Source organism: Melospiza melodia, chromosome 1 (assembly GCF_035770615.1).
Source record: "Melospiza melodia melodia isolate bMelMel2 chromosome 1, bMelMel2.pri, whole genome shotgun sequence".
Lineage (NCBI taxonomy): Eukaryota > Metazoa > Chordata > Aves > Passeriformes > Passerellidae > Melospiza > Melospiza melodia.
The window spans coordinates 154,855,167-155,143,524 of record NC_086194.1 but is presented as its reverse complement, the minus strand read 5'-3'; the positions used below and the strand labels follow the sequence as shown (position 1 = coordinate 155,143,524).

Sequence of the window (288,358 nt, the reverse complement as noted above, 5' to 3'; positions counted from 1 at the left end):
CTTAAGAGCTTTGGAGGAAGAGAAAAGACTAAAGTGATTCCTCTTTCCAATGAGATAAGGGACTGTGCAAGTCAATACCAGCATTTTTTCTTTGCTTTTCACTTTTACTGTTTGAGGATGAGAACTGCAGCTGTTACAGAATTGTCAAAGGGATGTTGGATCATGCAGAAAATAACCCCACAGTTAGGTTCTAAATCTAAATCCCAGCTTAAGTCAGCCAAATGGAAGAAACTTCAACACTGAAATACTGATTCTCTATAATCAGTATTATAGAGAATCAGTATTTCAGTGTCCCTACTTCTATTTTTTCTCATAGTTAATGATAAAAATGATGGATCAGGCCCATAAGATCAAAATATCTGGGAGAATGGAAATGCAGGAATACCAGACAGATGGGTAGCAGCAGTCAGACTACTGCTGTTATGAGTTGCAACTGTCTAGTAACTGAGCTCTGGAAAGTCCATATTCAGAGTGACAGCTGAGAAATAAATGTCATTAACATAAACCATGATGGAAGGAAAGAGGGATAGGCCCTAAGAAGTACCTGATTTTTTTTTTATTTCAACTTTAGTATCTAGTTTGGATTTATTTTGCCTTTACTGGATCCCAAATTAACATTCTACCTTATATCTTGGTCTGTTAATGTTTTGCTTTAAACATTTACATATGTGCTCAAGAAAATTTCTACATTATTTGCAGTACTCAAAGTCCCTAAAAATATACAAATCTGAGCCTTGTAGTAACTAAAAAGATGTTTTCATAGCAATTACTATTTTCCCTAATAATGCAGCCAATGCAAAAATCAAGCCCACTCAGTGTACAATTGGAAAAAGATGGGAGGAAGGAGCTAAGAAAGAATATAGAGATTGGTAAGATCAGCCAAATCACAGGCAGAAGATATTCTGAAGGGTTGTATTTTGGGAATGCTGAATAGTACTTTGAATTTTTTAAAATACACAGTGTACACTTCAAGTAAATGGTAAAATAGAAGGATTAGCACGATGATAAATTAAAATCTTTTATGAGACTTCTTTTTTATTAAGAGTTTGATATGTAAGAGGTGTGAGAAGTTGCTGCATTACTTTATTATTAAATTATTGTGAATTTTTTGAGTTTAGCTCAGTTAGTTAGGGCATGTTGCTAACAATGCCAGGGTTGTGAGCTCAGTCCCCATGGCTATCCAGTTAGCAGTTGGACTTGATGATCCTTGCAGGTCCCTCACAATTCAGAATAATCTGTGAATAAGATACATATTACTTAGAAGTAAATACAACCCAAAATTTTTTGTACAGCAATGACATATGCCAAATTTTTAATAAAAAATATAATTTAAAAAAAATCTATAATCCTGATATAATTATATTATAAACAATTTATCACAATTGTTTCAAAAATTTTTATTTGTCTAAGAAATCAGTATAAAGCTGAGCAATTCCAGTTAACATTTGTGTATCAAATGCTTTATTTGATCTGAAATTTTTGAAAAAAGTGTAAATTAATTAGGTTCTTTCATTCAGTAATTTTTGGGAGTTTAGCATCTAAATTCCTTTGTCTTTCTTGGAAAGCCTGCTTAATATGCTTTGCATGGTTTCTTCCCATAGCTATGAATGTATAATGCATTGCTCAAATGTCACTGGAAATATTACTGATTGAAAATAAAGAACTTCTGGTACAATAAAAAATGTAATTTCTGCAGATAATATTGTTTGCTCTTTCAGTGGTATCAGTTTTACTGGAAGTCCACTCTCCAATGATCTCTGACAGAGATATATGTTATATCAGATGATGAAAAAAATCATTGCTGGTTAAGAGTCATCTGGTGGTCAGCACACCACTTGCCCTCAAAACAGAATTCAACCAGAATTTAAATGGTGTGTGGGGCCTCTTGCAAACAGTGGACAACTGAGAGAAATGAAGCAGGCTATGAGACAAAACTGGCTGTAATTCTCAGATGGGAGAGGGAAAACTGCTGCAAAGCCCTGGTTGGTTGAGCTACTCAGTCTTAGACAGCCAACAACCCTCTTGTGTTGCTGTCATCTGCTCACTGCAGTCAGTTCCACCACTGAACAACTGATGATTACAAGCAAGAGAGGGTAATAAAGAAAGAAAAAGCTTTCTTAATCTCTTAAATTAATTTTTTTCAGATTTTTTTCTCAATATCATGATCTATCAATTTCTTGACTTACAGCAGATATCTGACAAAAGCAGGTATAAAACAGGTCTGAAAAACTTGCCAGCACAGGAGTTCTGTTAATTTTCATTACATACATTTCCATAAAGAAGAAATCTTCATATACCACCAAAAGGAGATTTCAGAACTAAGACAAAATCAAATTCATTTCACATGGAAAACTTACAGCATGCTACCTCTTTCACATTTCAGTTCATTTCTGTAAGAAAGCCATGAGAAATACTAGATGTGTTGTTGTCTTGTATAAAATAATTAAAGGAATAAAGGACAAAGGAGATTTGTTAGCTAGACTTTTCAACATAAAAAGCTTCTGAGAAAATAGATACTGTTTACTCTAGCAAAAATAAAAATTGTGGTAAATTTACAGGCCTGGAGCCAGAATTGGGACTTATTTTAAAAGTGCATTGGGGAGATCATATTTTTTGAAATGGTGGAATCAGCAAATTTGAGCAAATTTTAATATCAAAACAGGAAAAAATGCTAGTAAAAATTCTCATGGGTGGGTGGATTTCATAATATGAGTACTTGGATGAGACTAAAATATCCTTGTATGACAAGCACCTTAAAAAAAGAAGATGGTTCAAAACCTTTCCTTGACCCTATTCATCCATGTCTGATAATTGCTGGAATTCCATGAATTGCTGCTGTAGGAAGGGCAGACCTCAGGGTACAGATTCTGTAGATCCCATCACTCTCAGCATCGAGCAATACTGAAAACAGAAAAAAAGTAAGGTAACTTAAAATTACTTATTAAACAGAGGGTATAAAAAATTCCTTTCTCCTGCTTATGAAAAGGAAAGCAAACTACAATCTGAAAAAAAAAAAAAAGAAAATATGCAGCAGACAACATCCAGTCTAACAAGACAGGGGGGACAGCCTTAGAAGGTATTCCTATATAGATACAAGCTCTTGAAGCCAAATTTACTGTGCTGTTGAGGTTATGACAGTAACATCTGACCATTTAGAGGGTTTAACAGTCTGCTTGCAATTTATTATAATGTCCTTGTCCTGTAAAAATTAGTGTGTGATTCATGTGTATCCATATGCATGGATGAGCAATTTGGGGACAAGCTAGCTGACTGCACAGAGATGCTCAGATGACTGTAGAATAAAGGTTGGAGACCACTGCAAGGAAAGAGGCAGGAACAGCAGAAGCTGAAGGAGCGCTGGAGGAACTCAGGAAGCAAATACAGTCATGCTCTGGGGGTGTGGGTCTCTTGCTAGTGATGAGGATGCTGTGCTGACAGGAGTGCAGATGAGTGTAAATGAACGTGTGACTAGAATGAAAGGACCAAATAACAATAATCGTATTAAGCAGGAGGATAAATAGTTGCTAATAAAACTCCTTTTTAAATTTGTATTTCCATTCTGTTTTGCTCAGTTGCTATGAGACTAATGTTAAAATTTGTATTTTCTTATTTAAATTTTATTTAGACCCGCCTTTTGAATTTAAAATCTTTTAAATCTTTGTGTAGCTAGGAGTTTCAGTTTTCTCCTCACAGACATGACTGATTTGGAATGTCTCTTTTCTGAATTCTCTTTCTGCTTACCGATTAAAAAACATTTTATTAGTGATCATCTGACATTTACATTTCATCTTTAAAATGTTCTTTTTATATTCTCAGCCTGTGTTTGCTGTTCTTTACAGTCTCTTTTAGTATAAATATCATATCAATATTAATATAAATATCATATCTCAGTGAATAATAGACTCAGAAGAATAATGGTTTGATAACTTTTTATACTAAATATTCTAAATAGTTTAAATATTCTAAATGTATTCACTTGCGGAGCTCATTGCCAATGACACAATGTCACAATGGAGAAATAAACAGGTGTTTGGATCTTGGCAAAAATGCATAAAAATCTTGCAAAAAAATTTAATTTCGCATGAAGAATCATAACAGAATAAGACTCTCTTTTACATGTACTGTTTTTTCCTTAGTCATGCAATCATTCAGTTCAAGATAAGACAATAATTAAGAGTTTGAGTAGGTAGGTATACATTAAAACCTCTTACAGAATTTGAAAGTAATGCTTGGGAACTCAGCTCAGTTGTTGCAGAAGACCCATGTATAGTCAAGGTATACTTTCACTTACTTACATCAATCCACTTCCAAAATGGAGGAGCTTTTCTGACTTAATTATCTTTTTTTGTTGGATATCACAGTAAAAATGTCAACCAGATAAATGAAGCTGAACCTTGAATAGCCAGCATCCACGACATTGGAATTAGTTCTAGGGTGGTCTCTTCTTTCAAAAATATTTTTAAACACAGCAAGTGGACTAATTCATTCAAAGATGACTACTTGAAAACTGGTATTTCATCTGTAGTTAAGATCTATTAAAATGTACTCAAATGGTTTATGATTCTTGCTGTAGTTTCCTGTAATAATACCTAATAGACAGTCCATGAGGTAATAGTTTGTTTTGGTTTTTTTTTTAATTTCCTCTATACTCTTTGATCCTGAGTTATTTTCCCTCTTTATACCTGTAACTTGTGTATTGGTAAATGCTTTAAATTCTGCACAGTACTGTGGACAATGGATATGCTTTTCGTGTGCCCCAAGAAGTATTTAGACTCTTTAAAACTGCAGCTCAGATAATATATAAAAAGATCATATAGAACTCATAAGAAGGTATCTAGAAAAAGAAACTTGGAGTTTCTTGTGTTTGTTAGTTTGCTCACTAAGAAATATAGTATTCAGAAACAAAATTTACAAGGTGCTTGATTTAAAAGGTAACTACTTTTCAGACTGGAAACAAAGCCAAAAGATGAAAAGAAACTTGAAAATTTCCCAGTACTGAAAAAAATTTTTACTTTCTTAATAGCAAACCTAAGGCTGATAAAATCTGCCAGATCAACAGTCCTAGAAGGAAAGGTCCTCCTGTAAGAGAAAAGTCAGGTGCACTGGACTGAAAGTGATGCTGGTGAGTAAGGACAGCTATCCTGCTTCCCTTCTGTTGTAGGCCTGCTCACTTGCATCTGACTTGAGAAGCCTTGCCCCTGGGTCTTGCATAGTAGGCTTATTCTCATTGCCATTGAGCTTTGAGTTGGCTATGGCCATAAAAGGCATCTACAGAAAGGGTGCTTTGTTTCTTCCCAAAAATAGAACAAGAACCTGAGGCTGCAGTCTGAAAGATGAAAGCTTGTGTCACTCTGAAAGGTCTTCCTAGAATGTCTCCACCTTGAGCTTTCTCTTCTATAATTTTAGGTTTAAATTAACAACTATTAGAGAACTTAAGGCACAGACCTCTCAAAAAATAAGAAATGTGCATTATGAAAGGTGAAAGACCATCTGGAGTTTATACTGATATTAAAAGACTGATTAATAGTCTGGTGTTTAAAACTGAAGAAAATCTCAGGCCAAGCCATTTGGCAAATGTAATCCATTACATGAATAGACATGCCAGTGCTTCAGGGAGATCTTTGTCTTTCTCATTTCTCTCAACCTAGCTCTTTTAATTTGTGTTTTGTAGATATCTATCTTCAGCTTAAAATTATGTTGTTGTCTGTTCTAAATCTTATGCCTTCAGCTCCTTTCTCTCATCACATAAACTTTAGTAACTGTCCCTGCTAGCTACTTTTGAACTTTTCTCTGTTTTGAGGTACATGATCTAGTTTTAACTACTTATAGAGGAACACAGAGAAAAACATCAGCCACCATGAAAAAAAAAGGAGAGGAACAAATAACCACACCCTTAACTAAACAATTCAACAAGCAAAACTGGTGAAATCACCTTCCAAAACCCTACTGTCATTATTGCCCCTGTAGGTACCATTAATCTGAGAAAATTTTGTTCATTTCAGGCAGCAGCCAATAAAATGGAAGAAAATTTCTAGTGGTTATGGGCTCTTAATGAACTATGCTACAGAAATTTTTGCAGAACTGAGGGCATCATCAAGAAATTAATAATTGATGTAGCTGTTCTGCTCTGCTACACTTGTTAATATTCATTAATGGCCATTTTCAAAACTATAAAGCAGGAAAAGTGAGAAAGAATAAAAACAATAAAGTTATACAGAAATACTGGAAAATATTCAGTAGACATCATGTAGTAAAGGGAAAAGAATAGATGTAGAATAAAACCACAAGAAAATAGAAGGAAAAAAAAGTAGATAAAGTGTAAATATTTGTATAATTATTAAATAGAGGGGGAGAGAGAAAGATATTTCTATCTTTAATCAGAAGGAGAAAAAAAAAAGACATTGATGAATTTAGAAATTTCTTTGGAATACTAGAACACTGGATGAAATCCTTCTGTAAGTGAAGGCACATGTGAGATTCTTCATAAATAACTGGCCTTTTTATTGACTTTGCAAGACAGTATTGAACAATGTATTTATAGCAATATTCCAGCTTAAATAAAAAACTTAGGATTTTTTTGCCAGCAGTCTAATTCAGTATTGTGGGTTGCACCAGATACATCAAGCAGCAATAGTTTAGTCTCCTGGCTAGATAACATTCTTATTTGTGTTAGAACCTATGGCATTCTCTTCAAGTTCATGTACAGTAACATCTAGTCAGATCTTGCTGTGCTCGTTATTTTTAACCTACTTTCAAATTATTAAAACTTAGTTATCTAAACCTTCATGAATTTGGCAGAAACAATTAATCTCAGGGTCTCTGTCCTGCCACAGATGATTTGGTAAGTATATCCATGTCTTCTCTGTGGCCATATTAGCACAGATTAAAACCTGGAGAAATTAAGAGGAGTGCAGTTGTCATGTACATAAATAAATCTGCATCTAGACTGACATAAGTAAATCAAAAGATGTTTCTTAATAAGCAGAAGGAAAGAATGGTGTTTTAAAGCAAAACTAAAGAAACTTTGAAAGCTTGGTTTAAGTAATACCTATACCTTTCACAAGATCAGTTCACTCTGGTGAATTTCAGCCAAGAAACATTTCTCTTGAGGAATTTTAGTGAATCCTCATTTGCAAGGGAACAACACTGAGAACTAAATACTGCTTTTTTTTACTAACAATTATAGTTTTGTTTTCAGTTTCAGTGGCAGTGGAATCAGACCAGAGACCGTATCTGTGGTGGGGCTTTGTTTCCAGGTTTGTAATGAGTCCATTCTGTATCTATGTGTAAATGCAGGAGTTTAACTGTGTACCTGCAATTATCTGTGAGGAACAAACTGGAAATTAAATCGCCTTTGGAATCCCTATTACATAAATTTAAAAACTCAAACACATAAAAGCAGTATGAATTCAGTAGAGGAACATGCACTACCTTTCAGAATTTGCAAGACATGTCATGCTCAGGAAAACTGTTTGATCTTCTTTCCCTGTCTGTCTTTTAACATACCACCATGACAGACATTTATTAAATCTATGTATTTTATGCCAGTGAAAATAGATTTCATTTATTTGTTTATTTCTTATTTATAACTCTCAGCTATTTATGTATTGATAAAACTGCCTCTCTTGATCTTTAACCTTGACAGTGTCTGCAGATACTCTATTCTATGTAGAGTCTCCACTTTGGCTGTTTTTCAAAGGCATCTAAAACAAGGAGAAATGTGTCCCATTTGACTGCTGGGATAGTAAATTCAGAGTGTGCATTATGAAATGAATGCCATGTATATGTAATTAAAAAGAATAAATGCAAATGCTTTGAAGTTTGATAAAAGTTATATTTTGCCACATGTATGCACATGAATCAATCCATATTTCTCTCATACATTTTTCACAGTCATTTTTTTGTTTTTTTTTTTTATTTATAGTTGCTAGATATGTGATAAATAGCCTCCTCAAAAAAAATTTCAACAAGGTAATAATTATGCTACATAGTACAATATGGACTGCACAATTTGCAATATACATTTACTTAAGGCTATTGATTTTTAAAAGTAATATATTTTCCTAACATTCTGGCTGATAAGCTCTTCAAATAAATTCTTTAAAATAGAGTCTTGAATGTTTTAAAATATAAGCTCAATTTTTTTTTCCAATAAAAATGCAGAAATTCTTGAAGATTTGGTGGAAATTGAAGCATGGAAGTATTGGACAAGGAATGGTTCATTGAATGTGGGGTTTCTCTTCTTTCAGGTGAAAACGAGAGAGGACAATGTTGTCTGAATGCATATTTCTCTTCAGTTAGCAACAATTGAGACAAAAGTTCTATATTGATTTTTCTTTCTATTGTCTGTTCTTATTCATTTGTTTGAAATTTTTAGAATTGCAGAATGATAGAATATCCTGAGTTTGAAAGGACCCACAACCATCTCCAATTCCAGCTCCTGGCCCTGCACAGAACAGAACCAAGAGTCACACCATGTGCCTCACAGTGTTGTCAAAATGCTCCTTGAGCTCTTTCAGGCTTGGTGTTGTGACCACTTCCTTGGGGAGTCTGTTCCAGTGACCAACCACGTTCTGGGTTTAAAACCTTTTCCTAATATCCAACCTAAACTTCTCCTGCCATAGCCTGATGCCATTCTCTTGGGTCCTGTCATTTGTCACCCCTGAGAAGAGATCAGTTCCTAATCCTCCTCTTCCTCTCATGAGGAAGTTGAAGATTTCAGTGAGGTCTCCTTTCAGTCTCCTCTTCTCCAGGCTGCACAGACCAAGTGACCACAGCCTCTCCTCATTCAAGTTCCCCTCAAGTCCTTTCACCATCTCCATTGTCCTCCTGTGGTGCCCATTAATAGCTTTATATTTCTTATATTGTGGTGCCCAAAACTACTGCCAGGGCTTGAGGTGAGGCTGCCCCAGCTCAGAGCAGAGCGGGACAATCCCTCCCTTGCCCTGCTGGCAATGCTGTGCCTGATGGCCCCCAGGACAGGGCTGGTCCTCCTGGCTGCCAGGGCACTGCTGGCTCACATTCAACTGGCCATGGACCAGGTTCCCCAGGTCCCTTAACCCTGCACTGCTTTCCACCTTTCTCATTTCCCACTTCATCTGTACATCCTGGGTTGCCTCATCCCAGGTGCAGAATCCGGCACTTTTCCCTTCTTTAATCTCACATAGTTGGTGATTGCCCAGCCCTCTGATTTATTGAGGTCTCTGTATGGCCTCCCTGCCTTTGAGGGAGTCAACAGCTCATCCCAATTTGGTATCATCAGCAGACTTAAGTAGTATCCCTTGAAGTTCTGTCTCCAAGTAATTCATAAAGATGTTGAAGAGCACAGGGCCTAAGGTGGAGCCCTGTGAAACCCCACTGGTCACGGGTCCCCAGTCTGATGTCACCCCATTCACCATAACCCTTTGTGCCCAACCTGGGAGCCAGTTGCCAGCCAGTGAGCCATCATGCACCCATTGCATGATCTGTTTGTCCAGCTGTGTGCTGGACACTTTGTTCAGAAGAATTTTGTGAGAGACAGTATCAAAAGCTTTACTGAAAAGCAAGAAGATCACATCAACTAACTTCTCTTAAACAACAGGGTAGGTTACCCTGTCCTAAAAGGAAATCAGGGTAACCCACCTGACAAGCATGATGTTCCACTAATAAAGCCATGGTGACTGTGACCAGTGACTGCGTCTCCACTGAAGTGGAAGTTCAAGACTCCAGAGATTGTAGCTGTTTATGGGAACTGCATATCAATCTCACTCATTCTCTGGAATACCTCACAGATTGTCCGCTTCCACCCATATCCTTCACCAGCAGACACAGCTCATTGACAGCAACATATCTTCTGCAAAAGGAATGACTGTCAGCCCTGGTCTCATGGAGAGGCGTCAGGGACTCCTGTCCACCTGAGTGCTGAAGAGCAACATCTGGCATCAGAAGATGTGTCTGGCTGGAGGTCTCTGACATGGCTACTGCAGTGACCCCATGCAGCTACATTTTTATACGATGGAGAATTACTTACTGAAGATGCAATAACTGTATTTCTTCTAATCTTCTACACTGTTCACATCACAACAATCACAGATACTTATTGCACCTCAATTTTTCTTAACAGTGGACATTTACCTTCCACCTTTCCATAGTGAACTTTCTAATTAATAATATATGCTATTTTTGCAATAGATTATTAATATTATTTGGGAAAATATTATTTGATCAGCAAGACCACAGAAAAGTACTGCATTTTTACATGTGTTTAAGTACTGGAAATAAAATGCTAAATGCACTTACATGCCAATAAATTTCTCTATTTAACTTAACAATTTTAAAGGAAAATGTCCTTGCATGATCAAATGTCACCAACATTGCCATTACTTACTACTATAAAATTAATTTGGTAGTCTACTTCAGCAATAGTACACGATAAGAGCTGATGAGTTAAGTAGTTTAATGGAACTTTACTTCTTGCGGGAGGTCAGAATTTATCAAATATTCCCTGTTTCTAGTTCATGTCTTCTAAAATCTTTTCTTCTCTATGTCTCTCTCTGACAGAAAGGAAGAAGTGTGACAGAAGAGTTAATCCATTGATGAGTCATATGTGACAGACAAGAATTAAATCCAAGAATAAATTATAATAATTACATAAACTCTGCATCCTTAAAAGCCAAGACAATTAACATGCAAAATGCGATAACCTCCTGCCAAAACAATTAACATGCAAAATCATAGTCATTAAGGCCAGCACCAAGGGCAGATGTTATTGGAGAGAGGGATTTTTGCTTGTGATGTTAAAATATGAAGGTGAAACAAGAAAATGGAAAGTTTTTTTCATTTTTTAGCACAGACTAGCAGAGTAAGTAGAAGCAATGGGAGAGGCATAATGGGTAATACTTAGGCCTGTTTGAACAGAACAGGTTGTTGGTGTTTAAAAATGAGCTGGCTAACCCAAAGGTTTTACAAGATTTGAGTCAAAGAAGAGAAAAATAGTATTCCAGGTATCAGAAAGCAAGAAGATTATTTCTCTGACTGACTGGCTAGACAAGTGTCAAAGAGATGAAAAGCAGTCTAAAATCACATGATGATGTAACAAGTCTGATATTTTCTGGTTTAAATTTCTCTAAGTACTGTACATGCTATAATATGCAAATTTTCTCTTATTTGAATCTGATTAAATCTATTAATAAATCCTGGTTTTAGTTATGCCACTTAAATCATTGGATTTCTCAAGGAACGTTACACAGACTGCTCCGAAGAAATGAAAAAATGTTTAAGGTTTAGAATGATATCATGGAGGGAAAGCATCTATAACTGTGTGGCATTCTCAGAAGGAATTCAGAAGTTATCTCCTGGAAGGCAAGAAGTTTAGGACAAAAGATAAATGCTGTATTTTCCTGTCCAGCTTTTCTAAGCTTATCAGGTCAAAAGGACAAGTCACTGGCTGCCATCAATACCAGAGGGTTTCCCCACCCCCTCCTTTTTAAAATTTTTTCCCCATGCCTTTTTTGATAAGGGTGAAAGGATGGAAAATTAACAAATGCATACAGAATGACCAAAAGTGGGAAATAAGGAAAGGAAAAGGATCAGACAAAAAAAAAAAAAAAAAAAAGAGCCAAGAATGATGAAAAATGGGACATGGAGGGCAAGACGGGACACAAAGCTCACAAAGCTGGGGATGAGGTAACTGAAATATGGCATGATGATGCACCATTTGTATTATCATGCAATCCACTATTCTATTAAATTAAGCTTAGTTGCTTGCTATGCTACATGGTTCTCTGAAGTAAAATTTTCTTGTAGTGGCAACAGAATGTTCTGTATCCTGAAGAAAAGCACAGACTATCCAGGATCACTGACCTGTCACCTCTGCACTGATAAGAATTGGTGTTCTTTTACAGTGTTCATCTAACTGTTCCCCTGCCTGCAGAGTTCCTTTAGTGTGCATACCATAGAGTTTCTTTTATAGTCATCCATGTAGAGCAGAATAGCACTTTTCCCACTCATTCTCATCTCAAATAATGCAAATCTTATCAGGTCTCATGCATGACACAAGTCTCTGAGTAGCCAGAAACCTTTGCTTCAATGGCATAGCTATCTATTTTTTTCTCATTCTATTATTGTTACTGATTTTCAGGCTGCCTCTTGAAGAAATAAACCAAAGTGAGTGTGTATTGCATGAGCTTCAAAACACCTGTGTCTGCCTTGAAATTAAGCTTGACATAGAAAAGCTCACTCGGCATAGAGGAGCATGACCTCTGTCTCACCCATGGTGCACAAGAAACTCTCACCAGCATGCCTGATCTGTCATAAGCACACATATTTCAAGTGTGGAGGAACCTGTTTACATCTGTACTTGGCATTCTTCATTCTCTTCATTGTCACTCACATGATCATGGGTGCTTCTTCAAGCTGTTGGAATAATTGACCATAGTAAAATGTATTCTTCTTCTCCAAAATTCTGGAATATTGAACAAAATTCAGTGCTTCAATTAATTCATGGAATATTTTTGTAAAATTTGGGGGGAGTAGTATTGATCTCTTTTCATGTGTTTCACAACCTGTCTTCTATGATTTCCACAAACAGAAGTTAAATTGTCTGCTTATAAAATAGATTTTCTTGTTGTTTACTGGATGTTATTCTGTTCTCTTCCTCTGTGTTTTCTGTTCTTCTGATTTTTATTCTAGTGTTTGAATGTCATCAACAAGCTGTTTTTTCCCTTTTTTTCAAATCATTAGCAAAGAAAATAAGAAAGATTTAATATAAGGTGAGACATTTCTTCCTAATTGAATATTTTCATCTTTTACACTGAACTTTGTTTATGGTGTTCTACACAGCTTTTAGTTAAAATAATATGTGCCTGTGTATCCAAAGTGATTTGAATTAATTTTTCAGGTAAGACTTAAATTTTCACTTCATCGAGAGATTTACTAAAGTATTTCACGTGTAGTGCTTTATTTCATTTAGTGATTCTGTAATTCTCTTTTTAAAAAATGAAGTTATGGGAGCAAAATATTATCTAATTCCATTGTAGATGTAAAATGCTTTTTAATATAGCAAAACTGCTGCATAGAAAAACTAGTTGTGCTGGCATTCAGCAGGAAGTGAGGCTGGCTCATTGACAGAGAAAAAAATATAGTAAAAAAGGGAAAAAATAAGAGGCAGAAAGGAAAAAAGAAACATGCTAAAGTGAATAAGAACTATGTTTTGAACTATAGTAAAAGAGTATCTATACCAATACTTCCAACAGGAGTCAAAACGAGGAAAAAGTTCACTAAGATATACCAAATACACCCCCTTTCCTTTACCTTCTCCTGTTCTGGCTTCATGCCTGAATCAAGTTATGGTTCAGTGAGTTCCCATATCAGAGATTGACAGACATTTTTTTTTTAATTTAACAGACTTCTTCAGCATTAAATGTCACAGTAAACTGGTTTGGTATTGTGCAAGTACCAGTACAGGATATTGCTTGTGACAATATTTCTTCCAGAATTTGATCCCTTCATTTATATTTCTGCATTTCATATTGTAAGAAGCACTGAACAGAACTTTCACTTATGACCTTTTTCATGTAATTGATGGTTTATACACATGTACCATAACTCCCCTCAGTTATCACTTTGGGGTTTTTTTCCAGGATGTAAACTTGCCTCTTTTTTGTTGTAAGAAAGTTATTCCATGCCTCTGGTCACTTCCACCTCATGCAATTCTTTTTCAGATTAAATTGGCAACTGCACATACAATTGAAGCTACAAGGACAGCATAGGTTTAAATAGTCCTTAGAGGCACATTTCCTATTTAATTCTTTGTGTGCATCCTAAAAGTCATTTTGGTTCTCTGATGGCTGTGACCATTCAGCTCATGTTTTTGCAATCTGCAGATATATTTATCAGCAAAAAAGTCCAAAATATCTGGAGTGATAAGAGTTAATCTGAAAAGCTATCATATTGTCACTTTGTGGAAGTTATTTTTCCACTTTCATATGTGGGTCATTTACATTTATAAACAGTGAACTTATCTTTTATTTGGTTTTTACACAGATCCCTTACTGTCTTTACCATAAAACAGACACTTTCAGTTTCTCCACAGTGTTCAAAGAATTCATTTAACTTTTCTTCTACAACATTAATTTCTTTGGTAAGTGTGGAAGGTAGAGCAAAGATGCACATGACTAACACAGAAAGAAAGAAAGAAAACAGTAAAATGAGAAAGGAATTAAAAACTCAGAAATGGAACCTATAAAGTCTGAAATTGCCTGGGCTACTTGAATGACAACAATTTCTATATGAAGATATATACCCCACAGTCTCCAGTTAGCTAAGATCTGCCCTAGAGAGAAGCAATGGAAGCCTAACACGTCCATTTGGATTTCTGGGTTTTGAATTAATAAGGTATTAGGCTGGTCGATCTCATTTGCAAAAAATTGTCCATTTCCCAAATGATACATCTTCCTTGCTTTCTGGATAAAAATCTACTTTCTGAGGTAAGTGTGACTTTTTTTTTTTTTTTTTTTTCCTATCTGTATGGTGAGAGAATGCCTGGAGGTGGAGAGCTTCTCGTGCAGATGGAGATGAGTGTGCTGAGTCACTGTCCTTTCATGTGTGACAGACTTCCTGCAAAAAGTTAGAGAACGCTTCAGTCTCCCTTCTGTACCCCAAGCACAGAATTAAAATATCTCTCCATCTCATTACAGTGCTTCTGATGTAATTTCTAACTTTGAAATAAGTCTTTTGAAAGAGCTGAATTTGATCAGTTTTAAAACATTCTACATGGAATTAGTTATGGTGTTACGCTTCTTTTTCATTGTTTCATTAGTGGTTAAACTAGATACATGAATTTCCATCTAAATGTAACATCATTTTGTTCTGAATATGCCTTTTTAGAATATTCACTTGGCATTTGCTAGATAAGGTCTCTAAATAATCTAACTCTAGGAAAATCTTCATCAAAAGGTAATTTTTTAATGCTGAAAAAATCACCGTGATCTTTTTTCTGAAATTATCTTCTTCTGCCTTCTCAGAATTTTTTTGTATAGTGTCCCAGATCTACTTTATAGCTTTTGCGTCCTTTTCTGCTAGGGGTATTTGATTGCTAGAAATGATATTTATCAGTAAACATAAGCTGGGAGATGGCAGCAGGGGGATGTGTCTGGTTACAGCTAGCAGGTTTGGGCGACAGAGATAACTCCAGTGTGGCAGAGAGTACCTTGCTCCTGAGGCACTAGTGATGCACAGGAATGTTTGCACACATTTAGGGGGCAGAAAAATGTGCAGTCAGTGACCCACAGCCATTCATTTATTTCCTACATACTCAATTCTGACTTCTCTCATTTGCATAGAGACAAGACTGTTCCCTGACAGACATCCAGCTAATCCTCTATACCATTATCAGATTACTTGATTCCTACTGTGTGCCTTCTCTTTTCCTATCCCTATTCTCTCCATGGATATTCCATGGATTTTTTCCTTTATTGAAGGTCCTACTTTTAAAGCTAATATTTTGTTAAGTCAACATTGTCGCAAATCTTACACATTCAGTTCCGCTACCACATTTTCCCTTTCCTGTTTCTTCCCAGTTTCCTTCCTTTTTGCTGCCTTGCCTAATGTAACAATTTCCTTACTGAGGGTTACTTAACTACTAGTGGAAAATTTCAATGGAGTCTCTGTCTACCTAAGTGATGCTGGAGTCAAAATTACAAGGAAGACAGTGTAACTGAAGAAGTAATTTCACAGTGAGGACTCAGTCATATTTATCATAGTAGAAGCATTTAGGTTTAGGGGTTCTTTCTTTATTAAAAGATGATTTTTATATATGGCTTTGCAGATATAATTTAACTGACATAAATTCTTGGTGATAGCTTTGATAGATATTATACAAAATCTTTGGATAAATTCAATATACAGAACATCAGAATCATACAGCAGGACAGATCCTTCTTTCATAGTGTCTTTTAAATAAATAATCAACTGGCAGGCAAAGGGAAACATTTAAAAAACAGACGTTATATTGGAAGAAGATAATAATTTTTTCTCTATATTAAATAAATATACCCAAGTCAACCAGCCTTTATCTTGCATAATCCTTGCATATTCTGATTCTCTTCACTATTTCCCATTTTTCCCACCAGATAATAAAGAGCTGTTGTCACTTGAAATACATAGAGATGAGACTCTTGTCATAAAATTAGTGTAATTTTATTTTTAAAACCCCAGACAAAATAGACATAGTCTAAGAAAGTGTGATTATTTTAATTGGTCCTGCTATAGAGAGGTTCTGTTATCTTGCATGCTGTATTTTTAAGTACTCATTGATTTTCAATGAGTATTGAATAGCTTGCATGCTGTATTTTTAAGTGCTCATTGATTTTCACAAGTTGACTGTCAAACTGTAGACAATATCACCTGAGCATGGCTTGATAATTTAGTGTGCTTGTGATAACTCTCTTATTTGATTTAGTGATTTCGGGCTTTCTTAATAAATGCATGTTTTGCAGTGACCAGCTGAAAAAAAATGGGGTCTTAAGTCTTTAAGAAGCATTCCAGAACAAAAACCTGTAGTGTGCTTAAGAATTGATGCTCATTTTCCTGAAGTATTACAGATGAAGTCTCTTTAGTTTCTTATCTATCCTTACAGAGTGCAGATGCTGTGTACATCTCCTCTGTGTCAGATCATATCCTCTTCCTTCAGAATGCATAATCTGTTTTACTTGGCTCTTGTTTCTGAAGTGAAAAGAAGAACCATAGCATAACCTCATTTGAATTAACATCAGCAGTTCCAAATGCTTCATTAATTTTCACATAGCTATGAAGACTTGCAACAGCAGCAATCTCAACTCAAAAATCTCAGGTTGTTTTGTTTAGTTTAGTTTTTTTGTTAAATCATGTGTACAATACACACACTAGAAAGATGTGGAATGAACTAATGGGAAAATATACACAATGCCATCACAGGAACTGTGAACAACATCTACAAAATCAGCTCATCTGGGCTGACACCTCCAATATTAATGTTGCATGAAAATGAACATCCTGTATATTTCCTTTCCATTTGGCCTGTGCTAATGTAAATATATTACACAACTCCAAAGTTCTTAATTCATCACAGGATACTTATTTTTTGCGTTTCTTTGTTTTGCCAATTTACTAAGGAAGTTTTGTGCTTTCCAAAAATACTAGGACAAGAAGGATGTGTTTGAATTAATTCCATTTGCATGGACATTGATTCCGATTGCACTGCTTGAGATACATTTAAAAGTTCAATGGGACATCTAGAAAAAAAAAAAAGCAATTTGAAATATTAGTAGTGCAACCTTGGTCTTGGTGAACTTTGTTTCCAGCATGGAGTATTTCATTAACATCTTGTCCTCAGGGCAAAATTTAAGGCTGGCTAGATTAAGAGGAGCTACCCACATGCACCCAAGGAATCAAACTGTATGAATTTATCAGTGACAAATTGTTTGAAACCAATTAAATATCTTTATCTGACAGGTACCAGATGTCAGGAAGGGAAGAGGTTGCTTAGGGAAATTGCAAGTGTTAATGTTGCATTAAATCATGCTAAACAAACAGTTTTATTTTTGGGTTATGGGAAGGGAGTGTACATGTGCCTGGAAGTCTTTCCAGGATTTCCTCCCTCTTTAAGACCTTTACTACATTTTTAATAATATCATCCCTTCAGCTTTCGAGCAATAGCGAAGAACAGCAATCAAATAAAGCGTTATTTTCCCTGATGGCATTTGGAAAAGGAAAATTTCTGTTTATTTGTTTCTCTTTCTCTTTAGTGCATTTTCCCCTTATTTATCTTCTTGCTTTCATTTTTTTCTCTTCCTACTTATCTCTTTATTTTATAAACTAGATTTGTTTAATGGAGAAAAAAAACCTTGGCCTTGACCACTTTTTCCTGAGTCTCACACAGCAAGTATGTTCATTTATTACAGGAATAGTTTTTGGAGGAATTCTGGATTTTTGGCAGGTAAAACACACAAGCTGTAATATAGGATATAAGGCATTTTCTAAACTTTGCAGGTTTTGCACAGCAAAAGGTATTTTATAATTTCTTTTGCCAGCTGCAATGTTGAATGGACTAAGGAAAAAAACAGACAAGTAAAACTAACTCATTTTTTTAACATTCCTGAAATGCATGATTTATGATATAATTAACAGTTTCAGAAATATGTAAATCTATATTATGCCAATGACTTGAAAGTCATATAATTGAAAATATAAGTAGAAATGGATTTTACTTGCCTTCAATTTTTTCATTGTGTAAGATGCACAAGATTCAGACATGGGAATCTATGTTCTTAAATCATTTGAATAAATGCAGTTTTTAAAATTCAGATTATAATGATAAATTTGCATAATAGAAACACACTACTCAGGCAAAAAACCATTTTATTTCTTCTCGGGAAAAATGACTAATTTAAAGCATGTGTAGGGTGTTTCGTTTCCCCAACACATTCACCTAAATGAAAATATTTACGTTATCTTTATAATATGGTAATATTCATTGCAATAAGTGATTCATTCTTAATGTTGAGATTCAATGGATCCGGTTATGATATACATATATTATCTGAAACTTTTTCTATAAAAGCATAACCTTACTGTTTTCTCTTAATTGTCCACTTAACAGGAGTTTAGAAAGGATTTGGTTGTAATTTGTCACAGTTGTCTGAGAGAGAGAGAGTGAAGGAGAGAGATTCTGAGAAAAGATGATGTCCAGCTTATAATCAGTGAAAAGTGCAGGAGCAGAAAGCAGGTTACTGTTCACATGAAGAGGAGTAAGAGCAACGATTCCTGGATGATATTGTTGGGGTAATGGTTAGGGCAATTATTACTGTCTTTTTCAGTTAAGAATTGTCATTGTGCTCAAAAGTGAGCACGGTTTGTCTGAGGCTGCTTGTCAAGCCCAAAGTTCATCAGTGTCCGTGTCCAGCGCTGCTGTCCCACGGGAGACACGGCGTGCCAGTCAGGAGTCACAGCTCATCACAGGAACACATCGTGCTGATGTCATGTGCTGGGAGCAGGAGCCTCTCCCAGCTCTGGGGCTTCCTCGGGGACAGGAAAGGAGCCAGCTGCAACACTTCTGCTGACAGCGATCCAGGCATTCTTTTACTCTTCCATCTGTTTCTCTCTCTAGTCTACTATTTCTGTTCCATACAGAAAAAAGTCCTCCTCATTGTCTGTATATCATTAACAGCTCTGCATAGCAAGGCTATCAAAATGCCATTCTGCTGTATGTCTTTAAATGCACAATGAGGAGGTGCCAGAGTGAAAGGAAGCAATGGATTTTTTTTATATTCTTTCCTTTGGAATAGACAAAGAAATGTGCTCTTTTTGTTAAGTACAGAAGAAACTGTTCTGTTCCATAAAAAATACATGCACAAAATAACAAAGGCATGTCCACTGATAAAACCTCCCAATCTGGAATCTGAATTCCTGGTGGAAGAAAAAGAAAGAACATTCCTTCTCATTTCTTTTTGGCTTGTCTTTTCCACCTCATTGGTGTGCTAAATGTGAGCCCCTTAGGCCAAAGTTGGTGCAAGTTTACATACAATTCTCGTTGAATTTGTATATATCTCTAAAATAATTTATAGTGTTTTGAGCATGGACTACTACTGCCCCATATTATAACCCACCTCTAAGGGAGTGAAAGAATTCTCTAGCCACTCTCTTTTCTGATAAATTGAACACTTTGTAATTCTTCTAATTGCTAAGTAAAATGTAAGCCTGGCAGTCATTGACAAACATTATTCATTCCAAACATATTTCAGTGTAAAGTGGGAGCAATACAGGGGGGGGAAAAAGCATAAGCAAGAAGAAAACCAACCAGATTTCTTTTTTGTTTTAATATAAAATTCCTAAGAAAAGGAAAAGTGACTGTATTTACCCTCGTATATATTTTATGTAGATCACATTACTGAACTGTAGGCAATACATTCCTGAAAGATCATGTGTCTAAATCCATAAAAGAAACTAATCTTCTGTATTCCTCCCAATGGAAGTTTAATAACCTGCTTCTGCAAGAACATTATACAAAAGAAACAACTCAAATATATTTGGAAACAAACACAGTGGAGGAAATGTCTCTTTTATTGTCATGAGAAGCTATAAAAACCATACTGAAAAGCTGTGTAATATTGTATTCAAATCACAGAAGGAAAAAAAACCATCAAAACAAAGAGATTAAAAGAGAAACTAAAACCAGGAACACAGAGAACTTTTCCAGAATAGAGTAAACAGAAAATGCTCTAATTCACAATTACTGGTCAACACATACAGAAATAAATCCTTACAATTTTATATCTAAAGAAAAATGCTATTTCCAAATCAATGGTGAAGAATAAGCTTGGAGAAATACTTGACTCATCAAACATTTTTAGCCTGGTTATTGTTGTGTGTCTTAAAATACCAGCACTGCAACCATAATTACTAAATTTCAGGAAATAATGAAAGAATGCTGCAATTTCTGGGAGAAACCTAATGCAATTAAATACAATTCGGAGAAGTTCATGATGGCTGAGCCAAGTGTTTAAAGTTGTTGAGTCTTCCAAAACCTGAGTTGCTTAAAACTCCACTATGACCATATTAGTTTGACCCATCCATTAAAAACATCAACGGATGAAGTGCTTGGTGTCTGGACAGACTGAAGAAGGCATAGTAAAAAAGCTTCATTTAATCCATTTTCATAGCAAATTTAAAGGTGACTAACTAGATATTACAGCTATTTTGTTTACTATGCAACTGCAAAGAGCAACTTTGTAAGAGCAAAACATTTTCTCTTTGTATCTTTTGCTTTAAATGAAAGAAATCTATCATGAGCAAATATAAATCTCTGCTTGATAGAGAGTTAAAAAAGAGAACAGGAAAATTACCAAATTACTAGCATTCTAATTGCTTTCTTTGAGGGATTCTCAAACTACTCTTACAAGTGACGGCAATATAGCAGAACAGGTTCCTGATGGGAGCTCAGCCTATTTATCCCCAGTAAAGGGCAAAGGTGGATAACAGAATTATCCAAACCCAACAGATGGGAGATGTACTAAATCACCTATTTCCTGTGCTGTTTGTTATCCATCCTTCAATGATCAAGTACCCTTTATCTAATACCACAACACCCCAAGACATGCATCCCCAACACAGTTTGCAGATCTTTTCCTGATGTTTTTCACTACTAAATGAGTGACCCTAGAGCTCTCTAGTTCCATACTCTTCTTTCCTACAACAACATCACCTAGAACCATTAATTTGGGACTTTTGCTATCTCACATTTAGGTGTCATCACCCTTCTCCTGTGAGTGACAAATGCACTTCATGACAGAAACACCCTTCTTCAGAAATGGATATGGCTAAGTGAAGCATTAAATGCTTTATTAGTCATGTAATATAGCCCATATTCTCTTTTATGAAAACTTGTAACACTACAAGCTAGCTGGTCTTGTTTTCATTGTAGCCATTCCTGTTGGTTTAGGTCATTATACAGATTCTCCTATTACACTATGATTGCAGGTCTGTTATCCCAAGAGTCTTCTTGTATAGTCTTAAGCAGATACAAAACAACTTCTAGCAAAAGTAATGCATTTTATTTCCAGCTGTTAACAATATTGTTAAACAGCAAAAAAAGTGTTGCATTGTTAGTCTTAGTGATGGCCTTCAGGTGTGCCTTCAGTGTGTGTGTGAGGTAGGTGCTGCAAAAGCTGAATGACACACTAGCCACTACCTATCAGTGTTAAACGGGTGTTAAACGGAAAGGAATATTTTGTGAGACAGGTACAGATACTGTGGAGAAATAGCTGTGAGAGACACAAAAGCGTTTGCCCTGTGGCAGCCTAAACTGATCTCAGTGCTGCCTGCCAGAGTTTCACTCTCCTTCCATCAGGCCTTCTTGGGCCAGCTCCAGCTGAGCTGACACGGAGTGCTGAATCATGAGAAAACACTTGCCTCTTCTGTCAGGTCTGTTTAGTGCTGACTTTCTGTGCTGTACACAGGGGCTGGCACACGCTGCAGCCAGCACAAGGAAGAGACTGGAATGCATAGGCAGGGCCAGCAAGATGAAATGGCACTAGAGAAACTAGCAATTAGACTGGGTTTCAAGTCATCAAAATTGCAGCCTATACTGCATATAAAGACAGTCAGCAATTGTGTATCCTGCGTGCCCAGTATATCACTACTCTGACGGGTGTAAGATGAGAATTTGTCAGAAACAAAATACTGACTTGCCAAAACAAAATATGAAAGATGACAAAACCAGGAAAATAACTCTACCTAAAAAAAAGGTCTTGGAAATCTAGTCCAACTAGGAAAGGATAGAAGCATATTTTAAGATGTATTTGTTGTTTTCCTGATTGTTCTAGTGAAGGCCAAGGTGTTTTTTTGCCTTTTATTTATATACCTTTTTTATAAACTTTTATGTATCCTCAGTATTCTTAGCATGCATACTTTTAATTCTTTAAGTCTCATAACTGAGAATAGTCCCAGTATTTTATTAGGCCAGGAGACCAAACATCCTAAAGGCCTTGCAGCTGGGGGCTGGAAAACCCTATGCTATCTTGGGAAACCAAGGTCCTCTCTAGAATACAACCTGAAAACAAAAGATTTGGCCCATCCAGGGGGGGATTCCACAGATGGGGGAATAACATGCCATTCATCCAGGCCTCCCATTGGGACATCCTTTTTAGATATGCTAATTTGTAAGGTCTATAAATTGTACACACAATCTATTGTGTGTGCACACTGCAGTGTATTCCACCTTGGCAAAGTCGTGCACCAATAAGGGAGGATCCTTTTTAAAATACTGAAGTAAAAACCCCTTATCCCTTAAGCATATCTGGTTCTCAATTTTTTTAAGACCAGGAAAAGGTATCACTAGGTAAACAGAACTGCTGTACATTCTTTGCCAATGCAAACTAGGCAAAAACTATAGCTCTCTCTGGCACCAAACTCATCTTCTGATGGAAATTGTTTTGGAGTATGCTAACATCAGCTATATGACAAGACTGAGAGTAATAAACCATGATACTATTCTAAACAGCCTTGATCAAAAGATTTACCCAGTACAACTATTTCACTGTATTGTCTTCCAAGGCACTGGAAAAATCCTAGTGCTGACGGTGGGCATGGTTTCCTTGCAGCATACACCTGCAGCTGGGCAGGAGCAACCCTCCTGTTCCTACATGCTGGAGACACTCTGTCCCTTACCTCTCACACCTGCCCTCCTTGATAGCAGTTTTCTCACCTCTGACCTCATGAACCTGAATTGCTCACACATGTCCTATAACCCCTGCAATGATAACGCAGTGTTGGAATGTTCTGGTTTATACTGTATATGTGCAGGACTTTTTTTTAGTGTCCCTTGTTTTTTGAGTGGCTGTTAATTGGTGATTATAATAAGCCTTATTTAAACCATCATTCTCCAGTGGCATAGAAAAAAACACATCTTCCCTTCAAAGAACAAGTTGGTTACTGTAACCAACCAGATTCCAATGTCAGGATCACTTCTTTACAGGGTAGAGATAGACAAATCAGCAGAAGCAGATTCACTGTCACCTAAATATAGGATACAAAAATATCCTATATTTATATCCTATATATATAAATATGGAATAATATAATTATTCCATAACTAAAAGATAATACATTTATTTATCTGTTTAAAACACCTGTATTAATTTGAAAAGAGCTTGTAATGCTGTTTTCTTTTCCAGGCTGTGGTATAACTTTCTATAAGATGGAAAACCAAAACAAACCCCAAAACCCAGCCAACTGTGCCTTTAAACCCTACAGCTCTAATTACCAAACAACCTTGTCTGCCTCAGGAGCAAATTCAATACACTTCAACAATTATTAGCAACCTCTTTAAACAAAGCAAAATGCTATGCACTTATGATCTAAGAATGGCTAAAAAGGGCAAAGGAAACAAAGACATCAGAACAACAAGAATGCATTTGCTTTTTTGGGATAAAAGTAAAGAAAACCTTTTCCAAATGTGCTTCAGATAATATACTTTGTTGAGTCAATCTTGCCCTTTCAGGCTTTATCATTAATTATTCAACAGGGCAGTAAAGAAAGCTCCAAGCTTCAAGCAGTTTGATGATTTGTTTTTTATGCAAAATTCAGAGTTTGATTGCAATCCTTTTTACAAGCAGTACCAGCCAAGTTGCCAAGATTCATTTTTAGACTCACACAGCATTTAGCAGAAGTTCAATAGCTGCTAAAGCAGTGAAGCAGAACTGATCAGGCATGGATCTTCTCACAGGCGAGTTTTACTGATAAATTTGTCAATCCTTTCTTTTTACAAAATCAGCAATCATATTCTTCCACAGCTGTAGATGTTTCTTGAGAAAAAGGCTTTGTCCACTTGTTATTGGCTCAGACAAATAGTCTTTAGTAGCCCAATCTGCATGTCAGTCTGGACACTGCTGAGCTTTCTGTAGCAGAGGTGGCAGCATCTCACAAGTCTTCCTAAAGAGACAGCTCTAAAAGAACAGAGCTTCCTCTGGAAAAATACCTCAGCATTTTGAAAAAAAATGTCAACAGATCTGGAAATAGGAGTCCCTGTGCTGAAGGCCTCCAAGTTCTGGGCACAGAGACTGGAAGAATTTTCTACCAGGACCAAAAATTTTCAGTCCCGAAACCACATGATCTTAAAAGCTCTCCACATCACAGGCTTGACTGATTTCACTCACTACTTACTAGTTTTGCTGGCTATGGGTAATTTGATTGCACCAGTTTTATCAGTTGCCCAAATACCCTGAAAGACGACTGAGAGAAGATATGAATGTCCCACACAATCAAGAACATATATTACAGTTTTTCAGGATTAATTTCAGCAATTGAAAAGCTATTTTTCAGATATAGATTCCTTCAAATGTTAAAATCTGCTGAATTGAAGGAGTATGTAACATTTCTAAATTTTAAAAGTTGCTTTTACAAAACTAGCAACTAACAATGGAAAAAGTAACTTATAATTTATAGGCGCTGATGTCTATACGGTTGAAAAACACCACATAATATGATTTTTCGATGATAAAAAAGAAATATTACTTTTTAATGTTAGAATCGACATTAGAAACTAAATAACATGACGAATCTTGTGCTCATGACTGAACCTGTCTTCTTTATTTCTTTCAATGATATAATCTTGCAGCATAATGCAAAGCAACTATGGTATTTCCTTTGCATGCAGATAATTATGCAACAATAAAATTCAGCTTAGTAGCTATTTTTATAATAATGTCAAAAAGGTTTGTTTTACTATTAACTCCCCTCAAATTTGACTTACAAAGAGTCCAAGATAAAACAATTTCTGAATTTCTCCTTATAATATATCTCAAGAAAAAATAACTCCTGAAATTCTCCTGCTCTAGAAACAATTGCATCCAACAGGGATACCAAATGATTCAGGAATCAACAAAATCCTACAAAAGTTTTTAAGACAGGAAAAATCTAGTGTGATTTTCATTTGTGCCAACTGAACTCTTACCTTAGCATTTTACGTCAGCAGGCAAACATAATTCAGTGTTTCAATTTACTAATAAAAACCCTCCGTGCTTTAATGAATTAGTTCTTCAGAAAGAAAATAGATTATTCAGTGAAATACTATTTGCCAACTAAGATTAATAAAAAGCCAAAACCAAGTAGGATAGGTTTTACCATGGCAACTAAAGCTTGGACTTATCAAACACATCAAAGCTTACATTTGATTAACTGGATTGAAACTAGGCCCTGTTTTCCCAAAGAAAAGAAAGGAAGGGAGTAAGATGGGAAAAAATGAGAATTAAACAGATGTACCATCATAGGATTTGTGTTTGGTACATGCTGTTTGACATGTGATTTTATTGCAGCAGCTGTCTTTCTATAAAATTGCAACATCCAAATCAGAGGCCTGATGAAGATGAAATGTAAAAACAGGATTGTGCTTAAAACTGGCAATTAGTCCTATACAACACCATTCTTGTGCCAGGTGTGTGCTAGATAGATATCACTCACCCTGGTAAAGGTCTCCCACTGACAGCTTGGGCCATCTGAACATACCTGGGCTCTGAGATGCCCCAGTGCTGCTCCCTTGCCTGAGCCCAGCATTGTATGAGAAGCGCTGCAGGGGTCTGTCCTACTTCTTCTACCATTCAAGGTAGATCTGATATGAGTCATTTCCTGCACGAAGGAAATCTTGACTGAAAAAACAGTTATAGATTTTAGGACAGCAGCCTTTTGTCACTAAGTGTGTTAAAACAGACTGTTTAGTTAAGACTTGTCAGGACAGTAAAATTATGAGCATAGAAATAAAACCAAAGCAAGCAGAGGGACTGAAGTACATGGGTTTGTCTCCTTAGCCTGCGGAATTCCAAAGCAGAATAGATCAAACTCTCACTTTTTGTTATTTTTTCACCTCTTTGTCTGCGCCTCTAGCCCCAGAAAAACTTTCCCTCATATCAATGGCAGTATAGCTGTAAGTATCCTAAACAAGCATGGTTACAAAATTTGGTTCTGCTTTTCCTTCTTTACTTTCACATGTTTTAATGTTAAAACTGAGCAAATCACACAGGAAATAACACTGTTGAATCTGAAACTGGGTCATTTTTTCCCAAGTTGCATCTTGTTCTAAGTCTATCAGTGAATAGACTTTTTATTTTTAAAGACTCCTCCTTTTTATTTTTCCAAATTCATATTTTTCCTTTTGTTTAGTTCAGTCATTCTAACTTCAACAGGTTTCCTTTTTATTAGTGCATGTTTGCTGTTATTTTTGCTGTATTATCATTGTCATGTCCTCTTGGTTGTTTTTTTTTTCCTATAAAAAATTTCCAAAGTATTTTTAATATTTCGGTCCAGGCCTGTCTCAGAACACTTAGGAGTTTACTTGAGATTGCCATTCACTTGATTCAAACTATTCTACATTTTCCCTAGTTTTAGGAAACCTTGTTTGAATAATCCTGGGACTATCATGCTAGTGGTCTGAACTTTATTGTTTTAGAACCAAATTTTGCATCATTAGATAGATATGGTAAAACAATAGGACAGAATACTTTTTTTTTTTTCCTGAGCTTTCTCTGCTCAGTGTGAGAAATCAGATGCTTGAAAGATGGTCCAAAATCCTTCTCTCAGATTACAAGTAGGATTTATGGTAAATAATGAGTGATGTAATCTGTCTCCGCTTTCCTTGAAAACTGAAAAATGTTCCTGAGTGTCCTTTCCTTCAGTTTATCATGCAGGTATGTTTCAGTCCTGGATTTTTCCTTCTGCAATCCCCATATATTCTTAGGGAATCGCTATACAATTTTAACCCACTGGACAAAGGTCTGCACTGTGTCTGTTGTGGGCAGGTGCAAGCCTGTGCTACACACAGAGGTAAAACATGCTTTCCTTGCCTGCACTCTGAGTGGCTGCAAACTCACTCTGTCCACATTTTAAGTCACAGGGGGAAACTGATTCAGAGGTAATGAGCTCTGATGAAAGTATACTTGAGGCCTGCTTACTGTAGGGATGTGGCTTTCAGTAAAAAAATTATGTTTACCTGTAATTTGCCACACAGAGCATTGTGAGATTTGGAGGAATATATATGTTATTATTATTTGTAATAATATTTATAACATGTTGTTATTATTTGGAAGGATATATGGTGTACAATGACTTTGCAGAAACAGTAGCAACAGAATCTTCTAATTCTGAGACCCAGAGTCTCTATGCTAAGTCTCCATCTGAACAAGGGAATCTTATTCTATTCAAATCTTGAAGGTGTTTTTAAGCGACAGTGCAAAACAGTTGTGAATCAATTTCACAAAGAAACATATTGGTTGAACTAATCCTTATCTGCAAGGTTCTTTTTAATCCATCTCTGTGATTTTGCAAATCACATATGTATCCTTCTTGTCATCATCTCTTGAGACTTTCTTCTCATGAGGGTGTTTAAAATAGATTAAATGTTCCCTGAAAATAAATACTGTCAAAATATTGTCTCTTGTACTAGGGGTTAGATATCCATACCATACAGACTGTAAAACTTCCTGCATATAAATCAATCATGATGCAATAATTTAACTAAATTAATTGATCTTATATCAAAATCATACTTGCGTTCTTCCACAAACATGTCTGTGAAATATTTTCTGTGGGTCCTATTCTGCCATAGCCTTGCAAAACTAGAGAAATATTGATGAGCATTGCAGGAAGAAAAGGAAGAGTTCAGGGCAAAATGTCTTCAACTCTAGTTGTGTGATTAATCATTCAGAATCACAGAACATTCTAAGATGGAGGGGACCCATAAGGATCACCAAGTCCAGCTCTTGAGTAAATGGCCTGTACAGGGATCAGATCTGTGTCCCTGGCATTATTAACACCATGCTCTACCCAAATGAGTAGTGACCTTGCTACTAGAAATGGTTAAAACTAATATGGCACCAGAATACCAAAACCTGCTTTTTTATTCCTTTGTAGGTGACAGTTTTCAGGAGTCCTTAGATAGCCTTTTCTATTTCAGGTAAATATCTTACACTAGCAGATGAATATGGGACAAGAATCCTGTTTATAATCTATTGATCTAGGAGTTCATCTGGGGAACAAGGGCAGGCAAACAGAAAAGAGAAACAGAAACCTTGTAACAGAAGTCCAAAGAAAAGAACAAGGAGAAAGGAAAGGCATGTGTTAAAATTCCTGTATTACAAAGGCAAGGCAAACAGAAAAATCCATTGTCAAATGGATTAAAACAAGATTAAAGCAATTAAACCAAGAAGATCAAAGGAGAGCTGAAACCAACAAAAGGCGTTGAAAAGATAAGACCAAGAAGCACAAAATGGGGGGAAACAAAAGCAGCAGCTGTCTGCATGAACCAACAATTTTTAAACTGATGCAGCAAGGGTCTAAGAAGCAGCATCACCACATAAAAACTTTAAGAATATGTGGCCTATAGGAGCAAAAACACATAGGTTCCAAGAGTCTGGTTTGGCAGGTTGCTTGTGTCAGCCTGTCAGAAAGGCTGCTCACTAGCAGGTGAGGGTGAATGCCCTGGGTCTCTGTGAATCTCAGTGGTATCCAAATCTGCTCTCTGCTTTTGGAGACAGAGATGTCAGGCATTGATGTTTGGCATTCTGCAATTCAGAAGAGATTCCATAAGCATTTACAGAAGTTTTGATTAGAAAATTCCCTAGTGACAAACACATGTGGTATTCCAGCAATTTCCTGTAGATAATGAAGGTTGTTCACATAGCAATATTATACCTCAGGAGGATAGATTCAAATCCTTACTGGTCTTACACATTAAAAGTCCCCACATGACAAGTAGCCGCTGCTAGAATGAAACCTGCTACCAAAAGCTAAAAAAGGTATTTTCCTTCTTTGTTCTCACCACAGCTAGTGAAAGAAGAGAAATCAGTGCCCATATCTCTGTCTAGTTTTCTCAAGCTGAATAATCTAAGCATTTTTTCTGCCTTCATTTAATGCAGGTGTGAACCCACTTTCAACTGCAAATTTATCCCCATTATCTTGTACTCTCAAAGTGTAGTGAGATGGAAGTTAAGCTGATAAATACATCCTTGTAAATACAAATTGTTATGATTTACAAGATATGCACGTGAGTCTGGTCCACTTTGTTTGCCAGCAGATATCTTCCCTTGTCTAAACAAAATAAAAACTGAACCATGGTCAAAAAGATGGAATATGTGGATATGTCAGGGTATATTCTAACTTGTTCTCTCAAGCATGTTCCTTATTTTACAGGCTGTGGTTACCCTGTTTATAAAAAAGGGGTAAGGGATTGACATGCAACTTCTAGGATATTCCCTGGCATAGTTCAGAGTCATGTGAATGAGTGCTTGCACAGGCACTATCCACGTACAGTTTGGAGTTTAGTAAGAGCTAAAACCCACTCCTGACAGGCCATTTGAATAAAGCCTTTCTGGTTTGGGCAGTTGCAGAGTTTAACTGTGGGGACATGAACTGTTCTGAGTCAGCGATGAGTCCCTGCCTTGTATTTACTGTTCCACAGAGGTAACCATAGCAGTCACAGTGGTTACAAGGTTATGCAAACTTCTCACATTAAAGAAAAGCTCTAGTTAAAACATTTATTTGTGGCTAGATAATCTAATTGCAATTATTTTCCCATGTAGAGGATCTTGTAAGCAGCATTTATTTTTCCAGCTAAACCTGGGATGAACATAAAAATCACATAAAATAAAGACAGAGAGGTATCCTTTCAGCTGCCATTAAAAATCTGGAAGACCTGGACCTGCCCTCTCCATCATGCTGCAGATATTTTGTTTCAGGACATTTTGAGTACTAACAGGATATTTGAGGTCACATCTCCTAGCTCTGTTTACTATGGCTGCTTTTCTTTCCATGATTGCTGCAAATGACTGCTTTTGCTAAAAAAACAATCTCCTTCCCACTGGCAGTCTTATGGCACAGAATCTCTAAAGTGGTAAGAGACAAATCTCAGTAGTGAGTCATCCAATCAGTCAATCAAGAAAATAGTGAAGATTTGCCATAAATCAATCTCATACATATATATTCCCCTTTGCTTTGCCCATCAGTGTCAAATTCAAAATCCAGGTGCATAAATGCTCTTCAGAACTGCATACTCATTATCACATAATTTAACTGGTTGATAGGTATGCTCAGTAACATGACTCACTATTCAGATTTCCTCCTCACCAGGGGGAGTACTTTCTTTTCAGATTTTTTTTCTAATTCGCACCCAATGATTCTGGAAGAAACTAAGAAAGGTGGATATACAGCATGGGGATTCTGGTTTACTGGAACAACAGTAGGCCTCTTCCCTTTTAGTCATCTGCCATTTGTGTCTTCTGCATGGAAGAGGTCTTATGTATAGCCCACTTTTAATCACTGATAGTTGACATTTGGTGTGAGCATTCAAATGCTCACTGCCTCCAATTCTGGGCTCTTCACCTATGCAATTAAATCAGGAGTCCTAATTTCCGTGACCTCATGAAGAGTTGGGGTTTGCCAAAAGACAATTCAAAGCCTATGTATCTGCCTGCTGTTTTCGATAATGATGTGAAAGTGTGTGTTTTTCTATGTTGTTTATATATTAGTCTGAAGAAAGTGAATTCATAATTTAGCCATTAAATTTAGACATCTAGAATTTCATAGCGAAGTGTAATTTTTACAGTGTTCCCAAGTTGTAAAGGCCAGTCTAAGGTCTGGTTGTGACACAATCTTGTCCCCAGAATGCAGTCACTTTATTTTTTTATCTTCCCTGACACTGAAGCATAGATTAAACTGGCAAACCATTTCAGGGTGCTATAATCACGTAAAATTAGTTTTGTGAAAACCTGTCTGCTGTTTAAGCTTCGTCAGCTGTCTCACTTCAGTTGTCAATGCAGAAAAAATGAAATGAGAAGCGTGGAGCACCAGTCTAAATAAGAAATAATTTCAATTAGTTTATAAATTGTTTTCAAAAAGCCAAGAAGTCTAAATCCAGAAGAATATAATGTATTCAAACTCAAAGATGCAATATAAATCCACAACACACATGGTTTCCTAAATGGCTTTAAAATGGTTGAGTCAGCCTAAATGGCTGACTCAGGCAGCTGTGACTCCTGGCTAAACAAGTCTGTCCCTTACACAAGAGGCATCATTGAGACCCACCAAGGAGTGGGAGAACTAAGCAAAGTCCAGGCTCTTGGTGGTTGAAGGATATTGCCCGTGTACTATCTTGGAAAGAAACATCCACCATCTCTGCTCTGGAATTGGGCCACTGTGTGTCCTATAGCAGAAGATTCCTGTGTTCAGACAAAAAAGGAAGGGCACAGCAAGGAGCTCGGCTCCTGAACCTATCTCCACATACACGAAGAAGCAGACTTGAGTTTCTCTGTGTCAGCTCCGAGGCTGGCTACAAGAAGCTATTCTGATCCTAAGCCACACAGAGGATTTTCAGTGGCACTATGCCTGACCTGGTAAGCCCACAGCTTGTTAGCTTTGGCACAGCACCAGACCAGCATGGCTAAGCAGTTTCCAGTTCTGACCAGCTCAGAGTCTGAGCAGAACAATACTGGGTCTGTCTGAACTTGTCTGTGTACTTTAGGTGTCACGGCATTTGATTAAGTGCTGAAAGCCCTCCAGTGCTGCTCTTTAGCCTGCATTCAAGTATGCACATCAGGCAGTATAGACAGTCAAGGCAGGTAGGACCAAAATCTAGGGACTCCTGCTTGAAAACTTGACTTGCCCTTCTACTTCTCCTCAACAGTCTTAACCTAACCTGAGAATCAATTGAAAGAAGAAAATGGGGAGCTGCTTCAGTCCTGTAAATGAAGCAGTGTAGGAGGCAGTGGGATTGAACACCAGTCCAGGAAATCTTCAGCATACCACATACAGGGGACAAAGAAATGGCTTCCTTCCTTTCCAAGTAACTTTTTCATGTTTTTCTGTCCCCATTAGACCCTTGAACTTCCATCGCAATAGAAAATAATTGTTTGCCAGTGGCATATATAACTTCCTGGACTAAAAACACATTAAAATCTGATCTACTGCAGCTAAGGCATACAGCTCTTAGCACTAGTCTTCCACTTCCTGGCTAGTCATGGGCACTGCCCTTATGTCAATATTATGCTTCCATATTGACTGTAGACCTCAGTAAGTCTAAAAGTTTCACATCTTTACAATTTAGATAGTTGTAAGCCTAAATCTGGAGTGCAGAAGAGCAATAAATAGAGATTACTACCTATCTCTCCAGAAAGGCACTTTTGAATCTGGTTATGTACTTAAAATTAGGTTAATATAAAAGGTTAAACAATAAGTCAGCCATTGACTTTAGGAACCTGAAGGCTTAGTTGAAGTTTGAAATCCAGTGAACGGCTGTTGGAGATTTCAAAGGCTTTTAGACACTCCAAAATCTAAGACAGACAATGCAAGCTTTAGGCCTATCATTAACTAAGGAAATTTTGTTCACCAGTTTCTCTTCAAGTGTTCTGCAGCCTATTGGATGCACAGGTCTATGCTTCAGAAGCAGGCAAGGGTGACACTTGTTTTTCATCACTTAGAAAAGCTCTCAGCCTGGTACTTACAGATATTCTCCTTGAATATAAAGGTTATTATTCAAAGCACTTTCTTCTTTCTTACAGCAGGAAGAAGTTTTCCATCTTCTAGGTCAGTACCCACCGAACTGAATTGGTTTTACAAGACCTCTCTTCTTTGAGTTGGATACAGTGTGAAGTACAGAGTCTCAGGAAGGTGTTTGGGAAGGGAGGTACAGAACTGACAAGCTTCTGTAACACCAGCAGCCACAGGTGGAACACAGAGATGGGGTGCCAATCCTGGGTGTGTACAGAAAATACAGTACAGAAATACAACTGTAGGTTTTTAAAAGTATTCTTGCCAGGAAACATAAGCAGCTAGAGCTTTTAAGCAAGTTAGAAGTGGGATGAGGGGGTGTTTTTGGATAGCCCTTCTAATCTGTGGTTTATATATTCCATTTAAGGTGTTCATGAAGTATTTTCATAGTCACCTTAAGGCCTTGTGAAAAATTTATTTCAACTTTTGGCTCCTTTGCTGAAAGTAAAAATGTCTTTTTTGTGATCTTGGCATGCCCCTATATTTTGCTTTTCTATGAGATACATACTTTGTGCTGGTAATGTTTTGGCTCATTCTCTATTGTGTCTTCTATAAAATACCATTATTAAGTGTATTCTCTTTATTTTAGAACTTAAATAAGTGTAAACTCATTATATATTGTTTCCATTTAAATATCTTCAATTTTGATCACTTTATTTTGTACTGTTGGCTGATCCAAATACTTTAGTGTTACCTAGAGACAGAGAAATGAGAGCAACAGTTTTGTCTTCCTCTAAATCATGTAGGTGCACACTGAATGCATCAGGCTCAAACCTTTCCCTCCTTTTAATGTATTCCACTAAGAGCTGAAAGGCATTTTTTAAAAAAATAAAAATTACTTAATGTTGCCATTGCATTGTGACCAATTTTTTTCAGTATCTTACTAATATTGCAGTCTACATTTCAGTTTGCCCTTTTAAATTTTAGTTAATTCAGATACAACAACTTTCATCCAATTATTTAATATAACTATTTATAGGCATTTCAAGGACCTACTTATGTTAGTTACTTAACTGGGATACACACCAAGAAATAATCACTACATGTTCTGTTCAATATAGATCCTTTTTGACAGATGGAAATAATGTAAAATTGTCCTTGTTTAAAAAAAAAATGCTGTGCATGCTTAAAAAAAATGCTGTACATGCGCATTGGACAATTGTAGGTTCGTTTTTAGGATACCTAGACTTTAAAGTGATTCACTCTTAGACTTTATATTATCTATGATCAGTTTGAATTGAGACAGATGACACTATTTGAAAGAGAGGGTAAAGAGGGTGATTTCAGTTCAGCATTTCCTTGGCCAGGGTTTTAGTATTCTCGTGTCTGCAAAAAAAATTACCTTTCCTAAATATGTTTCTCAGTTGCAGGAAACTTGAGTGTTAACCAAATGCTTTGTTGAAATGAGCAGCTGTAAAGACACTATGGACAGTAGCTTGGAGTTACATCCTACCAAATCCTATCATCCTGACCCTGTTCCAGCACATGAGGGGTCCCATTTCATTCCAGCCCTGTACTTCAGTTATTACTGCTGAAGTCAAGCAGGGTTCAAAATGAATAAAAACATCATAAACCAGCCTGCAGAGTTTCTATTCCATTTCTTATAACCCTCAGCATTTAATTAAAGAAAATTATATTCTTCTTCCATCCAAAACTATTACAAGTGTGGTAGGATACATCTAATCAGAACAACGTTGCAAAACAGTTATTTTAAAGTCATGAGTCAAACTTTTCAAACAAATTTTATAAGAAACTTCAAGCTGTGATAAGTTTAATATGGCCTTATATCAGGACTTGAACAGGAAAGAAAATACAATAGGTAGCCTTAAAAGAAAGAAATTTTTAAAAAATTATTTCCTTAGGTATTTGACGAGATTTCTTTTAAAAGACAATGGACTTTGCAAAGATGAAACAATTGGAGAAGAAATGTTCTTTGTTTTGGTTATTTAGAATTTACTGAGGTATTTTTTTATTTCTGAAGAACTTATGAGATAAAGATATTAGAAATATCAAAAGTGTGATATTTGTGGCTGAGAGAAAAATTTTAATCATATCCTGTAGTTAACCTCTCTCTGATTGTTAATTTTCATGCAGGTCTACATTGATGAATTAATGTTTCATAAAATAATGCCTTTCTATTAAATCTACTGAAGAAATTCAACAATAACAATAGCAAAAAATGAAGTAAGCTCACATATTGTAGTCTATATACTTGTACGCCCTTAAATGAAATACCCCATTTGATTTTTTCAACTTATGTGGAAGGGACAAGGGTGCACTTTTCTGGATACCAACATACTTATACCCATATACAACTGCATATGCATCTGAAGTCAAGAAATATTCACTCAGGCACATGGAAGCACTGAGCCCCAAAGGAATAAAAAAAGACTAATGAGGGAAACCAAACAAACAAAACCCAAAACAATAAAAACAAAAACAAATTTTAAAAATCAGGGCAAATAAAAGTTATAAATTAACTATTTGCATTTTTCTTATAGGAGCCTGTTATATTTATTTATTTAGAGCTGTTTTATTTTATTGAAACAACAAAAGTTATACTATAGGTTTGTGACTTTGAAATATCTCATAAATTCACATTCTAAAAGGTTACTACTTTCTCCAGGCTCTCATACTCTGAAAACAATCAGTTTTCACAAAAGCTGTTCCTTCTGCATGTCCATAGAAAGAAAGTGATAAAATTGTCAGGAGCCCTTTCCTTTAAGGAATAGAAATGTATTTGTGGAGCAGGTTACAAGCCTTTTTTAAAAAGTTTGGGACTTAGCAAAAAGCCCAAATAAATCAAATTTATGTAGCATGTCTTTATGCATGCCAAGGCCCCTGAACCTACTGAAGCTGAAATGCTTCAAAAGTTTTCTAGAACTTGCTATTTCAGTCAGACAGTAAATGCTGTTTTGCTTGGTGCTTAATCTAGTTAAAAAATGAGGGATTTCATGCACTTAGCTACCATGTCCAAAACCAACTTTCTCATACAGTTGAAATACAAACATTGGTTTTCTTAGCTGTCCTGAACTTGGTTTGTATTATATGGAATGCAATCATGTTCTGTGGCAGTTGAATTGAGAAATTTATCTTTTCCCATGTTAATCTTGCCAGTGACCTGACTATATTGTCTATCCAGGATATTAAATTGGAAGACAGACCCTACCAGAAACCCTAGATTGTAGCTTGCTTGGACCAGCATTAATGTGTTCTCTTCAGACAGTTCTCTTGTTAACACTTGCTGCATTTATTTAAAAAAAATTATTTAAAACCCCATATGAGTTGTACTCACTTTAAATAGTAGTATTGTAGGTCTGTCAAATGATAAAGTGGAAGCAGCTAGAAGTTTTATATATTTTTGACCAAAATATCTGATATAACTTAAAAGGCCTATCAGCCTTTCTGCAAATGACAATAGCATGAAAATATATAATTTTTCAGGGCCAAGATTCTGAATTAAAATTAAATTAAGAAAAAAAAATCTTTGTGAAAATCTCACATTTAGGTAACTCTTAATTCTATTTTAGAATATAATTTAGAATATGTAATGTGAACTATCAGTTACACTCCTAAATTTACAAGGCAGATTGTGCAAGATGACACACACAGAGACAGTAGTGCCTATCAGCCTCTTCTTCCACATGATCTTCCCACCATTCCCTTACCATTTCCCACAGTCTCAGTTCCAAGACCTTGCTGGGCTCACAGGATACTGCAGGGTTCCCTTGCAGATGTGTCTGAGCAGTGACAGACTGCATCTTCTCTCTCTTTGTCCTAAGGATACAAAGTGGTACCAGTTTGGGGGGCAGGGGGTTCATTAGTCTTTTGGTTTAAATGTGTGAAGTCCACCAGACCTTTAGAATCTGCGTTCTAGATCTGTGGTGTTAGCAGGGAAAACTTTGATAGGTATATATGCTTTCTGATGATGGGAGGAAATTCAGCATATTCTGTGGTGACTCTCAACCTCTTTATCAACTGTGGACTGAAACAATCAATTTTGGGAGAAATGTGGTCTGGTAATGCATGAATAGTGCTGGCATAATTTGATTATTTCAGACTGAAATAATGAAAGACACAATTGTAAAATAGCAGGTAATAGAAATGTCTGTTTTGATATGTAAATTAATCAAACAACAGAATACTTAGAATCAGGCTTTTGGAGGCAGCTGAAATGGCCAGTATCAGTTATTTCCTTTCAGGGAAGATCTGACAAAGAAAATAAGCTCCTAAATAAGTCTGCATTTTTACCTATTGCAACCACGAGTTTTATACAAATCCTAAGTGTTGTCATAATTTTTTTCATGCACCACAGTTCAGAAAGGTGCTTACAATTTTTGCTGGGGTCAGTGGACAGGAAACATCACATGTTTCAATAGAAAGATTCAGTTCCTTTCAACAAGGTTGATGACTACATCAAAAATAACTGTTCACACTCGCCATTTGTCACTGTCTTCATCATCATCATCATCATTATCATCTCTAAAAAGTCCCCTGTAGCACACCTATGTGCATATTTTCATGTTCTCCTTTTCTAGCTCTGATAACCCCAGCAATACCCCCAGCAATATCCTCAGCTCCTGCCTTCCTGCCCCTTGCTTGTAGTTGGTCTTCACTTAGCCCTGAGATCAAGTGGGTTCCCCTCCCATTTGTTCTAGTTCTTTAATGATCTTTGAATGTAGTACCTATGAATTATAATGAAGAGAAGGCTGTCCTGTGAGGAATACCTGAGGTGTGCTCAAGTCTTGAAGTTGTGTCACTGAAAACCCAATAGTATCTGAGTTCAGTTACAGAGGATAAGAAGACAGACTCAGTCTCAAGCAGAAAGGTCAGAAATTGATTTATGGGAACAAAGATGATCTGCATTCCTTGGCTAGATGTTTTGCCATTTTAATATAAGACTTGAAATATTGTTAAATAACCTATGCATTTAAGTGAACAAACTTAAACATTAAAAAAAAAAAAAAAGCTGCATGTCTCTGAAATTAAACTACTTTAATTATTTCTGTTGAGAAGAGATTATTTGGAAATGAGGTCTGAACTTGCAATTAGGTTCTGAATTCAAAGAAAGTGAAACTTGTAAGGAGATTTTTGTCGTGTTATTGAAAAGACCGACACATGTTCTGGTATTTGTATAACATAAATGTCTGATCTAAAGATGGAATATGAAATATTTCTAGATTACTTTACTAGTTTATGAAACCTCTCTAGGCACTACAAGTAAAACTAAATTAAGTAATATGAAGTTACAGTGTGAAAGCAATATCTTTCTTAGCAGTTACTGTAATAACAACATTCACACACTATGAACTTGATGATCCAGTGTTGGATAACTTCTGTAGGCACTCTTATAAATAGTGTATACCTTTGAATGTAGTACATATGTGCACTCACAGAAAAGCACAGAACTATACAGTAAAGGCAATAAAGAGTACTAGGAGACAAAATAAAATTCTCTTGGTGGTAAAAGCTCATAACAAGCCACAGATAGTAAGATGTCAACAACAGTGGAAAAAAGGAATTCACGTTCAAGAAATGTTAATGTTCTCTAATTAGTAAGAAGCAGAAAGCTATATGTCTATCAGATTAAGATAATGAAATGCTTTTTCAGGCCATTATAACCCCCAGGGAATCGGAAAACTCTTCTACTATAGGTATACATGTTTAATCTGATTGTCTGAATAATATGAGCTAAAAAGTCCTGGAAGAGCTGGTTGAACCCAACATACCAATGCTTTGAATTTTTAAAAACCAGAAGATTTCAAGGGAATTTTGCAAAACTAGAAGAACCGTTTTGCCAGCAATATAAAGGGCAGAGAAGGCAAGCGCAGCAGCTATAGTCCAGTTGGATTATCAGTATAGACATTGCCAGGTGGTCGGGGGCAGGAAAACAGAAATAACAGAGTAGTGATTCAATTAAGAATCAAAAGTATTGTAAGTTCTAACCAGTTGTCATAGTCAAAAAAGTGTCAGTAACTGTCAAGAAAACACCAAACCCCCACCCAAAAAAAACCAAAACCAAAACCAAACAAACCAAAGAAAACCAAACCAAACCTATTTAGCTATTTTCCTGCTTTCCTAAGGAAACATGCTTGATTCTTAAACTGAAGTATCTAGATATTAAGTATCTAGATACACCTTAATTTTGTATAGGTCTTTGTTTTACTGTTAGTTCTCAATCTGTAAAGATAAGTAGATGGAGGACTATCTTAAATCATTTTCAGTAGAAAGTTACTGAGTAATGAGAGTCTGAGTATACTCTGAAAAATTCTGCAGGCATTGATACTTGGTCCAGCCTAATTTAGTGTTCGTCATGTTAATCAAAAGTACAGTATATCTGCTGGAAAGTTTTTCAACATATACATCTTTGTATAAAAGGTAATACTAGGCCACATTAGGCAAAATCCATGATCAGTCCCTGCTGAAGAATAGAACCGATATGTGGAGAAAATTGATAAAGAGTAGATTTTTCTGGATTGATCCATTCTGTGAAATGCAGACTGCATTTAATTTTTATTTATTTTAAATTATTTAATTTCATTAATTTTTATATGCTTTTACATGTTGTTGATAAATACACTCTAGCATCAGGCCCTAAAGGCTTTGTCTCAGGCCACATTATAAATCTGAAGGAAAACCTCTGACTTTTTCTATAAATTTCTTTTTCTTCTTTTTAGACAATCATTTATTTTGTAATTTTAACAAGGGAATTCTAACCACAAGAATCCTTTCCCTTGACACTTTTGACACATGGTTATTTTATCCTGTTCAGTCTTCTCTTCATTTTTTAAAAGGCTCTATAAGCTGCTGTATACATATTTATTCAACATCTGTTTTCAAGTAGTGTAGTAGACTAAATATAAAGTTAAGATGCCAGTATTTCATCTACTTAGTTTTTGTCTAGAAGGATGGCTATTGTGTCACCACACTGTTGGATCTTCCTGCTACCTCACTAATATCAAGAGTCCCTCCCACTCCCTTCCTTCCCTTCCCAGCCATCCCTCCTTCCATCTGCATTCCCACGGCCTCCCTTCCAGCTGAGTGATGCACATCTTTTCTTTGGGCTACATCCAGACACTCTCTGACCTGCCTGGATAAACTCCCCTCGGTAACTCCAAAACTAAAGCAAATAAGCTTATGACAATTGACTCAAATGCATTGGCTCGTTATGCAGTCAGATGAAGACCAGATGAAGAACATGTAACCAAAATCATAAAAGAGAGAGCATGAATGGGAGTGGTGACAGTCGCTTCTCCACCTTAGCAACAAGGAAACATTAGGTCAGTTCTTCCATAGCATGCGATCACACGATTAGGATTGTACCCACTTGCTGTTCTTGGATGTTTTCCCTCTGAATCCTCATCTAAGGCAGTCTCCACCAACTTTTTTTTTTTTTTTTTTTTTTAATATACTGATGTAATTTTTCTCATTTATTCATCTACTAAAAGTATAATATGTTTTCTGTAGTGTGAGATAAGCACATGTATGAACAAGCAAAAGAAGAGGTAAAGAAGGCCAAGCCTACTGATCAGACTTTAAATTATCAGGCTAAGGTTTTTAGAAATGACTAGTTGCATATTAATTTTTCCTTGGAACCTTATATCACACTTTTTTCTTCTAGCCTCATAAGGTATAGAAAAACCAAACTTCAAAATTGTTAATATGTTCATATTTTCTGCCAAACATGCCTGGCTTCCTAGACTCTTTTGAAAGTCACAGCCATAATGCATTCCACACGTCATGGTTTAGGAATGGTAGCCCCCAGTTTAGGGTTCCCACTGAAAGGCTCCAAACCGTGTGCTGCATACTCACTTTCCCATCTCCCTCCCCTTCCCCTTGTAACAGACTGGAGAGGAGAACTGCAGGCACAGAAGGTAAGGATCAGGAGTTGAGATAAAATTTTCCTGGAGACAGCAATTAGGTAAGAAAATGAACAGTACAGCAATGATATTAAGAAGAGAGTGTAGAAGACAGGCAAATGATTCAAAAAGGTTGCCACCATGCGGTACAGGACCTGACCCCTGCTGACTGCTTCACCCAGAAGGAATCCCTCCTCCCCTGCTCACCTGAAGGGTGAGGTGGTACAGAATAACCACCAGGCCCCAGCCATGCTCCTTCTGGAAAAGGAGAGGCTGCAAAAAAATTGACCCCTTCCTGGCTGGAACCAGGAAGATTTTTAATTATTTTTTGTAATTAGGAGATCTTTAAGAGATGACTGTTGAAAATTGAAATTCAGTTTTGACTTTTATCCTGGGTTCTTTGTAGGAATGCATTTAAAGAAGGTCTAAAATGAATTTTTCATCATTGAGTTTTTTAATCTTAATTCTGATCAAGAGATAGATGCATGCTGAGATTTGAATTGCATTTTATGCCTTTGAAAAGTTTTGCCAAAGCAGAAGAAGAGATCAATAAGTAATTCCTGCCCTAGCAGTGGTCAACGCTACTCACTTTTAGGAAGTGTTTAGGTTTACATAATTAAAATTTAGTCTACATTAAATTAATTTACCAGGAATGGGCACTTTCTGAAATCTTACAGATTGCAAATTGGCCAAGGAACTGAAATTCAAAGAAAAACATTCCATTGGGTAAAATTGGATAAAATGTTATTGTTTTGTATAGGAAGGACTTGAGAAATAACTGCATAACTTTACAGCTATGAAGATCAAATCATTTTATCTGATAGCAAACATGGGACATTCCAACATTATCTTCCTCATCAGACATCATTCATGAAAAGTTAAATTTTTATAGGGTAGATGGGGACATAGGATAGGATAGATGGGATGAAGTAGCATGAGTAGCTAGGTGCACCTATAGCTAGTGGTTAGAATGGTATAGACCCTTAAGTTGTTTGAGTCAGTCTTTTAAGTGTCACGTCATTACAGGTTTCCTTTTTTATAAGAGACTGTTCTCTCTTTGTAATATGCTTTTGATATTAATTTCTCCTACATTGTAAGGTCGTTCTTAGAGCTGGAAATATAATATATACTTTTTTCTTTTTTTTCAGTTATTTAGGATTCATCATTGAATCAATGTCTTTTTGACAGTGAAATTAGGGGAATAGGAGTTTAACAAGGTGTTTGTTATGCCATAGAAATGTGATGTAAGAAGCTGGGATGATGTAACCCAAAATTTACATACAAACAAGGCAAATAAACAAGTACAGGCAAGAGATAACAGAGGAAAAGTCCATCAGTGACTTTCATAACATCACCCCTGAGGCCAGAATTGTTTGTGTCCTGTTCTAATAAGATAAAACTTAACCAATGTGTTAATGTGACAGAAAGTCATGCTTGTATTATCTGCCTGCAAGTGAAGGAGTTTGCAAGTACAGAAAAGATTTGTGCCATGGGATTTCTGTGAGCCATGTTCCAAACTACAAAAGCAGAAATGAAGAAAAATGGTCTTGATGGTGAGCCAGCACTATAATGAATGTATATCTTGCACTTTATGAAGCCAGCTGTTAAAATAAAAAAATAAGAGAAGATAATTTAAGGAATATCTTTCAGCCATCAATTTCATAATTCATTAATATTACTTTTTTGTTAGAAAAATGTTTAAGAATCTCTGGCATAGAGTAAGTTCCCAATCCACTGTGAGACAGAGTCTTAGTTCCACAGAATCTTCTCCCTAAGAACACACAGAGTAGAGAATGAAAAAGAAGTAATTTGGCTTGTCTGCAAGTATGTCAGCTGCAGAGGAGAGGGCATGACTGGAATTTCAGATAATGGCCAGTGAAATATGAGGCTTGTCCTGATGCTTTGGAAGTGCCACCCTTCTTTAATCCCCATTCTTTTGTCTGTTCTTTATTGACTGAGGTTCTCTTAGGTGGGGGCTGTTTCTTTCATGGGTGCAGAGATAAGGCCTCAGCCCAGTTTTGTGGCTCTGCTACACATGGTTGTCATGAGTATCTGCCGTGATTGATTATGTACTAGATATAAGGAATTGGTTCTTGCACAAGAAATCTCCATTCTTATTTGTAGAATGTTGTTGGGCAATGACTCAAACATGGTGTGAGAAAGGGAATGGCAATCATTGCAAGGAGAGCAACAAATCTCTTTCAAGATGTAATATCCATTGTCTTCTATCCAACCTGGCAAACAAGTAATTTTCCCCCATATTTTTGTCACAATATGTTGTGAGCTAAGAAAGTAAAAGCTAACAAAATCTTTCAATCTCTTTTGAAGTATTTGTAGCCCCAGTGCTGAGTCAGCCTTGTCTTAAGTGGCACCATCTGTTAGGTATTGAGCGAAAGTATTGCTTCCAGATCTGCTGACTCTGCATGAGATGAGTGGTCCAGGAACTGACAAAGAGCTAGTTAGAAGTTTCAATTACATAAAACCTGTGTACTCATGGAAAGTTCTTCTCAATCGCAACCTGTACAGCCTGGAGCCAGAGCCTTTATTATCCATATTTGATTTATGCTTGAATACACAAGCCTGACTGGACATGTAGGGCTTGTGAAGTACTGGATAATTTTTTTTCTTAAACATTATGATCAAGACAAAAAAGAAAGCTTTAACTTAACTTGATTAATACCTACAAATAAGTATGGTTCTTAAAAAATTATATATATATACATATATATATATATGTATGTAATATACTCTTGCTTGATTAAAATCTCTGGTTTTCATGCATATTGTGATAAAATATAATAAATTACTGCAGACATCTAAAGGGATTAAAGATTCCTATGCAGGAGCCTGGAGTGTGCGGATTAACACATGAGTCAGCATATTAAGCGCCATGTGAGTGAAAGCAGGGCTATGTACTGGCACAGCACAAGGAATATCCAAATGCAGTGAAGAGTTCTGACCACTTATTCTGTAACACTCAGGTCACAAGTTATGATTTAGAAGGACTCTTTTAAAATAAATATTTCATTGAAAATGACAATACAGAAAAGAACATTATTTCTACTTTCATAAGTAATGTGAAGACCTCAGCAAACAAGTTATATGCAAGATACTAGGTCTAATTGTGCAGTAGAAAAGTACAGTTTCCTAAGAGAAAATTTGTACACTGTCAGATAGGTTTATTCTTTGAATGTGGGGTAATTCCCTCTGCATACCAGAGGCCATTCCTGTGCCAAGAAAGAGTGAACATGTGGCTCCAGAGTGGTAAAAACTAGATATTTTTTGACAGTTTTCATATCAAATTTTTAAGTTAGAAAATGAAAGTTGGAAAATGAAAGAAGATTTAAATGTGTGAAAGCTCCACACATTTATATTATACAAACTCCAAAGTTCTAAAGAAAGTCTAAAATACTCAGGACTTGGTTTTGTTTATCTTCTTACACTGATATAAATTGCAAGAAAATTCAGTGAAAGTCATTATTTCATTCTTATGTCTCAGAATATTTAACTAATACTTTATCCTAATATACTTTTGTCTGCATTGAATATATATAATCTACTAGTAGTTCTTTAAGTTTTATACTGTGTAGTTATTCTGATTAAGACTTTTTATCTGTTATCTTTTGTCCGTTCATTTGTCTTAATAAATATTTCATTTTTTAAAAAACCTGATTTGCTATCATTAGAAATTGCAGGACAAGGTAATTCAATTAAACCTCTGTAACTCTCCCCCACAAGAGAAATATCAGAGCAATATCACAGCAATACATTGATATATAATGTTAGTATAGTACAGTTTTCATTGTAAATTTGGAGAAACATTTTTCCCTTTATAAAATGTCCAAGAACCTGTGTTAAATATTAAGTTGCTTAAACAATGTGTTCTAGGGAAGAAATAAATTTATTTTTTTCTTTAAGGAAATACTCCAGAACATAAAAACAAATGTTGAAAGAAAGTTATATAAATCATGCTATTTATAACAGAATTGTTTATTTGAAAGATTGTTGTTTTGCATTATGTTATAGTGCAGTCCAAACATGACCACAATTTAGTGTTTAAAAATATTAATACCAACCTTAATTATACAACTGTTCTCCAGTCTGAAGCCCCAAAGTGGGTAAGAGGCAAAAGTGCTTTAGATGTTTTCTCCCTGTCTAAGAACTCGCACTTATGCACTCCAGACCACGTGGCTGGAAGAGCTTTTATTCATTATAACTAGTGTTCTTTTGAAGCTGCCTAAAGTTTTCTTTTCCTGCTTCTTTTTTTTCCTAAATTCCTCGCCCCCACCCCCCCCAAAGTGTCAGGAGCTTTGACATGTTTAGACTACAGTCATATATGCCTGAAATTCATTACAATTTCATTTTTAGCATCGAAGCAAGCCTGAAATATTTTGCCATTTATTAATGATTGTAAAATCTTGCTAGATCTGCATCTAAACTATGAGTTAAATCCATTTTATACTTTCCCTGAGAAAAAGAAAATTCCTCCACCAGATAGATACATTTCCAAAGGAACCACAAGCAACAGTCTCTAAAAGGACTGCATAATTCACATGGAATTATGGGGCAGGACTTACTTTAGTTAATTTGCTGAATTTTTTCTCTACTTTTTTTTCTTTTTTTTTTTTTTTTTTTTTCTTTTTTTTCTTTTTTTGCTATTTACTCTATCTGTTGTGGTTTCCAGTCTCTTTGTTTCTCACATCTGGTGTGTAATCACTGGCTAACTACAGAACATATTATTCAAGTACATGACTAGTTTAAGATAAATAGTGCAATTACGATGCTCACATTGGAAGTGACTATAGGAAAATTGTGTGATGCTGGAGGTGTATCTGCCTGCAAAAAGAATAAAGATGTTTGTTTAGTGATCAGAACATCTATTGTTGTATGTGTCAAAATATCAGATACCACAAAGTCTTCTTTAAAAGATCTCAGAATTATGAGGATATTGATTTAAAAATGTTTCCTCCTCAGGACTTCAGAGAATAAAATTTTTGAACTTTTATTTCTCTTCTCTTTTGTTCATGGAGTTTCTATTTCTATGCAAAATTTCCTAATGTAACATTTCCAACATTGTGAGAAATTTTCCAGTGCAAACAGAACTATTGGGTCGTGGAGACTGCTCTAATGAAAGGTCAGGTCTCTAAATGTTATTAAATCTCACTTTCTGAACCTCAATCCTGCTGTAGGTATGGCCTCAGTATCACATAATATATTTGTGGTACAGCAGAGAATCAAAATCAGATCTTGAAAATTGCACACTCTAATCCTTAGACTGTTTTTCCCCTCTAGAGAAAATTTGTTGTGATAGCATCAACAGCAGTTACTGGTTACAGGATGAGGAGAGATGTGAAAGCTCTTTGGGCTTTATGCTAGGTTTAGTCTCTTATCTACAAAACTGCAATGAAAAATGTTTATAAAGCATTTGAATTAGGTTCCAAGCCTGTTGGTGGAGAGAGGGAGAAGCCACACTACAAAGTGAAAATTTATCCAGAAAATACCAGGAAGCCTACTGGGAAGGCAAAGTAATCCTATCTTTTCATAAAATTATGGAAAGAGAAGATGTAGTCAAAAAGGCTGGTCATTTGTCCATCTTGTGAATCACATGGCTTTAACTGCTTTTTCCTTTAGAGATTAAAACAATCAGTCCTGTCTTTTGTTCATTGTCTTTTCCTAGCTTTTGTTTCATAACACATAGTGGTTTCTTATTTATTTTTCCTTTTTTAATTTGTCTTGTCTTTTTAATTTGTCTTTGGAGAAATTGGAATTTTGAGAATGAGACTGGAATGGGAAAAAAGAATTCTGTAACTTTAACCAGGGTGGAAGATGCTTTGTATGAGCCCTCCCAGCTTTTTGTCAATAAAGGAAAGGCTGTAAAGTGGTTTGTGGACTCCTTGACTGAAGTGAGTGCCATCATTGCTAATGAACACAGAAGTCAAAGTTCTCTCTCTCAAAATGATTACTACTGAGTTAAGTACCATAAATATGATGCTGTGAGGAACAGAAGCAACTAAGCTCACTTTCCTATTGATTTGTATATTGAGTGTGAGTTCTTGTGTCAGATTCTCTCTATAAAATGTTAGGGTTGTCCACTATAACCTCTCCCTAATACAGTTTTTCTGCTTTATCTATGATTCTGTTCTTTTGACTCATAGAAAAAATGACCTGCACTCTTCCATTTGTTATGGTTGAGATGAGGCAGAGGCTCTAAAAGCTGATAAGAGTCTTCATGCATATACACACACATGAGGCTCTTTTCCTTAGGAAATGAAGTTACTTATGAACTCTTAAAATCTTACTGTTATCCTCAATATCTTCATAAATTAATAACAGGAACATTTTAGAAGAACTTTACAAAACTTTGTGCTACAGAACTTTAGGCTTCAATCCAAACTCAAACATATTATATCAGAATTGTCTCTGCATTTGTTCTTTTAGGTCTTGTCTTCCTTCAATATGGTTAAGTAGAAGGTTGAAATCCAACCTGAACCTTTTTTTTTCAATTTTGCTTCAGAAGAGGAGGAAAATACTTTCATTTTATAGGTGACAGATGTGAAGTTCGTTAGATAATCAAAACCAATACATGTGCATCACAGTCATTATTAAATCATAACTGTTAAAGATAAATCCTAGTCTCACATAAAAACTGTAGTTCCATCAAGCATCTTAAATTGTTATGGATGGAGAACATCAGAAAATAATGTGTTTCAGAGAGGACATGAGTGCAACTGGTAGAAAGCAAAAATATTACACAAGAAATGCAAGTTTTGGGGGACATCTTAATTTCCTTGTGTTCATCACTATTGAATGGTAAGGCTGACAAAAAAAAAAGAGTATATCACAGCAAAAGCTGTTTTTCAATATGTGGAGGTAATAAGCAGAACAGAGAACTGTGCATTTGCAAGAGAAGAACTAAATATGCAAAAAACATTCTGTACCATTTTCATTGGTACAGACATCAAATTATGCTTCTCAAGCAACAGCAGCATGTCAGATACACAACTTTGTGTTCAGACTTTGAGAGCTATGGATGACTATCAGTTTCTGCCCTGAATTCATACTGTTACAAAATTTCATGTATTACAGTTATTTTTGCTCATCAGATTCTCTTCACTTTAATTCATTATTCAACAACATTGACCATGCACAGAGAGTCTGACAAAAACACTGATCTTTGTGAGCAGCAGATGTCCAGTGAGAAAGAAAAAGTCCAGTGTAGAAACTAGACCAAGGTGTGTCACTCATGTGAAATGGAGCTGTAAATCACTGAGGAAATAACTTCCTCTTAACTGCCTTTGTCTTCCCCAGTCTGTGCCTCCCTCCCTTTCCATGGAATTTCTTTAGGGAACACTGGTCCATCAGTTACAGTTTTTGAGCTTCCACTCCAATCCTGCTTTCAGTGATGCTTCTGGATGTTGGTGTTAAAGATGGGATGAAGGTGGTATAGAAGTGCAAGATGTATCATAAAGGTTTAATTTAAAAGCATTAATACAAATGGTGCTTTCTCAGAGTCCAACCATTTCCTGAGCAATTGGAATCAGTTTAACACAAATGAAAGTCTTACCTCGCTCTTGGGTCTCTTTCTGCCTCTACCATTCTGTAGAGAGAAATAACTAAATTTTCTATTTAAGCATGCTGTATTATAGCAACTTGAAGGTGGCCTAATTTTTACTCATTTCAAAAGTTCCATTATTAATGAGAAATCCAGCCTAATTATATTTCCTTATGGCCTCAAATTAAAAATGACAGACCACTGCAGAACATGGAAATATTTTCCAGGTCAGGTGGCAACATTAACATGCACATTATTTATTTTTTCTGGCAACTGGCCTTTTCTTCTTCTAAATTAACATCAGCTCCAAACTGATGTTAATTTAATAATAAAGGATAAAATTCAATGCTGCAAAGGCTTTCCTGTCCCATCAGAGCTGATGCACATTTCTGAACCTGCTCATTAACTTATCTTAAACCCAGAAATCGTTTGGTTACAAAAGGATATGACTTCTAGATCCTCTGATAGAGGAACACAGGGATTAAACACTTGCATCACTTGTATTTGAAAGTGTTATAATTGGCATTTGTCAAATTCTGAGTTCAGAATGGTTTCTGGGATTTTTATTTTTTTTTGGTGGTGGTGTTGGTGGATTTTTTGTTTGGTTGGTTGTTTTGGTTTTTTTTTAAGAAAATCAAAAATGTTATTTATTTCTAGTCTTCTGCTACTTTTTTTTTTACACTATTAACTCAGATGTCCATGACTTATTTTCTAGAATGACAACATTTGAAGGGCAGCAAAAAAAAAAAATCTAAATTAATTTGAATAGCAGTAAAAAAATAATATTTTGATTCAAACTTAATTATTTTAATTATTTAGGGCTAACTGAAATCTTTATTTTCCTGGAAAGTACCTTTTAATATTTTGTTCATTCAAATGCTCCAGAAGAGATTTAGTGGAAAAGTGCCTTTATTTCAGATCTAAATCCTTCCACCAGTGAAGAGAAAAGAATATCCAAACTAATATCAAAGCAAGAAATCTGAACACTCCATCAACCAAACCAATGAAATAATTCTTCCTGGAATTTTACTGGAATTCAGCTTGTCACAGCTTTGACCAGCTTGAGGTGCATCTACTTTTTCAGTACACAACATAACCTCATGGTTACAATGCCAGAGGCTGCAGATGTTCTACTTGTAGTCATGGGCAGCTCAGTGAGATAAAAGTAAATTCTAAACAATAAGTGAGAAGGTCAGCAGTTATGGCACCAGTAGCAGGTGTTGTAGGTAATAATCTATTTACTGTATAGTGATTCTGTCTGACTTCTGTCCTATTGAGTAGTGCACTCTAAAATTTCTTCAAACACAATGTAGAAGTGAAGCAATATAATTTTAAAATATTGAACAGTCAGGTTCATTAAGCTTGGATATTTTTAAGAAAAAGGGATCAAACATCATCAAAACTTCAAATATTCTTTAATTTCACATATTTCTGGAAGGAATAACCTACAGCTTCATTATATAATCCAGTACTATTTAATTGCTAGATAATTTAATTTAGTAAGTTACTAACTAGCAGTACTAATTACTAGCAAATTAATTACTTAATGATTAATTAATGTTTTGAAAACAATAAAAAAACCCACCCTGTATTTATTTAGTGTTTTTCAGTAGGAAGCATATTTCAAACATTTTATACATTCTGATCAACCATCCCTAGATGAAAAGAAATATGAGCTAAATTTTAAAAGCATTAACATCCTGGAATGGGTTTGGTTTCCGTTCCAAGTATTTTCTTCATGTGATTTAAGGAAGCTAAATATATTGTTTACATATGTAGCATCTCCAATGCAAATAACCAGATGCTAAGTTCTTTTATGTTCTTTTGGAGCATATTATATACATCTTCCATTTATTTAGTGAGTGAAACCTCAAAGTTTCAATATAAAGAAAATAACTGATCTTTGTAGTCTCCCTGCCAGCTCAGTAAGCATTACCCTAATTTAGAAGGTCTTAAGTGTCCTGCACAAGATTGTGTATTTTAGTAAGTACTCAAAAGTGGATTCTGATAGCCAATATATTTGTAACCCCTTAAAAATTTTGGGAAACTGATTTTTGACATGGATGAGGTAAAATTCAAAAGTTTGAATATATATATTGTGCATGGGGTTTTGGTTTAGTTTGAATCCAGGACAGAACCTGGCCATTGGGATACAAATGCATCTTTCTTTGAAAACTAACATGTTCCCTCAAGTCTGAGCAGACCTCTCTGCCCTCACTGGACACCACAGTATTTTCCTCTCTGCTTGCCTGTATGAAAACCAGAACTAAAAGAAATTTTTAAAACCATTTATAATCATTTCTCCACTTGTCTTGCAGTTATTACTTGCTCTCAAGAATATAAGAATTCATTGCCCAGAGCATTTCAAAATTTGCTTTTTTGAAATTTTTGTTATATTAAATTTAAAGTCAAATTATAAACCACATAGAAGAAGGGATAGTTACAACTTTATAATGACACTGAAACATTGCTTATATGCCTGAGAGGTCAGACAGGAAAAATACATCATCTCATTGTGGGAATGACAAGTGAAAAATAATTTGGGAAATTCCTTCATATGAAGCTCAACAGATGATAGAGACAATTTCAAGAAAAAGAAACACGTCTTGTCCCTGCTCTGAAGTGATGACAGTGATGATGCAATTACTCTAAGGGGAGAGGAATATGGATTCATCAGCTCATGGAAGAGGGCTCAGTCAGCTGAGTCAAACCTCATGTGCTCACAGATTTGTGTCTCCAGAAAATCTTGTCCTGAAAGACAAAACCTTGTCCTCTTTACTTTTTTGTGCATGCAGCTTTTGATTTCTGTCTCTGAGGTCAGTAGCTTGGACACCAAGCTGCAGTCTTGATTGCTTTGAATCACCAATGCATGGACCTATTTAGTGGAAAACATCACATGAATACAGCCATACTAAAGGATTCAGTAACTTCTTCAAGCCAAATCTGCCCACCTATGCCAAATACTTTTCCTAATAAACTTCTCAGTTTTCTAGGAAAACATGGTTTAGATTCACATAGTAGGAAAGGTTAATATCTTTTGCAAACAGATATCTGTATCTAAATCTTTAGTTCGAAATCTTAGATAAATTTTGAACAAGTTGGGTCACCAGATATTTTACAAATGTCTTTTTTATGTAGATTTCAGTGGGAAAGTTTGTTATATCTGGCTTAATGCAATCACCTTCAATTTATAAAGAAGGTCCTAACACTTAAATCTTCCCCACAGGAAGAAGACTCTACTATGGTACCTTGTGTCTGATTTTAAAGTTCTTGTTTCTTATCCTCTTTTGTTGGGCTTTAAACTGCTCAGGGGAGCCTTTAGGTTTTCTTAACCATCTACTTGAAGTTTCAAGAATTATTTGATAATCATTGCATAAGAAATAATCATAGCTCTGAACAAGCATCTTGGAAAGGAAAAAAAATACTAAGGTGAATACTATATTTGGAAAAAAATCAGTTATCAACTGAAAGATCAAGAATACTTTAGTAACATAATTCAAAATTCCATGTTTGATTTAAACATCAATCCAAATCTGAAACCTAACTGTGAGTTTTTTCTAACCACATGCTAGAAAATTCAGGCCATGCTGATTAAGTGACTTACATCATGATATCCAGTAAAGCTGAGAAAATTAAAATGCACCTGGCAGATGGAAATGTCTATCTATCAGGAAATAAAGTCCTGTTTAAGAGAATTTGCTCTTCAGGGCAGGAAGCCTCTTAGAGGACAGGTGGAGTTTATGTTCCCTGGAGCTGAGCCAGTTAACCACACAAGAAGCAGCACAGATCAGTAACTCAACATGCCAACATCTGTGTTCACAGCAGTTTAAAGCATTTTAAGCCTATCATAAGCCCACTTGAGCAGGAAAAAGGATATAACAGTGCTGGATTCAGATAGATCACCTGCTGTAAGCAGTGGCAAAGAGGAAAAGGACGAGGAGGAGGATGTGTTGCACTGGGAGGACTGACACGATAAAGTAAGTGCTGCAACACATTGATAAATCTGAGCCTTCATGTGGTTTGATTCACCTTCTATCCAGATACTTCCACATTGAATTCAGCACATTTTTGGCAATCATGATCAGTGCCATGGTATTCTGAAATGTGAACAAAAGGAGACAAAACTTCAGCTGTTGTTTCAGCTATTGTGAATCATTGACTTAAAGGCAGTAATGCCAACAAAAGCAACTTATTATTCAGACTGATATGTATTACAGGAACAGTGGACAAAATTGTAATTCAGTCATCAATTATGAACAATAGATGTACCCATGGGTGAATGTTGAAATACTGTAATTCTTGGAAAAAACAGTGTAGCAAATTATTTACCAGCTCTTTCACCAATCACCACGCAAATCAATAACTAACCACATACAGACCAGGCTATCTACCTGATGGCAACATGGCCATATAGATGTAGCAAGAAGAAATTCATCCTGCAGAACCTATATGAGAATAAACAAAAAAGAGAATGTGACACTTTCAGTCAGGATCTGAGTTTGCCTTGGGGGCATAGGAAATATTGCATAACTTTTATTATTGTAGTTGAGAGGCTTTTAAATTCAGCAAATCTGCCGCAGAAGTTAGAAAGGAAAATTAGCATTTATTGTGCCTTGCTGGTCAACATTCTTCATGGACCTGTTTAAATTTTCTGATGCAGTCTGATTATAATATTTCTTTCTTTCATGATATAACTATTGTTTATCAGCAAAATTCCTTAAATCAATTGGTTTTAATATACACCATCATGTTTGCCTAAAAGAAAAGCCACTGTGAGTTCTCTTTCTATTATTATACATTTTTGAATTTCAGTGCGGTTTGCAGAAGAAGTTAGTGTCGTCTTGGTGGTGAGCACAGACCCTGAGAGAAAGATTTCTGCCAGTAGCTGAAAACCAGCCAGCTGGACAGTCTGGAATGCCAGTGAATATTTCCTTCTCCAGAAGTGGTAGACTTTCCAAGGTATGGGTGGTGGTTTTTCAGCGCCATTTCCTTTAGAGAGTAAAGGAAGAATTATTTAGGGGTACTCTCCTGTACTGACCAAGTCAAAAGGGTTTCCAGGGCTTTAGATCAGGCTGCCTTAGATGTATTTGCAGGAAGACCTTCCAGCTGTGGAGGAGGGTGCCAGAAGGGGCAGCAGCCAGTGCGGGAAGGATGGGGGAGCAGGGTGGGGAGCAGGAGCAAGCTGCACTCTCTGCTGGGCTGCAGGGCATGGGGAGAGGGCAGGAAGGAGCTGCTCTCCTCAGCCACACACTGCAGCCTCACAGCATAATCGGAATGTTTACACAATGTGCCTTTCCATCCCTGGAAGTGAGAGGCTGCTGTAAACAGCAATGTGCCTTGAAGCCAAGGAGCACCTGGGGACTCTCATTCACAGCATTGCAACAGCTTCATTTCATTCACTGCCACTATGAGAACGTTCTCTTGTATTTCAGAGAAATGAATCAGAGCAAGTCTGGACTGAGGTTCTTAGAAACTCTGTTTGTCTGGGTGTTACTTTTGGGAAGGGCTAGGAAAATACTTTAATATCCACTGTAGGTGTTGACAGTGTGAACAGGGTCAGAAAAAAAAACATTTATTCTTCCTGTATAGGCCTTTGAACACAGTTTCTAAACTCTTTTGAATGATCTCTATTTATTTCTATGATAGGTTAGAGATTTAATTCAGCACAGAAAAAACAGTGGACAGAGGAATGTACGTCTTCTCTCCTCCAAAGCTTCTGTCAAATAACATACACAGTTCTCTCAGAACAGTTTTAAATCTAGATCTGAACTAATCTCAAAACACTACCTTCCAGGAAATAATCAATTTTCTTATCTACACATCATTCTTATGCAATCTTGTTTCCTTTTTTGTTGTTGTTTTTTGCAGGTTTTTTGGGTTTTTTAGAAGAAATGAGAGGCAGTAATCAAAGTAGCTGCCAGAAGAAAAAAGTACAAGCTGGAGCTTTCTTCAGTATTTATACTTAGCACATTTCAAAGAAAGAAAATATTTATCATGAATTGAAAACTTCTGAATGCAGAGTCCTGTTTTGTTATAGCATTAAGATCGGCTAATTTTCTTAGAGTTTTTTGAGTTTTTTTCCTTCAGACTACAAGAAATGATGAAGTAGTTACTGGTAATTTAAATGAATTTTCCAACATTTTTAAATCTGAAATTCTACAGTATTTTTACACAACTCTGCCCATAGCCAGTAAGAAGTAGCAATTTTCCATCTGGGTAGGGTGACATGCCATCCAGATGGTACTGGTGTTTACTCTAAGGCTCTCTACACATCTGTTTTACAGAGAAATTAAAGTATTCCTTCTGCTCTGAACAGAAATTACTTCTGAATTTTCTGAACTATAAAAACATTACTTTCAGATTAGCTGCAGCCAAGTCCTCTATTACTTCCTTAGGAGAGGTTATGATATATATCTTTGGGGACAATGAAGCCTAGATAAAATCTTAAACTCTAAGCTTGCCTGTGTTGGATTGGTCTGCAAAGAGAATGTGCATGGAAAGTGCTGTTTCAGATAATGGGCTTGTTACCCTGTCATCTATTAACCCACAGGCAAATATGCAACTGTCAAATCCTTTCTTTTTGGTTCTGACCTTCTGGGACACCCAAGGCACTGTACTGTGGAAGTGCTGAATGGTGCCTACAGCAGTGCCTACCAAGGGCTGCTCCCCCATTTCGGACAGTGAGCCCACATTGGCTTTGTGGCCATCTTGACAATGCTCCAGATCTGAACTTTCTTCTGCAGATGATGGCTCCTGATGATAAAAGGGCCAGAAGGAAAGGGATTTTGGCTGTGTTGGAAGTTTCACCACGGCAATGAGTCATGCATGAAGTGCAGATGGGACTGTATTCTACAGGAGATTCTGGGATGAGCACAGCAAGTTTAAGTTTATGTGAATCAGAGCAGCTGGAAGGTGGGGTGCTCAAAAATGCTAACATTTCATTGCATGTAAGCATTGAGAAAGAGAAAACAGAGTTTGGTCTCACTGTGGAAAGGGCTGTGGGCCTGCAAATAAAAACATTTTCACTTTTAAAAATCTTTGCCATGAAAACCTCTAACAACACACATATGAATCTCCATTAGTTGTACTTTGCTACTTATTTCAGGAGATGATGAGCATGGATAATGAGCACGTTTCTCATCTAATAGTGTCTGTATCCTGTTAGCTGGATGGCTAGTTTTACCTTTTGCAAAGGAGTGTTGCAGGATTCTTTACAGTTATAATGGGTCTAAGCTCAACACAATGAGAACCAGACAACATCTCTGAAATAACACTCTTGTTATGCCTATTGAATCAAAGCAGAGGTGTGTTTCAGAGAAATTACCAGTGAAACTGCGAAACTGAGATGTCTTGACTAAAACTGGATTGCTGCTGCCAGCTCAGTTACCCCCATGCTGTGTGAGTCTGTTGCAAGGTATGTCCTCCTCCTCCTTGTTCCCACTGCGAAATATCCAGGCACTGTTTCCTACTGAATGCTTGTGTTGCAGCTAACATAGCTGGGGCCCACTAAGCACAACTGCAATACAACTATTGAGTAATAGTACATCTAGCCCCACATTTTTCCCTTACATGATTGTTTGCTAAGCAGCATTTTATAGTGTTAGTGTTAGTCCCTTAATCATTATTTAGCCAAGCCGCACATACATAAGCCTTTTTTTATTCACAAATAAATCAATCTCTCTGGCCCCTTCATCCCTTTCACTGCTTTTCTCTGAAGGAAAAAGCTGGACGGAGCCTAATAGTAAAGCAGCCCTCTATTGTCCATAATTCTTAACAGCAGTAAAAGTTTTATGCTATTCATAACCAATAAGTGATACCAATGGTCAAGCACCTTTTGCTTGGTGCATTTCTAACTGTGCCTCAGTTTTCCTAATACCTCCTTCTTACAATCTACTATAGCTTCCCAAGACCTGGAATAAAAGTTTCCAGTCTTAGGAAAGTTTTGTATGTGCCTCATCTGGCTCTCTACTGCTGTGTAAACTTTGACCAGCCCTACCTTTGGATGCAGTGACTCTGGAGTGCATATCATATGGATCTGCATGTCTGAACATGAAGACAGTTTGGGAGAAATAAGCTTTATATGAACTCCATGTTTATACAAACATATGAAGGGTGGTTGCCAACATTTCTGCCCAGTAGAAAGGAATATATATGAAAATACATGAAACACCACAAGTTTGAATATGCAGGGGCAGACTTTGCTTATTAAAAACATGAACATTCTATCTTTTTTCTTAAGGATGAAATGAGAGTGCCAGATACAATTTTATACACTACTTTAGAAGATTAACTGGATGAGTTTGGGACTTGATGTGTACGTCATTCATCTCACATAACATTCATCTTTCATTAACTATACAACTGTTAATAGTATTAAATGTTATATAAATATTTAAACCATTAATTATATTATAGAAACTATCATTAGTATAAAGATAATGCTGGAGAACTGCAAAAATCTTGCACAGCAACCAAAGTCCTATCTATATATTCTCAATCTTATGTGTCTTTTTGCACAGAACTTGCCATATAACTGTTAGTCTCTCAATATTCAAGGGCAATGAATATAGAACGCCTAAACTATACCTGAGAATTTTTCAGTAAGTAAAATGTTTCTTTTGCAGTGGCAAGAGTTACATTCCTTTAGATACAGGAAAATTTTGAAGAAGGTATCCATACCCTGAGAATGGTGGTTAGTCTTTAGATGAGTAAACTAGAGCTCCTATCTGAGTTAACACCTGGTGATGGAAAGCTCTGTAAACAGTCTGTGAAGAAGAAAGTAAATTATTTTCAAGTTAGCTGCTGAAGAGGCAGGGAAAAGATATAATTTTGCTGTGAAAAGGATCATGCTAAAGCTGTCAAGGGAGAAAGCAGACTGGTATTGCATAAAGTACAGCAAACAGAGGCAGAAATATCAAGTTCACTAAACAGACAGAAGAAATAAAAGTTATCCAGACAGTTTGTATAAAGTGTTAATTGCCTGAGTCCATTTGAGACCGTAGGAGTAAACTCTCCTGCAGGGCTGAGTTCTAATGTAAAGTAATTAAAGACAAGTTTTGGCCCAATTCTTTCATGTACATACTAGAGATTTTGAGGACGTTTGTCTAAATACTCAGGATTTCTGATTTGATTTTATTGTGGTACATCAAGCTTTGAAGGCATGAATGCAGTCCTCAAGAGCTTCATATTTTCTTATTGTTGCATATAACCCCTCTTCAGGATCAGAGCAAAAGTATTTAGTATTTTGTGGTACATAGACCTCATGAAATAGTGATAGTGTGTATTAGAAAGTAGATAAACGGCTTTCAGATACATACATAATGCCTGTAAATATAAAAGCCTGTAAATATAAAAGAGGAAATTATAATTTTCCAGAAATTATAGTTATATTTGACCTGTAAGTCAAAATGTAATCACACACTTTTTATTATTTCCTTTAACACAGAAAACATGTCTCCACCGAGTATGAATTACTGGATTACTTTTACAGGAAGTTATTGCAAAGACATTCTGAGACAAAATTCAATAAATGAACTTTTCTATAGTATGACAAACATGCTAAAATAGTACTTTACAAATGGGCTACAGAACTGAAGTGTTAGGAATAATCTTCCTTATGTAATCACTAAGTAGAATCATCATGAAATATTAATGCATTAGTCAATAAAATAAGTGTAGATAAGGTCAAACACCTTAGGTGTTATCTCCTCAGCTATAATTGCTGCTATAATATGAGCTTATGAACAGCATGATACATCCTGCATTTTAGCAGTGAAAAGACTTTTTCAAGTAACAGGCTCTTTGAAGATAATAGTAAAATAAAGCGAAAGTGTAAGTAGAATCTAACTCTGACAGATGTGGTCATAGGGCTGCATCTGGCGTCTCTTCCTGGGGCAAATTCTCCCATTCTGCTTCTTTTACCTAAGTTACGCATCACAAAAAGACCAGAAATTGATAAACTCCTGGCAGCATAGGTTCTCTAATTATTTATTGGCTCCTTAGTAGGTCATTATACTGCTTTTTGAGGCCACCACTCAGCAATGGCTATTTAAAGAGGAGAACCTGGCTAGGTCACCTTGGGTAGCACCAGCACATAAAAGGCCTTGCTGCGGTGTCATTTGTCACGTCTGTCATTTGGTTTCTTATCCCCTCACTGGTTAGCCTGATCTTAGGCTAGGGCCTAATCTTAACACAATTTACATATTGTAAGTGCAATGTCTGTGCAAATGAAAGCACAACAATACTTGCAGTTCTCTTGCAGTCAGTTGCAAGTGCTTCAAGATGCCAGTCATGGCATCTTGAAGCTAGAACTGGTTATGAAATGCACGACATTGAATAAATTGACTGCAAAAGTTGATAGATATTTGTGCTCAAACAATATATTTAGACTTACATCAATAGAGAGGGTTTTTTAATATTGAGGGTGGTTAAACTTTTATCAATTAGGACACTTTTAAGAGAAAAAAAGTCATAGAGGGACTAGAAACTGTCAGTGAATGAGAGTTGCTGATTCAAAATTTTCTACATAATTTTTCTGCCTATTGACATTCCTTAACAAAAGTAGAATATGCTAAAAGCCTTCCACTCATTTCTCATTCCTATATCACTTTAAATGTATTAGGATTTGATGAACTGTAATCAGCAATCAAGCCACTGACTGTACTTTCCAGTACAATGTTATTTACAACTTTACAATCAAAATTATACACAATATTATGTACCAATCATTTAAGGGGATTCACCTAGGAAAATCCATATATTGATTTAAAGTTTCATTGACTTCAAGAATAAGCTTGATAAAGGCTTGATTTTGCAAGGAGCAATATTGAGATCCACCCAGGTACCCACTGGTCTGTGAACACTGAATTTGTTAAACTTCCTAAGAAACCAGAAGCAGGATTTTCTTTTCTTCATACACTATCTGCTAGGTATCAAAGTTATCAGTGTTGTACTGTAAAGAAATATCATTATCAGCTGCAGTGTCTTGGCAATCTTGAATGCCAACTGGCTGTTAGAAGAACAAAACAAAAAAAAAAAAAAAAAAAACAAACCAGGGGAAAAGATGTTTTCATAGCATTATAATTTTCCTGAAAATAGTTAAACAATATTATTTCATTTATAAGATGTAATTTTGGAATGAGCTGCAGTCTGAAGACAAAAGCAAAGTTTCAGTTTTTAATCAATATGACCTAATTAGTCAGGAAGCTTCCACTAAGCTCATCAATTGGAAAGCCTCATTGCCTATTTTAGAAGAATGAATGTGTCTTGATTGCATTGTGTTTCTTAAATATTTCATTAATGCTGAGTTGGGAACATTTGTGTTCAGCAGAAATTAGGATCGAAATTCTTATCTTCTGCAGGAGAAGAACAAATGGAGAAGACTAGCTTACCTAAGCAATCAGGATTATTAGTATAGAGAATGATCTCCTTTGGAGGAGAGAGAAAGATTGGCCTGACTGTTTCACAAGGATGGATCAAACTCCTTCAGTGCCACTGGTAACAAAACTGTGACATCTCTGAAGACCCTGATGAAAATTGATGTAGCCATGTTTGAATGGCTAATCAATTTTCTCCCATGCCATTCTGCATATTATAATGGGCAATTAATTATTTTTTCTTTAAGGCTCAGTTCTATTTCGTCATCTCTTTAATAGGCACAACTGACTTCTAACAGAGAGAGAAAAGCTTCTCCTAAGATAAAAAATCTTTCTCCTGTAATTTGAGACTCTACCCTCCAAATTAAAAATGTTTTAGAACAACTGGCATGTTGAAAAGATTGTTTAATTCTAGTCTAACACAGCCCAGCAGAACTTCAGACACCCTTAGAAACACACAGGTTTCATCTTTCATAAATAATTCAATATTGCTAGGCAAGATTTTTGGGCATGGAAGTTTAATCAGCTGTGAAAATATTTGTATATTTTAAAATTTCTAGTATGGCCCTTAGTGTGAGTTTGGCCCAAGTCAAAACACTGTCTCAAACAGTATTTAAATTGGAATAATGAATTTATATAGACCAGAATCCATTTCTCACAGGTAATTTCATGTACTTTGTTTTGAATGGTAAAAGAATTTAGTACTATGTAATAATTAAGTATGGACTATGTCCTGCCAGCTGGCTTCAGTGCCAGAGGTCTGACAAAAGCCTTTCGCTTACCTTGTTCCACAGAGATCCCATTTGTCTGTAGCTACTTGCCCTCTTCCTCCACTCCTGTTACTCTTCTTTTTCCCCAAAATTTGTTTCAATAAATCTGTTTTCCTGTTCATCATTGAGATAACTTAGTAATTCCAAGAAAAATCTTCTTAGAATTATATGGAACAGTCATAGGAAAATAAAAGACTTTATCAAGAATCTTAAACAAGAAATTCAATCTTGGCTCAGATGGAGCATGTCCAGTAAAGGGCAATGAGCTGGTGAAGGACCTTGAGAGTGAGTCATATGAAGAGCAGCTGTGAGAGCTGAGGTTGTTTAGCCTGGACAAAAGGAGGCTCTGGGGGAGTTTATTGCTTTCTAAAGCTATCCTTTCTACAAAAGGAGACTGTAGCCAGGTCGGGATTGGTCTCCTTTCTCTGGAAACTAGCAATAGGACAGGAGGATATGGTCTCAACGCACACCAGGGGAGGTTCAAGGTGGACATCAGGAAGAATTTCTTCACTGAAAGGGTTGTCAAGCATTGGAATGGACTGCTCAGGGAGGTGGTGGAGTCACAGTCCCTGAAGGTCTTTAAAAAATAAATGGATGTGACACTTAATGCTATGATTCAGTCTGCATGGTGGTGATGGGCCAAAGGTTCAATGATCATGGAGGTTTTTTTCAACCTTAATAACTCTATTCTACGATTCTATTCTAGAATCTAGCCATCCTTGTGCCACTGATTGCTGAGAGTTTGGAAGATTTACAAAAGAAATATTACTTCATCATTAACTTCCTCTTTACTTTTTCTGAATCATGTGCACTGTTTAGAGGAACCCGACTGTGCCTGTACTGCTGCTCTACTGTTCTTATAAGAACCAAAAAAAAATACTTGTGGGAGAGATATTATTGTGTTTTTATCATTGAGAGGCATAGGAAATTTTATTACATGCAAGCATCATAAAGGGTAGCAAATCTTGTAGTCTACTGTATAAAAATCCATCTTGCTGATTAGTACAATTACTGTGTGATTTTTCCTGCAGTAATTATCCATCATTAATGAAGGAGGAAAGCAGGAAACATTCATATCCTGTTTTACAATAGACTAATTTGCAAAATCTGTTAACAAGGAGCTACGGTAATATAAAACATCACTCCTAAATATGATGAGATTAAATATTGATGTTTTCCTTTTTTACAACACTTTTTAAAGACAATTCCAAAAGACATATTAATACACACGCACACCTATTAAAATAGTCATACATTGCCAGATTATTAGCATGGAATAAAAACTACAGCTAAATATGTTTTCCTAGTGTCACATAAAATTGGTTAGTGAAAATGCAGACAAAGCAGAAAACCCACATCTATTCCAGATTATGTCTGTGAACTAATATAAATTATATAAAACCAGTATGTAAATATATATATTCTTATAAGAACTGTATTAGAAAAGAATGTAGGATTGATCTTGTGTTTATTGAGATCTTTAGGATGTTGTATCTGGATATTATTGTAATGGACTAAAATCTTACTCCTGTGGTGGGTTTTTTGTTGTTATTTTTTGGGTTTTTTTTCTGTGTGCTTTGTTTTTTTGGGGGGAAGGAGTTGGTTGCTTTTTGTTTGTTTGTTTGTTTGTTTGTTTTGGTTGGGTTGTTTTGATTTTTTTCTGCCATCCAGCCATCAAATTCCAGATATTCCCATGACAGTGATTGAAGTCAAGAAAATGCTTTTTCATAACCTTGAATCATAGTCTTCACTGTTCAGTTGTCCAAACCATTTGGTCAAGCCATTTGTTTCCAAGCCATTCATTTTTACATAGTAATTTTATGTTTTAAACTATAAGTTTGACACAAATAATTTGATTTTTCCAAAATAATCTAAATATAATTTAATTTCTGGTGCATTTTAATCAATATGTACACATTCTAGCAGATCAACTTTTGAAATAGAATTTTTTGCAATGGTCCAGTGAGGTTTTTTTTGTCTTTTCTTTTCTTTTACAGGAACAGAGGGTCATCCAGGATATACTTCACATTAAAAAAAAAAATGTCATCTTCTACTTGCTTTGTAAAAGGCTGCACTCTCTCTTTGAACTCTCACAACAAGCTGAATTGTGTATGGAATCCAAATTTACTTTTTAATCTAAAAGAAGGAAATTGTACATCTAATTTAAAGTTTTAGTTGACAATTATATAGTTCATTAACTAACATTTTTGGTTCTGTCCATACAGGCAATATTTGACAGATTTAATTTAGAAGGTAATGTATATGGTGAGACTTTAAAGATGTTTTCTACCATTTTAATATGTTTCTCACTACATTTGTTCATATTTGTGGCTAGGCTGTTTAAAAATTTACTTTCTCATCATGTAGCTAGGATACAGAAATATTTATACAAATAAATTTCCTTATTATCATAGACTGCTTATGCACAGATAAAAAACTAGATGTGTCTCTGAAGTAGATAATTTTACTGCATTTTTCTGATTAAAAAATGTACATTACAAAATATATACACAAATATTCCCACAGTAGGTAGATTCACCTTGACTATAAATCACAGAAGGCTACAGCAGTGTCATTCATTACTACCAAGAAAAGATTGTTCATATTAGGAATATAGCCATCTGTAGTAGTGCCAATCTTCAGCTCAAACCTGGATTTAACAAAAAAGCTTCTCCCATTTTACTCACTAGTTTCGAATGCCTTTTTAACCTCAGGAGCCTCACTTCTTGTTGTAGACACACTTAAATCCATGAGGAAGTTTTTCCAAGAAATGGAACCAGCTCAATTAACACTTCTCATCTTGTAGATAAATTTCTTTCTTATACTGTCTTTCTCTTTCCTATTGATAATATGGAAGACTATTTCCAGAAGAGAAATCATCTGTTTGAGCAAAGAACTATTGAAAACTCAGCCCAGAAATGTATATTACTGTCATATAATTTCACCTTGTTAAGGGTACCCCAGAGCTGCAGTCTTCAAATTGGGGTGCCTGCACTCCAGAAGTGCACAGTCCATTGGGATAAGAAAAAAACCAGGTTTAATATCATTAATAAACAAAGCATTTAAAATATTTCCTCTTTACCTCTATTTTTTTTATTTTCCAAGAGGTTTGAATGTTTTATAAAAGACATATAAAATATCATAGCAGTAAATATATGTACTTTATAAATAAATACATACATAATATATTGACAGTGTGTGCTCAAAACTTTTTTACTGATAGGAGTTTACAATCAAAAAAGTTTGGAGACTATTGCCCTAGAGGGCCCCTGTGTGATCACAGAACCACCCAAAATCTACAAGCCAGGCATCTAGCAAGTCATAACTTCTACAGATCTCTCCAACAAAAAGAGTAACTGGACTGGGTTGCTGATAAACCACTGGTTTATTCTAGCCCCTCCTTAAGGGATTGTCCCAAAGTCCTCAGGATACATACCATACTGAAATATTTAGCACCTTCATCTTAAATGTATAACAAATAGTTTGACATTGTTTATCTAGTTTTATGGATGTTTATCTAGTTTTATGGATGCTCTGTAGCAGGCCTTCTGTGGTTTTTTACCTATTTTTTTTCTCCTTCCTTTTCATCTTGCCTGTCTTGACTGTTTCCTTACTCACACAGTTATTTTATACCCTTTACCTTTCTCTTGTCCTGTGTTTCTCCCTATCTCTTTCTTTCCTATAATCTCTCATTTCCACATACTTACTCCATGTGACTGATTCACCACAGAGCAACTTTCAGTTCACACAATTAAGTAATTACAAAATGGTCACTAAGACAGAAACAAGAGTAAACAAAAAAAAGGAGAATATACCAAATGTAACTTTTCTGTTATTGCAACTTCCATGTTTGCAATCACTTATGTTGTCAGCTCTAAGTTTAATCTATATACTTCTCATGGCAGATATAATTTTTCACTTTCACAGACTGTTATGTCATTTTATTGCACTATATAAATACTGATACGTGTTTTTAAACTAAATTAATAGTTTTGTATGTCACAATGTTCATCCGTCCAACTAAAGAGTGCTTGAAGGTTTACAAATTTTATGAGGCAGGTACTGTTCACTTCCTAAAATGGTATTTCTTTGGAATGCCACGTATTGGGTAACTGAGGTAATTAATCTTGTTAGAGAATTTGAGTTAATAGCAACATCAATCATGCACATTTTGCACATGAAAGTCTCACTGGTATCACTGCCAGGAAGAACAAAGGAGAAAACATAGAATCATAGAATCATGGAGTGGTTTGGATTGGAAGGGACCTTTAAGACCACATATCTTCAATCCTGTATTGTGGCCAGGGAACCTTTCACTAAACCAGATTACTCAGAGGCCCATCCAGCCTGGTCTTTAACACCTCCAGGAATGTCCACAGAGTCTCTGGGCAACCTGTTCTAATACCTTGCCAATATCCAATCTAAACCAGTTCTCCTTCAGGTTAAGGTCATTTCACTTCTCTTACATGTCCTCATGAAAGGATCCTCTCCAGACTTCTTGAAGCCCCCTTTATATACTGGGTGGCTGCTATAACTTCTCATCAGAGCCTTCTCTTCTCCGTGCTGAACAGCTCCTACTCTCTGAGTCAGTTTTTGTAGGAGCCCTTTTATCAATTTTGTGACCCTCCTCTGGACTTGCTTCAACAGGTCCACAACTTTCTTGTGTTGAGGACACCAGAGCTGGACACAGTACTCCAGGTGAGGTCCCACAGGAGTACAGTAGAGGGGAAGAATCACCTCCTTTGACTTCCTGGTCATACCTCTTTTGATGCAGCCAGGATGTGGTTGGCTTTTAGGGCTAGCAACGTGCATTGCCAATTCATATTGAGCTTTTTATCCACAAATGCTTCCAAGTCTTTCTCCCCAGAGCTAGTCTCAATCCATTCTCTTGCCAGACTGTACTTGTGCTTGGGATTGTTCAAACCCAGGTGCAGGATCTTGCACTTGGCCTTGCTGAATTTCATGAAGTTCTCATGATATTCATAAGTCCACCACTCAAGCCTGTCAAGGTCCCCTCTGGATGCATCCCTTCCCTCCAGTGTGTTAACAGCACCACACAGCTTGGTCTCATTGATAAAATTGCTGAGGGTGTGCTCAATGCCACTGTCCATTTCATGGATAAAATGTTAAAAAGTACCGATCCCAATATCAGCCCCTGAGGAATGCCACCCATCACTGCTTTCTACTTGGACATTGAGACGATGACCACAACTCTCTACGTGTGACTATCTAGACAATATCTTATTCACTGAGTGGTCCATTCATCAAATCTACACTTTAGAGGTAAAGATGTCGTGTTGGACAGTGTCAAGGGTTTTGCACAAGAAGTAGGAAAGGAACCACTTTGTGTTAGATGCTGCCTGATCCAGAAGCATGACAAAGGTTCAGCAGCAACAGTGCCAGTAAAAAGGTTGAGCAGGTGCTCCCAGCAGGGCCACAGTTAAACCCATGCATACAATATGAATAAAGAGATGGTCAGCCACACCATCTAGCACAGGTAGAAAACAGCACTTGGGCAAACATGGGCAACACCAGCGACCTCCACAAGTTCCCTTCTCCCATCCATCAGGATAAAAACCACAGTGGAAATATTTAAGCATATGTGATATGAATTCCCCCAGTAACTGGCCTAGACAGTCTGCATTGATACTGGCACCTGGATCCCATTCCATCTAGGAGGACATAGGAGACATAGGAGAGCCATCCTAGACATTCTATCCTAGATATAGGAGAGCCAAGGCCTGCAGCCTCACTCCACCTGCTGATGCAGACTTACACACACATGCACATGTGTACACTGTGGATTCGGTAACTGGTCAGCAACTGGTCTTATCCAGTAACTTTATCCAGTAATTTGCCCTGAGATCCTCTCACTTCCTGTTGCCTCATGCACTGACATGCCCCTTGGTTGGACCCAAGAAGCCATCGTCAGCTCAGCACCTGGCTTTGTCCTCCTGATCCCCCCAGCAATTAATTAGCAGATTCAATGGTCTCTCCTGTGCCCAGAGTCAAACTCTGGCCATTTCTATATGTGTTCCCCAGGCTACTTGCCTCACTTACCCACCAGTTCATCCTAAAGTTCAGGAAAAAATACACACTGACAAGTGTAACCACAAACTGTGCATACACTTCAGCCTCTGAACAGGAATGAATCAGGTACTTGGAGGAACTAGCACAAAACAGAAAAATGGTTGCAAAAAGTCATATGCTAGTGGTCCCCCAGATTGAGACAGTCTCAATATATTCACTTGCAACTGCCTAGGCCCACCTGACTGAAAGGCAAAGCATGGTGATTAATTCTCATTCCTCACAGATTTAAAAGGTTGGAAAGACTGTCAGCTCATAAAGAACAAGAAAACTATCGAAAACCAGCACAAGACAATACAAAGAAATATGAGGAGGACAGGTCCTTTTACCATCTATGTCATTGCAAGGAATTCTGCTCACATCTCCTCAATACAAAAGCCTTGGATACTAAATGTTCTACTTGGACACATAGGCTTTAATGGGTTTTAACATGTGAGAGATACCCTGTGAGTGTGAATGGATGAAACATGTTGAATGAGGTCACCTCTCCCTGTAGCACCTCAGAACAAGCACTGCCACACTTGCGTTGCTACAGCATTGCAGTATTTCCTACAGGCTGCACTGTCATCTGGCTTAGCCTCTCAGCTGCTGTGAATCCTCATTACTAGGCCCACTAGAAATAACCTCAAGGACTTAAACGCTGAGCTTCAATTAATGAATTTCATTAGGTGCTTGACACATAAATGTTTTGTGTGGTAACATCATGCTATACCAATGAATCTACTTCTGGATCTAGCTGTGCTGCTGGTACAATTCATTCATTAAGAGAGATCTGTTCTGGAAACCTTGCCTTATGTTCAAAACAGAACATGCTGACAAATTAAATAAGCAATAATCACTTCTGTGTTTCACTGCTAAAGGCTTCACAGAACCCTAAATAATCTCACAATAAATTCCAAAATCTTATATATATATATACATATAATGAAATTTGAAAATACCTCACCCATTATTTTGTATTCACAGAGGTTGTGTTACTTTCATTGCGCCATTCCATGATAAATAAACAAGTACAGACTCTGAGTCCTATGAAAACTGAATTAGTATGAAATAAAGAAAATTTTGTTCAAGAAAGAACAACAGGATTTAGTCAAGTTGTTGGAGCTGAATTTAATGAAGTCCAATTACTTACTGAGCAGCCACAGTGTGGGGGTGAATGAGGTTGTGCGTGGGAAGGTCTGAATATGTGCATGTATTGCTATTTGTAGCCACCCTTCATGCAGCAGGTGGTACATTCTGCTTCCCTAACATAAAATAGTTCACTCCACTACAAATAAGTGCAATTTTCCTTTTCCTTTTCTCATTTATTTTGATATGCAGTGTTGGGTTATAATGTGCAGCTTTAATAACAACAGCCAAAAATATCTTAGAGAACTAGGCAAGAAGTGCTGTGTACAGGTGACTCCTAAACTTACAGGGATGAAGTTAGCCCTAAGGCTGAAATAGCCCTAAGGCTGTATCTCCCTTGGTACCAGAAACATATTCAGACAGAAACAGCAGAGCATGTTAAAGGTAGGAATTTACTTACACAAAATGCTTTGTAATGCAATGTAAAAGTTTATATTGCCTTTTCCCTCTCTTGCAAGAATCTTTTCCTCATAATTAGAATAATACTGTATTACTCAGACTGCCTTGCTGGCTCTTCACATGACATTCTGCAGAGAAAGTGTAAAGTGTTTGTAGGGGTCAAGTGTTTAGGGTGCTCTTCTTGGAAGTGGAAAGCCTAGGGTACACACAGCTGTGTTGATGAAAGCTTGAGCCTTAGGTCCTTAGGTCACCAACTTTCGCACTTACTGACTTACTGCTCTAGCACTTATAAAAAGATACTCAGCTCTGGGGAAGATGAGAGAAAACTAAAGTATTTTTTTTTACACTTTTTCTACTCCACATATTTGTAATCTCCCTGCCCAACATGCTTGGTGCTGCGCATGCCACTCTGTACAGTTTATACAGCTATGAAAACACAGTTTGTTCTGATTTTTTCCAAAACAGTTTGCCTTCCCCTCCTTCTAATAAGTGCTCATTCCCTCAGTCTTCACTTTAAAGAAGACAATGTCTTATGGGAGATATAGGCAACACATTCCTACCTGCACATTTTCACAATTACAGATCACATAGCAGAACCAGTTCCTCTTAAACAGGCAGACCTAGTTTTCTTATAAAAACATTATGTTTTTTCCATGTTTATATTTTAGACCCTTGAAGAAATGTTTATATGTGTCTGCTTCCTTTGAGCCAAAGCCAAGCAATATTCATATTTCCAACTATGAGTCACAGCAGCTTTCTTCAGTTTCAGGTTAATTGATTTTTATTGTCCATTTCATTTCACCTGTAGAAGCGAGCTCCAAGTGCTTTTCAGTATATACTCTTATATACTTGAATTCAGCCCAAATACATAAATACTCCCTGTTTTACTGTATGACTTGTCAAGCTCTCACTCCACTCAAATCAATGACAAGAATCTACTGAATTCATGTCCAGAATTTCATCCACAGTTACAGACAATAAAGCTCTTTCCAGCCTGTAGTTCCAGAAAGGAACAACCTCTTTTAGCAACAAACATGGCTAGAATTCTGTAATCTATTTTTGAGACAGAATTAAAGGCATTTTCTTGCCATCTGGAGGAAACATTCTGTTACCATGGGTTTGTTTTGAAAATTCAAGTTTGCATCCTGGATGCATAAGCAGAACAAATTTGGTTTTCAGACACAATAGCTTCATTTGAGTATTTGACAGCGCCAAGGGTAACATGATGCTCTATTCACTGCTTAAATTTCTTGGTATATAGGTTTGCATACCAATACTGGGACCAATCTACGTTACTTTCTTTTACAAAGTCCTCATTTTCTCATCACAAAACTGTTGAAGGAGGGATGTGGTTATTTTCTGTTTAGAATCTTTTGCACTGATTCTCTTTTTAATTACAGGTCTCTTTTCCAGACTTCACCAGCTGTTGCTTTAAGAGAAGATAAACAAACCAACTTGAGACCATGTATAGGAAGATGAAATAACCATGCATAAGTTCTGGAAGAAAAGAAAAATCTTCCTTGTAGGATATAGTGAGACTGTGGTTTAGAAAAAGGGGAAGGTAGATGTATTTTTCTTATGACCTAAGCTCTCCTACGACCCTTACAATAAAATCAGTAAGTGTACAAAGGATAACTGAACGAAGCCCTGGGTTTGAAATTGAATAAAATAACAGTGACAAGTTAATATAGAGAAAGTGATTATCCAATTTTAGTAAGTCAGCAAGGAACTCCAATTTAAAGCTGAAAAGTGAAAGAATTAGCATCAGCTTCTTGTGATGGGCTAAGCAAACTGCTGCATGCAAAGCACAGAGTCTTCTTCTTACACCTGAAGCCTCATCTTGTGTAAGCATGAGGCAGTCCTCAGCTTCTGTTTTGCTATCTTTTCTCAAGTGGATGATTTCACTCAAAGTTCCAATATGAGGTGCAGTACAAGGTGACTTTACAGGTCTTACTGGCATCCAAATTGTTATTCTCTGTTTTCTTGTGTGGGTATTACAAAGGGCTCTTGGACTGAAAACCAAGAAGCGTTTAATCATGTTAAAGAGAGTTTATCACTTCTTCTTCATAGCAGCCTTAGCCCATTCTTTCCAGAGGTTTGTTCTCAGGATAACAGGTGAAAATCAATTCTCAGAATTTTGCTACAGTTTGTCTGACCATGTGACTTCACATTTCAGCCAGTAGTCAGACACCTGATATCTTTGAAAATTGTACTCAATAAAGTATTTTTTAAACCATTAATTGTTTTGAATTTCCCACCCTCCGACCCCTATCTCCTTACTATTTGGACAGATCCTCTGCGTTGGAGTGATTTGGGGGAGTTAATGCTTATGGCTTTCATACACATGAGCAAAATGAGATTCGTGTTCTCTGTGACATCAGTAGAGATAGTTTGGATCTACTCTCTGTCTTGTACATTTTATTTTGCAAAGTAAAGCTATTCCAGCTCATTTTTTTTGAAAACACTGAGAACAAAAAAATTACCAGAAATAAACACCTATACTGAAGATCCATAAATAAAGCACATTAGGCTAATCTAATGCTCTGAAACATGTCTTCTGATCTTTGAGGGCGCAACTATCTTAATTTTATGTCTACTTTTCATACTATGTCCCATGTGCTAATCTTGGAGGCCACTGTATATTTTAGGCAAAAAAAAATGGTAGTTATATGTGCAGAACGTGTCCTCTGACTGTGGGACCTGGCATGGCACTAAGATTAGAGCCAAGATCTTGCTACTGTGAAAGGGCTTTTCTTACCTGGCCTCCAGAAAGTCTTTGCTTGAACAATTAATAATCTGGGAAAATAGCTAGAGGGCTAGTGATGTAAAGCTGGTGGGAAAAGCCTCTGAAGAACCTAGATGTAAGAGAAAGAAATATTTAAAGGAAATTTCTGTAATTCAAAGGACATTATGGTAAAAGGAAAGCTGCCTGAAGAAGAGTGTGTAAGAAACAGTGACCTGTGACCAATGTCATTCTTGCATATCATATGCTTTAATATCCTTTTAACTTTTGTTTTTAATTGTTTTCTTTCTTCTCTGGAACATATCCCACTTATCAATGTTCTTTCTATAAAAGGCAGGCACCAGAGCTGAGCACTCATCCCATCTTAGCAGCAATTCTCACTATTAGATACTTCCCACCACCACTCAGCATTCAGCTCTCTCTGTGCAATTCCCATAAACAAGAGTGCTACTCTGGATCTCACATCCAGCAGACTCTCCATTATCACCTCTCTCAGATTCACTTTTTTTCCTAGGTTTCATATTGGATGCCCAACCTACATTTTTTACTCCCAGATGTATTTATTGTCTTATGTGGAGGAAGACAGAATCATATGGACTGGGCCCAGTTTGCAAGGTGATCCACCTTTCTACATTAGTGATTTGTATTCCTCATTATAATAACCACTCCATCAATCTTTGTCAACAGTAAATTTTATCAGTAATGATTTTATGTCTTCCATGCTACTGAAAAAGTTTAAATACTGTACAACCAAGAATAGATCACCATGGGCTCCAGTAAAATCAGAAGAGTTGAAAGTTCTTCATTCAGAATGACATTCTGAAAAATGGAGGTTTAAATCTACTTATAATTTGTTTTTGTACGGGATTTCTGATTTAAAATCCAGTAAAGTCAAAATGTGAGACAAGAACTTTCACCTTTATCAGTAAAAATTTCATCATACTAATTTGAAAAAATATTTGATCATAAGCATCTGATGATGTTTTTGTAATGACCCTCCTTTAATAGCAGTGCCTTAATTACTACTTGGTGCTAAATGATGAGAACTTGATTAACTGAGAACTAAATGCCAATCATTAAGGCTGCCCATTCAGGTCTCTCTCTAGGGATTTAGATGCCTTTCCTGGACATTTGGATTGTGCTGAAAGCTAACTCTGGAGGTACCTAAGCTCCTTAGAAATCAAAGCTTTTACTAGTAAAGATATCCCAGGAGCTGAATGTGTACTGCTGACTTCCTGCAAAGCCATAAATGGCATAGCAAAAGTGAATTATTCCTTGTATATGTCAGGAACATTCACAAGTGTTGTGTTTCAATGTTTATATCATCTCTCATGTTTGCTTTAGTAGATTTTTCAAAAATGTGTTTAATGGTTCTGACCTCCCATATAGGCAGATGTCTCTTTAACCCAACAGCCCAGTGCTTAGAGCAGGGAGACCCTGAATCAGGACAGTGGTTCAGAGAGTCCCTTGGGAAACAGTCCTTAATAACAAAGGGGTCCAGGAAGGCTGGACATACTTTAAGAAGGAAATCTTAAAGGTGAAGGAACAGGCTGTCCTTATTTATCAAAAGTCAAGCCAGCAGGGAAGAATGTCTGGCTGAACAGGGACCTTTTGCAGGAACTCACAGGGAGAAAAAAGAGTTTATGAACTTTGGAAGAAAAGGCAGGCAACTCAGGAAGAGTACAAGGGTGTCCTTAGGTTATGGAGACAGAAAATTAGGAAGGAGAAAACTCAGATAGAACTAAATATGGCCACAGCTCTAAAATATAACAAAAAGTGTTTTTATAAATGCATTAAAAACAAAAGGAGAACTGAGGAAAATGTCCATCCTTTATTGAATATGGAGGGGAACATGATGGATGAGGAAAAGACTGAAGTACTTAATGCCTTCTTTGCCTCAGTCTTTAACATAAAGACCAGGGTAACTGGCCCCATGAGCTGGCAGACAGGGACAGGGAGCAGAATAGAGCCCCTGAAATCCATACAGAAGTAGTTAGAGGCCTGATGAGCAACCTACACACCCACAAGAATATGGGGCCAGATGGGGTTCATCCAAATGTACTGAGGGACCTGGCAGAAAAACTCAAGTCATTGTTCATAATTCATCATCTATCCTGGTTAACTAGAAGGACCCAGAATACTGGAGGTTAGTCAGTGTGATGTCCATTTATATGAAGATTTGGAAGGAGGATCTGGGAAACTACAGGACTGTTGATACTTTATTAATCTCTACAACTACCTGAAAGGAGGCTGTAGCAAGGTGGAAGGTGGGGGTTGGCCTCTTCTCCCAGGCAGCAGTGACAGCATCAGAGTCTCAGCTGCACCAGGGCAGGGTCAGGCTGGACATCAGGAAGAGTTTCTTCACTAAAATGTTTGTCAAGAACTGGAATGAGTTTGCCCAGGGGGTTGTTTGACCCTGGAAGTATTTAGGAAATGTCCGAACATGACACTTAGTGCTATGGCTTAGTAGATGTGGTGGTGGTTGCTCAAAGGCTGGACTTGATGAACTAGGAGGTTTTTTCCAACCCTAATGATTCTATGACCATTTATGAAATGTAAGAGGGAGTCCAAAACTCCCCATCACAATCCTTGTTCTATTCAGGTCATCAATGTGAAACAAAGACCTCCTTTGTCCCTTAGTTAGATTCAAGGCTCCAGAGTTATCTGTGACCAGATGAGTCCCAGATGCTGACTGTTTTTTGGAGATAGGTGCTTGTGCACCTGATTTCTACAAAAAACTGTTGGCATATCTTTATTAAAATGTTTGTAAGAGGGGTTGGTTTGAACCTCTTTCTTTTCTCTCACCACTTTGAAGGAGACCCTTGCCACTGTGTTGAATGTACAGATATGTTCCCCTCAATCCATTTTTGATGTTCAACTTTTCATTTTTCTTAACTAAAAAGGTAGAATAAAGGTGTGAAAGGACTTATAAAAACAAAAGTTCTGTTTACATGAAAAAGAAAACACATCTGCAAATGCAGACTTTTCCATCTGAAAAATTCAGCTTAGAACAGATGAAGACATAGTCTCAGCATCAGACACTCCTTCACAGTAACACACTGTGGGAGCTTTGGTGTGCAAGTACGCCATGTCTTTTAATAGGAGACTCATAAGTGACTTACAAATTAAGCTACTTAAGCAAGACAAATGTAAGTAACTTCCTCAACAATCAATAGCATCACAAAGATCTATACATTACTTTAAACATTTAGATTACTTTGCTGTACAGCTAGATATCAGCTATACACACAGAGATACGATCTGGTAAAAGCGGTTTTTTTTCACTTTTTAAGATGGGATATATATATTTATATGATTCTTGCCCAGATGTTTCAATTTATTTGACATTTCATGACCTTGGCCTTGCCATGATTTTCCTTCATTTCTGGATCTGGCCCTCTGTTTAGCTGCCAAAGGAATGCAGCTGACATCTAAGAAGTTTCCTTGATGTATCTTAAATATTCTGATGTATCACTTGCTGTTTCACCTGATGGGATCAATCTACCCTTTTGATGCGCATTGTAACACTTCTCTCAATTATCCTCTATCCCCTGGAAGTTTAACTGCCAGCTAAGGCAGTGCTTCCTGATGGCATCCCTTGGGTAATACACAGCTGCACTATGTTTGAACTTTTTCTTTCACATCTGTCTTTCTGTTCACTACATTGCTTTTTATGATATAAAAAGAAAAATGTCTTTACAAGGAGCAGCAAGCAAATCATCCTGTCTCTCTTTAAAATTCTGATTTTTTTGCTTGAGACAGACCTTGACTTCTATTCCAAGAATAGTCTGAATGTGACTTTCCCATTTAAACAATATTAGGCAATCATTTTTTAATTCATACTACTCCACAGTGCTCTGCTCTTACTACATTAAAGAGATGACAACTAAGCCTGAAAAATAAAGGAGAAAAAAAAGCCAAAAGAGCATTTTACATACATGCAAATTCTGGAGGGGGAAAAAAATCATTAAGTGTTGATTCTGGGCACCTTCCTTTTTTCAGTCCTTTACAGTACACTGCTGAATCTTTGATAAGTTTCTTTACTTGTCATACAAGGACAGCAGTTCCTCTAATCTTAAACAGAGTAACTATTAACAATCAAACAGACTTACATGCCCCAACCACTTGACATAACACATAAACAAGATAAATTAAAGCATATTTGTTTAATCTTAAATTTAACATAATAAATCTCTTTTTTTGCATAAATTTTTCTTTCCTCTCCCTAAAACATCTAGTTTCTGAAGTAATATATGAGCAATCATCCTATAATTAGGTTAAGAACTTGAAGAACAAGGCAGATGAAATATACACGTTTTCCCCCTTCCTTTGACTTGGCAAAATGGAATACAGGGATGCTGTCTGATAAGCTGACACTAATATCCATCAAGAATAAGCAGGTTAGGAAGGCTCTGAAGAGGATCAGGCTTCCTGTCAGGTCAATGGAAATAAATGAGAACATTCATTCTATTATGAAAGGAGAATCTAAAATAAATAGCATTCTTCTTTTATACAGGATGTCTGTCCATACAGAGGATGCCCTTATCCCCCTTCTCCATATATCTACTTCAAAACAGTAACTCTGGAAAGAATCTATATCCCTACTTTAAACTTTACACAAAAACACATTAAATGAAATTAATGCATTTATTCAAAAGAACATATCTAAGGATAATCCAAATAAACAAATATAAAAGTTGTTACCAATCACTTCAATAAAAACAAATCCTTAGACATAAGCATCAGCAACTAAGGTAAGGATTCACAATGGAAAGTTACAACTTCTTTTGGGTTTCCCCCGCCTTCTCTAAACATCTTTATGAGCATCATGTCTAGTCCCAGCCAGAAGATCTATAAATAGTTCCTGAACTCAAAGTCTGAAGGTTATGGGATGTAGAAAGCCTCTATTTCCCCCATCTAGTCATTCAGGCAGTTATGCTCTACGGTTACTTGCTTAAGCAGGCTTTGCAGACAAGGCAAGATTTAATTGACAGAAGCATTATTACAGGCTGATTAAAGATTTATAATTTACACATGTGTGATTATTTAAAATACTTCTGTGGATCTAAATGTTGGACCTAATGAGGTGGAACAATTCACTGCATCCAAGACATCGAAGTTGGAAAGGTAATTTAAAGCTGGGGAGAGAGATGCACTTTCAGAAGAGTATTCAGGTCCTCTGACTCATACCTCTGCTGGTGATCTCTATCCATTTTGGATCGGGATTTTTCAGTTTTTTCACTAACAAGAGAGGAGAGGGAGGAATTCAGAGTTTATAATGCATATCAGCCTTTCAGTCCTTTGAACATTTTCCCTTTCATGTACAATCCCTTGTTTATTTTGTGCATTTAATTTTTTTCTTTTATACACTTTGGTGAAAAGATATATAGCCATTAAAAAAGCATTTTTAATATGAATTCCATTATCTGAATGATACCTGGTTTAGAGGAAAGGCTGAGAAAGTTGGAATTGTTCAGCTTGGAGAAGAGAAGGCTTCAAGTCCACCTTAATGTGACCTTACAATACTTAAAGGGGGCTGCTGAGAAAGATGGGCAGAAACTTTTGGTGGGATCAGTTGCAAAAGTACAAGTAGCAATGGTTTAAACTACAAAAGATTAGGTATAAGGAAGAAATTCTTTACTATAATAGTAGTGATACATTGGAACAAGTTGCCCAGGGTGGAAGTAGATGCCCCATCTCTGGTAACATTCAAGACTGGGTTGGATGGGGCTCTGAGCAACCTGATCTAGAGGAAGATGTCCCTGCTTATTACAGGAGATATTGTGGTTGGTGGCTTTTATTGGTCCCTTTCAATCCAAACTATTCTATGATAGATATCAAGCTAAATATTTTTCTCAGTGCTGCCTGGTTGCAGCTTGTTCCCTTTGTCCCCTAGGGGCAGTGTCTTCTGCAAGGTATCATTATCACTAGCTCTCCTAAGAAAATCACATTCTTTAATTACTTACAAAAAAAAATGTAATTCATTATTTTATTGATGTGAATGCCCAGAATATTGGTCAAGGAATTGATTGGATCCTCAGTATTTGCAAAGTATTTGAAGAGAACTTCTATTTCCTTCTAACTCAAGCCTTTATGCTGTCACTTGTCATTTATCTATGCATGGTAATATTCTCACAGGATCTTCTACCATATGTTCAACCATTGCTAAAAGTAAACTTTGAAAAGGCAGGAGTTTTGAAGTGACTGATGTTTCAGAAACAGAAAATAAACAGAAACTGAACAGGTGCCCCAGATACATTGCCTATAATTCTGCTAAATCCATCCTTTTGTGTTTTGTAGGAGTCTGGTGATGCCTACAGTGATTCACCTCCCTTTATTTTATACTCTGTTTGTTTTTCCTGGCTTTCTCCAGTGAGAGGAGAGCAAACATCACTGATGTATATTACATATCTGCTCCTACCAGAATGAGACAAACTTTAGTTTTAGCAGATAGCTAAGAGCCCATAAAAATTAGTTGTCCTGTTTTTCTCAGACTCAAAGCAAATTGACTTGGTTGTTGTATTTCCTGTAGTTTGTTTAACAAACAAACAAACCAAAGAAAACATTAATCTACAGGAAGATAACAGAAAGCAGTTTAAAGCTGATGGCAGTTGTTCTTAGCTCTCCCATCACAGCAAAATTTTGAATTATAAGAAAAAAGTAACTTTAAATGAGATGCTGTTATTACATTTTTCTGTTTAGCTAAAAATAAAACAGGAGTTTTGGAAATATATTCTAATTCTAAACTTTTCTAACTAAAGTGGGTTTGCACTATATAATATACATTTGATAAATTTTCATAATGGCCTGTTTATTATAGGTCCTGCCTAATTTGGGGGTCTAGTTTAACCAGTTGCCATAGCAGATCAGTATGATGAAGGAAGATGAATAGGATGGCATTCAGATTACATTTGTTAGAACAGCAAAACAATAGCTACTGTTACTAATAGCTTGACTCATTTTTTCACTGGACATTCTGAGGTAAAGTTATTTAGCTAGTCACTGCTCCAGTAACTTGAATTAACCTATATATTTGGCTTATGTGATATCACTGTAATAAAGTTGTTTACTTAAACCAGTTTTATATACATATATATATATACATACCCTAAGCTTAAATTTCAACCAACTACTCACATGGTCACGCGTCTGTCAAAGAGGCTTTGTTAACTCTGCAGAAGAAGTTTTAAAATGAAAATCCATTTACTAAGACAGACAAAAACTGGGAGAGAAAACATGACTCACAAATTGTTTTAGTTCATCATAAATTGCTAATAAGTCCCTACTCCCCAGTCCTCAGACCCTATTATGTCATTAGCATTTAAACCATCTGGACTTCTTTATATAATTCAGAAAAACAGTTTGTTCAGACTGAAACCTCAGATGCAATGTCACCACCCTAAATATTTTTTACTTAATTGTTGTATAATTGTGAAAAGAAATTTCCATAGCTTCATGAGACGTGTCCTGGTTGCAGAGAGGGGGTAGAACTTAGAGCCATGTGGGCATTGCTAGGTTGCTGTTCCACACCACTGACATCTTTGCTGGGGGCCGTGGTTCCACGGGGAGAAAACAATGGAAGTGCCCCTGGAAGGGCATTACTCTGTCCATCAGGGAGGCTGCAGGGATCAGCCCTGCAGGCCTCATCCTCTGCCCCCGATGGCCATGCTCTTCCCCTGTGCCCAGGACGAGGCGCCGAGGTGCGGGGCTGTGGAAGCAGCACCGGTGTGGGAGGCAGCAGAAGGGAGCTCGAGTGCCGCCGAGCGTGGCCTGAGGCCGCTCCTGAGGAGGAACCGCGCTGAGCCGGGAGGAGCCAAGGCAGAGGGAGCCAAGGCAGAGCAGGCCAAAGCAGCAACGCCACTGCTGGAAGTGCAACGAGGAAACAAGTACAGCGTCCAATGAGGAGGATACTTTTGTTATTAGCATTTCTGCTGTTACTGTGAGGCTTTTATTTCATTGTTGTGTGCTTTCTCTAAGTTATTATCTCAATCCATAGTCTCTGCCTTTGTCCCTCTTCTGCTAAAGGGGCAGAGTAAGGGGCGTGGGTTATCTGGAGTTTGATTTCCAGTTGGTTTCAAATAAACAGGATCCTGAACTCCCTTTCAATGTCATTTTGTCGTTGCCTGTGAACTGAAACAATAGTCACTCACAGGCTTTTATAGGCATATTTAGTTCCTGAGTACAGAAAGCATAAAAGAAGTGGAAGACTTTTTCATTGAGCGACTTCTCATCTGGTGAGATCTGAAATATCAACTCCTTAGGAAACAAAAGTTTTGCTGCCCATTTTTTCCTTGCTGGAAGTGGGGTTCAGCATTTGTATGACAGTTTTCCTAAACTAAAATAGTCTGGAACCTAGCTTTAGTGTTTTTCATGCCTATTCATTCAATTTAACCTTCCAACATTGACCTAATATAGCAGGGAAATAATTTTATATTACTATAACTAATATATGAAAATAAGTGAATGAACTAAGAATGTATAAATGCCAGCATTAAAAAAAAAATCAAATTAGGATATACAATCCTCAGACATTTACTGTAATATCTCTCCAAATCAGTTGCAGGGTGTTTACATCTGCCTGAAACACCTCAAGTTATTTTAACAGATTTAGAACTGCATAAATCCACCTTTGGATTTTAATAAAGTCATATATATCCTCGAGCAAAATTCTCCCTCTGGAATATAGGAAAAAGTGTCTAAAATAGTTATAAGGATGTGTGAGAATTTCAGTTTACAGAAATTTATGTTGGAATTAGACTCAACCTTTATGTTACAGAATCTTTTCTGTATTAGGTTGTCTTAAAATGACAAATTGAATAAAAATATAATTTTAATTCTTTCAACTTTACTTCTGTCATGGAATGTTCAGTTTATAAATTCAGCTCTGCAACACAGACTGAGAAATATCCCTTTTTACTACAAAATTATTCTTTTCAGAAGAAGAACACTGGTGCATTCATACACAAACTGACATCTCAGCAAGTAATGTCCCACAGCCTGAAAAAACCTGAAAATAAGGACTGTGTTTACTGATAATAGATTCGTTAGGATCTCTATCCTGCTGCCAACAGGCACAGGAAAAAGTTTTTGGCTACATATTCTGGCTTCTCACAGTGTTGATGGAAGAACTAAAACATCTTTCAAGAGCATCCAAGTGAAAGGAGATCTTTGTTCTGTGTTCCAGTGGGACGGAAAACACACATTTTAAACTCAAAGGTGTATGCTCTAGGAAGACTTAGATGATGTTTGCTAATAGAGGAGGTTCCAACAGGGGAAGTTAGACTAAATGTGTCACTGTCAAATTTATGATGAATTTTAGAGACCCAGACACTTCTAGGTTCCAAAAAATCCCCAATTAATGCAGAATATGAAGGGAAATTATTTTGCATGTTCTTTACAAAAACAGATTCATTGACTGCATAATTCTGTTTGAATAAAATATTTAAATTGAAGTTTAAACTTAGCTTACTAGGAATGCAAAATATTTCCATGGTATAATTTGCAAGACATAAAATAAAAGGATATATAGAAAACATTCAGTTATTCTATTCTACCCTAAGCATAGGTATTAGCTGTAGATTACTGGTTTAAGTATCAATACACATAAAATATTTCTTCCAAATGTATTTCTTTTTTTACGTTCTTTTTTCAAAATCTTAATGCTATGAGTGGCTGAGGAAAGAAGTGGGCTTAAATTTGGTTTCATATCAGTTGTAAGAAATATCAGCTCTTGGGGTGGTCACAGGGATGCACACATTGCCAAAAGGTCAGGTGACAAGAGAAGAACACTGGTGTAACAACATATGTGAGGGGGGCTCCCAGCACTGCCAGAGTGCATTTCACCCCAGAAAGAGCAAAGTAGCAAGGATCGTGATGAGCAGACAGGTTAAACAATAACCAGGGAATTATCAAGGAAATTTTCAATAAGATGAGCCAGCTCTAAAAGTGGTTTTAGAAATGTGAAAATATTGTTGGTGAGAGGATATACTTTGCAGAGGAAAGATCAGCAATAATTCTGATCAGCAATAATTCTGGCATGACTCTGTGGCACTGGGGCTCTACGTGACCTTAGCAGCATGGCCCTTCATGGACACCCCCAGCAGTGGAAAAAGTGTAATATTCTGAAAAGTGGAGCCCAGGACTACCTTTGTCTCCTCTGTCTCTCACAAGTAGTCTCATCCTGTTGCTTTTCATAGCTTTCAGTCCCAGGGTTAGGTTCACAGCTGTGTATAGAAAACAAAATTGAACTTACATCAATCCTTCCAGCAGCAGTAGCACTAATAAAAAAGGAAATGAAGACAGCTGTCCACTCTGCCTCTAGTTAACAATTTTTTTCATCTAATGTAGTTTGTAGCACATGCCTGAGATGCAGATGAGAGAGAAGTTGACAAATAGAAGAGTCCTTTAGCTGATAATCACTGCATTTTGCATCTCTAAAGCCAGAGAGATTGCTATGCTATTTGTTGCTGTCTTTTAGTAATGTTTACAATACATTTAGCAATTTTAAATTTCTAGTTTGCGGATACACTGAAGAAAAAAAGAAAACATTCATTCTTGAAGAATTAGGGATGCTAACATTATCAGCTTGAAAATGCAACATGATAGCTTTTGCTTGGTACAAAATAATCTCAGAAGACATATTTGCCTTACCTCAATTTTATGAATCATATTTTAATTAATAATTCTGTATCACTTAAAGAAGGTGAAATGCAGTTCTGATACAGAATTGTCCAAGTAAAAGTGAAAAGATTCTTTCTTGTCCACAAAAATGCCCAGAGGAAAATCTAAACTGTGGAATCAATTTAGTCCTGTACACATACAGCGCAATATGTTTCCTGTTATGTATCAAAAATTCATGGCCAATTGTTATTGATAAAGAACCCATTTCTTTTTATCTTTCCAGTGTACTGAAGGGAGAGGAAATGGTGACAGAGGGGAAATAATGTTAGTACTATTTCTTTTGTCAGCTAGTTTTTCCCATTCTGTTTGGATTTTTGCTGGTTTTCTACTTTGTATCTATATAAGTAATATGTAGGTTGCTGACAAAATCACTTTTCCTTGGCCCCTTTCAAAACACTGGCAAATATATGAAACATCACAACAAACTTTGTAGTTTTCAGTGAGGGAAAGACTTTCAATTTCATTGACAAGTTAAATTCTTTTAGGACTAAAAACTCACATCCTGGCTCTACCTTGTAATTTCATTGTCTATTTGTTTTATCCAAAATTGTTAAAAAGCAGCTGTTGACTATGGAGGCAAGTACCGCAGAAACCCTAGTGCAAAATTACAAGGCAAAATTTACCTGTGTTACCTTTTTTGCTCACAAGGGCCAGTAAGATGCCACATGGTGGTCAAAACTTATCAGCATTATAAAATCCATTAAGAGATATTTAATCTATTAAAATCAATGAAATTTTGCTTTAAAATTTATTTTTATAGTGATAGCCTTTGAGAAAGCTATCTGAAAAAGTCTTACTTAATCACATACTGTAGTCACATATAGTCACATACTATATCACTTATTTTGAATTTTTTTTTTTTTACCTTCAGAAAAGTATCTTTCCTTGTCTTGAGAAACTATGACAAATAGCTAATTCATTGCAAACTGTACCTCAGGTACATTGTTTTTTTCTAACTTTCCTGCTTGCATATATATCTGTGTGTGTGTATCATTGTCAGAGCTCCATCCAAAGTGACCTTGAACACCTCCAGAGATGTGGCATGCCCAGCTTCTCTGGACATCTACTTCCAATGCTTCACCACCTTTAAAGAATTTATTCATAATATCTAATCTAAACCTACACTCTCCCTTGCTTTGTGACTACATGTAAGTAGTCTCTCTTTATTTTTCCTTAGGCTCTCTTCAGTACTGGAAGTCTGCAATCATGTCAACCCAAAATCTTCTCTTTCCAGGCTGGACAATCCCAATTTTTTAGCCTTCCCTCAGTTGCTCCATCCCTGTCACCATCTTGGTTGCCCTCCTATGGACTCTCTCAAGCAGGTCCATGTCCTTTCTGTGCTGGGACCCCAGAGCTGATGCAGCCCTGCAGGTGGGGTCTCACCAGGGCAGGGCAGAGAGCAGAATCCCCTCTTTCTGCCTGCTGCCCATGCAGTTGTGGATGGAGCCAAGGACACACTCGGCTTTCTGGGATGCAAGAGCACATTGCTGGGTCATGTCCAGCCTCTCAGCCACCAGCACTCCCAAATTCTTTCTGACATGGCTTGCTCTTGAGCCTGTATTGATACCACAACCCCAACCCAGGCGCAGCACCTTGCATTTGGTCCTCTTGAACCTCAGGAGCTTCCCATTGCCCCTGTTCTTGCACTTGTCCAGGTCCCTCTGGATGGCATCCCATCCTTCATGTGTGTCAGCTGCATCACTCAGCTCATCTGCAAATTTACTGAGGGTGCCTGTCTATGCCATTAATGAAGATGTCAAATAATACTGGTCCCAGTACAGACCCTGAGGGCATCGCTTTTCACTGACCCTCAATGTGACTCCGAGCCAAGCACATGCATTTTTTACAGAGGAGATGAGCACATAGAATTATACTGAGTAAGTTCATGTGTTAGGGAGACAAAGGATAAATTTTAATTATTCCAAAGATTAATAATTAGTTTTTAATAAAGAGGTATTCAGCTGCCCTCAGTGTGCCAAGTCAGTTTTTTCATGAATCGCACTAAGTAGCAACACGCAGTAATAATATAAATCTTGACAGTGTAAAGATCTTTAAAAGGCAGAGTGTCATAACATGACACACACAAATACTTGTCTCAGTTTAGGCCTTCCTCTGTTTAAAATTCAATTTCTAGTGGTGAGCATTACTGTTATAGTAGCTTTCAAAAAACGTATTTTCTTGATCATTATCCCGAAACTCATCATCCCCCAAGTGGTTGATTATCATTGTGTCTGGTTTCAGTGAAGAGGCAGAAAAGTATTACATGCACTTATCACATTTAAATATTGACATTAAGTATATCTACTTACGTATGTGTTGATATGAAATTCAGAATTCAGTAAATGCAGATCCTTCACATTTCCATTTGAATTTTCAGTTACCCAAAACAGTGGGAAGCTTGGTAGCTTACTCCTCACTGAGTCAACTCAAACATCAAATGCTGTTTGTTTACCAATTCGATATATAAACACATAAATGACAATAAGGGATCTAGTCTAGTATCTTGAGCCACTTCCTCCAATACACTACTTTAAACTTGCATTATTTTGCTTTTCAGCAGTCCTCCATTTTGACCTGTACTGTCTGGAGGACTCCTTGTGCATATAGTGGTAGGTTTCTACTGCATTACTCCAAAGAGGTTTGGTTTCTTTGCATTTATCAATTCATTTGTTGAGTACATGTTAACTTTTAGTGTTTATTGTAATTTATGACAAGCAGATGAGCACCTTACCATGTGCTGTGTAAAGAATCTACTTTAGCTAGCTTAAAGCCTACCACCTGCTAGCTTTATTTGAATCACTTATGGGGTAAGTCAGTGAAAAAGTCACTATAGGCTTATTCATATAACTCAGTTTTTCAGACCATTTCTGTGTTTCCCCTCAGCTATCTTGTTTGAAAAGTCCTCCTATACATAGTCATTTATTATAGAAAAGAAACAACTCTGATAACTTTGCTCATTCTTGTAGTCTTTATCCAAACACAGAGACATTATAGAATATTATTACATTGCTACTACACAAATTGTACCTTTCAAGTGGAGGAATGGTGCCAGAATTCCAAATAGAATTTGAGATGAAGGTATGTAATGGATTTATACAGCAGCATAATGATTTGTCAGTATTTTGTCTTTTTGTCTGCTATTCAATTTCTAACAACTTCTATCTTTCACTTTTCTTTACTGCCATAGTGTACTGAAGTATCACTTTCACAGATTTCTCTCTCATATTCCTAAGAGCTTTTTTCAAACTCTAATACCTGGCTCAGAAAACATAATTATAGATAGGAGTTTTATTTCTTTCATATGTGTTACCCTTGTACCTAATTTCATTTATGTAGCATTTCATTTCCTTAATATTATGCAGGTTTTATTTTTAATTATTAACACTCATTCTTTGTCTTTATTAGTTAGTATAATCAGCAAACTTTCTCACTCAATTTTCCCAGATAATTTATGAGTATTGTGAATAAAAATCTTGTCTTTTATTTATGATGCTTCTGTTGTAGAAACTAGGTAATAATGCTATCTTTTTCTTCTTGTAGCTTAATAACTTTCCCATCCATCTGAAAATCTTAACTATTTTGCTGTCACAACTAAATTCTTTAACAGTGTTTGGAGAAGGATCTTACTAAATACCTTTTGGAAATGCAGATAAGTGTATCAACTTGATTTGCATTATTTATATTTTTCAAGAACTCTAACAGATTATTCTGTTACTAAAGTAGTCCTAATTCAACTCTCATATATTATATTTATCCCTGTGTTTACAAATCTTTCTCCTAAGGTAATTTTACTCTAGAGCAGTTTACTTGGCTGCAGTTTTTCTGATTTTGTACAAAGCTCTCTAAAAAATCACTTCCAGTCATGAGGCGGTTTTAGAAAGACATGAGTCAGCACAATTCATAAATCTGTTAACTTCTTTTTTCAGTTCCTCCAGAACACTTAAACAAATTCTAATCCCGCCTACTACTCTGTAACATTTTATACTGACACTTCAGCTCAAGATGATACTATGACAATCACATCCAGGAAGACAGTTTGACCTCTCCATGTTCTTCCATTTTTAAGCCAGATGCAGAATTTTGCATGTCCATAGAAGTGAAACAGTGCCCACTATACCATCAAATTAAGTAAAATGAACTTAAAGAATATTGCAGAAGTTGCAGGAGTATCCTTGCCTAACTGCTTACTCACAGCCTCTTGTCCACAGTACAGGGGCAGCAGATACATTGGGAAACTCATTAATTGAGATAAGGACAGGAAGATCAGTTAGCAAAAATTGTCATCAGCAAACAGAGTGTGGTGAGAAATTAATTTAATTTATTGACATTTAGGATAAATTTGGATAGTTGAAAAATGCAGACAGATTAAATCACAACCTTCTCCTCACCCTTTCCTTTTCCCAGGCTCAACTTCACTCTTACATTCCTGACTCTTCTACAATTCTGCTCCATGTTCAGGGCAGGTGGATAGGGAACAGGGATAATGGTCAGGCTGAAACAACTTGTGTCTGCAGACCCTTCCTCCTCACACTTGTTCCTTGCTCCATTGTGGGTTCTCTGCAAAATTTCCAATCCTTCACAATCAACCTGCTCCAGATAAGAGTCCTCCATGAGCACACTGTCCAAATTTGGTACACTGTGTTCTCTTCTTGCACAGTCTGCTGGGGAATTTCTGCTCAACATCTAGAGCACCATCTGCCCTTCCTCCTTCTCAGACCCTGGTGACTGCAGGGGTGCTTCTCATCTTTTTTTAGCTCACTCCTCACTGCATGCACAGTATTTTCACCCGTTCTCCCAGAGGCACCATCGGCTTTATTGAGAGGCTCAGCTGTGTCCTTCACAAGGTCCATTGGAGCTGACAGGGAATGACTGCGTGCAGCATGGAGCAGCTCTGGCCTCTCCTCACAGAGGCCACCCTGTAGCTGTTCTACCAGCACCTGGGCACTGGCAGCACATACAGTGCCTAAATTTTCTGTAAGCCACCAGAGAAGGGGATCAACCAACATTTTCTGCTGAGAAAGAATTTACTGTGGTATATGCAACATTAAGAATGTGAAGAAACACAGAATTTAGTGGTGGCCCAACTGAAGACATCCACTGCAAAAAGGCTTTGTTTTCATACCAAAACTAGTGTCTAAATTCCTTCTGCATTGACTGGAGAGGCAGTTTAGAATCAGATTCACACCAGTTGCCAGAATATTTCCTGAATGAAGGCTGAAGTAAAAACTATACTGGGAAACAGTGAAGAAACAGAGTAGCTCAAATCCTTCTTCTCTCTTTGGGTTAAGTACATGAATGGCAAAAGCTCTCTGAAAACTAAAAATCAAAAATTTCCCTTTTTAAACACAAAGGAGACTAAGATAATGAAAGCCATCCAAATCTTAATAGACAAATTTCCTTGAGCTGAGGAGCTTTGGAGTCTAGAAGCTTGAATGCTTGAATGAGCCAACCATCCACAAATGCGAAATTTACCAGTTCATTAATTGATGATGACTCAGATGTGTCTAGAAGATTAGAGCCAGAGTTGTACTCTCCTCCTTCTCCAGTGCTTCTTAAGAGTACTCTTAAGTGTCACCTTGCTCAACAGGTTCACAATTATGAATCATATTTTTGGTGCTCAGTGTATGGAGTGCTTAGTCACACTATTGGTGATTCTGCTCATCTCAATACAGAGTGCTGAAAAAGCTGGCCATTGGTTATTATATGATTCACCAAAGGTCACAAAAGCGGTGTAACTGTCCTGGGAAATTGAATATTATTCCAGTTAGGCTAGTGTTGCTATGACCTAGGTATCTTTCTCCCTCTAGCCACGAGACTATCAAAGTAGCTGCAAAACTGCTTTATGTTCCATGCAGATGGAAAGAGTCGGGAACTCCTGAGGTTGCCAGGCTGCAGTTTGGGTCTAAACCTTACAATCATCCAGGTAAAGATTATGCAGGAAAAGCAACTCAGGGGAATAAGATTACCAAGGCTAAAATAATTTTTTGTATAAAGAAGAAAGCTCTGCATGAACTGTAGAGCTTTTGAGATAAACAGACTCATATGATTGTGTCAGTGTAATTTGGAGGGAGCTGGGAGAAGTGAAGTGGAAGTATTTTGTCCTCCAGGGAACTGTTCCTGCAGCCCACATCAACAGAGGCATACCCAGTGCACAGTGCCATGTAGCCTGACCCATCAAAAGAATAATTTAATCTTCAGAACTTTCAAATTCTCATCTCTCTGAGCCACTTAGGTTCAATTATTTTAATTAAAATTTAAATGAGATTACAATTCCTCATTTGGCGTTTCAACGGTCACTAGGACTTTACAGCATTAGGCAACGTCCCTTCCATATTAAAAGATTTGAGAAAACATCTCACATATAGTTTTATACTATCCCAGTACTGTTGATCTGGATTTATTTCACTGCTTCCTCTTTAATTGCTGATTGTTCCTGGGCTTTATAAGTAATATAGCCAGAAAAATGTGTATGGTCCAGATTTCCCAAAAAGTTAAATAAGTAGAAAGTCCATTGTCAAAGTTAATTTCCATAGAGTATAAAGCACAGTTCAGAACTGTTCTTGCTAAATACTCTGGTAGTTTTGCTTTTCTCATTTTTTCAAAAAATTGTTTATTTTTCTGTCATTTCCATCTTTTTATAAAATTATTAATATTCTCTGTGTACTCATTTACCTGTTCCTTCATCCTCTGATAGACCTGAGTATACACGGTGCTGTAACTTTTCTCACAAGTTATAAGCTTGACCTGCATGATATAAGCCAGCATTTAAGCAACAGGTACAGGTTATGGGCGATGTAATTATAGCTGAGGCTTAGCTGACAAACAAAATAAATCAAGAAGGGATTGTATTGTGTTTGTGTGGCCAGGTTTTAGTAGCAGGGGAATACAGGGGTGGCTTCTCTGAGGGGCAGATAGAAGCTTCTCCCATGTCCAAGAGCCAATTGCTGCTGGCTCCAAGATGGACCTGCTGCTGGCCAAGGCTGAGCCCACCAGTGATGGTGTTAGTGCTTCTGGAATAACGAATTTAAGAAGGAGGGGAAAAAGCCCTGCAACTGCAGACAGAGAGAGGAGTGATAATATGGGAGAAAACCAGCTACGAGTACACCAAGGTCTGTGAAGAGGCAGGGGGAGGAGGTGCTTCAGGCACCGGAGCAAAGATTCCCCTGAAACCCTGGTGCACACCATGGTGAAGCAGCTGTGCTCCTGCGGCCCATGGAGGTTCATGATGGAGCAGAAGTCACCTGCAGCTTGTGGAGGACTCCAAGCAGGCAGATATACCTGAAGCAGGCTGTCACTCCATGGGAAGCCTGGCAGGACCTGTGGCACCACGAAGATGGGACTGCCACTCTGCAGGTGTTTGGAGCAGGTTTGCAGGCAGGACTTGTGACCCCATAGGGGAGCAAACCTGGAGCAACCTGTTCCTGAAGGACAGCACTCTGTGGAAGATATGCACAAAAGAGCAGTTTATGAAGAACTGCAGCCTGTGGGAGGGACTCACTGTGCAATTTGTGGAGGACTGTCTCTAATGGGATACTCAGGTTTGTTTGTTGCCTGGGCAGTGTTCAGTGGTAGGAAAGTCAGGTATGCAAATTCATGTCACCTATTTAACCACAGAGAAGCATGTATTGAGGTCCCTTTCCATTTTCCTTATTTCCTTTGTACTGTGACTCCTGACAGTGCTGACATACCCCATTTAATTTCATCATGTGAGTCTCTGAGTGTTGCTATGTCCAGCATTTGTTCTATTGTCCGCATCTCTGTTCTCCTGGATGAGGGGTGAAAGGAATACAATTGATATAACTTATGTGCCCTTTGAAGAGAAAGTGTCTTAAATTAGCTGCTAAACATATCTGCCTGTTCAATGGAGAGAAGAACCAACTTCCAAAGGCCCCCAGCTGGGATACAAATCTATTATATTCAGGTAGAGCCCTATTGTGATTACTTTAGGCACAGGTTAGGAGCTATGAGTTGGGAATTATTCCCTTTGATAGACTTTTATTGGGCATTTAAGTTTCTGATCCCAAACTGTTTTGCTGATAGACTGAGCTGACCTTGGAGAAGGTCAAGCAGTTCTGAATCTAGAGAATCCCTGACTCATTGTCAATTATAACTAAACAGGACTCACAAACTCATAATTGTTCTAATTGAACTGAACTGTGAGGCTCTATTTCTTTTTGAATTGAAGTATTTTGAGAACATGCCTTATGCCTGAAGTTCTTCTACCTGCTGGGATTATATGGAAAGGATGATTCTATCTTACCCACTATGCCGTTGTGATTCCTAGAACAACTGCCTCCCAAAAGTAAACACAGGTTTTATGCCTAAAATACCTAGCTAGCACACTCCAAGAGAAAATCTGCAATGCACACAGTGTGGACTGCCATGGAAGCCAGGCCTGGGAGAGATTTGAGAACAAAGTTATTTGACACTGACAGTATTTTGATACTCCATATCTTCCTTGTAAAACTAGTCCTTCAGAGATAATATAGTATTTCTTTACAAAAGTACAACATGAATAGAAAAACTCTTCAGGATAGTTTTAAACTGAATGTATTACTTTAATCACAGTATGATCAAAGGCATGCAGTGGGAAGCTGGCCACTGTGGCAGAATAACAACTTCCTGGTGTGGAAACAAGAGGAGTGCAGCCACACTTGTCACTTGTCATAGTGAGAATGTTTGACTGGTGCTGAAAATCAAAGCAAGAATTATCTATGAACCACAACACAAAAGCACTCCACAGTAAATCATCTAGCAATTAGAGTGCAAGTGAGCAAGTCATGGATAACAAGAATGTCTCTACATGTCACTTCAGGGTAACATTTTAAGTAGAAGAATCCTTGGGAAATAAAGAAAGATAATCAATATGGTTATTAATGACACTAATTTCACACAAACATCTGGGAAATTAAGCATGCTCTTTAGGAGTTGTTTCTTGCAGTAACTTGTAAAGGAATGAATAAGTTGCAAGCCAAACTTTATATCAATATATTGAGTGGTGTGGTAGCAATAATATTTATTTCAGCCTGGAAAACTTTCAGAAATTAAATACTAATATAAAAATATATTGAAAATAATTTTCAAATACTTTTCTTTTTCTATTTTCTTGCATGCAGCTTTACATTTCCAGCTAAATACTTGGATTCTCTTGAATCTGAATATCTCAGATTTAAAATATAAAAATAAATTATAAACTTATGAGGGAAAGAGGCACTTAAGTGAAGAAGTCTATATGTTGCATTTTAAAATGGCACATACTGAAGTAAGAGAGTAAGATTTTTGTCAAGTCTTGGGAAAACTGCATTCTGAATGTTTGTGCAGAAGCTCATAGTACACTTTCATTCAGGTTGAAAGTGACTTGAGGGAACACTGGTTAGGCACTGATTAGGTCTAGCTTTTTTATACTAGTGAAGCACAGATCAAATGTGCACCTAAAATTTACATATCTTATAGCAAAATCTCCTTATCAACACAGACTCATTTTCACCAATGCCAGCACTGCACTGCCAACATATTTAGAGAAAGGCAGTTTGACTTGTATGTATTGTGGATTTTATGAGTGTTTAATATCCATTAAAGTGCAATCCTTATAACTCATAGTAAGTGCCCAGAGTTTTCCCACTTGGCTCAGTAAGTGTTCCATAAAATATAGGTTTGATTTATTTTTAGTTTATTTTGAGTGGAAAATGAATATGTTCTATGCCATTGCATGCTGGTTTGACCTGAAGAAAGTAATATCTAATATATTCATAAGCTTAAATTCCATTGAGAGCTATTAATGTCCAAATGTTTAGTTGATCGTGTTTACCTTTTCTAATAATTCAAACAAGCGACAAGAAAGAGCTTGGCAAGCAGCTATTAAGAATATCTCTTATTCATAATCCTTTTTGTCAAACTAGTTAACACAGTAATTATTTCTAGATTGGAAAGCTTTTTGAAGAAGAATACCTGGAAGCTAAATCTCGATTTTGGGCTCAAACATTAAAACAAAAATCTAATTATTGGCCACATAATTGTATGGCAATAGATTTGGAAAACTGTGCCAAATTTCTCATATGTTACCTGGTATTGCTGATGTTTACTAATCAGTTTTCTGCCTGCAGCATCACCTTTACCTACTAAATGAATGGTATTGAGAATACATGAATCAGCTTGGGAATTCTTTTAAATCTTTCAGAAACAATGCACTTCCATGAACTTAAGGATGTTGAAGTAGAGACACTCCCCAAACCATTCTGTTTAGAACTTTTGTTTTTCCTGTCAGTCACTTGTACTTAAGGCCCAGCCAGGGAACTTTTCCTCTTTCATAGGTGAGAACTGCAGTCAGCAATTTCTGTTTTACTCATGTACCTCTGATTTAGAATGGAAAAGAACAAAGCTTCAGGTAGCTTAGGTAAGTGATGAGTTCGGCCTCAGGTCCTGGATCAGCTTATAAGCACTGCTGTCTTTCTTGCAAGGACACTGAAACAATAATAAGTTTATGTTTTTCTTCCAGCAGGCTGAGCTTGCTCCTGGTTTCCTATGCCCACACGTATGCATGGGTGTAGAAAACCCGTAATGCTTTATAGCCTAAGATGAATTACATAATTATTGACATGGGAGAACACACAGATCTTTGCAAAACTGAGCTAGCTTTACAAAACTTTCCTTTGCTCTTAGTCTTCTGGTCTGCTATTGTGGTTTGATTTCAATAATTTTTTGTTGTTGTTGTGTTTACTCTTTGCCTGTTTTTTCTAATTTGAATCATTAGACTCAATTTTTTACATTAAATTTGTCATGGTTGTGTTACATATAACAAAGGAGGGAACTCAGCCACCTGTTCATAATTTTTTGTAGTGGCCGTAACAGCAATCTCTCAGACATTACAGAAGTAGATCCACTGGCCCTCCGCCTTTTTTCCAACACAAATTAGTTTTTCCTACTCTATCTTGATTGGAAAAATAATGTTTCCTTCACCTTGCTCGACAGACAGATACATCCATAATATATCCATAAATTGTCATTATCTGTTATTATACAAAGGCATTCCTGTTTTGAAGCTAAATTTGGCTCTAATACTATACAATACCTAAAGAACAGTAGCCATAAATCTTACAGCAATATATACCAATTAAACCACAATGCCTTTATGAAAATTTTTTTCTGTTCTCTTATTTATTGACAGATTTTTTTTTTAATTACAACACAATGAAACGATGGTAAGTACATAAGATGCAATAGTATAAAAAGCCATTTTTTAACCCTTCCCTTGGTTAAGACACTTACAGCAGACAAGAACTGCCCCACCCCAATTCCCCCCTTCTCAAACGAAAACAAAAAATAAATATAAATTAATAAATATAAAACAAATCACTGCACAGCCCTTAACTCTTTGATTGCCATGGCAAGAACCACAATGATGATTCTACCGTGTGACGTTCGATGGTTAAAGGTTGCCGCAGCAGTCAAAGGGTTATAGCATTGTAAACATAAGTATTTGTTGAAAATGTTCAGTCATGTTAATGGTCTACAGCAATGAGATTATTATCATGACCCCTTGACCTTTAATGACACAACAGTATAAGGAGTTAAAGAGATTAGCTTGGTGAGCTGTTACATAGATTAATTAACCCATTCAGTTTAACAATGCACTATGAGGTCTTGATTTACTAACAAAAGACTACTTGTGTATAATAAAACACTGTTCAATGCATTGATCAATAAAATCAATGAAAAAAATCAGTCTAAGCACCACAAAATTTTGCCTGATTATATCTGACAGTCATAATACACTTTAGCACCATTTAGTCAGCCTTGCATTTGCACACAAACAAGCGTTGTGTTTGTCAGTAGAAGCTACCTGAAGGAATAACATATGTCAGTTATAAAAAGGTTTCCGTATAGAATGCCGTGTGAGCCAATAAAATAACAATAATAAAACGAAATTCAGTTGCAGAAAGCAAATAAATGCTCCAGTTATTTTGATTCTAACACACATCCTAATAAGCGGAACATGGGCATGAAATGAAAATGGAGCTATGTAGGGAAAAGGGAATAAAAATGAGAAATTTGTTTCACACAAGAGAAATCATCACATCCATATTCTGACTTTGTCAGACTTTGAAAAATAAATGAACAACTGTTGGGTGGTTGAAGATAAAGAGCTTGAAGATTTATGTTTAACAATATGTGAGTTTTAGGGTCATGTTATACATAAAACCACTTTCAGAGCTATCCTATCAACTGCACAAACACCCTTGTCTCTGCTTGAAAGGTTGATTTCCTTTTTTTCAGACATGGAAGATAAATAAGCAAATCACTGGGTGGGCAGAACCAGAATTTTAGTAGCTTCTAGCTAACATATTGGAACCAGAACAACTTCTGTTGGAATTACAGGGATGAAGGAATGTCAACAAAAGAAAATGGAATCAGCTCCTAAAATAACACTCAACAAGCAGAACTGAGGAAGAAACTAAGTTCTGATAGATTCAAGAATAAAGCACCTGGAAAGAATGCAAGGTGCATGTTAATAATAAAGAGAAACAAGGATGTGTATGAAGCTTGGAAAACAATGTACCCTTCTTGTATATATCCATATCAAACTCTAGTTGACCTACAGACTGACAAAACTAGCTGCACATGCTTTAACTGCTAACAATACTGCCACAGGAGTGGCAAGGAGAAGACACTGCATCCCTCAAACAGTTTCTGATCATATAGGAACACCTATAACATAAAGCCAACCTCAGAAGTCAGACACCTGCACCTTTCTCTGCAAGCTGTGTCTGAACTGGGTAATGAATCAAGACTTCACTGGCAGATGACAGAGAGAGTTTTTTATATGTGATACTGAAAAATTAGGATCAATTGGAAAACAGTGCATAATAGCAAAGCACTCTGCCATGCAACAGCGCTAGTCTATTATGCTACAGCAGTATGTTAATTGATGGAATTGATGTATGTGTGGTAGAGGAAGGAGTCCAGCCATAAAATCCTTGTCTGGATATTTATGACACAGATTATAGACATCAGAATGCAAAGGAGAAAGAGAACAGGTTAAAGATGAGAACTGGAAACACTGAAAATAACACATACTGTTGAAATGAAGTTTTCTAGTCTGCTCACATTTCAGAGATGTCATAAGCCATACATACAAATAGTATTTTTACCAGACATACAATGTCTGGTAAAAATGGTAAAAAATGGTAGGTCTCTGGTGTTACACTATTGTACATCTGACAAGTCAAGTAATCCCAAGATGCAAATAAAGAATCCATGATGATCAGCCCTGGCTGTACCATGCCTTTTTCATAACAGACTTAAGGATGGCAAAGTCAGTGGAAGGCAAAGGCTTCAATAATCTGCTGTAAGTTAGACCTCAGTGTTGTTGTACTGGACAATGTACAAGACTCAGTGAAAGATATACATCAAGCTCCTCAAATATTTGCAAGAGATTTGAGAAGGTACTACCTCTTCATTGTAGACACAAAAAGCTGCAATTCCTGTTGACTAAGTTCAAAAAGTCATACATGCTTAAATGAGATAGACAACAAAATTGTTTTTGTTTATTTTTATAATGAACAGATCATTTCCCACTTGCCTACCAAGAGAATAGAAAATTAAATATTGCCTTCATTAATAAGGAAACATGTCAAGGTGCAGTGAGAAAAGGGTATGGAGGGGAATCAGAATTTTGACTGTATTTATCAATTTACATATAGAAATAGATGATCCATCCAATGGCCATAAAAGTATTTCTGTCACATCAAATACTTCAGGACTATAATGGAAATAAAGATACATGGCTTTAATATAGACTAGTAGAAGTTAAAGACTTCCTTGTCCTTCAGTATTTTATCCAGTGGAGTTCTTCAAATCATCTTGGATCTAAATTTTGAGAACAAACAGAAGGACATTTCACTATGACCAGTTTTTGCACAGAGATTCAGGTTAATATTAGTTTGACTAAATCTATGTCAAAAGATTTTGATTGCGCCAGATAAATAATGTACTATGTATTACTATATATATTTGCAGTCAGGGTTAGAGCAACTATATTGAAAAGCTTTTTGACTGACTGCTATCTGGTGGGTTATGAATCCAATTACAGAATTCAGTGGACTTTCTAAAGCCTAACAGATATCTTTGTTGTTGGAGGCCAAAAATACTTTCCAAGCTATCACTAAGTTCTTGGTAATATATCTTCTCTTTTATTGTTGATTAAATGAAATTTTAGTGGTATCAGTGATCCTTGTCCCCATCTCTTTTGATAAATTGGTGTTGTACTTGCACCTATAAGTGAAAATGTTTTCATTCCTTTTCCTATTTTTCTTTTGGGAATCAAAAATGGAAATGTTCTTATGCTACTTGTGTCTGCCTGTAGGCATTGACCAAAAGACCTAGTTGGTTTTCCTGTGGGTCCTAGAAGTTGTGGAAAGAAAGTTCATGACTAGTTTAAGTTTCCTCTGAGAAAGACTTCAACAGGGAGTTAATTTAAAACTGTATTTGTCACCACTGTGATCCCAGCACTACTATCAGTACATCTTCCTCTGAAAGAGGTAGCGTCTGTCGGATGGTGAAAAGGGAGGATCATGAACCTTGATCTATCCTGTAGAATGATTTTCAACCAGACACAGTAAGACAATACTGTGATTTGACAAGTGATATCTGCATGTTTTAGAAACACAGTAAAGATAGATGTTACATGTGTGTGTGTGTATACATATACATACATACATACATATATATATATATAAAAATATATATATATAAATATATATATATATATATATATAACATATACGTACATATACACATATATACACTTGACAATGCTTTACCTATTTGATTACAAAGAGTAAGAGTTGGGAATAGAGTACTTTTATCATCACACATTCCTCCAATTCTCGATTCCTATTAAAGACTAAAGTTTGTTGAGTATAACAATCCAGTTATTTCCATAAGCTGTGAGTATTGACAATGGCTATTCTGAAAGGTCTTTTTGATTGTTTTCGTCTGCCTGGTGATGCATGGCCAGAATTCATGGCATTTTATCATATGAGGTAAAACACAACCATGTACCTATAAGCCGCAGCTATGCCTTGCAGGTATGAATTGTATTTGTCATGGTCATTTAAAACAGTGCTGTAGGTTGCTATGATGTCTCCTGAATGCATGTCATGACATGTATCATTTCCTAAACTACATAATTCTACTTTTATATCCAAGCAGACAAACTGCTTGAGTTGACTTCACAATGTTCCCATAAGATATGAAGGTGACCAGTATGTGAGCACTGGCAATTTCGTGGCAATGGCCAAGCAAAGCACACACAGTATGTCCTTCTCTCCTTAGAATCATTGTATGCTCAAATATGAGGCTGTGCATTTACCTGCAACATATCAGTTGTAAACCAGTACTTTTGAGACCTACTTAATATCATCTAATTTTAAACACTGACAAAGAGTATTAGAAACCATCATTTTGGAAAGTGATGGAAAAAGTGATACTGTGGTAAAACCTATTTTCTCTTCTTTAAGGTTTCAAAATGATAGTAAGGGAACCAAAATTGTATACCTTATTACATGGATTACCTACTGATACTAAGTACTCTTGGCTTCAACAAGGCAGATGAATTTATGCACAGCCATGTAAGCTATAAATGTGTATGTAAACTGGGTGTTAAATACCAACACATCAGGATGGAAATATGAATTAGAAACCTTATTTTATAACTCATCACAGAACCCTGCAAGTGGTGAACCCATATGGACTTTCACTGATTGGCAGAGTTATACTGTTCTGTTGCCAGTATGTAAGTAACACAAAACCTCACTAAAACCCTTCAAACTCCATTGTCATATTGTTAAGGACTAAGTGGGTACTTTAGGAAGTTATTTTATGCCAGCATTCTGTTACTAATCCCAATTCCCAGAAAACCAGTTCCTGGAATAATAGATTAGTTAATGGGTTATCCAAGACACATGCATGACACAGAATGAACAGGATTATTCATGAGGATGGAGACAATATTCAGTATATATTTTACTGTAAGAATGAAAGGGAAAAAAAATTAATGAAAGGCTATGAATTAAGATATGCCGCTCCAAGAAGATTAAGGTTGTAGTTATAAAAAGGACATAATTTCATATGGTAGAAATTACTATTAACTAAACAGAAAACCTTGGTTGTGTAGTGAGTATACTAACAATAATCTGGACAATGGTGCTCTACAGAAGCAGAAGAAACTAAGCTATGTCACTGGAAAACTTCATGCCATCATAAGTAGCTGGCCTGTGTAATTATTGTTTATGAAGTATTATTGTGACAGCAAATAGCACTATGCTGCATACACATCCAAGTACAGAAAACTGTCTTAACATGTTAGTTTACATCAGCCTTTCTTCATTTATGTCTTCTCTGCAAATAAAATTTATTTAATCTAACTGTTGGTTAGAGAAATACTTAAAGCCATCCCCACAAAGCCAACATATTTTATGGACACCACTCACAGAATGTCCTCTTTCAAAGACAGAATGGGCAGCTGCAATTCCAAATGTTAATTAACTGACCATAGTCTTTAGATGATATCCTAAAACTTATGTATACCTCTTTATAATTTATGTGTTTAACGATGTCTACATCTTTCGTTAAAATACATTTTGATTTTAGGAACAGATGCTTGCTGTGCTCAGACACTGATGATCCTTCAAAATCTGATCTTCTGATTATTATTGGGCATTCCTACTTATATACATACATTTATAGAATAATTCCATATCATAAAAAAATCTATGCTGTCTAACATTAGAGGCTACCTTAGATCAACCCTCAAATGGAGCCAGTTTGCAACAAGTGATGGCATGCTTTTGACGTTTACCAGATATTTTCAGCATTGATGGCACTGGTGACAATGTCTTTCTCCATCAGCCTCTGACATCTCAGATGGCAAGCCACAAGAATGGGTTAGACGGGTTTGACTCACACATTACATATTTTTCATGAGACTAGCAGCAGACAATTCATTTAATGACATGCATATATCAGAGATTAATTTTATGAGCACATGGTTCATTTACACCCGATTTTGTAACTGACATATGTTTAAATGATCTTATAAGAACCACTCTGTTTGCCTGCAGTCTATGTAGTGGGAGCTAAGGAAGTATGCCTCACATTGCACTGCTGGAATATCACAAGTATATCATTGTATTGAATAACAGGTTATCTGTTCTTCAGCTTCCAGACAATATTATTTGATTTACAGCATAGCTGGACACCTAAGTGGCCAGTGGCATTTGTTTCCTCAGCTGATTGTAATAACTCAGAGACTTGCAGTCATCTATTTATACTTCTGGAAACAGAGGTGTCCAGAGACAGTCTTGATAACAACAAAAGGCAAACCAGGAGCTACTGTTCTGTTATGGCTACTTCACATCTCCCACTGCTGTGGTGCATGGCTTCCTTCACCTCTGCAATCGGTGGTGAGACTTAGGCCATGTTGTAAGGAGAGATGGGAGCCAGGACAGAGCAGGCCCCTGCAGTCATGTCCTTGCTCCTCCACCCAGTCATCTCATGTTTTGTCCAAAGTAGGCTGCTAATGGTATGGTAGCTTGCATTTCTACTTCCCTAAAAATACAGTGCCTGGAACATTCACTATTCAGTTTACTATGTGTGTGTTTTAAGACTTGTCTTAACAATGGTTCAAATGCAAAAAAAAAAAAAAAAAAAAAAGAGAAAAGAATAGGAATGTAGTACTTCCATTGCTAATAGGCAGACCAACTTCCTAGACTACGCACTGTTTTCTAACCAACAAGCTAGAATTAGATTCTATATAATTTGGTACCAAAAGCTACATTTAACTGACATTTAGATTGTAAAGTAAGACCCCCCCAAAAAAGTTGAAAATTCAAAAATTAAGCCTTACACTCCGTTCTTAACCCACAGTGCTAATGGCACAGGAGTCTTGATCAAGCAACTGGGGATGTGAAGTGTGCTTCTAAGAAAAAGTGTAAGTCTGTCCCTTATGTTTGGATCTATTAGCTTATGTTATTTTAATTCACAAAATTAGCCTTAAAAAATCTTTTTCTTTAATTTTCCCCTCCCTTTTCCTACTTTGAAAGAAGAAAAAGAACAAAAGGTCATAGGAATATATAAAATATGTATTACATTTATTCTGGAGACTTGAAAGGGCTCCTTTGGAGCCATTTGAGTCTCTCCATCCCAGCCTATCCAGTAAATATACAGTTACATATTTTTAATTTTTTTTGATAAAAATTAATTTTTTCTACAGTCAATAACCTTTTCATAGGTTTAGATATTGAAAGGCCAAAGGAAACACTACCATAATCTACTCTGGCCTTCTGCATCATACAGACCATAGTACTCTGAAGATACATGACCTTGTGTAGTCAGCTTGATAGACTGTAGCTGATTAACACAACACTATTCAGTTTTGTATTGTTCCAAAATACAGATCATGACAATAGCAATATGGAAATGTTTATTAAAAATGTCACGGCACATGAGCAGGAACCCAGACTGCAGACCTGAAAATATTTTCAATTTGATTTTTCTTAATTCTAATAGTTATAGGCCCTTGTAGAGAAATAACTATTAAAAAAAAAATTGTCTTAGAACTTTTACTAATTTGAGTTCAAAATTAGACCAGGCAACATCACTAATTCACTCTGAAATTCTATAATTTGAAACTAGCCAATATGTATTTGGAAATTACAGTGAACACAAATGCTCCTACATCTTTTACTTAAAGCGAACCTTTATGACTGCATTTCAACCTACTGAAAACATGAGTATGTAACAGAAATGTTGACACAATCTTGTTTTGCATGACATAAACATGCCAATATAATTTTTTTTTCTCCACTCTCTGTATATAGCATATATGTACTTTTAAGTAAAAGAAAATAGATTCAATGATCAACTTATCATGTATTCATGTAACTACCATGTACAATATACCAAGCACTAGAATTATCACACTTACCTTCCTGCATAATTACAGTTAAATTCTCCAAACACAAATATTTTTGTTACCTTATCAAAGAACAACAGTCAACATGCTCAGCACTTCATTACTGACAGGGAAATGGTTGCAGAAAAAGTTAAAGCTGCCATGAAAGATAGTTCAAAACTGGAATGAAATTTTCAAGTGAATAAAAAGACTGATGAGATGCTGTTCTGACTTTAAAAAAAAAAAAAAAAAATTCTCCTTCAGCAGAGGAAAAGCAAATACAGAATAAGTAGTTCTCTTATTATTTTCCTCCAGCTATCCAAGGGAAAAAAACTTGTAACAGCAACATCAATAATTTTGTTCTGTCTATAGCAGAACATAAATTATAGTAGTTTGTTGACAATAAAAATTTCTCAATGGATTAAAATGTGCATGTCTATGTATGTGTGTGTTTGTGTGCTTTTATAAGTATACAAACACACATCTTAATACATATGACAAACAGCATAGAATTTCAAAATCACCAAATGAGCTGATCCGCAGCAAAAATCCTGTGCAACTAAATTGTCAATAAATCTATATTTTCAGCAACAGCTGACTTGGATTTACTAAATAATGCTATGGGCTGATACTGGTGCGCTTCTAACCTACACTATGCAGTACTTCTACAAAACATCTCCAAAATGCCATCTGCATTGCATATTTGTTGTAAAACTATATCTTTTTCTAATCTTCGCTTTTGTTGACCATACATATGTATATCTGTTTATGCTCTAAGAAATAAGTTTGCAATGCTTTATAGCATGCCACATATGTTCATAAGTCCTCAAATCAATATAAAATCATGTAGTTGAAAAAAAGCATACTATTTTTCATGCTATGCTCAATATAAATATAAATTCAAGGCAGTCAAGCTATCCATTACCAAAACAATAAGAATCATAATATATATGCATATATACCTACACTCTCTAAAAAGTGATCCAGTTATGTGGATTAAGAAACCAGTAAGAAATTGGTTGAACGTAGTATAAAAGTCTCATTTAATGTAAAAGCCCATACTGGCCATTTCAAGTATTTTAATACTTTCCTATAACCTTTTCATTAATAACTAGATATTTGTAGAAATAATAATTTTATACTCAAAATTGTATTCAAGTTAAATAAAAATTAACTTCTGCTGTAATTCATTTTTAGAGTGTGCATGTATACATAGCAAAATATCTTTCTACAGACCTATCATAAATATTTTAGTCTATGTCGTTTCTCTCCTACTAAAACACTTCAATTTTTTTTCTCAAATTTTGGATCATGTCTATCAGGCCTTGCAAGAAATAAAACTCATCTAAGTTCATTTGCAACACCAGATTCCCTTCAGTTTGTGCCAGTTTGCAAGTTAAAGGTCAAAGACATAGGACAGTACACTTTAAGGAAATTCAGACAGTGAAGCTGTTCACAGAAGACAATGTTTTACTTGGTAATGACAGTCAACAGGTCAATAATCAAGTTCAAGGCAAGCTGTTCATTGTTGCAAAAGCTACTCCCCTCGAAACCTGGCTTTCATAAAAAACCAGGTGTCTGACTTTTGGGGTGCATCATTCTGACCATCTTTAATAAGTTCACAGCCCAGTGACTGTAAAGCCTATCACTGCAAGAAGCAGCTCCTAAAATCAATAAAGAGGTCTGTCAGTTGCTGACTTTTCTCTAGGAAAAAATTATTGATACAAACCTGCTCTGCAGGTCACATGAAAATGACAATACTGCTGTTAGCACAAATTACACAGAATGACAAAATGTTTTGGTGGTCCCTTGGCTCTGTCAGTTGATACCATGTTTGACTGAAGGCCAGAAATTTTAACCCTTTGAGAACTATGATGAACATGCAAAGGGGCAACACACCAGAGGATACTCATGCACTATCAGAGTCATCTCCTTAGCTTTCTTTTGAAACTGTAACTCTACCTCTGCAGAGGCAAATCGAATTGTCATGCAACACAGTCTCAAGAGAGAAATCCAAGATGCTTAAGATAAGAGGCTAAGCTATAAAATTGTTGACAGCTCAGAAAAATTCTTGGTAAGTGATAGAAATTATTAAAATACATTTGGTTCCTTTAACAAGAAAGTAGCTGGTAAATATATTTTGTTTTCTATTCATGTTACAAATGCTTTTCTATCAATAATGCAAATAATTAAAAATGCAGTCACAAGAAATCTGTTTCAAAAAACTGATTTTCTTTTGAAACCTGTATTACCCAAACACAATTCTCTAATTTAATGATGACCAAGTTTAACATCCACCAGACTCTGAAAACTGGACGCAATAGTTCTCAAAGGGTTACACCACCAACATAGTACCAGTGTCAAGTCTCTCAATAGTCTGTCTGTTGTTTTAGTTCATTGAAATCCGCTTCAGAGACACACTGCTTTTTACCATTCTTTGGAATGAGTGCTCCTGACAGACCTATAAAAGGCCTGGGGTAGTTGGCTTGGTACAACTTGGGAAAGATAATGTAGGAAAACCAACCAGAAATCAAACCAACCAATAAAAAGGTTCTGCTTGAATATAGTATTGAATATGAGTTTAAAACATTGAGGACATAGCCCAGAGCAGCTGTAAAAAACACAAAATGAATGTATTAAGGCTGTTACTATATTGCAGATATTTTGGCCCCTTGTTTGTTGGAAAATGGCTGTCCGAACAGTCTGAAGTCCTGCGTGTCATCCAAGTCTCCCACCTGACAAAACTGGAAGTAGGAGTATAGGACTTTATCCGTAGCAGACAGAAAGCAATCCTCTTTGGAGACAAAGCTGTTTTGGGTCTTCTCACTTTCCTGAAAGTTCCATTGTTGGTTGTTGTGTTTCTCTAAAAAAATTTACTTTCAGCAAAAAATTCTTTGAAGGGGAACAGGCCTTAAGGAAAAAATGTAGAAACATCGGAGATATTTTTATTCCTCTTTGTTAGTTAATCCTGATAGTTTATAGGGCATTGAGCGTGCAGAGGGAAGGCCTAGAATTGAATGACAAAGAAAGACAAAGGACTGAAGAAACAGCAGATACTGTGTATCATGGAAGCTTCCCAGCTGAGCGAATCGCCACTCATGGCAGGACAGGCAACCCCCTGGGTTTGAAAGATCAGCTTTGCTTCCGACTGACAGATGCCCGCTCCTAGCTAGGAAACTGCATAACAGCTCTTGTGTTGAATCTCAAGTTACCACAAACTCCTGGGAGGGAAAGAGAAAAAACCAAAACCCTACATCACACCCACTCTTGCATAGAGCGTTTGCAGTACAGTATGTGCCGGGGTGTTCCTTTCCTTTTGAACTGGAACACAGTGTAAACCAAGACAAGGAGGCACAAGGCCAGGATGCAGGGAATGACGATGGCTATGGCTTTCACAGTGCTGGCTGTGTTGTCCAGTTTGATGACAATGTCAACATCATCTTGAGGGCTGTGTCGGTCTTTATCTCGGTCTGTTGGTCCATCACAACCCATAAAATCCTTGAGGATGGATCTGGGATAGCCAGGTTCCACCCTGAGCATCTGGTTATTGAATTTCCAGTACTCTTTTCCTTTGTAGAAATATGTGAAGCCTGAGGAAGAAAGTAGCAATTATTCATGGTCATATGAAATCATGTCATCAATACACCATTATGGAAATTACTGGTAACAATTTTTTGTAATTAAAAAAAATTAAAAGACACAAGGAATAGACTTCAGTTAGGAGTCATTCAAATATTTTTTTTAAAAAATTGTTTCTTTACTGTCTCTAGAAATCTAATGTTGAGTCTGGGAATTTTGTTTTGGTTTTATTGCTTGTTTATTCTTTTGTTGTTCTTCCATTCAGTAAATTGGGATTTTATTTTCTTTCATTGCTAAAAAAATAATCAAATAATTCCAGGGAGTACGGTCTATGAAAAGCCAAGGTTTGGGCAGTTTGTTCATTTACTGGAAAACCAGCTAGAGTTGGGATCTTCAGGGATAGGACTTTAAAGCATCACAACCTCTTCGAGATGGGAAGTCTCCTGAAACAAACTGCAATGCTCTGCTGTGCTATGCTATGCAGAAATGAGAACTGACCCTCTTCAATCTCACACAGCCTATTGCTGTACTTCAGGAGACTGGATGAAATAACAGCATCTTTTACATTAGATAAAAGGTATAACCAGATTTAAGTTTTCTGTAAAGACCTGATATTTGTTCATTCAGGCACAATCCAGTGTTATTATTACACATGCTTAAATGAAGAAAAAGCTTGACTCTTGCCAAAAATCTATATTACTTTATTATCCCAGCTGAAAAATGGCATTGATCTGGCAAGACACAAACCTTCAGGATGGGCAAAGTTTCACCTGCTGTTTATGAACTGAATGGAAATAGATGGATTTTTTTCTTACCTTTGCTTTATACATCTCATATATTCCATGAAGTATTAAAAGCCACTAAGTCAGATTGGGCACTATTTGTAGTTAACAATGCTTCCTGAAAAGGCTGGTAACTGCCTATCTGGAGACAACATTATTAACCACCTATTCAACCAACAGTTATTTTATTTCAATTTTAAAATTTAAAAAAAGAAATATTTGATAGTCTATTTTTCAGCCCACAGTGTAGGAAGTCTTCATCACCTACTTCCCCTTTTCAGAAAAATGTGAGTATTTCATCATTCTTCTACATTAGGTAATTTGTTATTTTAATAGCCTGCCTAGCCAATGAAAAAGTATTTTCCTTTCCTTAATCCCTTGCATTTTTATTACCTGAAAATATGCTCATAGATTCATAGAAAGAGCTATTACAACTTGAAAAAAAATACAAAAAGTACTGATCTATATCAAAGGAGTAGCTAGACCTTTTCAGAAAATGCCTTCCATTCTGATTGGAATAAAACCTAAAAGGTGACTGCAATTCTTTAAATATGATGAAGTTTTTAAATTTTAGCACATATAAAGTTCCTTAAAGTAATCTGGAGTTTAAATTAGGAGCATTATCAAATGCACAATTTCAGTATTTTGAACCACAGTTACCCTATCTTTGGATTCCATATAACAATATGCCTTTCAGAAAGTACTGCACATCCTAGCCATGGATAAATATTTCAAGTATGGAAATTTAATGTATTATCTCTATCAATAGTCTAACACATATATAGAGACCATATACAGATGTGACACCTCTAAATCTATATTCATATATATATGCAGAATACATGTATATATACTCAGGGGTAGATGTAAGTCAAAATACAAACTTTAGTTAGCAGTAATTGATATTATGCAGCAAAAGACCAAAATAAAACTCTTAAAACAGCAAAGGGATTCCCAGCTGCTAGAGATCCAATACCATTTTTTTCAAATATAACCCATTTTTCACTAGAAAAGTCTGTTTAAACTTTTTAAAAAGTTCAAAAGTTTAAAATTTTCTGCCATTTTTGCTGAGGTAGGAACCAGGATAATAGTCAGTTACAGCTGAAAAGTGGAAGCTACCAGTAGAGAAGGACAATTCTAATAGACTGAGTAGTTTTACTGCTTCGCCTGACAGAGCAAATGACTTCACACAACTGTAGAAAGTGATTTAATCTAATCTGCTAGATGTGTTAAACCTGCTTTGAGAGCTGTTCCTTACAATTTTCTAGATACTAGTCCCTGAGCAATACCTGACACAAACAGCACTGAAGGGCGTAGCAGTCACTGCTACCTCAAATGTGCTTATGTAGTAAAGTACAAGGCAAAAAAGGCCAGTGGACTAATACAGTAGACTACCTTTTCTCTTTCTTCTACCTGAAAATTGTCCCATCATCCCCTTCAGCATGTTAAATTTCCTGTGCTGCTCTCAAGGTAGAAGGAAAGATTTCTCCAATTTGGACAACTTTGTGTGATCTCAGATTCCATGTAGCAAAAGAAAGGAAATTTCTTTTCCACCCCTTCCTAAGAGTTTCTACCAGAGTGTTCGAAAACAAGTCACAAAATGGGAAGTAGCAGGGCAAGTTTCAAAGGTGCTACCTGGACCTGGACTTTAACAAGCTTTTAGGATACTGAGCTGGGACACTGACAAGAGTAGGAAATTGCTTTTTGTTGTCCTTTCCAAAACTTAATGCACAATTACCAAGAATGTTTGCCATCACTGAAGGAATTCCCTGCATGATCAGAGTTATTGTAGGTGTTCATTTGCACAGTTTGCACCACAAAAATGTAAAAGAAGGAAAAAAATATACTTTAAAATGAAATTTATTCCCTGAAAGACATGCTCTCAGATGTTTCCTTGTGAAGGTTTATAATAAAAGCTCTTTATCAACTCTGCTTCTGTCCAGAGAAACAAAAGCGGTTTCAGGAAAAATGGAATCAATTTCTTTCCAACTGAGCTGTGATATTTCTTATTTGAATCTGCTTTATTTCTTTCTCTCCTCATACAAACAACAGCAAAGTTTTGAATTGTTTCTTAAGTCTTTATTTTCTTGATTTCAGGGAAAATGCCTTAGTGGTCTTCTTGGAAAATTGATAATGTCATTTTCAGTCCCTTTTTCTGCCCTGGGGCCTTTATAGGATTTCTGAGATGCTCAAGAATTCCCTCTTTCCTTTCACCTCCTCCACAATCTCACGTCATGTTTTACTAACCTTCTTATCCAAGGCGTCCAGCAGACTATCAAAACCAATAGGGTTAGAAAGAGAAGAGCCTTTTATGTAATCAAAACTCTTTCATGCCTTAAAAATGGGTGCTCTGCCTCTGCAGTGCTTTCAAACTCACTGGTCTGAGTGTTAAAGTAAGATAATTTTTATTTTTAATGGGAGGCACATGTACCTCAGCTCAGTACAGAATATATATTTATATATATCAATATATATTTATATTCACAGATATGTGTATATATGTATATTTGTGCACAGATGTAGATAGATGATAGATACACACACACAGATATAGATATATACACATGTATATATTTCTATAACATTTGTGATAATTTCCACATATATGCCTATTTAAAAACAGTTAATTATTGAGTATGATGTATGCACAATATCATCTTGAATGACCTACTTTCCAGTTAAAAGCAACACAGAAAATCCAATCTAGCAAAAAAAGGCCAAAACACAGACAGGGTTTCTTCTTCTGGGTGCAACAGACACAAAGCAAGGAAGTAATGAAACATATTTTTGAAAAAAACCCCAAACATTTCCATGGCAAATTACTTAAAAAAGTTAGAGGTTGAAATAGGAGACTAAAATGTTTTATAAAAGGAAAGATCTTTATTTTCTTATTAAAAGGTAATTATCATATTATGGCAATAGATATGCGTACTCTCTTATGAGGTAAACAGAATTAATTCAGAACCTACTAATAAATAAATCATATATGCCAGATAACAATTGTCCAACAATGATAGGATACAACAAATGCATATTTTTATTCCCATCAAAGGATCTAAACCCTTTGTGCAACTGAGGGCTCTGTTGGCAGCCAGCCACCATCCCCTGGGTAGCACTGAATTCTCCTGAGATGGAGCAGATTTTGGCTGCTCTCACTTGTTCACTGGTGTATCCAGCTGAGATTCCAGACTCTAGGTATGTGATGATGCATCTTGATAAATGTAATACATCATACTAAAATCCCTGTTATCTGCTTTTCTACATCATGGGCTTATGACATCTTTGATTTACATAAATTCATTGGCATATTTCTGCTTAGATAAAGATTTTGCTTCCCTTTGCTAGATTTGAGAATGAAAGCAATACCTTCTAAGCTGTTTAAAAAGCCAACACCTTAAAAATTCAAGAGATATTTAATGTGTTTATGAAGCTTGTTTTAAGAGATACTATAATTCAGAAGAGAGCACAACCAAAATGAATTAAGACAAAAGAAAAAAAGAATGGAAATTAGGGTTTATAATACTAAATTTGAAAGTTTTTTTCAGCCCTAGGCTAAACATTTAAAAGAGCAGTTAAACATTTAAAAGAGCATTTTCACTAAAGCCAGTTCCATAGCAGGAAATGCTCTGTTCAGATATCAAGAATTCCTGCACCACTTAAGCTGAACAGTCAATTCATCCCTCTATCTTACATACTACTATAAACACCTGCTCTATCTTACATAAAGGATGTAAATAAATCATTAAAACAAGAACATGTTTGCATACCATTTTCTTTGTGGACAAAGGCTCCCTGAGGAGATTCTGGGATACCTTTCCAAATTGTGATTGGTTTGGGATAACCAGGGTCCATGGATCTCATTTCTTCACTGTACCTCCAGTACCTGAAATATTTTTTAAAGGACAAAAACCCACATTTGTAAGATAGCAGATGAGTAACATTTCCCCCCTCTAACACTTGCTACATCCATTAAGCACAAGTGGAAATACTGGATTTCTTCTCTTTGAACATTCATTACAAATAAATCTATTTGCTGTTTCATATAAATAGCTAGAAGATAAAATATTTTTGCACTTCAACAACTAAACCAGCATGCATCTTACTTATAATCACCACAATTCTGATGCCTAGGGCTTTTTCACAGTGACACAGAGAGATGCAACACATGCAAAAAACCAATCTTCATTAATGCTTTTCATAATATTGAAATAATGCAAGTGACAGTAGATTCAAATTAAAATACTGCCAGCAATCTTAATTTAGCTCTTCATATGTATGCATTACAGAAGCTTTTAATTTTATTTCATTATCACTAAATAGATGCAGTGTATTATAAAATTCAACCTGTTTGTGTGCCTTTTTGCCAGCCAGCCCTTCTCAAACTTAAAATGCTTCAGTGTGCAATTCGAGTAATCCTGAACATCTGAGAAGTATTTACACTTGTGATTTATTTACACTTTAAGATGATATTGATAATTTCTTTTTCCTTTTACTGCTGATCAAATTGCTATGCATACAAGCTGATTCTAAGAGTACACATCTGCGTATCCTAACATTTTGTTGGGTCATTTCATATTTTGATTTACTCTATCAATTTAGAGCATAGTTTTATCACTATCATTGATAATCTGGTTACTGCTAAAAACTTGATCCTGTTTCTCATTTGAATTCAGTTTTTAGAAATCCTTGTTACGGTCATCATATATTAAACAATTCTTATGTGGATGATATTTTATCGCTGTGAAGGTACTTAGGCACTCTAATTGACTCACATTTTCATCTTTTTAGAAAAGTGTGGTGGTCTAAACTCCTCAGTATTTCTCCCTGTAGGGCTTTAAACTTTCAATGAAATTAAAAGATGGCAGATTTCCAGGGGGTTAGGTGTTGGCAAGTTAGATTAAAAAGACATTTGTATTTATTTTTTCTTTCTTATGCTTAAATTATTTTTATAGCCTCAATTCTTAATCTAGTCACATATACATCAGCTACCAGTCAACAACACAATGCTCTTTATTTGGATACAAAACATCTTTGAAAGTTTACATGCAGAAACATCATGTAGAAGTAGTAAACAAAGCTCTAACTTTAATACTGTTGAAACCAGTTCTTCCTCATCTTTAAACTCTAAGTTTCTTGGTCATTAGTTTGCATTTTTAAAGAAATATATTTTCTTTTTCTCTCCCTCTATTTTAGAACTCTATTTGTGGCCTCCATAATTTCTCTCCTTTTCCTTTTTCTCTTCCAATCTTTTCAACTTTTTGAGCTCCTTCTTTTAATAACCTCTGGTTTCCCACTAGCCCTAAATGACTTTCAAAGATGTCCTCTGTCATTAAATTCTTTGAGGACATACTCAGTGCACACTCTGAAATCACAGAACTTCTGGGTTTTCACCATTGATGAGAATGATTAGGGATCCTCCTGGGGAAGGACTGATCATGACCTCACCTCAGCAATCTGTGCTGGAGTAGTGAACATGTCTACAGGGTGAGGAAAAGCCTGGTCCTGATTCTATTTGGTGTGCCAAATGTTCACAAGCAAACTCCCTAATGAGGGTTTGAGCTCTACAGCCTATATAAACTTGTTGCTGTATCTCAAAGACTGATAAATAACAGAGGGAAAAAAAAATCTAAGTCCATTTCATAGCTTTAGAAAAAGGGATGTTGAAAAATATTTGCTAGACTATGGTCTATATCTAAGCCTATTTACTTAATGATATCTTGAGTCATTGAATGATTAAGCTTTATGAAGGAAAAAAACATTGATGTAAACTCTAAAGTGCATAAAAAGTTGGACCAGACAGGGGCATAAACGAGCACATTTGTCAAGAAGTTCATCAAACCTATTATTTTCTAGTTCCAGATGACTCAGTTCTGGTAGGATAGGAAAAACAGAGGGACTAATGTTTTCTGTAGTCAATTTTTTTCTCCTTCATGCGTTTCATACAATTATTTAGAAGAATTATCATGAGTGTTGAAATAGATAATGTCAAATTACAACAACAAAGTTTCATACATTACCTGCTTTAGACATATGACTGTTTACTGGTTCAACTTTTAAATCTTCTTACTGGCTTAGTTAATGGGATTTTCTTGTTTGTTTACTTTTTTACTTGGTCAGTTATTCATTATTTTTATTTTATAGCCAATATTTGATCTCATAAGCAATGCACATAGAGAAACTTACTGTTGTAAGGGTTTATTCCCACTGATGGTCAATATCCTGTAATGGCTCAATTATCTCTGCAAGGCTTATGTTCAATCTTCTTCTAACACACTCTATTGCATTTATATCCTGCTGAGTTTCATTGTGCTTGTTAGCTCAAAGTAGCAACTTTTCTGCCAGCTCCTGTTTTCCCTGCTTGTTCTTTTTGTCTTCTATTATTACCAATTGTGTTTTAGGAAAGTCCTGAATATAAGTAACTGCCTATGCATGGCACTATAAAAGGACATTGCTGAATAAAGCCTAAAGGAAGTAAAAGCCACAAAAAATTCCAACTGTACATTTCTAATAATATGTATGTGGAGGTGGAAAATTATTACCCAAAAAATAATTTGAATTTTTAAAGAATTTTTAAAGAACCACAGGAAGCAAATTATTTAGGCATCTTCTACTCACTGTGAAAATTGATTGCTTGAAATGATACCTATTTTTAAAACATTACAAAAATTTGACTTAGTTATCTACTTCACTCACCATTAGTGATGGAGAGCTATATTTTTTTTAAATAATAAAAATAGCTTTAACCATAAAATTTGTTGCAGCATTCTGTAGTGCAATTTTTACAGTACTGCTAAAAAATTACAAACTATTCTGTCCTAAACATATTCTATGATGTGCATTAAATTGATTTCTTAAGTGATCCATGAATACTCTTAGTGTCTGAGAACACTAAGTACCACACAGTCACAAAAGCAGTCATGGTTTTAATAAGACTAATAGTAATATTACAGTTATTAATAAGGAATAATTTGTCTCTGAGCACACAAAATTTCCCCAGCAATACATCAATCAACAAACACAGTACTATACTGAAAACATGTAAAATCCATCATTCAGACAACTTGCAGGGTTTCAAAATGAATTCTCCTAATGTCTCTATAAAGCAGGCAAGCATTCCTTTCCTTTTTTTTTTATTTACAGGTAAATAAAGATACAGAAACTAAGTGACTAGTACAAGTATTTCAGGAATGGAAAAACTCTTGGATTTAATGGTTTTTTTCTGTGCTTTTCTTTTTGTTGGGAGGTTGTGATGATGATGATGACGATGATGATGATGATGATGATTATTATTATTATTATTGTGATTATTATTATATGTGTCCCTATAGATTTATAACATTTATTTAGAAGATTTATAAGATTTATTTGGAAGTAATTCCAAGAAAATGCTCAAATTCTTCTCTAGCTCCCAAGTTCAGCTCTGAGTTCCCTCTTTTACCTCATTATCAAATAGTAGCAAAGTCATTTTCACTGACCTTAAAAGCTTTGGATCATGCCTAGCCTGCTTATGTTTTGGGTTTAGAAATGTGGATAAAAAGAAAGATGTAAGAGTGTACATAGACAAATCACTTTGAATATTTAAGTTTAAATTTACCACAACTGTGACTTGCTTGTTGACTTCTAGAACGGAACTTTTCTACTGGATATACTTATACCCACTCCAAGATACTCATGAAAATATAATTTAGGTTATAAGACATGTGAAAACAGTACAGCCATCCATGCAGGAGGAGCAAATTTCATCTTTTTCAGAAACAGAGGAAAAGGTTAACATGTTTAGCTGGTGTCCATTGAATTGTTCCCTTGCAGAAATCCTATACCAACCTATCTCCTTTGAAGAAGTAGGTTTTTCCAACATCTTCCCACCAAATTGCTGAATCAATGCCGTGGGAAGGAATTCCACTTCCAAGTGTTATCAAATCATGAGGATAACCTGGCTGGAGAGTAGTGTCCTTGAAAACCCAGAACTTGTTACCTGTACAAAAGCATACATACACACACATAGGTGTCTGTTAGTCATCAGTACTGTCAGTAGAAATATTAATGCACTCTTAAGAAATAAGAAAGACTCCCAAGGGTCTGTAGTAGCAATTCTTCCAAATACAATGAAATTAAAAATGTTCCATCGCTGCAGACAATGCAAAATTAAATATGCCTTATGTATACTTGCATTTATAAAGCACCTTTCTTCAAATAAGTCTACAGAATATTTTATTACCAACTATGCAGTGATCAAAAGTAGAGTGAAAATTAAATCACCTTAAGAGACTCTGGTTGATAATGTAATACATTTACAGAAAAACTACACAGCAGTTTTACGTTTCATGAGGAAAGAGAGAATTTTATAAGAAAAGCAAGGTAAGAAACACAAAAAGAAATAGAAATGACAATATTCATAGAGACTTTTATTACTCTGTATTTCTCCCCAATAATTTAAATTACTTATGAAGGATGTTTCAGAAATAGCCATAGAATTTAATATTAAAACATATTTTCTTTTAGGGCAGCCGAAGGACAGCAAACTGAGAGTCTGGACCCCAGAGGTGAATGCCTTTTGTTACTGAAGGTAATGGTGGGTTGCCAGTGGCAGTAAGACTTAAGCTTTGTCTGTAGGTGGCAAATAATTCAAAATCCCCCAGCTGACTTATGAAGTGCTGAAAATACAATGTAGTTGTACGACTCCAGTTGCTGTTAGCACAGTGTCTACACAAACCTCAGATTACCCAGGTTACTCAGGTTACTGTCTTAAATATGAATGACAGCCTGGGGCTTGCTGGGCTGCAGTGCTGAGTGGATGAAACCCCTACTGCTAGAGGGGTAACTGCAGCTACTAGACAAATATTTTGTGTACATAGGGATCCACGCCTACAGAAGTAGCAGCTGCACCAGTGTTTTATAGTCGAGATGCCCCCTGTTTGTGGGAGAGGATGCTTCCTGTGGTCTCTCTTCCAGCTGGATGGCTTACCTTAACAGCCCACAGCTCCACTTCCCAAGCTTGAGTCTTTCCTCTAGCTTCCTGGACAAGTTCTTCTTCACTGAATACTTCCATGATTATTTCACCTGCTTCACCATCTCATATTAAGCTTATAGCCCAATATTTCCTCGATAATTCTGTTGTCCTCCTGGGGACGTCTCAACATACTGTGCCACCTGTCCTATTCTTGCAAATATCTTCTCCTTTCTGCATTTCTGCTTTCTTCTAATTCTTCTTCAAAACTCACTTCTCACCTGCGTCTTTTCAGCAGACTTCTCTTTCAAACACAGCTTTGGCTAAAAAAAGGGAATAAAGATCCCCATATGCTCCCTAGAAATAGGAAAGAGGGAGCATAATTTGGATTTATGTACTTATCTGAGGAGCTTGCTTGGATGCCTGTCTTCTCTTTGTGTTCTGTCCCCTAGACCACAAGTACACTCTTCTCAGGCTAGACTATGGGCTCCATTGTGAAAAAACCATGTGTTTATTCTCTCTTCAAAGCATTACCATCATCATTTTTTTTCCAAAAAGCATTGCTGGTTTCAGTAATAATGACACTGAAGGAGAAGGTACTCTTTGACATCACATGGACACTTGGAGCTAAATCACCAAAAAAAATCTAGACAACATTCATGAACATATATATTGAATTGGCCTTATTGGATTCTTCACTTTGGTCTATCCATTGCTATGCATGACAATGATATTTGAAATATAAGGGGAAAAGTTTGAAAATAATTTTTGCTCAAACACATTTGGAAGGAGGATGTAAGAGATAAAATCATGGCTGTTCACATTAGTTTTTGTACTTGCCTTTAAGGCTAGACAGGTTGTTATACAAATTTAGGAGGTTAAGGTACTGTGCTATATAAATATTTTATAAGGAAATGTAATATTACCCCAAAGACCTAGGATCAGGTGTATGCCAGAATCATCAAGGGGGAAAATCCAGAGAGCTGTTTTGCAGTTGGTTTTATATTTTAGCTATCCCTCTGTGGTATTAAACATTTGTTTAAAGGAAAGGTTTTTTTGATCTCCCTGTTTGTACTGTGGTGATTTAAAGCATGTTTTCATTTTATCAGAGTTTTAATTAGGAGAGGGGGTATAGTTTCCATCCCTCCCATGCTGGGTTTCCAGGGTTAATTTTTTATCAGCTTCTCTACAGCTGCTTGTCACCCACTTTCAAGCACAGACACTACAGTTTGTTCAACAGATCCATTTTCCCTCCCCTGCCAGTTGAAGGAAAGAAGACTCAAAGAATGAGTATGCACAGAGTCATTTGAAGTACTGAAAATGAAAGAGACACAGAGATCTGTGAAGAGCAGTCAGGGGAAGATGAGTTCTATGTTGACCTGGGATTAAGGTCATTGCTAACCTGAGATTTACCTTTACTGAGATGCCTTATAAAAATTCACTTATAGGGTTTGACAATGACAGAGGTGAGCATCTTCAATCATTCTCTGTCCCTCCTCCCATGTGGTTTATTTTTTGCCAATTCATATGACTGGATACAGAAAGCTTCAGATGTTAATGGCAGTTTCAAATGCAATGATAAGAGAAGTCATGTGTTTTGAACCTTCCTAGTTGGTACTTGTGGTGTGAACAACAGATGGCATCCAGTGAGTGATCCTGGGCCAGCTCATTTCTGTTTCAGAAGATCATTCAAAATGACAGCTGTTGCACAGCATTGAGAGGCATATGCTGTGATGTATGTAATGCCAATACTTTTCTCTGTGCCTCACAGGAATAAAGTCAAAGCAATTGTTATGAATAGATCATTATCAGCCATACCCAAGGAGGCAAAGTTAACTATCAATAAGATCAGGTCATACCAAAATAAACAATGGTTATGCACAAGCCATTGTAAATAACAGCACCACTAGCCACGCATTTTTTTGCATATTCAGAGATACTGAAGTAAGAGGAAAGTTCAGATGTGGGAACAGGCATAAGAAACCGAGTTCTTCACACGATTTCTTACTAAGAAACAAATTCTTTCTTAGAAAAGAGAGAAAAGGTAAACTTATCTGTATTCTGCAGAGATAGGGAAGCATTGAGATCTCTAACATATGTAAGCAAAGCCAATTGATGCTAACTAGCAGGAATTTTATTTAACATTTGCTTTAGAAGACATGTTTAGTCTGCTATAACTGTGCTGATTGTTAATGAGAAGTACTGTATACAAGAAATCCAAATGTTCCATCTGGCTGACAGCTTTCACTTCAGTTTTTTGTTTGGTTGGTTTTTTAGGAGGTTTTAGGAGGTCTTGTTTTGGATCTTTCTTTTTCTGTCTCTCACCTGGAGGAAAGTGGGTGTCTATTTATCAGAGAATTGATCTGATCAACAGAATTTGATCAGAACCCAATGTTAGGAGAAGTTAAAGCTGAAAAACAGTGCAAAAGATGCCCAACTGTGATGCAAATGAGATAATTTTATTTCTAACATATTTATAAAACTTTAAATGTAGTACAAACTAATGCTACAGTCAGTATGCTTTCATGTAGCTCATATTCCACTTCCACTAATAGTCAATAAAACTTCATTAATTCTGATCATAATGGCAAGAAATATAACAAAATTAGTAATATTTTTATTCTTCCTATGGATAACTAATGCTTCTTTGGAGTCAAAACCTGTGCCCTTGGCAGAAACCACCACTCTGTTTATTTTGCAAAGGTTTTTTTTTTAAGGTGTCATTGGTAGGTTTGTTATTTTCACAGAGAATAAAGCACCACATGTTTCATGAAGTCTGAAATTTCAGAATGTTTAATCTTTCTGCATTTATTCCCTCTTGTAAGGTCTAATATAATAAGAATCAGATTGGCAAGGTCAGAAGCTGAGAGTGAAGCAAGTGATAAAAAAGCTAAAATGTCTTACTTCTTGAAATAATGCTTTGTTAAATATCATCACTGTAGGGAAACAGCTGAGAAGGATGAACCATGGAATTATTTGAAGTCTCTCAAAATCCATCTTTGACATTCTAAAAAAAGTACTGGAAATAAAGGGCATTTTTATTGCTATACCTCACTTAAAATTATAATATTCTAGATATTCTTTAGACTGTTTAACTTCCTGCTGACTACTGCCAAATAATATCCAGTTTTTAGCAACTAGTTCTTCCTTTATAGAATCTGAATTCTGAATAATTGTGCTTCTGGGTTTTTTGTCCACATTATTTGCAATTATGGTATATGTGTAGGGCAAGAAGTGTGTGGCATATCATGACTGTGTTAGAGCGGTGAGATGAATTTCCAAATTTTTAAAAAATTACATGTAATTTAAATCAGTTAAAAAATTAACATCTAATCCCAAATGTTGGTTTATTCCAGCCACCATTCCTCTTAATTTTGGTCTTTCAAGACTGTATCTAGTCTTTTTCTAGAATCCTAAAATTACTATTCATGGTTCCTTTTTCCCCATTCTCTATTTCCCAAATCAAGTTTCTGTCATTTCTCTGTTCCATGATCTGACACTATAGTAAGTCTATTTTTCAATATAAAACTGTCAGGCCATGGGGTAAGTGCAGTAGAATGTTATGATGGAGGCACTGGTAGTATGAGTTTTACAGCAGCCTTTCTATTGCTACATTTGGTTTACCATAACATTCAACAGCACAGATGGCTTGACAATTTCATTTTTAGCACTATATAAATTCCCAAAGGTACACAGAATGAATTTAACTATTCATGTTTTCTCATTAAAAGAAAAAAAAGGTATCTTTTTGATGCCATCTGATTATCATTCAGCATGGACACTGGTAATGAATAATAACAAGAATTCAAACATCTGTTTTTTATAAGCAGCTATCCACCAGATTGCTCTGTACTTTACGAGTATGATCTGGTCTACTGAGGGCTGATGAGTCCATCTGGCAGGGAACAGGAAGAGCATCTTGGTCATAGGCTTGCCAAGCTGGTAAAGAGGGATTTTAAATAAAGTTACTGCTGGAGGGAGAACCTCAATCTATCCCACTCCTACCAGTTTGATGTCAGTGCCAGCAAGAGATGTCCAGAGCCTGGAGAGAGATCACAGGTCAGCAGGAGAGCACCTGAAACAGCACAAAGGAATTCCAGCCACTCCAGTCAGTAAGTTCGTTTCACTGGGTGCTGCAAATTAAATGTCTCTACGGAAATGCACGTATTATCCAGAATAACAACAGGAGTTAGGGATGGGCTTGGAAATTTGTGCACACCTGCAGGGCTGTGATCTTGCTGGCATCACAGAGACATAGTGGGATGGCTTCTATGAATGGGATGTTAGAATGGAAGGCTACTGGCTCTTTACAAAGGATGGGCAGGGAAGAGGACATGGGGATGTTGCTGTCTGTGTCAGTGACCTGCTGGCATGCATGGAGCTCTGCTGGGATGGATGAGGAACTTGCCACAGAATCAGCTAGGCTGTAAAAGACTTTGGAGATCATCAAGTTCAACCTATGACCTAACACTACCTTATCAACTAAACCATGGCCACATCCAGTCTTTTATTAAACACCTCCAGGGACAGTGACTACACCACCTCCCTGGGCAGCCCATTCCAGTGCCCATCCACTCCATCTGAGAGCATTTTTTCCCGCTAATGTCTAGCCTGTATATTTGGAGTATACTATGGGTCAGCACTAAAGAGAGGGCAGGAATAGGTGACACTATAATGTGGGTCAGAGGAGAGCACAGTGACATTAAACCAGTACAAGTTTTCTGCTGGAATTTAATCCATCTTTTCTATTTTATTCTCTGAATAACAGATGTAGACATTGGCTTAGGTATGTGCTTTGTTAACACATCCATATGCTAGACTTCAGATTTAATGTTCCTTCTAGAACTTACTTGTTTGGACCAATTTTACAGTGGTAAAGCACACTACCTGGATAAGGCATTCTTGCTCATCATCTTAGCAACAACCAGCTTGTCTATTTCTAGCCCCTTTGGAAGGAAGACATGTAACCTTTTCCTAGGAAATTTTGTGATGGAATAGAAGAAATGAGACCATGATAATTTACCTACAGTCTATTTATATATGTTTCTGTAATCATGTTCCACAAGGCAGTGGAGATCCTTGGAACAGGAATTTTCAAGGATACCCACACAGAAGACAGCTGAATTTTTTGATTCTGTAGCAGTGGAAAAACATGAATTACACTGACAGAAAACAGCAACAGTTAGATATTAAGAGTCATGAAGTCATGGCAGAGAACCAAAAATATTTTTTTAAATTGCACAAGGAAATACAAAGACTTTTGGCTTTGGCAAATAAGGGAATAATACAAATGTCATTGGAAAAATAATGGAAGGAACTTTGAATAAGTCATATGGGAAAAAAAACAACCTACAGCAGAATATCCAAATATCATATGATATCAGCTAGAAGGCACAAAACTAACTGGTCTGAAATCAGATAGCGTAAGGTGGGGATGATGTGAAAGGAAAACACAATTCTGACTTCTAAGAGCACAATCCTTCTGTTCCTGCTTGCTTTAATTAATCTTGATTTAAATTCCCAGAGAAAAAGTAGAGAAGTTCCCTCCTCCTTCTGTTGTTTGAGAAGTTCCCTCCTCCTTCCCTCCTAGCCCATAAACTACAGGATCAGCCTATTCCTCTAAGACCTAACAGGAGCCAGTCACCAGTGGGTGAAGAGTTAAATAATGATGAAACATATTTCAAGGTCATTGGGAAGGAAAAGAAGCAGCTATAACAATAAGCTTGATAATTTCTGTCTGGAGCTCAGATAACGAATCCCAGCATTATCAAGGCAGAAGTCTGGAATGCCAGGAGAGCTACTTTGCTCTTTGTAGAAGTAGTGCAAAAGAATAGCTGCAGAATAATATTTTTATCCTTCAATGTCCTACAGACCTAAAAATCAAGCAGTGGGATGGAAATTTAGAGGTACCTTGATCATGATTCCCAACCATATAAACTTTCCAGAGTTGAATGACTTGAAGTTTATTTTATGGCAACAGAAGTAAAGCATTTGCTGTATCGAAAGAGAAACTGCACTACATGTAATATCATTTTCCTTATGATTCACACAAAAATACAATTTCACTTTTAGTAAAACATAAACTTCAGTTTACAGTTATGAAGTGGTTCTGCATGTTATTAAATATATTTTATTTAACATTCCCAAGATTGTTTCTGTAGTGAATTCAATATTCTTACTCCCCGTTACTGACTCCATTTCTAAAACTGAATTAATTTCTTTTTTAATATAACAACTTTAAAAATCTACCTTTTTTTGTAATGAGTTGAAAAAATTAATCACTCACAACACTAAAAAGCTGAATAATTTTTCACATATTTCTTATCTATTCAGTTTTCTATTCTGTCACATGATTATTTTCTAAAACTTACTTTATGTAATTTGAAGATTTTGTCACTAAGTATGCATTGTTAAACATATAAGCTAACTTTATCATTAAATCTAAATAAGGTACATGTTCAAGAACTTTAATTTTGAAGAAGAGCTGATGTCTGGAGTGAAATTTGAAAAGAATTGTTCACAACAATTTGATCTAAATCGCCTATTTTCTGGAGTTTATACTCCTTTAAAAACACTAAATACACATCTATGAAAAAGATTATTTTTCCCCACGTGAAACTCCTAACATCACAGGTCTTAGATGAAACAAATAAAATGCAGTACAGTGAGGTATATATAGCAGAATCATTGAAATTATTCATTTTAATATATAAGAAATTCATATGTTAAAAGGAAGAGCAAAGAGAACTACACAAAAATTAATAATGGAAATGTGTTCATTGTGTCTTCCTAAAACACATTTTAAAAATTATTTCATAACAGATCACTTCATTTCTATGTCTTATATTTGTACTTTCAAATTTTGATTGAATATGTAAGAAAAAAGGACCCAATATTTTGATATCATAAATTAATGTAATTAATTATGTAATTATGTAATCATAAATTAAAATGTAATTGCCAAACAAGAAAATGTTAACTTATATACTCATCATTTAGCTACCAATTTGCAATAAGATTTACAAATCATTAGTAAAAATAAACAAGATGTATTTCAAGAAATCATCACACTCAAAAGTGTTACACAAAATCTTACTTTTGTTCTTTCTTACCTTTAAAGAAGACAAAGTTCCCCTCACTGTTTTCATAAACTGCATCAATGCTGGGAGGCAGTCCCCTCCAGAAGTAGGTAATCTGCATGGGGTATCCATCCATCACCCTGTTGTTCCTGACTCGCCAAAACCACTGATCCTGGAAACCAAACAAACACTTCTTACTGCATTTATATGTGTTCAGCTGCTGTCTTGAAAACACTGGACAGCCTATCAGAGCATTTTTAGAGCAGACCTTTTGCTGAGTGGATAAGCACATTGTGTTTGCATTTGTCTCACATTACAAATGTTTCAGAACTGGTTTTTGCTGAGGTGGGGATCAGCTACACACACAAACCAGGTGTTGGGAGCAGACACCCCACGGCAGAACGTACAGCGTGTTGTATGAGATGATGTAACTCTATCAACTTCATTCTTATAAGGGGCTCAATTTAAAATTTTTGGTCTGACTGTGAGACTGTAAGCTGAACCATATGCTTATGTGAATGCCCAAAATGGGACTACATACAGACTTTGAAGACTAATTAATTTTGCAGGTCATTTTTTTTCAGTGGCTGCTAACAGTGAAAGGTTGATAGATATATGTGTAACATTACTACATCAGTCCAGTAGGAACTATGCTTTGATGACAATTTTACTGTAGTGAAGTTTAACAGTCTTTCCAAGTGACATTGAATAGAATGGTTAATATTACAGCCATATATATATATATATATATATATATATATATATATATATAATAGGTGCTAAATCCAGCTAATCCAATACACGGCACATTAAATGGGTATCAATAAAGATATTATCACTGTACTGCTTCAGAACTGTTTCATTTAAAGTTGAAGGATAGGGTAAGTATTTAACTTACACACATTTGAACATTTTCCAGCATTATTATTATGTAAAACAATCCCCTTTAACAATAAAGGAAGTGATGTTCTGCCAGAATCTGTCTCAGTTTACATGGCAGTTCTTCCTCTGTGTAATGAACTCATATTTCACAGTGCATCAAAACCTGTAAAATTATAAAGTCAACAAATATCTTCTAGATGATGGGTTACGTTTCAGACTTAGTAGAGTATGCCTGCATTATAACAAGACCAATAAAATTATATTTTGCAGATTTGGTATTGGGTTGTATGTCAAACCGTGTTTTATACTTCATATTGCTGACTTGCAGTATAATAGAATATTCTTATCTATTATTTGTTCAAATTCCTTAGCAAACCAATAATTTTTCCTGCTCTACTATTAAAATCCTAACAATAATACAATTATGGCAAAACTGGAATGTTTGTTTCATTCTGCATATCCCCATGAATTTGTTTTTAAATCTGTTTATATGTATACATAGATGTATATGGGTCATTGCCTTTAATGCTGAAATATTCCATTCTGAAGCATAATTGTGAATATAACATGCAGTGTTCTCTCTTCTGCTGATGGAATATTAAAGACTTCTTATTTTCCTCATCTATTTTCAGCATATGTACCTGTCCTTGCAATAACCATGGACAATGGGGCATAGCTCATCAGTAAGGATCCTACAGGTTTCCACAAAACTAACATTTTGAAAATTTATAGTTTTAGCATCTTTATGGTCTTACTTAAACAGACAGAGGCTGGCACGTGATTTGTCAATAGATATAATTTCAGGGAATCAGCAAATGGAAATGTCTGACTTCAGAACTGAAGGTTTGGACCATTTATAAGATTGGGAAATGTAGGTGCTGGCAGAGGCTGATAGAATAATTTGTTTATGTAAATTTAATTTTCCTGGGTGACTTTCCTATAAACATGCTGGACTCAATGGTTTTAGACTGACAGAATTCAAACTCTGGAATTCAAGAAATGCAGCATGCAGCTGTAAAGCATGCCAAGGATCCTTCTGAAGTATCCGATGAGATAGGCTCTGCTTATAGAAAGAATGTATCATTTCAGCACATATATGTAAACATAATTAGTTTATCTTAAACAAAGTTATATTTACCAGCAATTTTATCATCTGCATTTTGATAAACATGCACATTTACTGAAAGTATTTTTGACAACAGTTTAGCTATTATTGAAATTCAAAAGAGGCGTTGTCCAAGTCGAAGCATATTCACTCTAATGAAGCTCTTTCACAGTTTAAGCAAATAGCTTGAAACAGTTTCTCTGGCAAAACACTTCTCAGTGTATTTGTTTATGTTGAATAAACACAGTTTTGTCTCTTTTGAGAAATGGTGTTTGTTGAGAATCCCTTTGCCCTTCCCACTGTGTTGTTTAAATATGCTTTTTATTATTTTGTTTCCCCAAAACATATTAACTACAGCAAACAGGTTGAACATGACTTGTCACGCACACTCCAATGCAAAGCCTGACAAATGCATACATTGATTGCATAGATTTTACTGTCTTTCCTTGCAGGCTAGCAAATGCCTCTTTGTTGGCATCTGTAGATACCCAATTGCTTCAAAAATATGGATCACTCCTGTGCAGCTGAGATCTGGCATAATAATGGATCATTAAATATTATGACTATAGACATACCAAATAAATTAAGCTTGGGCAATTATTCCCAGTTCAAAAACAAAGCTGATACAAACAAAAATCAACACTTAATTAAGATAGAGCAATATATCTAAAACCCAGAAAATGGTCATTGAGTGAGAAGAGACTGTAAGATGTTTCAGAAACAGTACGATGGATAAAGAGTAACAGTCAAATGAAGAAGCAGTAGCAGTCACTCAAAATGAAAGTTTTGACATTTTATTTAGAGGATGGGATATTTTTGAGAAAAAAGGACAATAAATCTTTTTAGAGAAAACAAACTAAACAAAGGTTATGCATAAATCATCCTGCACTGTCATTAAATGTTTCATGCATTTTTTTTCTGTGCATTCAAGGGGGCTAAAATATAGCATATCATGTATGATCATAGCATATAGCTCCCTCATAAAACCACTTCTTTATTAGCTCAGAGAATTTTAAATGGAAGAGAGTATTAGAGAAAAAAATCTGACTTGTAATGCATAATTTCCAGAGTTTGCTAGTAGATAGAGTCTCCTCCCAGTCTTAGAATATACCTTTTTAGTGATGATTGTGTTAAATTGTTCATAATGTTTCATTCTATGAATGTTTAAATACTTACTCCTATGAATAATGAATTTCTATTTCAGTATTTATTATCAACTTAAATATAGTTCAGATTCCTTAAGGGACACAACTGATGTGTATGAGAATTAAAAAAAATCTCCAGGTATTTTGGTTTATCCATAATATACAAACTAGTAGAGCCTTTAGTGCAAAATTAATGGACCTTTCTTGTCTAGAGCACCTCATTTTCTCTTATGTTGCTGGACCAACAACCATTGTCAATGTTAAAACATTAATTTGCTACAAAATGTCTAGAGCTCTGACATTTATTTTATACCTAATGAACTCTATCTACGATTCTGTAATGACATGTGACACTCTCACTCAAGGTTGAATGATACCCAGTAAAAAAAGAAAGACTTCCCTATGTGATAGACATTCTAAAAAGCCTACAACAAGCTAGAAAGGAGGAAAAAAATCAGAAATCTTTGAACTGGTGCCTTTTTTAACTACTTGGAAATAAAGGCAGGTAAAGATTTAAGGCAGACAGAGAGGTGCAAAACAAGGCCAAAATGCTACTGTAAATTATATTATTTTGACTATGATTACAAAAATGTGTGTGACCCTCCAGTAATATTTGAAATATCCTTGCACTATACAGCAAAAATCTCTGTGAATTTCTCCCTGACTTGATGTCTACGTGTATATATATGGTGCTGTTGAGAGTATTCCCCTAATAGGATAGAGTGAGATGCAAAATTTAATAGCTACAGATGATGGGGAAAGAAGTTTTACTATTTCTAGATTCCACAGGATAACTGTTTGGCCTATTTAATTTGAAAAAAGAAAAAGCCAAATAAGCATAATACTTCTGCCCTAAATAAATGCCAATCTAATAAAATACTAAATTGCAACCAATACTGTAGCTTAATATTATTGACAAAATACATCAAGGTATCATACTGGGTCTTGTGTTCTCCTACAAGCATACTCTGATCATGTGCAAAAGCAAGCCCCTGTCAGTGGAAGATTAAACATACCCAGGAGCTAAGCAAAACAGCAGCAACAGACTGACACACTCAGACAAATGAGCATCCTTCTACTTTTTTCATCTAAGTATTGCAGAAAAAAAAAAAAAAAGAAAAAAAGAAAATAACCAGTGGCAAATACTATACTAAGATATGTTACAACTTTAAATTCTTCTCTTAGAGAAAAGGAAGAAGAGTTCTGGTTCTTCTTCCTTCTCCATACAGAGAAGCTGACCAAAGGACAAAGCCTGTTTCAAGACTGTGATGAAGGACACAATAAAGTTCCCCTACTATAGACCTTTACAGGATATTAGGAAACTGAATTTGGGAAATGAAAGGTATAGTTATTGTATCTAAACCAAAATAAATTTGGAATATACTTTTAAAAGTCTTGATCTAATCTCAAAAAGCACTTTTCCACATCTACTTTATCAGGTTGTGAATTTCATCAGGGAATCTCAATGTTGGTAATAACAGCCCTGTGGCGTGTGGAATTAAAGCCTTTGTACCTACTCATTTGGGGAATTCCAAATAAATATTTCTTTAGTAGCATCCATTTTCAACATTCTGAATTTGAGTCTATAGCATTTAAGCCAAAGGAAATTACTGCACAAATTAGGGGGGAAAACTTTTTGAGCAACTTTCTGGGAAAAAAATTTTAATGGAGCAGAAAATACAAGATACAGTTCAGTGGATTTAAGGGCAGGAAAATTATCAGCACAATTCACCTATGAGAAAGATTCTGAATTTATTTTTCTTTTCTGTTTCTCTTTTTTTCCCAATATAGAATTCGCAATGAAATTTATAGACTAGGATTACTTCAATTCCTACTTAATCCCATAGTAGAAAACAATTGGCTCTATTGAGACCAGAATCAGACATTAAATAGATGCTACCAATCTATCTCATTGTAGGAAACAATTAACTAAATGGACTATTTATACACACACAGCTCAGCTCATTATGAAGCTGGTTCACATTAAGAACAAACAAAGCTCCTTTAAAATTGCAAAGGACTTTTAACCATTCATTAACAGACGGATGTAGAATGCATCACTTATTTGAACTAATAGAAACATTTCATCTTTGCTAATGTGTTTGGGACAACAGCATGGTTACTCAATTAGAACAGGGTGTAAAGGTTGTCTGAGGGCCATGGTGAGAAGTCAGAGCATTAAACACCACTCAGAAAAATATCAGCACTTCCTAAGTCAAGATCCTGAACCTCCTGCTGATATCCTCACTGGAAATGAGACCAAATCATTGGATTTAAAACAAAGATATGCAAAGACATCACCAAAGACGTGTTCTGTTTCCTCCTTACTTTCTCAAGCAAGGAATTTACTTCTTTGATGCCAGTTATTAAAAACAATTATATAAATAGCAAATATTTACTGTTGGTATCTAATCAGACACTGGAGAACTCCTGTAGACAAATTAAAACTATTGTTTGTTATGAACTTAATTCTTTTCCTTAACAATATTTTATGGCCAACTAACACCATGAAAAAAATTATTAACTACTGTGACTCGGCATAGGAGCAAGTGAAAAACAAGCAAATGTTTCCCATTGATGAATATGGGAAGTGCTAAACTGAGATTGGTTAAAAGTATCTGTCTTCAGCTAAGCTGAGGTTCACTGGTGTAAATACATTTTCAGGAGAAAATATTATGTAGCGATTCTATGTATGAAATCTTTGCTAAGGGGCACGTTAAGCATTTTTTCCTAGTATCTTTTCTTATTTCCTCTTCTGTATTACTGACACAATAAAGTGATGTCAAGTAATTTATTCAGGATCCAAAATGGCCTTATGTCAAAACCTGTCTTCTTGGTATCTTACTCTGAGTCCTAACTACTGGCCTGAATAGTCGCTTTCACTCATTTGAGATATGTGAAAACTGCTTTTCATTGTTCATGCTGAAATCTATAGCTATGCTTTAAAAAAAAAAAAAAAAAAAGAAAAGAAAAAAAAAGAAAAAAATTATAAAAGCTAAAGCAACACAGAAATTAGACTTTAAAGATCAGGGAAAATATGAAAACAATCCATTTATTTTTCAGAAAGAAAGGGTTACGGCATTTCTTATGCACTCTGACTCTTCACAGGAGAAACCTCTAGTTCTCCTCTCTAATTTGTAAACAGCTGTACAGATCTCCTTCATGGACCACATATACAACAAAATTGCAATGTGCAGTCTTGCTTGCCTGAAATCTGGTTTAGGCACCACCAGAACAACAGGATGTAGCAAGAGGAACTGTGACTGAAGCTGGAGCAAAAATACCTCCTTCACCCTCAACATCATTTTCTGAAGTACAGTCGATTAGCCAAAACACTGGCAGTCCTTCTGAAACCTATCCTGAATTTTTGTAGTGATTTCAATAAGCTGCAGTCAAGTATTCCCACTTCTACTCCTGCACAGTGATAGATCCAGGATGCAGAGTTACTCCTCCTTCATTTTGTCTCTAATTTTCCTTGTTTTATTCTTACTCTAAGGTGTACTTTGGTCATTTTTTCAGGGTGCCAGTGCCCAAGCACTGGCAGAGGGAGCAGCAGCACTGACCTGTGCTGGAATTCTGCAGGGAATGCCTGAGCTCTTCAGCCAATCTCCTGCCTCTGTGGTAATACATTTAACAAAGGGCAAAAGCGTTGCTCCCCATTCAGAGGTCTTTTTCATATTCAAAACCGTTTCATGATCAGTAGCAGATCTGAGAAATTTTTCATTTTATTCCCAATATATAAATACTGAACATTTGAAGACAAGAATTCTGGGGTCTTCACACTTTGAAGATTACCCATTCATTTTTAAACTAGATTCTGCAAATCACTGCTTTGTGCTATATTTTTTCTGTTTGAAAGACAACATTCATTGCTCGTCTAGTAAAGCAGAGTTATTTTGTGTAACGTCATAAACATAGGAAGAAGATAAAACTATTAATTTTATTAGAACTGTAGAATCATAGGAATATTAAAGTTGGAAAAGATCTCTAAGATCTAAAGTCATCTAAGTCCAACCTTTGACTGAATACCACCATGCCTACCAAAATATGCCTTTAATGTATTTGTGATACTAATTTTGGTTGTCGTATGTTGCATGTTCCCTAATTATCATGTGTATTACAAGGTAAATATTTGAAAAGTACACAATATTGTGAACTTACACTACCTCTTCCTAAACAATATATAACAAAATATTCAGCCAAGTACCACGTGCAATTTGGTCATTTGCTGTGCAGAAAATTATTTTGGACATCTACTTGGTTGACTGTTAGTGTATTCAAACACTTTACATGATTCCTTGAATATTGAATGTATAAGACATACAAAGAAAAACATTTCTTAAAAACAGACCCTAGGCTTAAAAAAAAATGCTCAGAGGCCAATATTTATATATTTTTTTAAATAAACAGTCTTGGTATTATCCAGAGTGAACTGACTGAGAAAGTATCTCTTTCAATGAAGGTAGTGAATGTAGCCTACTTGCAGAGGCATCCAGAGCCATGGCTGTAGTTTTTATTTGGAAAATATCTTGATTAAAATCCTGGCCCTTTCCTGTCACTGTTCATGTCAGTGCAGAAAATAACTGTAGTAACTAACTTACTTTTTATCTACGTTACAAAGGTCATATGATTGCTGTTGCCCAGTCCAATTTCTAGCACAGTTGAAAACTCTTTATTAAAAAAAATATATTCTCTACATTTCTAATTAACAAATTTATTACTTTATATAGAAAAAAATTAATTCTAAAATAAACATCTCTTAAAACTGCACTCAGTATTTGGTGTTCTATGGAAGTAAATAATTTAAAAATCCTTTGATGTAAGTTTTTTTAATGTTTAATTTTTTAATACTCTATTCTCATTTTTTTGTATTTGTTTTAATTAGTAAATTATTTTATGATTGTAGCTCTTATTTTAATTCTTTCAGTATTATTCAAATATTTTTAATAATTTCTTCACTATGAAATTTTATGTGAACTTTTTATCTATTTTTTGATGCAGATCCATCTGTCCTCTATTTTTCCTGTGCAGACAGCACCAAAGGCATTTTAGCATTTCTTTCTTTTGTATACATTAACCTTTCAAAAACATCCTGAAGTAATCAAAAGCTGTAAGTGTTTATAAAACACTTTCAGCTCAAGGAAAATCTGTTCTGCAGAATCCATACAAAACGTGCTATGGAGTTTTTGGCTAATACCAGTGGCTGTGTAACACTAGATCTCACATTGTACATGAAACTCAGCAAATCTGAGACCTCTAACAACATCATGGGTTGATTTGGGCCTTCTATGGGTGGTTAACATGTACTATATCTCCATCATATATTTTCAAAGACAACTTGGCTCCTCCTGGAAAATCTTTGTCATGAGAACTTATCCACTGCATCTCCTCAGATTAAAAGTATGACAGTAATAGACCTTGCACTATGATGGAGCTGGAGATGATTTTGCTTTTTCTGATCTGTCCCACAATATATACATAAATGGTGACAACTCTGGTAATTAATGTTTTATCTTTACCAACTGAACACGCTATTAAAAAAAAAATAACAACAACAACAAAACAAAAATGAAAACAAAACCAAAACCCCAAACAATATCTATTTGGATGGGTTTCTGTATTCCTAACTGAATTGAGCATTTTAATTCATTCTGATTTTCCCAAATAACTAAACTGACTGAGACACTAAAAAATGTTCCCATTGCCACATGGTTATGATCCAATATGAAGAAACAAATAGACAGATATAAAAGAAGCAAAATAAAGACCGTAACGACATCAAATCTAGGCTTGCAGCCAGGAATCTCTAGAATATTCAAATTCCCCTTAATGCTCTGTAGGTATCAGCACAAGGTCACAAAGTACTGCACAAAACCTTTCATCCACACAATGAACATTAGGCCTTTACAGAGCAATTAAGTGTTTATTTCCTCAGCAGTGATTGCACTTTGAGACTACAGAACCATGTGTAAATGTTCTTGAACCCAGATCTGTTGCCCTTTCCCACAGGGAGTTAACATAAAAACAATGAGTTCCATGAATTCATGGAGCAGTGGTGTGTTCTGCACCATGAAAAGATAAGAAACTTGGGCATTTTTATTACTAAAAAAATTACCAATTTTCTTGGTTAGAATCTGTAAATATTCTAACAAAGATGATCCAAATGTAAAAAAAAAATCACAATTTCACAAATACATGCATCTGTCTATGTCATATGATACAAACAAGGGATCTTTGATATATTATCTTTAAAACCAGGTGGGTACATAGGAGGGAATAAACAATGACAAGGGGTGAAAATGTAGTTGCATTATGATATGAGGTGAAGATATGTGCTTTGTTGTAGCTATGCTTCTCTTTTTATAAATAATACTTGAAAACAAACACCAATTTGGAATGTAGATCGGCTTCTTGGAGGCTTGCATTTATATAGGTTATGTCAACACATGATCGTGGTTCTTCGAAATATCATGGGACATGTAATGAATATCATTTGAATGAGTCAAATCTCCTTTGTGCATTGACCAACATCTGCTTATCGATACTTCTGTTCCAATAACACATTCTACTTTTGATGCACTCTTTGGGGAAACTAGATAACCCATTATTTTCTATGACACTTTGATAGCTTAAGTCTGAAAAACATATGAGCCTCTAATCTATTTGAAAGCTCAGTAACACTAATTGTACAACTCTCTCCATCAGCCAAATAATCTTTGATATTAAATGTCATACTCTTCATTTTTCTTCTATCATTTTGCAACCTCTTTTAACATTTCATTAAAAAAAGATCAATAACTGTGGACTACCTTTTTCTCTTTAATGAAACTGTCAAAAAGATTTTAAAATGTGAAATTTTCTAGGAATAGAGAGAGTATGAGCATAACAGTATTTTCAAGATTCTTTTCCCTATCACAAAACAGTATTTCCTATCCCAAAACTATATTGCCTTACCAACAATTGCACAGAAACAGAAATTTCCTTCCTGAAGAAGAAGTGTACCACATAGGATCCTATAGAAAATTTAAGGATTTTTTTCCAGAGTTGTTCATAGTTTATTTTTGCTATCCATCCTGGTCCATGAAAAGAGAATAAAGAATAGTGGGGTTTGTGTGCATACATTTCTTCTGTAACTTCACATATAAACCTGGGAAAATCATTCAGGACAGACTTATCTTTTTTCAAACAATACTGACCATCCCCTGCAATGAAATCAGAATAATTTGGGGTTTTTTTCCTACTTGTTACTCCATCACTTACATTATGATGCTTCACTGTCTGCCAGAGGTGAGCAGATTATTTTAAAAACTATAACAAATACGTCTGAGTCATCAGGCTCTCTGTAATGACTCAAGCACTCTCTGATAAACCAAAAGGTCACATTAGAGCAAATTCAACTATCTTTCTTAATTTTTACCTACAAAATATATGAGCAGGGAATGGAGGCCATGATAAACAAAAGTTACAGATAAAACAAGAGAGGGTATGACCTTTTTCACCAAAAATTTCCAGAGACAGGCAGCAAAAACACTGACAAAATTCAAATGGAGAAATTATGAATAAGCCAAAACCATAAATACTTATTTCTAGTTTCATTAATCCAGATAGATATTCATGGCAAAGCATGAAGATTAAAAAACTCCAAATAGAATAGAGAAGGATTCACCTGGTAAAAAAATAATGTGCATCTGCATGAATAAGATTGTGACTTTTGATCTATGGCATATCTATGAGATCACTTAACATAGTTTTCAGCTAAAGGAAGCTTCTAAATCTGTTTTCATGTCAAAATAAAATAGGAGTCATTATTATTCACTCTTGTTGGCCAAAAGCTTTTGAGGATGAGGCAGTGACAAACTATGTTACCAGGATTATCCAAAATCAACCAAGTCTATCATTGATATTGTAGGACCAGAGAAATTAGTACTTCAAACATTTTTTTCTACATGTAAAGAAAGATTTAATTTCCTTTAAACACTGACCTTTTTACTAGAAAGAATTGTTATTACTATTTAACACTATATCACTTGTATTTTCATATTTCTGTCACATCCATAAATTCATATTCATATGCAGATATATTTATTTCCATATGCAAATGTATGTCCCAGCCCATGGCAGGGAAGTTGGAATAGATGATCTTTGAAGGTTCCTTCCAACTCAAACCATTCTATGATTCTATAACTAATAACAGGAAAACATTTACAAGGAAGTAAGGGGAAAAAATAAAACATTTAATGAATAAATGAAACATGTAGTAAAAATGCAACATGTGAAATCAGCTGTGTCACTAACCCTTATATTGACACTTATTATGTCTCTGGAGATCTAAAATAATCATGTCCCTCCCTTGAATCTTCACAATTCACGAAACCAAATTTCATGGTTTTGCACATATATGCCATTCAATGTGCTCCTGTGTGCAGATTGTGTATGTGCTCATGCTACCACTTACCCTGTCTCTCTGCCTTCTCCACACTGCACATTGCATGAATCTCTGAGGAAACCAGCAGAATTTAAGAGTGCATGATGAGTCATGTCAGAACAACAGGTGAAAGCAAGAGGGAGTAATTAAAATATTTCCTCCTGTTTGCAGTAGTTTAGGACAGTTCATTCATAAACAAGATACTGAAGCTGTTCTAACCAGGAGGAGGTTCTCCAGATGATATCTCACTCTTTAATACACTGTTTGAAGGGAAATCAAAGAGGACCTCCACTACTCACACTACTCATTTCAGGGTCATGCCACCTCTGTCCACATATGCAGGCCTATAACAAGTAGACACTGAAGGTGTCCCAGGCCAGAGCAGAGTGGGACAATTCCCTCCCTTGCCTGGCTGGTGATGCTGTGCCTGATGCACCCCAGGACAGGGCTGGCCCGCCTGGCTGTCAGGGCACTGCTGACTGAGATTCAGCTTTCCATCAGCCAGGACCCCCCAAGATGCTTTCCACAGCAGTCTCTCCAGTATCTTGTTCTGAAATCTGTCTGTACATCCTAATTTGCCATGTCCCAGGTGCAGAATCCAGCCCTTTCCCTTGCTGAACTTCATATGGTTGGTGATTGCCCAACCCTCTAATTTGTTGACATATCTGCAGGGCTTCTCAGTCCTCAATGGAGTTATCAGCTCTTCCCAATAGAGTGTCATTGGCAAACTTAGCATCCCTTCAAATTCTGCATCCAAGTTGTTTGTGAAAGTGTAGAAGAGAACTGGCCTTAAGATGTAGTCATGTGAACCCCACTAGTGACTGACTACCAGCCTGATGTAATCCCATTTACTACAGTCTCTTTTTATTGTCCCCCACATTTCTGGGCAGCTTCAGCCCCCAGAGTTCTCACTAGCTCTCAGTTTGTCAAGTTTTGGCATGCCATCCCACTATTTATCACTGTCCATTGCTTATCACTGGTTTTGTCCCTTTTTCCCCTTCCAATGTAGTTTAAAGCTGTCAATGGGCCCTGGTAGCTGCTGTGCTAAGGTCCTTTCTCTCCTTTGAGAAATGTGCTCCTTGTCCTGCAGGTGAGTGCATGAGGGTTATTTTGTGTTCAAGCCTCTGCAAGATAAGAGGCTGATACTTGCTTTTCGTTCTCATTTAAATGCTTGTTCTCTGATATTGTGCTGGCAACAACAACAACAAAAAAAATCTGGGTACCAAATCCAACTCCAAAAAGTATGGGGCAAGGCTGAGTAAATGTTCTCCCTTGTGAACATGGTAGGGTGAGAAAAATGACTGTAGAAGATCCCACACTAATCAGTGGGTGAACAGTGATAATTTCTAGAGTGTCTCAGCTTTGAGGCTGACAGCAATGGCCAATGAGCAAAACAGGCCATTAAGAGAGATACACCCAGAAAACCACAGCCAACAATAACACCTGTCATGACAAAACAAATATTAAAATTATAGATATTCAATTGTCTCTTCTCGCTGCCTCTGTCACTCAGATACAGGGATTAGATCTTGTAGAAAGTGAAGGAATTTTTTATGCAATGTCATAAACAACTTTTTTGAATAGGTAATGTCATAAACTACTTTTGATTACAGATAAGCTGGGAATGTACAATTTCAAGCAGCAAATGACTGTGGCTATTATAATGGGCTGGCCAAAAATCACTCCAACACAAAATTAAAGGCACATTGTGATAAGACTGAGAAGAAATGCTGGTGCAGTCTTACAGAGAATGGGAAAGGATTGAACTCTGCCATTATTAAGTATAACCTTTGACCTAATACAGCCTATTCTCCTTGGTAAAGATATTTTCATTAGACAAATATGTCAAATAATGAATTAAAATCGTCTCTGTGTAATTTTGATTTATTGACTGGAAATGTAGCATAATCAAATTTGATTTTGCATGGAATTTTTTTTTTTATTTCATACACTTGGTATTACAAGCTTATCTGTTGTTTCTTTTGTGATATCCCCTAATATATATTACTCATAATAGATAGTCTTTCATTATACCAAAGGTAATTAAAACCAAGTGAAATCACCAGTGTGTTATAGTCACTGGAGTTTTTTACCATTACTTTCAAGTGGGCCAAGATTTTGACCAATAGGCAAGGAAAGCAACACTTGAAATATATATTCAAACTACAGCTTATAAAAAAGAAGGAAATGCAGCATTTAAGTAAACATGTTATAAATTTTCAATACTTTTCAACAGATTGTCAAGAGTGTGAATAGTGTTTCACTAAGTTGTTGAAAAAGTAAATATAGGTGTGCTTTACATTATTTAAGACCTCAGCTGTGTAGTAGTGCAGTATTTTGCATAGGAAATGGATCATTCAGAGAAACAAATGAGATTAGTTTACCTGCATTTAAAACCCTGCCAATTTTTTACAATGTGGACCTTCAACCCCTTGAAAGGGACAAAAAAAAAAAGGAATCAAAGAAATTATAAATTTCCAAATACTGGTAGAATAGAAAGCTTTGGATGTAAATGAAGATTAATAAAATATAAGCAAATAATACCACTGCTTGAAAAAGTTAAAATTACAAGCCATTCAAATTGTTTTCCAAAACATTTACATAAATTAGTTGAAAGGCCACAATTTTATACAAGAAGAAATTTTAATTGAGCCTTGTGCTTGAAGTGTTTCTGCAATTACTCCCTTTGGTTCAATTAAGATGTAGCCTCAATTAAAATGTATTGTTAAAATTACAAGATAACACTTGTTGGTGGCACAAAATTGAAGATATGCCTCCATGTAATTTTAGATTATTCCTTGCTGCGAGTTTATGTAATTATTTTTTGTCAATAATGTTTTTTTCTATTCTCTTGCCAACATTTTTAATCAGTACACCCAAACACTAAGCCTCTGAAAAAAGGTAGCTTCTACAAAACTAAATACCTTTTACACACTAGAATTCAGTTAAAACTTTTGATTATTTATGTTTACTGTATTAAAATAACAAGTAAAAAATAATAGGGTCATAGGATTCCCTGACTATAGGAAACAAATATTGTAACTATGAGAAGGAAAACAGCCAGGATTACATCTTTCCACTTTATTTGACATCATTAGTTCTTTCTCAAGTGTGAATGTCCATTAAGGGCATTTATTTTCCTCACTGAGATTTTCTGCCTATTTCTGGCTTATGCACAAGAAATAAATTTACCAAATTAGTCTTTTCACATGCATTTGCTTATCTGTATTTTTAATGCCTTTCTCTTATTTAATAGTTTTATGCAGATCCATAATTGTTCAGTATTCCTTACATTTGGTGGTATGTAAAACTTGATTGAAAACACAATTTTTAATGATCAAGTAGATTTTAGAACAAACTTGTCATATGGGCAGGAAAAAAGGAACTGTTATTTTCAACAACCAATAAAAATAGCATTTCTAAATGCACAAGTAACACCATATAAGCACACTATCATTTGTTGGAGGATTATTTTTTTGGAGAGAGAAAGAATAGCAATTCTATTTTTTTTGTTCAACTTACAAGTACTTTTCTAAGAATACATAAAAGTTTGACCCACTCTATCCTTTTGCATAAAGCAGTACCAGAGAGCCTCAGATTGCCCCAGTTCCACTCTACTTTAAAAAATACTTCGAAAGAATGAGTAATTTTTTGAATTGTGGCCAATGGTTTGTCAAGTATTTGCTAAATATTTAGTAATACATTTCCAGTATTTATTAGATTAACACTAAATCAGAAATCAGAATTTGTTTAGATTCACATTTAACTGCCCAGAATTTTTACATATTGTCCCAAGCCTGCAACCCCTTTGTATAATAATTCCCACAATTCACTCCAGTATTCGTGTTAAACTCAAACTGCCCAACTCTGTGAAAACCCTTGAAGAGCCTGAATTGCTCCTTTTTATCTGTGAGGAGACTCTGGGTTAGCGAGTGCACCTTGTGGGTATTAATGGCTCATCATGAGATGGGGAGAGCCTCAAAGAGACAGGACCAAGTCAGCCTTTGAATAAAGTATTCTAGCTCAGAGCCTGACCCTAGGAAGGAGGATGATTTCCTCTGAAAGCTGGCCCAGGGGAGGGAGGCAGCAGAGCATCTGTCTCACACAGACAGAAAGGGTGGACGCTCCTTCCCCTGCACTTCTCTTGATCGTGTTTGTGAGCAGGTGACACACACCCCAGTCTCCTCTGCCTGGTCTGTTTCTCTGAGCTGGAATGAAAAAGTCACAAAACAGTCTCCTGACCAAATCTCACTAGCTATAGCCCCTGACAGTCATATTCCAAAGGAGATGGAGCAAATGCTACAGGAAAATAAATGGGTGAAACAGTCAAATTTCAGCACACTAACAGAATCACAGAAAGGCTGAGGTTGGAAAGGACCTATAGGGGTTTTAGGAGAGTATGTAGAAATACTTGAAACTTTCTTTGGAGTTAAGTGGGAAAAATAAGTGACAGAAACATTTTGGGAGGCTATGATATTTTAGTGCTCATATTTCTGTCGCTACAGAAAGTCGCAGAAGGGACAATTATTTTTCCTCATGTTTAATTTGAAATTAAACAAATCATCTGTCTTGCTTTTCTTTCAGGGAAAATAAAATTCAGAATATTAGCTTTTACGTTCAAGGCAATTCTTCAGCATAGCTGTTAAATCTAGCTCATCTTCCTCAACTGTATTGCAATGTAAACTTGTAGTATGGAGGTAGTCAAGCAACAGGTACAATTGTGTCATGCAAAAAGTTGTATGGGAAGAAATAATAATATATTTTGCATGTGAGAGTTTATTTGGGTCAAGATGGTGTGAGCAATTACAAATTAACAAGATGGTAATAGCCACCATTAGATGAAACACCGGTGTGGTGCACTTTCGTGGGGTCCACAGTCAAAGACAGCAGTGTCTAAGACATAGCTACTCTTCTGAAAAATCTAAACCACAAGGATTGTACAACTGTTTGGCCTCAGAGGACAAACTGTATCTAATTAAAAGCAAAGCACATATGATGGACATTAGAGGAACTCAGTACCATCTGCTCTACTACTGCTTACATCCTTTTACACCGCACTGTTTGCCAATGAAAACACAGCCTTTTGGAAAAAAACAGTACTCCCTCTCCTGACAAATCTAAAGCCCTGTGGAAGATACTGACTCATACATCCTGGTGAGGTTATACTTCTTAATGGGCTACTACATGACTAATGGGAATTTTACTAGGCGGATAGTACAGACTATTAATCAGTTCAAGTTGCTTGCAAGTTTCAATATGATATATATCAATGATATTGATAATAAAGCCCTAAAAATAGAGTTAGGATTTTTTTAGAACTTTCTATGCACAAAGTTTACATTTATATATACAGACATGCATGTAGGTGCTAGATAATAAGTATTCCTATGACTAGGCTGCCGTCTTTCAAATTGTGTAATAAAGTTCAAGACAACTTTTTAAAAAGAGAGATGGTAGAAGGGTTTTAAACAGAACTATTCTGGTAAAATTATCACCCAGGTGATTACATTCTTGTCTAAATTGCTCTGCAGCTGGATGGAATATACTACCCACTTTCCACACTGTAAGGAACAGATTGTACTTCCCATTTTAAGGCTGTGAAATGTGTTAGCTAGAAACCTTTTCGAGCTTTGAAGCAGATTGAAAGGCTGAGGTAACATTTGGAGAATATTTTTACATCTGTCAGTGAAAGTATTCAATTATCAAAAACAGACAAGCTATAACTTTTTAGCATCCCAGCATGTCCCTGCTTGTGTCCTCATGACATCCTACAATTTGGTTTTGTCTCATAAAACAACCATGATGTACATTTCCAGTTAGCTTGCTATATTATAATTCATTGAAATCCCCACTGAGTTTTTGCTGCTTTTCTCTTCATTTCAAAATATAAACTGAATTACCTGAATTAAAACAGCTCTCCTTCCCTGATTAGTTCAAAACTGGCAAACTCCATCAAACTGTTCTTCCCAACATGATACAAAAAAAAGGCAAAAGGGGTCTGCTCTCTGCAGACATAGATACTTCTGAACTACTGTTCCAAGTCTTTTACAGCTAAGATGTTAAGTGGTTTTCCCTCTCAGATCACAAAGTGCCTGCTTCCTCAGGATCCTCTGCTGAACTTTCCCAGGCAGCAGTTGACAGCTCAGACACCCACAGCATGACACGACAAAAACCAGCTACACAAACAGACCACAAGAGCTCTGAAAAAAAAGTCTGCTTTCAAATACAGTGAAATCAAGTCTCATACTATAGCTATTTCTTTGCCTCTGCTTTCTTTAGTATTATTTTCCCTCTGTCTCACATATTTTTAATTAGATTAAATAGCCAATGCTAAAATGCTTTAAAAGTTTCTTGTGTGTTTATCACATACCAAGAAACAGATTTTTTTTCCTTTTGTGTTTAATGGCATACTCTATATAAATACACAGTTCTAAGAGGGATATTAAATGGAATCTGTACTGTTATGTATGAAAGCAATCAAAGTCTAAACTAATGCCAAGGAGTAATTAGAGCCTAATTTACTTGGCTTGTTTGGCATGTCATAAATGTTTTTACAATGGTTCTTAGCAGATCAAGAGTCAGAAAACAAATTTCTGCAAGTTGTGGAGAAAATACTACAGCCTGTTAAGGACTTCCTCAAACTAGTTCTATATTCTACCATCTGCAGTGTTCAGAAGACATTCCTCTGAGCTGTAAATAGTATTTGTCTGTTGGACAAAATTCTTTATCTAATACTTAAATTACATATCAACATACACCACAGTATATGAAAGTAGTTAAAAAATGCTGCTCTCCAAGGAGTTAACTTTTCCAACATGAATACTAAAACCATTACAGATTATACAGGATGCATTCATTTGTTTCCTAGGGATTTAGCGTTAAACAAAGGACCAGTGCAAGCTCTGTGAAATGTTCTTCTGTGAAACAAAAACCTGTGTCATATAAAAAAAGGACAGTAACTTGTCCCTCTAATTGATGCTTATGAAGGACAAATTCAACATATGCTTACTTTTTGAGATGCAACTTGCTCAAGAAAGCAAGATTTTTTTAAATCTGTGAGACTGAAAAGAACGTAAAGGAAAAGGATATTGCCAGCAGTCACGCCCTTTGAAGAACAAGAGCTACAGGTAATTTTGTTGCCATGGAACAAAGTGTGAATTGCACAGGACACAAGGAAGAAAGTTGAAGTGTATGCTGCAAACTTCTTCACTAATGGTTTTTTTCTGCAGACCTTAGACAATGGGGTTTCTTTTCATGATGCACTAGCCCTGGAGGCACTCTCAGGAGACGTTAATAAGACAGTATTGTTGGGTACCACATACTGCTACACACAATGGCTGAGAGGATTTTCATTAAAGGCAGACACTTTGCATAACTTGCCCAGAAAAGAAAGACCTTTCTTTTTTCACCATTTTCAGCCATTTTTCTGTGTCCCAGGGGACTTCTAACTAAACAGAAGAAAAGGTTGGAAATGAGTGTGACAGCAAAGTAGTAATTGTACAAAGTATAAATACAGAAGCTAAGAAGCTATCCAAAGATAAAAACTTGGCACACATGAATTTTGGCATAGAAATTCTTCTGTCCTGATAGTTCCTTATACCAATTCAAGCATGAATCAAATAACAGCAGTATTTATCAGTTGGTGACAACTGAAACCAATAGTTATGATGCATTGATTTTAACAAACTTTTTCATTGCATAGCATACTGTGTCCCCAAACCTTACAGCTGGCAGGGACATTTTAAGGGCATCTAATTTAAACAATTCTGGAAGAAATCCTCTCGGGGCAATACATTTATATGTCAGTGATATTGATATGTGTATATTCTGGCATAAAATAACTACCTTTTTTTTAAAATCCAATAATTCCTACAAAAAAAATGTGATCTGTAAAACTATAATTTTTTTTTGTGATCATTGGAGAATCTTTAGTAAGTTGATTGCTTCACTTTTGCATTTAATATTTATGTTAGATCAAGAAGAGTTCCCCTGTTTTACATCTTTATGATCCTAGAAATTTTATCAAGTGTTTTTAAGATTGTTACTTTGCCAAAGTGATGGCAAAACAATAAAAAAGGATGGATAAGTGTAAATTGCATTTTCTCCTTAAATTTAGCATGATTCAGTTTTGCCCTGGGTATATCCATTTGAGAATGCCATATAGCCTTAAAACCAAAGATCAAGAGCCAAGAGAAAACAAACTTGGAATTAGTAATGTTTGTCATCTACTATGAAAATCAACAGTGTACCTCAATGTGCTAGATTTCATGCTTCAGTTTTATGCTTAAATTATAATTTAATTATTCAAAAGTGCTAAGATTCTTCAATTCTGTGGCCAAGTTCCCAAGCAATTTCAAGGATTATTTAAACAAATCGAGCTCCTGAGTTTGAGACTTAAAAAAGGCTATTTTCAATTTGAAATCAGTATATGGTATACTTTCCATTCAGGATGCAGTAAAATCTGCCACTAGACAATAATTACAGACCTCTGGATAAAGACAAAGAAAGAAAAGGTTTTAATTTGATTAGCCTCCAACTGTATTCATTTAACTCATCTGGGAGCTATCCAGCTATGGATATTATCTGGGAGCAATAATTCTTCCAATGAAGGTCATAATTCTTCTTTAATTGTTTCCACCTGGTACAGCACTGTCATCAATGCCCCGTTCTCCACCTTTCTGTACCTGGCTCCCAGCCCATCACTCATGCCCTCCCAGTCTTCCCTTGCACTATCATTAAGGAGTAAGGGAAAAGAGGCTTGGGTTATTTTTTTTTTGTGACAGATCACAGAACCTCCAGCTTGGTTTCCTCCTTTGCTGGATGATTTCTCTGTGTTCAGTCCCTATTTCACCTCCTAAGAACTAATTCCTGCTCTTTTTCTGCTATATTCAGAGACACTGAGCTTTTCCTTATAACCTGTCCCACACCCCAGGATTCTACAAAGTTGACTTTTCTAACTCTTTCTCTTTTCTGCCCCTTTTATAGTCCTCCCTTAAAATCATCCCCTCATACTCATTCAAAAAATCCCAAACAGTTAATAAAAATCCTTTAGCAGACAAAAATCTTCACTAGCAAATTAATTTATGAAGAAAACACTTAAGGATCACTAATTCAGGCATTCAAAGACACTCATTCTACAAAGTCAAAATCCCTATACTCAGGCAAATTCCATTGCTTAGCACCCTAACCCAAGGCATGCCTTGTTATGTTCCTAGGCATCCTGAGGAGAAAAGGGAAACTGCAGGACCCTAAAGAAATTAACCTCAACAAAGGTGACCTTCCCTTCCTAGCACATTGATTTTATGTTTGCAGTGACTTCAGTTGGGGAGTCAGACTACATACATGAAATCCAGAAGCGTTCTGTTACTGCTCATTTTTCTCTGAGAGACTTTTATCATATTTCCTCATTGGAATCATCATGAAAGGACTTTTGATTCTGGAACATAAACGCAGTCAGCACACTAGCAAGCATACACACTTTATAGTAAATATGTGGTGTTAGGCAGTAAGCAGTAAACATTTTTGAAGAAAACTTAATTTGTTTTCAATCAGATGAGATAAGAGTCATTATTAATGGAGGTGAATATATTTATCCAGGAACATAGGCTTGCCTAGACAGGAAATTTTGTATTAGTGGAACAGAATTTCTCAGTTTATTGATTTATGTCTAAACTAAATGAGAATATGTTCTATTGCTCTTGAGGTGGATGACATGAGATTGAAGTAGGTATTTTAATATCCTGTTTAATGTCAAGTTAGAAAATTAGGTTCTTCCTCAACCTTTGAGTTTTAGTCATAAAAGACTAATGGTTCAGGACCTCCCAGTGTTTCACCATATACCATCTATTCAAATGGAATGGGCTGACAGCCCTAGGCTGTTAAAATCCTTAGCTGTTTATGGGAAAAATATTCCCTGTCCATTGGATTGTGAAGTTAGCTCAATAATTTTGAATGAATAAATGTAAAGCTATTTGTACATGTTTTTTAGATATGCTAAAGAAAGTGAAAGCCTGGGTAGCATTGCTAATAAGGTTTATCTGGTAAAATGGATTATATAAAAAGAAAACACATCCGGGAGAAAAGAGTCCTATCAGAAAAGACAACAAAATTGAACAGGGAGCTTCATGTTTTGGGACAAATACATTGTTTTTCCCTTGCACTTACACTATTGCTGAAGAGACAATGCTTATCTAGTCACATGGAAAGCCCTTCTTCTTTACCTATAATACTGAAGATAAAAAGGATCCTATCACACATTTATAAAAGAAAGATCTCACACTTCCTATTGCTTAAGCAAATGTGACACGCTATTACTTAAAAAAAAAAAACAAAACAACAAAACAGATTATCTTCTTGCTTTCTTCTGAATCTTTTGCACAAGATTACCTGACAGGAAATTGGTTTAAGAGACTGAGCAATAATGATTCTGGAATTTTTTCTCCAACATTCATTGCCTTCTGGAAACCATACTGCAGATCATCCTCCTAAAGATACCTTTGATGTCCATGAGCCTCAGCAAAGTGCTTCTATTAAAAGACTGCCTTTCAGTCCAATTTGTTTATTTCAGTTTGTTGTATATACACCCCATTATCAGCTCAGAGCAAGAAGATGAACGGACATAAATAATGGCACATTTGCAGTAAGAATTTTGTGGCAAAGACCTTTAGTAAGATATTGTGGTTTCAATGCAACCACAACACAATGACAAACTTCCTTTATAAATGACAGATCTAATAATAAAGTTAAAATTATAGTTCCATGAAAAAAAGCCAAGTACTGAATTAACAGTATCTACTGTATGATGGCATGTGGCTGTATTTCCAACAAAACCATCCCTATTATTCATGAATTGATTTACACTTTTTATCTTTCCATAACATGCAGTATTTATTTACCCTTACATTTTGAGGCATTACAGTTTCTGCTGACAGGGGTATTTTCTTAAAATAGAACATTACAGCCATCCCCTGCTAGATGTTTAAGCCATGTCTATGTTTATTTTAAAATTTTTTTCTTGAACTTTCTAACTGTGAGCAGGCTGGGAATGTAGAGTCATGACAAATGAGAGTTTGTTTTATAAAAAAAAAAAAAAAGAAGAGAAATGTAGACATTTGATGTAACACTGAAAAATTCACAGCCTCCTACCTTAAAAACAAACATTTCCCGGCGAAGAATAGCGAGAGTGTTGAAGTTCCCATCACAGATGTTCGGCTTGGCTCCGGGGTAGGAAGGTTTGTCACCAGTGGGTGGCCGGGGAGGTTTTGGTTGCCTGTCATTCTTCCGTGGGTCTGCTGGAGGGACTGAACGATGCGGGGGCACTGTTGGCAGAGGTCTGGTTGGTGGTGGTATCCTGTCAGGTGGACCTTTAAAAATACAGCAGCTGGATGTAATATACAAACCCACTAAAGGAAACGTACACAACAAAGCCAGCTGTAAGCTGTACAAACCCAACAGTGAAAGGGGCATGAAAAAGTGACCTGACATACCTTTCTGATGTTATTAAATCACTGAATCATAGAATCACAGAATATGCTGAGTTGGAAGGGACCCATCAGAATGACTGAGTCCAGCTCTTGGCCCTGCCCAGGACACCCCAAGAGTCACACTGTGTGCCTGAGAGCATTGTCCAAGTGCCTCCTGAACTCAGGCTGGTGCTGTGACCACTTCCCTGGGGAGCCTGTTCCAGTTACCAACCAGGCAGTGCTTATAAAGGGTATAAAGAATGACTACCAAAACCAAGGAAAATAATTAATTTTCATTACCTAAAATCTTCCTTTTTGGAAAAACATTCTAATAAAACCTTATAAGGATGCTTAGGCCACCATCATTTCAGACGAGAAATAGTTCAAAGCAAATTATTTACCAATTGAGTTCTGATAACAGGACATTTTCTCTCATACAAAAAAAATGAAAAAAGATCTTGTTCCTTATAAGATCATGATCAGTCAATAGATTTTCAACGTATATTTTTAATATATAGTCATCAATTCACACATGCACATATGTAGCATACCTGCTACTTACTGCTGACCAAATTTTTAGATCAAGTAATGTCATATTCATTAGAGACAGGACAATCCCAGCTTTTTCCAATGTCCTTTGGTATGTACAGCAGTTCCTAAAACTGGACCTCAAGTTCTGGGCATGTATACAACACACACACCCCATCACCCCCCTGCCATGGTTGACATATTTTCTTCAAGTGAAAAACTAAAACTCTGTTAAGCAGTGTTACAACATTTTTCTTCTTCCAAATATCTTATTTGTCAAAATGTACTGAGTTTTATGAAATTACTATCCAACTCATAGTTTCAGTACCTGCAAGTCATCAGGCCATCCCAGACAGATAATGATCATACCCTAAATGGCATACTGAATGACTTGAAATGAGTGTGCTGAAAATGCCTGCCCCTCTCTACACATATCAGCAACATTTATTTTTCATGGACAAAAAGATAAGAAGCTTCACTTAAAGCTTCATGTCTGGAAACAAGATGAATGTTTTAATTTTTGCTCACTCTATTTAGGCCTCTCTCCAAATAATTTAAATATATAATACACTTTGACCTTAAAAAGAAATGCTGTTTCTTTTGACCACTTTCAGAAACACTTTTGAATAGTAAGACAACTCTAAAACTGCACAAATGACATTTGAATTTCTGAGAATTTTATGAAAAACCACATACTATATAAGAAAAAAAAAAGATGGAGTATGTATGGAAATCTTAAACTTGCCAAATGGTTGTCATATGATTTAATAAGGCATTTATTTCATTCACAATTTTAAGACTTGTGACATTTATAATTTAAAGTTAATAACAGTATTTCAAGGAATACTGCAGACCAAAATGATTATTTTAATAGGTGTGACATTTTTATTGAGACATATGATTCCAGATCACATCTTGATTTTAAAGGGAGCAAAGGAATCAGTTTGCAGTAGCTCATGTTGGAAAGTTTTTAACCAAATCAAAGTTTTTTTATGCCATTTTGTGGTGATGTCAGATATTACTTCCCAGGGGTAACACATTTTTCCTAATGTATAGCCCACAGCTGTTTGAGCTTAGCAGCTACTTTTCAGCAAAATATTCTTGTCTAGCCCTTAAGTCTAGACTACCAACTTATGAGGTCATGAGAAACAACCTTCCCTCCAGCTAATCACACAGGAAAAAAACCCAACCAACCAAAACCTGATCAGCCAGTCATTCTGAAATTGCTATTTATGCTTTACAAAAATATCTATCTGCACTTGTGAATATGATATTTTAAAATTCTTGTTACTATTACACCATGGAGTCTGCAGATTTCTAGTTAGCAGTACAGTAATTCTAAATGATCATAGCTGTTCTTTCTAGTAGGATGGATAAAGAAGGAATAGTCCTCACAATATTCAACATAAATACAACAAACTAAACAGGAAAAACTGGAAGTACAGAATTTAATCCAGCGCAGATTTAATTACAGAATATTGAGCAAGGCAATATCAAATTATATGCACTGGATAAAGAACATTAACATGGAGATACAACAGAATTTTCAATTCTGAAAGTCAAATAAATCTTTAAAGAAAAAAAAAAACAACTTAAACCATTTAACATATACCAACAGAATCAAAGTCATTAAAACCAAAACTAGAGCTATGTCTTTGGAAGTTTAAGGGATAGTAATATGGCAGATAGTATTACATTCAACACAATCACAATTACACTATTGTTAGTAATTTAAAAAAAATTCAATTGTCTTGTTAAATGCAGAATTTATTTGCATCACAGGTATTTTATATCAGGCCATAAAAACTGAAATGAACATATTTTAAAGAAGTAGTCCCTTCTTTACCCTCTGTAGGGACTATAACACTATTTTGAAATCAATTTGTTATATATATCATAAGGGTATTTACGGGACCTCAGATTTTGAGAGAAATTTTCTGTATTATAACTGATAAACTGAGAGGCAATCGATTCATCCAGTTACATGAGCTTGGACACCTGTGTAAATAATCTCATTATAGTTAAGAACTTGCATTTCTTAATATTTTCATAGTTTGGAATAATTTTGATTGAATTTCCTTTATGGATTTTTAAGACATTTAAAATTACTGTTCCAGATGAGTGCAGATTTGAATATAAGTTTTGAACAGTAAGAAAAAGAGTAAGAGTGTCCTCAAAATCTTTGGATGCTTTACTGACACAGAGACTCTGGCATAACAACTGGTGAAGTTACACCATTGAGCCCTTTGGAGAGGGGATATGGCCAGGAGGACCTCAGAGTTACTTAAACCAAAAAGCTTGTGTTGTCTGATGAGAACACAACATACCATATATCTTCTGGATGCCCTGTAAATCGTCATTAGGTAGTTTGAAGTTGTCAGTTTCCATATATTGGTAAAATGGAGCCATGATTGCAGTGGGATCATTAGAGTGCTCCAAGCCCAGAGCATGTCCGAGTTCATGAACTGCAACTAGAAAGAGATCGTTTCCTGTGAAGAGAAGGAAAGGAAAAAGACCTTTGAATCCACAAAGCTAGTAAAAAAATAACACACATGGAGAACTCTGGTTTTGCAAGATGTTTTCACTGCATTTCACAAGGTAATGTGTAGTAATTAATGGATCATCAAGGATAATGTGGCAGAAAAGGCAGTTTTCTCTCTTTTTTTTTTTTTCTAACAAGGAAACCATTAGGCTATAATGGTACTCTTACAGACATCATAAACAGAAACCTTTTTTAATTGATATACATGGTATTTGTAGGGTTCAAGTGTCATAGTTTATGTCTAGGCTTTTCTGCAACTTGTGACTTGATGCTGCCATGAACCCAAGTAAAAATGCTTTCATCAAGACATAATTCCAATAGGAAAATATCTTGGCTTTGTTTGGTAAACTTCACAAACTGAAGACTACCTATTTAGGATAAACCCCACAGAGAACTTAGTCATTCAAACACTTGTAATCAGATCCCTGCTGACTATATGTAGATGTAGTCCATTTCGGAATCACTGTGATGGAAATCCTAATGAGAAAAATAGATGTCCTCATATACTCCCCTGTGCAATTCCTTGTAATAACTGTAGTTTTCTATTTAGGTTTTAGAGCTTTTTTAATTTTTATAGGACTAAAGAAAAACCCCAAAGCCATGCACTCACTACAAAATATAGACCAGTTTAATGTTTTTGTTATTCACTTCTCAAAGTATCTTTGATTTTTTTATTACAGAGTATTAGATAAAACTGGAACATTTGGCAGTAGAATATGGCACTCTTCTGAAGCAAACACAAATGAAAGCCAATGGGATCTTTTCTAAAAAAAAAAAGTTTCAGAGCTGGACCTCTATGGTATTATTTCTGTCTTTTTTTGCTCATCTAAGATTTTGTTCTGCATATCTTTCTATGAGTCTTTCATACAGATTCTGTTGTACTTAACCTGTCACAAAATGAGACTTTGGAAAAGTGGTTCAGATCAGGAGGAAGATTCCAGCTGTCTGAAAAGGGTCACATCCAGAATATGGCTCATTTCACCATGTAGAGATGGGAAGAACCATCCTCCAGAAGTGTGATCCTGTCCCACTGACAAGAGAAGTACTCTAGATCAGCAGGCTATACTGATCATCTAATTTTTAAATGCTGAACTCATGTGAAACTGGTGTTACCTATAGTAAGAAGCTTGTTGTTGAAAGTATAAATAATGAAAGGCTTGTGCTCTGGCCTAATAGTCATATATTGGTTAGAAATATGAAAAAAATGCTCCACCTTAACTCTTACACTATAAGCTTTAGATTCTTTAGGGATAGACAGGTATTTTTCACTGCTGGAACTTGATCTGGAAGTACTTTTAAAATGTCAGTGGTAATAATATTAAGTTGTATCAGCAACAAAATTGCATGTATATACATTATAGAACTTTGAGGACATAGTTGACAGTATTTCAATTTCTCAAGCATTTCCTCTTGTTGACACAATAAAATAAACTTTATCCAAAGCATATATGGAATAGGAAACACTAGATGCCTTCATGATGTATGAAGACATGCTGATGTCTGTAAAATAAATTTTTGAATGAAATAATGAAAACAGACACAAGTAAAACTATATGCTCAGTTCACAATCTTCTCATAACTTCTGATTCTTAATTTGAAAATATGACAACTAAATGTTCTTGATCTTCCATTCAAAATAACTGTGCAAAAAAATTACATCTTTCAAAAATTAATGACATAATGTGCTTTTACAAATGAGAAATTTATCCTATCATTTGTAATTATGTGCTTTCCAGATGAAATGTTTTATGACAATATTTTTCTTGGATGCAGCTCTTCTTACAGCAAAGCAGAATCTCAATGTGCTGTTTCAATAGTTTTGATAAGCCTGACTGTCCTGGTGACAAATGCTCTTGATATCTGAGTCTGGCCTTCTATATGAAGATAAAGCTGATCTTGACATCATCTCATATGAATAATACACAGCTTCTGGAGCTAACATCAGCATAGGAAGTGATGCACAGAAGGAACTTTGTAAAGGTTTTCATTCTGCACTTATAATGGAATAATTAATGTAATTTTAAATAATCATAGGTTGAAGATGGAAAGATAGAAAAGAAGAGCATGTTACTGTACTACAGCTTTCATACTATAACGAAAAGTCTCACATTATTTTTCAATTCTATTCTGAGTTTTGTGAAAGTTCTAAACGAGGCTTATTAGGAGGCAAAATTTCTTTCCCTGGTATTAACCTGAATAATTAAGAAGCAATATTCTTTTTCTTTTCAAACCTTCTGAGAGCAAATTTCTTTCCTGTACCTATGCTTCCTACATCATAACTAAGAATATTAACTAAGTCCTATATTAAAAATGCACTGACATATTGGCCACATTTTATTTACTGTATTATTCTCAAGTTGCTTTGAAATAAGAGTATTTGTTCTACTAGTACCATTAGGCTTGTTACTGTCAGTACATGAAACAGTTTTTTACATGTTATACCTCTACTTTTTGAGGCAGGAAGTCTGGGAAGTTACCTAGTTTAATTTCTAAAATTTCAAGAAACTGCAGTTAATCAACAGTCTTGGAAGAGTCCACTATTTCTATTTGTGCCAGTTATGGAATACATGAAGAATCAATACATCCTTTGATTCTCAGTCCTTATTGAGTCCCCTTACATATTTCCAGCAATTTTGCTCCATGTTGATCTGAAAGAGGTGAAATACATAGTAAATGGGAAATAAATAAAACTGACTTTCAGCTACTGACATATCCTCTTTCCAGAATGACAGATAATGACCATATCGTAGAGCAGTTCTACAGTAGTACTAAGGGACTGTAGGAACATGTCAGACAACAGATATCATGCAGAGGCTGCCTGTTTCTCTTTTCATCTTTTGGATAGGGGAGATTATGTAAAAAGAAAAATTAAAAAAAAAAAAAAAAAAAACTAACCCAAAAATGAAACAAAAAAACCAAACCAAAAAAAAAAAAAAAAAAAAAAAAACAAGGAAAAAAAAAAAAAAAAAAAAAACCAAAGAAACCAACCAACAAACCAAGGAACCAAAAACCCCCAAACATTCCATTCAGTATCTGACTGTCCCTCTGGATTTAGTAATTAACATCCCATGCAATACAACTTGTAGCCATCAGGGGAGCCATTAAGTGTGGCAAAGGCAGAACAGCCCTTGAGCAAATGAACAAGGGGGAAGGGAGAAGGTCAGAGGAAAGAGCTGGGAGAATAATATTCTTGCCTGGGGTGACAATGATTTAACAGGGAACATATTTTCTACTCGTAGCCAAATAGCCCCATTATTCATAACAATTTCCATCAAGAGTCATGATTGTCTCCAGGGCATCCTGAATTTGAACTGACCCAAATAACTTAGTGCAATTGAAACTCAGGTTTAAACCAGCCCAAGATGAGCTGAGTCCAGCACAGGTAGGGCCTTATTACTATCTGAGTTTCCATCCTTTTTGCTTTGCATATGATTAGATTTCTCTAATTAGGCAACAATTACTCAGTGCCTCTTAGCTTTAGGGATCAGACTTGCCCTGAGTACCTCAAAGTTACTGCAAAAAGCTCCTGAGAGTGCAGAAGGACAACCTTCTGTAAGTCTTGCTCTTTTTCTCAAGACTGCACAGAAGAGTATTTGAGACAGCAAGGTCAATGGTAGCCCACCTTCAATTCCTTGGTCAGTGCTCAGAATAAGCTGAACTCTACAAACAAGTGAGCATTCATATTCAGGCTAGCTTTGCTATCCTATCCATACTGGGGAGTTTGTACATTTTCAGTTGCCACTGTTGAAGGAGAGAGTCCCAAATCATTTTGTATTTCAGAATACATTATCCAAGTAGGACATATTTCAGTCCACATGGCAAAATGAAGCACCATCACAAACTTGAACAAGTCATAGCAGAGTTAAAATGCATATGGCTACAATGATTTTTAAAGCAAATGTTGCCACTGAAGATATACAATGATGAGTATTCACTGTCACAGTCTCAGGTGCATCTTGTTGTATACCCACAGAGTAATAGAAAAATATTGGAAACTATATTGCACAAGTCCAAAACTTGTGTGTCTCTATTCTTGTGAACCCATTAGCACGGAGATTTGGAATAGAATGGCTGTAAACTCAAAAAGTTTGTGATTTTTTTTTTATTTTATCTCAAGTCTGGTTTCACAAGTGAAGAAAAAAAAGATACCGTGTGTAAAGAGCTAACGTAAAATTATTATTTTTATACTGACACTTTTCTCTGAGGCTATAAACTATTTTAGGCACTAAATCTGCCTGACTTTACAAACATTGCCCAAACTTCAGAATATAAATATGTATTAATATATCAAATATTCAACAACCAGCAGTGTGGATCATGTTGTATGGAGAAGCCTTTCCCTGTAGCTAATATATACACTATTTTTCACATCTACAGAAAAACAAAGCTAATATGTCTGTCCACAGTAAGCTATTGAGAAAGCCTAGTTCTGAAGATAATAATTTCCATTTTAAATGGTATGTGAGTTCAATTTATAAAAGCAATAACTTAGTGGCTTAACATGTGACCTCAATTTTGAAGACTTCTCCATCCCAAGGAAAAGAAACCCTAGAAACTGAATTTCAAGTTCCAAACAATTGTAAAAATACAAAGATGTTTTATACATAGACATACAATTTTTCTTCCAAAGACTGGTTCATTTCAGTTTTCATGATGTAGATAGTCATGATAGTTCTAATTAAAGTGACATCAAACTGAAATTTAAATCTGCACAAGACTTCTATCATAATCCTATTACAAGACAGTGTCTTAAAGGCAAACTTACAATTACTTAGAAATATTACACACACACAAAATAGCTATTGCTTTTGGTTTGATATATGCAGAATTTTCATTTTCATTATTCCGTTCCTTTGTACCACCTGATGCATCCAAACAGCTGAAATGCTACAAATTGTAGAGTAAGAGCCTTACTCTACATAGCATACCAAAAAAAACCCCACACAACAACAACAATAACAACAACAACAACAAAACTAAAAAAAAAAAAAAATCTTTGTTAGCTCTGTTATTATTATCCGTTCCAGACAGGTCAGAATTTTGAAGATGCTATTTCAACAGTCAGTCACAAAAGCAGATTCCTTCTCTCTGACCTTATTACAATAGAGCAGAACTGAGCAAATTTATTATGCATGCACTTACATAAGCACCATATATGTGTATATATATATATATGCTATATTGAGAGTATACATGGGCCTAAATATAAATCATAGGAATACTCTTATCCAAATAAAGGTGCTACATTTTCCAGTCTAAGAAATCATATATAGTTGTGTGACATTATCTCAGACTTCTGCCATCGGCACTAAAATTTGGTAGCTAAATGTTTATTTTGGAAAGAGAGTTTTGCTAAAAGATGGATGGAACACCTTTGAAAAATTAAGAACAGAACTAATTTTTTGTAATTTTAAATAAAAGCGCATCATACAGAGCATATCCACTTTCTGGATGAACTTAGCTTATCTATTTTTTACACACTTTATTTTAAACAATCATTTTCAATAATATATCTATATATTTAGGCTTTTTCATTGTGACAAAATACAGTGACATAAAAATGTCTTCTTTCACCCTATTAATACATGAAATGCGTAATAAATTCCTTTCCAGTAGGCATAGTGAGATATATATATATATATGTGTATGTGCACATACATATATGAGTGTATGTGTGTATATATATATATATATATATATATATATATATATATATGCAGACAGGACAGGAGGTACAGACAGTTTGTTATATACAAAGTCTGTTCTAATTACAATGTCTGTAATTTGGAATACCTACACCCATATGTGTATATTTTTGATACACTATTCTATTTTAAAAAGATTAAAAGATTAGTGTGAAATTCAGAATTGCTTGCTTGAATTTTGACAAGACCACATTACTACAGAGCAAGGCTGTCCTCAGGTGACTCAGATCATTGATGAGATATGAGGAGAACATGTGCGTTTAGTGGCCTGCGTGTCTATCCTGGCGGTGCTTTACTGTTTCTGCGTATTTTGGGCAGAATTTAGAAGTCAGAAGCCCACTTTCTTTTATAACACATATCAGCCTGTACTTTAGAAGGCAAAGACATGCAAAAGACAAGAATTCCTGACTTGCTACTTAGATCTGTTACGAACAATATTCTACAACTTTTAGAAAATTGCTTGAAATGGGTGGAATTAATTAGTTAAATTTCTTTTTATAAAAAGCATGGATATAAGAATATTTCCACTTTTTTCTCACAGTTTCAATCACTAGTACTGAAAAAATTTGCAAACCATTCTGACAAATGAATCGATACCGACTTCCCCAAAGAGAGACAAGTGAAGCAGCTAGAGATGATCCTAGGGGAGGCAGAGAAGACATGAGACCTTGCTTCAATGTGTTCTTTCTGAAAATATGATGCTTATGGCTTTATTTCATGCTTTGAGGAAACCCTGCTGTGACAGGAAATCTAGCAAACTTCACAAACTCCTACATTCATGTTGAATCTCTTGCTTCCGGGATCAACTTCTTCATCACTCAGGTCCACTGATGAATTTATATATTATTCTCAAATGGCATTTTCATTCTACTAGTAATAAAGACATACTGATGAATAGAATGAAAAGAATTTATTTTGGGTGCTTCCATCATTGTGTTTAGACAATGACTATCTTAAATAAATTTGACTTTTAATGGAATTTTTCATTTTGCTAGAAAAGGTCTTCATATTACAAATATTGCAAATACTGTAATAGCCTTACCTATTTATACTCTTTCCTGTATTTTCTTTGTTTCTGTTTTTATTTTTAGTGGGAAAAATAAGCTAGAGACCATTCAGTTCCAACCCTCCTGTCATGAGCAGGGAAACCTTCCACTAGATCAGGCTGCCCAGAGCCCCATCCAGCCTGGCCTTAAACACTTCCAGGGATGGGGAATTCACAGTTCCTCTGGGCAGCCTGTTCTAGCATCTCACCACCTTTTAGAAATCTGAAAGCGTCCTAGAGATCAATGAAATCCCCTCAATAGAATGCACACAGAATTTAATTTATGTGTAAATCTTGTGTTGGCTAAATTTTTGTTTGATAAATTTTTTTACTCTGTACCAGTAAACTACTGAGAGTAATTATAATATCATCTAAATTAGCTCACATTAAACCCACCAAAATAAGGTTAATATTTTCATCAGCATACCATTGTATCTTAACATAGACACAGGACTTTGAGAATTTTTAAACAGCAACATGGTGGTTTGTATATATTTATATATATTTATATATATTTATATATATTTATATATGTATATATATATATATATATATATATATATATATATGTAAGGTTTATGTAAGGTTTTTATATGAACAATTCTTCCTTTACTGTTACTTGGCTTTTTTAAATTCACATTAAGAAAAAGTCAAGATGGATTTGTCCATGGCTTGGGTGTTTTTCATTAAATTGATGATAAAAAGAAGTGGGAATTTTGAATCTTAATTGGCAAAGGGATTAGAAGAAAAAAAAATCATTAAAAGTTCTCTGATCTGAAAAGAAGACAAGTTTTCTAAGAAGTCTGCAGACTTCAAAGAAAAACCTGATCCAAGTGTGCACCATATTTTAAATTGAGACAACTTCATACTGGGGATTGTGTATACAGAGAAAGTGACAGAAAGACAAATCTGCTACTTAGGTCTTACTTTGTTAAAATTTACTCATATGAAATGCTCTGATCTATTGGAGAATCGGCGGCTAGGATCCCACGATTCTATATCCATACAGCTGTATGCCCCCCTAGCTGGAATTCTAAACGTTTCCAGAACAGGGGAATATGATCAGTTCGCAGCAGTGCCTCTTGGCATTGTTGGTGTGGAGATGATTGGGCCCCTGCCATGGAGGGGCAGCCTCCAGATGACAGATTGCAGAGTGTCACAGACATCTTTTCATAAAAATCCTTTCTTTAGGATTTTTCCCCTTTCTGAGAAGCTGTGGCCTCAGCAACAAAATGAAAACAATGGTTATCTGCTGCTGTGGAATGCAACAGGTGCATCTGTGATTAGTCTTAGGTGAATGTTTAAATTTACTGACCACTCACGGCAGAGCTGTTCTTGCTTTCTGCCTGGACACAGAACTTTGTTGATTCTTTCCTTTGCTATTCTTAGCTTAGCAAACTTCTGAGAATTTTTCTCTCTATTCATATTACATTATTAGTAATAATGTAATATATAGTATAAAGTAATAAAACAAGCCTTCTGAACATGAGGTCAAGATTCTCGCCTCTCTCTTCACCCAGCAACCCTTGCAAGCCCTGTAACAGCAGAGGACAGAGCAAAGGGTGCTGGAGAGGACAAGACGGTCAGGCAGCCCAGTCATACTCCTGGGCCTCCCAGCAGAGGGAAGAGTATGCAAGAATTTGCTTAGAGAGGAAGATGATGGCAGGAGTTCATTGCCCCTGGCAAAGCTCAGGAGAGATTGGACATGAGAGTGCAGGCCAGGGCAGAAGTCAAGCCTAGAACTTCCCCTTCACTGAATTACAAGCTCAGCAGGACCCCAGCCTGCAGCAAGAGCAGCGGGCCCCAGCAGGAAGAAGGGACAGTACCAGATACTCCATGTTTGATGGCTCTCAGACCAGAACTTCCACACTCGGAAATGTTGGGACCACATCTCTGCAAGCCACTGTGGCCAGCACTGCCAGCATCACAAGTGATGATTAAAAACAGAAAACAGCTGAGGAGTGACTGTTGATTATATATCTATTTTATTTGCTAACTCTTCCTGAAGCTCAGGCCCTACTACTTTTGCTGCTTCTGCTAGCACTGCTAGCTGGGGCACAGTTAAAAACATTATTTCCTTGTCTTTACTGGATCTTCAGCTTCCTGAATATCCCATTGCCTCATACTAACATAGTTTCAATCTCTAAACTGCATCACAAGAAAGGTGCTCTGTATGATTCTTAGAAAAGGGAAACTAAAAGTATGTTTACAAATTACCATACTACCAACTTTGCATTCTAAACTTCAGAGGCACAACAATATTCAGACCAATATGAGTGTTTGTCTTGCCATATTGAGGGACAGGGAACAGCCCATGCCTGCAACTGCCCTTTCTGACTGCTATACTGAGCTGCTCCAAAACAGCCCCCTCTGGGGCTGGGACAGATTTCTTTTGACCCCAGCTAGTGCTGCTATTTTGAAGCTCTTATCACTACAGTTCTCCTATAATCTGAAATGGCATGATTCAACATCACTAGTGCAAGTTATCTAGCTACTCAACACTGTAACACAAACGTCTCTACCTGCACCTCTCACAGCAAGAGATGAGAAACAGGTATTTCAGAACATGATTCATCCAGTTTGTTTTAGACACCTACTTCAGGATGCAACAAACTTTACCCAGGAAGGCAATATATCTCTCCTATAATTCTAAAGGGACTCCATGAGATTAACTCAGACATAAACATCAACATATGGTCAGATTAATTCCACCCCCTCAAGTCTTCTGGCTTTTGACTTAGGTCTTTCTTTTAAGTCATTGGAAAAACATTAATTATAGAAGTACAGGACATGGACTTAAGTGATATACAGGAAGTACTTATCATAGGCTGACTTGAAGGAGAGACTTAAACCTTAAAAAAAACAAAACAACCAGACAAAAAATATTTGGAACAAAAAATGTTGCACTTTTAACTTATTAGGATTTTTTTTTCTGCTTTCATCTTTTTTCACAACCTAATGTTTTAGCTGTATATGTTCCCAGCTATTGGTGTTACCTGTTCAGCATTTTTTGGAACCCAAACTGTTATGAAGAATTCTAAATATAGATAAAAAAACATTTTGGCCTCAAGAACAAATATTTTGGGCATTTTGAAGTGAAGAATTGTCAGGAAAAGCACAAATTATACTATAGACTTGGGAACACTATTGTAGAAAATCTTTCATTTGTTAATTATATACTATTCTTAAAATTCAGATATAGTATTATCTTATATTTTAGGGTTATCTACATCATTCTACTTTTTCAGAATGCATGAATTTCTGCTTAATAAATAAATATGTAATTAAATATGGAATTACTGCTTAATTCTTGTCTTGTTCTCTCAGGAAACCATGACAATGTCCATATTAATTGGCAACATGATTTTTCACATTTTCCCCCTAAAAAGGCAGGGGAAATTAGATGGCAATGCAGTAATAATATTCTATAGAGCATCTTTGGTATTTCCTAAATCTATCTTGAAGGAAAAGTCTCCATTAAGAGGTCTTAGCAACAAATGGAGACTTGAAGAACCCTGGATTCAATGAGAGTTGGAATGCTAAGCCTGATGCCTGTTTTAAATGACTGAAATGTCACTTTCTGTCTAAAGAGAGAATTTGAGGTTCATAGATCATGCCTCTGTCCTAAACTACTGCTTCTAGGAGACCAGACTGAAAAGAAAATTAAATAATTTCAAGCCATTCATTCATTAGCTGATTTTCTAGTTGTAAACTGCTTTTGAATTATTTGCAATAATAAAGGGAATTTTGTCTCTCTTTTTTTTTTTTTTAACTCAACATGTTTGAGATATGGCTTTTCACAAGCTCTTCAAAGCAAATAATCTTTCAAGAACGTGAAATTCAGTCTCTGGTGTGAAATCTCATAGCTCCTAAGGCAGTTCCTCTATTATTAGCATTAATATTAGTTGGTATCACACATTTTAAAGAAATATTGCCTTATGGTAGGCTGATGGTAAACACTTATAAAAGGCATAGAAAATAAGAATAAAAAGCACTGGAACATGATGGGGTTTTTTTCCTTTTTTCCCCATTCTCTAAAGCTTTCTGAAACATGTAAGTTATATGAAGCTCTCTTAGATTCAGTAATCAAAATCTGTTAAGCTTCTTTCTAAAAGGAGGAAATAATAACGTAGGAGTATTTATTTGTTTGGTTGGGGATTTTTTTTGTGTATGTAGTATTAGGGGGTTTTTTTGTGTGTGAAAGGTTGTGGAGTCATAAAAACAATCATTAAAAGGTTGGCCCACATTTTATGTTTGGATTCATTTAAAATAAATCTATTTGCCTGAAAAAAATGGCTTCCCAATGATCTTTTCTCATATACTGCAGGGGGAAAATGAGAAAGACAATAAGAGAAAATGAAGCCAAAAACTCCAACACGGTTAGCTTCAACTTATTAATCACTACAACAAACATTTTTCAACTCAATTTCCCCATGTAAACTTGGTTCTCCTAATATACTTGTATGAGGGTCTGATTAAATGAATCCATTTTGTCCATTTTGGTAGATAAACTTGACTTCATTGTTGCAAAAACAGTTGTTTGAGACAATGAGATCTTTAGAATAAAAAAAAAAAAAAAGAAAATAAAGAAAAAAAAAAGCAGGGTTTTTTTTTAGTGCTTTTAGGTGCAAATGCTGCCAAAATTGTCTGCAAGGACCCATGCTGCCTTTCAGCTAGATGTTTCCTTGGCAGCAGAGTCGATGTAACAGACAATGTGAACTTTCCTCATTTATTTCCATGCAAAGTCAGCCAGATCCGCTTTAACACTTTTCATTAGCAGTTTAAGATGGGCTGGCTGATCACAAACCGAAGCAGATGGCAAATGCAAGCAAGCAAGCGAGTTCTGCTGGCCCTGGTGTGTGGGAAATAACCTCCAGTTGCAGTTTGAATGGATAGCTGAGTTTGCAGCTTCCCTAACTACTCCTCAAAGGATTGCAAAGATCTGTGTTTACCTACGCCACCATGGAAGCAATATGCAACTCGGTGGCTCGAGCTCTGCTACCTTTTTGGTTTGCAGCCTGCATCAGGACTGTCTCTAGCAATTATGCTACACTTTAAATATCACCTTGTTTCTATAGACATGAAAAGCATGATGTAAGATGTGCATCTTGGTCTACAATCCCACTGCTTTAATTAAGAATATCACGGAGTCAATTCTCTTAACATATTCCTCAGCCTCTCTTTCAGTTTGCATAATAAGGCATATAGAAATGCTAGGCCAAGAAGGAAGCTGAGAATAAGATATTACACACTGAGAGCCCTGGGGATGTATTAAAAGCATCCAGTCAACATGGGGCTGGATTCATCCACAAGACTGCTTTCACTGACTGCCAGTTTTAAACAGATTTCCCTTTTAAAAACATGCAAATGAAGTGCTTTCCTCAAAGCCATAAGGGTGTTCCACGAAAGCAAAATCGTCCCCAAAAATTATAAAAATGAGGTGGGTACTTTGCCAACAGTTACCATTTTCCATCATCTGGCTTCCAGCTGGTAGATGGGGTCCAGCAGACAGATCCTCTTCTATCTACATTGTCCTATGTCCAATGACTGAGTCCTCACCAGCAGCCAGGGCCATTTATGATTTTTTATGACCATTTCCCATCTCCTCAATAGCTGATAGGGATTTTTCAGTTCTCCGGTGCAGCTTTGCATGCCATGATAATATTTTCAAGGATACTTTTTATGCATCAGAAGCTGGATATCTGAGAGTTAAGATTTTAGGTATGATCTTGGAGTGACTGGATGTGGGACAGGTGCACATCAGCAAGTATAATCCAGGAAGGTTTAGAAAGTTTGGGGACAGAGGATGTGCTAGCTGCACAAAATGCACTTACTGATAAGAGAAGGACTGGTTTCTTTTTAAATACTGAAAATGTTGTGGTTTAGTGACAGAAAGTATTATTTGTGTTAATTGATTTCTGAATTAAAATGGATTTCAGGGAAAATGAAGAAATTTAAAGAAGCAATGATTATTCAATATGCCTGCAACTTGCAAAGCTCCTTGAAATATTGTCCTGGTATCTTTATCATTGTGTAATATTATAAATGCAACAGTTGGGTTTTGTCATCTTTTACAATATTGCTAATTCTCCCATTTTGCACTCAAATAGTTTCAATTAAAAATTGAAGTTGTACTTTCTTAACCTTATAATTGTATATAAACAAGGCTGCAATTCCACAGTCTCAGTCTCTTTATCCTGTAAACAAGATATGACAGAGGCCCATAAAATATGAATGGAATAGATAAAATTACTAGAAAATTACTTCCTTACAATATGGGCATCCATCTGTCTAAAAAAAAATCAGAAAGAAGAAGTCTTTCACGTCTGCTTAAACTACAGGACATATTGTCACAGGATGTTGTGGATACCAAATGCTTACGAGAGTTCAAAAAGAGATTACACCGATTAATGAAAGGAAATCCCTCACAGGCTACTAAACACAAAAATATGGCCTGTGCCTCAGAAATTCAATGAGCCACAGATTACTGGAAGCTAAGAGGGAATATGCTGGGGTTTTACTGCCATATGTTTACCCTGCTCTTATTCTCTTCTTTAGGTATCTGTTAATAGCTAGTAACTGGAAATAGGATATTTTGTAGGATAATCTTTGATCTGAACCCGCTTTTGCAATTCTCTATTTACAAGCACATACACAAGTACTATAAAATAAAAATTCAAATAAGATATTAATCTTCTACATAGTTATCGTAGAACAGAACTAGAAAATAAGCATTTGACAACTGGAAGGTCACACTGCTTGGTTACAGATCGAATCTGATGTGGATAATTGCTTATTAAAAAACATACATAATCAATTAAGAGCACTATGCTTTCTGAAATTAAAGCCATGTTAACATTGTAATACAGAGTTTCCTTTGATCTGAAATGCTTGGCTTCCTTTATTCCAAGCCACAGCATGAGCACTGTTCAAGACACAGAGCTCCCTTAGGAGATGGTTTTCACAACTCTACTGATTCATACTTCCAATAGCATTTATCTCCTGCACTGTGTCAACCACACTGGCAGCCAAAAGAAATTTACTACAAGTTGATCTATGCAGTTCAGAGATCAGGATTTTCATAAATTTTTCTTGGCTGCCAGCACAGTGCCCACAGCAGAATCTACACACTAACTGGAGTCCAAGTACATTACACGAGACACTGCATTTGCATCAGCTCCAAGAAGCTTTTACTTGGCAACCTACAAACAGCATGGTACAAAGTGACAGGTTTCTTTGCTTGTTTTCTAGTTATTGCCTGAAAACTTGAATAATTTTTTGAATGCTGGAGGATTAACAAAAGAAATAAACAAAACTGAATTACTGAATTTTTAAGTTTGTTTTCCCAAAGACAGAGCTTTATGTATACAAAAGTTACAAATATCCCACATGTATGTAAGTAGGCAGCAGTAATATTCTCCTTACATGTCCTTGTACACTAAAATCATCTATTACTTCTATAAGGTAGTTTCACTTCTTATTATTTATCATATGTTCTTTGATGGAAGACCTATTTTCTGCAGAATTTCAGTATGGTACACTATCTACCCTGATAAATTTTCTACAGAGGTAAAAAATAATGTATTTCAGTTTGACTTCTGTTTCTCTTGCTGATATGAAGATAACAGTATCAAATTACCACTACTGATCTACAGTGTTCATCTACACTTAGTTTTTTGCCAAATATTTTCTGCTGCTGGAAGACACAGTTCTGTGGTCACATTTTATCCAGTAATTGGTACATTACATATCATGTCTAATGTGCTTGAAAACTAAGCTCCCAAGAAATCCTTGTTTTCCCCAAGCACTTCTTCTAAATCTTGCCCTTTTTTAAAAAGCTGCACTAGTGCAAGTAGGTCAATCTTAAATTAATCTAGTTAAATGTAGTGCACTCTCAATTTAAACTGGTTTAACAATCCCTTAAATAGGTTTAGATGTATTCAGTAATATCCCAGAAAAAAATAACTGCTTTAAAAAAGGCTTAAACTAACTTAAGTACATGTAGACAGACAAATGTGAAATCAGTTTTGATGAACCAGTGCAATAAGGCTAATAAGATGGCCCTTTCAGTTCTGGTGCAGAAAAACAGGATGTAAGACAGGATTTTTCTTCAAGCTACTAGAAAATTTACAGAGACAGTACCTATCTGAGATGCTCCTTGGCCTCCTCCCTTGGGAACTTGAAAAGTAGTTGTGCAAAATGGGAAACTAGAAGACGACAACTGACTGAAAGAAGAAGACAGTCCAATACACACACTTTGCATAAAATGTTGAAAGAATAGCATTCCCTTTCCTTATTAAATAAAAAGAAAGAAAGAAAAAAAAAGAAAATAAATGTGCACCATATTTTATCCTCCATATATCATTCACTGGCAAAAGAAATTCTGTCCTTGTTTCCACTGCTTCCCTGTGATGCTAAGTCTATTGTCCTTCTTTCTGGCAATATTTCTAGGATCACCTGCAGCCCCATGGATGGAAATTCAGAGAAAAGCCCTCCACAGCTCAGCTGGAGTTGAGGTACTGGCTGTACTCTGCTTACAGGGTATTATGAAAGCAAAGAAATATATCCTTGTAGAAAGCCTGCAAGTGTAAAATTGTATGACAGGAGGTTTTTTCCTGAGTGACAGGCCCATTAGTCTCTACTCCTACAAAAACCTCATTCATTCTTCAGGATGAGGGAGGAGTCAAAGCACAAATCTCTTCAAAGAACACGATTGATAAGAACATACCATTGAAGTGAGAATAAAGGAAAGCAGCAATGAGCTTTGGAGATTATGTATTTCTATTGCAACTGTCTTTGGAGTCTAGAGTATGATTAAACAAAAGAAAATACAAGAAAATTGACAAAATGTGATAAGAAAAAACCCCATCAAATCAACCAAAAACCAGAAGTATGAAGACACTACAATTAAGTAGTCAGAATAAATTGCTGCAGTAATTAACTATACTCAGAATACTGATTTTGTATATGATTCCTTATTTGGAATGAAAACTACTTTATAAAGACAACACTTTATGAAAGCATTCCATTAAGTTGCCTGTCTTTTCTGAGGTAGATGGCATATAAACTGTTTTCATTAGAACAGTACAAGGTGAAGAATGAGGCTAGGGATTTTCAAAAGGACCTTATTTTTGCATTCTTGCTGCTAAGTAAACAAGTTTCTCTGTGTTTTTGAATCTCTCTGGGATACTGGAATAGGAGTCAGAGAAAATCAGCCCCTTGGGGTGAGGGTTAGTTTAAAAATAAAAATAAATCATCAAATCTTTTTCCCATTCTATTGGATTTCCAATAATGCTACAAGAAGGTGTCTATTGGACTATTGGAACAATGAATCTTAAAACTGACACTCACCTGGGAAAAATGACTCATAGCTAAGATCACATATATATTTTTCAACCTTCTGCTTTTCAGTGTTCTGAGACTCAGCTCAAAATTATAGGAAGCCTAAGAGAGCTGTAAGTCTTTCTTTCCTGTCAATCACAAACAGTGTGCTTGTCTTTTTTTCCCCCTGGAAATTTTTCACAGGCACAAAAAAACCCCAAAAACCAAACAAACAAAAAAACCCCAAACAAAAAAAAAAAAAAACAACAACAGAACAAAACAAATTAAAAACCCCAAACCAAACCCAAAAACAAAACAACAACCAAAAAAAAAACCCCCAACAACAACAACAACCACCACAATAAAACACCCAAACAAAACCAAAAAAAACCCAAAACCTGCATGATCCTCCAGAATTCCTAGATATAAGCTAATTAGTAAGACAATGAGGAAACCTAGCCTACCTAATAACTAAAAGTCACCAATCAGACAAACAGATGCCCTGCATTTTCAGAAGAAATGCACATCTATTGATCTTTCTAGGGTTACAATGATGGGCAGTTTTCTCTGGACAACAACTATGACCTATGATACAGTTCTTACCATATCAACAATGAAACCAACAGTTGCCAAAATTCTTCAAAGAACTTGCATTGGTAAGATATTTCTATTAATTATCATGTATTTTCAAAAAGTCTTCAATTTTTTACATTTAATATTCCATTGTATCAGGAATGTCTCTCAAAAAAGTTTATATAAGCACATAAAAGTACATAAGATATTAAATTTTCAGAAAAATTTCCAATCATAACTCTTAAACATTTGTGATACAGATAGTAAACCTTTTTACTATAAAAGTTCAAAGTTCTAAGATATATAAAATCACAATTTTAGTAATAGCATCAATTTACTTTCCCTTGATTTTTTTCATCACATTATTTTAAAATACATTAATACAAGCAATAGCTTTTGAAAACTGTTCTACAAAACACAAACCTCAAAAGCCCTATAAAGAAATAAGTGCCATTAGGCAATATGAAAATTGCTCAAGTTAAAGAAGAATGAGACAGCCAGAAGTTCATTCACTTTCACACAAGGTGTGGAACTGCTCCAAAAGAGTTATCCCAATTAAACTGACATCCTGACTTCAACTTACACATGCCTGTAGATTTTCCTGAATGCTTCAAACAAGAGCTCCAAAACCACTGAACACTATGTGCAGTGCTGGTCTCTAACCAACATAAAAACCAGACACACAAAATCACCTTCATTTACCCTCACAGTGCTATGTCTGACTATGTACCCAAACTGCACAAACAGAGGACTCCCACCAGTGCTCCTTTGAGCTAAACGTGTGAAGAAGGCAAATATGAGCTGTGCAATACCACAGTTTTTTTGATCCAGTAAGAATTTAGGGCTTATTTCACAAAAATGAAGCGTCTTGAACACATTGCACAACTGAGGGCTTTTACAGTACCTTACACACCTCTTGCTTCAATTGACTCCAGCAGAGCAGAAGTATTGCACCAATGAAATAGTCACAACACCATATTTATACTCCTAAAATGCTAAATTAAGGTTTTGTTGCAGACCCCAGGCTACAAATACTGCAACATAAAAAGCTCTGAGTTTTTCTTGGAGGATCTCAGATGAGAAGGGGAAAGAAAAGGAATTAGATAAAGCCTCTCATTATTCATAAATTCAGTGTAGCATTGAAATACAACAGTTTTCCACTTCTTGCCATCTCTATAGTCTTTTGAATGCCAGAAACATCCTATTTGTGTGTCTCTGAAGACGTCTCAAACTTCATGTAACTGGCTTAGAGGGGTCTACTAGGACAACTGAAGCTGCTTGGAAACAAAACCTGCCACAGCATCAAACACAGAATATGTCTACAGAAAAACTCTTCTTTGATACAGTTTTGGAGAGATGCAAAATTAGACTTAGCTTTTAATCAGCATTCACAGATAATAACAGTAATTTAGTCACATCACCTTAGAGCTTGGCAATGGCCAGATTTTAGTCATGAAGAATAAAGGGTATATTTAGTCTTTATTTGGTAAATGATAGGTGTGCAAACTGCACTGGGCAGTCATTCATTTGACTGTGGGGAATGTACAACTTAATTAGATTTGACATGTTAAAATCAACAATTCCAAAAGACATTCAAAAGTTTTTGGGAAACACCAATTCCGCTCTTGGAATGGCATCTTTAAGATTTGCCTTTAAATCCTGCCCTTGCATCATCAAAGATGCAAACTGAAGACTAGGTTTTATGTCCATTAGTATTCACAGAATTGGGGGATAGCTGAAGTAGTTCCTTTATCACTGTTAAATATTCCATATTTCACCTAAAGCTAAATAAGTTTGACATGTTAAAGTATGCAAAACTAAAGTAGTTTAGGTAAATATACACCAGTACAATGTTTGAATGATCATGAAGTTTCCTAACAAGAATTCAATGTTTTTCAAGCAAAACATGTTTTCATACTGTATTACAATCAGGCAGATACTTTTCTGCCTTGGATTCAAAGAGACAGATCAACCAAATATATTTCTAAAGTAATGTTAACCAAGGAAAGAAAACCATGTGACTTTAGGAACAGGGGAACAGGGAAGTAGTTCTATTAGCTGAAAATTCATGCCACTCATCTATTTTGTTTAAAATTAAATCTTCTCTTACCATCATGATTGGGGTTTCCCAAAGTCCATGGCTCATCTGAGTCAAAATGAGTGTCTCCCCCGATTCCTGGGCCAGGAAAATATGCATGAGCTAAAAATCCTCCCTCCCCATCAAAGGGAGAACTGTCTCCATGAAAACCTGATGCAAAAATGATTGTAATATCCACGTCTCTCTTGCCATTTTCTAATTCAATGTAAGGAACTTCTTCAAATGTTAGAGGGGTTACATTCTGCCACACATCGAAGGCACGGCGAATGGCTTTACGGGTTTCAGCATCACCTACTTTTGGAGTGACGTTCTTTATGCTGAAAGAAACAGAGAAACATTACACAGATTAAATTCAACAGAGTGGTAAGTGACACTGCTAATATCCATTTTCCCCTAATTATTCTATGCTCTGTGCCTTTAATAAGACATGCTATACAGGCATTATATACTTTAGGAAGAGTAGTTTTAAACAAGCTGGTGCAAAATTATGGTGTCGATTTGTATAGTCCTTTAAGCTAGAACTTATTATGGTAGCTGGCTTACTCCCAGCAGTACAAAAAGTCTTATATTTAGAAGATTTAAAATATATTAAAATGAAAAATTCTTAACAGTGGGATAACCAGATTAATCAACCACTGACTGTTTACCTCCTGGACCACAATTAGAATCCATCAGAGCTAAAGAATGTCATGTTCTTTCTGATCAAAAGAAAAATCAGAAATGAAAATTAGTGAAATGAAATTTTTACTTATTTGTGAGTTCATTTACAAAAGCAGAACTCCATACTGTGACCACCAACCAGTATTCACAAAGCCTTGTTGCATTTGCAACTGGATAAATTCCTTATCAGAAACAAAGCCTTTTGACTTCAGTACAGGCTAAGATGTAGTTTGATGATCTGATTACATCTGTAAATCTTGCATAACACTGCAGAATCCATCAGAGAAATAATTTTATAGAAGACAATTATGTGCTAACTCAGGAATATATATTAAAGAGAAATTTCAGTCTTCACCACTTCTTCAAGTTACACATATATGAAAAGGCAAAAAAATATAAGAATTGAAGATTACTGTCATAGTTAGTAAATTATAGTGAAAATATCTTTAAAAAAATCTTTATTTTCATTATTGAATTCAAGAAATGAATGTCAATAATCAATTTAAGACCTATCCAATTTTCTGCATCATTTCTACTGGATTCATATGGGCAGCAAAAACTCTTTAAGGTTTGTGTCTTCTCTGAAACTGCTGCAATAAGATTTTCTTTGTTCATTTTACATGTGCTTGACTGAACATTCAGCACAAATTTCAGAAATTACATAATTCTAGAGTATATGTAATATTTTTCCCAGTTTACACAGCATGGGACATTAAAGGAGAACAAATATACTTTTATGAATAAACTTTGAATGATTGATTTGTTTGGTACATTAAATGTGCTTGATTATATGGTATTTATGTTTATATAAATGGAAACAAATCTTTCAAGCGTAATTTTATAGATTTTACTTCATATATACATTTTGTTCATGCCTTTATGTAGAAAACATAAAGATACATATTTGGACTTCCACTCAAAATTATTTGAATGTATTGAGTCCAATAGTGCTATCTAACCAAAGCATATTTTTTTAACTGATATGTATGTTCCAAAGAGATATCAAGAGAAACCATAAGACAATACATTGTAGAGAATCCACTGTTTTCCTTAATCTTTTGTTCCAAAGGTGATTTAACCAATCAATTCATAATTGTACCTATTCTATTAATTGCCTGGCTTATATTATTGGTTCTCATTCTATTTTTCTTTGTCACATACATGAGCTTCAAAATTTTCCCCCTATACACAAAGACATTTAAAAGACATTTCTGCACTGCAAAGCCATTATCTTTTTGTTGTCTCTAAGCAATCAAAATTTTGAACTCTTTAAATCTCAGGTTATAAGATATTTTCTCCAGTCAAATGAATATTTTCTAGTGATTTTTATTCAACTTAACCAATTTCTAATGCTCTTTTAAAACTGGCTCGGTCAGACCTAAAAAGTACTGCAGTACTGATCTTGCTGTCAGAGAGAAAATACCCTCTGATCTGTAGGCATGACCTTACTCTATATGATGTAAATGTCATGTGATTTAAAGTGTTTCTATCATGCCCTTTCATAATTATTTGGTCATCAGTAAATTTATGGTCAGTGTTGCATTGCATTTTTTGTGATTAAAAACATATTGGACACACTGTACCAACAATCAGCCCTTGCAGAACCCTTCTCTGAAAGCTCCTGCCTTTGAGACTTAGGTTTTTTTGAGATGCTTTAATTAGCAAGTTCATAAAATGCCATCTGTGCCCCCTGAGAAAGTACAGCATTTTGGAACGTGTCCTGTGACACAAAATCAAAACCACATCACAGTGGCACACTTATACTGCCACCACCAAAGACTTCCCTGTTGCTATGCTAAGAATATCCCTTACAAAGGTGGCAGATGTGCTCCCAGTCAGTCCTGCTGTGTGCTTCCTAAGGCACGTGAATTGCCTGAAGCAGAGCTCTGTAAAGGATTAGAGCCTCTGCTATTTGCCATGTATAAGAAATATGGCAAATGAATCAACAGGCTCCCATAGAAAATAGAGCATGTCTAGAAAAACTGAAATATTGATATAGAAAAAGTTCATCTGAAATAAACAGCTAAGGCTTTGGGGGATTTTTATCTATTTGTTTCCTTGTTAGACTTTTTTTTTTTTCTTTGGTATTTAGGAATCTTAGTAATTAGTCAAAGTCCCATTTTGGTATTAAGTAAACAGAAGGACCTTCTGCTATTATATGTGAAATGAGGAAATGGATAAAAATGGATTGGAATTTTGTATTAGTGTTAACTTGAGTAATGATTAGTCTGAAAGGGTTTGACTCAAATATTAAAACTCATGATTTTACATTTTCTTGCTTTTCCAGCACATTGAATTAAGTTTTAATCAGATTACAAATGAGGAATTGAACCATTGGGCTAGTTTCACACTCCCAAGATAGAGTAGCCTACCTTTGATAGCAGATATTTTCCATGGGACCAGCTATTGACTTAATTTTGAAATAGCATTCTACATCTGCAGATTCATTGTAAAGTAATATCTTTTTTTCAAAGCATATTTTCTGTACTAAAAGCAGAGAGATTAAAACCAGAGTGTAGCTTGAAAGAGAAATTACATAAATCAGCAGTTATTCCTACACAAGAGTATTTACAGGAAACAACTGTCCATTTTTAATGTGTTAAACACAATCCAGGTTCAATCCTAAAAGAGCTACACCAGCATTGAAATTGTCTTGCTGGGAACTTTGCTTAAAATAATTCACCAGTGCAGATATCTGAAACCGAAGTTATGTTACATTTATTTAATGTTGTTTACCATACAAACTCTAAGGGGGAATTAAAATAAAATCAATCCATAAAGACAATCTGTCAATTAACAGAGATACTAGGATTCATCTTTTAGAAGTCTTCAGTTTAGACCTATGATTGCAATAGCAAATAATGTCTCATATGAAGCCTTTCCACAACTTAAATCCAGCAATCACCTGAAATAGTGATAACTCCCACAGGAATAAAACAAAAAAGACAGGAATTTGTTATCTTACACTCACCATGTCCAGATAATGGAACTCAAATAGAAGTAAGTGTAGGACGCAACAACGCAGAACCACTCTTATTGCAAATGTGAAAGTATAGCAAGACAAAGCCCTTCATAATAAAAATCCATCTTTTTTCAAAGTATTGCTTTCCTAGCCTCAATGTCTAGTGATCGTTTCAAAGCAAAGTTCAAATGAGAGAAAGATCCAAAGCTGACCTTGACCATACTGGCAGTGCAACTTTACAAAGAGGTTAAAGATCCTATAATTACTAAAAAAAAGGCAATTTATAAGATGAAACATTTATTTTCATGACTTTTTTTCTGAACTAATAAACTGAGTGGTACTTTTTATAAATTTTGAGAGCTGTTATTTTTAGACAACCACAGCCATGTATCAATCGATTATGCTTTTTTGTGGTTATCATTGGTTTTGCATGATTTTCAACCTGATAGTTGCATCAAGCATTATAACTTTAAAATACATGTCTTCCACAAGAACAATTAGATTTTATCACTGATATGCACTTTTCACATTCATGTACTATTTCTACAGCTGCCTGAAGAGTCTTGTTTTGAGAGTGTTATTCTAGAATCCTGAGTCCTATTGATTTCAGAAAAGCTTTGGGTTTTCCTTCCCTTCCCACTCCTTTCCCATAATATCCTAAAAGAAAAACTATACATGTTTTACTGACATATTTTTGGCTGCATCAGCTTCAGGAGCCTTGCAAGATTGTCAGGATATACCTCACTTGACTGTGTAAAATCAGTAATTTGAAATTTAAATAGATGAAAGAGCAGGAGTTTCAACTGAGTAAGTAAAAAGATGCAGTCAATAATCTGTTTGAAGTAAGCTAGTTAAGATCTGTTCCTGATATGAAACTGTTCAAATAAAATGAATTGAAACATACATTAAATTTGAATAAGTTGTTCACACAACCTTTTTATTGTCATTGATGTAAATCAAACCTAAACTGAAGCAAAACTTTGGAGGTTTGTTTGTTGCTTTCATGATATTTTGGGTTGGTGGGTTGGTTTGGTTTTTTTGGTTGCTTGGTTGGTTGTTAATTACACTATAACTTTTATTGAAAGCAATAAACTACCTCTGGCCAGAAACATATTTCACTTTGCACCATAATTTCTCTAGAAATTGGTTTCTATGGAGTTGCTTCACTAATCTCTCACTCATGTAAGGTTTTTTAGCTTCAACTTTTTTCCAGTTTCAGTTTGCTGACTCTTTGTAGCTATAGACTAAGAGTGCTATCTTGGTTCACATAGCTCTTGTTCACATTGATTAAACCTAATCCAGAATTACTACTTTTGATTTTCTGTGGGTTTGATTTTCAACCTACTGCTGCCATGATTGAAAGAACTTATAATTATCTTGTCTCTTCATTTTCATGGAAAACATTCTCCTGAACATTCACTAAAAGAAGATGAAATGTGAATGAGATTTCTGACACAAAACCCCAAGAATAGTGAAATACTTGATGGCCAAAAGTCTTTATAGGAAAGCTATTTTAAGAAATCTGATGTCATAATATGCTACTAGGAAATCTAAAATCAATAGCATGCAACATAAACATGGAATGTTCTAAATATTACTTTTTATTAATACATTCAAAAATTTTGCTATGAATCAACAGTATTTTCAAAGTTTTTTCTTAATCCAGTATTTCCTTATTTTTTAGAGTGGATTTCAAATATCCAAAAAGAAATTCTCTCTCCATATTCTACACAATGTGGACCATTTAGACTATAGAAATTTCATAGTCTATTGCTAACAAGCTAGATAAGACTTTTCATTGCCTACTGAAGCTCCCAGCTAGCATTCATTCTTTATCTGAACAGCATAAACTTAGACCTGTTCAAATCTTTCATTTTCTTTCAGAAATGAAATCTAGGATATATCTAATTTGTAAAAGAAAAATGACAATTACCTGGGGCTTGACTCATTGTCCACTGAAGTCAAGAAAAAGATGAAATTATTTATAGTGGGTTTGGGATGAAGCTATTGACTATCTACAGCTAAGTTTCCTGCACCAATTAAATTATTACATATTGCTCATTGATTAAATTTGGTTTTTTTCCATACATAAGCAAGAAAAAACAAATCAGAATAGCTTTTCAATTATTATTTTATTTTAAATTGTTACAAGTTCTAACTCATGGTTATAAATCAAGACAAATCTTTTATTTGTACAGAATATTCTCCAATTTTACTTGCAAAAGTATTTTGCAGATAGAATAATCTGGGCAGTTGAGAAATGACTGACTGTTGGAGTTCAAATTATTAATATTATGCACAGAATTCTGATGAGGAGTGTTTCATATTCAATATTTCTCTGTCTAAATTTGACATATAAACATTTATGCTCAATTTTTTAGAAGTGATAACTTTATTGTTTCACATTGTTGCTCCTTCTTTAAAGTACTAGATTATTTACTTTTCTAGCAAAATAGAAGGTGACTATATTTTTGAGAATCATATGTGCTTTCATAAATACCCCCTTAAATATTTTTTTTTAAAAATTTAATTTTTAAAAATCCATTCATAGCTTTCTTAAATTTCTTCTCTGATTCTGTACAATACTCAGAGATCGTTGTGTAACCTCACACAGCCTAAAATACTAAGGAAAGATTAAGACTAAATCAATAAGATCTTTGTAGCTTTTTCTGTAATGGAGTCATAATTTTCTTGTACCCCAGATCTTCTCTTTCACCCCTACACTCTTCTGTCTGGCAAAAGTTTCAAATACTTTCTGTTTATTTGTAAAAGTGGTGTTATTCTACAGCATGCATACTAATAGTGTTCACAGGGTTTATCAGCATGAACTATACCAGGCAGAAAAATACTGTAAACTGGGTAATTTCACCAGAAACAGAAATTCTAACAAACATCACACATTAGTTCAAATGAGAAGAAAGATGCATTCCCTGAGGGAGAGCAAGCATAATTAATGCAGCCCATTGCAGTCCATGCTGATGTTTCCAGTGCTGGAAATCTGTATTTTGGTTCTGTATTTTCTGTCTGTAAACACATTACATTCTAAGAATAAATATCACCTAAGTCCAAAATTTAATATGTTGTGAAAAGGACATAATAAATGTTCAAAATGTAATATGGGGAAAAAATACATTATGAATGCAACTTCTAATTATAATTGTAATTTTAAGTGGCTTCTTTGAAACTCCATCTTGAAATATTGCAGAACTGTTTCAGATGGAAAAACTACACATGGAAAATATGGAAATGTTCCAGGACAAGGAATGGTGGAGCTTGCTTTTGGGAGTATTTGTTGTATGGTTTTGGTTTTGGTTTCCAAAAAACTGTAAGCTGTAGCATGTAGTGAAAAGAAGGAGAAATTGCTCTTTGTGTGGAGGAATTTGTAAACTGGCTTAGCAAGCACACTTCAGACTGCAAGGTTCAACTGGCCAGGAAGACACAGAATGCAGCTGGAAACCTGCAGGTTATAAAGCGACTGAGGAGTGGCACAGAAAAATGGAGAAATGAAATTAGAGATATGACTAAAATTTTAGGAAACAAAGCAGGTTAAAATGTCATTAATTTAACATGTCATAAGTCTGTAAGCAGGGAATTGGTGAGAAGTGTGAAAAGAATCTTAGTTCTTTTTTTTTTTTTTTTCCTTTTGGTCTTTATTTGCTTTGGGTTATTTTCCAATTCAAAAAGATAATATAACATTTTTTTTTATTCTAATCAAATTTATGGTTTCTATTTTAAATGTATTTTGTACTGTAATTCACTGCCAAAAATATTACAGAGTTATTCACTTCAAAGCTCTGTGGACTGGAGGTCTTATCAAAGTGAGAGAGAGAGGAGGCAAGAGATAAAGAACTGCTATAAATTCTTCAAAGTGAGAAAGATTACTAGATAGTTGTCACTTAGTTTAATACCGGACACCTTCATTTGTTATTTGGATTAATGTCTTGGTTGACAGTCCAGAAGATATACAAGGGGTAGGATTTAGACTATTGTAAAAAATCCTGTAATGAAATAGGGAATCAGACTCTGTAAAAATCATAGTGGTAGGAAAGCACACATATGAGTAGATGCCTCCTAAGTGTGCACACACTGCATTTAAGTTCTAAAATGCAAATAGATATAAAGTGCTGTGGGTGGGCATTTTTATTCTAACCAACTATAAATTACATTTACATTAACAATAAAGGACTTCAGCCAAAGCAACATACCAACCCAAAATTGTCTATTGCTTGATGTTATATCAGAATGTAATGTCTTAAACTAGACTTCTCTAATTCAGTTATAAACCACAGTAGTGACATAGGGTTACTAATGAAGCTATATGTTCACCACAGTATGAAGAACAGTCTGTATGACAATTAAGGCTTTTGAGCTTTAATTCTTGCATGGGTTCATGAATAATGGCACCAGATAATGAATTTGAAAACTATTTTGTCCCCCAGAACTTATCCCTGTTAGATATTACAGGAATCCATGATGAGGCTGTGTAAATTTTCCAACAGTTTGTATTGGAATCCTTCGTTTGCTGACAGATTATGGACTTTATATTATATACATGATGACACTTTCTCTGGTTGACAGAGCTCTAGTGAGTATATCGTGAAAGTTTCCATCTAACTTTCCCTTCAAGGCCTCAGTTTTGACAGCAGACACGCTGTGCTAACTATGTACCAGACTCAGGAGTTATACAGATGCACATACTCCTATGTCCATCATCACCTAGGCTGGAAATGGTTGGGTCACTGACCCGTCAAATTATAATCAAATTAATTGGTACTTAGAACAGACCCATAGGCACCTACATTTTGCACAGATTGACTCCTTTCAATACCCTATTTTACATATTTAAATTATAAATCTGAGTTTCATTACATACTCCTAGATTCAGAGCATTATTCCCTGAGCAGTTGCCAAGTTGAAAGGTAACCCTAAGGAAGTACTAGGTGTTTAATTTATGCTGTAAGCTTTGTAGAATTTACTGGCTACCAAATACATGCAATTTTAATCCAAGAAAAAAACTTGGTTCTTATGCAGCACATACATACTTATAGGACGTATCCATTGTAACACTTTAATATTATGCAGTAATAATAAAATTCTCAAAGTATTGAAAAACGTTCAGGAATTTATATTTACTTTAGGTGGAAGGTCACCACTGTTAGTGACATTTGTATGCCTGTAGGAATATCTTTGGTACCTGTAAGTGATATGTTTGTGTTGCCATTTCTGTCCTGTTAACGCGTAGCGTTTCCGACGAACGTTAAATTTGGAGCTACCTCTTGTTTGGTCAGGCACACCACATCGAGGTTTCTTCATCCAGCTGCAAGAAACAGCACCACACAGTTAAAGCAACATGGAAGAAAAATCATAGCCACTGCATCCCTAATAAAAACATGTAATTATCGGTATATATAATTTTATAGAACATAATAAACTAATAAATATAAAAGACTGTTGGCATTCTTTTAATTCAAGATACTGAAATTGCTACCTTTTTGATACTACCAAGTTCTTCTATCTTACTCTTTTTCCACACAATGAGAAGTATCTCATTGCAACTGTAAACTCCTAATGGAGATACTTAACTCAGGAATTATTGCTTAAGAATATTTAATGTTCTGCACAAAATCAAGCTGAAAAATCTAAATCACATGCAATAAAAAAGATTATTTCAGTAGCACCAGATTTCCCAGATAGAGGTTGTATTTCTACAATGCTCTTCAATATTTCATTGTTTACCAATATTAAAAAAATAATAAACTAGCCAGCATTTCAAACATTTTATAATTAAGATATCTAATTCAAAAGTATAATTTCCACAGCAATATCCTTGAACTGTTTCTCACTTGTAGTGTAAGGCACTATTCAATTCAAAGAAAATACAGCCATAAAGTCATTATTTTATGAGTTGAATGGCTGCAGGACAATTTACCATCAGGAAGAGAGTAAGGCTAAAGTCTTTTACTGCGGAAGTAAAAGACAAAGCTCCTCTGTTATTTTTTCCAGCTTAATGTATTTCTATCATGTCAAACAATTACTTATGTAAAAGCTATAGTTTTCCAATAGCATTTAACAGAACAGTAATCATACCCACATTCAGGCTTTCATGGACAAATTTCTCACCATTAAACTGGCATTGTTTTGTAAATAAATGTACATACAGCAGCTGTATATATGTGTGATTGGATGACAGGAAAGTAATTTCAAATGTCATCTCAGAAAGTGGATTCCCTTTAAAACATGCACAGGTAATAAAAAAACTCCAAAAAAGCAAACAGTCAATCATCAGCCTCATTTATTTTGATAAATGTATAAGAAGTAGTTTAAAAGTACAGCTATACTTGTAACACTTCATATATGCAGTAGCTATGGGTATATAGCAAACTGTTTTCCAAAGGCACAAGTAGGTGTTAAGCTCACCAGCCTGTGGGAAAGTAAAAAATTCTCTTGATAGTACCAAGATGGGGCTGCATTCCACTTGCATGGCTAAGAGCCTACAAAAACTCTGATGTGAGACAAATGTATTGAGTAGTACAGGTCAGGAACTAAAAACTCATGGATTTAACTGCCTTAACTGGAGATATCAAGTTTGCAATCACCTGTTTCTAATAAGAAGCACAGAATGAATTATTATAATTTCTAGTCAGAATACTTATGCGTGACACATAAAATATCTGATGTACAAGGAAAACAATGTTATTTCCCTAGTGACTGAAAAGACTGTATTGCAAAAATCTAAAAGCCCTTATTCCACCAGCATTTGCTGAAACACCCTGAAACTTTACTTCAGGTTCCTTTGATTTTTGAAATAAAATAACCATGCAACAAAGTAGACATTAGGGATTTTTGGGATTAAATATTACTGAAAAGTTTAATTTGCTCTAATAATGAAAGAAAATGAAGGAAAGAAGTAGACCTCTGTTACAGACCGAAGGGCAATAATATTCTTTTATTAAATTGATATGTTTACACTTCATGAGTTTGAAATTAGTTCAGACCTTCAAAAACTTTTAGACACATTATTAGTAATACTTTTTAATAAGGGTATTATAAATTATGTTGTTGAAACTGAACACAGACATTGCAGAAAAAGATGAAAACCTAACAAAGACTGGTGTTCTCGCCTTAAGGTGATATCCCTACATCAAGAGCAAGAAGCAAGGAATAAAGTAAAACCTAATAACTATTATGTTTTGTTAGAAATGCTGCACAAAGATATTGTATCAAATGTACATATATCACTCATAGTTGTATCATTTCAAGGGCAATGACTTAAAAGTAATTGAATTACACTGAATTAGTCCTTTCCCTTCTCCAAAAAGTTTACATTACTTAGCTTAACTGATGGAGACATATTTTAATAACAGGGTTTGCTCACTAGCAAACTAGGAGCAGATAAGAGTAAATATTCTAAGTTCTGAATTTAAAAGTTCATCTTCAAAGCTACTGAAATAATTTTTCAAGCCAAAAGATTCAATAATCTTATAGAAAATCTTGTTAATGCAAAATTTTTTTAACACTTTAGAACTAATACTAAATGTCAAGAACAGTAGGTAATGTGGATTCAAAAGTCAACATTGTATTATCTTACTACAACTACTGACAATCCTTTTTTAACAAAACAAAATGTGGCCCAAAATAACATGTTATGAAATTCAAGCAGTCACAATTTGTTCCTGTACTGATTCTGAAGTAGTATGTACCTATCAAGGCCATCATGTTTGTACCCTTATTGGCTTGGACAGAGAGGGGATGTTCCAAGTTGTCCTGCTGTCTGGACCACTAATGTTCTTACTATTGTTACATGAGGTCTGGGACTGTAGTTCACACAACATAAATCCAAATATAAATCAAATGGAAGTCATTGCAGGCGTTTCAGTAGCTTATGGGAAATTATCTTCATGTAAAATTTAAGGAAAGATGCAATTTGCAGCTGAAGATTTGGAACATCACCAAATCTATCACCTAGATCTTAGCTGAGCTAAGTTTAGATGTCGAATTTTAAACAAACCAGTGCATGACTAGTATGGGAGCTCAGTATTCTCAAGCACAGAAATGAGGCAAAATGTTAACAACTTCAGACATATAAATTTTCCCTAGGTTTCTATAAAATTTGAATTTATTTTTCAACAGTAATTGTTCTGACACACACTGAGAGGAAGACTTCTCTTAGTAATTATCATTAATGCTCATGACAATCCAGATATTTAGCACATAATATGGTCTTCCCTTGGGGGAATTGACAAATAAAACATTGATTTCTATGTTCTTCCCAAATATAGTTTCTTCTAACGTGATATGATCAAGGTTTTCCATGTTCCTGATTGTTTGTTGGAGTTTAATTTTTTGACATGTTTTCGAAATGTTTTGAAATATGCTTCATTTTTAAAAGGTGCATACAAGTAATGATTTTGCCTCTCTTTGATCACTTTGTTTTTGAACTTTGAGAAATCTTTTCTGCAGCAGCCCTTCAAAATTAATATTTTATAAGTACTCAATAAAGAGGCTTAATTGTGACTAATGTTCTCTATCTGTACACTGTGTCACATCACATTCCTCTTCTAACTCCATTATTTTGAATCTTAAGGAACTATATATGTCAGGAAAATTTAAATATTTTAGACTCACAGCAAATCTAGGAAGATTAAAAGAAAAATATGCAGCAAAACTGTGATGCTCTTCCAGTAGAGAGATGAAACTGAACTTCTATCTCAAGTCAGTTGCCTAACCATATTTTGTTTTTGTTTTCTAGGAGGATAAATCTCTTTCTGTCTCTTATTTTTCTTAAGCCTTCAAGAAAAAAATTTACCCTCACAGCATCAGAACATTAAAAATTATAAATTTGGTGGAAGGCCCAAACTGCTTTATCCCTTATCAAAACTGCTGCTAAGGTTGCACAATTGTTCTGTTGTTGTTGGGCTTTGGGTTTTTTTTGGGACAGAGTTACAGCAAAAAAGGAAACTAAAAGAGAAGGTTCAGCTTGAGTTACTGCAACTCAGCTTAGTGGTTGGACAAATTAGAGATGTCTATTTAAGAAAACTACTTAATTATACCCTTAAACTTCTAGTGAGGAGAAGACATCCCCATGAATATCTTTCAAAGCATCTTTGCTTATGTAGCCTGCTATTACAGGACTTTGTTGACACTTGGTAAGTAATAAGAGACAGCAAAGAGTGATGTAAGATATTGTATTTCAGCCCTGATGATCCCTTTTTTAAGACTTCTCATCGAATATTTGCTGGAGGTACAGACCTTATGTATACTTTTGTACAAAAACATTTACTAATTTACTGAGAAAATAAACTACTGAATCAATTCCAACAGCTCAGAATTTACTTTGTGACTGACAGTTAATATATAAACAGCAGAGAACATGGTTAGAAGTTCATCTAAGCATTGAAATAAGCATATTTGCCATTTATTTCTAAAGGATGACATAAGAATAAAATGAAAGCTTTGTTATTATTGCACAGATTTAGTCAGCATCCTATACAAGACCATTGCACCTGTACATCAGGAAGTTTGCAGTGTACTCCTCAAAAGTGCAAAACAAGTCTTGGGAATGTGTATAGCAATTTTAAGAGAAGACAACAACTAGTCTTTTTCTACAATGTTTCTTTTAGGGACGCAGAAGATCAGGAATGCCAACAGTGGGTCCATTTTAGAAATGTCTCTTTTTCATGAAACACAGTCAATGTTTCATGAAAAATGATATAAAATAAAAAATAATATAAAACAATATAATAAAGATATATAAATTACATACAGAAAATACTATGGCACTCCATGCATACATTAGACAGTATTTTCATTGGGTTAGCCATTCTCATGGTACTTGTATTCAGAACCTCCCTCACATTTCTACACCATTATAAGGATGTCTCTTCCCACCACTCAGTCTTCCCTGGAAGAGTAAGTGTCATTGGAAAGTATGTATCATTCTTTCCAAGACACTTGAGGAAAAAAATTAGCAAAACCAAGTGAATGCTGAGTAGTAGGGAGAGGATGAACACTGTTCATATTTACGCGTACCAAAATACTCATTGAGGGATTATCTTTTTTCAGAGCAGCAAAATCCCCCCAGGAGTCATTTGATGGTGCTACTGCTGTAGGACATTATTTCTTTGTTAATTCCACCAAAGTTAGTTCCTATGAGGTTGCTACTATAACTTTTTAAATTGTTTGTCCTTCTGAAGACAAAGAGGCACATCATAATCTCTTCTCAAGACGTGTCAAAGAGGCAGGTAAATTCTGTTCCATAAGATGGGAACATATTTTTAATGGGGTTCCTGCTTTATTTATTATTTGGAACACCAGCATTGTTAATTATTACAGCATATTAATCTCAGAGAAACAAATGACAAACTGTCACATATTTCTGACCTAAAGAGTATACATATTTTCTGTATAAATGAAAGGGAAAAAATTTCAAAAATTTACAAAATAATGCCACAAATAAGCAACTGAAAAACTACCTACCCTTTATTATGCAGTCATATCTCCCATGAATATTTAGTGATGTGAACTGATGGTACCTTGAGGCCAGAATTTAGTTAAAAATCAGGTTTTTATTGCTTTGCTTTTTCAACACCAATGTAAGTGTGACAATCCTTTAAGAGTCAGTTCTGTTTCTAACTTGACTCAAGTAAGTGTGATTCCAAATATCTAAGTAAATGCAGCATGAGTTACATGTATCTAAGAATTGCAATATATTAATGTATTTTTCTGTGTAGAAGAAAATCATGCATCAAAAGATCTCGAAGAGTCAATATTCACCACTTTACAAGATTAATATTTTGGATTGCTGCACAGATGGATTTATTCATCTCTTAAATTGCAGAAGTGTAGAAAATCTTGCTGGACAAAATGCCAAGTTAGCAACATTAACCATCTCCATTTGAGATTAGAATTTTGGTTTGTTTTTTTTTTTTGTGTCAATTCTCCAGCTCATACTATAAATTAAGATGGCCTCTGCTTTTCCTCAGGTTACCCCTTTCTGTCTCTTTTGTGCTGCTGTGAACAGACTATTTTAGTGAAATATATTGTCTCTGACAAAGCTGCTACTAATATGTCTTGAAAAGGGTCCTGGTGACTGGCAGCACTGTCTCCTCAAAGACCAGTCACTGAAGATGTATGAAGAGCACAGACTGCTCACCCTGCAGAGGACCATAAACATACTTTGAGCATGGCTCTCTCACAAGGCATTTTCTGCTATTGCACTGCATGGTCTGTGGTCCTTTAAATTCCTAAACTGAGGGATGTGTGATCAACTCACCTCCCCTGAGGGCAGCCACAAAATCTGCTTTGTTTTATTGCTTTTCAATGCAATAGAGTATGTGTCAGTGGAATAAAATGATTTTTCCAATCCTGCCAGCATTTTGTGTAGTCTCTTCCCTAAACTCTAAATGATAGAAAAATCATTAATGTCAGCTACTTTACCATAAAAGAATAACAAAAGATGACACATCAGGTTGGGGGTGGCAAATGGGAAATGAAGGACAATTCCCCCCTCCTCCCCTAATAAGGATTTTAGAGCAGTAGAAGCATATTTCACTGAAGCAAATGTTGGACATGCAGTGAGACAGCACTATTGAATTATTGCTTGCTTTTCAAGCAAAGTAACTTTTTCGGAAATCACAAAATAATCTTTATCACAATTTAACCAAAATGAGTCCAACAAGCACTTCAAATCAGAGAATAGTTTAAATTTGAAAAGACCTCTACCATCATTGATTCCAATCATTATCATGGCACTGCCACAACCACCATCAAACCATGTCCCTAAGTCCCACATCTACACTTCCCTGGGCAGCCTGTTCCAATGCTTGACAACCCTGTAGGTGAAGAACTGTTTCCTAATATCCATCTAAACCTCCCCTGGTGCAACTTGAGCCTTGTCAGGTCACTTATTACTTGGGAGAAGGGGCTGATCCCTGCCTGGCCACAACCTCCTTTCAGGTAGCTATAGAGAGTGATAACACATCCCTGATCCTCCTTTCATTTAGGTTAAACAGCCACAATTCCCACAGCTGCTCCTCACAGGAGTCATGCTCCAGACCCCTCCCCAGCCATGCTACCCTCCCCTGGACATACTCCAGCACCTCAATGTCCTTCTTGCAGTGAAGGGCCCAAAATAGAAGGGGATTCAAGGATAGGCCCTACCAGTGTGAAGTACAGGGGCATAATCACTGCCCTGGTCCTGCTGTCTTAATCCCAGATATGTTCTCTTAATTGTGTATTAATAGTCCCTGGTTTTCTGTTTTGGTTTTTTTTTTTGGCATATTTTTATAATTTGGCATAGTACAGAGTTGTTTGAAAGTGTCCTGAAATAACTGTTTCACAGAGTTTCTCTGTGTCCATTCTGTCACCAAAATCAGACACAGAGTCTGAAACAACTTCAGAATCACAAAGGGCATGCAAAACAAATTCAATTTTACTGCATGTTAAAATCACCACACCGCTTTTTTGTTACTAGCAACCACTAAACAAATGGGCCAGTGGAGTCTGCCAAATTTAATAAATAAGAATAAAGAAATTTACACTAAAGATTTTCCAGTAAAACAAGACTCCTTCAACTGTGATATATTTTGTGGATTCTTGCCAGTTTTGTCCCTCCCACAATGATAACCTCTTGGCCCTTACTTTAGTTAACCCTGAGATATCTTGTTTACAATCGCTTGCCCAAAGGCAGACATCAGTTAGGCAGGTGGTGACCTGCTACCATGAAATAAAAAAGCTGAAGAAAATGAAAAGGCAAGGAACAGAGAAACAATTTACCTCCCCATCTGAAGCTGCAACACTATTTGGGTACTCCAGTTATGCTGCTGCTTCCCAGTTCTATTTTACCCTGCTTGAAATAGAAAAGTCAAGAGCAGTTCAGTACTGGTTACTTACTCAATTGTGTTCCTGTCCACTTTTCCTGTCATATTAATGCCATAGAACTGCTGCATGGCAGCTATAGCTGATTGCATGGTTTCTGCAGAGCGCAACACCGACATTCGGGGGTCACTTGGTGGAAGGTAGCCATACTTTTGTAACCATACCTGCAATGACAAGTGCAGTGGCAATTAAATAGAAATTAGAGGTAAATAAAATGCTCCCTAGTAATCAGTTGTATACCATACAGAAAGAAGATTCTAATTCACCAAGTATATATCCTGCTAGTTTGGGTGCTTGGGTTTTTTTTTTATTTTATCTGCAGATAAGAAATTCTTTGGGAATTTTATTTCACCTTCTTTATTAAAGATTCTGTTGCTGCAAGACGTACAGAGTTTTCTACCCAAAAGCCATCTCTCTTTATTATCTGAAACTGCCTGCTTCAATTATTTATTTAATGTATTTATTTATTTATTTGAAGCTACAACTTAAGCAGCTAACCCTGTCTCTAGGCATTTCAAATAGTGTTTTAAGCAGACAAGATATAAATCTGCAATATATGCCACCTACAATTGACTGCCCACAGGGCACATAATATTATTCACCATCTACAATAATAAATCCACAATAGCTCACACATTTACACTAAATTGTTATTGTCTCTTGAATAACATGAAAGAGAGGGTAAGGAGGCATTCAGCTTTATCAGAATAATATCAAAGTCACATACTTATAGGCAAAGCAGGTTTCCAGGAGATAGTAAAGTAGCAGAGTCTGCCTTCACTTAGAGAAAACTCTCTGATAAGAGGAACTGCCTTTTAAAATCAAGATGGACTTAATGCCAAATACTTATGCTCTTAATTGTGTAGAAGTGTGAGGTCCAAATTACTGAAAGCTTTATGGATTAAAGCCACTATGTTAAGAACCCTTGGAAAAGCACTCTGAAACCTGCTGTCCTCTTGAGGCAACATTTCATAAAAAAGTAGCTGTAGTTATCAGGTTTCTATGTGTTCTCAAAATCAAGACTATACAGAAAACAGTGAAAGACTTTTGAGGAAGTGAGGACAGGGATAAGCTTTAAAAATGTCTTTTCCTTTGAGGTCTGGAAGTGCTCACTAAAATGAAAGGTACATATATTGCCAATTTAAAAGACTCAGTTAAAATGTATTGCTGCAGTTTCACTCCCCCCAGTAACAAAATATTTGCAACCACATAAATCTGATCTTCTGTTCTTTAACAAAAAACAAACAAACAAAAAAAAAAAAAGATTCAGCCACCTCTTTCAAACATATCGCATCACAATTCATGGATTCTAAATCATTACATTAATGAACAGTATCCACCCACCACACCTTATAGTGTTTTGCGGGATCTCTGCTTCATACAGCACTTCTGGGTTTTTACCTGTTTGTATGTACACTCTTTATATGCAGCCTAACACCAACCTATGTGTCTATTTTCAGTTTTAAATTTATCTTGACAAGTCCACCATTTTAGTTTTACAGCAGGTTAATCACTGTTGTTGTGCACTCCCCTTTTATGAACACAGTGAAGATGATCACCTCAAATTGACTTATTATTAAGGTTCACGTTACTAACACCAAATGTGCTTTATAGGTGAACATTAGCTCAGTGTAAGTAAAAGATCAAACTGGAATTAAAGATTGTGAAAATCTTTAGGTTATGAGTTCAGATATTCCTAATTTAAGCATGTTTACCTTAAACAGACATTTACCTTCGCAGTTCACACACAAACACAAAAACCACAGAATCACAAAATCACTGAATACTTTGAATCGGAAGGGACCCACAGGGATCATCAAATCCAAACCTTAAATGAATGGCCCACAGGGATCAAACCCACAATCTGTTTGTGAGCTCCACAAAACAGGGAAATACAACAGGACAGGGAGGTAGAGACAGGATTAAGACCCAGACTAAAGTCTTTCATCTTCACACTATCTCCGTATACAGGAACCATTCAAAATAAGGCAATTTTCTTTAATAGATGGGAAAATGCTATTATTCACAATATAAATGAATTGCTACAATCAGTACCTACATACAATGTTATATATTCATACCTTCTTACACTTTGCAGTTTTGAGGAAGAGCTTGTGTACATTAAGGGTGTGCAAGATTTGGGTAAGTACAGAAATAACTTTGTTTATGCGCCACTTTGCAGATGAAGCCTGTTCTTCCCTACGTTATTGGAAGACAGCTCTGAAAGGCCTGACAGAGCCTGAATGTTGGCAAGAGCAATGTACTAGGCAGAAAAAAGATCATAGAACTAAGAAATAAATGCCTGACACAGAGTGGATTGATTCCAGCATAGTATGTACAGTCTCTTTGCACTAATATTTACAATGAGTACATTTAATAATTGGGTTATTTTTATATTCATCTTCTCAAGGCAATGATATCAAAACAAATAGTAAGGCAAGAAAAATAGTTCTGAGTAGCATGTCACAGCCCCTTCTCAGCAAGAACTTGGTATGCAGACACAGACCGGGGCTTTTTATGAAGCTCCCAGGTGCTAAGGGCAGACAAAATTGCTCAGTAAGCTTGGGAGGTCACGTCTCACCACACAAGAACATCCTCACTGCAGCATAACTGAAGAAGGCAGAAGTATGGGGCTGCAAGTAAGAAAACTTGCCAGAAGTTAAACTTTCAGATATCTCAATTAGCAAAGATATTAATAGAGACAGAAAAAATATCCTGGGGACTACTGCTCATGGGAGAAGTGGGGCAGGGAGAACAAACAGGAATCTAGCAGAGTGCCACTGCAGACACACTTGGCAGGAAAGGAAAAGAGACTTGGCTCAGACACAGCAGGAGAGGACAGTAAAGCTTTTCTCTATCTAAAAAGTCTTACATGCAAGGTAAGTACAGGATGCCTGACAGCCACCCCCAATCACTGAACAAAGAAAGTAGACCACCTGGGTCTTCTCTCAGCCTTCAAAATAGCACAGAAGACACAGTCAACATACTGGAAAGTCAGATGACACTCTGAAAGGAAGTTTCATTTTGAAAATTCAGACAAATTGACCTTAGGCTGGTGAATGTTTGAGAGCTAGTAGCATTTCGTGTTACAAAATTCTTTACTCTGTCCTTATGAGTAAGGACAATGAATCAAGAAAAAAGACAGAAAATCTGGTTCTGCAGTTTTCTACAAGAAGAATAAAAAACTTTTGAAGGACCTTGGCTAGACTACCAGACATCTGAAATATGCACCTCAGATTTTATTGTTCATAGCCCAAGTGCTGTGAACTATAGAGGAGAAACTTAACCTGAAGCCCAGAATATACAGGTGGGCAAAACAGCAAACAGGAAAAGAAACAGTGTGAGAAGGAGAATGAAAGAAAAAAAATTTTCTTGCTCTAGTACTTTTGAGAAAAGCTATAAAATAAATTATACACAGAAGAATTTTCCCCTCCCCTCTAGTGAAATTAGACTTAGTCTGCCTTTAAGGTACTTTAGCAATGACAGTCTTGGCAAGTCTCATCCTGAGGAAATCTTTGGTCTTGGAACAAAGAAATAGTGAAGTAGATCCCTCTAACATGCAACGTCTTGGATGCCAATGGGATCCTTTGCACAGACTCCAAATAAGTGATATGTTTCATTCCTTTCTACATTTTAAGAAGATAAAATACTACTACTTCAAGACAAGTTTTTGGGCAGGACTTTCTTGTCCTGCTGCAAAATGAGATCCATGGTATCTCTGAGGTAACCACAGAGAAACACAGCTGGAAGGCAATAGGTTCCACCATTCCCCCCTCTAGTACAGTGCTTTAGTATCCCACCACTGTGAAGCTTCCTTTAGAGTTGAATCCTTCTTACTATGATTTAATACTAATTTAAGCCTGTAGCTTTTTATTTTACCTGCTACAGGTAAAGGGAACCAATTATTTCCCTTCTGAAGCAGCCTTTTATGTATTTGAACTTCCTGATGTCACTCTTTGTAATATTTTAAAAATGAACTAAAGAAACCTCTTTTGCTTAATCATATTTCATTATCTGCATTAACCTCCAGAGAACCTGAAGCTAAAATCTATCTTTACTAAGCATCTGCTTGCACTAGATTTCTACGTCACTTCCTACTATTGGGCTATTAACAAACACTGAAGTATAGCTGTAGTGTTAGGAGTAATTCAGAAGAATATGGACCAAATATTTCATTTTGGAAGAGAAACAAAAAATACCAGAAAAACCACAAATAAAATTACCCTAAAATATTTGTATTCAATAACAGAATTTCAAGGCTTATGTCCCATTCATTTATACATTTTAAAATTTTAAATCCATGTTTTACACATTTTTTTCCTACCAGAAAAGTTTTTTCAGCCTAATTCCACTTTCTGTTCTCATAATTATAAAAAAAACCAAGAAACAGAATCCACTGGTGAGGAAATCTGTAGACTCTGTAGGAGTTTGTTGAGGACCTGACAGTTCTGCAGGCATCCATGGAACCTGTAAGTGCTCAGCACATGAGCTCTATCACCTTCCAGATTCTGGATGTCATTGACTAGATACCTAGGGTTTGGGGTTTTTTAATGACATGATGAAAAAAAATATTTTCATTTTAGTTTCTAACTGCTACTTATGCTGTGCTGTGTGGATCATCTGGCTGTGGAACAGATAGAACTTTCTCACATGGCTCTATTTTTTTTCTCCTCTAAAGAATAAAGAATTGGCTAACTTAAAGTGTATTAAACACACCAAGGGATCCTAATCATTCAGATTTTTGCTTGTTTAGGAAGAAAGATTGATTTGAAAAACAGTATGTCGACACCAAACTCTTATTAAGAACAAAGAAAATGGATGTATTATCATTAAAGATTAAACAAGAATATTATTAAGACACTCAGAGTTTCAGATAGATTACTGATTTCTAAGAGAGAAGAAAGCTTAGTGACAAATTATTAACATTCCTGAATGAAAACACATTGTATAAGCTACAATACAATTATGTTCTATGAACCTGAAGGCTTAGTAAATAGGTCTAGTAAAGCACAAATAAAAACAATTTCATAAATATCTTCAGTAGTGCAGCTGCATATAATTATTAATAATGTGTTCCTATTCCTGTTTTAGATTTTATCTGCAGACTTCCTATCTTTACTGAGTAAAACTGTGATATTTCATAATTTCAAAATATTTTGACTTCTGTTTTTTAATATATTTCCACCAAAGACACTGTAAGTGAAAATATTTTAAGTGTCTGAGTAATTCAGATTTGTATTTTAAAAAGGAAACATTTATAATTCTAACTTACACAGATCACCCCAGGACTTAGTAGTTTAAGTGCTGATGTAATTTTGAATGGGATTGAATGCTTTATAGTAAGGATAAATAAGCTAGCTCTAGAATTAGTATCCATATGACTAAATTATTTCTTCATTTAGGTCAAATAATCATGGCTAATGGTGTGGTTTAATTACAGACCCTCCTACGGCAGCTAATACTGACTTTTCAGTGGCAACTTGATAGACAGATAGTCAGAAGTAAACCAAAGTGTTTACACAGAGCATTATAGGAAATCTTCTGATGTGTTTCCTTCCTCTTGCCTCCAGTGCCACCAGTTCCCCATCAGTGGTGTTTTTTCTTCTTAACAGAACACACAGATGTGATTGGGTATACAGTGCATGGCATGCAGCTAGGAAGGAAAATATTTCCAAGAAAAAGCACACACAGTCCAGGACACTCTACCTAGTCTAGCAGTAATGTCTACAGAATGAAAATAAGAATTATGATAGATAAAACACAAGTTTAATGGTCATGATTGGTTTAGTACCTGTGGCTTTGAGATAATTAATCCTTAACAATTAAAAAATCAGCTTGCATGTTCAGAGTACACTGAAGCTAACTAACAAATAAATTTCTTGTAAATTCTGTAGTAGTGTGGAAAAGATCTTAAAATGAAGGAAGCATCTTCAGACCAAGAAATTATGTTTTTTATTGCTTTGAACATGCCAGAAAGAAAAGGTCAAAACACCAACTTGCAAAATTTTGTTCAATATTTTCCTAAACTAGAAACCTATTTTCTTGTGAATTATTGTGACAACACCCCCCCAAGAAACAATTTAAATGTGACACTGGAACATTGTTAGACACATTAATGATAGTAATATTTACTGGGGATTTCAAAAATTGTAGCAGGGACATAATAATTCAAACAAGTCTGTGGGATATCTAGGTTGCAGCCTGCACTACAGTAAATACTTAGATACAGTTGACCTCAAAGTGGGTCACAGAAGAGAATAAATTTGGCTTCACTGGGTTCAGTGTTGCTGCATCTAGTCAGTTCAAAATTAATTGAGGCACCTCCACTGTTCTATTATGTATCTGCCTATTGATTTTTCTGCATTCTAACTACAAAATAGATGTGAAACTGAACAATCTTACTATATTAGTTTCAAGCAGCAGAAAATTAGATTTACAAACACATGATACTGCATGTCAGCAGAGAGGTAAAAATCTGGAATTTCCCCACTCACATGTACGGTGACAGAGATAATTTTAGAAAGGTACTTCTCTTCTCAGTGAGAGGCAGCTCAAGAATGAAGGCTCCAGCCCAGAAGCTCTGCATTGTAAGTAACTTTGATTCTAAGTCGGAGTCCAAGGAGTAACAAAAGTAAAAAGGCAAAATGTATTCAAAACTGTGTGCTTAATTCCTCCCATTTGTAATTCAAGTTTAGTTTAAATATTCTAAATAATTTCCTCTACTGCCACATGTACACATGGGAAAATCAATGTAGTTGAGAGCAGCAGAAGTGGGAGGTGTAGAAGAGCTGTCGGGAGCACCAGCCCAGAGCCATTTACAGATCCCAGGCAGATGGGAACCCACCAGCAAGCAGCAGATGTGGGGTCTACATATAGCACTGTCCTTCAGCAACTGAAATGTGCCTGGAACAGAGATCAGACACTACCCAGCTCTAAAGGCAGAAGCCACATTGTTTATTCACTACTTCTACGGTCTGTGGAGAGTGGGTCAGTGGTAAAACTCTGACACAAATCCATGGCCTGGAAAGAAACTCTTGATCATTTCCTCTAACACATTTATAACTGACTTCAGAATGTGGACCTTGTTCATTAGTTGCTCAGGGAAATTTTGTTCAATCACTAATAGAAATCTCTGGCAAAGTCTGGCAGAGACCCAGACCAGAGGAAATACTTCTGTAAATAAAACTTCTGGTAGATGTAAACGCTCAATCATACAGCTCATGTTAAAGGACTCTGTCTCTGCATCTTACTAGAATTTCTATAGCTTCTAGAAAAATATTAAGTGCTCTGCAGGGATAAGAATGCTGTATTGAATATTCTGGCTGAATTTGTCCTAACTGGGCCCAAAAAAAGGAAAAAAAAAAAAAAAAAGAAACTTCTAAGGCCATGGGGATGAATAAGGCACTAAAGCATCACTCCTATGAAGAAAGACTGAGAGAATTGTGACTTTTCAGCTTAGAGAAGAAAAGGCTCCAGGGTTATCTTATCTATGTACACAAATATCTGAAAGGACGGAGCAGAGAAGATGGAGTCAGGCCCTTTTCCACAGTACCCAGTAACATGGCCAGAGGTTATGGGTACAAACTGAAACACATGAAATTCCAGTCTAAGGAAACACTTTTTTACTGTGTACTGGCAACAGGCTGCCCACAGATGCTGTGGTGCCTCCATTCCTGGAGATGCTCAAAAGCCACCTGGATATGGTCCTGGAAGGTGGTTGGACAGAGCTCTCTTTCTACAATATCAGTTCAACCACACTTTTGATTTATGACTTTCAAACTAACAAAGAACATAGGTGCAACATTGCAACTTTCTGCCTGATAGCTAAGCAATTGTATACATTTAGAAAGAATTGTTGTCTATTTTTTTTATAACCATAACATTGTGGGGAATGGAGATTGTCCACAAGACTTCATAACCTCCAGTTCCTTTAAGACTCAAACCTTTTACTTTTTTTGCCTCTTTCTATCCCTCTTTGTGTATCTTCTGAGAAGTTATGAACGTGTTCCTACTTGGAACATTCTCGATCTTTTCTGGGTTTAGATTTATCTTTTGCTTTTATGGTTCCCTGTGACTCATTATATGTAGCAGTGGAGTTCATTCAGATGCCTGGATCCCAGAAAACCACTGACTAGGTCAAGGTGATAGGCATATAACAAAAACTATGATGAACCTGGAGTCAGGGCAGTTCTGGTGGAACCAAAGGCCTGTGAGGTGTTCCTTGGAAAATCATCACTCACTTCTCATTAGCAAAAATGAGTGATGCCTCCCAACATTCCTCTTCAAAACATTGCAAGTATTTACACAAGGCTTTGAACATATCAATTATTATATAAATGCAACTGTTGTTTAGCGATATATCAAAAAACGCAAGAGTTCCCCGTGAGTCTTTCATCACATTCCAGAGTATCACCCCATCTTGCTATTGCCTTGGTATTAATCTTTGACCCCTAGAGCTTTGCAATACCTCACTTGCAAACTGATTATTTTCATTGAATCCAAATATATATTGTTGACATAACTTTGACTATGCTTAATATCACAATATTTTAGGGCACAGTTGTTTATTCTTATAAAAAAGGCAAGTAGGGAACTGAAAAGCTGCTAGGGAAATAGAATTTGCTGCTTAGATCCTACAGCTTAGTACTTGCTTGAACTTTTGTTTCTTCTGGTTTAGATTTCTCAAGAGAAAGCCTATCTCTCCTCAGACACATATTCTAAACAATCAAAGCAATGCATTTCATCAGGAATTCATGAGGACTGCCTCACTGCTTCAATCTCCATCCTACAAGCAGGAAAGTCTCCATGTGGCTGGCACTAGCTGGAAATGACCACATATTTTTTTAGGCTCTGAGAATATCATTGCAGGCAACCGTGTACTTTAAAAGGGAGGTGTGCACATCACTTAAACTTAAAAAAAATATGGTTTTTCCTCATAAGCTATAAAATCATTAGCAGCAGCAGCTGCACCAGAAACAGAAATTTTATATTACCATAAGAGTGAAGAAATCTTGGTTATTTGGTACCCCTGTCTTATATGGCGCTAATATAAATTACATGTTGTGATGTGAACCAAAACAAAAACAAAACCAGCAGTGCATTGACCAAAAATAAAGTAATGATTACATTCCTTTTTATATATCCCAATAGATTGTTTCAAATAATTTTACTAAAGTACCAAAACTTTGTTCTAAAACATTTATGTAGGAAACCAACAGATGGTAGTGTGTTACTTTAAAAAGGCTTGTGGGAAGGTAGACCATTGTAAAAAAGGAAAAGGTAAATCTACAAAATTCCTTTGGGGAAATGGTTAGTCAAACCATATTTGGCTCTTGATATTTGAATCCATTGGATAAAATAACTTTACTATTATAATGTATGCAGTTTTAATTTACAACACTGGAATAGATGAAATGCAATATAAACATCTAAAGGAAATGTGACTTGAGCAAACTTGTTTTATCCATCTTGCCTTTATTTAATTTTCTTCATTATAAGAGGTTTTTCTCATTTTATAAACATGAGAAACATATTCTGAACCACTGAAACATCCACTAAATATCTACATAAATGTTTACTGAATAGATATCAATAATAATATGAATAGTCTTATATTATGGGTTAAACTAAAATTGCATTAAAGCAAAAGAACAGAAATGCAACAGCACAATGAATGTTTTTGTTGATTTATACTTCATAGGTTTTTTACAACACCTTTATAAATAAGATTGCATGTAAATTCATACTTTACCACACATAAGCAGCGTTTAAAAGTTTGTCTGTAGAAAACTAACTGGCTGTGCCAAAGTCAAGAATAAAGCTGCCTTCAGTGGTAACAGGAGGTATTTAACTGAATCAGTTAGTTCCTGTATTTGGATGAATATCACTTTTATTTCCTTCTATGTATTTTTAAGCAATTAATGATGTTATGACTATTAGCAGCATAAACTTTAGCACAGTATGTTTGTTTACCACAGTCAAAAGATATTTTAAATGTAAATATATAAATATATACTATGTCCACTTGTAACTTGAACATATTATTTTTTTTCTTCTGCTTTTCAAAGTCAGATATGTAAGATGCAAAATTTCAGATCCTGCACTTCCTTGCTAGATATCATTGCATATTTTAGAAATACTTCCTTTTCTGACTGGTCTAAGATTTATGATATTTACAGTACTGTTATAGCTTTTTGAAAAATCTTATTTATATTTTCCTGCAGAAATCTGTAGATAGAAGATGAACGTGGATTTTGTAAATACATAAAATTGATGTATGATAGCAGTTTGTCATTTCCCAGGGAGAGATAAGAAGACAATGTAATGAACAAAAATGGTAATTCTGTCTTCCCCAAATTACTTTATTTGGTCCACATGGCAGAATGAAAACAAAACAGAAGTAAATACTACAACAGAACATTTAAAATAAAAACCTCATAACATCTACAAGGAGGCCAGGGAGCCAATAAAAAAAGGAAGTACATCTCCTGAATTGTATGATTTCTTCATGAGGAAGATGGACAATATTCCGGTTCAGCCACTGTTTTGCAAGGAACACAGTCAGTTCAGCTACATCATGAGTGTATCTGATCAGAGGCCTCAATGCTGAAAAGGCAGTACAGAAAATAGATTGTCTTCTACCCCATACTGTTTTGGTTTCTGACTGATACCCCAGTTTTGAAAATGCTGGTCCTAGAGAAGAGTTTCCACGGGATATTGATCTATAATTAATGTTTCCTGCTTTCATTTCAAACACTTCTTCAGAAAATGCCTGTGGGAGATGCCTCTGCTACAGGGAGGGCAGGGATCAATCAGAACCTAGTGCTGCCCTTTATACATGCTTGCTTCTAATGATTCTCTGTGATAGCTTATGCAAATTGCACCTGTCCGTGTTTTCCCCTGGTACGTGTGGTTCAAATAGAGCCACACAGTGCCCTGTAGCTAAAAAGGTAACAAAAACACTGGGTAAACATTTTTACTTTTTTATTCATCTTCAGCAATGATCACATATCTTTCATTGATCCTGTTTTAGCATGGATCAAAATAGATGAATACAGTCAATTTTCTGTACAGAGTTAAAATCTCATGCAGCAAGAAAAGGTGAATTCAGTACTTCAATTTTTAGCTTTTGACTACTGCCAATGATATTAAGGTGAAGGAAAAAAACCAGAAAGTATAGAGAAAACTATCTCACTTGCTATGATAAAGACATAAATTCCAAGGTAAAATATTTATTTTCCTTGAAACAATGTCTGTGTAAATTAGTGGCAGAATATGACCAGCTCAGGTTTGCTTTATTAGGCTCCTACTTTCATTAAGACAAAAAGACCCTTATACATCATTTGATGTCTATTTTGCTTGCAATACACTAACTCACCAGCTGTTTGTAAGCCTCCTGCAAGTAGCAGAAAAACTGAATATATTTCAGTACATCTGCAACTCTCCTTTTTATGTCATCCTCTAAATTCTATTTTTGTTAAAGGACAGAATTACAAAAATAGAAGGGGGGAAGGGGAAGTGGTAGATTGATTCATGTGAGGGATGTGACAAGGTGATTCCTGCAGGCAGAAAGGGACATAGAGTAATTGCTTCAAAGCAAGCCACAGGATTATCTTTTATTAGCTCCCCTATGGGCTGTGGTCATGTGTTTTGCAATTTTAAAGTGTAGTAGAACAATTTCAGCTTTGTTTAATTAGGAACTGATGCTGTAAATCCCTGAGTGCTCTCTGTAGCCATAGGTTCAGATGGATGCTTACAGCACTCAGTACTCAGCTCAACTCAATCAAGTATCACAACCAACCAACAACAAGTTTAGGATTTATCCATACTTACATATATATAATTATTATTAAAAATAAAAAAAACTGACTTAAAGAAAATAATTTACTTACATTCATCAATGGTAATATTTGCAAAGTTCACATATTTTAGAAGTTGGGGATTTTTTTATAAATACATTGGTTTTTTAGCTCAAACGTGCAGATAGAATCACAATGGCAGAAAAGGCCAGGGAAAATTATATGGTATGTTTTTCTGATTTCTTCTTCCAAAAGACGTGGTCTTCCATGAAATTAAGTAACCTAGTACATTTTAAAAATTACATTTGCAATTAATAATTATCACAGGTCCTGTGTTCTCATAGCAATGCCATTAGTATCTTAATCCTGTGAATACAATATTAAGCATCCCAAGCAGCAGTTTATTTGCTATTAATTTGTTTTTAGTCTAACCTATGTTTTTTAGACTTGGTCTACCATAAACTAGAGGCAAAATTTGACCTTGTTTTACCCCTTCAGCAATTAAATCCAAATTCCCAAAAGTGTGCATACAGTTTTTAGAGGTTCAAAGTGCAAGAGAGAACATATTTTAAGTATTAAAGACAAGGGTGTTTACAACAGTTTATCTGTGTATGCATATCTATGTTTCAGAGAAGAATTAAACTTTTTATTTTTAAGATTTGGTCTTAGACACAGGAAAAAATATTTTAATATAGTAATTGAGTAAACAATTGTTAATCAACAATCTGAATATTGTATTTCTCAGCTTCTAATGGAAGGGAAAAATCTTCGGAAAAAGGAGCAGTGTAAGTTTTTCTGCAGTGAAAAAAAACCCAAAAAAATCAAAACCAAACAAACAAAAACCCAGACAAAACAAAACAAAACAAAGTGCCAAAAATTCACCCAAAATCCAACACCAAAAATAAGGAAAAACCAAAGTTTAAAAAGAGACGAAACAGAGTCAGGAATCAAATAAATCTTGAACTTTGCAGACATCATGCTCTTCTATAGTTTAGGGTACCTCAGAAGTGCAACTAAGGGACCCACAAAACCTGCAACCTGTGACCCATATACAGTGACCAAAAACTTTCAGATATTCAGATTCTGATTGATGTGGCACCAACAGTTTAGAATCCATTGTTCTAGGTCATTCTATCTCAAATCAGAACAGATACACACATATTTCCAACTGAGATCTTCTAGTAAGTAGTGGACATCATGGAAGAAGTATTCTCACGATGTTGTGCTGTTTTTCTGTATGACAGCTAAAGTAGAACTAATTTTAGAAACTTGGCTATGTTTTTTAAATTTCTACAGATAAGAGATAACAGTATGTTTTCACACTGTTTAAAAGTGATGATTGTATGATAAACATCTGCAGTATAAATCCTATTTTTATCAAGAGCTACTTCCTAACTCACCTTAAAATTCTGCTATTAACCATCATCATACCTACTCTAAGGTTAATCTTTTTAATATATGTTTGCCAGTATAGTTTTTTCTGTAAGCAATTTTTCATGAAAAGCAATCTTTCTTCTTTCTTCCAAACTAAGGAATATTCAGTTTGAGAAAATTCACATTTATTCAATTAGTTAAATGTTGATTTTTATAAAGGAATTTTCAATCTAAGTTTATTGTCTGCTTCAACTGATCCACATTAATTATTGAAAATATAAATAGAATTCAGTTTAGTTTTTCTTATTCTTAAGGCTGATCTTATTCTTGAATGCAACAATATTAATACAGAACCTTACAAAACGACAGTCCCATATTCAAAGTTCTTTTCATCCTTTTCTAGAATTCTGTCTTTTCTTGATGAATCGCTTTCTGAAATAAGGTTCTCAGAACCTTACAAAGCGTATGCAAGAATATAGAAACAGAATATCTTAATGATATCAAAATATTTCAGGACTTTAGAATTGTTTTTAAATGGCCTAGCATTTTTCTTTTGTAGCACCCTGAATGGCTGTTTTTGCTGAGCTGTCTAAAACATTGCCCAACGCACTTCTCTCAGTGTATACAATTAATTTAGAAACCTGCAATGTGTGTGAAGAGTTCAAATGATCCTCTCTAGCAGGCATTACCCCATCAGCACTGAATTTCACCTGCCACCCTCAAAAAATTGACAACCATTCCCTCCAACCCACACATGCTGAGAACTCAACTACAGGACTCAGCAAGTAACTTCTCCCTGTCTCTTTCCCTCTCTTGATTCAAAATCTCATCATAAGCTTCTCAACAAAGTCTTGCAAGGTTAAGTGGCTAATTGAATAAAGTTTTTAAAAAAAATTTCTTTATGTTTCTTAAAATTAAGAAGTTTTAAGAAATTTTCTTTTCATTAGGAAGATGAAAATCAGGATGTAGTGTATTTTCCCTAAATGGCATGTATAATGAAAAGTATAATTAGTTCAGGGAAGCCTTATAACCTTTACTATGGAAGCAGGATGATAAACAATCATCTGTGAGAAAAAGGTTTCACATAATTTTCCTCCTAGGATTAATGATATCCTCAGAGATAATATTTTTTCATGAAGAGGAGGATGTGACAGGGTACTGGTACAATCACCACGGCAGTAGCTATTAGATTTTAATTTTTAGATATCACGATCTAGAAATCACCAGTTTGCCTTCTGTGCCTGTTCACTTTATTCATCCAAGAAAACACATGAGGCTGTGACAGCAAAGAAGTAAAGGTTTCCATAAGAAAAAGCTGTGTTTATTGAAAAGCAATATCATCAGGAGATTTTGGGAGGTCTGGCATTTGAAACCTCCAGGGGACAGTGGAGAAGCCTTAATGAAAAAAACCAGGAATTAAGTCTGCAGAGGGACTATTATAGACCAGTCTGGGGCTGGAAGGGTCTGCAAAAGATTCATGTGGTTTTCGTGAGCACTGAACTGCTTTGTAGGGAAAGGGGTCTGAGAGAAACAGACCAAAGTCTGCCACCGAGGCCTCTGAAGGCGCATTGGATAAGAAGCTGTTTACATAAATGACTTTATTGTGCACACAAGGTCTAGACAGGTAGAGTGTATGTATACAGCCTTTCAAACTTAATCAAGGCCAATTTTTCTGACATGTGATGAAAAAGATATTAGTTAAAATTTGCTTGCAGATTCAAAATTAGCTGTTTGGTTTGTTTGTTTCTGCAGGGCACATAGGGCAGCTGACATACCAAGTTTTGTAGATGCACTTTTCATAATAGAATACTTGAACTAAATATTGCAAAATCCTTACCACTAATCAGTGTGAGAATATATATAAAGTCTGTTCCCTATCTTGTGAAGGTCACGAAACATTTTAGATAGTGCCAAGTAGTGCACAATTCAACATTTCAACAGAAAAAACACATGGCATGTCTTCCTTTTTCTTCTACTCATGCTAGTTTGTATAATAAATTCTTCTTTCCTTATTAACTTTAAATTATAGAAAACTTCTAACAGCAGAAAAGTATCTGAAATGTCTCCAAAACACTGTTTTGATTCTCATATCATGTGTTGAAAATTCTGCTGCAAACTCTCCTTAAAGGATCTCCTCATGTAATATGGATCTGGTACCCTCAGGGATTATTCTGTCATTCTAAAAGGCTTCTAGAGTAGCTGTTCTTTCTAAAAGGTACATAATTTAATTTTGAAATACTCAGACTTTAATTTCCACAAAAGACTGGAATAGGTTTATTAAGGCTAATGCCATGGACACGTACACATAAAAATCAATCATAGAGCTTACATTGTCTAAGAAAAAAGTTTGTCTGAATATTTTGCAGTTTTAAAAGACTTCATCTTATAGCAGATCAGATGGGGAAAACAATGGTAATCTCCTTGCACAGATGAGGAACTGCCCCCCTAAACCTCTTATAGGAGACTGAGAGGACAGAGAAAACTCTTGGACACCAAGTGAGGTTCCTCCTGCTCCATCAGAACAGACATGGTGATACTTTCCAATGCCTTAAGTTGATTAAACTACTTTCAACTTGATGTTTGACTAAATGGTTTGTAAAGTACATAAAAATACCCACAAAGGTAAAGGCTTCAGGACAATTTAAGTCTCTTGCAAAAGGAATCTCATGTACAAAAGAACACTTTCTATACTTACTATACATATCCTGTTATAAAGTATCGCTACTCAGATACTAGAGCCAGTTTGGTAAGTTGTATTTAACTGTTAGCTAATTAATAATTTATTTCCTATTTAAATATATATTTTAAAAATTACCCCCATAATGGTTAAATACTAGAACTTTAAAACTCTGCATGTATTACTCACTACCTTTACATATGTGACCCCAAATTCTACTTTGCATCATACATTAATGTCTTAAAACAACTGCAAACAACAAATTTTTCATACTCTTAAGAAAGTAATTATATTTATATTGTACTAATATTGAAAACTATGCAGTACCAACTAGCATGCTGTAAGTTATTTTTATGAATAATTATAACCTATAGAAATAAAAATTTACATGTGAGAAAATAAAGCAATTAAATAAGCTGTTAATTCAACTTATGTACCCCAGGATTCCTTTAAACCCCTTATTGCAGAACTCTGTAGATTTGGCAGCTGTTCCTAGTGCATTACCTATAGCTCAAATCTTTTATTTTTGGAGACAAATACATTTTCGTTGGATAGCATAAGCATAATCCCAGATTCCTCAGGTTGCTCTGAATTCAGGTTTGTGCTATTCAGAAAGATCTTTATATCACACAGATATGCATGAAAATTTCCTACACAGGAAGAGAAATCAACAGCCTTTGGTCTTATTCTCCTCTCTTCTATTCTAACCACTGGAATACAAACCCATTCTGTTACTTGTGCCCATGTGGAGGCATTCCCACTGCCCCAGGTAGCATACTTCCTAAATGGCACTACTTCTCCAGATGAGAGAAACTTCAAACCTGCCTGTAGTCTAACAGTTTATTATAGGGACTGGCTAAAGAAGAGCCTAGAATATGAACAAATGCTTTATTTAAAAAAATACAATGGAAAATGTGATGACTCCTTAGAACCAGCTAAGTATTTTTCAGACCATGGTACTCAAAGAGCTTTTTTAACTTGACAAAGCCTAAGGAGAGTAACTGACACAAACAAACTTCTCTTGTCCATAGCTGGGAGTGGAAGCTGAAGGTGTTTTAAAACCCATGATGATAAATACTCTATACTCCCTTATCTGTTAAAAGAATGCAGATTTGAGACATGATTTTTTAAATTCTGTTTGCAGTCTAAGCCCTGCTAACATTCAGCTTTATCACATCACATCTGCTTGTTTTCCTGAGTCTGACATTTTCACATGTAATTGCACACAGCATATACTACAGTGAATATCAGTATGAACTGCTTAAAATGTCCAAAGAATTTAGCAAAAAGAGCATAACAATGGAAAAATAAAAAACGAGGTCCTATATAGGAGAGCAGGCAACACCTAGGGAGGCTTTCACTCTTGTGATCAAAACCAGCTCATATTTTACTTGTCTTCCACACCCTTATATGTGAAATTTGGAAAGCATCTAGGGTTTTGCATGGCTCATAGATGGCACAAAAGGAAGAATAACATGAATAATTACAACAAATTCTCAAAAGTCCTCAAATAGTAGCTTAAGCAGTTTAAGACTAGAGCAGCTACTCAGAGGCAGAGTGAGAAAATAGTGAATTTGAACACATATTCACTGTCAGTTGAAAGCAAAAAATTATAATCTTGAAATGTGTCCATTAAAATCCAAAGCCTGAAAAATTAAATCAAGGCCTTTTATAGAAGTTATCTGAGTAGGTCAGGTGGAACTGTACACAACCTACATATTGTGAGTATTTCTTCATTACGTGTTTCTGGCCAGGATGGTTATAGTATAACGTTTTTTTTCCAAATAAAGCCATTTTTTTCATACAATATATGTCTCATTACTAATGTGAAGACTTGTAAAATATATACAAAATCATATAAAATGCATATCTTCACAGATAGTTGCACATGCCTGAATTTTATATTGGTCATTACTACAAAATGTTTAAAAAATCTACAATTGAAAATTAAAAACAAGGAATGGAAACAATAATAGAGTCCATATACATTAATAATACAATGCATCTAAAGCATAAAATATATAGTGAGCTATTGAAACCCCAACTAGTATCTTTTTTTTATGTTAATTATGTGACAAAACAAAGAAGCATGGATTTCTCCCACTGAAATTGCAGATAGATTTAGTCTGATTAAATACCTAATATGCACTTGCTGTGATTGCAGCCAGATAGAAATGAGTTATGAATTTTGCTGTGTGTTTGCATTCTATTTTCATTACTATCACTTTAACTGTCTCATAATTTCAAAATATTTTCATGATTATCACTTGACTCTGCTTATTGTCCTTCACAGGCAGTTTTACCCCTGCTCTATTATTTAAAATGCTTTTCATTTGATTTAACATACTGCATTTCAGTTTACTGTGAAATTAAGTTTTATTATGGTATACATTTGGTAGTTTTTTTACAATATAAAATAATGACACAAATTGGCAGCTAGGCAGAAGCTTTAAATTTAGACAGAGAGGCTCCACATGCACTGCTCATATCAGGAATTTTTCATGTCCTGTTATCACCAAGAAGCCCATTAGACACATAAGACACCTTAGACACTATCATTTTACTGTAACTGAGACCAGTAACAATGGCCTGACTTCCAATATCTTCCATCTTTGCAACAAAATCTGCACACACATAGCAGTGTGTGTTTCACCATACTTTAATGTTTCAAAGAAATCCTTTTAATGTTGCTTGTAACACACAAGCTCTTGTTGATAACTGTGCTCCAATTAATAAAATGAGCTGCAAACACAAAGTTTTAAGTTTATGTTATTTTTCAACACTCGGTTGTGGAAACATGGAATTAAATCCAGATCCAGATGTCCTTCCCTGTGTGCTACAGATTCATGCAAGCTCACACATGAGGAAAGGCTTAGCTTCAAGCACATGAAAGTCAGAAGTTCATTATCTAAATGGGATATTATTAAAACTGGGATTAAAGCAGCCTCACCAGATGTTTAATCTTGTGAAATGCTTAAAAGCAGCACCAAGTCAGGCTTGGTGTCAACTGCTTGCTCTCTTTTTGATCAAGAATTGCTAAACAATACTTATTTGGTATTTGCAGAATTTAAATGAAATATTACTAGTGTTTTGGGAGGGCAGTTTTTATTTCAGCTGAATTTTTTCTGGCAGAAATTTTATCAACTTTATGATACATAACAGTAGTACCATAGAGGATTTAAAGAGCTGCATTTTTCAGATAACACCCGAATAACGATCAAGGTTTTTATCAGCCTATATTTTACTGACCCAAAATTCAAACACAATCTCAGTGACAAGGGATCTGACAAAGAACCTCTAAGCAATGCCATCTGTGATGAGAATCTGACATGTTCAGCTTTAGAAAGGTTAATGCTGAAGAACAACCTTGCTTGTTGTGTCCATCACCACAAAATTCAGCAGTTTGGATGAAGAAAATACTCTTCTTTAGTCTGATCAATCATACAATATCAGGGTATACTAAAAGTACAAACATGTTTGCAAATATTGATTTTTCTTTGCTGTCACCTTCAAATCTGCATAATTCTCCAGTTTGGGAGACTACTTCAAACTCTTTGACATTGCTGAAAGAAGGAATTAGAAAAGTCATCAGAAAAAAAAGTACTTCAGGAAATAGTGTTTTCTTTAAATCATAGCATTTAAAATGCCTCAAAGAATTTGTGAAATTTTGTTTATTTTTAGTTGAAAAATTCATATAAGCTTAAATTCTGGTAAACTAGTTACAAAGTTGTTCAATCAAACAACCCCCAGGCCATGAACCTACTTTAATTGTTTTATTCCTTCATGAGTTACTCAATCCTATCTATGCAGACAATGCCCTTCAGCAATTTTCAGAGCTTCTGATCTGCAGGAACACTTTGACCTTCTGTATGTCTCTTCAAAATGTGACAGCAAGGTAGAATTACTCACACTTTGCTTTGCTCAGAGTTCAACTTTTTCCATGGACATGTCAGAAAAATAACTACAGTAATCTGATGACATTTCAGTCTTGAAGGAAGCTCAGCATTAACTTTTTATTTTCATAGGTAACTATGAAAAATTCAAGTACAAACACTACATGAAAATAAAGATGGATGCAACAAACCCCGTACATAATTAAGGAAAATTATGTAGGAAAAAAAAAATAGAAGCAACATGACAGAAAGGTAAAAAGTGCTTTATTGAAACTAATATCAAGCACTGCTTGGTCTCTATAGTGCACTAGGTGTAACTGATCAGTCAGAAGTCTAAAAAGAGTATATATGTGGCCCAAACTCTTTCATTACCTTCCACTGTTGAAATACTATGCACAATAATGATTCATAAATTATGACAATTTTTTCTTTGGCAGGATGGAGCAGTTAAGTAAATTTTAATTAAATAATTCATTTAGTTCTTTAAATAGTTCATGGTATCTTTTAACCACCAAAGTAACTTAAAATAAGCAGATAATACCTTCCAGAAGTACTACATGCTCTAATGCTTTCATCCATGCATAACTGTTCCTCCTTTTCATTTTACTAGCACTGAAAGAAAAATTCAGTAATAGTAATATTTAGCATGCTGACTAGATGGTCTCCTGCAACCAATCCAGTGTAGCAGCCTACAGGTAGAAGAACAAACATGAAATGAAACTGGACTATGAAGAACGCACTCAAACCTATGATAGTCACCGACCTTAAAAATACATTTGCAGTGGTTAGATGAATCAAATTTGATAAGAATGATTTAAAGATTATCACATCTTTTAGCTGCTGTAGTGCCACCTAATGAGCATAAACCGCTAAAGTCACCACAAATATACCACTATTTTAAAGGATGCTTTAAAACGAGTACTCCAAACAAAATATAGAATGTGACACATGGTGGTGCCACCCTTCATGCATGCTAGTTTAGTATTTCTAAGTCCCATTGGAATGGTAGGGAGCAAGGAATCATTTAAGGCTGATATTAAGTTAGACTGTAACCATACATCATCATCATCTGTGCCATAGGCTTCTTTACAAAATGCAGCACATGAAATCTAGATAATTACTGGTACAATATGTGGAAATGCCCCTTAGCTCTCTGTCTAGAATCCCTTGCTTGTGATGTTTTCTAATGTGCCATTTTTTCCACAGGGGTTCCCTGTACAAAGAGCAGCCTCTCGTGCACAGTCAGGCAGAGTCTCACACACACACACACACACACACACTTAGGAGGGCTCCAGTCCCACCTCTTCCGTATGGTGATGGTAGTAGCTGGCACATCTCTGCGCCAACACACATACAGGTGGGGCCATTTACTGGCTACCAGCTGTCATTCATCTCCTCTGTGAAAAAGGAGCAAGATGTCACATTACTGTTTTGCACGCTGCTTTGGAATAGATGGTGTCTGAATTGTGAACAAAGGTATGCTGCAGTTTGGCAATCACTGTTCTGGACTACAATAACAGCAGCAGCAGCAGACCGTTTTGCTATACCCAAGATCAATTCAGACTTGGCTGCAGCCCATTGCTGGTAGAGTGCAGCTCCACAGTTGTCATGAAGAAGTCCAACTAGTACATTTGCATTAGAGCGATGCCCCCCATCTACTGTGCAGTATTAAATACTGCAAGCACTGCACACTCCTATTTTAGCTCAGTGGTTTCCAGACAGTCAAGATGAATGGTGACCCCCACATTTTCAGAGCATGAAATGTGCTCAACCTTCTGATCCTGACAGTTTGCACCAAGCTTTCACCAGCCCCAGCTAAGGGGAGTAAAGCCTGGCAGGAAACACAGACAAAGCAAGCAAAGCAAAGCAAAGCCACTGCTGTCCCTAAAGTCCTTTGGAGTCACAGACAACCAGTGCAAGTCAAAGCACACCTGCGCTTTGAGACCAGCATCCTGAGAAACCAACCTGGCTTGAAGGGATGTTTGCACTTACAGTTCTGACTCTAAATAAAAATCTCTACTGCTTGGAAAAAAATTTACATCCTCCACTTTAAAAAGGTAACAGCTTCCAGATGGTGCAACTGTCAAGGCAGATCACTTTATGAATGAGTTTCAGCTACCTTGACAATATCAATTTTAGTACAGATGCAGAAAAAAATAGTCTGGAAACACAACAGGACAGAGGAAATCTGAATTTCAATTGTAAGGCTCTCTCTTTTAATCTTGTGATAAAATTCATTTTAAAATAATGCAACATTCAGCTATTGCTTTTGAAGCATAATAATGTACAGCTATATGCTATAGATAGAATTAAAAGGCCCAACTCTAAAAACAGCCCAATGATTCCTGAGTAGTATTGTACAATACAACCCAGCAACACTTTATTATTGTTTAAGCAAAAGAAGAGCAGAAATGACACAGCTGAAGTGTCTAGGAAAACTGTGACAAGTCTAAGATACAAGAATGTGTAATTCAAAGAAACTACACATCCCACACAGCCACATATTTCTGGCACTGGTGAAAGAATACTTAAAAGTAATAATAAAAAAAAGAGTTAAGAGAAGTTAAGAATTACATGCAATTCGAACCAGTTGAAGTTTTCTCTCCTGTTCCATTTCCATACATGTTACACCATTACTTCATCCTTTCAGCAATCTTTCTCAGAATATTTGATCACCTGAAAATCACAGTTCACCCAGCTACTGTTCATGCAAGCTCTCAGATCTGTGGGAAAAAGTGGGTTGGGGCAGGTGATTTCCATGGTCAAAACATACTGTACAAAAGATTTAAGCAAAATGAAACATCACACGTCATGTGGGATATTTTTAATTGCCAGAACTCCTCTGAGGTACCACTGGGAAGGAGGAAGAGAGAAAAGTGGAATATAAGTATGATGTAAAACACAGAAGATGAGAATAGCATAATACTATACCTTCAAATTTGTATAAGATCTTCATAAACAAAGGTATTTCTAAGATAAAAATTTCAATTAACTCTAAATTAAAGTTCCAATATTTGCCTATAGGAAGCATTTTGCAGTTTGCCTATGACATGTAAATAATTTTAGGGTTTTTTTCTCACCTACAGTGTGCAGGATGCACAAGCCTTATATGGTTCAAGCCCTACTGCTAATTGATTTTTTTATAAATTACTCCTATTTGTAAATAATTCCAAGATCATTTTTGAAATACTTTTCTTCTTTTGAGGGAAAACATAAAACCAAAACACAACTCCCAGAGAAAAACAAAACCCTTAAAGTTTTTTTTTGGATACAAAGAAAAGTATAATAATTTCAGAAACACAAGCAGCTGGTGGATGGGCATGTGAAGGCTGATGACAGGTCTGTGGAATTTATGGAACATATATGCACTTGCATATTTCTATTCAGAATAAAAAGAAAACTGAGCTACCTTTTGCTTACCCTAATGCAGCATCAAAGTCAGAAATATATTTTTATAGTCAGATCTGTCTCATAAGAAAAGGACACCCATGCTTTTGCTGCTGGTTACCATGCAACCTGGTACATTTACACAAAGGTCACCTACAGCACATCACAACCTCAAGTGTCCCTCACCTTCCAAATATATAACAGGCATTTGACTTCCACTATGAAAGATCAAGAGCCTCACAAATGATAATGCTGCAGTATAACATAATTTTTTATGGAATGTTATGACAACTTATTTGGAAACATAGGGTTTGTATCTTGCAGAAGAGAAACACTTCTGTCAAGGGGAAAACTTGTGGGTATATTGTGATGAGAGATTCTTCTGCTTGGTTTCTTATGCCTGCACCTGGTGGAGCCATTTATAGCAGTTTGCCATCATAAGCATACTGACCTAAAATGGAAATAAGAACCATTACAGAATGACATGCATAAGCTTTCTCAAATAAAAACATGCAGGCAGTCATCAGCAGAACTAAATCCATATGATCAACCTGAAGTATGCTCTAAAGCAGCTGTGTGTTGATTATACTGTAAAGAGAGAAACTGCAGCTGGAAAAATCTTCAACAACTTCATGTCTTTGCCACTGATTATAAAGGAGTAGGAACAGTGAGAGAGTAAATATCAACTGCACTGTGCTTCACCACAGCTTCTTTGTGAATTAAATAAATTGCAGTACATTTTTTGAGTTTAGAAGAATCAGACATTCCTTCATGAACCAGCTATTTAGACAGTCATTCCTCTTAAAAGCATATTAAGTATATTGTTTTAGGTGACAGTGTATATTGCTTCCATTTATTTGCCTGCTTGTCTGTCTCTGAAAACCTGACTGACACTCTTCCAAAAGCTCTCCCTCCTCTCATCCACCTGTTTTCTCTACCTTAGATTTACATTCAAAGCACTGTCTCTGCCTTGCTCAACTTTTACACAGTTCTGGATTATTTCTACTTACACCCCATTTGCCCTCTCTACAAACTCAAAAAAAATGTTACCTTCCTCCTCTTTTTGCTACCTGCCTTGGGATTTACAATCATGAATTCTGAATGCTGTACTTGCTCACTCACTTCACTCAGGCTGTACTGTGCTCTTCTTGCCTGCCTTTTCCAAGCCAACAGCTTCCATGGCAGATTGAAGCCTCTCTGGCACTGGCCCACATGAGTGGACACAGTGCATTACAGGAGATAATGAGTTCATTCTGCCCACGCTATGACCCAGCCAAGGCAAACCTGCTTTACATGGAAATAAGCCTGAATTTAAAAAGCTCTCCTGAGATAATGAAATATATCAGATCAAACTCAGCATTCTGTCAAGAGACATAGATATTTCAGACTCACATCAACTCACATTGCACTTTCTCAGAGCCCACATGGGAGACTCTAAATACACCTATGGAATATCTTAAGAGACATTTCCTCATTCTTCTAATTCTTCTTTCTGACACAAACTCCACAATGCATTCATATAAACGTGTGGAAACCATTCCTGGAGGAAGCATAAAGACAAGAGTACTTAAGAGTACTCCTTGTTTACCCTTGGTATTTCCTCAGTAGTTTTGGAGCGTTTGGGATTTAAAAATAAATTAAAATCTTCTTTGCACAAAACTTCTGCTGCAAAAGCACCTGAGTCAGCACTGCTTAAGACAATGTGGACATAGAGGATCCTTAGCCTAGGCTGTTCCTCACTTAGGTGCAGCTGCCTTGTTCTAATGCTGCCTCTTTTTTTTGAGATTCCTATTTCCACACATTGAATACATTAACTATCATACCATGAGTTACAGTGCCCTGTTCAGGACTCTCCAGTACACAGGAGACAGACACATGGAAGGAAGTTCAGCAAAGGGTCATGAAGGTTATCGTAGGGCACCTGTCATACCAGAAGTTGAGACAGCAGAGACTGTTCAGCCTGGAGAAAAAGGGATTCAGGAAGGATCTCATCAGTGTAAATAACCAAAGAGAAAAAGTAAGAAGAAAAAAATAGAAGTAAGAAGAAAAAACTAGAAGTAAGAAGAAAAAACTAGGCTCTTGTCGGGGGTTCCCAAAGACAGGACAAGGACAGGACAAGAGACTATGAGTACAAATTGACAGAAATTGACATAAACAAAATTCTCTTTTTATGTAAGAAAAATCTTTCTCTCTGTGAGGTTTGTAAGGCCATGGAACAGACTGCCCCAAGAAGTCTTGGAATCTCCTTGGATACATTAAAAATCGAGATGAACATGGCCCTGGGCAATCAGCTTTAGCTAATCATTCTTTGAGAAGGGACTAGATTATCTCCAGGGATGACTCCCAGACTTCAACAATTCTGTGATATCTATAAACTTTTGGTCTATTTCTTGCTTTTCAAACTGTTCATGACTCCCTGTTTTTCCTTCTTCTTCCATTCCTGGCAATTTATTTTCCCCTTTTTGGAAGGCTCATTAATGACACCCAATGGCAAAGTCAGCTCAAATCACATAGCTGTTCACCATCCCCACACAGTTTTGCACTTCTGAGCAATGCCACATGCAAGAAATCCAGAGCTGAGCTAATTCTGCTGACTGCAACCCCCAGATCCTCAAAAAAAGAAAGTTGATTTCATTTATTTTCTCTCAATTCCTGCTGCCCATTTGCCACTTTTGTCTATAATGTCTCTGGGTGTTTTCTACCAGGTAAGAGGTCATGTTAATTCTGACTAAACCCAAACCACTTCTAAGATTCTCACTTATTTACTATAATAAGCAAAACCTGCCTTTTAACCTGGAATACCCAAGCAAAGAAGGCCTTAAAATCATGGTATTTTAATGGAAGATTTACCAAATTTTACCTTCATTTTTTTTCCAGTTGCTTTATTCATTGCAAAATCAGCCTATCCTGAATATGTCTCCTCTCTCCCACTCCTATAGACCTTGGGTAAAGAAAAGGTCTGCTCATTCTCTCATTAATCCTGATAGCTTTGTTGGAATTATTCCTTGCTTTTGTAGATGCAATCAGGGGAAAAAGTTGGTGTTCCATGCTGCAAGACTCACATCAAAGTACTGGAGCAATAATCACCATGCTTTCTACTGCTCTTTTTTAAATATTGTATTTAATTACTGTTACAAGAATGGTTGAGCACAAGCTTCAAACCTGGTTATATAGAGCCATATATGCAAGCTGACATAAAGAAAAAACTTCAAAGAGCCCTGTTTGTCCAATCGAGATGGGCTAGATTCAATTAAAGATAAGAAAAAGGCAAAGTAGTAAATTATTTAATCAACTTCATGTCTGTTTTATTAGAGCTTGCAGTATAATTTAGCTTTCTCTAACAAGATTTTACTTAATCACAAATCCAAACAAATAAATTGAAACGTCATGCTGCTTCATGAAAAATACACACTACCAATGCTATCAAAAATATTTTTTCTGCATTCTGTTATATAAGCTGGTATTGCCAAAAGTTACAGAGTGCTTAAAATATGTAATTATACTGAATAACAGGGACAAAGCCCTGAGGAGTTTTAAAGTCACAGATAAAAGCCAGCACAGTGGATGCAGCTCTGCAGCAGGGACACTGCCATTAGTGCTGCTTGATGTTACTACTAGAAGTAGACTGACAAGTCAAAATCTAGCTATGATAGAAGCAGACACAACTCAAAATGATTGAAAAGCTATCTGGAACAGAAAGCAGGGAGGCCCTGCTGGATAAAGTGCTCCTATTTTAGCTTAATGCTTTCTGGGCCTATTAATGCCATGACAGAGACCTTTCGCACTCCCCCATCAACAGACACATCTCAGTGGTGGTTATGTGAGGACAAGCAAGCAAGCTCACATGGATTTTCCAGCAGACAGGTACTTCTTCTAGGTATCCCTGGTCTAGAAGTAATTTTTCTAGGTTTTTTCACCCATGTGATTCTGAGAAGAGGAAAGGAAATGGAGGCAGAATAGCTTATTCTTGCTGAGGACTGAAGAAAAACGTAAATACTAAATATCACTTCCCATGTAAAAGGATAGAGTCTGAAAAAAAGACCCATGAAAAAAATATATAAAGGTAAGAAAGCACCTGTGAAGGTTTTGCTATAAAATAAAGCACATATAAGACCAGTTTGGAAATTCCAATCTCTTTGCTACTGGATTTGAGCCATGTTAAAAAAAAAATCCAATGACAAAGAGAAGTGAAATGCAAATGCACAACTAATCAGTGAAAATAAATGAAGAATGAAAACTACACTTGTCATTTGTTGAGCCTGAAATGAGAGCATTACAATGGATGAAGAAATATGGCTGCTACAGTTTAAATGGACAGAAGTTCTGTATGAGGTTGTTTTCATTATCTACAAAATGGCAAATATTTTAATGCTTTCAAGGAACATTATAGCTTTAGTGAACTTACATGGAAAAATAATATGATACAGTAGTCTACTATTTATTTTTAAGAACAAAGAAACTGCTTATCCTAGAGTGTAATATATTCAGGGCAAATATGAATATTTTGCCAGAAGTAATAAAAAATCTCCAACAAACTATTTTGCTTGCATGATCACTTTAACAGTGAAAACCAGAAGAATCCTGCTTAGCAACCAGAAAACCTTAAAGTGCCACCCTTCAGCTGGGCAGGAGCAAAATTAACAAAATTTTGCAATTTACATTACAAATTACATTACTGCATTAGTACTTTTCCTGAAGCCATGTCTTTCCTTACTCCAGCCAAGGATCCTTTTTTAATATTTTTCTTCTTATATTGAAGCAACAAAGATGGGCAAATCTGTGGAAGCTAATTTCATCATCAATGAAAATAAAACTTGTGCTTTCACATAGATCTCTCAGTTCCTAAAGAAGAGCAGGAAATATTCTTGAAAAAATTCCCCAACTCTCCAATTCTGAAATAAGGTTCTGTTTTGTTACTGAATCACACAGTTTGACACATCTACTAAAGTTCTCTTGCTTAAACACACAAATAAGGAATAACCCTATGAAAACTTATATGACTGATCTGGCACAAAAGTCACGCAAGCAAATGCAATACTCTGAACAATTTGTTCTAAGACAGCGGTGAAACACCTGTTAGACAGCCTGAACTACATCTTCCATGAGGCAATGCAGTCTAAATGAAACCAATGTGATAGAGGAGATCTAATCTAGTAAGGAAGACAGAAAACAAATGTCAAAAGACTAGAATTGCCTTGGAAAAAAACCTGTGATTCCAGCTAGCTCTAATGTCATGTGTTCAGATACGCTGGCTGCCATTTCCATCACAAAGCCCCAAATAAACAAGATTGTAGCCTGGAGAGGTGACATTCTCAGTCCACTGCAGAGAGAGGCTGCTGTGCTCCAGATGCACATCTGGAACATCCACGAGACAGAAGAGCATTCGTGCAAAGCTGTGGAGAGAGTATCTGTGCAGTAATTAATAGCAGCAGTCTGGCAAGTGACTCACCCTGAGCTGATTCAGGAACTCTGTTCCCTGCTTCTGTATGTGTAAACCTATTTGGAATAACTGATTTATTAGGAAGGTATCACACTTGAGATAAACTGTCAGGTTCCCCAGATACAAAGACCAATTTAAAGGTCACATTTAGCTAAATAGAAGCTTAAAAAGAGTAGAGATGAGGATAAATACAGAATTTTGACACAGATTTTGCAAAGAACCATTAAAAAATTTTAAGAAAGGAAGGTAGCCTGAGTGTACAAGGGTAATGAAATCACTTGCTTATCCCAAAAGCAGAATAAGGTGCAGCTAGACTATATAGGTCAGATTTTTTTTTCCTTAAAAACCCCAGTGAAAGAGAATCCTCAGTGTTTCCTGTTACTCAGCATTCCTGCATTTCATTCTCAAAGGTGAAGGTTTTCCTACATACCAAAACTAAAGCACAGGCCTTTGATTGGTTGGTACCTCAAGGGTTTTTCTTGAAAACAAAACTATTTATTACTTGTTTATATGCATGATGTTTTTTGTTTATAGCAGTCTTTTTCATACTGAAAATCTTTTATCATGAGTTCAGCTATTTAGATGAAATAAATTAAATATGCCTTCTCAGCTCAAAAGACAATTTTTCATACCTCTTGTAATTTTGCAACTCTCCTCAGAGCATGCTGTGAATTTTAGCTCTTTTCTGAAGTAGGGAGGCAAAGCGTGGATGAATTACTTCATAATTACTTCATAGTCAAGTCTTCATCGGGTCTGGCATGAAATTACTAACTTACATACCCTGCATATGGCAATCTGGTTAAGAAAACCAGAATAATATCTGATGTTTATTTTTCAAAACCATCACTATTTTTTAGCTCACAAATTCTGTGGTCCACTCTAGCATTCAGACATTGATCTTCAGAATAAATACCTTGTTCTTCATTCTAATTTTCTATTTGGCCATTTCCATCTTCTCACTAATAATTTTACAGTTATTTATTTATTACCAAATTTCAGCATGTGATACATAAGAGCTAAAATTTCCCAAGATAATGATCTTTGTTTCCTATTGTTGAAAAGCTATCAAACTGTCATATTTCATCCATAAAATATATAAACTGTACTTGTTAGTGTGCTGCAAAGTCATTTATAAAAATGTTGAAAAAAAACAGGACCACTGTGACCCTTCTTGGTAGTCAGATACTGATAACTCAGCTTCAAGTATTGTTTCCAACTAGCTTTGTACCTCATCTTAATTTCATCTAGATCATATTGACCTAATTTATTTATGGACTTCTTTGTGGGACAGTGTCAGAAACCTTGCCTGAAGTCAAAATTAATCCTATCTGTTCGCAGATCCGATTAACCTGGAAATCCCATCAAAGTAAGTAATTAGAGTACACTGATGTGATTGTTTTTGACAAAACCATTCTAGCTGTTTTTATTACTTTATCTTCTCTGTACAAACACACTGAATGCTAATAACTTGTTCCAATAACTTCTCAGATGTTGAAATTACACTGATACATGTGTAATTCTACAATAGTCTATTTTTCCTGTTTTTAAAGTTGGATACTATGTTTGCTAATGGTTCTGGGATTAAACTGGCTAGGTTTTCTAAATACTTAAGGGCAAATTTAATTGGATCCTGTCAACATGAATACATCGTGTTACATTAATATTCTTTAAATTATTCCTTCCCAATTCTGTTTGTATCTACTTGAGAATGGTAATATTATTTGGTTAGATCCTTGCCTACAGAAAGGGGATTTATTTTTTTCTTTTTCTTGTTATTCTTTCTTGCTGAGTAATGGACTAGGGCTATCCTTTTATCACTCTAATGCATCATTCTAGCACCTTCAGAATTTTTCCCCCAAAGTTTTCATGTTTATTTATGTACCCTAATGCATCCATATTTTTGATTATATTTCCTATGTTTCCTGACAATTGTGACAATTTTCAGCTCTGTTTTTAATATGTTCTCTTTCAGTAACTGCTAGCTCTCCTTCACTCATTTATCCTTTAGATTACCTTCCCAGGAGATCTCTTCTACTAGGTCCCCAGGTTCATTAAGTATGCTCTTTTTGAAGTTAGTTGTTGCTGTTCTACTACTATGTTTGCCTCTTCCCAAACCTACAAATATTGCCAGTTTACAGTCACTTGCATCCAAATTGGCTTCCGAGTGGAGATATTCACCTAGTTTCAGAAATCTTCTAGTCTCAGCCAAATCTGATTGTGATAATAATAAATTTCTTTATCTTTTAAAATAAACTTGTTCATATGTCAGACCTTCTCTATGCTTACACACTATTTTTGGAACTGAATACTCAATGCTCTTCCAATGCTAAATCGCCAATTCACTCAGATATTTCTAGTGTCTCCATTCTTCTGACTAAGTTGCTTGCAATAGATTCCAATAATGATAATGTCCCTTTTCCCCTCATAGGCTGTGAAGGTGTGCCTTCAAGAATTCTACTTCTCACTTTCTTACTTGAACATCAGAAAAGTAGAAATACATTTTTCAAATTAAATGTAACTCTACTAGTTTTCATTGGTTTGTCTTTCCTAAGGTCTTACCCTTCTAACACACCAGCCCAAAATCATGGCATCTCTGTGATTCATACCAAGTAATATTTCTAGATGCCCTTCTGACATTTCTGTAGAGAAGTCTCAATGCTTAGAGGTTTTAATCTTCACTCTTCCCTACTATCTTTCTATAATTTTCAGATTCCTGCATCAATTTTCTGATCTGTGAATAGCTCAGCCTATCAGTGACATTTTAAATTACAAGTAGGTCTTTGTCATTAACACATTTCAAATTTGAGTGAAAGGGGCTGGAACACCTCTCCTGTGAGGAAAGGCTGAAAGAGCAGGGGTTGTTCAGCCTGGACAAGAAAATGCTCAGGGGAGACCATACTGCAGCCTTTCAATAGTGAAAGGGAGCATATAAGAAAACTGGAGAGACACCTTTTGCCAACACTTATGGTGGCAGGACAAGAGGTGACTATTTTATACAGGAAGAGAGTAATTTAGATTAGATAACAGAAAAAAGTTTTTTTACTGGAGGTGGTGAGGCATTGGAACAGATTGCCCAGATAAGTTGTGGATGCTCCATCCCTGGAAGTGTTCAAGGTCAGGTGAGATGGGATTTTGAGCAACCTGGCCTAAAGGATAATGTTCCTGCCTACAGACAGGTTGTACCAGATGATCTTGAAAAGCTCTCTTCCAACCCAAACCTTTCTATGGTTCTTTGCAATCTGACTGTCCTCTCCTCACGGCTGAGTGAGCTGAAAATTGAGTGTATGATCTGCCTGAAATTCATCAGAAGAGTTCTATTAATTGTGTGCCTATATATACGCTCATGCTAACAGAAGCAAAATCAAAAAGGAGAAAAAAAGGTATTTACAAAGTCTATTGTAAGCTCCACAATAAAAGCCATCAACTATATTAATCAAATCTTTCAAAATTAATACTTAAAAACTATTCTGTTACAGATATGTTCTTTAGGACTTGAACATTTTTGTCATTGCTTTAGGCAGAAGCAATGCAATCCTAAGTGCCTTTTAAAGTAGTACGTATAATGTGAATACTTGTCAGTCATGTCCCTTGATCTCATTATGGCTGAAATTTTCATGAAATTATCCTCAAAACTGTGGGAAAAATCTGAATTATAAATATTAAAATGGAAAAAGTGTGACTTTAAGCCAAATAATTTTGTTTACACTAAAAAAAGCATTAAAAGTGTGCATTCAGAAAACTGGACAACACTTGCTGCATGAAGGTAATCGTGCAAAGGGGCTCTACCTGCAACAGGAAATTCTACCACTGACAATACAACACTTGAATGCAATTTTACATGTAAAAATTCTTTATATTAAAAATACAGTAATCACATCTATAATTTTATGAGTGTATTTAGCAATGGGTAAATACATTAGCACAAGCAAATATTTTAACGACTCTTTACAATTTGAAATAAAGGCATAATCTGAATTATTGAAATGGATGTAAGAGATCTTAAAAAGTTGTCCTGGTTTGAGAGGAAGTGAGTTTTTTGGGATGCTGTGGCCAAACCAATAGGTGCTCAGATTTGAATATTGGCACCTGGTGTGGCCACTGAGGACACAGATACGCCTCTGAGAACACAGGGGGTTAAAAGCAGAGAACTGCCAGGAAAACTTTCTCTTGGGTTCCAGTGGGTGAAAGAGGGCAGCGCTCCCCTGCCCGGCTATGTGAGGTGAGCCCGGGCCTTGGTCAGAGAGGGGAGGTGAAGGCCCTGCAGGATGGAAGGGTGGAGGAACCCTGGAAAGTCACCAGTGTTCCCCACCCACCCCCAGGGTGGGAGAGAGAGAGAGATCCTCTGATCCTGTGCTGGTGCTTGTGCCACCTTGAAATTCGATATCATGTGCGGGCAGCATGGCTGGCCAGGAAGGAGAAGGTGGGTGCGGTGAGAAGATGCCCTGCAGGGAAGCTGTGAGAGTTCTGGACAGGCAGAGTCTGATATTTTAACCTTTTTCTTGGATAATGGAGACCTTGAAAATGCTGATCCTCCTGGAGCTGAATGAGAAGAGAGATAGAGATAAATAGCAGGAAATGGGCAAGTGTGATGCAAATTTGTGCAAGTGAAAGATGTCCGAGAGAAGTTGAGAAGAATTCTAGGTGGCAGGAGGTGATGGAATGGCCTTTGGCTGGACTTCTCTTGTATAGCCATGGACAGAACCATTTTTCCTGTGACACAGAGACTACATTTAGGGGGTGGCAATGGCTTGGAGCCAAGAGTGTTGTTATGTAAAGGAGTGCATGAGCAGAGACAACTGGTGAGGAGGGTGGTGGTGGTGCCCTCGATCTTCAGCGAAGAAGATCTCTGTTCTGAGACCCCTCAGCTCCAGGGGTGAATTTGCGGGGGACAGGTGTCCTGAAAGTGAGAGACTGCTCTTTTTGGAACTGGGCAAAGCATCCTTCAAAGGGGAACCCTAGAAGCAGCTCTGGTCCATGCGCAGTGGTGAGAGCACTGGGCATGGAAGGAAGATGTCACGATGGCAAATGATCTCTGGGCGGTACCATGAGTGACATGGAAGCACAAGAGGTCTCAACTGTGTTTCTAGGGGAAGCCTTTGGCACAAGAGGGACTCCTCACTCCTTGATGAACTGAGAATTGATTATCTGAAGGGTGGTGATGGACTGAGAGTTGGTGATCTGAGGGGTGGTAACTGAATTGAGAATCCAAGTTTTTGTCCTACTGTGATGTATTGGGAATTTGGTGGGGGGAGGAAGAATGTTTGGAAGGTTTTCATCCTGAGTTTTGTGTGTTTCTTTTATATATTGTAAGTTAATAAAGTTTTTTTCCTTTTATTCCTAAGCTGGATCCTGCTTTGCTGTATTCCTGGTCACATCTCACAGTAGACACCAGGGAGAATGTATTTTTATGGGGACACTGGCATCAAACCATGACAAAACTATCTACACATTTTGCATTATGAATGTATTAGAAAAATGCAATCAAAATTCAAAAGGATCCATTATATTCTAAAATCATTGCTTATATAAGACTGATTTAATATCTCAGATTAATACTAACTAAAATACTGGGCATCTGAGTCAAAAATGTAGAACTCCTTTGTCCTAAAACCAAATTAAATGAAAAAAGAATTCAAAGAAATAATAAATTCCAGTAAGATTGAATATTTTTGTAATAGACAATGTCATATTTCACATTTCACATAAACTACCACAAAACAAACAAAATGAAACGCTTATTTTGTAACTATCAACTGGTAGAGAGCCATTATTTGCATTTTAAGTGTTTAATTTACATTTAATTAAGCTATTGTTGCATTCATATGCGAATTTATCAGTAGTCATTTTCTCAGTATTGTTTTATACACAATTGTGATACAGTAAAACTTTTTCAGCCTTCTGCAGTACAGCTTAATATTTAAGAGAGGGTTTCTTTTACATTTCACTAGCAAATGCCTGGCAATTTAACAATCTTTCTACAGTGCAAACATTTATGAAAATGTCAGTCATTGTGGCTTACACATGCTTAAAAATATTTAAAGTTTCAGCAGAAGGTGGCAAGCTCAGCTTCTTGTCCTGTTTTTGATAAGATAATAGGCTGCTATCATTGAAAGTTCTCCTATGTTTTTCCACTCCTTTTAGCTGGACCTAAATACTGAGAGGAAGCAGTTTTCTTTAATGTCCATTTAAAGGTTCCACTAAAATGACCTTATCTCCAGCTCATTTGAGTTTATTCTTACATTCTCTCCAAGAAGACACAGGAGATGGCATCTGGGGTCTTTAAGGTTATGTAAACCTAATCATTAAAACCACAGTATATGTTAAGTATTTCCCACCACAAAATAGCATTATAAACAAACCCAAAACTGTCATAGAGAGCAAAAACCTTTTTAATTTATTCCATGATTTTCAAAGGTTCCCTTATCTGGTGTTGTTTCAGAGGTGGTGTAGAATGCCTTCCTTACACTGTGCTGAAGAGAGGAAAACAGAGAAACACTTTTTCCATAGTTTATCTTATTACAGTGAATCAGATAATGGCAGTATATAAAGAGTACAGTGCTTTGGTGCAGAGAAGAAACAGAAATGAAAGAAGAGGAAGAGAAGCTGCAAAGATCTAAGTACTGAGAGATAACATGTCTTCACTAGAAGACAACTTAAATAAGCTATAGCACAATAACCTTTGGAATTGCACAAACATTCCTGATGAAGCCAAAAGGCCCAATGCCAAATTTATAGCTCTCTAAAAGGAAGAGGAACATTAAAATCAACTGAAGACCCACTGGCTTCAACAATACCTAGATTTCCTCAGGACACAGTAACACCATCCCTCCACTGTCCCAATTTATTAAAAATGCCAAAGCTGAAATAAAACTGTAGTGGTGAAAATATTGAAAAGAAGTCTTGAAAAGTGTAATGTAGTCTGTGAAAAAGTACCAGGAAAAGTTTCAAGGGAAATAAAAAAAATCAAGGATTTCAAGATTAAAAAATAGAGGGGTCAGATGTTATGAATCTATCTTAGACTTTGTTACAAAGGAACTTAATCAACCTTGATGCTAAAATAATAATTTAGCTCTGGTCTGTTTCTGCTGTAGCCTACAGGGCCTAAGCCAACAAAGTAAGATGTTTTTACAGTTTCCACTAGAGAAGAACAAAGCTTTTTCTCTTATTAGCAGAAAAATGTCAGAAATTCCATAACATTCCCAAAGCTCACCTTGCACATTGAAGAAAATATTTCTCATTGAATGACACTAACATTTTAAAGAAACTTAAAAGATTATAAAAACAATGGTTGAATATGTTCCAGTTTATATGAACTTTGTCAAAAACTGTAAGAGACATTTTAGTTAAGGAACACACTTGTGAGCCAGAAAATCACCAAATCAAAAAGATGTCAACAGGCTGGAATGATCTGTAAAGAAAATCTTACTGCAATAAATTGTAGGCACTTAGAAAAGTTAGATGTGTTAAAATTTAATACAATTTACTGGAGTCAGATCCTTCCCACCAGTTCTTCCAAACAACGTTTTTGCGCTATTCATAGATTTTTACTAGTATCACATCCTCTGCTATCCAGCAGTGAAGAATCACAGCAACAATATCAGATAAAGGTTTGAACTCTACTGAGAATTTATGACCAAACAGAATTCTGAAAAAAGTCCAGTGAAATTTAGAGTCCAATAAAATAAAGAAGAATGAACTCTTCATTACAGTAATTTAAGACAAAAGGAATGTTTTGCAAACAAATATGGGTCATGTCAAAAATCTTTTATCTAGAGTAGGGAATCCAACATTTCTAGACCAAACACTCTCAATAATATCTTTCATTTCTCACAAACATGTTTTCATTATTTAACGGTTTTAAGTTAAAAAAGTAAAAAAACCCAAAAACCAAACACCAAACAAACAAAAAACCCAAACCAACAAATCAAAAAAATCTTAAAAAAAAAATTCTGCCTTTAATCATTACAATAAAGTCCTGGACGCTTCTGGAGTCAGTTTCAGGATACATACAAGAATCTGTAGGCTGTAGAATGAAGAGTGCAGAGGAAGGAAAGCACATAATGCTTCTAGCAATGAGTAATTCATTCCCTGCAACTTTTTTACATACTAGGAGACTCAATACTTTCACAGGATTTAGGTGACCATAAATTCTGAAAGACTTCTGCCCCACTAACTGTTTTCTGAAAAGTACAGTAGAAATTGGCAGAGTAGAATTTTATTTTATCATGTGCTAACATGTTAAAACAACAGCGAGACTATATTTACAACTTCAAGGAATTAACTATCAAGATTTCCGTGTTTTCTGAACAGTTACATGTGCTTAACTTTTTATTTAATTAAGAATCTGCAACAGTTCTCAAAACCAATATCGAAGAGATTTCCATGCACATAGCTGGTTCATGATTAAAGGCTGCTCATTGAACTTTTCCTTTAACTGACTGGGCTTGAGACATGAGTTTAATGAAGGAGACATGCAGCTAGCAAACTCGGCTTTCAGTTATTTCTCTGCTTCTCCCAGAATCCTTAAGCTTTGTATTTGCTTAATTCTTAGACTAATTTGCACCTTTCTATTTCTGACAAGGCAAAGATGTTATATTTAGTAGTTCTAAATAGCTTTGATCATGCTGTCAAATAAATGAGAAGAAAGATGCCTTCAGAGTATTCGGGAGAAAACATCTGCCCCTGCTTGAGAATTTGTAACATTTCAATAGAAAATGTTACAGAAGAATGAACAGGGATGGGGCTTTCATTGTTTTTTGGTTGCTTGCCAGATTTTTAATCTGGTTTTACTCAGTTTTGAAAAAGCTTAAAATATGAAGTAATTATGTATAAGGCTAATCACTAAACCTTAGATGCAAATGAACAGTAGTCATCATCAGGCAACTTCTCAATATCTCCTAGCAAACATATAGAAGTTAGTTATACTAATTTCACACACTAATGGCTTTGGAGCCTAAAAGAGCCTACAGCCACTTTATGAAAGAAAGGGTGAATTCAAACAATAACAAACAATTTCTGTTTTCAGCTCTTGCTGTTGTGAAGTTATACTTAAATTCTTACTCAGTAAGTAGCTAGTAACACTTCTTTTGCTTTATTTGTAGATCCAATTGTATAAATCTTTATTTGTCCTGAGTTTAGATCAAAGACATGAGCATTGGATCAGCAGAAGAGAATCAATTCTCATTCTCTGAATGAAAAATACCCATTGTGGGTTGCTCCAAAAAAAGACAGTTTAATTATAGATCCAGGCACATTTCAAAACTGCATTAGAAAAAGACCTATAACTAGACCTGAAACAGACTTTTATCTTAACATTTTAAGATATCACTTGTATCATTTGTTGTTACAACTGTGCTTGTTCCCTTTGAGATTAAAATATATACTGTCATCCATATATGTATTGTCATTCTGCAGGGGCTCCATGCTGTTTTCATTCAGGTTAGAGGGTTCTCTGTCTCTGACCTCAATACTTCTGGGATATTATAGCCTCTTAAGGCAATCTTTACCCTTGCAATCTACATTTCATTCACAATCTATAGACCTACAAATCTTCTTCTTTTTATCTGTGGTGAGTTCTACAGGGCACAATCACTCAATTCTGAATGAAAATTAAATTCCATTGTGGATATGCAGTAGTTATCAAGCAGACATTAAATTCTCCCTATTTTCTGATACCCACAGTGCAGACAAGGCCACTTTGCTGTGGTTGTGAACAGCACTGCGATAATTGCTGAGCCAGTTCTCAGTCCCCCAGGTCAGTGCAAGCTCCTGCTGGGTCATTTCCACAGCAACTCAGAAGCCACACAGGGAAACGACCAACGAGCCAATGCCAGCGCGTGAAGGACAGCTGCTCATGAGAACGTCCATACACCTCTGCCTCTGGACATTTAATGAAATGTAATCTTATAATTCTTCTGGAACTGCTGAATTGTGAAGTCTTATTTCCCATTAAACCTGTATATAGCTGGAGAGGTCTTATGAAAGAAGATGATTTCTAATTCATCAGATGAGCTTCAGTTCCCTTTAATCTATCTTTTTAAAGAAGACTGACCTGAAAATCTACTATGACACCATTTTTTTCAGATTAGTATTCTAGGATAAATAACATTATTTTTAGAAAACTGTTACTTTGGTAAACTATGCATACATTCATAATTTTTTCAGTTGTTATTCTGAAAAGCTAGAAGTTAATTATTATGCTACTCTCATAAGAGATTTCATAACTGTCTTCAACTGTTTTATAATAAAAATAAAATTATAAAAAAGCCCAGAAATTTTATTTATGATCATCTTAACTAAGCAGTATGTCTTCCTTTTTTCAGTGATGGCCTAGGGCCAAACTAGAGAATCCAGCTCTTCTGGCTCCATTGCTCTGCTGTGCCACCTTGGCACTAAATTTCCTCTCTGCTTCAAAACAAACTGTGAAATATAGTGGCTATGTAACTAACTACATTAAAAGTGTAGTTTAGGCAAGGGAAGACTTTATCTTCTTAATTGAAAAAGCAAGTGTCTATCTTCAGCTATCATCAGTTACGTCTACTATAGCAACATCATGTTTTGAATCCTGACTTTGCTTAATTACAACTGTGGGTAAATCTTCATTGCTCGTGGTTAGCATAAAACATGGATATGTATGACCTACAGAAATTCAAAGCCTTAAAATAAACCATATAAAATCTATTCTTGTCTTACTTAAAAGTACTCCAGTATATCCTGCTCATTGCCTTAAATACTTGCAAGGTCAGAAATTGTAATTTCCTGTTACAGAAGAAAAAAAATAATGTACCCATATTAACCTGCACAACATTAACCTGTGTTTAGGAGATTGAGTAAGAAATAATCTTACTTTCCGAATAAACTGTTTAAGGTAGCTGCATGTACACTGCAGGCCCACAATTCCCACACCAATTTGTCTTCCTACAATCACTGTTTCTTAGTGCTAACACTGTTTTTCTCTCCGCTTTTGTAGTGTACAGCACCTACACTAAGAGTGGGAATTGATTTATTAGCACTCCTTTTAAGCAGATCTAATGCACAAAGATGCATCTGGAGCATCCCTCTACCCCTGTGAAAGAGCAAAGTAACTCTGCAGCCTATTCATCTTTTTCCAAACTTAAACTCATTTGCCTGAGCAGTGATGTTAGAGATACTGCTCCTATCTGGGACAAATGCTAAACCCAAGAAACAGCTACTGCATACTATCATCTCTTTTGCCAAGGAGACAGACCACTCCAATTTGCTTCAAATATAACTGATGCATGGCAGAATGAGAAGCACTCGTTCACTCCTGTAGCACAATTAATTTCTTTACTGTAACTGGGTAGGAACACTTGACAGTATGAAGCATCTAATTGCAGACACTGAAAAAAACTCCTCCTTATGTGACAGGAGAAAGGCAAAAGTAGGGCACAAAAACCAAAGGAGAAAATGCCATGTCTGGCTGAAGTCCACACCCCTACTTTTCCCATCAGTGCAATGTTTAGTTTCATAACAGATTTACTACTGCAAATCAGTGAAGGCCATAATTCTACCAGACACAAAACATTATGAACATTATTTTTTTTTTCTAGTTTGCTTCTGTTAGGAGGTCTAAACTTCACTTCCAAGCTCTATTTGATTAATTCTTAAGTTAACCATGTTCCATATGCAAACTATATGCAAAACAATGCTACAGTAGCCAGCACTATATATTCTACTGAGAAGAAATCCATACATCCAGTTTTTCATTATGAAAATTCAGAATTCTTCTTTACTATCTACTCATACACTGAAGAGATATGATAGTCTATTGCAACATAATGCATTCCTGTAAACAATATCAGTACCCAACGTTTATTAATTTTTCTTATTTAAGTGCAAACAATTATTTTTTTTAATTTCCTGTGAGTTCAGTGGATTGGTTAAAATCATAGAAACACAGAATTCTAGAATGCTTAGTTTTGGAAGGGACCTTAAAGACCATCTCAATCCAACCCCCTGCCATTGGCAGGGACAACTACCAGTAGACCAAGCTGCTCAAACTCCATCCAACCTTGCCTTGAACACAGCAAGGGATGGGACATCCACAGCTTCCCTGAGCAACCTGTTCCAGTGTTGGAACAAAGAACAACTTCCTAACACCTAATCTAATCCTGCTGTCTTCCAGTTTAAAATCACTGCCCCTTCTCCTTGCACTACCTGCTCATACCAGAAGTCCCTATCTTTTTTTTTAAAACCCCTTAAGGTATTGGAAGACCAAAACGAGATCTTCCCAAAGCTTTGTCTTCTCTACAGTGAAAAACCCCAACTCTCTCAGCTTGTCTTCATAGGAGAGGTGCTCCATCCCCTCTGACAATCACTGTGGTCCTAAACCCTGTTGCCTTCTGTTTCTTCAACTATGCAAAAATGACAAGCCTATAATCTATTCCCTGTTCAACTTACTAAAATCCATGATATAGTTTTTGGGTTTTTACTCCCTTTCAGTGTTTATCCAATAACTAGATATTTTCAAATGGTTCATCCTTGATAATGTTAAAACCAAGCCCTCTATCACAGCTTGGTTCAGCTCTGCTGCTCTCACTGAAAGCTAGTCTGTTTGATAGAATGCACAGACCTTGACACACTATAAAGTTCCCTCTGTTTAAGCAGTGGGTGAAAAACATGGTTAGGTTTGTCTCTCACAAGGCAAATTCTAATCTGACACTATTCCAGGTGAGCAGGATCTTCAGATTCAGCTGCCTCAACTCTGAAACAGCCTTTCAAGCTTCCTAAGTACTACAGTTAATTGAATATATTTCTCCTAGAAAACAACAGCTATATCAGAGATGCTGGCTTATCATTAATTTTTGAAACAACAAGGTGGTAACAGACAGAAAGAATTCAGCCTCAGCGGTGGAATTTCTAGAATACACAGAAATGCTATTCTGAAAAAGAAGAAAAATGTGAAAATGTTCAAAAAATAAAAAAAAAATGAGTCTTGAGGGAGAAGTAAGTTCCTTAAGGAAACAATAGGTTCCTGAATATAATTTTACTCCTGAAACTTCTTAGGAACTTTATGCTTATCCAGAAGCTACTTCACTTTCCCCTTTCCTATGACACTTCTGGGCAAAAGCAACCTTCTTTGTTCAGACAGCATGCTCCTTTTAAAATGTCCTTTCTTCTGCTGTTTCGGTTCTTTTTACTCTAATGCTCCTGTCATTTGCTACTGGATTTCTGGCCAGAGAGCTGCTCAGAGCAAATGGCCCTGACTAAAGAACATTCACGCTCTTCCCAAAGGGAATCAATGTCAATAGTACTGCTTTTCTCTCACACATCTTCCCACACCAGGCAATAGTTCACTTGTAGAAAAGTAACTCTCACAGTCTTAGCAACAATCATACTCAAAATAAGGATGAAAGACAGACACACACGTGGAAAAAACACCCCCAAAGAACTACAAATCCAGGCAGCACCTTAGCCATCATCTGTTTATAGAACGTAGAACAACAAAATACACTTCTCAAACCAATGAGCACAGCCAATTTTAAAGGGTCAGTAAACCCCAAGGAATGTTTCAGTGTTTACTGTATTTTAGTGGCATTTATCAGTTTACTAGCAACAAGATTATAACAAAGCACGCCACTCCCACCTGCAGCCCCTCTCAAGCTGTCAGTATGGGATCCAGAAAGCTTGTTTCTCTCACATTTTCCCCAGTAATCTTAATCCAGCTTGCACACAGCCAAGGGACAACTATGGCTAGAATCATTTTGCTGAAGTACTGCCCTCATCAGTGAATGCAGACAATTAATATTTATCTTAATTGAAAATAATTTTTGATTGATAATATTAAGAAATCTGATACACATATTAGAATATATCTGCAACTCATTCCAAATTCTCCAAATTCCTTGCAGATACCAGATGCGCCTTTGAAAAATAAATGTCTTTACACACTGTTTGAAGGCAAGCAACACCAGACAGGCAGCACAAGTAGCAGCCCCAAAGATTAATGTGAGTATTTCAGAATGCTCCTCTGTAATCACGATGAAGCACTGAGTTCTGGAGGGACTGGCCACTTTCAATTTCTAGAAACTTGCCTTGAATAAAGGACAGTTGTATTTCAATTAAAAATTATGTGACTTAAGCAACACTGAAAATTAGATACATATTTTTGGGCATAAAATTCAGTAACAATTTGTCATCTGCTCTTGCTACAGACAGAGCATCAGCAGTAAGGGCTGGGATCTCATCACCATCTGGCCAGTGGAAAAGCAGGCAGGACAGGGGTACCAGGATGGATGCTGCCACAGTCTGGGAGAGGTTGGCAGATGGGAGACAGGCAGAAAATATGGAGAGGCAATACAGTCAAGCAGGTGCATCACTTAGACTGTGTAGCAGAACTAAAGAGGAAGGCTACAGCCAACTTCACCTGCTGAGTAAATCCAAGCTATATGAGGATACAGATTACTACATCCCAACTTTATTTTTTTAATGTTTGCTAGTATTAGTGGTTCAATTACTTTTTCATATTTTCAAAAACTACACAAGCACAATAAAACCCCCTAACCTCTTCACCATAAATCAACATCTTATTGTAATATTCACAGGTAAACTATCATCTCTTTTAGCAAAGAATGCAGTTTTGGCAGCTAATCATTCTCACTGGACAAAAAAAACCCCTCTACCTTTCATAGTATTTGAGGCAGTCAGAAGTTAAATTCTAGATTGCCTAATCAAACACCTGCATTTTGCAGCACTTGGCTGTGTAATTAAACGTCGAGCACCGAGCCATAGTGTTCAAGGTCAACAACTAAAACATCAGTCATGTAAGTAATAAGCCCTGGCTGACTTTCTTAAAACCATTCTTCAGCACTAAAGTGTTTTCAAATAGATCAAGAAGATGACCAGGTTATGAAATAGTCGCAATTCCTACTGTCAGACCTTTTCAGAAGTTTTAATTAGAATATAAGCTTCAGACTCTACGGCATACCATGCCCATTAAAACTCATATAGGTATAATCAGGAGTGGTCTCAATTATGAACATGTTATAAAGTGATTTTGCCGGGGTATTCCTCCCAAGCTAAACAGTTCACCTCATACTCTAAATATTATCTTCATTAACTGTATCTTAATAATATTGCCCAGAATTGTGTACTGTAGATATATTTTATCATGTTCCATTAGGCTGTCATTCAAGCATATATTTAACTACTAAGAATGCAATTGATGTTATCTAAGCCAACGGGTCTATTGAAAAAGCTGAGAATTTCCTGTGGAGAAGTTGAAGGTTATTACCAGCACACAGACTGCAGAAGCAGTCGTGCTCTAAGGCTAATACAGGGCACTGGGAAGATTAAAGATTTGCTTGCAGAAGGACCTTGTAATACTGGAGACAAAGAGACGTTTTCACTCCTGCATCTCGCTGAGGGGTGAATACAATTAGTCTTAGGCAAGACTTTGTCCCACTCATGTAGTGGCATTTTACCTGAGTGACCTAGAATGGATCACTGAGCTAGATGAACTTTAAAAATCTTTCAAACCAAAATATTCTATAATTCTACGATTCTGTAACTTGATCCAAAACTGCCTGAGTTTTGCAATTCAGTACAATACAGAAAAGCAACCCAAAAGTTTCCTGAATATTTGACTATGCTCCTTCTCCATTCAAACATCAAAAAATGACCTCAGAGCAGTTACACTTCCCATTTTAGCTGTTTAAAGATAGAGAATAATATCAGATATACACATTGAGAATAGAATTATCAAAAGTGTAAATATCTCCTTTTTTCATAACTCTCAAGCACACAGGTGCATAAAAAGTTGAAAGGAAAGTTCAGTGCAAAAATGTTCACAATATTTTTTCATAGTAATGCCACAAAAGAATAATTAAACCCATTTATGTTTACAGAGCATTTTGAGACCTACTAATTCAGTTTTAGTAACTTTTAAGGAACATAAAATTCTCTTCCACATTCCAAAACTCCAGAAAGCAAATACCTCTATCCTTTAGACTCAATTTCTAAAGAGTTCATTTTATTTGACTATGTAAAATGCAAAATAGAAAAAAAAATGAAAATAGGGTATAATAAAAGTAAGAACTACTCATAAGCATCTGTAATGGTTCACTGTTTCACAGCATGTTGGGTGAAAAGTAAGTGGTAGAAAAAAGCATGGATAAAGTGTATCAAAGACGAATAAATGATCGCTTTGTAGTATGTATATGCAATGTAAACCTGTTCTACAAATATGGTTGCTCTGAAGAGGAGAAAAATATTTCTTTTCCTTAAGAGCTAAGAAAAAAAATCTTATATCATTGTATAAATATCAGCTCCTCCAAGAGAGGAAAAAACAAAGAAACCATTTGCAACACAGTGGCTTTCATCACGAGATACCAAGCGCATAATATCTTCAAATGGAAATTTGCTGAATGTGCACTCTCTTCCTGCTAAAGCTTCCTGATTGAACTGTGGAAATGCTTCTGTAAAATAGTGCCATGTTTTGCTAAGTATATTTATGCAACCTACAAAACTAAAGGGTTAAGCTTATAAAGGAATCAAAACTTGTAATGATGTTAACCCACTCTCTGTCGTATCAACGTTTGAAGATCATTCCATAAAGGCTATATATATCTGCCTACAGAACTATTTAGTGAATCCCATAGAAAAGTACAAAGCCTTTTAGTTTCAAAGGAATGGGGAGAAGGTGGTGTTTGCATTAGAACTAAGGCTAAAAACTGTCTTAATTTCCCATACAGCTGTCCATATATCAGTTATGTTGCAAGTGATACTTACCATCCAAATTTGCAAATCCTTTGAGATCTTAGAGCCCCGTACCCCTCTTTTAATCTGCAGCATTTATTTTAGGATCCCATTTCTCTTCTGCAAATGGTATTTAAAACAACTGCTCAAAGTATAGCTAACTTCTCAGAAAATGATACCTTATGCATTATATTAGTATGGTTCTAGTATCTGAGCACACATCACATAAAACTCTTTCAAAGACTAGACTAGACTCATTAACACCAAGCCCATTACCCATCAAACAGAGTTTGCTTCCCTTTATTGTCTTATTTCAGTCAAGTGCTGCTTCTTAACCATGCAAATTATTCTCATTTGTATTTGTATAAGAATAGCTGTCTATTATGAAATAAAATGGATATTTCAATGTATAAAGTGCATAAAACATATGTGTTTTGAACTCCACATTCTTAGAAATCTATACATTCAGATATAGAGTAAACAATTTCAAATATAAGCCAATAATTTAAAGGAAAAAATATTTTGTCTTTAACAGTGCTCTTCTATCCTTTTCAGGTAAGAAAATTATCAATGCATGTTCACATTTTTCAGTGCACTCACTGCAATAACCCACTAGAAACTGAGTACGAAATTACTCAGTTAATTAGAGAAGACAGAGATACAAATTTACATTGGTATATATTTGGAAAGCATTGATTTTTCTCCTTGTGCTTTGATCAGAAGTAAAATTTGCATGTCTGCATTTGTTTAACAAGAGTAACATCTAGTTTTGCACAGTGCACAGTGTCTTGACATTTCCAAATATCTCTGTCTGCATGCCACCACCATTTGACTGATAGTTGCATAACTCTAAGAATAGTGATTGCTTTTCAAATGTATCAACATTATAAGAAAAGAAGCAAAATCAATATGTACTCCAAAGAAATAGTGATTTTGGGAATCCTAATCACACTACAGTACCAGTGACCCATCCTAGGTATGGGGGATTTGAAAACTACAACCCAGCAGAAGATAACACTCGGTAGCTGAGCCTGATTTGATGTCTGACATGCTATTACTTAATAATATATCATGACAGACTAATATCTGTTTGTCTTCTGGCTACACTGCAATCAAAGTAGTCTGATTACATTATCTTTGAGGACATGAATAAAAAGCTGGGGCTGGTTCTTGTACGCTAATATAGTAATAAACACTGCTGTGCTCATGCCCTGAAGACTGACTTCTATTAAGAGAGAGAAGAAAAAAAAAAAGTAAGGAATAATTAGTATTTAAGAATTATTTCTGTCTCAAAGAAAAAATTCTCCAGACAAATAATACTGCATGCATAATATGTTGCAAATGAATGATATATGGAGCCAAGTACAAGCTTCCTTACAAATACATAACTCTAGTCACTTGCAGATATAGATCTTCAAAGGCATTTGGAAAAGGAAGACAGAGTGACCTTGAGGACAGTTGCTGAGTTCTGTTATTACTACACTGAAAAAAAATCCAGTTTTTACAGAGGTGTTATTCACATCCAAATTCTTGTGTGCATGCCCCTGTGTAACAATATTATTTAAAAAAATACTTTGTCTAAAGAGCCTAGCATATTAAATATTATAATAAAATCTTCCATGTATTTTGTTTCAGTAGAAAACTGGAGCTGGTCCAAGGTGTTTCACTTTGTAGTAGGCAAGAAGTGAATCATATTTATGGAACTGCAGTCCATCTCTGAATTACATGTATTTGACTCAGCAGTCACTTACAGACAGAAAAGTAAAGTTGTTTCCAATAGTAAGACGTAGAATAATAGCTTTAGCTAGCTGGTACTGTGGGATTAAACTTTTCAGTAGCTCATCAGCCACAGTTTAGCCCAGACAAGATAAGTTTAGGTCAGAGGTTTGGGTACAGCTGCCTTTAGCTGATGAGCTCTGGGATAAGCAGTGCAGGTTGTCTATTGCTGTCACAGAACAAGAAAATGGGCAGTACTGCATGTTTCTCTCCAGTGTACATGGATGAGCTTAACACAAAAGCTTTCTCTTCACCCCTTCCCCACGAACTCTTTTGCAGAAATTTGCCTGTTCTAAATTTTTAAGCATATATTGGTATGCCAATATATTATTGAAATAGCTTTTGCCAGACCTACCTGTGGAGCGCTTACTTTTCTTAAACATTTCTCTGCTATGCTTTGATATCTGCTTCACCTGCTGTGCCTGCAGTCACACAGGGTATGTTCTGCAGTTGCTTCATCCCATAGTCTCATTTGAGATGTTATCAAAACTTCATCAGCTGGGACAGGGTATTGCAAATGGAGAACAGAATAAGGTAGCTAATGGGACAGTGTCCAGGGAGGGACATGGACAATGACAAATGGAAATACAATGGAAGGAGTAATAAAGATTAGGAGGTAAAATTCAGGAAGGAAACGGAAAGAAAAAGCAGAAGATTTGGGGACACAGGGCAGTTATAAAAGCATTCTGGCAGTAGAATGTTAGGTCAAGTTCTGTAGAAAAGGGAGTAAGGTAAACAGATAATGGTAGAAAGTGGAGAACAGAAAAAGGGAAGAAGGAAAAGAAGAAAAAAAACAACAAAACAAACAGGAAGCCATAGTGAGCTTTTTAAACATTTTAGAACATGTTCACCTTAGTCAGTAATTTCTAGATATCACAGTGAAAAAAACAGTTTTGCCTATTTAAATAATAAAGGTTTTTAAAATCTCAGGATGAGAAAGCAAATTCACTTTTTCTTTGAACTTTTAACTCTGCCTTCAGCTTCTTACAGGAAAATACATTAGTTAACTTCAGCTGATGCAGTATGTTTCACCAAAGGTAGGTAGGGCCATGGGGATTCTCCCCCAAAAAGTATCTTTCTCCTTAGACAAAAAAACATTCAAGACACTTCTCAAACCTCATCAGTCACATAGATAGAACTATGTGATATTTCCAACTAAACTGGAAATACAAAAAATAGATAAAAACAAAACAATCTGATGAAAACTGCAATTTAAGAATTACTTGCAAAACATTTCCCTTCTTTGAAATATCAGCATGTTTCTATTTGAAATTATAAAATCAAGTAAAATATCAAAAATTGGTTCCTAACAGCATGTTTCATTTTGTAGGCATTTATACCTTTTTCAACCAGTCACAGGTAGCTCCTTGCAATATCTTCCTGGTTAGGTATTAAGGTTGGAAAAACAAACCAAAGCAAAGCAAAACAAAAAAAAAAGCAAACAACAATCCCAAGAATATGGTAAAGCAGACTATTTTTAGTTCCCTACTTATAAAAACCTGACTAGTAATCATATTCTGAACAATCTAAAATAAACATACATAGATAATTCTGGAAGATTAAAACAGTCAAAGTGCTCTCCTCCAGGATAAAATAAAATTTTGCAGCTGCCATCTCTTATCTTGAGCTAGTACAAGCATTTCAAGATTCAGGCATAGAAATAAAATATGCAGCAACACTTTGAATATAAAAGCTCAATACAAGAGTGTGGAATAAAACCATACCATTTGTAAAAAGACAATCTTATTTTATCCTAATAGGTTTCATACGCATTTTAAATTTCAGTGGACATACAAGAAAAAAAAAAACCTGAATATGTTAGAGAGCTTGCCAAAATCAACACTCAATCAGCCATCCAGAAGATACATTTTAAATAAATGCTTACTCAAGTTTTACAAATCAGCACTTACATTCAGAAAAACACAAAATATAGTGGGCATCAGCATCAGCCAAGAGTTTAGCTTACCACAGACCATATGGGAGGATGTCCCCATAGACTGTGCATCTTGTACTAGCATGGCATCTGCACTACATAGCAACACTTTATCTGATGTAATAACACCTTCTGCTCTTAGCCTTTCTAAGTTATAAAACAAACGATTAAGTGATTGCACCATAAACAGCCTCATGGAACACAGACAGAAAGAGATGAAAATAAGCTGTTATCACTTCACATGTCAGGCACCTTGCAAGTCAATATATTAAAAGTTACAGCCTAAGTTTATACCTGTTTTTTAAGAAGACCATATTGCTTTTAAAAATAAACATAACTAGAAAATTGAGTGGAGACCCTTGGAGTTCCTTCAGTTCCTACCAGAACTTATGCCAGTAGATCAGTAAATTCAACAAAAATGTAATAAAATCAATGCAAACCTCAGTTATCAAGAAAGTGCTATCATGCTCTGGTAACATTCTGTTAGGTAGAATGTTGTAATGTCACCAGCACAATTCACAGCACCAGGCTACAAATTCTGAATCACCAGTCTGGATTTGCCCAAAGAAGTAGAGATAGAAAAAATAAACCCATCCAATATTTCATGAGTCTTCATCACAGGATAAAATAAGTGTGGAAGAAAAGATACACTACAAATTTTTCTGGTTTATCAAGTGTTTTTCTGACATGTGCTCTTCCCTAATAAAAATAGTCCATCTGGCTCTTACCTTGCCCTGTCCTATGCTAAAAGCACTGAGTGCTCCACTGAAGTTATAAACTCAACAATACAATAAAAAAATCTTCAGAGTGCTACATCTGGTGAGATCTCCCTTATACAATCTACATCCAAAATGAAAGCTCTGCTGACAAAGCTAACCCAGGACAGGACCACATTAGAGATTAGTTTCAAAATTTCCACAGTGATGTCATGTTCTCAGAAAACAGGTTTTATCAATTACAATAGTCTTGTTTTATAACAATATATCAAATTTAGTATACTATTGCTTTAACAAATTTAGTATACTATTGCTTTAACATTCTTCATTGATGTGTGAAGACCATTTGACCAAACTGTGTTCATCAAATGCTTGAAATTATTTTTAAGAATTGTAAGACATGGATCTTTCTATCCAGAAAACTAGAAAGACAAATTTCATACTGCTCTTCATTAAATATTTTAATCTTAAAGACCTTGACTTTCTTATCTTATCCCTTAACAAATAAAATGCACCTCCAGGTAATCTAATCCTGTTTAAACAGGGGAAATCCTTTCAGAGTTCTCTTAATGTCTGTAAGAGATGTTTTGTCTTTTGGCCTCAGATAGAGATAACCTTAGAATATAACAGAATTTTCCCACTCATAATTGCCTTTGATTAATATTCTGCACATCAGAATTCTTTTCTCTGTAATAAATATCTACCTAAGAGATTACTTCGAATTGTTTGTTTAGAGCAAAAGAAACACAACTGCATTGGTAATAAAAAAGGTCCTCTAATTTTATGGAGGTCCTTCGAGTCTCCTCAAACCATCCTATTACATTGACTGCTGAGGAGTTTACCAAGTTTAAGAAATCATCTTTCAAGAAGTTCCAATAATCTCAACTGGGTTATGGTCCTGAGCACCCAAACAGAAATTATATGATCTCCAAACACCTGTAGGTAAGTGATCAGCTCTGAGAAGGGCTTTTGAAGGACTCTCTTGCAATTCAAGTCCTAACACTCCACCTGAATTTCCATTCATGTACCAGAATCCTTTTTGGATACTTGCATAGAAGGGAATAAAGAGATGAAAGATGTTTTCATGTATATTACACACATGCTGCAGACTGCCCAATATCACTAAAACATGTGGTGGGTCAGTAGTTACTTCCTTCTTGAAAACAGAAAACTGGAAAACTGTCACTCGTGTCTGGATCTGCTTCATGCAGCAAGGTCATTCCAGAACTAATCATCAGGAATGAAAAAGGAACACATCTTCTTTCAGTAGAACTACTAACTCAGTATCTAAAAGGATCAAATAAAATCTTTACAAAACATGTCTTAGTTTAATTATCTGTTGAGTCATGCCAAATGAAACACACCCAGGCAACAAATGTGATTATAATGAAACAGGAGGGCCACTCTTTTCCCATTCCAGACACTGATACAGATCTCTCATCCTCATTTTCAATATGAACAGAGGTATTTTCGGTAAACTTCTAAGTAATTACATTAAAATAGGTAAATTTATGGCTTAGTTTTTTGGCATTGTCTTTAATTTTGGACAGAATTCTCTAAGCCTTTTTTGTTCTACTTGGAGGTTTTTTCAAGCATTCATCCCTATAATTCCTATTTCCATCTGTGACTGCTTCCTTCCAGTTTTGCTTTCAGAGGAGGATAAAAAGATAAAAAATATTCAGAGATGGGGCTGGGAGGCAGAATACTAAGCTGTGCAGGGATGAGCCAATGTTTTTCCATGACATTGTTGTTGTATGTGAATGAGATCATGAAGAAAGAACCAAAAACACGGGTCTCTAGCTGGAGGTAGAACAGAAACTCTTGGTTAAAGAGTAGGAAGGACAGCAAAAAAAGGAATGAGTAACAAAGATAGAAGAGAAAGACTTGAGTAAACCTGTGCCACAAGAAATTAATTATTCAGATTTTTTCAACAACCAGGCTTGGATATCAAGCTTCTACTAATCTTTGTCAATGGCTGACATTTGTTTGTGAGGTTCAGTGAAGGAAGATGCAATCAGGAATCTTTTCTCCTAGTTACTGGTATGCCAAAGAAAGGTTTATTTTATAATTTCTGTTTGATATCAAGGTAATTAATGCCGAGTCCAGAAATGTTGTTTATCCCTACAAGGGCTTGTTTATAACAGCCTGTGTTCATACCTCCTGACTTGGGAAGGGAGGAGGAATTTTCTATGTACAGCTGCAGGCATTGACTACACAACCTCCAAATAACTTCCCATGATAATTCTAAACAAACAGAAAATCATAGAATCATAGGATGTTACAGTTTGGAAGGCAATTTAAAGATCATCTAATCCCAATTTCCCTCTCATGGACAGGGACACCTTTCTTTAGATGGGGCCTTCTCTGACCTGGCTTTGAACAGCGTCAGGGTTGGGGCATGAACAAACCTCCCTGGAAAACCTGCTCCAAATCTCACCACACTCATAGTAAAGAATTTCTTCCTAATATGTAGCCTAAATTTCTTCTCTTCCACTTTGTACCCATTTCTCCTTGTCCTACCACTACAGACAAATCAACACAAAACAATCAGTGGAAGAGTGGCCACACTTGCTTTGGTACTGTTGGAAGCTGGGATTTACCCACCCATTCCATTTCACTCAGTAACAATCAGGGGCTCAGCTGTTCCACTATGAAACAGTGGGGAGGTACAGCATGGTGAGGACAGGAATGTCAAAAGAAAGCAGTGAGACAAATTGACATAGGAAATGGGTTTAATGAAAACAGACTCTTCTGCTTGTATTTTTATCTCATCACCCGGATTTCCATGCAGACTGGCTCTGAGCTGTAATTCTCTTGTTCTGCATAGGCAGTAAGCTGAATTCAGCCTATGTCAGCAGGATATAATGCTGCCTGTGGAGTTGCACAAGCCAGCTCAAATACTGGAGGCAGTTTAACTGCACTAGAGAAGTGTTCTGCCACAGCTAATGAGACTAACCACAGCTTCATGTCATGGGAACATTTCCTAGGAGAGTTCCTAAGGTCTGACACTACATTTCCCTTAGATTTTAATTTCCAAGGTTGTGTATCTTTTGTTGAACCTAGACTGCTTCATGGCCTTTGAAACCCTCTGGATGCTGAGCTTTCCAATCTGAACTGACTCAGAATACCCAAACCCATCCATGTGCTTTTGGATGGGCCCTGGCTACTACCACAAACTCTTGGTTTCTTACTGAATATGTTTCACGTTAATTTGTGAAGCACTTCATAGTTATCAGCAAGAATGACTGACAGCTTCAGTTCCAGGCACATGCCCAAATTACATGTTCCAATAATAAACCCTGAATGATATGGTACTATGGGAGCTGAATCTTTAAAATGCCTTGTCTTTGTAATGCAAGCTTATTTCACTTGCAGTGATTTCCCACATCTTCCTACTCTATGTTATACCAAGAAATCTCTTTACTGTTTTAAACTCCCAGCAGTCCAATAGTTTTATAAACAGTTACAGAAACAGTACCTGCTATTCCTGAGTGACAACAGCCAGGTTTTACTCATATCCTTCACCTGGAGCCTCCTTCTACATTCTCCAAATATTTTACTTTCAAAAATTATGCTTTCACACTTTAATTTACAAGTGATACTCTGATACTCTGAGGAGCACTTTACACTGCAGAGTAGATGAATTTACTAGTTCATATTCCACTAATGACTAGAATGACATGAGGAACTTCTTTAAAAAATTTTGAAAAGATCTGAAAACAAATTTGAATTTTAAGTCTCCTGGATGATATAAGGATATAACCCTCTCTTACCATGCATACTTTCCTTCCATACATTCAACTTTTGTTCTTCATCTAGATACTGTCCTAAATTATCACATATTCGGCTAGGACATCAGCATTACCATGTTTATGCTCATGCCTGGTTATAATTTATAATATGTCATAACAGTTCAGGATTTTTTCCAGCCACTTAGCAAGTTGCCCCTCAAGAATCCCAAACCATCAAAATATATTGCAGGAGTACATAATGTCTAATAAAGCAAAATATTGAAAAATAAGATTTCAATGTTCCAGAATGCAATCACAACTACAAAGTTCTGTAATTATTTCTCTAAGGAAAATCTGGACTTTCCCTGTATTGACATACCACCTCCTTAAGACACTAGTACATGAATATATTTTTCGGAGACTGTAAAGACTGACTTCTGAGTTTAACTTTAGAGAATTTTGGCATGCAAGCAGGTTGAAACTAAAGAAATGGCAGTGAATGCTTGAAAAGGGAAAATTGAATTGCATTAACTATTTTAAGCTTGCCTTTCTCATTTAATCTGTACATTTTTCTGGGCAATACTGGCTTAGCAATATTATTCAGCAAAACAGGAGGCTCCTGAAGAACTTTCTATATCCTAAAAGGAATAGAAAAATATCCATTTCCATAAAGCAATAGTTACTACAGAAGAAATGCTGACTCCACTGACTTACTGTCTGCTTTTTAAATAGCCTTCTTCTCTTTGGATTGAGTTTCTGAATGACAGGATCCAGTTTATCACAAACTGCTTGCCAGACACTTCTTCCGAGATTCAACATGCATTAGGCTCTGCATTAGCAGGATGACAAACAGACCTGGAAACCCTCTGTTGATCAAATTGTGCCAAAACTTTCACATCCATCTTTGTTTTCTTCATTCTCTTTACTTTTTCATACCTAGCCACCAACTCAACACCCAGTATGATGTTCTGTCAAAGCCTTTCCATACACAGTCTTTCAGCTTCTGAACTGCTTTGCACTGTTGTTGCTTCAGACAGAAATGCTTATATGTCACATGTAACCAGCAGAAATGACAGCCACATATTAAACTCTTTCCTTACTTTGATTTGTGAACATGAACAGTAAATTGAATGAATGAATGTTCAGGTTTAATCTACTACACAGCTGCTGAGGCAAAATTCTTTTCAAAAATAAGAGAAACAATGCATATACAAATATTTCCAGAAACTGAAAAATGATAAATAGCAACAAAGTGGCAAGTAGCTTGCAAATTCAGCAGGCAGATTTTCATTGCTGTTATATGTCTTTTGATAGCATTAAATAAAGCCATGATTCAAAGCTTTTAAACACATGCTGTGCTTATTTCTATGGAAACTAAAAGTTTGCTTTCATTTAGAGCTGCACACCAAGCAAACCTTCGAAAATCCATACAACCTATTTCAGAAGTAAATGTGCCCAATTTCAGTCACTTATCACATCACACCAGAAGGGCTTTCATATGTCCAACCTACACACCTCACCAGCTAAACTACACAATGAATAAAGGGAAAAGAAAGAACGCGTTGCATTTCTTTGGACACTGGGCCTGTCACCAAGGGGATGAATAAGGACTCTGGATTCACAAGACTAACCCCTGAAAAAGCTCTCACCCATGTACACAATCACCATCCCCACGAACCCACATACACACACTTACAGGCAGAGCAGCACTTTCAGGAACATACCAGTGACTGAATGGCTTTTCCTCAAGTACCAGGATCACAGCTCTTAAGCCTCTCTTTTGAGAAGAAAATTTACTGATCATCATATTAAAAAAATGTATGCATTATTCAGAGAAATACTTCTGTTTGAGTATATTTTGAAGGAACATTTAGAAGTGACTCCCCAATGAAAAGTCTTTCACTGTTCCTCGAAATGAAGTAGGATCATTTTTAGATGAAATCTCAAAACTCTCTGCATGTGTAAAGGAATGAAAAAAATTTTAAGAACATGCAAAGACAAAAATATTTTTAAAAATACTTCACAAAGAAGCCATGAGTACTTTTCTGAAAGTATCTGCTGCAATTGTTTTTTGCAATTGCCTGGTTTTGCATTTATACTTATTTGTATTGCCTTTTCAAAGCTCTTTGAATTTTTCTTAGGAAGTTAAGTAATTGAGTTCTATTCCAAAAAAACCTAAAGGTAATTTACGTCTTGAATTACTGATTTAAAATCCTTTTGGTTTCTTTTGAAGAACTCCTTATAAAGGAAATTCTACACACATCTGCCTTACGAGAGTGGCTGACGTTGGGTGCCAGGAACAAAAAAGTAAGTTCTCAAAACAGGAAAGCTTCAGAAATTTCTAGCAAAAAGAAACAAATAAAACTGACACCAAGGAAAATAGCTAAAAACAAAATCAAGCTCTACTAGTCTGTTAGTTTTGCAATTTCATGGACTGACTGCTGTTAGACAACCATCTACCAGAAGGCATAAGTAGTGCCTCATGAACAAAAAAGTCAGATTCAACCCAGCTATTTGAAACAAGGAAAGCCAAGCCCACAGCACCAATCACCTCTCTGGAGCCCCATTGGTCTCAACACTGTCAATGGGGTTTCAAACTGTGACATTGCCCAGAGAAGCTGTGGATGCTCCATCCCTGGAAGTGCACAAGGCCAATTTGGATGGGGCTTTGAGCAACTTGGGCTAGTGGAAGGTGTCCCTGACCATGGCAGCAGGGTTGGAACTCAATGATCTTTAAGATCACTTCCAATCCAAACCATTCTGTAACTCTACAAATGCCCCTCAAGCATTTTTTACTATAATTTTACTTAAATCTAACTTTCTTAACTGTTTTTTGGAAGCTTATGCTTTTCAAGTTAGTCTGAAGTTGATCTGAAGTTGATCCTTTCTAATTTTAACAACAGCACACTGAATAATGCAGACTAATTTCAGGGCAATGCTCATGCCCATTGTGGTGACAAAAGTGTACCCAGACCAGCAGCAATTTCTGGAGCACACACACAGGAAGGTGGGCAGCTGTAGAGGACTGGGGTGTGGGGGAACTCTCCAGCAGGGCAGGGAGTACACTGAATTTTGCTCCTCCACTTGCAACTTCTTTTATAGCTGTACCAATCACCGAGCCCATGCCAAATAACATCTTTTCCCTGAGAGTCATTCCCTTCTGCACTCTTTAGAGAAGCTTAGACATGTCATGAGAATCTTTGCAAGCTTCTTTTTCTGTGTTCAACAGACAGAATATACCAAAAGCTGATTAAGGTAAGCAGACACTAAAGGATATTCAACCCACTGCACCAACCAAAAAGAATAAAAGCATCATTTTTTGAGTCACAATTTACATAATAGGAACTACTTCTTGCATATCTAAATTGTGCTGTACTTTTGAAAGGCTGGCCAGCTAATATGAAAAGTATTTCTTTAATAATGTTGGATTTAATTGTATAAAGTAAAGAAAAGTGCTTTTCACACTCTTAAATTATGGATTAGAGTCATCTTCTTCAGTGAAGCTATGAGATCATACACTGCATTAAATGTTAATTAGGATATTTTCTTTCAGTTTCTCCATAAATTTAAAGACAGGAGAATGAATGTTGTGGAACAACTTGGGGCAAAAGTCTCTTCCCTTTTACCCAGAATGAAAATGACAGGTAGAGTAGCAGTGCACTTGAACAGAATTTTTTTCTGATAAAAGCTATATAAAATTGAAACTGACAAAAAATTCTCCCATTCAGAAAACGTCAGGAAAATATCTGAAATAATATACAGCAGAGTTTTAATTAGTTTGGAGAACTTTGCTTCCCCTGACTATTGTATTTTAAAATAACATTTTCTTTCTCTTTTTTGCAAAGCACAAAATGCATTTCCATTGGCTTAGCTGAAGCTGCATTATCTTAATGGAACTCTTCAGTAAACACAAACTAAAGACGTGCAAGCATCACAGTAATTTTTAAAATACCATTTATCCTTGCTCCAGACTCCTCTTTTTTAAGTTAAAAAAGACAACATAAGAAAAAACATGGGAAATATTCTAAATTAATACCACATCATACAGCTAGACCACTGAAAAATCAGTTTAAGTAATGTTGGATAAATTTTTAAGCACACTGATTAGAAGTTCTACACCTTGCTTTTAAACATAGTATTCAGAAATAAACCTAAGACAGTGATTCAATAATTTTGACTATGACTTTCAAACCTATATAAAACCAGCAGAGATACAGAGATTAAAATTCTTTCTTCACTAGATGTGGTGGGAAATTGAGGTATTTCAACAGGGCAAAATGGCAAAAGGGGATTAAAAGAGTCAGTTGTACCAAAAGCAGTGCTGAAACATTGTAGACAAACTCACACACTACACTGCTGGTAAAATTAATTTCTACATGCCCATCAGGTTAACACCAGGTTTTCTCAAAAGTCAAAGTTGAAAAAACAGGACCTATAGGCTCTATCTCATACATCATTGAAACTGTCAATTAGTAATCAAAGCTGGTGAAGGCCTCTGCAGTAGCAAGAGAGCCAGCACCTTGGATGATTAATGCAAATGGCCAGGACTGATAAACTGATACTCGCAAATAAAGTCTAAAAATATGCATATCTGAAAATAAAATACATTATTTACATGCTTTTAAAAGAAAAAATAACCCATTCCCATCTCTCAGTATCTTCTTTAAAATTATATATTATCCAACTAATGTTAGTGACAGCAGTCTAATGAGATTTTAGGATTTTTATCTCTACTGTTGCAGTAGTATTTCAAGGAATTTATTGCACAGACAATTATTTTTGATGATTTCTACAAAGATTCTTTAAATTTTGAAGTAATTTTTTTGAAAGACTTTTTAACTGAAACTGTGTATAAGCTTACATATTTGATTATTTGGGAGTAAATATAATCTATGTAATAACAGTACTCAGACATTCCACCTGTCAAAAAAATGAAAAAAAAACAAAAGAAAAGCTATAATTAAACGCTTAATAGCCTTAGGTAGAGAGCCACTCAAAGATTCAGAACCAGTTCCCCGAAGAATAATGAATATTCCTATAAATGAAGAAAAATAAAGGTGATAAAGTAAGTCTTAATGAAGAAAGAGAAGAGTACTTGCTGATTATTCACAGACAATGTGGACTTTATAATTTGGTATAGTCAGCAATCTGTGTATTTTTTCTGCTGAAGCCACCAATGCTTCTTCACTGTAGTGTGTCAATACTGTGGTATTTTTCTCTGACAAAAAAGATGATTTCTTTTTCTTTTTTTTTGTCATTAGCTGTCTGCCTTTGAATTATGTCATATATATTTACAGTGACATTGAAAGGTCTTCATATTCTTGTATTCTCTTGACTGTAAATGAGTTCTGTGTTTACTAATTCATCTTTATTTGCAGCTGGCAGACGCAAAGATGTTAGCTACACTCAGGAGACACTGACATGGGAATTCTTGAAATGGAGAGGAGTTACAATTTTCCCTTTAGCAAATTATTGCATGTTTCGTTTTCATGAAATGTGAGTCCCAAGGCAAAATGAGATTACTAGACTAACTTACTTGCTTTCAAAATAAGAACTTAATAGTCAACATGCAGCTTTTTATTTCTAATAATCTTAGCTGGCTATGTTTAGTTCATGTAACTTCTGGTTAAAATAAAAGCCGAGTGCAAGGTAACAGAGTAAGCTTGGCCACCTCATCCTGTCCTGCCTTGGATTTATAAGCTGACAGAGCTGCTAAGGTGATTTTTCTGGTTGAAGATGAAGCTGCAAAGAGGACTGGAGTGAATGTGAGGCTCCTTTGCGAGCCACTGATGCTGGAGAGCAGCACTGGGAGCATTTTGCCAAGTGAACAAAGTAAGTAATGTGCCAAGCAGGCAACATTCTTTCTGCTGGTTCAGATGTTATACAGAAGGTCAATTACATGTTGTCCTGTCAAAACTGAAAGGAGTTGGTCAGTCAAGCAAAAAAACTATCCCTGAATTTCAGCCCCCTGACAAAGACAATGCTCCCCACTGAACCCAATGATCAGCTCATTTGTAGTCCTTACTTAGTGCTGTTGTACAGAATGGGACATAAGAGCTATTCTATCGCCCAAACACATGCAAAAATATACCAGGTTCAGGCTCAAAACTATTTTAAATATTTAATACTATCGACATGAACAAGATATTTAGTCAGTGGTAGTATGATGTCATCTCCCTTCCTTAGAAAGAGTTCTTCTGAAAAGAGGGTTTTTGAGTCATGCACATTAATGTAATAGGACTCTGCCCTGAAGTACATGCACAGAAAAAAACTTTATAGACTAAACTTGTAAAAATCAGGCTAACTGGTAAAATCTGTCTGCAAAGTCTATGGTGCCAAACCAAGCAGTGTACACTTGACATAATAACTTTTCCCCCAAGAATCCAAGTTTTCTTCAGACCTCCAGCAGATAATACTGCTGGGGGAAAAAAAAAAAAACCTTCTGTCTATTCTGCTTGCACTCCCTACCTGTACGTTGGCCTCAAAAGCCAAAACTGCAAATATGTGTTTAGGGTTAAATACATGCAACCAAGTGCACAAACACTATATATAATGCATATACAGAATAAAAGTCAGTTGTCAGAAAGTATTAACAATTGCCAAATACTCTTTAACAACCATCTAAATACACAGAAACACAGAAATCTCGGACATAATTACTTCCGGGCCTAATAATTCGTTTGTTCAACATTCTCAAACTCTTGTCATAATTTCTAAGAATATGAATTGCTAAAAATGGAAGAAAAAATTGTTTGAATTAAAAGAACATCAAAGGAAAAACAGACTATCAAGTCACTGAATTATTATTCTGTTATTTTCTGTTCATAAACACAGATAAAATGTGGGAATCCAACAGGGACAATGATAAATAGCATGTAAAGAAAGGAAAGAACAAGCTAATGCCTCTGCTTGCTGGTGAGAACACTAGAGCGCGTTGGTATAAGCAACTGATGTCACCTTACTGCTCTCCTCAGTTACTCACTAGGAGCCTGTTGCTGCATTTTTTTGATTCAGCAGAGCTAAATAATTCACCATGGCAGGGCGTTTCGTGAGCAGGCCAGACTGCAGGCAGCAGGCCGAGGCCGAGGTCGCCATGGAGACCAACAGGCAGCTCCCCTCCCTCCCTGGCAGGGAGAGCCCGTGGAAAACGGCATCAGCCGGGCAGCCCTGCTCATTTCAGCAGTGACAATAGGTGGGATAAAAGAAACAAAATAAGGATATAAAAGCATCTTCTGTAGCTGCGTTGAAATACTGAAATGACAAATGAGTCATTAAGCAGTTCCTATTTGGACTGCCACAACTGTTATTTTACATGAAAGGAGTACTAACCCCCCCATTATTAGTAAGAGCTATTGCTGCTCTTCAAACAAATAGGTTATCCTATACAATGCAGATGGAAAATTATTGAAGATAGATTTTCTTTAGAACTCATTTTTTACTAAAATAGAGTTGGAGGGGTAAAATGAGATCCTAACACAGAAATAAGATTTATTGCTTAGATTTCTTTTACCATCTTTTGCATAGTTTCTGTCGAATACTGATTTTTAGAGTTCTCTCATCACTCTTTAAAAAGACAGGCATATTTATTATCAAACACAAAAAAGTCAGAAATGGAAAAACTATATTACATCAAAGAGGAAAAATGCTTTTGAACTGTGTTTATTGAAGGATTGTTTTATTTCTCACTAAATGTTTTCCATTAACATGAAACCAGCATTTTTGTATGCTTTATGAATGAAAAAAATGAAAATATATTCTGAGGTATTTATAGTAGATCAGCTTAACTTCATAACCACTATTCTTTTTTTTTTTTTCTCCTGCTGTGTAGTGCTGTTCCTTGATGATTTTGTTCTCCAGGCACCTGTTATTAAATGTCACCATATTTTTTTACCCAAAACCACCTCAAAAGCAAGAGCCCGGTCATGTTTTTATTAGCTATATAAAGTATAAACCTTAAAAAAAACTGTATTCTGCAACCTTCTAAATTTCTTGATTCTTTTTTTTCCCTCACTTGTAACTCTGTTTACTCCAGAAACAGTATAAAACCCTTTCCACTAGAACATTCCCACATCCTCAAGTTTACACATTACACATTTATAGGAAAAAGTGATTATTTGGAATGCTGACATCACATTAATATAGTATAGTACTATATATATATATATATATATTATATGTGTATATGTATATATATATAGCCTTTGCAAGCCACACTGAGCTCTCTATAGGTGATAATGGGAAAATTTACAGTATGAGACCACAAGTACACAAGTGAGAGGACCACATGACTTCTGTGTGGTAAACCTGAAAACAGAAGATTATCTCTGACTGCTCAGCCTGGAAGGTCTTACAGAGCCTCCCACTGCCTGCCATACACATTCCTGTGAGCGTTGAAGAACCTGTGCTTAGTATGGACCAATTCCTTTATGTTTTTTTCGCTGTAACTGTCAATCCCACCTTCTGCTTAGGCTCAATGTTTTCCAGTATTTCCAATATTATTGTCTATCACTTCTCCTTAGAGATTTTTGTTTTACTAAACACTGTAGTCAAAGTACAAGCGGTCTGAGTGGAAATAATTGACCTCTTCTGATTTCCAATATTCCTACAGAGATTGTCCATGTTCAAAATAAAGTTCATGAACAGAAATTCCTCTACATTTTGCAACAGTGTTGCCTCTGGCAATTGCATGTATGTAACCCACACAGAATTTGTGACCAGACTCTACTGAGGTAAGGCTGATAGATAAAAATTGGAAATTGGTGCAGTTTCTGAAAAACAATTGAGGAGATAAAGTCAGGCAACTCCTGATGTCAAAACCATCAGGCCTAGTTTAAATCTCAGTCCAACCACCAAAATCCACCCTATCAACAAATTTATTTTGTCTTTATTGTCTAACTATTAAGGAGGCAAAAGAGTTTTTAAAAACACTTTTTCACATTGCAGAGAAGATTTTTTCTTTTCAGAGTAATACAGAGGCATAAAACAATTCAGAAAACTGACTCTTGTCATCACATATTTTCTGGGCAGAAGGCATGTGGGATATCTTTTCACTATTTCATCACACCAAAACCAAGATTTCCCTTGTCTAGAAAGAGAATGTTAAATCACAAAAAAAATCTCTGCTGATGTTCTGACACACTTCAGACAGAAAAATAAAACAAGTATAGTCCCTTTGCTCAATTATGAAATGCTTAAAAACCCCTAAGTTTAAAGCCTTGCAGTTCAGACAGGGATAGAATGATCTGTTGCTGGAACACCAAAGGCCACTTCAGGAGGGAGAAGACCTCTGAGGAGAGTTTTCATTCTTGATGATCTAACTGCAGCTTTCTAAGCCAGCTGGCCATTACATTTATTTTCCATCGGCTTTGACAGGTCTGGTTTGCTTCCAAGGCTGCACACAGAACAGCCTGCTTATCATGGATCTGAAGACCTCATTATGAATGTGTAAAAAACCCAGATATGGTAACACAAACACCAGCAAGTGTTGGACAGCTGAGGATATGTGCTGATGATTTTGATGCCCACGCTGATTTAAATGGACTAGAAGAGATTTAATTTCAAGTCACAGAATATTCTGAGTTGGAAGAGACCCACAAAGATCATGGAATCCAACTCTTAAGTGAATGGCCTGTATGGGGATGGAACCCCCAACCTTGGTGTTATCAGCACCATGCTCTAACCAACTGAGGGAATCTGTTACAGAGCCAGGCCTTTTATCCTCTCCTGAACACACACAGCTTGCAAAAAAAAAAAAACCAAAAAAAACAAAAAAAGGCTGTTATTCACCTGCCTTAAATTCATCTATTGTCCCAGGAATACTGCACTTACACCCCTGTAAATCCTTGCAGTTACTTATGTCAGTAAATCTCTTTTTAAAAAACTGGTGCTTGTAAAAGAAAAAAAAAATATTTAATAGCTGAATTAATTTTCAAAATGCACAAAGGTCTAGCATAAATTTTTTACATATTTTTCCTTTAGAACACCTTTTTCCTTTAGCGTAAGTGAACATGGGGAAAATATAGAAAGAACAATTAGCATAAGAATTTCCTAGAAAAAGTTGTAATAGATGGAGTCAGTGACTGCTGAGGGTATATGTCAAAGAAACAAAGGGAACACAGAAAAATCACAATTCATGATATACAGCTTCGTCTTATGTTCTCATGATCATGTGGGACAGAGAAGACACAGGAAATGGGTTCTTCAGACTTAGTTTTCAGCTACTGGTCTGCTCTTCCAATCTTCTCGGGACAGGAGTCCTACAGCAGACCTGAATGTCATTTATAGAACTCAGGATTCTTTTAACACAGAGGAGGGCAAAGAAATAGTTATCTGCATGAGGTGTATTAATGTTCACTTTGTCCAAAAGCAATTACTTCTTTCTTCTTTATCCTTTCAGGAGAAAGGAAAGATGGGGTAGAATGTACAAGCTTCCTCTGTCAGAGGAAGCCACATCTTTAAACAGAGGGAGGAAATTTTCTCCTTTCTTTATGGTTGCTTGGGTCTCTTTCCATCTCCAAGTTCCTTTAGCATTTCTTAAGCACTCTGATGCTAGTTATTTGATCTCCCATTTCTTTTTATCCTGTGTAACCCTCACAGACAGTGTGGCTTATGCACTAGTGTACACAGGATTTTAAAGCTCATTAAGAGGAGAATGTGTGACACTGTGGTCTGACACTGTTCTTCCAAAGACATAAATCATGATGTCTGGGTCTGTCTCTCGTAGATCAGGCAGATTAAATGACATCAGTTTCCTCATGTATATACTTATAACAGACTAATAAAGCACATAAGAAAAATCCCATTTGACAATGAGGGCATATTTTTGTCAAAGGTCTGCTGAAGTTTCCCAAGGCTAGAATGGTAAAAATGTATTAGTATCAAACATGGTGTATTGTGGCTTGCTTTTGACATGAAGATCACTTTACCAAATGCCTCACTTATATCTGAACTGCTATATCTGACAAAGCCTCCTGAAGCAAGAACTTTTGGATCCTTAACATGATTTACCACCACGACAACTTTACTTACCATAGTAACACCATAGTAACTTCTATGACATGTGATAGATCCATAGAAATCACTGAGGATGGTGGGCATTTGCTAAACGGGATATTTAAACAGAATGATCACATCTAGAATGTAAAAGTGGTACAGACTGGAGTCTCAGAAAGAACTATGGGACTGTGACAGAGTGATTGAAAGAGTGTCTAGAACAATGACTAACATTTTCCAACAGATATATATATATATATATATATATATATATATACACACACACACACATATATACAAGGTTTCAATAAATGTCCTGTGAAGTGCTACAGAAAATGCAGAGATAATACTTTTACTCAGCACTATTATTGTTACAAGAATTTGTTTGATGATGTTTGTCAAGCATTTTGAACAATGGCACATTTATATGCAATAACATAGGATGCAGACGTTTATATGCAAAAAATACAGGATGCAGACAGGAAATATGTCCCCAACTGACCAAAGAGATATTCCATGCCATTTAATGTTATATTCAGCATATAAAGCTGAGAGAAGAAGAAGGTATGGGGGGACACTCAGGGCTGTGGCAACTTTCCAACTCACTGTTATGCAAGATGGAGCCTAGCATTACTGGGCTTGGCTAAACCATGGGAAGTGGAGAATACCCTCTTAGCTCTTCTGATTTGCACAGCTTTTGCTTTACCTCTACAACTGCCTTTACCCAAACCCACACTCACTTTCCCAAACTTTTTCTCACTTTCACCATTCCAATTCTCTGCCCCATCCCACTGTGGGAAAAGTGAGATGTGTAGGGCTTAGCTACTTCCTCAGGGTAAGCCAAGAAAATTGCTTAACAAAATGCTAGGCTGACTAGCAAAATGAAATACAGAAAAAACAGATTTTAACATTAGGAAGGGATCTCTCCTAGACCTCTGTCCAAAAGGAGTAAAATGATAAAGGTTTGGATCTACTTTTGCACATATTACTTTTCTGTCTTTGGATATGAGGATTTTGGAGTCAGGCATAGAAGTGTATGACTGCTATTGGGAGCACAATCAAGTATCAGGCACGGTAGGTAGAATCCATAATTATCAGGATACCTGTGTTTTACTCTATACTGCAGCACAGATACCCCTTGCATATCACAAACAGCATCACAGACTATACATCACTACAGTGACATGAGTATCTTATCTATTTTAAAAGAAACACTTAACTTGGTCCTTGGCTAAAGAAAGAAGCAGTAGCTGCTAATGGCAATGAAGTGGCAGTAGTGCAATCTATCTCATACTTTCCTCATCCACATGGAAAGAAACTGCAAATAATTTGTCCCAGGAGCAGTTCAAGCAAAAAGGTTATGTAAAAGTAACAACATTCATGCCTTGTTCCACCGGTGATTATTCAGATCAGAATAAACAAATTTAAGAGAGAATAATTTCAACTTGACCATGTTCTCATGGTCCCATTCTATACCATGCTCTCATTCTATATCATGATGAAATACAAGGACACAGCATTTCACAAAAGCAGTGTCAAGGGAAATATAGGCTGGATATTAGGAAAAAGTTTTTTACGGAAAGAGTGATAAAGCACTGGAATGGCCTGCCCAGGGAGGTGGTGGAGTCATCATCACTGGATGTTTAAAAAAAGACAGGATGTGGTTCTTGGTGCCATGGTTTAGTTGAGGTGTTAGGGCATGGTTTGGACTTGATGATCTTGAAAGTCTCTTCCAAAGTAGTTATTCTGTGAATTCTGTGAAAAGTATTTCTAGTGATATGATATATATGTACCTGATGGATATAGATATGTTAAACATATTGATAATAATTTGCCACATTTGTAAGTGGCATTAATTTAAACACTACCTTAAAAATTTCTAGACACTTTATTGAAAGTATTCCTAATCAGATTTCCCCACCTCAAACAGTTATGTTGCCTCACTTGATATTTTCTTGCATTTTAACATTTTCAAAATAAAATAAAATAAAACCAAATAAAATAAAATAAAATAAAATAAAATAAAATAAAACCAAATAAAATAAAATAAAATAAAAAAGTCTTAATAACCTGAAGATAATTTTGCCAAATAGACTTGAGACATTTCTGGAAAATTATCAGCTATATTATCATTCTGCAAGAAATACTCCCCTGAGTTACAGCTACCCCATAGTCTGCAGTATTCAAGCTACAGCACTGATAAGGATTAGTAAGAACTGAGCCTGGGAGCAAAGAGCCAAGAGCAAAATAACATGAAGCACTGTAGCTGGTCACAGGGGATTCACAGCTTCAGACATTACCCCTCACACTTGAACAGAAAGCTTTGTAAGAGAAGTGCTCCAGGTGAAACCACAGGCACTCAGAGGTCAGAGTAAAATTCCTGTTTTCAGTCAGGACACAATTTCACTGTAGGGATTTCGCTGTCACTAGTCTCACTGTATTTTCAATATCCTTTCTTCTACTTAGAATAAAGGAATTATGTTAAAAAGCAGAGAGAATGAACCATTTATTATAAATTATATGGTAATAACTGTATTTACATAAAGAATATGGGAGGATCTGAAAAACTGCAATCAAGTAACTCTGACTTCACTTTTAGAACAAAAATTGTAAATACTTTCTAAAGCCTAATGTAAAAACTTTAAAATTATATGCAGCATAGAACAACCAGAGTAACTTCAATTCATTGAGAAGAAAACAAAAAGAAACCAGCAATACTGTATGTATTGCTGATATGACAGAGATAAATTTTACACAATTAACATTTTATTTATGTCAGTTTCAAATCAGTTAATGCTGCATCACACAGTAGTTTCACCTACAAGGTCAGATATTAGAAGAGTTGCTCACAGAGATTAAGAAGTGGCTTTCAAAACAAGAATGCACGATGTCAGATCAAGAGAAAACATTTGACTTGTGTAGGAGTAATAAGCCCAGTAGGTATCAATAGCTTGATTTTGTTTACACAGTTTATACTGAAGGCAGTATTTCCCAGGCTATCAGAGCAAGCAAACAGTATCAATGATGAAAAGCCCCTCTGGGGTTTCTCCTTTTAACATCCTGACTGGTTCTAGCTTTCCTGAATACAGTTCTCAACAGCATGCTTTACCAGATCAAGGCTAAAGTCCTCTGTTCTGTACCAGGCTGAGGTTTATAAAGAGAAATAGAAAGGAATAAAGCAGAGGAAGACGCTAAGCACTACTCTGAATGTGGTCTTAAAGGCTAATATCACTGCAACATTGCTACTTCAGGAGTTCAGATGGCTGCTAGAACATAAAACAAGTTGAAAATCCCAGCTCAGTTCTCAAAAATATAGTACAGATCAATTCTCAATGGCATTCTTCCTTGACAGTCTTGGGAAGTACCAGGGATGAGCCTTGGAAAAATCTCTTGACTTACCTCATCTTCAGCAGAGGAGACTCCAGAAATTAGTTTCTTCTTTTCCCTGAATCATAATCCAGATATAAATTGTGTGACCATAGAACTATCCACGTGCCTCAAAGGGCCTTTGGTTTTCCCACCAAGGGGAACACATTTTCCAGCAAAATTTCATCTACTGTGAGGCTTTACCCAAAGATAGGGCCCAGACAATGAGGTGATGATGTAACATTTGCATCAGCCACAATCTCCAATCTAGTGGAGTTTATGGGGTAGTGCAAACACCCAAACTGCAGGGAAATGTTTCACTAGAGCCAGCTGGGTCAGTCAAGATCTGATGCTGTAACACGTTGTACATGTAACAATGTTTCTGCTTCAGCTGGTTCGGTTCCTTCAGCTCCACACTTGGGTGCTCCCATACTCAGAGAGATCCTTGCAGCCAAAGAGCTGAATCTAACCTAATTAATACAATCAAAGTGCAATGCCTTTTTGCATTACCTCTTCTGCTTTTTCAAAACTGAAAGAAACATTATCCACTGCTTTTCTGACATATTACAGTCTGTTTATCTTTTTGAAATTCATTACTTGCTGCCTCCTTTCTACCCAAGAATGTTTTCTTCATTGTAGGACAGAAATGGGTCTTATTTAAAATACTCTCTACTATAAATACATAGGATTAAAATAATGTTAATTTTCCCATCTGCATGCTTGAACAAGTAGAATCCCTATTGGCAGAGGCCATCCCTAACTTTCAACTCCTGATTCATGACATGAATTCAATCAGTATGGTAATTTTGAAGTTTCAGTTTATATTGTTGCCAGTCAACTCTCTATAGTGTTGTGCCATCCCCCCTTTCATTGATATTCATTGAGTATGTATCAATCAATGCATTTTTCTCATGAAAATATTACCTAAGCAGACAGCTACTAAGCAGTCCTGTCTTGTAAAATTTCATATATCTCAATCAGAGATTGAGTGAAATAAAACAACAAAATAAAAAGGACCAGACCACACAAGAGAACTGAGAATTTATATTATCTAAATACTAATCTAAAAAAATAATTTGTATTATTAATCTAAATTAAACTCCTTAGTTCAAAAATTAATGTTAGTTTATGACTAAAAGTACATGTCACTACTGATACTAGCATTTTGATATGATCCTTTTGAAGATCTAATCCTAAATCTCTGAGACACTGGTCCTACCTCACTTACAACCCTATTTTGTCTCTCATAGTTGCTACAAAATACCAAATCAAGAGTACAAAGTTTTTAACAGAGTTTAAAAGCAGTAAAATCTGTGTTTTCCTGTTCCTACTGGAGAAGTTGCAACATCTAGAAAAATAAAAGCAAAATTTCAGGAGAACTACCCAGTCCCTGCAGCCACAAAAAATTAGCATCTAAGTCCTTGAATCAAACAGGCATCTCCTGCCATAGAGATGCACAAGGTCAGCCAGTTAGCTACTGTTAAACAGTTTAAAGGTGTTATGCAAAGTGTGTAATGTTAACAGTCATCATATAATGAAAAACAGTGTTTGTCAGCAGTTAGAAGTACTTTGACCTTATGAAGTGGCAGCTTTTAACAGGAGCAAAAATAGCAGCAAATACAATTTTGAAGACAATCAAAACTGAAAAGAGGTATGAAGAAAGCAGTGTGGCTAGTGTTAGACAGCTGTCATGTTAAACTGTTGGAAAGCTTCTTGAAGACTTGGCTTACTGTATAAAATGAAAATATTTTGTTTCTTCTTTAACTGTGAATTTCTTATTCTTGTTTCAAAAATGAAACAAACAAAAAAAAAAAGAAGTGAACCCAAGAGCTCAAAAAGAAGACAACCAAAATATTCTAAAAGCCTTTTTTATGATTTTCAGACAAGTATGGTTAATTCTGTGGGCATTATTTACAATTTTCAGCATTGAATTAAATACTGTTGAAAAAAGGCACTTTCACACACAGTGACTGAAAACGACAAAAAGCAATGAATCAGAAAAAGGTATTGACACAATATAGCCACCATTTTTGGTCTAATATAATAGCTACAGGGTTCTTAAGGTAGATCCACTGATGAAGAAGAATAAACTTTACAGTCAATGGCTGTCAGAGAGCCATCAGCCTCTCTGGAGGAGGAAATTACTGTTAGACAGAGTATAGAACAGGGAAGGAATCCAGTCCATTTTTGCTGATGATTAAGGTTATAATTGTAAGCCCCCACATTAAATAGTTAGATCCCACCTCAATTAACTTTTGCTTCTCTGAATGACCTCACTACTGTTCTTTTCAAAAAGTGCTTCAAGAATAATGATTTGAAACTTTCTTCTAACTGCAAGAGTCAGCTTATGCATAGAGAGTGCATCTCCATTTCTTTTTGTACTAATTTCATCCCTTATATATAGGTTAAGCCTATGGATTTTTACACCAATATTTATCTTAAATAGTTAAAAAACATTCATATTAAATATATATTATATTTATATAAATTCCCAAACTGGAGAAGAGAAGGCTTCAGGGACTTTCTAGCAGCATTCTGATACATAAAGGGACCTACAAGAAATCCGGAGAGGGGCTTTTGAGAAAAGTATGTAATGACAGGACAAAGACTTTAAAACGAAAGAGAGCAGGTTTAGATAAGATGTCAGGAAGAAATTTTTCACTGTGGTGAAAAATGGTAATGAGAGACTGGCACAGGTTGCTGAGAGAAGATGTGGATGCCCCATTCCTGAAACCTTCCAAGGCCAGGTTGGATGAATTTGAGTAGTCTGGTCTAGAGGAAGGTGTCCCTGCTCATGGCAGGCGGGGATGGAACTAGATAACCTTAAAAGTCCATTCCAACCCAAATCATTCTGTGATTCTATGATATACATAATTTTAATTTACTAGAGTAAAATGTTTAGTAATTCAGTGCTTTTCAAATAGCTTGGAGTAAAACCTTGGGTGCAATGAAATTAATGGCACAATCTCAACAATTCCATGAAGTTAGAGTCTCATCTAAGTTTCCCAATGAAAACCAGATATTTTACCAGGCTACTAAGTACACAAGTAAACAAATAACAGTTACAAAAAAGAAAATAAATTTAATATGAGTGGATTCCCTTTCTTCTTCCTATCTCTAGTTTCTTATCACTGAAACATAGGTAGTATATGAACTTCAAAAAAAAAGAAAGCATGAAGGAAAACTACAATCTCCATTTCTATGTAACTCTGAAGGCTCTAGACTTTTTTCAACAACTCTATGAATTTTGTTCCAAATTTTAAAAAGTAACCATAGGGTTTTTTTCACTAGTTACTTCACCAAACACCATAACACAACTTTCAATCACATGTTTAGCTATTTTATTTCTGAAAACAAGTGAAAACCTATAAAACCCTCAGACTGCAGGACATTTAAAGTCAAAAGTTCCTTTCTCATTTTCTAGTTATCACGATAAAGCTAACAGGAATGATGAACTTCTCTATTGTATTACTGGAGAGGGGACATGAGAAAAGCAGTAATTGCTCTAGGCTCCCCTGTCTGTTATCACTCGTAACTTTTACAAAACATTACAGAATGTATTGTTCCAACATTTTAAAAGCTTAGTTTCACCTTAAGATAATTTCCTCTGGTGCTGAAAATTTAGATAAAGAAGTGAATATTCACAAAGACATTAAGATCCCCCAACTTTTAATGAAACAGAATTTTTCTTTTGAGCAAAGTTAGAGAAAGAATATACTTCTATAGAATCCAAAACTTTTGGTCCAAATTAAATTGACATTACCTCCTCAGGAAGATCTTGTATATATAAAAATTCTCTAATATCTTGGTGGAAATGGCATCTAAGCAACTAACCTACGAAGAACAATGATTATATATTTATCTGACTGCTGGGAAAAAAACTAAATTCTCTCAACAGCCAGGAAAAATGACAGAATTATTCACAAAGGATCTAAAATACTGTCTCATCTCTAAATGAGCCTGCGAGTGCCAAACAAGAGTAGAGCTATATATTACAAAGGAAGCTCTTTTGGATAAAAAGATTGCAGATATGTCACTCTTTCTTCACAAATGCAGACTTAAAATCCACAGCAAATCTAGTCTCTCTCTAATTACATGACAGCAGAAAGCTCATTTAAATAGTGTATCAGGTAGCATACTCAAGTATTTCAAATTTTGGATTTAAAGATTAAATAAATAAGCAAATTTATAAATACAGGCTGGTAAGTTACACCCTTAATCTGACACAATTAAAATTAACGTTTTGAAGACCTAAAGCAAGTAGTTTAAATAAATCAGTGAAATTACATACCTGCCTATGAAGAGATCTAAATTCTGGTATTAACACAGAAACGTAAATTTTTGTTGACTTAATCCCCATTTTGCTTTACATAACAAAAGTACTTGAAAACAAGATAATTATTCTTGAAGGCTGAAGGCTCTTAGCCAAATAAATTACTAAAATGTCATTTTCATTTTTTATCTTCTTGGGGATTGTCTATCAGGCAATAGACACTTAGTGAGCTTATTCTTACAAAATATATTTTCTTATTACTTACTTTTTATAAAAATGCTTAACATTCTGTCTTCTCCCCTCAAGCTGTTTAGATGTTTGTAAGTTTAGGGCAGAAAGAGAGCCTTTAAAACCATTTACGGTAAGGCATGAAATAGCAGTTAGAAGCAGTAAATTTATAAAACCTGCCATAAGTGTTTGCTCTGAGTTAGGTAACGTTTTACATGGATTTGAACGGGCTCAGGCCCAATCTCGTTACAGCTGAAGGCAAAACTGCCTTGTTAGAGTACAGAAATGTTGTGTTCTTTAAACCCCTAACTAAATACTTAGAATACGTGAGATCCAAAGATGTGAGGTAGTGTTGACCTTTTACACTAAAGGAAGAATATATTTAATAGTATGCAGAGCATCAAAGTGACAGGGTAAAAATTGTAGTGACATAAGGATGGAATTCTATTCTTGGTTTTGCCAGGAGTGTAGGTGTGTGATATGATCTGAGATGAACTACATTAACCAGGGGATGGGAAATATATCACTGGATTTTTAGGAGGCCTATTATTTTCTGGAACAGTATCTAGGGACCAAGCAAGTCAGACCACAGGGCCTAAACAGCACCAGGTCCCTATACAAACTTAATGAAACCTACAACTGCAGAGGGAAGGGATTCAACCCCAAATCACGACATTGGAATGCCACTGCCTACCCTGAGGAGCCCTATAGATAAAGATCTCATCACTCTCCAGGTTCATTTAAAACTAAAAACAAGCTTTAGTTACCTAAAGAGAAGTGAATAGAGTCATGTGAGCTGACTCAGAACAGAGACTGGCTTCCTGTTGGTAGCCTAAACAGGAAACTTTTGTTGGTCCCGTGTTATTTCTGCCAGCCTTGGGCACATCTTGGCCAAGGGCACTTTAAGAGATGCTTGATACCCACACGTGAGCAATTTAATCACACTTCTGGTCAATACCAACAGGAGAGTTCAGGAAAATACTCCAAGTCACTCTGAAACAGTCATAAGGAGAACAGATGGTACAGGAACCTTGAGGAAAAATATTCGGCTTACACTTCTATCATACTTAACATAGCATCACAGCAAATCTTATTTACCTTATCCTCTCCCCATTAATTTCTTAACACCCAGGAGTATGTGAGCAGTATGGCTGCCTGTTAGTGGTGCCTAATATAAAACATTAAATGCATGGAGCAGTGCATCTTTTATTGTATGTCATAAAAATCCATCAATACTCAAATACCAAAGGAGAAGCTTAGGTATTGTGATGAAAAGGAAACATGGATGTGTGTGGAACAATTTACTTGTACATTTACTCAAAAACAGAACAGTTTTTAATTGTGCATTCTGTGGTATTTACAATCTGATCCAAAACTGATTTATTTTTTAAGACTTTTACATTTATTTAAAATCAATTTGAGTATGTTTGGGTAACAAAAATTATCTTATTCGAACTTTCATTCTGAAAGAGTCTGTGATGCTCTCTACCTTCAGTTATCTAATGACATCCTTCACCTAATCCTGACAGTGTTGTCTACCAAGTTTTGGTACTCGTATTTTAAAAGACCAAAATAAAAACAAAACAAACATACAAACAACAAACAAACAAACCCCAAAACCTAAAAAACCCTAAAAAAAACAACCACAAAAAATCAAAACCAGTGTTCTAACTGTTATAGATGTCTTTTCTGCTCCAGCACTTTCTTTTGAACACATTCACTTCTAGAACAATTATACAGATTATTAAATTGAAATTCTGTACTTATATTTTATGATACTCCTCTACTACACTTTATGAAAAAAAGGGAAACTGTCCCAAGATAAATTAATGATGAAGATATATTTCTGGCTCTTTTACATTGCTTTTCTTCTATTGCTCTTGATATGTAGCCTGGAAACACTCTTCATTTAGTTCAATGCACATTGTGCAAGCTAGGTTACAAAGATGGATAAACTATGGGATCCATCATAATGGAATTGGACACACAACCTGGATCTTCAGCCCCCCACCCCAGCAAAATGCTTCAGTCACTTACATCACACCCTTTTCCCTACATATTTGAAAATAGATGCAACAGAGAAAAAATAACAAAGTCGTTTCCAAAGCTGGCATTTCGTGTACAAGCAATGAAGGATAGAAGTATCAGAGCTCGGCAATTCATAAGCAACAAGAAAAACCAAACACTGGAACACTGTCCTGGGTTGGTTTGAGGATTTTTAATTATTGTTTCATTTTTCTAAATACATAGAAGCAATGAGAGAAAAAAAAAAAAAAGCCTCACATGCCAAGACCAGAATCATGCAGTACAGTTAACAATGTATTTATATTACTTCTCATAACAATAATAATAATGCATTTTATTGCATGAAAGATCATTTCTTTCACTTGCAATTAAACACAAACCACAACACAGACAGATACAATCTGTCAATTTCTCTGCAAAGACAGTGGGTCAAAGCAATTTCCTAGAAGAGCATCACACAACCAATGTCTGAGGTAAAAATGTGACAGGATCATCACCTTCAGATCCACATGTCATACAAAAAGAAAGCAATTTCCTCTGTTGTACACTTTGTAAATATCTACCAATACATTTAAATAAAGTAACTTCCTCCCCATTGAAAGGGAGGCTTGTTTTTCTGTTTTACTATCTATGTTTCAAAGACATTGATAATTTTCTTTCTGCCTTTCAGCTGGTAATTTTCTAAGAAATTAACTCATCCCCTTGCAAACATCTATTTCACATCTGTAAGTGAATTTGTGATTACATCCCAGCAAAAAATGAACAGTACCAATGAAATAAAACTTCTTCTCTATAATATCATGAGAAAAAAAATACTAAAAACTAGATTTTCTGAGGTTAGCATTTCTTTTCCAATTATCTATACAGCTTTGAAACCAGTTCAACTGTTTCATAAAAGAGAAAAAACATACAACACAATCTTCATGTACTACAAAAATGTCACATGAGTGGGAAAATCTGATAAAAATTGATATAGTTTTGTCTTACAGCAGTTACGTTTTTCGCCCTAACTCTGTCATGATATGATGAGTACTTGTGAGTTAATACAATCAGAAGCTCAAAGAAGAGGGACAGTCACAGAGGGACATTTTTTCACATAATCACAGAATGGGTCAGGTTAGAAGGTACCACAGGGTCATCTGGTCCAATCTCCCTGCTCAAACAGGGCCATCCCAGAGCACATGGCACTGGATGGCATCCAGATGGTTCTTAAATATCTCCAGTGAGGGAGACTCCATACACTGCTCCAGTGGGAGTAAATAAGTTCTGCCTCATATTCAGGCGGAACTTCCTGTGTTCCAGCTTCTGCCCATTGCCTCTTGTCCTGTTGCTCAGGACCACTGAGCAGAGCCTGGCTCCATCCTCTTGACACCCTCCCTCCAGATACTGATAGACATTGATGGGATCCCCTCTCAGTCATCTCTTCTCAAGGTTGAGAAGGCCCAGATCCCTCAGCACATCCTTGTAGGAGAGATATTCTTGTACTGAGGAGGCCAGAACTGGACACAGCTCTCCAGATGTGGCCTCATTAGGGCTGAGTAGAGCAACACGCTCACCTCCCTCAACCTGCTGGCAATTCTTCACCTGGCACCCCAGGATACCTTTTTCTTGGCCACAAGGACACACTCCTGGCTCATGGATGGTTTGTTGTCCACCAAGACTCACAGATCCTTCTCTGCAGAGCTGTTTTCCAGCAGGTCACCCCCACTCTGTATTGGTGCCTAGGGTTGTTCCTCCCCAGGTGCAGGACCTGCATTCACCTTTGTTGAATTTCAGATGGTTCCTCTCTGCCCATCTCTCCAGCCTCTCAGGGTCCTTCTTAAGGGCTGCTCAGCACTCTGGGTTATCAGTCTCTCCTCCCAGCTTTGTGTTGTGGGGGAACTTGCTGGGGAGGCCTCTGCCCCTTCACACAAGTTATTGGTGAAAAGTTAAACACTACCAGTACTGAACCTCTGGGGACACCACCAGTGACAGGCATCTAACTGGACCCTGTGCCACTGATTACAGCCCTCAGGGATCTGCTGTTCAGTCAGTTCTCAAACCACCTCTCTGTCCACTCACACAGTCCACACTTCCTGAGTTTGCCTGTGAAGATGTTGAGCAAGACAGCATTGAAAGCCTTGTTGAAGCCAAGGTAGAAAATATCCACTGCTCTTCCCCTCATCTGCCCAGGCAGTTGTATGTATCATCATAGAAGGCAATAAGGTTGGTCAAGCATAATTTACCCTTAGTAAACCCATGCTGACCACTGCTGATAACATTCTTATCAACATTTGAATAGAGACGGCCTCTTTTCCAAAGCACTGAGCCAACCAGAATAGAGGCATTCCTACCAAATGGCAGCAGCAGAGACATAAATCTACTTCCACCCTGGCCACACAGTGTAGATGATCTTTTAAGATGCAGACACAAGCAATTTTCTTCAACATTCTTTACACAGATATCTTCTACAAATACTCCATAACCTGACAGTCTCAGTTCATACTGCTGTTTCACACAAGGGTCAACCTTGATATGATCCATAATGAATTAATAAAGAGAGCAAAATATTTTCATCCGCAGTCAAAAAGCAATTGTTGAATAATATGCTTTATGCTTTTTTCAATGTGTAGTAAAAACTGCTGTTGTTCTACAAAGAGAAGCATCAAGTGACTTTAATGTTCTTCTTATTGCTTCACCACCACATCTCCTAGAACAGCAGTTTTAACTCTAGAATATGAAATCCCTTTCCCAATGACTGGGTGCAAGCTTCAGTACTTGAGATTGGATTCCCTAATATTAAGCTCTGAAATCAACAGGACATAAGTTTCCTAGCACCCTAAAGCCTTGATCTTGAAATTAACAGGAGTTTCTAAAACTGGCAAAAATACCTGAACAAGCCCCTAAGTCAATTATGTGCTGTAATACCTCAAAAGGTATGCTAGAAACATTATTGTTACAGCTGAACTCCTCAGCTGGTATAGACCAGATGTTAATAAGCAAAGAAACATTGTACTAACAGTTTTGGTTAATAAGTAAAACTACAGAAATATTTTTTACTTCATCTGTAATTTATGTCAAATTTAATTCATCACAGAAATAAAGTGTTGCCACTTAATTGCTCTTAGTGTACAGCAAAGATGCTTACAATGAATGCTGATAAGCAGGAACATGAATGAACAGTTGCCAGGCAACCAATAAATAAAGGTTCCAAATAGCATGACCTCTCTTTAAAGGATAAAGCTCTAATCATAATTATTTTTCAAATCCATTTCAGTGCCAGCTAAAATCATGTTTGCAGCACTAATCCTGGCCTTCCTCATACAGAATGAAACCAAATCTGTCATTTGACATATCACAGATAACAAATTAAACAGACTCAACCTGCTCCTTCAGATTATGGTCAACAGTGCATTTTGAGGACGGCAAAAAGGTTAGACAATAAACTGGAATCTGAAATAGAGAGCTGAGATTTAAACAATTTAAATAGGGTAATTAAAATATTTTTTAAAGTTACATTGTTTCCTAAGGATCTTCAAACAGTATCAACACAAAATGCTGCATTGTTTAATATCATAAAATGATCATTCCATAAAATACAAGAATGAGACAGACTTTAAAATAGTAAAAACAGATACAGTTTGAAATGCTTTAAAAGCTACATAATACAACATTCTATCTTTATAAACTCTTGCAACACAGTCTTGCTGAGTGCATAAGCAGAGCTGAGGTGCCCAGAGCAAGCACTGACCTTTTAGATGGATTCAAATAAAACTGACAAAGAGCAGCATAAATCTTAAACCAGTTAAAGAACACAGTATACCCACTTTGAAGAAACAATGAAGGGTTATGCAGGAGTTTTACATTATGCCTTCCAAATAATGGAATGGGAAAGCTTGCGCTTGTTCAAGGTTTACTGGTAGGCCAACAAATATTGTATTTATTTTAGTAAGCTCTCATGTCAGAAAACATTAGGAATACATGTTTTTGTAGTTTTATCTTGCACTACATAAAGTGATTACATAAATCTCTTTAACCATTTTATTTCTTTTCTTTAGTAGAATTGAGATTCACTAATAACTGTGATGCCTAAACACTTAGCTGACAAAAATTTACAACAGGAAAACAAGTTGAACTACAATAATAAACAAATATGTTTTGTACTTAAGGTATAAAATGTCAGCAGTGAAGCCATAAGAACAGGCAACATACTTCCAACCTGTCTTTGAAAAAACACAGGCAACAGAGTCCATGAACTTCCCTGCACTGTCAGTAGCACAAAATAATCTCATACTTTACAGTAGTAAATGCACTCTAACTATTAAGTATTTCTTCACATGTATTTCTTTGTATCAAATGAGAGGCAGTTCATTATATAGTAGGTATTCTCCTTCTTGGATAGAGGAGCATTCAGTTGCCTTCCATCAGACACATAATTTTCCAATTATTTTCCTTATCTAGATATATCTGCTCACCAAAGACCCTTATAGGAGCTTTTCTTTGTATCTGTATTTCATAAATAAGCAAATAGGAAATATACCACATTATATCTGTATTTTCCTTGACTAGTATTTCGCCCACTAATCATTTTCATCACCTAATTCAGTAATTCCTCTCCATCCTTCTAACAATTTCAGTTTGAACTCCTTGTTCTAACAAAAGTCCAGTTCATTTCATTGATATCCTACGCAAGAGTGAGATTCCAAATTTAAGTACTTGAGAATCCTATATACTGACTGTTAACTTCAGACAATGCAGAAGATCCTCTAAATTCCTGTTGGGACACATGGCACTATTGATACCAAAACCACATTAATTGCTTATCCATGGTTTTCAGCTTGCATTTTAATGAACTATAAAAGAATTGTGTTGTGCCTATAAACCTCATAACCAAGACCACTAGTTTAGAAGTGTGTAAAGGTGCTTTGGAGGATTTATTCCCCTCCCAAATGTTTATTCCTTTTCAGATGCCAGCTGAAGAATGAAATTGGTCTGGTTTTAAGCCTAAAAGACTAAGAGCTTATGGAATAAAAGGTCATGCCTTATCATTTAGCAGGAGCTGGAGGCTAATTGTGAAGTTTATTAACAATGAAAACAATGGGGTTCTCAGAAACTTACTACCATGGAGGAAACTGATGTTATTTTTCTGAAGTTTGGATTCCACTGTGTTTTGTTCCACAACATGCAATTTAACTACCCCACTTTTGAAAATGGGAAATGACTGTATTGTTTTAAAGATCTGCTCACACTAAAATAAGAGCAATTTTAAGACCTCCCCTAGGGATTCAAGACTATACATTTAGCAATAGAAGGAGGAAAACAGCACAACTGCCAGCTTGAGGAGAGAGATGATGAGGCATGCTTTCTCTGTAGTGTTTCCCACATTACAGATACAGTCAATGAAACTAGGTGTAATTCTAAAAACACTTTCCTCGACAGGGCTTAGGCAGATACCCATCTAAGTAAGAGTAAGCAGCTTTATGTTCCAGAGATCAATCCTATTCTACATGCATGCTGATCCTGTCTTCTGATCAAGATATTTTTGTTTCAATAACCATTTTTCCCAAACCAAAAAGGTAACATTTGTCTTCATTTTCTATACTAGATATTTAATAGTTAATAAAATATAAACCTACTTCTTATTCAAGTACATACAAAAACTAATGGATGGCATTAGGAGATAAATTTGCAGAACAATACAGCTCAAACAGTGCAATATTGTTTGGTTTAGGAAAGAAAATATATATATGGATACCCACTAGATGCATATATAGGTACTTGTGAAAGACCATCTATAGACACTCCCAGTAACACACAAAGGAGCTTTATGTGAGCCACACAAAATTTTACTACTATAGTGAGGAGCCCAGTAGGAGGAAGAAGGTAGTTTGTTGCTCAATCACTTTTTAGTAACAATTAGCCTCTATGCGTTTGATTCAGTCTTGTACTTGAAATGCTCTTTTTGGAACTGCTATTCCATTCAATTCCATTCATTGATGGACGTCTTCCCCTACTAGTGTACAGAAATAGTTGAAAATAGCAGCAAAATTCAACACTGATGACATAGTCTTTCATTAATATACTTGATGAAGTTACTGTTTTGGACCAATAGTTCAGCTCTAAAAGAGGGAGCTAAGAGTGTAGCTCTTAGTTTTAGTCAGAAAAAAAGTCTCACAAAAATGATACTGATAATCAATGAACTTTGAAAATTAATGCTAAGACCTTCCTTTATATATGAGTAAGTGATTCCTAAATTTCATCATGATTTCTTAACCTATCAGTTATAAACATTTCTCATGGAGCTTTAGCACAAAACTCTCACCAATACAAAGTGCAAGCGCACCCCTGTCATGTACCATACTCCATGATCTGCAACCTATTCTGCTGTGGCTATTACATGAAATACTGCACACATGAATACATTTCAGGACAGACAGCTGAATTCAGCTATCATTGGAAGCTTGAGGAATTCCTCCATTCAGTTCTTTGGCTAAAAGAAATTTTACGGAGAGACAACCAAATTACAAGGAACAGAAATGTTCATACAAGCTTGTAAATTTCAGCATTGTGTTTTACTTTTAAAAGGAAACATTATTATTTAATGTCTTTGAGCTACAGTAGTATCCTCTAAGAACTGACCTGGCTCACATCACTGCAATAAACCAAAAAATTCAACAAGACTGAACAGATTTTACTTATCAATCAGGAAAGTGGATTAAACAAGACAGAACAAGAGGAAATAAATAATCTCCAAATTTTATAATGTTCAACAGGTATTATCTGTATTTTATTTAAAGACAAGAAAGAATGAAAAGTAAATCTGTTTTCCAACCATTCTAAGAAATTTTTTCCAGTGACATTTCATTCAACTGTATGTACACTACTTCTTTCCTGAAGCCTACTTTGCATATTTATTCTTATTGCCATACAAAATCTTTGTTACATTTTCACCATTTACTCTGAAGTACAGCTGCTGTATGCACTTGTGCTGACACGCAGAGTTTTACAGCACAATACATACTTGCTGTTGCCAAGTCCTTTGCCTCAAATTTCCCATGCTTTTAGACTTTGCTGTTCCCAGCAAAAAGAGAATTGAATTTTCAGCACTATCCGGCTGTTCTGGGGCAAATGTGAAGTTCATTTAGGCCAGGACCATGTCACTAGTAGTGGTCAAAGGTAGTGACCTAGGGAAAAGCCCCATATTAGGACAACTCTCAAATAATACAACAATCCCCTGAAACACTCTTCTGGCTCCCAGCAATGTGTGGCTCAGACTTAAACGTGAAAAGACTGGAAGCATTGGTACATGACAACACACTTTGTTTTCAGCAGGGCTGGAAAGAAGAGCAGAAGATACTTCAAAAAGGAGAAATACATGCCCTCATATACATGCCACTTCATTCTATCCAACACTGTTTCTTGCTCCTGATATTGACTTTACCCTCAAAATTTGCTGTTTTCCATTTGGAAGAGGTGGCAAAAATGAAAGTGTTTCCCTTCTTTCCTCAGAAAACCTCCTCCTGACTGGAGCTGGCCTCCTGTTCATATTCCACTTGACTAAACCAATCTTTTTCTCTTCCCACACTAGCTCCATCTGCCGCCCGTCTCTCCAGCAGAGCCAGATGCCAGCAAAGCAGACTGCTGTGGGAGGGGAAAGTTCTGTCGCTGGAATTTCATCCCTGTACTCTGCAGGGGGCCAGCCTGCGAAGCATGGGGAGGATACAGAGAGCAACTTCCTCTCTTCCATGCTCCTTCCCCTGCTCATCAGCAAAGAAGGCAGCTGAGGACATGAGCAGAAGGATAAAACACCAATGTGTGCTCTTAAACATGCAGTTTTAATATTCATATAGCAGAAGTCTCACAGTTGTACTCCAGACTCGAGCATGGTACACATCAGATAAACATGTGAGAAGACATGAGTCCTGCTCCAAAGACCTTACAATCCAACAGAAGCAGAGATGCACATTTGTGATAAGGATCAAATGAGTGACTAGAGCACAGATGACAGAGAAAAAAGACTAATTTATAATCAGGAGAGATTTTAATGATGGAGTAAAAAGACAGTACTTTCTGGAGAGATGGAAGTCAAAGAAAGAATCAATGGATGAGTGCTGTTAAGTTGAGAGAATTGCAGAGGCAACTGCCTGAAGAAAAGGAAAGGGCAGGATGAAAACAGACTTAGAGAAGGAAAATGTGGGTTCTTTATACACTTGACATGATCTTGCATGAAACAGAGGGAGAAGACATACAGGTAAGAACTTTAGATAAACAGTCTAGTAACAGAGGAGGATCTGCATGAGCAATCTTGTCAGAGAAAGGAGCAAGAATGTGTGTCACTGAGTGAGAACAAGAGCTGATATAAAATAAGCAAGTGTGCATATGTGTGAGACAGGGACACAGACTTCGTTTTTCTGGGAGGAAGATGCATGGGAACCCAGGAGACTAAAGAGACTATATAATAAAAAAGGCTGGTGTATGGGCGCAGCAGAAAGTTTTGAGTGGGGTTGGCAGGACAGAAGAAAGTGAAGGTACAGAGTGATCTAACAGAATACTAGAATTACAAGTAAGAATCTGAAAGAACACAGACAAATTACAGAGACATAGCAAGAAAACTCAGTAAGTTGAATTGACAAGGAAAAGAAGGAAATAGACATATCACATTGCAGTAGAGTAAGGGATCACAGCAGAACAAATGGAATGACAGGATAGAGAAAAAGGAGGAAAGAACATATGCAAAAATGATAAAAGTCAGTAAAGAAACATTAGTTAAGTGAAAGCACTATGCAAAAACTCCTAATGGGAAAACTGGGTGTGTAGACAAGGGCGACTGGAAATGGATGGTCACTGTAAGTGTAAACTCTTAGGGTTTGCCCCATCTTGGTATACCCACATTTTAATCTTCATTTTCTCTCAGAAAAAAATGCTGTTTCCTTGTCCTCCACACCCCCTAACTTCCGAGCTGTAGTTGCACCTTTATGCCATTTGTTTCACTATTTCTAGTGGCAACTATTTCTCTTACGTCTACATGGGAAAAAGCTCTTATTTTTTTCAGATACTCTACAACAAAGAAACGTGCCAAAAATCTCAAGTTTCCTTCCTCCTGTCCCCATAACGCTCTTTCATTCATTCTTCTTCGAAAAAAACCCCAAACCAAACCAAACCAAAAAAGGCTGGGAAAACTCAGCAATACGGCGGTATCTTAAGTCCAAGACATTCAGGGAACCTTTCCTGAGCTGCACGTACATTCTGCGCCCCAGGTTTCCTCGTGCCCGGGTGAGGGGTGAGGGTTTCCCGTCTCCCGCGGGCTGCGCTCCAGCGCCCGGCATCGCGCAGCCGGGATAACGGGATCTCCGGCTGAAACGCATCCATCAGGCGGGGCAGCGCGGGGAGGGGAGCTAGCTACCGGCGGCTGGAAGGAAAGCCTGCACAGACGTATGCCCTGGCTGCTGGAAGACATGGCTGGCTGGCGATTTGATTTGATTTGATTCGATTTGATTTGATTTGATGGACATAAAAAAAAGGGAAGAGAGGAAAGGGAGAGGGGGAAGCACACAAGCTCGCACACGCATCCGGCTGATCTTACCTCCACATTGAAATACTGCTCCGCTTTGCACACTGTAGCACATAAAATCCAAATGAAGGTTTGCAAGAAAAACACCCTGGATTGAGAAACGAAATCCAACCGGCTTCCAGTGCTGGATGCGAGTACGATCATAGTGAACTGTGCTTCAGCGGGTGGAAGACCTCTCTTTCTCTCTCTTTGCCTTAAACAAATGCACAAAACAAACCAGCCTCCCCCGTGTCGGTGAAGAGCCCGTAGCGCAGGTTCACCCACAGCCGGGGAGGAGGAGGAAGAGAAGGAGGAGGAGGAGCAGACACTTCACAGCACAGGCGGCGGCGCGGCAGGGTCAGCTCTCGCTCATCCTCACCACCAGCCCCGTACAGAGGGAATGTGGCGTCCGAGTACAGCCTCTGCTCCTGCACGACTCCTTTCTGCCCAGCAGCAGCAGCCACCTCCCCGTGTCCTCCCTCCGCTCCCGCCTCCTCCGCCTCCTCCACCTCTCCTCCTTCTCTCCTGCCTCCTCCCCTTCAGCCTCCGCCTCCTCCCGGGGAAGGCGGGCCGGCTCGCCTTGGCTCGGCTCGGCTCGGCTGGGCTTGGCTCGGCTCTCTGCCGTGGCCCGGCCCGGCCCGGCCCGGCTTGGCTCGGCTCGCTGCCCTGCCCTGGCTCGCCTCGCCCCCCGCCGCTCCCCTCCACTCCAGAACGTTCAGCCGAAACCTTCATGGCCCCGCCCCGGAGGCGGCCTAGAGGCGACGGCCCCACCAGGCGGCCCCGGCGCGCCAGCGCCGCCCGGCCGCGCTCGGCGGGCCGCGGCCCGGAGCCTCGGTGGGCGGCTGCTGGGGACCGGCGGCCCGGGAGCGGCCCGCAGCCTTTCCCCTCGGTCCCGTCCCCAGGAGCCGAACGGGTGCCGGAGCCTCCCCGGCCTCTTCACGGGAGGCGCCCGGCGCGGAGCGAGCGCCCCGCGCCGCCCGCGGTGCCCGTGCCCGGGAACGCCGCGCTCCCCTGCCCGCGGTGCTGCCTGGGTGATGAAATTGTGCTTAATGCGTCCGAAAGGGAAATCAGGGAAATCAGCGTGTGAAATACTATATCACAGGCTTAACTTCATGCGGGATATTATCATATTCAAAATGCCTTACGATTATGGCAGATGAACTACTCGTGAAGTGAATTAATAGTAAATGGGACTTTTTATGGGGCCCTTTGATATGTCATCCAGTATAAGGAAGGTGTCATGATTCATAATCAGTGGACATGATACTATAATAATGCATCTTGAGGGAGAAAAAGGGGACGGGAAAAAAACCTCCAAAACTCCCAAGTTTACTGACAAGAAAAAAAAAATTAAAATTGGAATCTTATTTTTTCCGTTTGGCTATCAAAAAATACTCAAAGATACTTGATCATTATATGGGACAAACAGGAAGAGGAAGACGTATCCGATGTGAAATTTCCATAACCTGGTAGTTGAGCCCAATTGCTGAAATTAAAACACATGCAGACTACGTGTACGCAATTCTGACTGCACCTGGTAGCAGAATGTAGGACTGTATTAGGTTGCTCACCATTTTGTATATTAAGAGTGAGGCAGTTATGTGAAGATGTCGTGATCTGCCTAATCAAAAGTAATCCTGTTTAAGCAGAATTCCTTACGTGAGATACTTTTTTCATATTAAGGCGTTTTCTGTTCTGATCCTTAGTGATCTCAATGATGAAATTATGAAATACAGAGCTGTCAGCAAGCTAAATGGACCTGTTGGCACTTTGGTGACAAATATGGGAAGTCAAATTAACGAAATGAATAATTAGGCACAAGTTAAATAAATGTCTTGGAAGAAGCAGGAGAAAACGTGATACTGACGCATGCAAATTATATTTGGGAAGAAAAATTAAAAAGTAAAATCAAAAGGATACTGGTAAAGTAACAGCACTTCAGGAAATAATCTGGGGGCTGTAATGTAAATATGAGTCAGCAATGTGTTACCATTAAAGAAAAAAGCGTCACTGTGGAGTGTATTAATAGGTGTGCAGTACATCTGACAGGACAAATTACCTTTCTGCAAGGGGTTGATGGGTTGATGAAGCCAACTGTGTTTGGTCTCAAACTGAAGACAGTCCAGAGGAAAATTACCAAATAGTAGGACATGTAGAAAATTACAGATGGGTATAGAAGTTGGAAGAACACTTGTTTAAGAAGATAGAAGTAAATGATCTCTTTATGTGGTAAGTGTCGCTGTGAAAAGGACAAAAATATTTCATTTTTTTCAGCAGAAAAAAAACCCAATAATCTAAATTATTCATAATGTTCAGATTCAATGTTGGACAAAACTTTCTAAAGTGTTATGGTTTATATACTGAAATATATGTGTTTTTATATAGACTGAAACAATAATGTCCCAAATTTAGCATTTGGAACAAGATACCTACCTAGTGGAAGTGTGGAATCTCTTCCATATGTAGGTTTGATAGGCAAGATTATTATAGTTAACCTCTCTCATCTTAGGGAAGTGGATTGTATTATGAGATCTAGTAAACTTTTTCACTTCTAACAAAAACAATTCAGTAATTTCTTTCCTTTTATTACTGTGAATTCATCACTGTAACTGTATGAAGGAAACACTAACTTTATACTGTCCCTATTGTTTTTCCTCTTTCCCAAAGGGGCTCTGTGTGTGTGCCCTCAGCAAACACTAGCTCTATGTTTGTTGGTCTATTTTGTACAGTTTGCCATTAGTGCAATGTCCAGAAATGGAAGATGAAGTGAAAATAGGTAAGTTACTGTAATGGGAATTTCGTTCGTCTTCCTGGCCAGAACTGCTCTGGCTATTTATTGTGAAAGGTTCAGGGCCATAAATACAGCTATCTCTTTCCTTTACACTGTATCCATTGAAAGAAAGAAGAAAAGCAATGATATGAAGAGTGGTGGACAACAAAGGCACATTAATATTTCTTAAGCATGTTTGAGGAAGGGAGGGAAAGATCACACAGGTAGAGGGAGATCAGGAAGGAAAGAGAGTAGCAATGTATGAATAGGAACACCAAGGGAGAGACAAGGCATATGAAGGACAGAGAAGATATTTGAACTGAAAGATATCATTCAGGAATGCTTATTTGAGTGAAGAAATGCCAGCAATGGTGGGAAAAGGCTTTGAATATTTATGAGTAAGCTGCGGGCAGAAACATACAAGAGGACAGTCAGAGCCTCATGAGACATGTAAGAAGGAAAAAGAAAATAGAGAAGAATTTATATCTCCATACAGAGCACTGTTTGTACTTATGTGTGTATGGGATTATGATTGAGATTAAAGAAAAAAAAAGCAACAAAGATGAAAGGCTAAGTAAACAAGTAAAGAAGGAAGAAAGCAGAATAATGAAATAGGAAAAAATGGGAAGTGTTTGTTGAAGTGCTTGTGTGATTCAAGTCATGTAGTTTATAAGCATCTTACAGATTTTTATCTTTATCAAATAACCTTATGATTTTTATATTCTTGCCTATGGCAGTTACCAGCAGTAATTAATAAGGAGTGAGCTAGTTTGTAGGGAAGCAAAATTTAAAAAGGGAAAGTTTTAGTTCTAAAACTTTTAGCCTTTTATAAAGGCAGGAAGAGATCTGTCTCTCTGCTGTGTTACCAGTCAGCCCATATACCATCAGAGTTTCTTAGACTCTAGACTGTATCTTTTATGGATGACTGTAGTCACAGGTTTGCAATGGATAAATACCAGAATCTGACATAGACATGATATATTCTTATGTCCAGTTTTGAACACAAGACAAAAATTTTTCCTTGTTCTCTTTATCAATTATGAATATAAATTCATATAATAAATAATAATATAAAAAAAAGAAAATACTGCGTGTTGTCCTTTCTGTGCTTTGTGTTGCTTAGCTGCAGATGGTACCAGCTGGAACTTTTAAAAGAGAGCTTTGTTACAAGATGTAACAAACTGCAAAGAGTGAAGGTAGATATCGCATGTTTTAGACTGTTATATTTAGTTGTGGTTTGCAAAAGATGTTTTAAACACCTTGCCTTTTCTTCATGGAATGAGATTTTCATAGATGTGTCCATATGAATTCTGTTTGGCTGTTTGAAAGGTCCTACAGGATGTGAAGGCAATGATCAAGTTTAACAGTGTAGGAGGGATTATTACATTGAATATATATTCCTGTCAGGATCACTTTCATATTGCCTGTGTTCAGGTATCCATTTAACCAAGGTTCACTGTAGGCATAAGGTTATCCTGTCAGGAAGTAAAAGTGACTTACACTGTCAGTGCACTTTACTGTGTTTTCTTGCAGCTCCATCAACGGCTTTATAAAGAACCTAAGTAAAGATAACTACAAATGACAGTGTAAAACCTCACACATAGTTGTAGAATCACAAGGAAAATGCTTGGAGTCATAATAATCAGTAATATTTATGAATGTTTTGATTCATGTGTGGTTGGGGTTTTTGACAAAGAGCCAGTGAAGTCAGAGAGGAAGAAAATCTGAAAGTGTAAGGTTTTCTTTTAAAGGAAGTTTTACATTGAATTTCTAATTTATAGAACCATAATATCATAGAATAATTTAGGTTCAATGAGACATTTATAAGTCATGTCCAACTCTGTACAAAGCAGAGGGAACTCAGGTTACTCTGGTGCTTGCTCAGGGAGTTATGAATCAAGTTAGTGCAACTCAAGCATCATTTCCTCATCTGTGATGTAATTTCTCTGTCTCAGGGCTTTCTCTACCTCAGCTATTTTGAGGGTAAAATCTCTTCTGTGAGGCATTTTTTAGGCTTTCAGTTAATTTTGTCTCTGTAGAGACAACACGCATGTCAACAAGTAAAGCAGTTATCTCCTAATCTCTTGAAGGCAGGAGAGGTGGTGAAGAGAAATAGGAACAGAAAATAGAATTCTGTAGCTGAATACTGAGAGAAATACATTTGAAAGAGAGAGAATATAGAGTGAGAAAGAGAAGTGGCCCCTATGGAACCATGGAAGAAAATCATCATTAAGTATACAATAATTAAAAATATCTATTTTTTGATGACATTTTTAGGAATGTGAGTTATTACTGGGTTAGTGAAGAAGAGGTAAAAAAATGCACTGAAGAAATCAACACCTTACTTGTTTACTCTGTGAAACTGTTCACATGAAACTTTATTTTCTTTGCTTTATGACAGTTTTCATGCTTCTTTTTTCTCTCCCACTCTTGATGCCTTGTCTTCATGCTTTCTGATATTTTGCTTTCTTGCAGAGCAAGAAAGACCCATTCAAGCATCAAGTCTATCAAAAACTATCCAAAATGTTTACAGCCAAAAACTTACAAGCAGTCCATCTTTCCTTTTGACTGTACTGGTGATTATTCACTGATTATACAGTCGGGTCTGAATGGCAGTCCAGTGATTGTTGTAAGATTTTAACCATCTCATTGATTTTTACAAGGTTTCCTGTGTTTAAGATTGATATTGGTATTAGGTAAGCGAAAAGCACAGTACATGACACGGAAAAAACGACACAGAGCAGTGTCAGGTGAGTCTGGCAGATTTGAGGTGGAAGACATGAGGGATTCTGAGACAATACACAAGCATAGCTAAATGGCTTGAAAACTAACCAGGTCCTCTGAGAAATACTGAAGGGTTTGGTCAAGAAAGACACAAACAAGTGTCTGTCATAAATATTATGTTTCAGAGGAATTTAAAGGTCTAATTGGACTAGATGGCTGGTACAAGGTAAATACAAGGGCCTCCATAGCTCCATACCAGTTTGAATTTTAAATGGAAGATAAATATTCCAGGTCTTGTGTTGCTCAAACCCAGCTGGAAATTCCACAGCAAGATGGCTTAAAATAGGCAATTTTAAAATTACTCCATTAATTAACATCCTCATATCGACTGTACTTAGAACCTGTGTCATTTGTTTCATTGTCCATAAAAATTAATTTTATATATTTTTTCTTTTAAGCTTTCAACATACTTAATATGTATTTTCCCATATGTTTACAGTGTAAATGAATGTTGGAAGTGTTATGTGGGGAAGGATAAGTCTTGGCAATTGGAATTTTGAGAGAAATAGCATTTTGCTTGGCAAAAGTAAACCTAGGACTGGAATTTCACAGATGGATGGGATGTATCTGGCAAAAGAGTATCAGTAAAATAGATGAAAATGTTGATATTTAAATATCGTTGGTGAGTGTTGGATTTCTGGTGAGTGTTTCAGAGTTAATTACCAGTGTCACTAATGAAATCACTGCACCTCTTAAAGCTATTTTTCTTCAGTCTTGGGAAAGAAAATTATTATTATGCTTGACATACACATTCAGGAATATCTTTACGGTGACAGCATAATTTCTTTAATTACTTACTTCTGCATGAATTATAGTTTAGCTTTTAAAAAGCAGTTCTACAGCTTTAGTAGCCCAAGAACTGGAGGAACTTCCCTCAAAACCATCAGACACATATGACTTCTTAAGATCATTTTACTTTATACCATATATGTATGAACTTTTGTTTAAGAAGAGTTGAGAGGAGAGTTTTAAAAAACCTGTGTATTTCTTGTGAAGGGAAAGTAGTGCTAACAAAAGAAAATGTGTTCTAAAAGGACATACTTGAAAATACATCTGGAGAGGCCACCCTTCAAGAAAGAGGAGGTTTCTTAAGGTTAGGGTTATTTTTACTTAACTCTGCAGTACAGATACACCCAAAGTGGCAGATGCATATCCGATAGAAACAGCTATTCAAGTGAAAGAGGAAAAATCACACACTGAGAGTTCAGTTATCTCTATTCCTCCAACTACAATCTGTTTTCGACTTTTATTGACAACCTTCCATGTTAGGATTATCTTAGCTTGCTTTTGCTATAATTGACTACTGTCATTTGGGAAGTAGTTGTACAGTCATAGAGGACTATAAAATAATGCACACTCTCATAAGACTAGCATAAAGGTTCCATTTGCAATTTCAGCTTTTTATCTTGAATGTTAGTGGCTAGTAAGAAATGTTAAATTTAGAAATGCAGCTTTTAAGTGCAAGAATGTTAGAAGGTAGGTGAATATTTATAGTCAGAATAATCCCAAGGTGAAAAATTTGGGAAAATGAAGTAAAGAAAAGATTCAGAAAATTAATTCTTCAGGATAGTAGGGCAAAAATATTTACCGGGATGTTGCTGTCTGAAAATGCACTGCACACTCAGAGAATCTAGTTGCACTGTATAGATGATTTTACATATCTTTGGGGAATGTAAATTTGGACCTGACTCAGTTTTCCTGTTCCCAAGCTCCTCTGACTAAAGAATGTTCAGTTCCTCTGTTTTTAACACAGTGTACTTCTTAATTAGAGCACCGTGAACATTCTCTTCTTCCTCTTACAGGTGGTTTTTCATTTGTGTTCTAGAAGGAGAGGAGAGGAAATTATTTTAACATAATTAAGCTGAAACCAAACTTTGCCTTGTTAACTTTTTTCAACATTCAAACTGCATGGCCACCTTGGCTGTTCTTTGCTATTCCAGGGCAATCAGGACCATAGCAACAAAAATTTAAATAGTTAACTTAAAATATGTGGAAAAGGATGAAGGTGCTGGTGTAGATTATTAAGAAGAAAAGGATAGGTCTGATGATGCACTGCAGTATTACTCTAGCATTTTGGTGGGGATGACCTCATGTAAAGGGTCACATTTCAAACCTGTCTGTAGATATGCTGGTATGGTAGGTGTGTATAGAGCTATTAAAATAGAGTTAAATTCATTATGTTTCTAGTGCACACTGGTAAAGGAAAAAAGATGGGAAGATCAGGGGGCTGTAACTAGATGATCTTTAAGGTCCCTTCCAATCTAGGCCAGTCTATGATCCTATGATTCTATAAAAAGGTGAGACACAACTGATGGTTATTAGCTTTGAAAAGTCTGTGTATACGTGACTCCTGGTGGCAGTGACACTGTCAAGAAAGTGTCCAGTGTCCAAATAAGCAATCCAGTTTTACATCTGTATTCTGTAAAGAGCATATATAAAGTAGTTAGGTTATGCTGTAGACTTTTATCAACTCTTACTTGTTCAGTTTAGTGTGACCTTTATAACTGAGGCACAGCAAAGTCACACAAAATTTACTGAAGATTTTTGTAACACACCACCTACCTGTGCCTTCTTCCAGCCCAATTCTGCTCTGTACAAAGTGTAAATACAAATATGATCCTGGTCCTTATGATGCTTTGTACTATCTTTCTCCAAGAAAGATATTATTTCTTGGAGATAGATAGTACAAAGATATTATATTTTTAATGTATATATCTTCTAATCTTCCTTAATCTAAGACATGCAGAGCTTTTTATCTTTGCCTGGATTTTTCTGGTCTTCTCAATTATATTTTTCTCTAACTTCTGCATTGCAAGATACTTCATAAAAGGACAAGAACTGGCTATACAGTATTTCTGTATCATTAAGGACTCTTCCACTAGAAATCCTATGCATATGTTCTTACTCATGCATAACTGAAGAACAGGCAGAATTGTGCTTAGACCTTTAGCTTGGGAGAAGCTTCCAAATAGCACTCATACTTTCAGACTGAGATTTCAAAGGAACCAGAAACTTCTTGCTTTTCCCAAACCCATAGATGCACTTAACTTCAAACATATGATATTCATCCATGTTTAGTATTGAAAAGAAGTGTGAAATGTATGAATTGTATCCTAGTGAGAAGATATATATTTAAATATGGATAGAAACAATGGAGCTTAGGTTAAAATAGAAGTAAAAGTTTTCTCCTTCATTCTTTGAGAAAGTTCTGTTTCACTGGCTCTATCTTGTCTGGAGCTCAAGTCTGTAAGATGAGCATATTTTGTTAAGTAAGAGAGCCAGTCTATTCTTTAATTATCATTACAACTTGAAGACTAGAGCTCATAAAAGAATTTAGTTAGGATTTTTCTAATTTTTTGTGCTTCATTTATTTAACCAAAGTGATGTTAACATACACAGAGTTGTAGTCTGTAGTTTGTAGGTCTAAGTACAAGACTGATGGAGAGAAATTTTACAAGGGCATGTAGTGATAGGACAAGGGGGAATGGTTTTGAATTGAAGGAGAGTAGACTTTGATTAAGTATTTGATTAAGTATTCAGAAGAAATGATTTATTGTGATGCTGGTGAGGCACAAGAGCAGGTTGTTCAGGGAAATTATGAATGCACCATACCTAGAAGTGTTCAAGGCCATGTTAGATGGGCTCTGAACAGCCTGGTCTAGTGGAAGCTGTTCCTGTCCGTGGCAGGGAGGGTTGGAACTGTATGATCTTTATGGTCCCTTCCAACACGAACCCTCCTATGTCTATATGAACTCTAAGCTTTGTAATTGTTTTTCTTCCTTATTTAATGTAATTCTGAGCAAAGCTTATCATTGAAAAACTAAAATTTGAGGGTTAAAAAATCTAAATATCTACAAAGCACATAAATGATCAATAGTCTAAAGAAAATAGCTGGCTTTATATTTAGATGAGGAATTCAAATACATCTATAAGTATGTGATCATACAGAAAATTCTTGGGGACCATAAATAATAATCAGATGACTTAGAAGGCTACACAGACTCATACAAGACTTGGAAATTTCCAGTAAGTGTACTGCAAGTAACCTATGAATTAAAAATAATTTGTTTAAAAATTCCACTCCAAAAAAAGTGTAAAGCAGACAGAGTCACTTCCACCATTCAGCTTCATGTGCTGTAGAGTGATTTAATTGTTTTAATGGAACAAACTTTTACTACCAAAGGACTTGTTTCAGGAAATTTGTATGCGACTTAAATAATCTCTTGTAGTACAGTACAAGAGATTAAATTAAATACTTTGTTAATGCATTAGAGATCAGATTAGTATCTATGTGATAAGAGAAGCAATAAAAATGCTGAAAAATATGTTTATTTATTTTTTATTATATGAATATCCAGTAAGTGCAAAGTCTGTAGAAGTTAGATCTTCGGTCTAACAAATTTAGTTCAGTATTCAAAAGTGGTGTGTATTAAGGGAACTGTTTCATTATGATACTTTACAAATACTTAAAATATTTAAGCCTTTTTTCTAATCTTGCTTTACAGTTCCTTGGATTTTTATTAACTTTTTAAAATTACAATGATATAGGTAACATGGTTTGCTGACGTGTATCACATGCACAGAACTTTTTAAATTTAAGGTATTATTACTGGATAGTTAGTTTTCCAGCCCTTTGGAAAATTTCTTGACAGTACTCATGCAATGGCATTGGCATCATGGTATTGAACTGGCACTATGGAGTTTGTCAGTATTCTGGAGATCAGAGAAAAGATTCCAAATCTGATTAAATTTAATGGTGATAAATACAAGTCCCATGCTTGGCAAAGATGTTATATGGGCAGTTACAAAAGGAGGAGGAGCAACACAAGAAAGACTACAGAAAAATATAAATGTGGCCTAGTCTGAATTAAGGTTTATAATAGCTTGCCAAAAAAGGTAAATGTTGTTCTGGGAATGGCTCATGGAAAACTGACAGCTCTGAGTGATATTTTTTCCTTCCTTCCTCAGACTTGGCAAGGCTTCATCTAGAAATTAGGTTTGGGCACCATTCTCTAAGAGAAAACAAACAGAAAAGAGCAACAAAATGATCAGAGATTTAAAAACAGATGACAAAAGCTTTTTTCTTGAACTGGAAATTGGATTTGTACTGCCTAGAAAGAAAGATGGTGCAGAGGACATGGTAATCACTTCCACGAAAATGTACAACTATCATGAAAAGAACACAATTATCCCTCATCACTGTGGGATAAATTTGACTTAATTTAAACCCACAATAGCTAGGTTAGACATATTTTTTGTCTTGCTCTAATATTATGTAAATGTTGGAAGAGGCTACTTTGAAAAGGCCATGAAAATTCAAACCTAAGAATGTTTCAGTCTACTCCTGCCTGAAAGCAAAGTAGATTGACCAAATGACTGACCCACTAATTATCGTTTTGATGAATTACAGGTAAGTAATGCAATCAACCTTAGAAAAAAAGCAAATTGATATTTAATCAGGGTTTAATTTTGTATAAAAGTTTTTTAATAGTTCCAGGCCTTGAGAAGGAATACAGAACAAAGAAATATTAGCATTTCTGGAGTACATAGATCACAGATTTGGTTATTAAGTATAAGTTTCTTTTTTTTTTTAGTTTGTCAGGAAAGATCATCACATGATGTGAAGTTTTGTGGGCTTTTGTGGAACACATTAGTGTGCTGGCTAATGGGACTACTCTTTGAAACACCAGTACACTCTCGTTTCATCTTTGCAGACAGATGATACATTTTGCTCTAGCTCCTGGAATTAAAACCTTTTCATTTAATGATGTACTTGCTTGGAATGACGTGAGCTTGCTGTTCTGAGAATATGATGACAATAATACAATTGTGATGTAATTATAGCATGTACAGCTTTGGGAAGTGATGTCATTTTCTGAAAGCCATGAGTCCTCCTAACAGTTACCAGTACAGTCTCTAAACTTACTCTTACAGCTGGGAAAAGGGCATCACAGTCTTTCACCTTTCTGTTATTGCCTCTGCCTCTTCTCCCATTTTTTGGAGACATTTTGGTTTTATGTGGTGAATGGAAGAAGCGATCTCTTCCCTGTTCAAAGGGATTGGTTTGGTTTGTGACATCCATCTGAAGGCCACTTTCATACTGCTCCATAAAAAGGAAAGAGAAGAGAAAAAAAAAAAAAAAAAAAAAGGGAACCACCAAACCAAAGCAACAAAATCACCAAAGAAACCCAAAACCCAACCAACCAACAATAACAACCCCAAACCAAAGCAAAAAACCCCAAAAAACAAAACCATCAACAACAAGGAAAAAGAAAAAGATAATGACTGATAAAAGATGATGAGTCAATCTGAATGGGAGAATATCCTTTTTAGATGCAGGCCAGAGATTGATTGGATATGGTGAAGATGAAGTATCAGTGCCACTAAGAGAAAGCAGGAAAAATGATACTGTCTGAGAACATCATGATTGGAACAATGGAACCCAGAAATAGTGAAGTAATAGGATGAGATCAAGAAGTGGAACTATGAGACTTATTACTGCCTGACTGAATTGGGAGAAAATATCCTTTGTCTGGAAATTGCTTGGTATATGTTAAAACTGCATGAGCAAAATTTTTGTGCAGTACAGAAAGCAGTTTTTTATTCCTTGCAAGAGAAATCAGGAAATCCTGCATCCACTGAAATTCAAAGGGGCATGTGTCATATAATTACAACCCAGAGATGTGAGTTCCCCCAGTTTATTGAATATTTGCCTATAGATTTATTTATGATAAAATTAGTCCTAGATTCTCATTCACAAATATTGCTGTAAATCTGGATCCTGTCAATTTTATTCATAGAGTCAATCCTATAATTTTATAGAATGTTATTAAATTCTTGACAAGCGAAGCACGATTCAAACTCAGTCAGAATAACCAGAGAGATTCCTTAATATGAGGAATCCACTCTAGTGGCATTTTTTGTATCTAGCCTAGGGATGGATCACAGTTATGACCAAATGGCTGCTTGCTTTCATCAGCTGCATACAGAGTTTCTTTGTAGTTGATCTGACCCCAGAAATAGTACAGGGATGGAGTTGTTGCTTGGCTGATCTCAACATGTTCACCCTTAGAAGCTGTGTATATGATGACTTATATCTGCGTGGTGATACCTGTTCTGGCAAGCACTTAAACTGATCAGTTTTTTATAATGGAAGAGGCAAAGCACCCGCTTGCCAAATTTTCTTGCATTCTTCTCTGAGGCTGTTTAAGATATCTGCCCACATTTTCACCAGCAGGTTAATGTTGTGCACTTCCCCTACCCTCAGAAGGAAAACTCCTAGGTAGGCACCAAATAGTCAAACTAAGATTTGTCTTTGTCTAATTTTAATTTTCAACTGTGGATGTCTCTTCTTTCACAGTGATTTTACTGTGATTTTTTTGCCTAAATCTACAGTTGTTGAGAGAATATACTTGGTAAATTATGCAATCTGAAGCCAAATTTTAAGTTGCAGTTAAAGCTCTGAAAGGGGATTATAAGTGAAGGCTGGGTTTTATGAATATATTAGAGTTCTTTATGACAGGAGCAGAATAATACCAGATTAAAAAATATTCAGAATTGTCAAAGAAGTACATTGTATAAAAATTTATCCCTAATTCTTTATGAGTGATGTATAGAAGTCCTCTCTGTCCTTAAAACTCAGAAGCATTAAACACGTTCCACAAAATTCAAGCAAACATAAATTTGCGCCTAATTTGCTGATACTAGACGTGAACTTGTTAGGGAAAAAGTCTTGTTTTATGTATCTGTTTTCCAGGGAGCAACAAAGGCCCTTGGTTAAAGGGCTCTGGTCTAGTCCAGAAGAGGATGGTTCACTGGTCTGCTGGAGAGCTGAGCACAGGCAGGGTAGTGCTCTCTCTGACAAAAGAACAGCGCTGCTGCAGCAAGGCAGGGCCATGAGAGGAGCAGCATCCATCCGCAGCCCTGCGCAAGATGAGATCGTGGGTCAGGTCTGGGGAGATCACAGGGATTCTTTCAGGGGCAGGGCTGGATACAAGGCTGCTACAGCATATGCTCCAGGTCTGTGCAGTTCCCTTGGACCAGGACATCAGGAGGCAGGTGCGGGGACACCTCCACAGCAGGCCAGGGCTGCGTGTCCTGGCGTGAGCTTCATGAAACCTCCAAGCCCATAGGAAGAGTGGCTGGGTGAAGATCCAGGTGAGGCTGCTTAGCGTAGCTAAAGCCTGTTAATGTACTCCAGGCCCTTGTGTAAATCCAGAGTAATCCAATTCACTTCAAAGCACAAGCAATGGAATTTGCAATAATCAGTCTCTCTCAGTCAAATTTTCAAGCCTGCTATGTGCAAAGAAATGGTTTTGAAAAATTATGCATCATTTAATAAATATTTATGTAGCTCCTTATTGTGTGAAATAAGTATTATTGATGGACTCCAAATATTAAAATAACTCCCTCCGGATATTAAAAAATTATTAAATTACCAAATTATATTCACATTAGAAATGCTGCAACATGGAAATTTGTGATATTTGTGAAGCCATATTTTACTCCCATTAATACTCAGTATTTCATAGAAAATTCAGACATATTTTATCCCAAAGAGAGTTTCACTGATTCTTGTTCTAAGTTAAAACATCCAAATTGCAATTCGTTTCATATATAAAGGCCGCATTTAGACACATGTGAAGGGATCTTGCTATGCTATCTAGATTGATGCTCAGTGCAGTTTGCAATGGCCAGTTAGGTTCCTTAAACAATGCTTTTAGACCTACCAATGTGGTTTCTTTCTAAAATCCATCTGCCTCTTTATTTACCTTAGCTGTCTTTATTAGACCAGTACCTTCAATTTTAATCTTTATGAACTCATTTAAAAACTCCTATATTTTATGCATGGCCCGATAATTTTCTGATATTCTTCTGACAATATTTTCTTTTGTTGCCTTTCTGTGCTGCTTACCCTTTACTTTTTTCTCTGATTGAACATTTTTCAAGGCTTGCTGTCTGTCCCCAACACAGTTTTACATGCTGACTAATTTCAGAAATTGAACCAAGCATTGAAGCTACAATAGAATATGAATAATGCCTTAGCATTATTGGGACTGAATAATGCATACTGAGGAGCAGACAGCATAGAACTGTAGAATGTTTTGGGTTCAAAGGTACCTTAAAGATCATCCAGTTCCAACCCTGCCCTACCCGTCATGGACGGGGCACTTTAATTATACCAGATTGCTCAGAGCCCCATACAGCCTGGCCTGGAACACCTCTAGGGATGGGGCATCTACAGCTGCTCTGGGCAACCTGTTCCAGTGCCTCACCACCCTCACTGTAAGGAATTTTTTTTCGTAATATCTAACCTAAACCTACCATTTTTTAATTTGATGCCATTTCCCCTTGTCTTGTCACTGCATGCCTGATGTATTTTTTGAGCTTTAGGCAGTCATGCCGTTCTTGACTGGTTGATGCCACTGCCAGATAGATATTTGAGACTTTATTGCCACAGACTTTTTTCATTATTTGATGTAATACAAGAAGTTTTCTGTCTTCCAATATAATTTGCATTCCATAATCCCCAGCACATACCTTTTGAAATGTAATTAATGGGATATTTTTCAATCAAAGTTATTTTCTGGTTCAGACTCACTGTTCTATGTTACAGACCATATGTTTCTGAAAACTTTTTCAGGTTAATTTATGCAATTGCAAATAAATAAGTCCACTAGAGGGCAATAACATTGTTAATGTAACTGAAATAACAACATTTCATTTTTATTAAAAAAAAATTAAGTGAATAAGGAAAAGCACAGGGAACCATTTAAGTGACTGGGTGTTTGACTGACTCCAGACTGGGAACGCTATTCATTCAGCTTCTTCAGTTTTCATATCCCGGGCATACAAATGGTAAACAGATGTACTGGTCCTCAGATATTCCTTTTTTCCATGAGGAGAATGGGAAATGTCAAAAGGATAATTTTGTAAGCAGAGAATTTCAGGGACTCCATTTACCTAGTATGATTCAACCTGAGATATTAAGACCTTCAGTCTTTATCCTCAGCAATAATTTCATGTCCTACTAGTTAAAATGTCCCTTACATACATAAAGAAGTTGGAAAAGTAAAATCATCAAATCCTATTTTGATTTACAAAGTGCCAGAAAGACTTACCAGTGTCTTTAAAAGCTATGCTTTAGGAGTTTATACTAAAGCTTAAAGTATGAGAAGGAAAACATAAAGAAAGAATCGGAGAAAAAAGGTAGAAGAGTAGCTAGGAGTCTCTTTCAAAAATGTTTGGACTCTAAGGAATGGCAAAAAGAACATTTCTAAAGAAATATTCTGGTCATTTCCCACCTTGTTCTCCAGAGCTTTGCTGCAGCTTTCTAGCATGTATGGTTCACATCTGATTAAATGAGTAGTGATTTCTGTGGTAAATGAAAGCCTAATTTTAACCCATAGATTATACAGCAAGTGTACAAAAATGATAAATACAATGCAATTTCAGACTTGATGGGAAGTTGAATGTGAGCCAGCAGTGCCCTGGCAGCCAGGAGGAACAACCCTGTCCTGGGGGGCATCAGGCACAGCATTGCCAGCAGGGCAAGGGAGGGATTGTCCCGCTCTGCTCTGAGCTGGGGCAGCCTCACCTCAAGTGCTGGGGGCATTTGGGGCACAGCAATATAGGACATGAAGCAGTTAGAGACTGTCCAGAGGAGGGCAATGAAGATAATGAAGAGTCTTGAGGAGGAGCTGAATAAGGAGAGGCTGAGGTCACTTGGTCTGTTCAGCTTGGAGGAAACTGAGGGGAGACTTCATTGCAGTCTGCAACTTCCTTGTGAGGGGAAGAAGAGGGGCAGGCACTGATCCCTTCTCCCTGGTGACCAGTGACAGGACCTGAGAGAACAGAATGAAGCTGTGTCGGGGAAGTTTAGATTGGATATCAGTGAAAGGTTCTCCCCCCAGAGGGTGATTGGGCAGTGGAACAGGCTCCCAAGGAAAGTGGTCGCAGCACCAGCCTGACAGAGTTCAAGCATTTGAACAAAGCTCTTGGGCACATGGTGTGACTCTTGGGGATGGTGCTGTGCAGGGCCAGGAGCTGGACTTGATGATCCTTCCAACTCAGCTTATTCTTTGCTTCTGTAATTCTGTAATACTCATTGGAGTGCAAAGGCTACAAAACCTTTTAAACAGTCTGTTGGTGTCCTTCACCTAGATTTTTCTGCTTTAATGTTTATTACCACAAAAGACACTACATGCATGTATGTACATGTAGCATGTGGCCCTCTATTGCCATGCCAAGAAAATCAGACTTTTCTTTAGGCTTTGTCACCTTAAGAATTGATACTTTAGCTGGTCTGTTCACAACTAGAGAAGAGAAGCAGCAACTGATGCTCTTTGCTAACAATGCCACTACACTCTCCAAAAGTTAGTGAACATCAGAGACCTTTTCTTTTTAATTCCCTGCATGTTGTTGTCTGTTGTCTACAAAAAGTCATACCTTAAAAAGAAGTCATGAAAATAAATAATTTTTGTGTCGTTATGGGTACTTTGAAGACCCTTCAGACTCAGGAACTCTGACAACTTTGTTGCAGATTTAATTCCAAACAAAGCCTTCCATAACCAAATATTGCTAGTTTGTTTGAAAAAGGTTGAATGATGTTTAACAGAGAAAACAAGAACTAAATTTGGATACTTTATAAAGGCTATATGTAGTTTGTCTAAGTGCTATTCTCTTTGGTATTATAAGAAAATTGTCCTCTTCACAGAGTTTTGCTCCAGGGAAAAATTGCCATTAACTGTGAATCCTGGGAAGAACAGCTAAAGAAATTTGAAGAAACATTACTCAGTAGCTGTGGCCCTAGTCAGGTCTCTCAGAGGTCTAGGTCTTTGAGGTAGAGGACACGTAGGTAGGAAAAATGTATTAAGTAAGTAAGACAAAATTAACAAAAAGACTATGTTACAATATTATTCTGAGAAAAATAGTAACATGCATTTATTAGGAAACAAAATATCCAGCACTAACACTATGTTCCATTATAAAACGAATCTTGCAAATTAATTTGAGCAGTGAAAATAGAGAAAAAAACTGCCTTTAAATTTCATCCTAGTATTAACAAAGCTTTAATAATATCTCCAGTTGCTATACACACATACACTTACGTGCAAGGTCTGAAATGGATTAAGGAAATAAACATGCATATGAAATTATAGGTAAATCAGTTTAAATGGAAATATGTTCCAGATGCCAAAGGAGATGCTGCTATAATGACTGGAATGTGACGTCAAAGATGATGAGTAAATGTTGTTTAGTAGTAACATTGAATTAATCCTGAAGATAAAGTAACATTGATATATGCTCTAGGAGGAATTCAAAGAGGAAACTGTAAACTAGAAGGTCTCAGCTGTTGCACTAGATGGATGGGGGAATATATTCTGCTTGAGCCTTCTCTGTAGCACATCATAGATTCCCTGTTTTACCAGGCTGCTGAATTCCCTGTGCTTTCTGATAGGCACGTGGAAGCAAGGGAAATAGAATATGAAACCATCTTTTCCTTCTACTCAGCTAAATGTTAAGATAAGTCCATAACCTCTCCCATTTTTCCCAGAATGTACTGGAACTGTAAAATAATTGCATGTGTGTAAATTTTGATTTATCCGTAGTATGTACATAAGAAAAAAATATAAATATTAAAACTCAGATTGGAAAAGCCTAGATAGGTTTTATCTCTAGAATGTCCAAGTGAAGTTTTATGGAATAATCTTTCAGGAAAGACATATGCTCTACCTAATGCAGTGAATACTGGTGTCAGGGTTCCAGCCCCTGGCCCCAGCAAAGCAGTTGGTTCTTTCTGATTCTTGGAAATCAGCTTCTGAGCAAGTTTTCACTAATAATAACTGTAAAGCTTTCAGAAATAGTAGGGGTCTGAATTTAAAACCTTGAAGAGATAAATTCCACATCCAGCTGTCAGCATGTTGTTCTCTTAACCTTAGATATTTCTTAAACCATCTCATCCAGTACTGTAGATCCAGGTACAGCATAGCTGAAATAAGTCCCACACTTTATTACAATTAAATTTTTGCCTGTTACTGTGTTCCCACAAACTCAAAATTAGGTTCATTATAAGAGTACTATTAAATGATATGTGAAGTTTTATCTCTCAAGAACTAAATGCTCCTGACTTTAAAATTACATGTTCACTCCCCATGGCTGAAAGGCAGGACTGGTAGGAAGGTGTCATGCCAGCAGCAAAAAGCAATACTCCTTTCGGAAAGCAAAATCCTCTTCTGTGGACATCTCAGTAACTCAGTGAACTTGTAGTAAACCCAGAGCCTCTATAATTTGCATATGGAAACTTTTCAGATTAATCCTTCAGCAACTTAGAAGAAATACTATTTTCACCATGTTTTTAAAGGGACCTTAAGCACTCTAACCAAGATCAGAATCCAAGTAGCAGAAATAATATATAATCTTATTAATTTTCTGTTAGAAGATTGAGGTTTTTTTGGATTTCTACCAAATATCCCTTATAAGGCAATTTTAAGTGGATTAGTGGGTTCTTTTTTGGAGTTACTAACACTTGCCAGGAGGTGGAGTAGAAAAAATTATAATCTTCACAGCTTTCTTCTTTGTCAGTAAGAAATGTTCCTCCTTTAACTTAACATGCTGAACTACCTCTGGAGGAAACTATCTACACAGATTATATAAGAAGCCAAAGCATAGGCATAATTATGGGTATAACTATAATAAAATATATTTAGAATAAATTGCTATATTTTTTCTTTCTGAGGATGAGCCCAGACATGTAGGCCCTCTCTAAATTGTATATAATTTTCTGGAATTCTGAAATTGTACTATTATGTATGGTGGTTAGATTATTAAATAGTGTATTTCTAGAAAATCAGGAATAATATCCAGTGAATCATAGTCAGGATATTTGCAGTCCTATTTTGTGCTTGAATCAGATTATCTGCTAATGTTCTTTGTCTGAAAAGTATACCTAAGTTTTCTCAAGTGCCTATACTAGCCAATAAATAAACCTTTGATGCAAAAGTATAAGGAAACATGTTGATTTATAAGCTAAAGTATTCCTTTGGGATATTTTCTTTTTGTTTCAAGGTCTTCCTTTTCTCCATCTGTTTTGCCAGTTAGTTTCCCTCAGAAAATTAAGGAAAGAAATGACATTGGCATAGATAGAAAATCCTTTCTTTAGAATTATTCTTCAGGAAGTTGTATCTATAATGAGGTGACCCTGAAAGATTAAACTATTCTTTCAAGAATTCTTGATACCTTGTAGTTAATGCTCCTCAGAAGTGCCTGTAGTTTCGTGCTGCCAAAGCAATGGAAGGTTTCTCATGTCTTTGACCAGCTTTTTGTGTCTAAGGCACAAGGAACCAGACAAATAAGATGAGAAATGTGGGGTGAAACCTTAACACAGAGAGATATAGAGTATGTTCAAAAATGTGGTTATCTGTGTCCAGATCTTACAAGGCACTGCCCTTGCTTATGCAGCCCTCTAAGGTTTTGTGAAGTCAGTCACGAGGACAGGCTGAGATTCGCCAGCGTGCCCTGCTCTGATGATGTGCAAGAACTGTCAGGGCAGTTTAACTGGGCTCTGAATTGCTTGGCATGCTAAAACGTCTGATCTCAACAGTCAAAATTAGTTTTGCTAATTCACATTCTCATGTCATTAGAAGTCATGAAAGGAACATTCTCTGACTTCTTTTTTCAGTTTTCTAGCATGAATTGTTTGGCGATTCTTTAAAGGTAATGTGAATAAAAGAATGAAAATAATCACCATTTTCTTTCTTGATGGGCCTCTACTATTACTTCCCAAAAGAAAGGCACAAATAGTAGCAATTTTTTTCTATAAATTTAAAGTTTTTTCTATCAGTTATTGAATTATGCAATGAATATCCTTGGGCCATTATACTCAAGTGGTCTCAAGTCCACTATAAAATAACATTATTATCCCAAACTCCTTGTAGAGCAGTGTCAGAATGATGCAAAAAATAATATTTCTAAGCAAGTTGCTCTGATTTAGATCCACTGACTGTGTCACTTTGGATGACAAGTGACTTTGGTGATTCTCCTTGAAAAGAATTTTGTGTGTTCGTGTTTAAAGAAATGTTCATTTCACTTTATATACAGATTTCTTTGCAAGGTAGAAAGTAGCTGTGTCATGCTAATGAAATGGAACTAATTTTAGTGTTTCTGTTATGTTTTCACTAAAGTATGTACATTATTATGAACAAAGTATAAGGTAAAGCAGATTAAAGGTTTGTTTTTCTCCCTTTTCCCCATAGTACTTAGTCAAAATAGTAATAAAAAGAAAAAAAATTACCAGAACAATGATATCTGCATTCACCTGATAATGAGAGAATTGTGTCCACAGACTGAAACTTGACATCTCAGCTTAAAAAATGGATGATAAGGAAGTTCAAAATGCTTTTTTATATCATCCTATATTCTTATCTTGTCCTTTATTCCCTATTCTATTTGCTAATGATAAAATGTAATAATATCTGGTTTTATTAATTGTCTTTTCCATTCCAAGTACCCTGAAGTATATTACAAAATATTGAGACACAAGCTGGTCCGTTCCATGGTGTGTGAGAAAGAGTACAGTGTGTCTGGTAAATGACATGTAGTCATGCAGAACTGTCCTTAATAATAACTGAAGGCAGAGTTTTGCAAGAGGAAGAGCAGGACTGCTTGAGCAGGTGGCTCAAATGTTATCCCTCCCAAGGAAGGGGTATAGCTGAAGAACCTGTGGAACTTCTGCTCTAACCTCCCAGAGCAGCCTGGCAGATTTTTCTGTGAAGTGCTAATTAAAGGGAAGAATAGAAAAAATGCAGCCAGAGCACTACATATATCTCCTTCCTCATCTCCAGTCACTTTTTTCCCCCATACAAAATCAGGGCAAATAAATATCCAGCTGGATGCAAAGTACTGTACTTTGATTTTAAGTATCAATGTCTGTATCACAAGAGAACAAAATAATTGAGAAAGGATCCCTCAACATTTTAAACTGTCACAAATTCATATATACCAGTATTAGTTAATTGCTGTTGCCCATATTTCCTGAAATTTCTGCAAAGTATTTTGAAATACTAGACACAAGAAACCTTTAAACAGTACAATATAACCTAAAAACTTTGGGCAGCACCACCAAAATGTTCAGACGTAATGAACATGACTCACAGTCACCAACCTCCATCCTAGGAGTGGTTTCTAAATTAGGCTTCTAAATTTATTCTTCATTGTAATAATATTGTCATCTTTCCTGTTACTGCTGTATTGTGGCCATAAGATGTTACTCAGTTTCTCTCTCTGCAAGCATCCTATAAGTGAAAACACTTATCTCTTAGTATTGATATTTAAAGAAGAGCACATTAAATACAGTAATAATAGACGACAACATAAAAGCATGCAGGGACAGAAGGTAACTGGTCTCTGCTTTCTGCACCAAGGTTAAACATACATGTTAGCTTGTGGCCAGAAGAGTATTAGACTTTGAAGAGCAGCAGCTGTGGCAGAATACTTTTTTGAAGGAAGAAAGAAAGCAGCTTATTTACAATTTTCACAGAGGTGAATCAAAAAGAATCCCTCCTTGATCATTGGTACATATTGGTATATGCACACCCTCAGTTACAGGCAATTGATTAAACTTTGATACAATAATGTCAAAAAAAAAGG

The 288,358-nt window shown here is 36.1% G+C and overlaps 1 protein-coding gene across 1 annotated transcript; it reads right to left on the bottom strand.

Annotated features, from left to right (window-relative positions):
• Positions 1 to 103,512: 103,512 nt before the first annotated feature.
• MMP16 (matrix metallopeptidase 16) lies at positions 103,513 to 266,590 on the bottom strand. The gene is made up of 10 exons (XM_063172821.1): positions 266,191 to 266,590; positions 182,319 to 182,467; positions 174,622 to 174,744; positions 165,818 to 166,122; positions 146,849 to 147,010; positions 143,677 to 143,894; positions 121,008 to 121,146; positions 112,773 to 112,923; positions 108,716 to 108,831; positions 103,513 to 104,177 (listed from the first exon to the last, which is right to left on the bottom strand). Exons 1-10 carry the CDS (start codon positions 266,320 to 266,322, stop codon positions 103,843 to 103,845), a joined length of 1,830 nt encoding a protein of 609 aa, XP_063028891.1. The 5' UTR covers positions 266,323 to 266,590; the 3' UTR covers positions 103,513 to 103,842.
• Positions 266,591 to 288,358: the final 21,768 nt, after the last annotated feature.

Bases quoted from the DNA above. Each gene is read 5' to 3' on its own strand.
- MMP16 (XM_063172821.1), bottom strand. From the start codon at position 266,322: ATGATCGTACTCGCATCCAGCACTGGAAGCCGGTTGGATTTCGTTTCT. The intron at 147,011-165,817 runs GTAAGAGAAGAT...TTCTCTTCACAG, and splicing joins GGGAAACCCCAATCATGATG to GAAACGATCTCTTTCTAGTT. The intron at 104,178-108,715 runs GTATGCAAACAT...TTTCTTCCTCAG, and splicing joins CTTTGTCCACAAAGAAAATG to GCTTCACATATTTCTACAAA.